Source organism: Pteronotus mesoamericanus, unplaced genomic scaffold, assembly GCF_021234165.1.
Source record: "Pteronotus mesoamericanus isolate MK-2021 breed Mesoamerican mustached bat unplaced genomic scaffold, CSHL_Meso_final contig_78, whole genome shotgun sequence".
Lineage (NCBI taxonomy): Eukaryota > Metazoa > Chordata > Mammalia > Chiroptera > Mormoopidae > Pteronotus > Pteronotus mesoamericanus.
The window spans coordinates 31,186,112-31,474,469 of NW_026555258.1; the positions used below are offsets into that span (position 1 = coordinate 31,186,112).

Consider the following 288,358-nt stretch of genomic DNA (forward strand, 5'->3'; position numbering starts at 1 on the left):
CATCATTCATTTCAACATGAAGTGCTACCATTACCTATATTAAATACCCCTGTATACACTGATCTATTTCTAGAGTCCTTATTTTCTCATTGATCTATTTCTATTCCTGTACTAACACTACCTTGTTTTATTATAATTACAATAACTTTATGTTTTGATATCTAGTAGGACAAATCTCCTTATCCTTCTTTATTTTTTTAAAGATTTTATTTATTTATGTTTAGAGAGAGGAGAAAAGAGGGAGAAAGAGAAGGAGAGAAACATCAAAGTGTGGTTACCTCTCACATACCTCCTATGGGGGACCTGGCTCACAACCCAGGCATGTGTCCTGACCGGGAATCAAACCAGCAACGCCCTGCCTCGCAGCCCGGCACTCAATCCACTGAGCCACACCAACCAGGGCCCTCCTTGTCCTTCTTTAAATTTTTTTTTCTTATGGTATTCTTAAATTTTCTCTTTCTAATGAATATTGAAATCAACCTGTCATGTTTTAAAAATTCCTGTGGGACTTTTAGATTGAATACATTCACTTTGTAGGTTAAATTGGAGAGAATGGATGTATTTTCAACATCAAAAATTTTCACCATTCATTCTATAAATATATTAAACATCTGCTTAGTGCCAGTCATTGTAGCCCATGACATACATTAGTGAACAAAACTGACAAAGAATTCTTGCAGAGCTCACATTTCTCAAGTAAAGGCAGACATTAACCAATAAAATAATAAACAAGTTAATTACGAATTATGTTGAAAGTGATAAATGCTATGAAAAAAGGGTAAAAGAACAGTAAGATAAGGGTGGTTGAGAATATGAGGGTGAGAGAAGACGGTAGGGTGATCAAGGTAGGCCTTATGGAAAAATTGAGATTGAGCAAAAGCTTAAAGGGAAGAAGGGAGTTAGCCAAGGTGCCATCTGTAAAAAGTGTTTCAATCAGAGGAATAATGACAACAAAAATTTTAAGGAACAGCCTGAGTGCTGGAGAGGCAAGGTAAGGAGGAGAGTGGTAGAAGAGGAGGTCAGGGAGAGTGGGGAACAGCGCCTCTAGGGCCTAAAAGGCTATTGTAAGGACCTTGGCTTTTACTGTGTTAAAATGGGAACCACCGTATTCAATCCAGGAGAATGCCTATTATTTTGCCATTTATTTAGGCCATGTTTTTGTTCATCAATAAAGTCTTACAGTTTTATTTATATAGGTTTTGTGTATTTCTTTTCATGTTTATTCTTAGATATTTTAAGATACTAACATGAATAAAGTATTTTTCCATTATATTTTATAATTGGTAATTGCTATGAAGAAAAGTACTGATTTTTGTATAATGATTATATATCTGGAGGCCCCTTAATTTTCATGAAGAGGTTAACAACTTTACCCCAGCTGGCTGGTTATTGGTATCTGATTCTGCCCTGTGCCCTTAAGAGCTCCCTCTTTAGGCACTGTTGCATTAAAAGGCTCTTAAAATGTACCGTAGTTGAGGGTATCTTTCTAGTGTTTGTGTCTAAAACCTGCTCCATTGCATCCATTAGGATGGCTATTATCAAACAAAAACAAAAACAAAAACAAAAACAAAACAGAAAACAAGAGTTGGCAGAGATATGGATAAATTAGAAACCTTGTGCACTGTTGGTAAAATATAAAATGGTACCACTTTGATGAAAAACAGTTCGGTGGTTCCTCTAAAAACTAAAAATAGAATTACCATATAATCCAGGGATTCCATTTCTGTGTACATAGCCGAAAGGATTGAAAGCAGAAACTTGAACAGGTTTTTGTCCACTCATGTTCATGGCAGCGTTACTCACAAAAGCTAGGAAGCAGAAGCAACTCAAATGTCCACTAACAAATGAATGGATAAACAAAATATGGTCTACATATACAATGGGATGTTATTCACAATTTAAAAGGACGGAATTTATGACACATGCTACAACACAGATAAACCTTGAGAACGTCATGTTAAATAAATAAGCCAGTCACTGAAAGATAAATACCATATTATTCCACTTACATGAGGCACCTAGAGTAATCAAATTCATAGAGACAGAAAGAAGAATGGTGGCTGCCAGGGCTGAGGCTGGGGGGAATGGCAAGTCAATGGGTGCAGAGCTGCCATTTTGCAAAATGAAAAGAATTCTGGAGATGGATGGTGGTGATGGTTGTACAACAATGTGAATGCACTTAATGCCACTGAACTGTACACTTGGAAATGGTTAAGATGGTAATGTTATGTGTATTTTACCACAAATAAATTTTTTTAATTTAAAAAAAACAACCTGTTCCATCAATAATTTTGTGTTTCCTGTTGCCCAGTTTGCCCTGATTCTGTGAGTCCCAGTTTGGTCCTCTGCCTAGTGCTTTTAAGCCAGCCTTCCTAACTGACCTTTGTCTCAGTCTGGAACTGCTTGATACCCTCAACATTCACCTTTGCCCAGACTATGGTGCTCCTTTTCCTGGAACTCTCTTGTCTGCCCACTTTTTAAAATATTGAATCCTGCTCCCAAGACCCCCAGAATGGGTCCATTGCTCACTTCTAAAGACAGATCAGAGAAATAAAGCACACAATTCTAAAATATAGACTATCTGTATGTACTCCAAGTATAACTCTGAACTTAATGCTTTCAATATATATCAAAAGCTTGAGTAACAGTATTTATGAACAATTTCTTAAAGGATATATAGTTTTCCTACTTCCTGTGATCAGTTTGTTTGCTTATTTTTGTTTTCTAAACCAAGGCTCACTCATTAAGTGAGCTCCAGAAACCATGTAAATCTCCTGAAAATGTCTATACAGACTTGTGCATTCTGCCCTGACTGTGTGGCTCAGCTGGTTGGAGTGTCATCCCATACCTCGAAAGGTTGAGGGTTTGATCCCTAATTGGGGTGTATTTGGGAGACAGCTGGTAGATTTTTCTCACATTGATGTTTCTCTCTCCCTCCCTCTTCCTGTCTCTCTCTGCCCCCTCCTCTCTTACTAACAATGAACATATTCTTGAGTGAGGATTAAAACAAACAAACAAACAAATCCTTGCACTTTTTTTTTCAGGGAAGATGTCCTAAGCATTTAGAAAATTCTCAATAGGCTCTGTTGTTTAAAAATAAACAAACAAACAAACAAATAAATAAATATCTCTTTATATACTCTAAAACTTGTTTTCCCTTGGACTGAGACAGATAATCAAAGCTGTCTTGATTCCAGATCAGAACAGCTTTTACTAAACAATGCTTTGGCACTATGCCAACAGCTTGCATTGAAGGACATTAAAGGAAACAGCCTCAGCCCTAAAAAATGTGTTTAGAGAATTACCACAGACTTCCAGAAAGACAAAAATAAGCATACATCTGCCTGAATATCTCAGGATCTTAACCAGATAATGTCTATAAAGGCAGACATGTGCTGATTCTGTTAGGAGGTAAGAACAGATTATGATAAGGGCTAAAAGGAATAAAATTCCCTTTGGGTGCATTAGAGTCAAATTGAACACCAGCACTAAAAATTTTTCCTCTATAAACTTAAGTATGGGATTTGGATAACCAACAATGGAGACATTAATGGCATTATTTATGTAAATATATGTAAATCTTACATATACATTGAGTATATATGTTTTAAAAAAGGTTCAAGTTACATAAGGTATGATGTGAAATTTAAAAAAAGAATCTCCTCAATCTCAGGATAATTCTTTTATGTCACCCTCACATTCCTCTATTTAGCTAAAATCCACCCATTCTTCAAAGTTCAGTTTTTAAAATTATAACAAATGTAGTTCAAGTGTAATTGATTTTGTTTCACTAACCAAAAACAACCTCCTCTCCTCAAACACATACACACACAGTCGTTGTAAGTCCCATAGCTTTCTTACTATTTTCCAAATTACTTAAAAGTATGTCCACAAAGAACTAGGACAGGCCTTCCCTTTATTGGGGAGAACCTACCCATAAAACAGTCAATAGTCATTTGGTTGCAATTATGTGGAAAATTTAGTTCTAGACCTTGATAGAAAGTCCAAGCTTCTGTCAAAATAACCACAGCTAAAACTGACTGATAATAGTGAGACAAATTGTGATACTAAGGATGCAAACGTGTATGGTTGGGATTGGAAAAATGAGTTAAATTTCTACAGAAAAGGAAACACATTCAGCAAAACTCTATCAATGTCTTAAACTCACATGGAAAAAGGAGGGAAGGATGTCAATAATGTTCAAATCATGACTCACCTTACTGTAATATCAATAATCCCAATTAAATCAGCCAGTGGAAATCCTTGTTGAACTGTTCCCATTTCCCCTCAACATTTCACAGACGAGAAATACTCTCACCTTTAGCTTTTGCTTAAAACACTTCCACCATTGTTATTATAGCGGGCTATTGATTTCTGTTTTAAAGAGCTTCACAGTTAAATCACTTACCTGCCTGCCTCAAGTCTTCATGTAGAACATTCCACTCACTGCCCTCTAAGAAGAACACTCAAACATCACTCTCAAATGTAAATTAATACCATCAGTGGTAATAACTGCTTTTGACAAAAACTTCAAGTCCTCAAGTTTAACTTTACAACTATTTTTTCTTCACACCTTTACAGCAAAAACAGTGTTAAGCCACATTCAGAATGAAGTCAAGAGTGTGTCTTGCACAAAGAAGCTTCTTGGAAACCCAAAATTGTAAGAAGATTCTTGGTGGTCTTCAGTTTAATCTTTTGATGAATTACCTGAGAGCACAAGGGGTCAATTTCTTGGTTTTGTGGGTGGAGCACGGTACAGTGTAGTACTAAGCAAATACCATTACTGATTGTTGAACTCTGGGTATCTCAGCAGATACAAGCTGAGCACTTACCTGAAATATAAAGTTGTATGTATTTCATTTCAGAGAAACACCACCTAAGAATAAAACAAAAACTCCCTGTCAATCCAGGTCCTGCTCATATAATAATACCTACCATTTATCAAAATCTACTGTGCGCTGGACACTCTACTATATGCTTTACATAGATCATCTTGTTTAATTTTCACTAAAACCTGGGCCTAGAAAGACAGTAACATCATCATCATCATCATCAGCAGCAGCAGCAGCAGCAAATGAAAAACACAAGGCTTAAGATTAAGTGATTTGCTCAGGATCATATAATCAGAAAGTAGTAGAGCTAGAGTGGTAGAGCTGAGTCACAGCTTGTCTGAATGCTCTTGACTACTATGTCCTCTCTTTTACAGAGTTGGCCACAGATGAAGAGATGATTGTGAAGTGGGTTGCCAGGGCAGTAACTGAGAACTGTGGTCAAATACCATGGTTCAGAAGGTGTACAATTTAAAGCCTTAAATGCCCAGATGCTCCTCTTGGGTAGATCTGGCACTGGACTCAGGGAGAAATCCATTAATCAGCTGTTCCAACATTTCAGAATCCCTTTTTTATAATACTTTGATCCACACCCTCTTAGAGCAATCTTTCCCAAAAGTGTGGTCCTCAGACCAATTGTTTCAAAGAGACATGGACAATCTTTGTGGAAAAAATACAGACACCTGACCCCCTCCCTGAATGTACAGAATCAGACTCTCTGGAAGGGGCGACAACAAGAATTTTAGACTACACACCACCTTGAGGCAAAAGAGTAGGGTAATCAGAAGGAACTAAATGGAAAGCTAACCTCCTGGGTCAGATTGGTGTTAAGAAAAATAGAGAACATAAATCTTGTGAGAGGCATAGTGTCATAACATGTTTTTGGACCTGTAAAAGATTTTGAAAATTATTCCAGTGGTTTTCTAGCAGTACTCCATGAAGCATGAGTTCTAAATTGGACATGAGAAAAAGGGATTGGCAGGTGGAGCTTAATGTCTTAAAATAGCAACTGCAGAATCTCTGCTGGTATGTATATGCTGTAACCTGGACTTTTGTGTAATATTTTATCTCTAACTAAGAGGTTTTGCTGATTTAAAAAATGCAGAACCTTGGCTGCACACCAGGAATTAAAAAAAAAAAAATCTCAAGGCCCAGAATTTTTCCCAGACTAATTAAATCAAGTTTGTGGGAGTGGGTTCCAGCCATTAGTATTTTTTCCAGCACCAGGTGATTCCAATGTGTAGCCAAGATTGGGAATCACTGTACCAACCTGATCTCTGCTTCCTCATTTGAGATAAAAGGAGACTAAGACCCAAAGAATTTAAAGGAAATCAGGACTGAAACCAGGATCTCTTAACTTCTAGTTCACTATGTTGAGTTATCTCTCAATTCATTATAAACCAATTATTTCTCTAAAGTAGAGAGCATCTGAATCAAAATTGTTATGTAATCTCACATTTATGGAGCTCTCTAGACTTTTGAAGAGTACTTAATCTAAATTCTCTCTCTTAATTCTTATAAAGACTCTGGAAAGTAGACAGGGCAAAACATGTTAGATCTGTCTTAGAGAAGAGGAAATCAGAGGACAATTAAATGAACTCACAGTGGCTTAGAGTTACGGCCAGAATTAAACTCTTTATTTAACTTCAGGATTAATTAAATTCGGCAAGTGTTTATTGAGTGCCTACTATGTATTGCTGTTAAGACATGGTCAAAGATGCAAAAATAAGTAAGACATCATCCATGCCCTCAATTAGTATACAACCTTCTTGGAAAGACAGAGACAATTAGAAAACTGCACTACCTGGCTTATCCCTCGGACTAGTAGAGCTGAAAACCTTCCTCATCTGGCCATGATGACCAAGATCAGTTCTCTCCAAATTCAGTTTGTGGCTTCTAATTTCTTCATGATTATGGCTAGTGAACCCAGGGGATTTGTATATAGTTACTGCATCTCTAGGCCATGTAGTTGAAAAATCCTTGGTGGTGGTAGAGAAGGGAGGACGCAGTTTCAGTGAGGTTCACTTCATACTCTCCAAAGCCAAGGATATGACTCAGTAGAAGACTGGGAGATTCCAAAACAAAGAACTGAATGGGTAATAAAGAGTATTTACAGAACTAATTTTCTGTAAATCCTTTCCACAGCATTTTAATAAATGGACAGCTTAGAATTTATGTTGTTGAAGTTGACTATTGCACACCAAAGGGAAAAATAACATGTAGAAAATATATATATTTATAATTCAGAATGGTGGAGAAGGTCACAGATGAACAACAATGTTCCAAGACAACTTTTTCATAAGGTATTAATTCATCATACATTGCAAAATGTTGCTATCCAGACTGTATTATATATATTTAAAAAAAAATAGAACCAGGAACCCATGTTTTATTTATAGACTGAAAAAATTAGCCAGGAATAGTCTAGCACAGCTGTTCTCAAACTTTAGCACACATCAGAATTACCTGAAAGCTGGGTCCCACCCCCAGAGTTTCTCATTCAGCAGATCTGTGATAGGGCCCAATAATTTACATTTCTTACAAATTCAGTTGTTGTTGATGCTGTTGGTTCAGGTCCCATACTTTGAGAATTGCAGGATTATCCACAAGATACACACACATTTGTTAATAACTTAGTTACCTCTCTATTACTAACTTTGTAATGATACCCGTCCCACCAACCTAAGGGCGAAAACTAAGATTAAATAAGAAAAAAAGTTATGACTAGTAACCTAAGGAGACAATTTATTTAAGAACACAAGTGAATGAATTTGTGAAGTATCTGGGTGCTCGGCAGAGGCAACCAAGTGAGGAACTCCATTGTCCTTTAAAAGTCTTTACCTATCTTGAAGCAGGCATGAATTTTGTTTCTTGCACTCTGATAATACCCTTCGAACCTCCTTCTACCATAAATGTTATCCAGGGTTCCATCCTCATTCTTTTTTTCTCACTATTCACTTTTTCTGAGTTTTGTTAACCACCCCCATGGCTTCAATTACTATATATATCAGTGGTTATTAACTTTGTTCAGGTTAAGAAATTCTTCTGAGAATTTTTATTAATGCTGTAAACTTGTTCTTCCTAAAAATAAATATACACAAGTGCACAAATACATTTTACATCCAATTCAAGACAACTAGAGATTCTCACTCAAGCTCACAGGCCGCGGATTAAGAGCTCCTTATATCTGCATGCTAATGATTCAAAAATCCATATCTTGAGCCTCAATATTTATCCTGGGCTTCAGTATCACATATCCAAATGCCTACTTAACATTTATATTTGGATGTCACACAAATGCCTCAAAGTCTACACGTCGTGAAGAGTGACTGCTTAATGGGAATCTGGTTTCCTTTTGGGGTGATGAAAATGTTCTGTAACTAGGTAGTGATTCAACATTGTGAATATACTTAATGTCACTGAATCGTAAATTTTAAAAATAGTAAAATGGTAAAGATCACACAATGGATTTTACCACACAAAAAATTACATTTATGAAACTAAAATCATCATCTGTTTCCCACCTCTCACATACCCAAAATCTGTGCCTTCATTTATATATCCTGTCTTTAGCATCAGTACTAGTCCTACCATTTACATAGTCTCCTGAGCCAGAAGCTTGAGGGTTATCTTTGACAATGCTATTTCACTCCCTACTTGTAATGAATCATGAAATTCTGTACCTTCTCCCTCGTTAACAGAGATTTAACTTGGAAATCGTTTACTTCTCTTTGTCCCCAAAGTTTCTCCCTAACTTCAGGCCACCATCTTGATCCTTCTCACCTCTAGTTTTGTACCTCCTAGTCCTCCACCCCAACCCAACTTCAAATGACTTCATTATTATCTAGCCAGAGTGATCTCTCTAAAATACTATCTTTTTGTGACTCTTTTTTTTGCGTAAAAACCTGCCACTGCCTTTGGGATAAAGTCTAAATTCCGTTTCATAGCCTGGCTTATGCTTACTTTTCTAGTTTTACTGCTCACAATCCACCTGCTCAAAGCCAACTGCTCAATAAATATAAATTACCTGTAATTCCCAGCACACCACAAATTTTTAAAATTTCAAGTGCACATACTACTCCAAATGCCTACAACTCCATTTCCCTCTGTTTAGATCTGGTTAAGTTCTACTGGGTAACTTTAAGCTTACACTGTCTTCCCCAGGATGTCTTTTAAGATGCCCCAAAGATGGACCAGGTATCCTTATTATGACCTCCCATAGTATATTCTATGTTTGCTCCTATCTTAACATTTATACCTTAAATTGAAATTGTCTCCTTCATAAGACCATATTGTCTTCAAGGGTAGGGACTGTATACCCTTGCATCAATGCATCTCTGGTGCTTAAATCAGTGTCTAGCATGTGGAATGTTCTAAATAAGTACTTTTGAATGAACAAACAAGTGATGCCCAAGTGAGTGATAGGAACCCTGATGTCAGAAGTCACACAATACTGGAGAACTTTCCAATGATTTCCTACCTTACTCCTGTTAAAAGCTAAAGTCATTACAAGGGGCTACAGAGACCTATATGTTCTAACTTCATCTCCTACTATTCTAATCTTTATTCACTCAGTTCCAGCCACACTTTGAGACCTTGACTTGAAAAGGTATTTCAGCTAAGGAGTCATTTAGGCATGTACAGAAAGGAAGAAAGGAACTAAAATATATTGAGTCTCTAGTATATATCAGGCTCTGTGCTAGACATCTTCATATCTCATATCAGAATCCTTCCAATAATTCTGGGACAAAGTCAAAAGTCCATAGTGGTGACTTTTCCTTCCCTTGATACCGTATTTGCTGGTTAATCTCTTTGCTGGTATCTCCTCATGCTCAATTCCCTCTGTGCTGTTCTGGGAAGCTGAACTCTATGAACTACATCACCCAGACTACCTTGTCCCTGGGCTTCTATTTGGGCTTTACCAATGGAAGGTACTAACTGGAGACTGGAGGACAGGAGAGAAGAAAGGTTAGGGCATTTATTTTTCTACTTCATCTGCCTTCCCAAGTTCTCACAGAGGCTCCTTAGAACTTATGGCCAAGGCTCTTGTCAGGCAGTCTAGTTGCTCTTTCAGGACGTAGTTTTAGCTAGGCTCTGGTAACAACTCTCTCCCCTTTCCCTTCAGGCTGAGGAGTGCTACTGATTTGCCACATTGTGTTTCACCATTTCATTCTAGTTCTTTTACACTGCCCATACCTATGTAAATAACCCATTGGTTAAACTCTCTTCAGTTAAACACTTTTGGATGCATTGTTTTTCTGCAGATTCTGACTGCTACTCTAGGACAATAATGGCATTTTCTTTTCCTTTGCACTTCAAGTCGTTCAATTTCCAAAATCTAAAATAGAGTCTCCTTCCTTTCCTCTAATCCAGTGTCCCATCCCTCCAGGTTTACCTCGTCTTCCAGGAAGTCTCTCTAAATACTCTGTTACCTACAGAGAAGCAATGTGGTAACCCCTATTGTGCTCAAGCTAGTGTAACATCACCACTATGTTGTCCTTGAAGTCCTAGGACTGTTCAGTTTTGTTAGTCTGACCATCCCAGCAGTGCAACAACTCCTTAGGGGTAGGGAACTTTACCAATTAGAATCTCTAAACAAACATACTTCAGCTGCAATGAACCTTGGAGTTTACCTTAAATAACCTCCTTATTTTACAGATGGGGAGGTTCAGTCTTGCAGAGGGAAAAAGTCTCTCACAGATATATAGCGGCAGACTTAGGTCTGTAATCTAGATTCTTCTTACTACTTCACTGTCATATTATACTACACTGGGTACTTAGTAGGCATTTAATATGCTGATAACTCACTCTTAAATTTACATAGGGGTTTTTGTTTTGCTTAGTTCAGTGCTAGGCTGCATGCCTAGATGAGCACCTGGCACACAGAATGTGCTAGCAAATATTTGTTGATTTTGAAGTCAGACACAGCAAGACAAATTCCTTAGAAATTAATCAGGAATCAATGTCATTAATAATTATAATGATAATAATCCCTATACACTCAGAGAAGATGTATAGTGTTCAAATGCTTTCACATTTAAATGAGCCCATTTGATTCCTCTGAGGTAAGTATGACAGGAATTATTCATCTATTTAACAGATGCAAGAAACAGCCTGTGAGAAACTAAAGGTCAAGGTCCCCTGACTGGTATGTAGCAGTATTCATTATAACATACCATCTCCACTATTTCATGCTGCTTCTTCAGCTTTGCCATTCTGCTTCTAGGTATGGCAGTTTCATTCAGGAAGCTAGTCCAAATATACACAGTGAATATGTGGGTCATACACTTAAGTTGAAAAAACTGATTTTTGCTTCTTTAAAAATCCACTATGAAAGGTCCTTCTATTCTATGTCTCAAGAAGTACAGCCAGCAGAATACCCCCACTCTTGATACTATGAGACCTGTTATTTCCCCGAGAGGAGGGTTACCATCTGTGTATTCTGGCATGAAAGAAACATACTTCTGAGATATCACTTTCAGTATAGATCAGATCCAGGTCCTTTCATCACCAGGTGTTCAAAGAGAAACAATACTTTGTCCTTGGCCTCACCCCACCAGAAAACGTTAAAACAATGGATTTCTTCAATATCAAATGCACCGGGGAACAACCTACAGGTATTTTGATTGAATTATCTTATTAAAAAAACAACCAAAACCTTTAGCACAAGTTTCACCGTGGGTTTTAGCTACTAGGATGATCTCTGGTTCTAATAAGCGTATTGCAGAAACCAACAGATAACCTTAACATAAATCCAACCTCTTTGTATTTCAGTTTCCATTACGAGATCAAAGTATTGGTGCAGAAATTATCCGAAGACCTACATCAGGGATCGCAAACTCAAATGCTTACAAGGTACCAGACAAATAAGATAAAGGCTAACACATAAAAGAAAATAAAAAGTAACAGTCTATAGTGAACTGTTGTAAACTAATTTACCAGTTGCTTCTCAACTACAACCACCTGTCACTTAGTGAGAATGTGAGCTAAAAGTTAACAGATCGTCTATTTTTTAAAAAACTAGAAATCTGCATTTTTTAAATGTGAAATCTGGTTTTAAAAAGTTAGCTACTAAGTCAGATTTGCAAGCCTGTTAACCATGAGTGGTAAGCCGGTTTTAAGGAGTAGGTCTCCTGCACCATTTGAGAGGAATGAGGGTAAATGTGCCACTTGCAAGTCAAATAATGGTGTAAGATTTACGCCCTTTTCTCAGAGAATCTGGATACAGCTGGAAAAGTAGACAAAACTCCCTGAGTTAACAGGAATGTGGCTTAGCTGGCGGCCTGCTCTTTGAGGTAACTGGGTAAGTGGGTGCCCTTTGAGAGGTATTTGTGGGATAGAGCCCCTTTGCCAGGTATCTGGGTAGATAAATCTTCTCTGGAGTGTCTGGAAAAACCTGTATATTCGAGCATAGGGAGGAGGAAGTAACCTGGGGGAGAAGAGGGGCAACACTTTACAAGAAAGTATTAGGATGAAGAGCAACTGGAAAGTACACAGGGTATGGATGTCAGGTAGTGCGGTGAGTCTTTCTTCAATGCCAGGAGGGAGAAGGCAATAACCTATCCTCGGGCGCCACCTTCGGGAACCTCTTGCTCACCATCGCTGCGCAGCCGTCGATTCCAGCGACGTCCATCTTAACGCACCTTTCTGCGCAGGCGCTGTGAGGCCCCAGGGTCCAGCCCAGAGGAGAGCCCCGCCTCCGACCCGACCACGCCCCTTCCCCGCCCTGCCCCGCCCTCTCCAACCACGTCCCCTTTCTCACTGGCTTTCCGAGCGAGTCCTGCAACAGGGTTTGAAATACCTAGGTGCTGGCGATGAGGTAGGGAGATGAAATACCCGGGCCCTGCCTTTGCGGTACTTTTAGGCTGATGGGGGCAGGCAGACAAGTAAATTGTAACACTGTACAGAGTGCTGTGGGGAGAGTGTCCAGGGTTGGTTTGTTCCTAAAGGCAGCCAACATGTCAGAGCCTAGAAGGCAGTGGAAAGGGCTAAGGACATTCCAGCAAGGGGGAAGGAGTGCACCATGTGTGTGTGCATGGGGGGAGGGGTAGTTGGGGGTGGGGAGAAGTGCTTTAGAATAGCTGTGGGATGGTGAGGGGTGCCTGCACTTCTCTGACGGGTTTTGGGAGTTTCAGCCTAAAGACTATAGCTTTAATAGGAAAGGCCAAAATGTGTGAAGAGAGCAGGGGCAGAATGGAGGCAGACGACTATCAGTAATCCAGACAAAATCTACAAGTCACTACTCCACTTGTGGTATTGGGAACTGAGATTTAATAGGTAAGTGAGGCAGAAATGATAGGCAGCTGGTTTGGGAAAGAAAGAAGTTTAAACATGACCGGGCAACTGAATTGTAAGGATTTATTTAGCAAGCAAGTGGAATGAGAAACTGGGAAGCTCCCAATGTGTTCCCTTGTCTGTGTCCTTACTCAGTCCCCAGCCCAAAGTGTGCCTGCTGGTTGACAGTAGGTGAGTACTTTCTTGCTTCAGCATCTCTGATTTCCATGCCTGGAGGCCTCATTTTTACCTTGTTTCCTCCCCTTTGGGAGTACACCTTCTACTCCAGTTCTTCTTCCTTGAATTTTCCTGTATGAAAGGCCACTGTGCTCTCTTAGGCCTACACCTCTGTCCTGTACACAGCAGCCTCGGCCCTGCAGATGTGTCTGGAGACACATCTTTTCCCAGTAGGCCCCTGCCTCACCTTTACAGCCCAGGCTGTGTCTGCCCTAGAAGAAAAGCTTCATGATTCTAGAAAAGGAAAGACATAGCATGGACTAGTTTTCACTGACACATGCCATCTGCTACTTTTCTGAACCTTTTGCAGGAAGCTGATGCCCCGGGTCCCATGACTCTGTTAACTGGGCTGTTTGGTCTCAGGTCAAGGTCAGGATGCTCACACATAGGTTGCTTTACTGCTTGGTGCTTATCCAGAGCTGCTTTAGGCTCTGCCATTTACGGGTAGGGGGTAGGGGGAGTCGGGGGTAGCATTAGGGATGGGTGGAAAAAGCAGCAAAGGCCACTAGTCCAATATCTACCATTATATAAAAGTCATTTCTAAAGCTTTCTACACTTTAGCAGAATTACAAGACCCCAAAGGCTGCTATAAGGTAATTTATTACAGACTAGCCAATAATCTCCTGTAACAATGGCACATACAATAATTAACAACAACAACAACAACAACAAAATTTAGTTTCTTGTTTCATGTAATGGCCAGTACAGCTGTGGACAATGCAGAATCTCAAAAACTCCAGGAAAGAAGTCCAGGAGGCAGCTACCGAGGACATTACGGGACCATATCACATGTCTGAGCAAAGACCTGAAGTCCATATGATCCATTGAAAGATTTTGTCTCTGACCTCCCAGGAGAGTTGAGGCCCCCCTCCATCCAGCCTGTATAGAGGAATCATAGTCCAAGCTTCTTCTGGAGGGCTGAACGTCTATGAGGGGAATAGCAGCTGACCTCATGAAAGAGAGTGAGGTCAAAGGCTAGATTCTTTCTACCAGGGGGAAGACAGCTAGAAGGTGGTGTCCATAGTTGAGGAGGACTCCTTCTGAACTAATTTACAAAATTTTTGGCTTTGTTCAGGGCCTACCCAAGAAAATATAGCCTGAGTCTCTCCTGGACCCTTCAACGAGCCCTCAAATGCATACACATAAGGACAGCCGCTCATGTCCTGAAGCATCACTCCCCTTCCTACAGGAGTGAGGTGGGGGGCTCCTGGGAAGATGGCCTCTGGTGCTCGGGTTCTAAACAATATTCTGCTCAAGGCTCTGAAGCACCATATATATGAACCTGCTTCTGCTCATGACAGATATAAAATGGGTAAGGGATTAGTATAGCTCATTTCTAGAAGGTATCTTATTCAGTTTCAAAGCCTTGATCTCTTCTAAGCCACACAAAAACAGTGGATGCTGCTCAAGGAACAGTCTGGATTTTATTCTGTGGGCTCTTGCCCCAGTTATACTTCAACCCAGACTACAGGGCTCAGTGATACCTACAGGCTCAACTGACTACTTAGCTAGCCAGGTGTAAGCTCCCAGCCCTCTAAACTTATTCTTCTAATGATTGGTACACATGGGTCCGACTGGAAAAGGAGTAATTTGGAGAGGGGTAGACATGGTGTGTGGGGTGGAGGGATGTCTACCAGGAATGGCTGACACTCAGAAATGCCTGTCTTTCTCTTAATGGAAAATTTCCCTATGCAGTGACCACCACTGCCTAGCTCCTAGCACCACAGACCTGCTGGTCAGGGATTCATGACTCTTTCTGTGAAAAGCCAAACTCTCACCACCCCAAAATTTTCCTTAAATTTCTTTAACTGAAGGATTCAGCCTCTTAATTATGAGGACCTAAGCTGGCTACATAGTAACTTCCACTGGCTCTGATTTGTGGAACTGGAGCCATTTGGTTGGCCCAGGAGTTTAGGTGCTCATCTCCCCTCCTCCACGGAACGAGACTCTGATTTGAGCTTCACAAACTCTCGAGCCACTTCATCATTGCTCCTCTGAGACAGAATCCGGAGAATGGTCATGCCGGTCTCATCCATGTGGATCTTCCGGCCCAAGGGGCACCAGCAGGCACAGCTGCCCTTGGCTGCCACATCCCTCAGAGGCATCACAGCGAGCCCTAGAACACGATCCTCCCGGGCAAAGCAGTAATCCTTCACACATATTTGCAACTCATAGGCTTCTGGCCCCTCTTCATTTCCCAGGAGGCTGTGAGCACAGGGTAGGTGGAAGGCGAGAAATAATGGAGTCTTCAACTGAAATCAACCCCCATTGCCATCCAGCCCATCCCTCCTCTCCCCTCTCAAGTCTTACCCATCAGTTCACCCCCATCCCAGAGTCCCGCAGGTTCTCCACCCCATAACTTACAAGTGAAATGTCTCATTGTACTTGGGGGCCCAGTTGTTGCTTTTGGACTTGGTTGTAAACTTCCTCTTCTTATCACTTTGGTGTGGGCCAACCATGGTCACTTCCACAAAGGGTCGGAACATACCCGCTGTCTGCCACTTGAGGTCATTGGCAGCCACCACTGCCCAAACAAAGGAAATTTGTGATGGATCCCACCTGTTCTCAATTCTTGAGCCCTAGGTGGCATTCCCCGTGGAAGAAGGTTAAGCTGGGGGGCTGGGTTAAGCAGCCCCTGCTTTTAACTGATGAGGACACTGGGCAAGAAAAGGTCTGCGATCTGTAGGTCCATGCCACTCACCTTTCACTGTTACCTTGTGCTCCCCAGTTCCAGGATGTGTAAACAAATCCACCTGAATAGAGACTTCTCCAACAGGATCATCTACACCAGAGCCTGAGAGACAGACAGATGATCCCTCACTGGAGAGGACGTTAGGCCCAATGATTCCAGATAAAACTGAGGAGTTAGGAGGCCACCACCTTATACTCTAAAGCAAGAAGCAGTCACCCACAATAGCCATAGGGAAGTAAATGTGAGAGAAGCAAATGAAAGGGGATAAAGAATGAGGCTGTGTATTAAAATATAAGTTAGGCAAAACTTTCAAAAGTGCATCAGGAATCTCTCGGGTTCCTCAAACCTCTCCTATCTCCTAGGCTGAGGAGTTTTTCATTGAACGATGTTGGGGAAGGCCAATGCTGCCACCCTATGTCTTTGTCTGGGAACTTTGCCCTCTCCAGGGTCTTAATGGAACAATGTGGGCCCCATTTAGCCAAAAGCAGCAACCTCCTACCTCTGCCTGGGTTCCTGGAGGCCCCTGCTTGGGAGTGTGCCCTGCTCAGAAAGACTCTGGCCTGCTCAAATTTGGGCCTCTCCACAAACAGCTCCCCAATCCCAATGTCTGACCAAGCTGCAGATGCCCCTTGGCGGAGGCCTTACACTATTTTGAAAAAAACACCAGTACCCTGAATCACAGATAAAACTTCTTTGTTCTAAAGTGGAGGGGAGGAAGGATTCTGAGGACAGAACTATTGTTAACCAGTTTCAGACTGTATGAATACAATGCCCATCTCTGAGACTTGGGACAGAGCCTCTGAACTTCAACACCTAGTTTCTCCACTCTCAACATATGCAGCTCATTCCAGGTCACAGGGGACAGTGTTAGCCCACGTTAGATTCATATTACATGGTGTATAACGTACCCTTTTCCGGCCGAATGTCCTCGTTAGCAGTAAGCCTAATACCTTTCCCATCATGCACTGAGTGAAGACAGGAAAGTCAAGAGGTAGTAGCAGCAGTAGGACAGAGAAAGAAGAATCAGTTAGTAGTCTAAGGAGTTAACAGCCATTCAGAGCAGCTTCTACACATTCTGAGGGAGCACAGAGATGGGGTAGGGTGGAAAGAGAAATAAAAAAGCTGGGGTCAGTGCCTGAATACTCCAAATTAGACATGGGTCGAAGATCAATCAAATCACAGACAAAAACAGTAGAATGTACAGAGAGTGAAGATATCTGAGACCAGTGGAGCATGAAAGAGAAAGGTTTTAGGCTCTAATTTCCTAGACTCTTAAATAATAAAGCAATGGGTAGAAAAACACACATATAAACTCAGGTCTTCCCTGCAGTCCCCACTCCTGCTCTTACCTCATATCTGTCCATTCCAGCCTCTCTCCATGTTTATATTTAGCTTAAAGCTCAATGTTTCTAAAAAGTCTGTCTGGATTAACTCAGATCCTCCCTGATGTTATAGGCTTTTATATGTACTCAGCCCTGTAAAAGTTTTCTCTGTCCCCTTGAGCAAGGCTCATAACTTTTTTTCTTTTTTATCCTCACCCAAGCATATGTTTTTCCCTGATTTCAGAGACGGAGGAAGGGGGAGAGAGAGAAAGAGAGAAGCATCAATCGGTTGTCACCCATACATGCCCTGTCCAGGGCTTGAACCCACAACCAAGGTACATGCCCTGACTGGGAATTGAACTTGCAGACTTTTGGTGTGTTGGATAATATTCCAGCCAACTGAGCCACCCAGCCAGGGCATGGCTTAACCTCTCTTGCTCTCTTTTCTTCCTACCCTGGACTTGAAATAAGAACAGATATGGGAAATAGAGCAGTACTACAGGTCTTATGCATCTTTTCACCTTCCATCAAGTCTAGCCTAACTGCTTAGATCCCTCTTGCCTTCCAGGTCAGCCCTATACTCCAGGTGCACAGTTTAGTAAGGCCTAAGCCTTCCCACTCTCTCCTCCACCAGCTTCACTCCCCCAGAAAGCATGCTCAGATTTCCCTGGGACAAGCAATAACAGATGCACCTGAAGGTCCTTCCTGGGAGGGCCCTGATCCAGGGCCAGGGTCAGAATTTAACCATGTCTGTGCAGATGTGTTTTGTTATGGCTAGGCCTGCTTGGAGGCAGGGAGAGGTTCTGAGGACAGGAAGTCACTGGGAGAAAACCAGCTGCCTGGGTCTCCTGTGTATTAGCATCACCCATGAGGCTGGAACTCAGCTATGCATGTGATTTGCACCCTTCCTTCAACTGCTCCCATGTTTTGCCTCTCTTCACTCCCATGTTTTGCCTCTCTTCTTCTCATCCACGCTGGAGAATCTGGTAAGTCATTTGCTTTGTATCCCCAAGACAGCTTCCAACTAAGGTTCCCAAAGCTGTGAGTCGTCACGAGTGTCTCAACCACTCATTCTCCAAGTTTCCTTATAGATTTTTTTCCCTACCAGACGGTGTGTACTACTTGCACACTACATGCACTTGCCAGTGTCTGGGGGAAAAATATCTTGGGTACGTTCCCCAGGTCCTGTGATTCACTTGCCTGGTATGGGCTTTGGAGAGGGGTAAGTATTGGGTCCCTCAAGAAATCCTGGGTCTGAGTGTGAAGGGATCTCTGAAGCAGTACCTGGATCCTTCTTAAGGGCTAGAGGGCACTGACTCCCTAAGGGCAGAGATGTATCACAGAAGGGAGGTGGTGACCCAAAGCCCTTAGGCCTTACCCTGGGCAGTCTGTGAGCGCACAAAGGTTTTGATGAGTGTATCTGTGGTCTGTGTGTACAGAGACAGGGCATAGCGTAGGGACTGCAGATCTGGGCTCTTCTCCAGGAAGGTTTTCTTCAGCCCATTGCCTCCTGCATGAAAATATTGCTGAAAGACAAAAGAGTACTTGCTACTGCCTCATCCCTTTACAGAGAGGCAGCTCCCCAACACTGTCCTCGGAGAAATGGTATCTGAGCAGAGGCTCAATGAAGATGCCATAGAGGATGGTGAGGACAATAAGTCATCAATAAACAACAAGATCATGAATATCACACAGAGTCAGAATCACAGTCTATCAGGTGAACAGTATTATTTGGGTATCAGGCAGGAGGGGTAGGAGATGGCCATGTTACTGGACTGTGGTGTTTGAAGAATGGCTCTAGCTGGACAGGGAAAGATATGGGATAGAGGCATTTTGGGCAGAGTATAGCCAGAAGTGCTCTTTTACTCCTTTGAGCTCTTAAAGAACGTTATACCTATGACATACTTCTTCCCTGTGCACTGAATCACAGTTCTTATGTACCTGCCTTATTACCACCTTACCAGATTATAACCACCTTGAGACAAGGAACCATATCTAATTTTCTCTGTATCCTTCACAGTGCATGGTATCTGGTACGTGTTGCCTCACTGAATGAATAAACAGGTAGTGGGGAAAAAAATCCTGTGAATACCCAAATGACTTTATATCTAAGTGAAAGAGGGAAATGTCAGCCAGATCTGGGGAATTAGGATCTGGGAGATTAATTCCCAGCAGAAAATATTCAGGAATGGCAATGAAGAGCTATGTGAACTGAATGGGTGCAATTCAGAATCCAGGAATAAGTATTCTCCCTGAGTCACCTGAGACTACTCAGGAGGTGCCTTTTTGGTTGCTCCCCAAAAGGAATATAGACATAGCAGAGAAAGAAACAGACATAAAAATCATTCTCTTCTGATGTGGGGTCGCAAGAGCCCGAGGGACACCTAGTCCGGCAGAGTGAATGCCAAGGCTAAGAGGGTGTGGTAGTAAGACTGTCTGGAGCCAGGGGAGGTCTCTACCTTGATGGTGTCCAGAGCGAGGTCAAGGATGGCACACTGCTTTGGAGTAAGACTCCGTGTTTCTTCTCGCACCATGTGGTCCTGGAATCACAGAGAAAGCAAGAGCATCATGACAGCTCAGGGTTGTCATGAAAACCTTACCCCTACGTGCCAACCCATAGCTACATGTTCCTTTCCTTTCCCTCCTCTTTGGTCTCCAATGCTCAAATTTCCTTCCTTCCAGGCAACCCCCTCCCCACTGGCCTCAGAAGGACCCCACCCATCTAGAGTACCTTGAGTTTGGAAAGATGGCTCAGCTCCTTGGCAGCAGTGAAGATCAGCTGGGTGCCCTGGGCAGAGAGAGAGCCAGTCAAAAGCAGAGGACTTCAAACTCGATCAGAAAGTATGTAGTGAGGTAAGGGGCACAGCAGGAGGAAGTTGAAGGGAAGTGACCTTACCGTCTGGTCAGAGAGTGGGGGAAGAACAATCATCCTTTCCATTGTGTTCATTACCACCCGCCAGAGCTCCTTCAGTACACGCTTCAGGACCGTCTTCTCACACACAGTGGCAAAGAGGGTGAGGCTGCAGGCCCAGGCAACAGGTAAGGCTGGGTGGGTGAGTGAGAATCTCCCTCCCCAAGAAGCTCTTCTGTATGATTGCCTTTGCCCTGCTTGTCCCAGAGGACAGTCCCGAGTACCATACTCACTTGCTATCCAGGAAGTCCATGAGAGGTCGGAGCATGCTATCTGCATCCTGAGCCACTGAGGCCCTGGCATTGGGGGATGCATTCCCTGGGCCCCGCACCTGGCCCAGGATGTCGGCCATTTGTCTAACGCAATCATCAATCCGCACCTGGAAACTATACATGTGCCCAGAATACAACCCTCTCCTTCCCAAACACACACTGTTCCTGGAGCAGCACCAGCTATTTGATCCTACTCCAGAATGCTCATGGTGCAGCTTCAGCTATACTATGAGGGAGGGACATCGGGAGGAGATGGAAGATCCACACACATGCAGCTGGATAGATGGGTGTGGGGCAGGGGCTTTGGGATTGGCCAAGGACCACATCTGGCTCTGAGGGCTGTTTTGGGGCCACTAACCTGTTTCCAAACACCATGCTGAGCTCATCCAGAACTGTATTCAGTTTCACCTGAAGCTCCTTCAGACTGTCTGAAGCTTCAGCGTCCAACTGTATCCACAGGAGATGGGCTTTGCTAAGCTGGTTCTCTTACTCTTTTCTCCCCTTCTGTGCCCCACTCCTCCCTCGTAGGGCCTTTACCCCAATGCCCACTCAAATCTCTCAGCCCAAGCCAGCCTGGACCCAAAGCTAAATTCCTGGCCTATACCCAGTCAGGGGAGGGTAGAGTTCCATGGTCAGGAAGCTCAGGAATAAAGGAAAAGTACAGCAACCCCAAACCCTAAGACCTACCTCCTTGCCTCCCATGGCCTCAAACATTTTCTCCAGCTGGACCCTCAGTTGCTGCATGTTGTTCATCAGGATGCAGGGCTTTGGGGACAGATGGAGCTGCTGAGTCTTGGCTACTTTCAGCATGGGACCCATCAGCACAGGGTTCCTCCCTTTCTCATACTACTCCAAAAGCCACAGGGGATTTATGACAGCTATTACATGTGTCTTTCCCTAAGCACTGATATCTGGAACCAATTCAGACACTTCTCCATGAATGAAGACTAGAATGTTTCCATATTTAAGCTGGGAGGTGGCCCCCAGGTGTTCATGGTATTGTCCTTTATAACGCTTTGAATACCTCAACTTTTCTTTATTAAGAAAAAGACTAACAATAGTCTAGCTTAGTAGGGGATGAAGTAATACATGGAGGCTCAGAGGAGCTCCTAGTCAAGTTCTTATTATACTGTGGCACAATCTCAAGCAAAGCTCTGGTGGGAATCAGAAGTCAGGAGCATCATCTCCACCCTCAGCTCTAAGGATAGATTCCAAAGTAAGGGTTCAAGTGTCTTCCAATCTCTTCTCCAAGAGTCCCTGGGCCTGACCCTCACCATTTTCTCCTTTGTGCAGTAAGCTGGGAAATTCTTTGATAAGATGTCTGCATACTCCATCAGCACCTTCCCGATGGTCTGAGAAAAGAGGAGAAAAGGAAAAGACAGGGAACCCTTAGCTCTCCCCATAAGGATCTTGCTTGAGAAGGCACACCGGTCATCCAAGAACAATACAACACAGGCGTAAAGGGGAATCTCACAGGAAGGACAAAGCTCCCTCTCAGCCCCAAAACAGCAATGAGACAAAGTCACTTGTCCACCCCAGACACAAAGAAGGGCTGAGCTCAGACTTGTGACAAGGCTGTGAGTATGGTGGTAGTAAGGGGACAGGGTAGGGAGGGTCATGGTCACCTTGGCAAATCTCCTCATGTACTGGGCAAGGATGTTGGGGTCTGGGCATTCCAGCTTTCGGATGATCTCAAAGCTCTGGTTGAGCTGTGTAAAGACGTCCACCACAGAGCAGGAAAAGAGTGCATGCTCCGATGTCTGCTGGAACTAAAGAATACGGGGTCAGCATCTTCAGCCACTACTTCTTTCCAAGTTCCTAGAGTTCATTCAAAAGGGCTCTGCCCAGCAGGAGTGGCTCAGTGGCCCTCAATAGCCCTTCTCATGGCCCCCACAGGTAGGGAGAGACAATCTGTCTAAAGCCCAGGAACATCTGCTGACAGCCAATTGCTGGTCTCAGTCCTGTGCAGCCAAGCCCCTGACTTACCCCATCCTTCTTATCTCGTTCCAGAGCCCCACGCAGGAATTCCAGGGATACATCCTCATTCTCATCCAGCCATTGTAGTACGAATTGCTCAAACCACCTGCAGCCAGGTAAGTGAATTAAGGGCTGAGCCTAGTTGTTGGCATATGCCATGTGCCTGACAGCTCCCCTGGACAGGGGTCTTCTGGAAGGTAGGACACAGTTTGACACTTTTCTCTTTTTACAGCAGTGCCCAGAACAGGTGGTCTCAAGACTGGCTTGCTGAACCAAATTGAGAATACTGACCCCACCCTCCCCATAAGCCAAAGGGACCCTCTTCCCTTCCCTCCGTAGTGCCCACTTGATGACTCACGCTGGGTACTCAGGCACCTGCCCCTGGAAGGCAGGCAGATCCCACACATATTCATTGTGGAGCCACTTCACCTTGAAGTGTAGGTTCATGTAGTCAGCACTCTTACACAGCCGGTTTTTCTCATGCTCTAGCGGTAGGGAAGGAGGCTGGGTCAGGTCCTAGCAGTAGAGGCCCTGGTTCTTGAGTTTTCCCAAGGCAGCAGGTCCAGTCTTATTAAAAGGGTGACTCCCAAACACCGCCTCACAGCCATTCCCCTGTTACCAGTGAGTGCTCTGCTCTCTTAAAGCCTGGCTTACATCTTCCTTTAAAGACTAAGCCAGCCTCCCAGATAAGGCCTATAGTCTTACTGCTCTGGCTTTTGGAAGTGCCAAGCGAGGTAATGGCCTCTGGTAAAGATGAGAAAAGGATACGGGTGCTAATGCTGACTGGTGGGGAAACTGCCCAGGACTGGAGAGGGATGATGGTTTTCCAGGGCTTTTCTAATCCTCGTAGCTTAAATACAGGCTTAAAAATGCAAAGATGAGCAGTTGGATATGACATGAATGGGTAAATGACAGCTTCCAGAGACAGGGAAAACCAAAGTGGACCCACGCTGACAGAAATTGCAGTTGAGCTGCCATGGTGCAACAGAATCTTGATGTAAACTGAAGGGCCCCAGAGCAGAGCTGAGACACTGAAAAATGAACTCTCAAAGAAGTGTGCAAATAAGAAAAGTCACTCTGGAAACCATGGAAAGACAGCCAGATGAAAGGACCATGATGTTACAGAAAATAGGATGCTCAGTACGGACTTGAATGATCTATAATCTCCAGCCGAGTCTCTGTGGCCTTCTGGAAAATCTATGACAAAGAGCACCCACAGCTTTCCTAGAGTCTGGAGCACTGATCATGAACACAGGTTCTCATCATCTACCCTCTTTAAAGATGGACCATTAATTTGAATAATTAAAGCCAACTGTATGTGCTTACATGTAATACAATGTAAAAGCAAGCAAATGGGGGAGAGTACTGAGTAACAGAGAAGGGAAAGCTATTGTCCCTGGGAACTCTATTGTTCAACTGTGAGTTGCCATGGGTGATGCGCTTCAAGGTCAAGGTGGAACATACAGTGTGGGGCAGCTGGCCCTTCTGAATTATGCAGCAGACACTCAAGGAGGAAATGGAAGGCTGGGATGCAGGCTCAAAGGGCTCTGGGTCCCAGGAATTTCATCTCCTGGCACCATCTCAATCTGAAGTTGCATTTGCAGTTTCTTCTATGAAGCAGTGAGCAAGGGAAGAGGAAAAGGTATAAAACTAGAGGTAAAGGGGCAACAAACCAAAAATTCTTACCACCCAGAAAGGGGACTTTTCATATACGAATGACAGTGGATGCTTGTGGCAGAGCAGAGATACCAATGAACGATTAAAGGAGTGAAAAAATCAGGGACATCAGAGAAACCCTCTCAGGGCTTGCCCCTTCTCTTCCACCCCTCTACCCTGCAGTCCTTAACTAGTCTAAAAGCCTAGAAACAAACAAACAAAAGATACCATCAGGAGGGTCTTCCTTCTCTCCTGTTCAGCAACCAATTGGAAGTAGAGGAAGTGCTGCTCCATAATTCTAGAGCTCCCTAGCTGCTTTCTTTTAGTGACCTTCAATTACTGTATTTACATATAATTCTCACTTTCTCTGTCAATCCATTATCTGTACTCTGGTCCCAAACCCCAATTTCTACATTAACTTCTGTGGTGAATAAAACACTGGACACACTTTAAACTATTCTAACAAGCCATGACCAGCACGGCTCAGTAGGTTGGGCATTGTCCTGCAAACTGAGAGGTTGCCAGTTTGATTTCTGGTCAGGGCACAAGTCTGGGTTGTGGGCTAGGACCCCAGTTGATTGTGTATAAGAGGCAATCAATCGATGTTTCTCTTCATCTCTTTCTCCCCCACTTCCCCTCGCTCTAAAAATAAATAAATAAAATCTTTCAAAGAAATTTTTTAAAAAAACTATTCTAACAAGTGCATGGAGTCATAGAAGCACCTTCTGGCAAAGTTGCTTGAGGTTATTGTTGAGGGGTGGTGTTGGGGGGGTGGGGTATAGTTAATATGTCAAAAAGAGCAATCATGCCTGATTTCCAAATTCCTCCTCTATTTGTCTTTCATCCTTGGGGAGTCCCTTCAGCCATGATTTCAACTGTCCAGAATGCTGATTATCTTCCCCAAATCTCTCTTTGTTTTTGGTAATGTCTACATATGACTTTGATGGAACATCTCACTTTGCCCAGGTTTAACTCTAGTCCCCATCTTGCACCATCTTAACAGCTCCAGCTGAAGCTGAACAGCATATACACACTAATCTTACCCTCTTGTTCAATGCTGAGAATCATCCTCAAGTCTTCCTTCTTCTTCTTTATTCACATAAAGTTAAATCACCGATCCCTGTTGATTTTACCTCCAGAACTTTTCTGGAATCTATCCATTTCTTTCTACCCACACTGTAACCTAAATCTCACTATCATCCTCTCTAACCTGGATCACTACTGCCCTCCCTCCCCACCGGCTAAGTCCTATAATCTTTCAGGTTTCAGTTTGTGCATCACCACTTCCAGGAAGCCTTTCCAGGTCTGGGTTACATAGTTCTCTTACTAGCATCCTAGGCTTATTCCTTTTGTGACACTTACAACTTTGAATTGTAATTGCCAATTTTTGTCTGTTGTCTAGACTAGTTTGTGAACTTGCCAAGGGCTGGGGCTATGCCTCATTCATCTCTTTGGGCCTCTAGTAATTAGCACCGTGTCTGACACAAAGAAAATACTCAACGAACACTTAGTGAATAGGGTGGGGATTTACTGCAAAGGAGCATAAAGAAACTTTGTTTTATATTTTAATTTGGATAGTAGTTACACAGGTGTGTTTATTTGTCAAAACTCATCAAACTGTACTCTTCCAGTGTTTTTACTATATTGTATATAAATTATACCTCAATAAAGTTCACTTAAAATATACTGGGTGACAGTCACAGTCAACACATTATTTTATCATCCAGGTCTCCAAACTTTCCCTCTTCTCTTGCCCTCCACGTTCTAAGAATCACTATGTCCTGGACAACTTCCTTCCAATGTCTATCAAAGCCCATTCTTCCCTCTCCATTTCCCTGCTCTAATCCCAGCCCTGTCCCCTCAAACTAAATTATTTCAACATTATCTGCACTCTCTGCTTCTGGTCTTTCCCCATTCCAACTGCCCTCATTTTCCACTACAGAAAAAATCTTGTAAAAACGCTACTTTGTGTACATTACCTATTAAGGACAATTTCTTATTGTCCTTAAGATCTAAGATTAAGTGCTGGGCAAAAATGCCAGTCAGTATGCTAGGTATGTTACATACATCTCAGTTACTTTATCAGCTCAATGAAATAGGTGCTATGATCATTCCCATTGAATGGATGAGAAAATGGGAGCTCACAAAAATTAAGTAGCTCAGTCTAAGATCACAGTGTTGAGTAGGTGGTAAAACTAGGTCAACATTAGTTCTTTCTCTTAAAGCAGTTTTCAACCCTTTTGTTTGTTGTAAACATTAGAAGAACAGAATTTTCCTTTCAAAAGAAATCTCAGCCAGCATCCCATATAAAAATAGAGGAAAGCTGAGCTGACTTAGCTGGTATCAAGTAAAAGGCCTGAAGCCCAGTGTTCCAGTTTCCCCTTCTCACTTAGCTCCTGAGACAGCTGTTTGAAACCTCTGTCCCTCTTTTACACTCTCTCTGGTGGGATTCACTTTTCAAAGTATTTTATCTGCTCCCCCCTGCACCCAAATCCACTGTCAAGAACTGGAATCATCAGGCTCTCCAAGTGCTACCTGGAGGAGAGGGACAAGTGACGTCCTCACTGGCCTGACAGGTTAAGGCATGGGCTACAGCCCCAGGCTTGACCCAGTGTGGGCAGGAGGCTGCCAGTATGGGGTGGAATTAACAGAATGTGTGTACAGCCTGTGCCGTCTCAGACTTACCACAGATTTTCATGTTTCTTTCAATCTCAAAACAAAATGATTCTACAGAGAACAGATTGGTGGTTTTCAGAGGAAGGGGGTGGGTGAAATGGGTGAATGGAGTCAGAACTACAAACTTGCAGTTATAAAATAATTTTGTCCTGAGGGTGTAATGTACAGCATAGTAACTATAGTGAATAATACTGTATTGCATATTTGAAAGTTTTTTTTAATAATTTATTTTTTCAAATACATTTATCTCTGCCTCCCCCCCACCACTTTCCCTTGCCCTCTCCCTCCCTCCGTCCCTCTCTCAACTCTTCCCCTTTGGTTTTGTCCATGAGTCCTTGCTATATGTTCCTTGACTTTCCCCTTCCCTATTTGAAAGTTTTTGAGAAAGTAAATCTTAACAGTTCTCATCACAAATAAAAAAAAATTTATAACTATGTATGGTGATATTCATCACACTACAACTAGGCTTACTGTGGTGATCATTTCGCCATACATAGAAACATCAAATCATTATGTTATACACTGGAAATTTATATCATGTATGCTAATTATACCTAAATAAAAAAAACAAACAAACAACTAACTGATCCTAAGCCTCAAAAAGTTTAAGTCTGAGGATTACTCTTTTCCCTGCTACTACACCCAAGTAACAGATCCAGACTCTGCTTCGTCCTTTTCCCAGGCTGCTGTTCTCCTTCTAGATCCACTTTCATAGACAGAGGAGATAAACATATAAACAGGCAGGAAAGGCAGCTAAATAAGGGAGCACAGAAGGGTGCAAGTGAGGAGGCCTGACACAAGTAGAGAATGATATTTTTGTAGACCAAAGTGGAAAAAGAACAAAAGAATAAGCTGAATGAACAAGATAAATAATAATTTATCTGTGACCTTGCTCTACAGGGGAACTGACAGAAGTATCTTTCTGGCTCTGTCACACCAATCCAGAGCAGCTTTCCCAGGCCAGGCAGTCCCCACTGTGAGAAAATAATCTTATCTATGTATTTAAATGTCTATGATTCTTTAACACTGTAAAGGTAAGTTTCACAAGACTCCAAGGAGTGGGCCACTTGTGAACACCCAGATGGAAGGAGTTGATTTCTGGGCTGTGAAAGTCCTGAACAGGCATTTGCTCTAAAGTTGGAGGGAGGATCCTACATCCACACAGCCATTTCCATTATTCTTTTGGCTGAACCTTTGCCCACCCTAGACCTCCTGAGACCTGTCATCCACTATGCCTGGAATCCCTCTAATTTCTCATTGTACCATTCGCCTTGAACCTGCAGTTGTCTGGGAGAGGAAAGAGACGGCAAACCAGGTGCTTGGACACGGGGCCTGTGGCCCAAAGCCTTGGGCATACCCTTACCTTCCAGTGCATATTTCATGTCTTGGGCAAAAAGTTGCCACATCACTTCTGCGCTGACTTTTCCCACATTCAACTCCTGAGGAAACCTGGATGATAGAAGAAGCCACAGTCAGGAAATAAGGCAAGAACCATTTGATTTGATTGATTCCAAGGCTAACATGCCTAGTTCTTGGCGAGGAGACTAGGAAATGGGTAGGCTCAGTCTGAAGAAAGGGGGCTCAGGGGCCGGTGGTAGGACAAGTAGGGGCAGATAATCTCCTCAGGCAAAGTGGGCCCAGGGAAGGGTGCCCAAAAGTCAGGGACGTGCAGCCAAGAGGAGAAGGGTTGAGGTCAGAAGGCAGGCCCAGGCTAAATAAACTGAAGGGGAAAATGTAAAGAGGTGGGCTATAGGGTTGCCCACTTAATTCACAGCAGATAGACACATACACACACGGTTTCTGGATCCCCTGGGACTCCTATTCCCAGAGGCCTCTCACTCCAGGGAGGCTGGTGCAGTCTGGGCAGGGCCCCCCATTATGTTTCCACACCTGTCTCCAGAAACAGCTACCTAGACAGATACAAGAGACAGAGGGACAGATGGACGGACAGGAGGAAGAGATGGCACTGCGAACATACAGAGACAGGAAAGAAAGAGACTGTTAGACAGATGGACAAACCAACCACCAACCAGACAGGGCCAAGTGGGGTGATACTCACTGGTTCAGAACAAGTGTGTAGGAATTCTTATCTTCCTCAATGATTGACACAATGAGCGTGATGAGTTTGGGCCAGAAATCCAGGTTTCGAATGCTAGGCCCTTGTTCCTCTACAGGTAGTTCCTGTTTCTTGTTCCAGAGGAGAAAGTTAAGAGACAGTTATAGTCAGAGTGGAATGTGAAGAGTCTCTCTAATATTCCTCTTTCTTTTCCCCTCCCCAAGCTCCTTCCTCTAGAATCAGGTACCCTTCCTAGAAACTGTCTTCCACAAGACCACCCCTGTTATGTCAGAGGCGACTGACTATTGGGAGGACCTTGGAGACAAAGAGTTCATCCTTGAGAAGTTCTCTCCCCAGCTCCAGAGCACTGATCTGATAAGCTTGGTCAGCCTTTGAGACATGAAGATGCCTGACCCCACTTCCTCAGAAGCTATGCATATTGCGAGACTCATTGACTGAAGTAAGCAGCCCCTCCAGCCTCACTAAGTAGGTCAAGTTCCACGTGACCTACACTAGCAGCTCTCCTCTGACAGCCCCCACCCGCCACACATGTACACATCAGCTCTGAGGAACTACTCCAAGTTCTGCAGGAGCTACCAAACAGACCTAACACACAGGCTGAACTAACCTTCAACGGTTTAGGACTTCCCTTAAACCCTGGAAGGACTTCCCTTAACCCCATTAGGGGAAAGAACTGCATCTAGGAAACCATTTGCCTAGCTGGACAAGAAAAGACCTTTGGGAGACAAGAATACCCAATGGGGAAAGGAGAGTCTCTTTAATAAATGGTGTTGGGAAAATTGGATGCTCACATGCATAAGAATGAAATTGGGTCCCTATCTTACACCACTCACAAAAATTAACTCAGCTGGATCAAGGACTTCAATGTAAGACCTGAAACTGTAAAACTCCTAGAAAAAGACTCGGACATCAGTGTTGGCAATGATTTTTTTTTTTATATTGACACCAAAAGCACAAACAACAAAAACAAAAATCAACAAGTGGAATTTAGTTTAATCAACATTAAACTAAAATGTTTCTGTACAGCAAAAGGAACAATTAACAAAATGACAAGGCAACCAATGGAGTGGGAGAAAATACCTGCAAACCATATGCCTGATAAAGGGTAATATTCAAACTATATAAGAAATTCATACAATTCAATAGCAAAAAACAAACAAAAAAAGTGATCAAAAAAAAAAAATGGGCAGAGGACTTGAACAGACATTTATCCAAAGAAGACACACAACTGCTCAACAAGTACATAAAGAAGTATTTAATATCACTAATCATCAGGGAAATTAAAGTCCAAACCACAATGAGATGTTACCTCATACCAGCTAGAATCGAAATCATCAAAAAGATAAGAGATAAGTGCTGGATGTGATGACAATGAAACCCTGATGTTCTGTTGGTGGGAATGTAAATTGGTACAGCCACTATGAAAAACAGCGTGGAGGTGCCTCAGAAAACTAAAAACAGAACTACCATATGATTCAGCAATCCCATTTGTAGGTATATATTCAAAGGAAATAAAATCACTATTTTAAAGACATATCTGTACTCCCCATGTTTATTGTAGCATTATTCATAAGAGCCAAGACATAGAAATAACCTAAGTGTCTATCAATGGATGAATGGATAAAGAAAATGTGAAAATATGGTATATAAACACAATTATTATTCAGACGTAAAAAAGGAAATACTGTCCTTCATAAAAACATCTATGGACCTTGAGGGCATTATGCAAAGTTAAATCAGTCAGGCAGAGAAAGACAAATCTGTTGGTGGGTAAATTGGTGAGAATGCATAATCTCACACACATGGGGAATCTAAAAACATCGAACTCATGGAAAAAGCAAGTGGAATGGTGGTTGCCAGGAGCTAAGGAGTGAGGGAAAAGGGGACATATTGGTCAAAGAGTACAAACTTTCAGTTATAAGATGTTAAGTCCTGGGAATCTAAGGTACAGAATGGTGACTATAGTTAACACTGTATTGTATACTTGAAAGATACTATGAGAGTACAGGTTTAATATTCTCACCATAACAACAACAAAAAATGGTAATTATATGAAGGTTATGTTAATGAACCTTACTGTGGTAAAACTTCACAATATATGTGTGTATCAGATCATCACATTGTTCACCTTAAACTTACACATTGTCGTATATCACTTATATTTCAATAAAGCTGAGGGTGAAAAAAGGACTAGGTTGGGAAAAAGTAAAGGAATACAATGGTGCATTCAGGAAAGGAGAAGCAACTCTACATTCAGACCCCAGACAGGGCAAGGAGGAATCACCACAGGGAGGATGGAATGAATATTTTACCTCCCACTGGGACAAAAGCAAAATTGGAACCACCCAGAAAGACAGGGATAGAGTTTTTATGTGGGGTGCCATATGCCATCATAAAGTCTCCACAGTCCATAACTAGCCTGCATTACCAGGAAGTAACTAGAAACCAGGACAGAATCCACTGAATGTGGAATATGCCTCCTTAATATCACTGAAATACAGCTCTTCCTTTAACATTTTCTGCTACTACCGGGCTTAGGCTCTTATCATTCAAGGATCTCCTAACTGGTCTTTAACCTTCAAAGGTCCCTCTTCCACACCACTGTCAGTGATCTTTCTGCAAGGAAAACCTTATTATCACTTCTCTGCCCTTCACTGGCCTTTAATAAAGTTTCAACTCCATAGCTTCACACAAAGGTCCTTCAAACTGTGACCTCTCTCTACACTTCATACTTTACAACTACTCTTTTGTTGTGGCCATTACCACATCACTACGATCACTTATTTAGCACTTATTATGTGCCAGGCACTCTGCTAAGAACTTTACATGCATTTTCTAATTTAATCCTCATAACAACTCCATGGGCAGAAATTATCACCACCTTCATTTTATAGATGAGGAGATCGAAGGACAATAAGGTTGTACAACTTGCCCAAGGTCATGTAGCTATAAAAATAGCAGAACCAAGACTTGATCCTATACAGCTGAACTCCAAAGCCTGACACTTTAACTACACTAATTAAATTGCTTCTGCTTCTCCACACTGACATACTCATTCATAATTCTGTACATCCAAACATGCTATTTCCTCTGTATGGTATTGCCCTCCTCCCTGGTCTCTTTCTTTAACTAATTCCTACTCATTCTTCAAAATTCTGGTTGAACTTTACCTTTCCTCAAAAGTTTTCCCTGATACCCCTGGTCTGGTTAGATGCCTCTTTTCTGGGCTCCCAGAGCACTTTGTGAACCTCTGGTATACATGTAATAGACAAGTACAATTACAATAAAGGATAGTAACAATGGAATAATAAAAAACAATGAGCTCTCCAAAGGCAGAGATGTATCTTTTTTTTTTATTGACACTATTACAGATGTCCCCAATTCCCCACATGTGATTAAGACCACATGTCTTAATCAACTTCACATTCCTAGTGCTCAGTTTGTTCAAAGAGTTGACAGACAAATGAACCAATGACTGAAGGTCAGTAGAGGGAAATAAAAAAAATACCAAGGATTTACTTTATTGTAAATAATGAATAGTGAGAAAATGAAAGTGAAAGTAAAAATATAGTAAACAAAATTCAAAGGCTAAAGAAAGTCCCTGAATAGCGTATAACCCCCCTTTCAAAGCCCAGGTTCATCACATGGTAGGGAATAGAGACCAAATATTCAGAAAGACTCCTGTAAAGATAAAAGATCAAAGTTGAAAACAGTGTCTTCCTCCAATCACAGGCAATCCATAGGTAGATAACAGAGAAGCCCAGAGTGTGCCAAGCCATACAAGAAGACCCAGGAAAACCTCCCCTGGACAACAGAAACTTTTACAAACCTTAAAAGGAGGAAGTCTTAAAGATAGGACTGGCACAAAAAGTACAGTTGGGAATGTGAGGAGGCAGTGTGAACAAGGTTTCAGTCTTTACTAAGGTGCTCCTGAAGCATTACAAATTGAGTATATTCACCAAAGGGCAAATGCCTAAGATTTAGGTTGTCCTCTCATCGTTGGTTGTCCAAATCCTACTGCCTTTCAAGGTCTATCTTAAATGCTGCTTGTTTTGTATAGCTTTTCCCAATATCGGATCAAGAGTGAATTCTCCCTCCTTGGAATTCCTTCAGTTTTAGCCCTCTTTCACTGCCCTTGTGACAGACTGCTTTCATTGGAGTTATACATATGCTCATGAGACTGTAAATTAACTGAAGAAGCACTATGCTTCCCTCAGACCTGGCTGAGAACAAACATTCAATACATACTTGTTGGACAAAAGGGAATCTATTCTGCAAAGGTGTGTTCTGCAAGACACTGCTAAGAGAGGCACTGTGAGTAATTAGACACAGAAAGAGGTCCTGGCTTTGAAATTACACTATTGGAAAGATTGAGAAACATGTACAAAGTTACCACATACTGTTAGAATGCCAGCATAAAACAGTGAAGTATTTCAGCCTTACAGAAGAACAGGGTTGGCTGTGATATTCAGCTGATCAGTATATCTCAGAAGACCATGCAGTACAAAGAGAAGTGGCCGAGGGGAAAAATTAAACTTCCATTAGCCAGTAGCTCAGAGAGACAGCTACAGATCTCAAAGGAAGGCAAACTGGAATGTAGAGGGATCTATGAGTCAGAATAAAATTAATCTTGGGGGAGAAAAAAAGACTCTGGAATGGACTGTGAATCTACCTACTCACCCACTGAAACTGCCCAAATTTTGGTCACTTTCTTTAGCTCCAAACTAAAACGTACTGTTGCCACTTCTGTTCAACTCAGTTACGTCACATCTGGTCCAATGGTCCATCCACAAATGTCTCACATGGTCTAGATGGTCCAAATCCTACAAAACTCACTCACCCTCAAGAACATTAAGGACTTTGTCCTGAGCTCCCTTCCACCACGACCATAGCAAACGAAAGCTGAGGCTTCAAAAGCCACTGACAGCTGGTCCCATGTGATTCCCAACCTCTTACCAGCTGATACTGACGACTGTACAAGTCATGGCAGTTGTTGAAGATATACTCATATGTGGAGTTCAAACAGGCCTTCACACAATCCTTGACCACCTGGCTGGCTCTTGGAGGACTCTGCAGTTCTTGCACCTGCAGATTAATAAAAGAATCATGGGTCCAGAGTCCTACTCACCAGGGAGGGATCTCCTCCTAGAACTACCTCCAAACTACTCCGGATTCCTTTCATCCCTCTGTGGGTTCCTGGGCTTTGCCCTGGATTGAAATTGCCAAGACAGCTGATGTGGTAAATTGCCAAACCATCCTTTTTGATCCATGGTCTTCTCTGGAGTAATCCAGGGAACAGGTGTATTAAAATGTGGGCTTAGAGGTGATGATTCCTACAGTCTCAAACTCTGCCAAGTGATCCTTATTCTCCATGTGCCTATGGCCGGGCCCCCAGACCAGTTCATCTCTTACCTTCATTCTGAAGAAAGTAATGCTGGTCAGCAAATCCACTGTGGACTTTAAGTCCTGAAGCCGCTCAGGGCTCCCAGCAGGGAAATTATTCTGTGGTAAATCAAGTAAATGTAAGAAAGGAACAGAGAAATATGAAAGCCTTCCCTTCTAGAAACAATGAAATCAAACTGCTACCCACTGGAATTTTCCCTTGTTGAGATGGAAAAAAGCTGTAATACTACAAGTCTCCCTCTCTTTCTCACTGACACAGACAGGCCCTTGTAAAAGCAGAGGTTAATACTCCCCAGGCCAGAAAGCAATGCTTCCTACCCTCCAATGCAACTTCCCATGCCATGTGTGTGCATTTGCACAGAGGAGCACATAGACACCCACACACATTTACACACACACGCTTTTCTTGGGTAGAGATTCTTATAACCCAGAAGTGAGTTCTTCAAAAGTTACAATCTTACTGTATATCCTGGAATATAAGTGTAGCCACACTACAGACCAGACTGAGACCCAAGACCTGTACTTTCTGTACAGTGGGCCTCAGCTAGAGCTCTGCTCTTGGGTCAGCAGATGGCACAGCTCTGAGCAGAACTGCTTTTAAGAGTTCCTTAGGACCTTCCTGCCATGCCTCACTTCATTCCCTTTGGTGCAAGTTTTAGGAAGAAGCTGCCAAGGACAGCTGAAGGGAGATGTTGAGCCACTCCCCATTTTAAGAGTCGCCTTTTAAAACCTTCAAATAGCTACTTATATGCCAAATATAAGATATACAGTCAACTCTCCATTATTCATGCAAATGGAGGGCACTGGAAGTGCAGATAGTTAAAACCTCATTTCTCTTTTACTTTAGGTTATTTTTATACTTACTTTTTAATGTGGGTATATTGCCTGTTTTGGAAATTCACAGTAATTTAAAGCAAGTAATGAAGCAATTCTAAGAAGATCTAACTTAAGAAGAATTGAAAAACTGCCCATTTCCCTATCCTGCCCCATCCCAAGTACCCACCCTCCTACTATATCTATTTCCTCCCTCCATCCTAGGAATGGACACAACCTCTGCTATAAATTACTTGCCCAAGCCAGGCTTCCCTCTTTCCCCCTTAGCTGGATTCTCACACCTCCCCTGGAAAATGAGGAGAATATGGAAAAATATAAGAAGGAAATGTAATTATCTAAATTTTAAAGGGGCATTTCTCAAAGAGATTATCCTTAGAAGATTCTCCAGTAAGAATGTCATCAGGAAATTTGCTAGAGTAATGTGAGTGGGGTTGGAAAGCTAACTGTCTATAAAAAGCAGCCATACCTACTGCTATTTACATGGTCCTTGGAGTCTGCAGAACTGCAGGTGCCAGTGGCACTGGCCATGCACATGGGTGTGATGATACAGACCAATTTTCCTTGTCTTCGATCTTTATAGCCACGATTGGTCTTCAGTCTCTCTAGACTGAGCTGATATTTATCTCTGATCCCACCCCACAGCCATGTCTTCACTCACCCTGTATGTAGAGAGGTCAATCCTCAGTGAGTTGTGCAGCTGGTCCAGTAGTTTCACAAACCTCTCTTTCTGAGAGTGGGAAATAAATAATACGGAAGAGAGAAATAATCTGTTTCTGAGCCCCCAAGACTATAGCAGAAACAGAATCATCTCTGGGTGAGGAAGAGACATTGGGTTGGGAACACATCCTAGCCCACCCCTGTTCTGTCTCTTAGCAGCTCTGTCTCAAAATGAGGAATCCTTTCACACTGGCAAGGGGAAAGGGAGTGGGAGGGAAAGCAGCTCTTTCTATACAAGAGTAAACAAGAGAGGACCAGTGAATGTATCTCCATCCCTTTGAAACTAACTCATCTTAGTCAAGTAAAGGGAAATCCAAACATTCTCCAACTTGTTCCTGAGCCTGTGGTCTCCTGACTTATCTTGGGGCAGCTGAGACCAGTTTAACAGCCACAGCCCAGCAGCAATCATGGGAGGGAGGATGACTGATGCATTTGGAAGGTGATCAAGCAGTCTCAAGCGGGCTTCTCTTTAAACCATATCCACATCATTTCCCTTGGTTTATACGTTTTAAGTGTTAAAAAAGTGTAAAGTTAGTATATACTTTTTAAATGTTAAAAATGTTAAATATTAAATAAAGTTTTTTAAAAAGAAACTAATTTAGTAGTTACTTTTAAAAGAAAAGGTATAATCACATGCTTATAGGAGTGGGGCACAGCACTCCTAAAATTCACATATTGATTATATTGTATATATTTAGATATTAAGTCAATATGTAATGGGATGTGACAGATGAAACAGATATTTGATTGACTTAATCAATGATATTCATCTATGGATAGCCTGTATTAACAAGAAAAAGTTGTTAGTAACATAAACGGGGCTCAGAGACCTAGTGGATTTGGGGTTATCAGTAATTTTGTGCCTAAAGAGATAATCTTTGTGGTGGATCAAAGATATTTTATCCCGTTTATACTGAAGTCATGTCACGTGACATTCTGAGTAAAGATTCAACTTCTCAAATACCTTAACATAGGAAAGGGTACACCCTGAATAGGGAAAACAATCCAGACACTAGAAAAGGGATAGGCTAAATATACATTGGCGTCCTTGTTTAGACAGCAGTATCATAGGAACTTAAGTGGTAAAATCTGTCAGAGAGAGACTGAGTAATATTTAGAAAGGTCCATTTGTGGACCTGCAGGACTAAGAAACATGGTGACTCAGCCATGTTCTTGGCCTAGAAAGGTTCTACTTGAGCCCAGGTGGAGCCCCCAAACCACGATGATGCTATTTTTCTCTATTTATCCATGTCTGAGGAGAGTCTGTTAGTAAGTCTACATTTCCATAATGAAATAAGAATAGTCTATTAGTGTAGTCTACATACTGATAAAGAAATAAGTTTACCTATTTAGGTGGCATCTATCTGAATTTTAGGCTTATCAACCAGCTCTACAGTACTGACCATGAAAAATCAAGCTTTATTAATTGATAACAAATGGGTAGATATGTTTTATATGACACTCACCCCAAAGTTGGAGGCTGCAAAGCGATCGGATGCAGAGACATTGGTGGAGGCGGTTGTGTGGGCATAGTAGGCATTGATGTTGGCCAGCAAGGTACTCATCACTGCTGGCACACCAGGACACATGTACTTGGATGACAAACATGCAAAGTGCCTGAAAAATAGCACCCTCAGCCTCAAAGATTCTTCAGGACTTGCAGCAGAAGCCAAGTTATTAAAAGATCTCACAGATGTGTATGAAGCCTCTAATCACCTTGATATACAAGGATCTTCATAGTTTATTTATTCAAATATACATTGAATGAATGCCTACTATGTGCCAGGTCCTGTACTAAGTGCTAGACTCCAAAGATGTAATAGGCTGGCAGAGAAAGCAAGTGTTAGAAAGTTCAGTCGATAATCCAAGGTGTGCTATGCAAAAACACTGTGGAAAAATATAGGAAGATTACCAAAAGCTGAATGGTTGGGGACTGGAAGGGATTAGAAAAAAGCCTTCCCAAAGAAGATATGTTTGAAACAAGTCTTTAAGGATTAGAAAGAATTAATCAAATGGAGAAATGTATAGCAAAGGGAAATTGTATTGCAAAGACAAATATATTAATGACAGTGATTTATTTGGGAAACATCAGTATGGCTACTGTTCAGGTGTTCTATAGAGGAATATGAGGAAATGAGAAAAGGAGGTAGAGAATATGGTATTTTGCTGTGTGTGCACTTTTTTGCCTAAATTTTTGAGGGAAAAATAAAGGCATGCATTATACATGGGTATAATGATTACATGCCATGGGTATAATAATCCCAAGTATAAAACACACAAAAACATGGGTGCACATTATACATGGCAAAATGTGGTAGATAATAAAAGAGTTTATCCTAAATGCTATAGTAAATTTTTAAACAAAGGCATAGTGTGATCAGATAAGTCTTTGAGAAAGATTACTTTGATCATAAATTGGAAAAGAAGACTTGGACAAAGATAAGACTAAGAAAGATCAGTTGAAGAATTACTGCAATAATTTAGAAGAGAAGCAATAAAGCACTAAATAGAACAGAGAAATGGTTCAGAGCACAGACTCTAGAGTCAGACTCTGGGTTTGAATCTCATCTCCATCATTTATTTACTCAATGACCTTGGATAAATTACTTAAAGGTCTCTATGCATCAGTTTTCTTATCTGTAAAATGGGAGAAATAGTGATACCCATTTCATAGGGTTGAGTATTAAATGAGTTAACACTCATATGTGCTACACAGAAGTTATTATCATCATTATTGTTGAGCTATAGCAATCGTGATAGATTAAAAACATTTTTAGGAGATAGAATCTAGAGGTTTTAGTGGTTGGATGTTGGGAGTTAAAGGTATAGTAGTAAGTAAGAAAGGAAAGTTTCAGCTGACTCCTAAATATTTTGGATAACTGCATAGGAAATCATTCCATTTACTAAAATAGGAAATATGGGAAGGTAAGCTTATTTGGTAGAGATAATGTTGATTTGGAATTTAGCCATGCTGAGTTTACAATGCCTGTGGAAATACCCAGGAAGCAGCTGAAAATGAATCTAAAATTCAGGACAAGGCCTGATCTGGGGAAAGCGGTCTGGGAGTTCAGAAGTAGTGGTTGAGGTCACAGGTTGGGATAAGAGCATCTAGGGGGAGTGAACAGAGTAAGAATGTCAGAGAGATCATTCTTAAACTGATGTCTCACCATATATCTTCTCCCCATCTATAATGAACTTCTTGCAATTTCTTGAATATTCCATACTCTGTTGTATCTTAGCTACCCAGCAAATATCCTACCAAAAATGTCCTCCCTCCTTTTCTGTATTTAAAGATTCAGTTCAAGCATCAACTCTTTAATGGCTTCCCTCACAGGCCTCCCCTAAAATTTAGATACTCTCATAATACCCTGTGATTACTTCTACCACAGCACTTACGGCATTATATTGTAATTGTTTGTTTATTGGTCTCTCTCTCCTGCTAGATGTCCCTAAGCACAGAGGCCCTGTCTTACTCATCTTTTTGTTCTCAGCACCTAGCACGATGTGACACACAGAAGGAACTTAATAAAAGTTTGCAGAATAAATGAGCACAGCCAGGGCAATAACTACCCTCTGCTTACCTAGGGCTGCTTCCTATGCAGACTCACCAATAGACAAACTACCTATTTTCATAGTAGACAGGAATTTCTATTATAAGACTTTTGGTCAGCTCCAGACTCCGCTGCTTTCCCTGCAGTTATGTGCCCTCTCTGTCATCCAGGCCAATCTATCCAAGTTTGTCTGTTACACACATATACATGAGTACACATGCTCTACCTCCTCAGGCCTGGGATGCTTAGGCAGGTTTGTCCAAACCGTCCCGTGCCCTCCTCCCTTCCTATCTCTGAACCCTGGAGTAGACAGACAAATATCTTTTTCCTGAGTCATTGATAAGCACACTCCCTTTATACATATACCTTCTTTGCCATGGGGCATACAACCACCTCACTTAGCTCAGAGAGGGAAGCAATGAATCACTGCATATAACTCCACTAAGGACCTGTCTACCCGGTCAGTGTGCCTTCATTAGCCTCCCCAAGGGTTAGTAGCCACTTCCCAAAGCCCCAGGGAAGACTCACGTCATGGCCTGATATATGGATTCAATGCCATAGCGCATGGCGAATTCATCCACAATTTCTTGTGCAGTCTCATCAAAGTACACCTTCCACGCATCGTCTCCTCGAGCCTCAGGAATCCGGACTCCTCCATTGCCCTGAATGTCTGTGAGGTAATGGAAAAGGTTCTGCCGAAGACAGAGCAAAGGAAAGAATTAAATATATATTAAAAACAAAATCTGTTGGTAAAGTCCAGAGTTTCACAGAAATTCTGTACTTCAAGTCATTGCTCAGTTCCTCCTATGGCCACAGTACGCTGTTCTCAGATTAATGAAAGAAAACTAAGGCAGGGTCTGTTACTTGGGCTCTCCAGTAACACAAAAATCCAAGGACAAAATAAAAAACAGGTCCCAGGTCTTCAACCACCTAGCAATCCTGTTCATTATCAAAGGCCCCTCCCAGCACTGCTTTCTGGCCCCCCATCTACCAAGGGCTGACTCACCTCATGGAGACATGTATACTGCACATGATACGGGGCTACCTTCTCCTCCCCCTTGATTTCCACACTGATCTGTAGTCGGATAGCCCCTGAGACAGCTGATTTGTCTGTTCTCTTCTCTAGGAAGGAAAGAAGACTGCAGATTGACACCAAAGCAACTACAGACAGTGTGGACAGTCCCCATCCTGGCTTAACCCATGAGAAAGGAGGCACTAACCCAAGGGTTCACCTAAGAGGGTAAACTTATACCAGTGAACACATAGTCACAAACACCCCAAATATTCTCCTATTCCATTAGCAGAATAGGGAGCTAATGGCATTAGGGATGAGCAGGAAGATTAAAGGGCCTTCTGAAATCTGGAAAATGTCCAGCCAGGGTGAGTTCCAGCCACCCCCATCCCGCTGCACCCCATTTCTACCCATGGTTGGTTCTCTACAGACAAGGCAGGTTCTGTATAGAAATACGCTTTAGTGAGTGAGTGGTAGCTTGGGTAGACAATATTTTTCCCGAGTTCCTTCTTTATGGTCTCCCTTCCCATCAACTTTCTTTGGTCCTGTTTCCTCACCCAAGTTGTACCAGACGTCCATCTCGCCACTCAGTGTCCGAACCTCAATGATGGTTTGGCCAAGGAAATCATCAGACTCTCGCTTTAGCCGCTGCTTTACTCTCGACTTGATGTCATCATCCTCATCCCACACACGTACCTTAATGCGGTCAGAAGAGTTGTGGCACTCACTGTGAGAGAATTAGGCATGTTCTGTTAGGGACAGACCCAGCAGCCCCCAATCTAATTCCCTCCCAAAGCTCCATCAGCTGCACCGGAGGCCCTGCAGAGGAGGAAAAGGAGTTAGAGGATTGTGGTACTAAAGTTCCAAGGGAGTTAAGCTATCCCAGCAAATTGCTCTTCATTCCTCAGCCACGTGGCTCTATATACCATTATCCAGTTTTTGTGGCCTTGGAACAAAAAAAAAAAGAAAGAAAGAAAGAGGAGGGGGGAAGAGTAATTACCTGTATCAATAGCACCAAGAGGAAAACAGCTGGACAAATGCTACAGAGCCCTAGGAAGCAACTGTTAGTTCCCTCTTCAGAGTCAGTAAAGGATATTGACATTCATGGTATGTCCATCTTGCATATCTGCTTAGCTTTTTATCTAGCTCCTCCATCTATTTCAGAATGTGCTTGATGAACTTCTATTATTCTTTGATACCCACTTGAATAGCCATTTCCTTTATGGTGTTAGCTTTAGAGAAGGAAGTCTGCCCAGGTTACCTCCCTATACCTCTCCTTCCCCAACAGGTGCTTTGTAAGTCCTACTGCCTCAGCCAAAAGTTGTACTTGGCAGAATTTGCTGCTCCTTTCTCTGTGTTCTCATAAAATCTTTGCACATTCATAAAAATATAATGGTATAACTACCAGTGTACTGAAAAATAATAGACAAATCAACAATGAGCTTCTTGAAGCCAGAGACTGACTACCTTACTAATTTTTGGACACAAAATATCATGTACAGTATCTGGTACAGAATAGGGGCTTAATGAATAGTTTACTAAATGGATGAAAGTGGGAAAAATTGGCTACAAAGTCAAGTCATTTAGAATAAACCATAAGAAGGATTCAAGTAAGAACCATTCAGATTCTCAAAGAACCAAGTGCTCCCCCCCAGTAACTGCTGTCTCTGGACTGGAGAGTGATTTTACCAGGCCTCAATCCCTTTTCACATGAGTTCTCCAAGGAGCCAATAGAAGGACTCTACATGGCCAGCTTTTTTAGCTTACTGGGGCTCAAAGTCCTGGTCCTTATTTCTTTCGTGGGCCTTAGGAGTGTGACAAAGCATCTGGATTCTCCAGATATTTCTGGATTCTCCAGATATTAGTCCAAGTCCTAGGCTAGAGCTTTCAACAACCATTCCTTAAAGTGAGATAATTGAAAAAGAATTGGGGGGTGGGGGTGGAGCTCAGGCAGAAAGAAAAGAAGAATCCTTTTAGGTGAAATGAAAACTCCAGATCACAGATTTCTTCCTTCAAGCCAGAATTACCCAGTTGTAGGACAAGAACATTCCTTCCCCACTCGCCAGAAGAACCTAACCCTTCCTAGCAGGATTGCAGTGCCAAGAGGTACATAATACTGTGGTCAGTCCCTGGTTTTGTGACTGAGCAGCAGTAAAATCTAATACTAGAAAAAGCAGTATGAAGCGTCCAGAGGCCCCTTTAATAGCCCTAGTTAAGACAGAGCTTGGGTAAAGTAACCTTGATACAACAGTATGTGAGAAGAAACCCCAAACAAATAAAATGGCTACTGCCCAATGAAAGCAAGTGAGAAATGGGTTTTTCCCACTGCCTCTGTCCCATCCCTTACAGGGGCCAAGCCTAGAATAATAGGATTTAATACTGCTCCCCAAATACACGTAGTTCCAGATAAGACAAAGACCTCTGTGACTTACAAATGGAACTTCTCCTCCCAAACAGGATTCAGGTTCCCAAAAATGGTCTTGGTACGCTTTTTGGTTTTGCCCACTTGCACAGTCACATAGGGGTCACTGGATCCTGTCTTGTCCTTGGCTTGTAGGCCCTGGGCACACACCACTGCAACCCAAATACATATAGGAGACTTCAGACAATACTCCATAAGTCAGAAATCCTCCATAACATGACTCGTATGTTCTCCATCTTAGAGAAGCCTCTCTCTGCTTCTTGCACAGGAACCCTAATCTTCTCACTCTCCCAAAACTATCCTTAATCCTAAGCCACCAGCCTTTCCTTCGAAGACTAGCCCAATACTCCCAGCTTTCCATCAAAGCCCTAACTGACCACTTACCCCTAAACTGTTCCTTACCTCCCCTGACATATGCGTGCTTCAGCCACCCCCTCCCCTAGCTAGTAAACCACAGGTTAAACTATTCCCTGATCTCTTACCAGTCCCCTTTTCCCCACCCCCAGCTCTTGTATTATGTGATTGTTCACTAAATCTATAATATTGGATTGTTACCAAATACTTCTATTATCACTCATATTATTTGCAGGTGCCCGTCTTACCTTTCCCAGCCCCCCAGCACCATGGTGTAGGAGCGGAGTGATGAATAATGAGGTGCTCCCACTTTCCCTCAGTTCTTTCTTCTTTCTCCCCAGCCCCTTGCTCCCTCACACTCAGATGGCTTCTTCCTCAGGCTCCTCCCCATTAGGGCTTCCTGTCTCCTTACACTTTGGCCTGCTCACCAGTAATGGTAATCTTGGCCGACCATTTGGAGGTGCCATCCAGCACACTCTGTTTCACTGTTTTCATCTGCTGCACATGGGCAACTTTGCTCACAGCAAAGACATCCCGGATAACTTCAAAGATCTCTGGCTTATTCCGCTCTCGGATCTTCATGCGGTCCTTCATGGCCATGATAATGTTCTGGGTCCGGTCCTCAGCTCCATGTTTAGAGCTCTTTTCTGCAGCCCCTGGAGGATGGCCAGAGACAGAAAGTAAGGTAACCAACAGGCCATCAACAAGACTAAGGGCCAGGTTGAGGAATGGAGCCTGGGAGCAGTCACCAGGAGTGGGAGAACTTTAGGAAGACTAGGATATTTCTGGGAAAAGTTAATCACTTGTGAGGCCTCCTAGAGCTTAAAATGTATTTCAAAGGGTAGTAAAAGCTTGATAAATGTTATGGGGGGTTGTTATTTTATTCTATTTAGTTATATGTTGAATTTTTCATCAAAAAAAGAAATAAAAAAATGTAGCTCAGTCTGCGGTTGGCTTTGTCTTTCTACCACTCAGATGGTAGTTGAGAGAGAGACCTTTCAAGTCTAAGGCTGAAATATCACCAATGGATATCTCGATTATCATGGAGGGGTGGTGGATGGGCATGACAAAGCCACCCATCTCATCCAACTTCCAAACCATGATACAGACCGCAGAACTGCTCACAGCACAGAGTCAGGTTCTGCCCAATGGCTCCAGTGCCTTTAATCACAGAAATCAGTGTGATACGGTGAGAAATGTATGGCCAGATAGAGTTAGGTAACAGACAGGGAAGTTCAAATCCTGACTCCACTACTCCTAGCTGGGTAAACTGGTCTCTTTTAAGAGAAGAAAACAGCACTTATCTCTCAGAGAGGTATGAAGCACCATATCAACATGTATAAATCATCTAGCCCAATGCCTTGCACCTAGCAGACCCTCAGTAAATAGTCACTATTATTATTACTACCATCATTATTATCTGAGCAGGCATAGCAAGCCAGCTCATCTCAAAGGTTAGCAGGCTTTGCCTACTGCCCTAAAAATTATGACAGAAAAGACTGCTCCAGTGTATTTCACCAACCAGGCTTCTCAGAAAGAGACCAGGTTTCAGTTATTTCTCTCTCGTCTCCAAAGGCTTAGGCCTTTGCTACAAAACCTAGAACAAAAAATAAAGGCCAACATCTGCATCCTAACCCTGGGAGGATGACAAGCAGGTTTTCTGTGCAGGGAGACCCATAAAAGGGCATTTTATTCCACTCTGCTTCATAGAAGACTTAGGCAGAAGATTTTGCTGATAAATGAAAATTGACCTGGGCTGCATCCATTTAGCACATCCCATGCAATGCTGCTTCCTTCAGGGGGAACTTCTGAAAGGCCCTTGAGGAGAAGATCGACATCCTACTACACAGCAACATTTCAGAAGGTTTCAGGCAAGCATCCAGCCTGGCTGCTAGCCATTCAAGCAAGGACATGATGGCACCTGTGCTGTCACTCCCTCATGATGAGTTTGGGCAAAGTCATCACCACATGCATTTTAATACCCTATCTCTTTTCAGAACCCTATCTCTTCCACTGACTTGTTATACTTGTCTCTTAATGCCTACTGTAGCCATGCTTCTGGCACCAATGTAGGGCTCTTCAAAGAAGGACATTTTAAGTGAACAATTCCTCGAGGCTTCTCCTTAGGCCTCTTTTATGTCGTATATTTTACCTTGAGATAATGAAATGTTGTGAGTCTAAAGGTGACCTTCCTTTCTCCTACCACAATACTTAAAGCTTTCATTGCTATGGCTTGGCTCTGAGTAACACCTGGAAGACGCAGAGGAGTGAGAAAATACTTTCCAATATCCCCACTCCTGGGCCCAGCAGGAGCAGAGCAAGGAGACAAGAACTTGGAGTGCTACCACCTCCAGAAAACAGTAAGACAGAAACTTGTTTTTCCTGCTCCTCTCCCCACTCTCTTCTCCCACTCCATGATGGCAGCACAAATCATATATTTAGCCAGGGCCTTGGGAATCTGGCACATTCTCCTCCAGGACCTCTGCCTGACCCATTTGAAATTTCTGTTCTGGGCACTGTTGTGTAAAAGCTGAATCTATAAACAAGGAATAAATACTGTCTTCCCTGGATCCTAGGGAAGTCCTCTCTGAGGCCTGGAACCTCACAGAACTCTTTCCTCATTAGTTTTGGTCCCCAATTAAACATGCTTTAGCAATTTGGACTTTGCAGCCACTGTGTGCACTACTCAAATGAGCCTCTGAAATCATCTGAATCCTTAAGGGCCACAACAAGCGCAAAGAATTTTTCCTAAAGGTGCTTAAGAGGGTGCTATAAAACTTGTTATAAGGGAAAGAGGTGGGGGGGAGGCAGAGACAAATGTATTTAAAAAGTAAATTAAAAAAAAATTAAAAAAAAAACAAAAAACTTGTTATATGGAAAGCCAATGCCCCTTGACTCAGGACCCTATGTTCTCTAAAAGGAAAAAGCTTCAGGATCAAGTAGACTAGAGGAATGCTATCTAGCTATCCTAGCTCTTGGTTGACAAACTACTTTGGAGAGGGCCTGCTGCCCGTGCTGCCTACCCTCATCCCACAGGGGTACTCACGCTGCAGGCAGTCGGCATTGAGCAGGTCCTGGCACTTCTCATGACACTTGACTCCACATTCACTGCAGCGCATGCCCTGCCGGGCAATGCCCCAGAGCAGGCCTTCGCACTCATAGCAGTAGGTCGGGGTAGTGGCAGTCCAGACCTCAAAGTTGTGCGGTGTGGTGCACGAGATGGGGTAGATTAAGGCCTGCAGGGTTTTCTTATACACATGGGATTTCTGAAAGACACATTCCCCACCACCCACCAGCAACTTCAAGTCTCTGCTGGGAGATACCAGAACTGAGACCTTGTAGAGCGATCAAGACCCTGGTTTCTCCTCTGGTAGTGGAGGAAATGCTCTAGACTAGCCCAGCCTGGCAGAAAGAAGCCTCCAAATGTTGTGTGTGCCTGGTCATGCAAGACAGGTCTGACCTGAAAACTGGGTCTGAGCCTTGTCCCACCATTCCAGCTTTCTTGGAAAACAGACGGTACTAAATCCACTATAATACCCCAGATTCAGTGGTAATATACTCCCACATGAGACTTGGGCTTACCCCTGGCCAGGACCCTTGCCTCTCCCAGTGTGGAAGACTGAGACTTGATACTACCTATCTGTTCAAGTAATGATGCATGCCCAACACTCTGGATTTCCCAATTATGTATGGCTACAGAGATGATCAACAGTGGATGACCAGGTCTTTAGGCCAGTGGACTCATGAAAGCCCACTGGTCACTTACCAGTTCTTCATCCTTGAGAGAGGTGCGTGTAGCCATTGCAGAAGTAATCCCTGCCTTTCGGGACTGGACCAATGACTGTAAGAGAAGACCTGCTGTCAGCCCTGGTCTTCTGTCAGTCCCAGTCAACCAAGGACTGGCAAAGTCCTGGGAAGGAAGTTTCAGTATCCAAAGCAAACTGACTGTAACTTACTGCCTTCTATTTTTACTGTCATTCACAGGGACTTCCCACAGGTAATAGATAACAGCATCCCCAGTTAAGAAGCAAAACCCGATGTCCTCAGAGGACTGTTCTAACAATATTAGAACAGCACTTCTCTCAGGGTACCTATCATCCAAAGAGTTTCTCTTTTCTTCACATTTTTTAAGTATCTTAACCCTTGTTTATAGAAAGGCAAAGAAAAAATGAAAAGTTTAGAATTATAGTAGGAAGTAGTTCATTAAGAATAGAATAAACACACGGCTCTGTCAGAGTTACATTCAAGAATCATCCCTGAGAATGTTTCCATGCTATCATCTATTCCCTGGTACCACCCCATGCCCACACAATCCCAGGTGGCTGTAAGGTCAGCAGCTCCAATAAGCAGGGGATTAGGCAAGTGAAAGGGGCAATATACCCTCAGTCAAATCAAGCAGGGTAAGGAGTTAAGTATGAGAACTAGGGCTGTCTGCTAGTGAGGCTCTTGTTAAAAAATAGAGGGGCCCCATATAGTGGGCAGACAGAATTAGAATATCAGTCTATGCAGAAGGAACAGTGAGGAGGGGCCAGGTGGTTTGAGTTATGGACTCTTAAGGAGATTAGAAAGGGTCTCTGGAGACACTCACCATTGCCTGCGCAGAGGAGAGCAGAAAAAGAACAACACGATGTTAAAGCTCCCCCAAGGGCATAAAAAACCTTCAGTGGCAACTAAGAGGTTCTTCCCTATAGCCCAATATAGGGAACATGTCCTGAACCCCTCTGCCTCTATCCACTAAAAACTGTCTTCAGCTCAGACAGCTGGCCAGGGCCCAAAGCCTTGAGCCCCTACTCTGAGAAGAGATATGCTAGAGAGTGAAATATAGGCAAGGCAGAAAGATGGAGGAGGGGAAATAAGAAATGATTAAGACACTGCTATCCAAGCAGTTAAACAAAGAGGGGGTGGTAGACAAGAGAGAATAAGGATGAGAAAAAGGGAGAAAAGAAATGAGGAAGAGAACAAAAGGGAGACAGAGGATATGGAAGAAAGTAATAAAGAAAAAATGACATCATAATTTATCTTCATCTAACCAGCTTGATGAAGAGTTGGTAGAAGAGGTGCATTAGGAAGAAGGATAAAGAGAAAGGAGAGGACACACAAATAGCAGGAAAGAAAGGAAGGGAAAAATGATTAAGAGAAATGGCAGAGGATATTTCCATTCAGCCAACTAAGGAGGAACAGGTGGGGGAAAAACAGCAGAGAATGGAGAAGAAATGGGAAAAGAGGTGGATAGAAAAAACAGACTGAATAGGGAGAGGAAGAGAAAATAGGAGCAGAAATAGTAACAAGAAAAAGGGTTCAAGTCTCACTGAACATCCAGCTCTGGGAGACCCTGGGCTCCACTCTATCGCCACTATCTACTCTGCTATGGAAAATTCCTTGAGCTGATCCTGCCTCAGGAAGTATAACCTAAAATGGGAATTTCTGATCATCCTGGAGGTCCTGAGATCATCTTTAACTCCTAAGCCCACTTCAATTCAATTCTACAAATTTTTATCATCATCTCTCAGTGCCAGACACTGAGTTAAGAACTAGAGGCACAGAGGTAGTCTAGAAAGCCTGTATCTTGGGAGGAGACTGTCACTTGACCTCCCAAAAGAGGTTGTACCTGCCATGCTCATCACATATTAAGCTCAATGATCTAGGTCTGAGCTAGAGGCAGTTTTCATTCTAAGTCATCAAAAAAGTCTGTAGAGATATGTAGAAGAGCTAGGTACCCAGAAGACAACCACAGAGTTCGGCTTTGAGTGTCCAAGCCATAAATGTTCCAGGTGGGAGCTTGAGCTTATGAAGAACCTTGGGCTCTGAACAGGGAGTGAGGTAAAACAATCTCACTAAAGCCATCATCAAATCTCAGTAATTCTTAAAATGATTGATCTTCAGACCAATACTTGTCACTAAATGGGCCACTAACAGTTCTGACAGCTTGCCAAGGCCCAATGGGGAATACCCCAAGGATACAGCCTAAGCCTGCACAAGAGTCTCACTCACCAGATCGCTGACAAGTGGCAGTGGCTTCTTTTTGCGTAGATCTGGCATGCTGTCGATGCCATAGAGTCCTCCAGCTGGCCTGAGGAGGGAAGGAAATGCGTCAGAACCCCAAGTCCTATCCATTCTCCTGGCTCACCTTCTCCCCTTAGGAAGACATGCCTTTGAGAGGGGGAAGGAAGACAGGTAATCCTGGAAATAAAGCCATGGGATGATGAGTAATAGAATCTGCTCTCAGAGTGCCCCTATCTGTCTCCCCTGGTGGTTTTAGCCAAAGATCTAGTCTATTAGAGCTCTTTTATTCCACAGGGACAGTTAAGGCACCTCTGTTTATCTGCAGGACCTTATGCTCCATAAGGCAATGTGAAAAAATTGATGGTTAAGAGGGCTCTTCTCCACACTCAGGTTAGAGACACTGCTTCCCTAAGAAAGATAAGTCTTTCTTGGCCTGTGCTATAACAGAGCCCCTAGGAATACCTCTATAGAAGAACTGCTGCATAGGTGAGCAAGACTACAAAATAATGATGAATACAAGGAGATCTTCTCCACCCTGAGAAAAGGGCCACTATCTATCCAAGCCTCCTGACAGGAAAGGGCTTTGGGTCTCCATGAAAAGAGGAGCCCACGTAATAAAGTGGAGGCAGGGGAGGCAGGATGGGAGACTTCAAAAAGACCATTTAAAGGAGGGGAAGAAGGACCATTTAGGAAGGAGACAGCAAAAGGACCCTGAGTTTCTGGCCTAGCCCTATGGACACCTCAATAGGGACCAAGAAAAAACTATAGTTGGAGCAACTGGAGAATTTTAAAATTTTTATACCTTTTCTATGCTCATTAATTTTACTGTTCTTTGCCTGTACTTCCATAATAAAATACCATAAAAATACAGAGAATGTCCCAAAAAGAAGACCATTCTTACATGAGACAACCCAGATTTTATCCCCAACTCTTTTACTAACTCTCTACATGTCCTCTGCTAAGATTCCCTCTTCTTTTTGGGTCTTTGTGTCACTTCTACAAAATGAGGGGGACAAACAAAAACTTTTTCTGACCTTTTGGAAGCTGCCATCCTGAGCCTCAATGAAAAAAACTCATGTACTTGGTTTTAATGAGAGCAAAGAAGTGGGGAAGGTGGGGTGGCTGGGGTATACTCCACAGCTGGTCTGAAAAGAAATATATCTCAGAAGTATAAGTAGGTATTGCCAGCAATATAGGCAAAGAATGGAGCCACAAATTGGGGCAAGGCCAGGAGGTGGAACAGGCAACTTGCTATGTTGATTTCTAATAACATAACTTCCTGAGCACAGGCAGTGAAGTTTTGTTTTCAATGAGACTACCAGACTTAGGAAGTTCTAAACTTGTGGCAGCTTCCAAGGACTAAGCTGAAGGAAGGAAAGAAAACAGGGAGGCATTTAGAAAATCACTGAATGGCTCCATTTAAAAATAGCTCAGATATGTTCCATTGGCATGTGTGTATTTTACAATTATTGAGGAAAAAAGCTAAAGCCCTGAAGGGCTATTGAAGAAGCAACTGGTGCCTCAAGTTTGTGATTAATTCTAAAAACTATAATATGCACCACTTAAACCAAGAAGTTTTTTGCAACATAGATGAGTTTTTGACAAAAGAAGAAAGGAGTTCATTCACATGATTAACTCTTGATTTAAAAGACAAATCACAAGGAAAAGGAGCTTGTAAAAATGTAGTAGATAACTTTATGATCTGATCTTTTTTCTTCTCTGGTCATAGGGAGAGGAGGCAGCCACTGAGAATTCTAATGTCAGAAGGCCATTGTGGGAAAAGGAGAGAAGAAAGATCTAGACTAATAATTGGCAGTATATGTAGGAAGAGTGGGGATACAGTATATGGTACACTATATGGTACAGAGTGGGGGCAGTGTATGTGGGAAGAGTCAGTCAGTTACAAGCATCAGCTGAGCAGCTTAAAATGACTCTCTGCTGCAGTCACATGGGTCTCAAACTCCCAGACAAGAATTACAAACAGAACACACAGAGCTTATAAGGCATGCTACTTATGTCTTGACTAGGGTGAAAGGAATAAGGAGGTGACTCAAAACAGCTGAAGCAGGACAGAGTCCAGGGAGAAATCTAATCAGCTACACACTATTGACAATGAAATGGAAAGAAAACCTTCGAATGCAGATATTTTTCTAGCTTCCTCATTCTTCTACCTAAAGGGTATTACCACTATGATACAATGGATCAGAAATTCCAGAGGCAAGAATGGGGGAGTCCCAAAGCTCCCTCCCCTTGGCAAAGTTCTGTCTTCTGCTTCTAAGTAATCAATTTGCAGAGTTCTCGCCTCTGCCCCAGACAACCAGCCAGTATCCACGGCGGAACATTTTCCTTCCCCTGGATCAAGCTTATGAAGCCATCTCTCCTATTTTCCAGGAGAAAAGCTAAAAGCAGCATGAGAATCTGTACAAAATCCACAAAACCCTTGCAGGGAATCACTTACCCTTCTGGGAGCCACTGGGGCAAAGAGGAGTTGCCATCATCTGGAATCTTTAAAAAGAGAAAAAAGTTAGATCCTAGGAAAGAAGGGAGACTGCCATCTTTCTTTGGTCAGACTGTGAGCAATAAAATAGGAAGCTCAAAGAAGTGTAGGTCACATACACCATGTGGTGACATAGCTAGCCTGATGTCTAAGCCAATGCCCTGATTAGTCAAAGGCAACAAGAGGGCTGCTAAAATGAACAGTACTTCATCTCCCCTCTCCCCAGTGAATAAGAAGGATATAAGGCCCAGTTCACTGAGATCTCAGGGCTAAAGTCCATTGGGACTGTAAGAGCTGCTGGAACTTATATCCCCCTCACAGAACCCATTAGTATATTAAATATAACAAAAGCCAGGAAAAGGGTCCACTTAGGTTTTGAGGTCTCACTCAGTAAAGCAAAAAGACAACTTCACATAAAGCCTGGTCTTCTTCCAGTTATAGCCTTAAATTCCTTTAGCTGCCCCAGAGTCAGATCTGGTCTTTCTAAATTCCTATCTCATCTTGTGATTTGGCTTGGCTTAGGTTCCTTGAAGCCTGAACTCATTGACAGTGAGTACGCTCTCCATTTGAGAAGTTCTATATAATCACAGAATCCAGGGCAGATTAGACACCTGGATTACACTCTGGTGAATTTTATAAGTTGTCTAATGAGAAGTTGATCACTGAGGCACCAAACAATTCAAGGAAGGAACACGTTGAAACAATTTTTAAAGGTTTCTGCACAAAAACAAACAAACAAACAAACAAACAAAAAACCCAAAACCAAATTTTTCAGGCAGTATACAGAGAGTTCCAAAGCTGCCAGGGCTTTCCAGAGAACCAATGGTAAATGGTATTTAGGTTCAAGGGACTTAGTGCTAGCAGGTCTGGGGCTTCCTGCCCTAACTTGTTCCCCAAAACTTCTGTGCCACCTGAGACCTGGGCTCCCACTAACTATGCCAGAGCAAATGAGTAACAGTACAAGGGAGGCAGAAGTAAGTTGCTTTGGATGGAGGTGAAGTTCTGGGAGAGCTAAAGATAGAAGTTGTAGACAAATAAGGCAAGACATAGTAGAAAAGGGAGAGGAGGACAGGTTAATGGATGATGTAAAAGTGGGCTGTAGGCTCACTTGAACTTTGGAATTAGGACCCTCCTCAGGTTGTCTGTGATCTAATCAAGCCTATCTGCCTCCTGTCCTGGTTCTGCAGTTGGCATACTGGTAAAGAAAGCGTCAGACCCAAAAGGCAGCCAGAAGTGGTTGAAGCAAGTCTCCTAAGGTTGCTTATGAGTGGCAGCCATCCCTAGATCCCCAGATCCTTCCAACCAGAACTTCTTTTCCCTTTGGAAGCAGTTACTATATCGAGCAGATTTTTATTTCCTACCTAGAATTAAATGTTTGCCAGAAACCGCTGGCTTAAGGAAACAAAATCACAAAAAGTCTTTGGGAGCCAGACTTTACTGGCTTAGATCATACACATTTCCTGTGCTCATAGAATCCAATGGGTCTGCAGAAGCCCGCAGACACAGCATACAGCATGCACACACAGTGCACTGAAGGAGGGTCAGGGGAATGAAAGGAAGTCTAGACAAAGTACCCACGGGAGGTACATTCAAAGACACAACTTGTGCCTGAGGGAAACACAAGGTGAGCAGGGATCCTGCACAGAGGGCTATAGAACACGTGTGCACACCCATTTGGGAGAGGATTCAGTGTTCACTAAGGCCTGAATCACAAGCAAAGCAAACCCTCCCGGTCTTTAAGAACCAGTGCTTGCAGGCACAGAGCATTAGTATAGTATGCATTCACATGACATGAGAGAACCACATCACAGATCTATAGAAGCTTATGCTCACAAAGAGGCCAGGAAATCTGCTCCGAAGCGCATTCACACTTAGGGCCCCAGGCAAGAGGCACAAGATACTTGCAGCAACTCCTGCTCTCAAATACAAAGTGTGGATGCATGCTGGGCTCAGAGACAGTTTACAGCATATGCCAGGCTACAGCAACAAGTAGAAAGTGGACACATATTGTGCAAAATAGGAGAGTTAAGAGGGCAATCAGTGCCTGGGGGAGTCAATGTGAGTACAAGTATAAGCACACACATGCTACATTGAATGTGCACCATGCTGGCACACACATTCTCACGCTGTGTTGTAGGGATGTCTGCAGGAGCACCCACAAGCATGGAGCATGCACACAGACTGCTTTCAGGAAAAACAGACTATCTGCACCAGCCAAAGCTCAGAGGCACACACACACACCATGCCCAGGAGGGCGGGGTACGAAATAGACAACAAAAAGGCCGAAAAGGCCAGAGGCACAACCTGAAGGGCTCCTCGCTTTCCTTCTGCAAGGAGAGAAAGAGCAGAAAAAAAGGGCAGAGAGTTAGTAGATTCAGTCCTATGGCAGGGAACCCAAAGAAAATGCCAGCTAAACCTCAAAGAACATGGAGGAAAGGGAGAAGTGCTCTGAACAACTGGGCAGTTCACAGAGCCCAGCTCCCGGAATCCTATATTTGCTGGCCCCTGCTTTTTAGTTTAGAACATCCCAGGTTTGGCTACTCAATCTGAAGGATAAAGTCTGTTGGGGGAGGGTGGGTTCCAATCACCGTTTTCCCCTTTCCAAAGGAGTCTGAGTGCAGGGTCAGGGCCACCAGGGCCACAAGACCAGCTTTGTTACCAAGGGCCACTCCAACAGGCTATCTGAGAAGGCTGAGCAAAGAATGAGTTTGTTCCTTCCTCAGGAGGTATATAAGCTCACTCTGGATCTTGGTAAGTCCTCACACCCCAAAGGTCTGGTGGCTGAGCCCTCTCCATTTTAATGCAGGGTTGGTCATGCATTTGCCTAGCAAGCCCTGACCTGTTTTCCCAGAGCCTAAGTTAACTTAGGCCATGTTAAGGCCTGGACCTAAGGCCAGGACCAGGATGCTCAACGGTTATAGTTCTGGGGTCATCAACCGACCACTGCCCTAACAGAAGTCACCATGATCTGGATGATAAAACCGTGACTGCAATCCCAGGCCTGATTATCTATCAAATCCAGAACAATACTCCAAAGGAAACAGACACTTCCCAAAGGGTCCAAGTAAGTCACAGCTGAGGAAGTATGAAGTTCAGAGATTGCTCCTTTGCTATTTGTCAGAGACTACACTGACTTCCAGGCCACACAGAGGCCCAACAGCCCTTCTTCTCTACAGAAAGCCCAACCACCTGGTCCCATCAGCTCCCTTCGCTTTTTTCCCCATCTCTTTTAAAGACTCACTGACATTACATAACAAGTAGAAGGTAGAATCATAGGAACTAATTCACAAGTTCCCAATTTTTCAAGCCACTTCTGATGACTTAATGGGTCACCTCATTTGAAAGAAGACTCAACTCAGGAACAGAAATCCTCCAAAACAGTGCAGCTACAGGAAGGCGGGTAAGATGAAAAAGACATTTCCTGGATGGGTGGGGGTGGGGGAGGTGGGTTTTGTCTTTTCTACATTTATTTCCTACCTCCCTGAAAGTGCCCTGCTCCCTTTGAAAAGACAATTAGTCAAGCAACACTTTAATTGACTCTGTTACTCAAATTAGAAAGGTTCCTTTCCTCCTCCACTATCTTAAATACATTTTACACATCATGTTAGTTACTTTGATTGTGTCCTTCTGTTTTTCCCCAAAGTTCCCCATTATGCCCAAAGAATAAAATCTAATCTGTTGACAAGGCCATCAAGGCACTCCCTGATCTGGCCTCTCATATCTACTGGGTGGACCCTAACTTCATTCTTGAGACGTAACTCAAATGTCAATGCCTCTATAAAAATTTCTTTATCTGCCTTTCCATCATATGCCTGTGGTACCCACACTTCTTTAATGATATGTTGCCAGTACTGTTTCATTGTAATTGTAATTGTCTGTATAAATGTTCATTGTAATTATCTGTATAAACATCTCCCTTTATACACTGTAAATTTCTTGAGTAAGAATTATTTATATATACATAAGTAGTAAAAGAAACCTAAACTTTCAGGACTTAGAAAGCAACACCTTTTCTAAGAAAATGTCTCTTGCTATCACCAAAGAAAAGATAGTCCATTTTCTAGACACCAAGGAATTATTCTACTAGCTCTTCAGTTTGTCCTATCCACTGGACAAACATTTAAAAAAAAAATTTTTTTTCTTGTTAAGAACTGAAGTTTTGTGCTTACTAACTTCCTAAAATGCCTTAGGATTTTTCTACTCAGACTTAGTTTTCAGTTTAAGTGATATATGTCTAAGGAACACTTGCTTTGTGGGAAAACCCCTGACCCCTAAGAATGGTTTCACTCTTCCAGAGAGTCCATTTTATGAGGAAGTGACATACTTCTTCGTTGTTAAAAGTCTTAACTCCCTTATAGTTGGGAGTCAAAACATTTGAGGCACTGAATGTATTTAGGCTGGCATTTCCTAATCTGTGAAAAGCGGATAAGAACAGCTACCTCCAGGGTGGATTGCAGGGATTCATTTTTTCAACAAATACTTATTAAGAACAGACTGCACTTTAGACACTGTTCTTTGTTCCAGAGATGCAGCAGTGAATGAAACAAACTCCCTGATCTTGAGAAGCTTCTATTTTAGTAGGAGAAGACAATTAATAGTGATGAAGTTGATGGTGAATAGTGAGTAATGAGGATGATGATAGTAATTAACACTAAGTGAACACCTTATGTATCTAGAATTTTATTTGCATAAGCTCATTTATTTCTCATAACAACTCTACTGACTAAATACTATTATTATCTCAACTTTTTTGTTGATTAAACTGAAGATCAGAGAGGTTAGGAAACTTGCCTAAAGTCAGAGAAAGTGGCAAAGCCAAATTCAAAACAGGCATTCTGGTTCCAGAATCTGGAACTATATATACTATATATATATAGGATGTGATAGGGACTCTGCTAAAAAATTCATGTTAGGGGAAAAGATAATGTTCCCTGTGGTCATGTTACATTTGCTATTAAAATCTCATAAGACTTTATAGGAAGGCCTCATTGATAAAGAGACATCTAAGCAGAGGCCTGAAGGAAATAAGTATAGAAGCTATTCAGAATTCCAGGAGAAAAATATTCCAGTCAGAGAACATACAGTCAATGCAAAGCCTGAGGTGAAAGCATAATTGGTATGAAGGAACAGCAAGTCTGCGACAGAGTGCCAGTTCAAACAGGGCTCTATAGGCCATTATAAACACTTTGTCTTCCATTCTGACACAGAAAATTACTGACACATTGTGAGCAGTAAGTGATATAATCTGAGTCATGTTTTATAAAGATTACTCTGATTGCTGTGGGGAGAACAGACTGTAGAAGGATAACGGTATGAGTCAGGAGACCAGTTAGACTAATGTAATCATCCAGGCGAAAGAAAATGGTGGCTTAGACAAGGATGACAGTGGTGGAGACAGACATAGAGGTAAAATTCAGGTTTTTGGTTTTGTTTTTTTTAAGGTAAAACAGGCAGAATTTACTAATTGACTGGATGTAGGTTGTAAGAGAAGTCATGATTTGAAAAGAAAACTTACAGTTGCTATTATAAATAAGACCTCTGGATTCGGGCCCAAGCAGCTGCAAGAATGGGGTTGCCATTTATTAGTAAGGAAAACTATAAGAAAAGCAGGTTTGGCAGGGACTTGAGGAGCAGGATCAGGGGTTTGGTTTTGGATATGTCAAATCTGCAATGCCTGTTTACATCCAAAAGGGAATGTTAAGTAGATGTGGAACCTGGTGTTCATGAAGATTCTGGGCCAGAGGTATAAATCTGGGAAAGTTTATGAAACTCATGAGATTGGAAGAGATTACCTAGGAAACAAGTATGAATTAAAAAAAAAAAAGTAGTGAGGACCAAATCCTGTGATACTGCAAGGTTGGGAAGATGAGGAGGGACCAACAAAGATGACTGAGAAGGAATGGTCAATAATGTTGGGGGAGAACCAAGACTGAGAGGTCGAGTGAAGGAAGTATTTCCAAAACAAGGAATTGAGGCATACAGATAGTCTGAAGATCAATGGAATAGAATTGGGAATCCAGAAATAAACTCTTATATCTATGGTCAGTTGATTTTTGATAGGGATACCAAAACCATTCAGTGGGGAAAAAACAGTCTCTTCCAGCAAATGAGGCTGAGATAACTAGATATTCACAGGCAAAAAAAAAAAATGAAGTTGTACCCTTGTCTCACACCATCTACAAAAATTAACTCAAAATGGACCATACACCAAAATGTAAGAGCTAACACAACAAAACATTTAGGAAAAAAACAAAAGAGTAAATCTCTATGGCCTTGGATTAGATAATGGTTTCTTAGCTATGAAACCAAAGGAACAATCAACACAAGACAAAAATAAACTGAATCTCATCAAAACTTCATTTAAAAGTTTTGTACTTTAGTTCATTATGATGGCTGTTAAAACAAAAACAGGACATAACAAATGCTGGCAAGGATGTGGAGAAATTGGAAACTTTCTGCACTGTTTTTGGGAGTGTAAAATGGTACGGCCACTGTGGAAAAAAATATGGCAATGTCTCAAAAAATGATAATTACTATATGATCCAGCAATTCACTTCTGGGTATACAAGGTCTGTCTGGGAAAAGTACAGCCATTGTTAATATAGTGAGAACAGTTTGAGCAACATCAACATAACCTGTCAGATGAGGAGAGTGTACTGGAATGCACACGCGTGAACGATTTCACTGTACTAGTCAGTGGGGGCTGTAGACACTGTTGAGTGATCGCATGTACTGTGTGGCCATCACATTCAAAATGACTGAGCAACTAGAGCAACAAATCTGCATCAAATTTTGCGTTAAGCTTGAACATTCCTCTGTGGAAACTGTTCAGATGGTTCAAAAGGCTTTTGGGGACAATTCAATGAGTTCACTGCAAACAAAAGTGTGATGCAAACACTTCAAAAATGGTTGAGGGTCTGTTGAAAATTATCCACATTCTGGAAGGCCTGCAACAAGCAGAACACCTGAGAATGTTGAACATGTACAGGTAGCAATCAAAAAGATTGGCAACTGACAGTGAGAGAACTAGAAACTGATCTGGGGATTCAAAAAACTACTGTATCCAAGATTTTGATGCAGGATCTTGGCATGAAATGTGTAGTGACAAAATTTGTTCAGCGGCTTCTGCTACCAGTACAGAAGAAACATCGTGCTGCAGTTGTGTGAGGTCCCAAGGTGCCTACTTTGATGAGGACTGAGGTGTCATTGTCCTATGTACAACGTGTCTTCTCTTTAAGATTTTATTTATTTTTAGAGAGAGGGATAGAAATATCAATGTGTGGTTGCCTCTCACGTGCTCCCTACTGGGGATCTGGCTCACAATCCATGCATGTGCCCCTGACAGGGAATTGAATTGGTGACCCTTTGGTTCACAAGCCAGCGCTCAATCTACTGAGCCACACCAGCCAGGGCTGTACAACGTTTCTTGTATCTTTTTCAATAAATGTCTCTATTTTTCATAGTACATGGCTGGAGACTTTATGGACAGGCCTCATATCCCCAAATTAAATGAAAGCAAGTCTTCAAACAAATATTTGTACACTCATATTCACAGCAGCATTATTCACAATAGCCAAAAGGTGGAAGTAACCCAAGCCCATCAATAAATGAATGAATAAACGAAATGTGGTATACGAGCATATACAGTGAAATACCATTCAGGAAGGAAATTCTGATACACGCTACAATCTGGATGAACCTTGAAGACATTATGTCAAGTGAAATTAGCCAGTCACAAGAGAACCAATGTTTGATTCCATTTAATATGAAGTTATCTAGAGCAGTCAAACTTATGGAGATAGAAAGTAGAATGGTGGTTATCAGCAGCTGGGGGTGGGGAGGAAGAGAATGCAGAGTTAAGTTTAATGGGTACAGAGTTTCAGGTGGGGAAGATAAAAAAGTTCTGGAGATTGGATGGTAGTAATGGTTGCACAAAAAATATGAATAAAAGTGGTTCAGATGATAAATTTTATGTTATACACATGTTACTACAATAATTTTTTAAGACGTTATTTACTTATTTTTTTAGAGAAAGGCGAAGGGAGGGAGAAAGCGAGGGAGAGAAAAAATGATATTAATTGGTTACATCTCGCATATGCCCCAACTAGGAATTGGGCCCACAGACCTGACCAGGAATCAAACCGGCAACCTTTTGCTTTGCAGAACGATGCTCAACCGAGTCACACCAGTCAGGGCCACAGTAATTTTTATTTTTTTAAATAAAACATTTAACATGGTATGGCTCAGTGGATTGGGTGTCTTTCCACAAGCTGAAAGATTGCCGGTTTGACCGCAGGTCAGGCCACATGCCTGGGTTGTGGGCCAGGTTCCCAGCTGGGGGTAAGCAAGAGGCACCCAATCAATGTTTCTTGAGGTTTCTCTCCCTCTCTCTCTCTTCCTCTCTTCCCCTTTCCCTAAAAATAAATAAATAAAATCTGTAAAACAATAAATGAAATATTTATGCTTCAAGAATACCATAAAAAAAAAACGACCCACAGATTTGGGGGAAATATTTACAAATCACGTATCTGATAAGGGACTTATATCTAGAATATACAAAGAACTCTAACAACTCAAAAACAAAAAGACAAACAACTCAATTTAAAAGCAGGTAAAGGATCTGAATAGACATTTCTCAAAGAAAATATTAAAATGGGCCATAAGCACATGACAAGATGTTCAACATCATTAGACACTAGGGAAATGCATATATAAACCACAATAAGATACTACTCACACCCACTAGGATGGCTATAATAAAATACACAGACATTAACAAGTGTTGGCAAGGATGTGGAGAAATTAGAACTTTCATATTTCTGATGGGAATGTAAAACGGAAATGGAAAACAGTTTGGCTGTTCTTCAAAAATGTTAAACAGATTTACCATATGAACCAGAAATTCCACTTCTAGGTATATATACCCAAGAGAACTGAAAACATGCTCACACAAAAACTTGTACACAAATATTCATAGCAACATTATTTTTAACAGCCAAAATGTGGTTTAAAAAAACCCCAAATGTCCATCAAATGATGAGTGGGTAAAAAAAATGTGGTATACTCACACTATGGAACATTATTTGGCCACAAAAAGAAATAAAATACTGATATATGTCACAGCATGAGTAAATCTTGAAAACATCATGCTAAGTGGAAGAAACCAATCACAAAAGGTCACATATGGCCTTTGTATGAATCCATGTATATACAATGTCCATAATAGGCAAAGCCATAGAAACAGATCAGTGGTTGCCAGAGGCTGAAGGCAAAGGGGATTGAAGAGTGACTACTAATAGGTAAAGAGTTTCTTTTTAGAGTGATGGAAATGTTCTGGAATTCATGATTGCATAACTCTGTGAATATATTAAAAAACCACTCAACTGTACCCTTTTAAAGGAATTTCAAGGGTGAATTTTATGATATACAAAGTGTAACTTAATAAAGCTCCTACATAAAAAAGGAAGTAATCAATACGTTAAGTTGCTGACTTACTAATTAGAAGGGGAACCGGACAAGGAATTTAGCAATATGGGAGTGGTTATCTGATGGCCTTGAGAAAAGCTATTTTGATAGAGTGGTAGCAATGAAAGGACTTTTATGTAATGTACCTAAGAGTACTTAAAATAGTACCTGGTACATACTCCCCCTAAAAGAAAAAAAAAGGATGAAAAATAGGAACTCAAATTAATGATAAGCTGCTACTCATAAGCTTAGGGCTTAGAAGGTCTCAGGCAGAGCAGTGAAGAAACTGGATGTTTTAATGTGGCAGCAGCCACTGTTACACTGAATTAGTTTGCCAGGACAGGGTGACTGCGCTTGTGGACTCTGTAACAGGAGTCAAGAGGCTAGCCTGTGTGCTCACCTTGTTCTGTCCCTCCTCTCTGGCATGGTACGGGAGTCAGACCCGAACCCAGCCACTGGAGAGATGCTGCCACTCCCTCTGCAGCCCACAGACCAGACTGGATCTTGGCTTGCTTGCTGACTGATGCTTCAGAACATCTGCTCATTATCACTGCTTTTGCCGCTACCTGCTTATCATAGGTGCCCCAAGTTCCTGCCTTCCCCAGCAGGATGTCAACCTAGAAGGGGAACTTTGCAAGCTGAAGAGTCACACCCGAGTATCTTGGGTGCTCATGGCAAATATCAACTACTGCCAATGTTCAAGGAGTTAGTAAGAAAGTACTGCTCTGATATTTGTTGTTTCTACTGTTGCTGTAATGCAATAATTTCTAAATGTGCAAGAAGAAGGATAAAGGGCTATAATGGTAAGAAGAGAGAGAAATCCCTTGCAACTAAGAAATTATAGAAAGCTTCCTGGAGAAGGTGATGTTTTGGTTGTATGCTGAAGAACTGAGTTAAATTTACTGGACTGATATGGTGAACACTGTACCTTAGGCTAGAAGGAAGTGTGTGTACGTGAATAGGCAGAGAACAGAAAGTATCAGGTGAATTTGGGAGACAGCAAAGTTTCTTTTTGGGTGGAGGATAGTGGGACAATGGGAGATAAGCCTGGAAATGTAAACTAGAGACCAGCTGTAGTTATCTCAAATGCCAAGTGAAGGAATTTAGAGTTTTTGATGAGCTATATGGAGCAGCTCTAGAGATATTTGAAAGGAATGTGACATGATTTAAATTTTTTTTTTATTTTAAAGATTTTATTTATTTATTTTTAGGGGCGGGGGAGAAAGAGAGGGAGAGAAATATCAGTGTGTGGTTGCCTCTTGTGTGCCTACTGGGGACCTGGCCCACAACCTAGGTATGTGTCCTGACTTGGAATAGAACCAGCAACCCTTTGATTCGCAGGTCAGCACTGAACTCACTGAGCCACACCAGCCAGGGCTCATTTTTAATTTAATTTTATGATTGATATTACATTCACTGGACTAAAATTCTAGAAAAAATTAAAGTATATACAGTAAAAAAAAAAATCTCATCCCATTAGTTTTTCACCTGATATCTTTTTCCCATGGGCAGTTATGTATGATTTTTTTATGTATCTTTTTTAAACATACTATACATATACAAACAGACACTATGGATTTGCATGTGTATTCTTTCCCTCTCTTTTTTATACAAGTGTAAGCATCTTAGGCATACTGTTCTGCACCTTGTTTTATTTATACATCAATTTATCTTATTTTTCTATATCAGTAAAAAGCTACTTCATTCTTTTTATAGCTACATGGTACTGTATCCCATTGTTTAGATATCCCAATAAGATATTTAACCAGTCTTTCTTAACAGACAGGTTGATTCTAATCTTTGCTATTAAAAACAATGCTTCAGCCCTGGCTGGTGTATCTCAGTGGATTGAGTACCAGCCTGCGAACCAAAGGGTTGCCAGTTTGATTCCCAGTCAGGACACATGTCTTAGGTTGTGGGCCAAGTCTCCAATGGGAGGTACATGAGAGGCAACCACACACTGATGTTTCTTTCCCTCTTTTTCTTCTTCTCTTCCCTTCTCTCTAAAAATAAAAATTAAAAAAAAAAAAACAATGCTTCAGAAATAGCCTTGAACATATGTCCCTTCAGCATGTGAAAATATACCTGCAGGGTATATTCCTGGAAGTGGTGTTGGAGCTCAAAGGGTATATATAATTCTGATCAATTTTGCCAATTGCCTTCCTTGGGTTATACCAATTTACACTCCCATCCCACGAGCAATGTGTAAGTGCCTATTCCCTCACACTTTTGCCAACACAGTATGTTTCATAATTTTAATTTTGACTTAGAAGGATTAATCAGGTTATATGCATAAGAGGACAACCCCACTTAGGTTTAAAACTGGATGAATACAGCATATGCTCTTTGTATAAATTTAATTTTTATTGGGAAAAGTAATTTTAAAGCTACATATCTCCATACTGACTAGGAAAAAGTTCTCATATTCCTTTTAGTCAAAACCATTCCAGACTCCAGTTCTTAGGTGAGCAGCCTTTAGCTGGAGATGGAAGAATGGGAATATGACCCAGGGAGTCAGTCAGGCTCTTGGGCAGGGTCAGCACTATAAGTAATTCCTAGACAGCTCCAAGTCAGAAATAAGGTTCTGTGTTGTCAAGTCCAGAACCAGGAAGAAGATAGGTAGGGATAATGAGAACTCCCAGAGTGGCCTATGAGTTGGAGAAGCCCCCTCACCTACTGGGGAAATGGCAATCTCATCTCAGCAAGAAACCCATGGGGAGTAATTTTTAAATGCAACAATAGGGTTGCATTAGCCCCTCTAGTGCCTGTGAGCAATATGCCCCATCCCCTATTTCTGCCTCTTACCCCACATCTACTGTACACGAGAATATCCTAAAAGTTCTAACTACTGAACTACTTCGGCCCACATGTCCCTACCACTTTTGAAAAGGTATATTTTAAAGCTCTCCATCCCCTCCCCCAATAGAAAGGAAGCTCCTTAGGGGTAGAAACTCCTTTCCTGTTGTTTTAGAATTCTCTTTCACTCTGATTCCCACAGGATTAGTTTAAAATCTATACTCAAGTAATTAGACTGATTCAAGCTTTGAACCTTCCCTTTCACCTTGTGAAACTCACCACCAAGCTGTTATGCTAGCCACATGGAGGCAATACCCAGCTGTGGCCCAATTAAAGAGAGACTTGGAATACCTGGGTGCATGTCTTCTACCGAGAGACGATTTGCCTTCTGTACCAGTTCATGCAAAAGTTTTTTCTGCCTCAGTCTTTTCTCTCTCAGAACATTTTTAAAATTGTTGATGCACTTGTTGAGGGAGATGGTCTCTGCACACACTTGCTCTAAACTTAGTCTGCCCTCCGTGGGAGATTCAGGCCTGGGACAAGTTTCACTTTCCAGACCTGGAGCTAGAATCAAACCCGGCAATGAATATGCAATAGGTGAGTTATGAGAAGCCAGAGAGAAGTTGCTGGGATCTTGAGAGGCTGGGTCTCCCTGTGCAGAGATGCCCACTCTGCCAGAGACCACACTGAGCAAGCTCTCACTCCCCTGACTCCCAGGGCTTTCCGCAGAGAAATCCTGGGCACCCCCTGAACTCACTGTCCCAAGAAGTCTATCACTGTTCTCTGACTGGGAACAACTCTCATTGCTTTCTGGGTCCTCAGGACTGATTGATGCACCATTCTCCAGCTTCTGAAACACCCCCTGTAGAGCTGAACGAAAGTGGTGAATTGCTCGGCCCAGTTTACTCGTGTAAAACTTAATTTCTATATCTTCATCCTCCTGTGAGCCACCCACATAAGAGGACTTTTCAAAGACATCTTTAAGGACCTGAGCAGCACGTTCCTCCTCTTCATTCAAGTCAATATGAACCATGTTACTAAAAGTTTCAGGCCCTATGATAATATCCTCCACCATGCTGTCACAGCTCAGAGCTGCAAACCTGGACTTGTCTGTCAAAAGGTCCTCTAGCTGCTTTGAGCTCAGAATATCAAGCCCGGCTTCACAGGCCAAGAGATTTTCTTCTGTCTTCAGCAAACCAGACAGTGATAGGCAGCTGCTGGCCTCACTTTTATCACTGTAGTTGTTTTCTCTTTTGGCTACTTCACATGCTTCTAGTCCTTCACTACACTGTTTGAAAACCTGGGACTTCCCAGAATCCTCCTCTTTTGGGATTAACACCAGGGAAGATTCCTCAAACTGATGGAGGGCAGACAGAGAAGCATCTCTCCCTGTCAGTTCACAGCTGCCACTGATGACTTGGGATGTTTCTGATGTTCCATTTACTTCCTCCCCTGGCTTAGACAAATCACATGGCTTTGCTAAATTGTTCTTGGGTGGGAAGCAAAGGCCTTGCTGCTCAGGAGTCAAGGGTTCTCTATGTTGACTCTGGGCCCTTATGTGATATGCTCCTGTTATGGGTTCTCTGTCCCTTGTTTCAATCTGAAGAACTGGTTTGTCTGGAATTAAAGAACTTGAATTATGATCCTGAAGTTGTTGTTGTGAAAATGATAGTGACTTCTTTTGGGAATTCTTATAATGCTGTGACCAGGTTGGTTCTTCTCTGATGGCCATCTGGACCCCTACACTCTGCAAGAGTATGGATTTCTGCAAGATGAAGTCTCTGTGCTCTAGATGGGCAAGCTTCACAACAGTGGGCCTGGGGGCTTGGGCTCCCCCTGCCCTGTAAGCCTCTTTGATGTACCTGTTGCACTGCATGCCATTAACACAGAGGTGCTTGGCCAGGAAGCTGTGCACCAGCTCCATGGTATTTTCCCCATCTTGTTCAGGAAGTCCATACAGATACAGAATGGCTTCCTCACTAAGTGTGTCCACATGGGATTCCTGGGCCTTTCCTCCTACACACACCTTGGCCAGGGAGCTGCTGCCCACCTGCAAGCCTTCTATTTCACTCAGAACTGAGTCTACACAGCTAGAGACTTCATCCACTGAACCCCGGACTTGGCTCAAATGCTGCTGCAGCTCAGCAATCTCAGTTTGGAGACGACTGATGCCTTGCAGCTCTCTGATGATATAGTCTACTACATCCCCCCAAGGCTCTCGCTGTTCAAGGCTCCAATCTTGGCCCCTGGACAAACGGGGCTTGGTTTGATTCCTCTCTGAGGGCTCTTGACAGCTGGTGGTAATGCTGGCAGATGAGAGGTCCTGGGAGCCAGACCCTGAGGCACAGGCCGTGGAGCCCAGAGGAAGGGGGCTGCCAGCCTCTTGTCCAAAGTTGCAATGCTGGGCCAGGTCCCCATCTCTATCTCCATCAATGGCCGAGGCTGTTGACCCGCAGCAAGGGGTCAGGGAGCTGTCCTCTGGTAAGGATCCAGCAGGGCCTGAGGACTTGCTCTTGATGCCACACATAGTCTCTGCCTTAGCCTTATCTGGGGAAAGCCTGGAGGAGGATCCCAAGGTGACCATGATTTCTTCCTCTGACTCTTGCAACAATCGCTTCATTTTCTCCCTTGGGGTCTAAGGGATCCTCTGCTTCTTCCTCTTATTTCTGGCCAGGACGCTTAATAGAGATTGTCTTGGAAGGCAATACCCTGTCCTGCTCTTTTCAGTCTACTTCTAGCAATTATTGCTGGCTGATGCCTTGGGCTTAGCCCACAGTGTTGCCTGGAATGGTCCCATGTGTGGTCTCCAAACCTGGCACATGCCCTTGGGATCCTGGCTTGACTCTTATCGTGTAGCTAGTGAAAAAGGAAAATAGTGCACTCAGGTCAGAAAGCAGCAGGATAACTTTAATCTGAATCAAACTGTCAAGCAGGAAAAAGAATGTTACCTTCTAAGACTGTGGAAGTCAACCCTGACCTGTCTCCCAGGTCTGGCCTTAAATGTTGCAGGCAATCAGTTCTCTCTCCTTGGCTTCCCATCAGAGTACTGATGCAAAAGCAAATCAAGTCCTTTGTGTTCTGAGAAAGTATCCAAAGGTATCAGGATTGAGACAAACTTCTGGGAAGTGGGTGGGGGCAAAGTCAATGAGTAACTGAACCTTTACAAAATTCAACACTAGGGTCTGGCTCAGGAATGAACAAAAAATGCTTAAACACCAAAGTCAAGTCACATACACAGTAAACAACAAAGACAAGACATGGAATGTTATTATTTCTCTTTTTTCCTGGTTGCTTGCTCCGGTGGAGGCTCAGCTGGTCAAAGGTTCACTCCTGCCTATAGCACAGAGTGATAGTAACCCTTCATTGAAGAAACGGCCATGGCAAGTATTTAAAACTTGGTGGGGGGGAGGGGTGGAATTTTTTTATACAATGAATTCTAGAATAAGGTGGAAAATGTGGGCCTACTCACTGTCCAGGCATTTAGTATGTTTGGATTAGAGGGCCACATGCCCAAAGGCATACTTGATGGTCATACAGATAAAGATGAAATGAGGACATTTAATAGTCCTCAAGGGCTTGGTGCAACCTGATCAATACACAGGTTAGGCTTTCCTGGTCCACAAACCATCTGCTCCTCCAGAGTATCAGGTAAAGTGATTTTTCTAGCACTGTCTACTCCTAGAGTAACTGTTGGTTACTCTAGCACTCTGATTGACCTGTAAGGGACAGGTGGGGAGTTGATTCTGTCACAAAGGGCTCTAGGGTGCTTTGCTAGGGGACTCTAGGGTATTCCAAAAAGGTAAAGACAGACCTGCCACTAATCTTGCCCCTACACCCTAAGCTACTGACGCCTGTACTACAGAGGCAGAAATGACTATTACCTTATGTGGGGTGGGTGTGCATACCCTTTTTACTGGAAATGTGCAGAATGTTGGAAAGGATCAGAGTGGAGGTACAAAGGGGAAGGCAGAGAGCCCAGGAATGCAGAGGACTGCCAACATTCTGCCTCTGCTGGGTTGTCCTGGGAAGGGTAAAACTGGGGATGGTCTCCCCATTTTCTAGATTTAATCAAAATTCCTAAATCTTTTAAACCCCTGTCTCCTTTTCTTTTTCCAGTACTCAGGTTAACCCCCAAAGGGGAAGACTGCATGTGAAGAACAAACTGAGAACTCCCATGGCAATTCATTCTTCAGGGAAGACCACCATATACAGTCCATGGGCCTACAAATTAAAAGCACTGTGCCTCACCAGACTAGAAAGACCCAGAAGGATGACTAACAAGATTTGGGATAAAGATGAAGCTGGCCTTTTTTACTGCAAATAACTAGGCCAAGAACCAAGAGACAGAAATTAGATTAACTCCCATTTCATTTCTTTCATTCTCTCTAGCTCATCTAAAAAATCTACTTCATCTAGGAATTCCTCATCTAAGAACTCTACCCATCCTCTGAGGCATTAGAGAGACCTAATTATTGCTTTTTAAGCATAATTCTTTACCCCGGTATCTCAAGGAGCCAAGATCAGCCAGATCCCTAGATTCAACTCAGTCGTGTGTGTGTGTGTGTGTGTGTGTGTGTGTGTGTGTGTGAGAGAGAGAGAGAGAGAGAGAGAGAGAGAGAGAGCGTGCGCACGCGCGCTATATTCGTAACAAGAACTTCTGGGTCTTGAGTGTAGTGCCCAGCTGTCTAAGCAGCAAAGCCCCCAATTCTAGGACTGACTCATAAAATTATTCCTTCTCTCCTCCAACAAGTACAAAATTTGTATTTCCAAAGCCATCCCTTTCTTTTCTCCCGAACTGTGCAAGGCATTAGCACCTAGTAATAGCTTTGAACAATGCCCTTGGCCCTAGAAGGACTGGACCTGGCAATTAGCCTTTCAAGTTTGTCTCAAGGTGAAAGATTGCTTACTGAACTAAGATGAAAGCTTTGTGTATGACCACATGAAGCCATGAACAAGTGCTTCTATACTGAGAATCAGTAGACTTAAGTTTGGGTCTTTCTTCACCAGTGACCTTTGATTAAACACTTGACCTCTCTGTGCTTTAGTTTCCTCATCTATAAAGTGAAGAAGTAGAAATGTTATAAAGCTAAAATGTGAAACTGGTAATTGGTAAACTATAAAGCACTGCAGTGTTATTATTACTAACATGGCAAGTTCCTGAGACAAAGAAGCAGGGAAACTAATATCTAAGTCAAGCATGCAACTGCTTAAATGGTATGATTTGAGTGAACGAACCATGACGTCTATCCCAGCCCAGACCCCTATCTTTCCCAGTCTCTGCTAATGGTCTACAACACTGTCTGAAATTCTACCGTTACAGTGATATTCTTTGTTAGTCCTGCTTTCTTCTAGAAGCTTTTTTTTTTTAAAGGTAAGAAAAGGGAGGAGCCAAACATTCAGTCCCCAGTATTTCATTCAGGAAGACAAGAGGCTTGCCATCCTCCTAAGGCAGCCTGAATGCATGAGTAAGGGGCAAAGAGCTATAGGAGGCAAGCTTTTCCTTTCTAATGCTGGTGGGCCCAGAACTCATTTCCAGGTCTTCCAAGGTCAACCTTACTTTGGTCCAGAGGAGGCCTTTTACCAGGAACAAAAATGGCTCTCTTGCAGTTGCTTCAGCGCAGGCTGGGTTAACTTCGGGGCTATCCCCTTCTGCCCCTTGAACCAATACTCTAGACAGTCTTGGCCTAACTTCCTAGACATCTTGCCAGGTGTCCCCTCCAAGAGTATAATGCCTACAACACTTGCTGGCCAGCCACACGGGGGCAAATGGCACAGCCATGTGTTTAGAAAGCCCTTTCCCATGACCTCCTGAAGAACTGAAGGCAAAGCTACTTGGTTTCCTGTGTTACTGACAAATAGGAAATTTCCAACTGGAGCTGCCATAGCAACTTCTCCAAACCCCAAACAAAGAACCTTGCTTCCATATTAAACAAACAAACAAACAAACAAACAAACAAAACCCTCCAAATGTTCTTGTGAATTGGTAGTCATGGTGCCTGGATGAACTCTAAACTTAAAAATCACCTCCTGGGGATATGGGTTCCCTAAAGGCACAAAATCCACTCAGTCATCCAAATATTTAGTTCTCAAGCAGGGGCTAGAGCTCAATGTGATGCTGAGAGGACCAATCGGTCACTCTGCTCAGAAACCAATAGGATACCAGAAGCCAAGATGGGTTGAAGGGGCAACTCTCAGGGCCAGGAGGCCCAATTCAAGGCCTTCTCCAGCCTCTCTTTGCTACTACTGTCCACAGGAATGACATAACAAGAGGACATTCCTGTTATATACCGGCCAGTTTGAGAAAGACAAAGTATGAGAAGGACAGTTTGATCTCTAAATCAAATCAATAAATGTGCCAGCCACTAAACTATATGCCAGGGATATAAGTCATAGTTTCTGTTCTTTAATATATTAAGGTTTGGGGAGGGAGGGAGGCATATATGCAATCACAACATAAAATAATACATTTTATAGAAGTTGTAATAAAAATCAAGCATTTAATTATAGGGATGGGAAATGTGAAGGCAGAGAGAGGTCCAGCAAAACCTGGACAGGGAAGGACACAGAGAAACACTATATGAGCTTATAGAGTAAGGAAGCCTTGGGGTCCACCCAGCTCAAACCTGGCCCTCTAGTTGCGTCTAGTACCTACCCAGTCCTGCCACTCTGCTCTATCCTGTTGGCCTATCCACTCTAGTCAAATCTCACTCATATAAACTCTCAAAGATCACTATACCTTTCTGTAATCTTTTCCTAAGGAATGTCTAAGGTTAGGAAAAATAAAGCACACCTTTCAAGAAATATTTGTGTTTGAAAAGGGAACACACCAAAATAAATGAATTAATCAAAAGGGGTAAAGCTTCACTGATAGAAAGCTAAGAACTATGGCAAGCAGTAAAAGCCTTAAAGCACACCGCATTAGCACCAGCCTACCCAAAGTCAGGAGGAAAAAACACTTCAGTTTTCTGAAATGGCTGATTCTTTTATTGTTCTCTGACTTAGCAAATAAATGTGATTTAAAACGTGAGTATTCCTTGTAAAATTGCGTCTGACCCAAATCTCGGCTTGGAGAAAACAACTGGGGGACCTCTGGGAACATGCCAGGACTCTATTAGTATATCAAACAGCCTCTCACTCTGTGTGAAAACAAGCTCAAAAGGCAGAGAGCCAAGAGCTCTGAATCCCCTTCCTCCCCAGGGGTCAGATCATTCCTGGCTCATTTACCAACTATGTTATATGGCTAATATGGTAGGAGAAATGGATATATGGGGCCACAACAGGTAGGGGTCCACAGGAATGGATATTAATCCTTGTGAAAGAATCAAGGCTTACAGGGAATCTTGACAGAGAAAATGATCAGGATCACAAGGCATGACAAATGAGATTAGCCATGTGGACTAAAAGAATGCCCTAGATCAAATGCGGACCAAGGTCAAAGGACTGTAGCTCGTAGGACTTGCCACCCTTCTTCACCAGCTATGGGAGGAACTCCATTTATAGGCCAAAAGCTGGACCCTGAAAAGGAAAGAAAACCTCAAGCATTGTATCCAAGAGGGAAGAGAGAACCTCGGGTAATGTTCAGTAGGTTACTCTGAGTCCTCTTTCTAACTAGGCCCCTGACCTTGGGCTCTGTTTAGTCCAGTTTTAAGCAAGAATCCTACTGGATTCTTTAGTGAAAATTCCCCAGCTTTGATATCTGACTGAATTCTTTATCCCCAACCCTAGCCAGCCTCAAGCAAAAATCCTGTCAAATTGGTTTAGCCAGACTCCCCTCCCCCACCTTACCCCTGATATTTCCTCTTAGTAATTTTTATTCACTTACCCTTACCCCTGCTCTTGGCTATAAATTCCCACTTTTTGCTGTATTCGAAGTTGGGCTCAATCTTCCCCTTACCACCCCCAATACAATACCTCAATGTAGTTGTCGCCCGGAATAAAGTCTGACTTACCATCTTTAACATGTGTCAGAATATTTTCTTAAGCACGTATCATGCTCTCTTTTTTACTTATTACTTCATGGCTCTTGTGAGCAGACTAAAGAAGGCACATGAGCAGGAATCTAGCCCTTGAACACCCCCACACTCCCCTCAAAATGCAACATTCTCTATCACCTTACTCTGCTATAGTTTCTTCATAGAACGTATTACCACCTGATAGATCAAATATTTGTTTGCTTGTTTATTATGTGTCTCTCCCCCACCTCTCTATCCTAGAATGGCAGCAGGGACTTTGTTTTGTTCATTGCTATATCCCCAGCACCTAGAACAGTGCCTGGCACATATGGTGCTCAAAACAAACAAACAAACAAACAAACAAACAAAAAATCCTGCCATTGAAAAACAGGAACCAAAACACAAAATCAGAAAATGTTAGAAGAGTCCTTTAGGGAATATGCAGGCCTGGAATCTCATAATACATTATGAACTAGCCTATGCAGTAGTAGTTTTGTTCAGCTATCATAGTGTTTTTCTTAATTTTAAGTTTGAAAGTCTTTAGTCTGAGTAGCTATTCTAGCTTCTCAAAAGCCCTATTACTTAACTTTCTAACTTTGACCTAAAATGATACCGTTGTTGTTGTTGTTGTTCATCTGTTTTACTTTGGCAGACCCCTAAATGGGAGGTTCTTACTTGAGGACTCCATCACACTGAAAGATATGCCTTATTTGTTTGTAAATCCCCAGTGCCTAGTACAGACCATTATTATGCCAAGCATGCAGCCTGGTACACAGTGAGAACTCAGTGCAATGAAAAAAAAATAAATGAATGATAGTAGGGCTGAATCAGAATCCAAGTCTCCTAATTTCTGGTCCACTTTTGTTTCCATAACAACATTTAAGTTTGAAATTTCCTTCTAGATTGATGGCTTATAATCTTTTCTTTCATTGAAAAAACTAAGTTGGAAACTTCTCGCCAAATACATTTACAGTTTTCTGGGGGCTCACTCATGACAAATAAAGGGGGTAGTGGCAGCACTGGCCTCTGCAAGAAGCTTATAATTAGCTGGTATCTCTCCAGCATCTGAAACTGGCAGGAACCATAGTTCTTGTCAGCCCTAGCGTTGCTATTATGGGGCTTCCATTTGCCCTTCTACCTGGAAGACCTGCCCTGATCTTTGTGCTGATGATGGGTCTAGAGCAGCACTGTCCAATAGAAATACAACGTGAGGCACATATGCAATTTTAAAATTTCTAACAACCATATAAAAAGATAAAAAGAAACAGGTAAAATTCATTTTAATAAATTTTATGTAACTCATTATCCAAAATATTATCCTTTCAACATGTAATCAATATAAAAATTATTCATCATATATTTGCATTCCTGTTTTTCATACTGAGCCTTTGAAATCTGGTATGTACCTTACATTCACAACACATCTCAATTTAGCCACCCCACAAGTACTCAACATCCACCTGTGGGTAGTGGCTACCATACTGGACAGCGCAGGTCTAAAAGGTTGGGGTAAAGGACACTCTGGAGAGACTTCAAAACCTTGCAGGAGATGCTCACTGCAAAGAGCAGGCTGCCATCTCAGGGGCAGCAGAATGCTCTGTTCTTTCATTCATCCTTTTACCTGCTCACATTGATCCTAGCTGGAAGAAGCTTATTTCCATTTTGTGACAGGTTCAATCCTTTTCAAGGCTACAAAGAATGAAGTATTAAGACCCTGACCTGTAGAGGATGAGGTCTTTTCTTCTCTTAAACTGACCCTTTCTAGATACTTTGTAGCGCTACGTAGCTTCTTTCCAATACTCTGGACAAAACCACAGAATAAACCTAGTTATTTCAACAGAAGCTACTCCTTATCTCACAGAGAAGAGCATAATCTCAATGTAGCTGAGTCAAAGGTATGCTATCCTACCCAACTCACACTAGAGGGACGGGTAACAACAGTGAATTTCTATTTGTTTTGAATTTTACAGTTATGTGATTCTTATTTTATCATCACAACAACCCTGTGACGTAGGAGAGAAAAATTATTTTTCTAATTTCATAAATGAGAAAAATAGAGCTGAGAGAGACTAAAGGTAACTTTGACTTCGATTTAAAAGGGGGTCTTCAATCTATAAAGTTAGTGCTCTTTTTACCACATATTCTTGAAACAAATGGACAGATTATCTATTATGCATGTGTCCACACACTCAAGACTGAGAAAACTCAAGATGACTTGTCTATTTATATGGCACATATGCACATATGAGAGGGAAGAATACGTTGGACAGGAGGACATTATACACACATACAGAAAATGGAAAGGTTTCTGAATATACACAGGCATATACAAGAATAGGAAAGTAACCTGTATATATGCATACATGTATGAAATAAAAGGACAGCTATTTATATATGTATGCACATGGCTTGTGTATATTTACATAAGATGGATGAGTTGTCTATATATATGTACACACAGAGAGGAATGGACATGTTATCTATACACATGAACATATCAAGGGGCAGAAATAGATTATCTGTATACAAGTATGCACACATCCAGAGGGGCAGATGGATTATTTATATACATAAAGGAGGGTACCAAGGAAGAATGGATGGCCAGATATTCAGCATATAAACATGTGCACGTGAAGATCCTATCCTCAGTGCTGAGTATGCTTTTTCACTCATTATAATGACCCGCACCAGCAAGTTGCTCAAGCAGTTATATAATTAATGTAGCTGTTCCATATTCCTCCCACAAATGCTTTGCTTTTGTCCCTGCTTGTCATTCAGAGTCAGTCATACACTCAATACCACTTACCTTGCTGCTGCAACCAAAATAAGAGTTAAGGAAATTAAAAAAACACATTAAAACACAAATATTAAAGTTTTAGAATGCAAGTGTTGTCTTTAAGAGGAAATCCATTCAGAAGCACTCCTCGATTTGACTGAGAAGCCACAGGATGAACTTTCTAAGCCACAGCACGGCTGCTTGCCCAACTGACGAAAAGAGCCAAGGAGCTATTATTCTCAGTTGCATTTAGCTGGCTGGCTCCACGGTGCAAAGTTGATGATAGGAACAATGCCCAGCAGAGAAATCCTCTCAGCGAAAGGCTGGGCAGGAATCTTGCTGACTACAAATCTAGGAATCCAATCTGGTCCACATCTCTCTGCTGAGGGGGATTCTGACGACCAGCCTACTGAAAGCAATAGCAGCCAAACTTCAACTGGATGTGGAATTCTAAGTCAATGGATTCCGAGCAGTGAGACTGAGACAGAAAGCAGGGCAGCTCCTGCTCCTGCTGCTGCTCCTCCTCCTCCTCTCCAGCTGCTTCCTGCCTGCAACCTCCCATAGGGCACCAGCCCTCCTCACACGTTCCTGGAGCACACACCCCCTTCCCCAGCACACTCACGCACACACAAGCCTCGCCAGCAAGCTCACTCACACACCCTTGGTGAGTGTCTCTCCCTCTCGCTAAATATAGATCTTACTCTCTCCCCTCCCCCGTTTCTTCCCTGCATTTTTCTCCCCCCTCCTTTCTTCTCCCTTGCCTATCCACCTCTCTCATGTCTGGGCTATAAAGACACAGAAGGATGCCTCTACTTTGAGGATCTCCAAGTGTCAGAGGAAAGACAGAACACCACAAAAAAAACTGCCAAAATACAATACAAAGGGAGCCTCCCATTCTACTGAGACAAGCTCTAGGTTTATTATTTGTTTGTTTGGTTTTTGGTATTTTTGTTTGTTTGTTTTTATATGTATATAATCTGTTGTCTGTGTTTGGTGAAGCTGGAGAATAGGTAGAGTGTCCAAGTGCAGTTAACATCGAATAGCACCAAGTTCTCAGCATAGATACCTTGTCCAGTTCTTCCTGAATAGCCACAGCAAGAGAAGCAACTAGAAAACAATAATGCCTTTAGGCCATGCCAAGGCAATGATTAGAGAGAAGTAGGGGACACTAGTGGGCTGAGAAGGATCCTTTACTGCAGAAGTCAGGACTACAGATTGTTTTAGTATCCAGAATTATGAATCAAGAAGCCTAAAGTGATATCACAATGATCAAAAGCTGTCTAAGGTTCAAAGCCCTGGTATCATGATCCCAAATTTCCCAATCCTTTTTTGTCAGTGGCATCCTTGTCTCCCTACAGAGTTGCTAGTTAGGTGGCTCTCACGTGGCCCAAATTCCTAATAATTCAACAATTCTAGGTAGCACTCATAAGGAAATTGAATGTCCTTATCTTCAAAGAGCACTCAAGTTGTTCATTGCAACATGATGCCAAACATAAGCCACAGTCCCTTGAAGCCCTGGAGCATAAAATGCTACATACATGAAATACATGGCACCCCTTTCTAACCTGTAACCATAGAAGAGGAGAAACACAGTTTAAGCCCAGAGAACCCAGGAATTCTCAATATAGAGCTCCCATCAGCCAGTAACAAACCAGTAAAGTCATTCCTGTACTACCTCTCTAATTAGAAAAGACCCTGCCCCCCCGCCCCGCCCCTTAGGCCAACAGCAGGTGGGAAAGTTTGATTCACCCAGCCTGGCCAAACCAGGCCTTTAATCTTGCTACTTCTGCTGCCTTGCAACCTTCCTCGAGACAATCCACAATAGAATACAGCCCTATTAGCCAGGAATCAGGTAGTCAATCTATGGGGGCCACCTTAGAATCTGTCACTGCAGAACAGGCAGCCTTGTATGGTAGATAAAATAAGCTTTTAAATTAAGAATGATCTCCTTGGATTACCCAAAATCCTGAGGAGAAAGTGGTGATTCCAGAGCCAACATTTGCCACCCTACTGCCTTCTTCCAATAACTTCACTTCCCCCTCAACCAAGGAAGAAAATTTAGATTCCAGGAGATGTTAAACAACCCGTTTCTTAACCATTCACCTCATTATGCAGCCAACACTGACAGCAGAGCAAATACCTCCTAGCCCAGTTGGGAGCTGGCTGGATGACAGAAGAGATAAGGCTTGACAGTGTAACTACAGCCACATCTAAATACAGAAAGCCGGGGGGGCGGGGGGGAGGGAGCTTTGAAAACTGTCAAATTTCAGTGGAAGTCACAGCCAATTTATTTTGGAGATTCCCATATTTCAGCCAGGAGAAAGAGGTGAAGGGTTTAAAACAACATTAAATATAGGGTAGACTTATTAAGTCAGAATTCCCTCCCAACCCTGGCCCAGAGCAGAGACTATCATTACTAGATTTGCATCTGGGCTTCCTAGACTAAGGAGAAGCTCAAAAGTCAAGACTGGCGAAGATCCTCTGAGGTAGGACACTGCCTAAAAAACCTACTTCTTCCTGCCTCTCCCACCAGTGGCTCTAGGCCATGGCTGAGGCCTCTAGAGGCTAATGAGACCCTGTCTTGTCCATCTGCCTATCCGACCACATTCAGCTCATCTTGTAAGCAGGTTGGCATTTCCAGACAAACAAAGGCTCAGGCAGATGTGTTTAGGACACGAGGGACAGTAAATCTACTATCTCTAGTTATAGTCGTGACTTGGACCATAAATTACCTTTGTATCTTTCCACCTTCCCATGTTTCAGCAAAAGCAAGAGAGAGAATAAGTGAGAAAATAGTAAAAAGCTGTCTGTGTAAGCTCTGGTAAACAAGCAGGGCTCCTTCTGCTACCATTCCGCAGGGCCCACAGAGTACCAGACATATTACCAAAGGACAATCAGACCTCCTCAATGAACTAGCTTTTTGGGATAGACATAAAATTTCTGTGTCCTGAGCTGTGTGGGCAACACTGCAGCCCCTTGTCACAGTGGATCTGGCTCTTGGGAATCCTGGGCAGGCTAAAAGGATAGAGTTGCTTTTCAGAGGTAAGAAATAGCACAAGCTCCCACCTCACTTGGGAAGCTTCCTCAAAGCAGGGCTGTTCAAAAACTAGCTGGGCAGAACTAGAAAAACAGATTGGGTTCAGAAGGAAAGGCATTTATCCAGAAGCTGTGAAATGCTCTGAACAGACATTCTCAAGGTCTGGTTCCCAATTTAAATTTTTGCAAGGATCTTTGCCTAGAGACAGATGAGTCAAGATGGAAATTCAACATGAGACACTGACACTCACGCAGAGTTGTGGGAAGGTTCAGAGCTGCAGGAGTTCTAAAGGGGGACCGAATGGGTGGGTTAGTCAGAAGACCACCTGGCACATGGAATTCATCCTCAGCAAAATACCTGAGTGATGTCATAGGGGCACTGGAGGAGGGGCTCACCAACAACAATTCTCCCCTCTCACACAAACCAGTCTAAATCTCCTTGGGGCCAGATACAACCGGTCCAGAACAATGAAGGTGCCTTTGTCAAACCTGGCCTTCATATTTAGGTGTCACAGCTAGAGGGTGGTCCAGTCAAGACCAGGAGGGGCCTACCTTATCTCCCAATGCTGATAATCACATATGCAAGGCAGAAAGCGTAGGTGAAGCCAAAGTCCACTTATGCAAGAGTAAGATTGTGACGTTTTTCCTTCTCTACCACTAAGTGAAGCCAGAAGCGACATAAAGAGGCTGACATGTGGTCACGCAGCTGAGGCCTGTTTCATGAGTAAATGATTTGTTTTGGTGGCTGAGAGAAAACTTTTACCCCCGTAGAATTATGCCCTCCATAAACTATTCAAAAATTATATGCAGCAGAGAATGATGGGCAATGGAAGATGATTCTCCTTCTTCCCTCAGGAACACACCACCCTCGGGGAGTGATGAGCCTGGTAGAGATGTGCTGACTTTACTGATGTGCTAAGACATAGCTGCTACACAGCCTAAATCAAAACTGACAAGCTGCAAGGCAGGCCTAAGGAGCCACAAATTGCTGACTAATTTCAGTTCTACAATCAGGTCAAGCATCATCCCTGATTAGCAAAAACTTGAACATAAAGAGTTGATAAATTCAGGACTGCCCAACTAAATACTTAAGTATCCAACCTGTACCTCCAAAGGCTATAGCCCACTTCCATCCCAAGGTCAAATGATTAAAAACTCATAATCAAAGTAGACCACATGGTTCTGACCTCTCACTAAACTTGGTAAAAGTCATAGCTCCCAGATTTAGGACTAAGACTGACCCTGAACTAGCATCTGCGTATAAATGTCCCAGTTCAGTCCACAAAATGCTCTGGCCCTGCATCAGTCTCTATATCCCAAGGAAGTCAAGAGGCCATATGCTGAGAATCCTCTAATGGGAATCCAAAATTTCATATTTCATGGGGAGAGTGAACCTCTTGTACTAAAAGGCGGCTATGTTCTAACTTGCTTAATACTGATCAAATATCCCCTTCATCATGTTTTTTATAGCTTGTTCTGAAATAGATCTTAGGGTATACCCAAATTTTGAGAATTCTCCTGGTGTAGGGCCTATTTTCTATAAGTTTTTCAAAGTATGCCCCTAGCATATAGGATTCTCCATATATTTAAAAATATCTAGTGTCAGACACTGAGTTATATGAAGCTAGCTAATGTTCAAAGCGGGGAAATAAGACCTAAGGGAGATCCCTCCTTAGTTGGGGATCTCTGACAGAGTGGTGGTGAGAAAGGGAAGCACTCAACTAATGAGTCAGGAGAGAGAGGTAGATTTAACTTGGAGATCAAGGAAAGCCTGTTGTTGGGGTTGGGGTTGGTCCAAGAGCCTTAGGCTGCCAACTCACCCATACAAATCACACACAGAGATGACCTCTCTGCTCATACCTACGATCCTTAGAACTCTCTATTCTAATTCTTCATCCAGTGACAGAATCCCCTGCAAAACCCTTTGTCTATCACATGTCACCAAGTCTAATCTATTTTACCTTACTACCTATAAAATCTGTCCCCTTCTATACAACCCTTAATCTAGGCTTCATTACTTCTCACTTGAGTTAATGCAAAATATTCATCTCCCCTAGTCTCCCTTCTTCCAGAACCATCTCCCCCTCACACTTTCCTATCCCAATCCATTCTTTACAATTTGCTAGAGGGGTATTTCTAAAATGTAGATAGATCTTTGTCACTCCTTTTCTTACAATCCTTTTGTGACTTCTTTCAGTAAAAAGTCCAAGTTCCTTAGCATATCATCAAAGTTCTTTCCTGACTTGTCCATGTCTAGAGGGATCCAGCTTCCCATTCCCTAAGTGTGGTCAAACCAAGCCCCTTATACACACTGAATGTGCCCTTCCTCCCTTCTAATTCCATTGCCTCTGCCTATAGTGCTATCAGAGAGCAAAAACCAGAATGGTGAGGAGGCTAAAAACCTTAACAAGAGTTTGTCAGAAAATAAGGATTGGAACCAAAACAGTAAAAACGACTTTGGTATCTATTATGGGCTGAACTGTGTTTCCACAAAAGTCATATGCTGAAGTCTAACCCTCAGTACCTCAGAATGCGACCTTGTTTGAAGACAGGGTCTTTACAGAGGTAGTCAAGTGAGAGTGAGGCCCTAATCTGATATGACTGCTGTCCTTATAAAAAGGGGAAATCTGGACATAGAGTTATGCATAAAGATATGAAGAGACACAGGAGGAAGATGACCATCTACAAACCATGGAGAGATGACCAGAACAAATCCTTCTGTCACAGCCCTCAGAAGAAACCAACCGTGGTGACACACGTTGATTTTGGTCTTCTAGCCTCCAGAACTGTGATGATAAATTTCTCTTGTTTAAGCCACCCAGTCTGTGTTCTTTTATTATGGCAGCCCTAGCAAACTAATATGGTAGCTTTGAGGATTACTAATACAATTCTACCAAAAAAGTTTTAATAAATAATAACTAAATACTTATTAAGTACCTATGTATTATACCAGGCATGATGAAAAGATAAGATCCTTGCCCTGAGATAGTTCATAACTTAATGGGGGAAATGTTATGGCATTTGGTATAGGCCTGTGAGAGAGAGAAGGGTTAAACATCATGCATGGGAAACTGGTAGTACCATTTATTGAGAAAGGGCATAAAGGAGATAAGGTATAGAAGAAAGAAAAGACAATGGGTATAGTTTGAGCATAACATATTTGGTGTCCATGAAAATTCTGATGACAATATCCACAAGCAGCTGGATATAAGAGTCTGGAGCTCATAAAAGAGGACTGAGATAGAGATGGCAATTTGGAATTCATTAGTGTGTGGGTAAAGACATGAGTGAAATTACCTAGAGAAGGGAATGAAGTGAAAAAGGGAGCCCTGGGAATCACCAAGTTTTAAGGGGCAAGCAGAGGGAGTGAAATGCTATAAAAGAAACGAAGATAGAGCTGTCAGAAATAAGAAAAGGACTTGGAGAGAAAGATACAACAAAAACCAAGAAGGAAAAGTGTTTTAGGGAGAAACCAGTCAACAGGTTTTATCTCACCTGTCACAAGAACTTCTCCAGGACACTGGTTTTCATCTAGAATGCCCTTCCTCATCTTTGGTTATTTATTTCTGAATGTCCTCAGGTGTGAACCAAATGAACACATTTCCCAGCATGCCTAAAGATAATAATCCGCAAAGGAAAGCAGAAGCTTAAGGAATTTGGGTAGATTATTTGCTACAACCTACCTCTTTCCTTTGGCCAAAAAGGTCTTACTTTACACACTATGACTGTACTTCAGGAGGTGCCTGTTTGGGAATGGTGGTAAATCTCAGCTGCATTGTTTACAGAAAGACTATAACTTGCCACTTAGAAGGGGCCATGGATTTCCTTACTGACATATGCTGGTAAACATAACATAGAAACCAAGTTATCCCTTGATTTCCATCTTTCTAAGCTCATATTATTTTATTTCTTGGGCATTTCCTGATAACTGCTGATTTAATAATCCCTGGGAACTCCTCTGACAAGACTTCTCTAACCACCCTAATTCAAATGGTGTGCTCCCTTCTTTAAAGTCCTATGGCAACTATTTTCTATTGTAAGTGTTAATCATTCCTTTTGTAACCAATTACTTATGGTCTTGTAATACTACTTCATACTTTTAAGTAATTGTTCCACAATACTTTGCTAAGTGTCTACTAAGTATTAGAAGCTATGCTAGACAGTGCAATGAGCTCCTGACAGCAAGTGCAACCTAGCAAAGGAGTTAAATCACACACACACGCGCACACGCGCACACACACACACACACACACGTGTGCGCAAGAAAGCAAAAATAACAATTAAACAGATGGCCAGAAATAGGATCTCAAAGCATATTAGGCAGGGAAGATACTCCAGGTGAATATCCACTCTTAATTCCTAAGACCAGACTCAAATTCCTGCATGGCCTCTCACCTTGATAAGATGGGCTGGACCAAAAAGATGTATTTAACAAAAGACCAATTCAAAAAACAGGTCAGGCAGTTTGCAACTTGATCCCTTGTTCCACATCCTTGAATGGACATGTGAATTTCTCCCACTGCAGGAGGAGGTACTAAAAAGAATATCAAAGGCCCAAAGCAGTTTTCTCAACCTGCCTTTTCATGCCCTGGTTATTCCAATTGACAGAGCTTCTGCCTCTAGCATTATAGCCCAATTAGAGCAACTATCTATTCTTTGGGCCTGGAGTGAGAGGGCAGCCTTCAGCAACTCCAAATGGTTAGAGTGAGTGACTAATATGTATCATAGGAGATACAGATAAAACTTATGAGAATTTGAGAAATGAAAATATTTTTAGCATTCAAGGTGTTAGTTTGGATGGGAGTCAGGGAAGACTCTGTGAAAGGGGTGATATCTGAGCTTGATCCTGAAGGATAAAGAGTATTTAGATATGTGGAAACTGAAGAGAAGAAAAGGTATTCAAGGCAGAGGATACAAGATGAGTAAAGATATGAAAAGAAGAAAAAGGAAGGTATGTTGTTGGAAAGAAAAGGAACATTTTTTTGAATGCTAATAACATGCAAGGTCCTGCTGTACATAGGTTATCTTATTTAACCTATATCCAATCACTTAGACAAATGATATATTATTCAGAGATAAGAAAACTAAGTTCCTAAGAGACTGGGTAACTTGTCCAAGCCTAAGGTAACAGCCAGTAAGTGGTAGACCTATATTTCAAACTCAGGTTCTGGCTGATTCCAAGGCCCAACTTCTTCCAACTGTACAATGTGGCCTCAGGGTTAACAAGGTGAGAGAAGTAGGTTGGTCCAAGCCATGGATGGTCATAGATACCAGGCTAAAAAGTTGAGACTATAACTTAACTACTAATGGAAAAAAAAAATTTTTTTTAAATAAACTTTATTCATTCAGTTCATTCACTCACTCATTTATCTGTTATGTGAGCTTGCTGGGGTGCCAGGTATTGGGGATTTAAAGTTAAACAGACACAGCCCCTATTCTGTATTTCCATCTATTTTCATTTAGCATTTATTTAAAGTTTTTATTGAATTATAACATACATACAGAAAAGTGCATGAATCAAAAGCACACCAATGCAAACAGAATCCATATCCAGAACAGAACCTTATCAGAATTCCAGAAGCTTCCTTGTGCTCATATCTAGTCACTACCAGCTCCTCCCCCAAATGTAACCACTATCCTAAAGTCTAACACCAGAGATTACTTTTGCCTGTTTCTGACCTTTATATAAAGAAATCATACAGTATATATTCTTGTAAGAAATACATAATCTCTTTTAGGCTGGCCTGTAAACTCTCAGGACTGGTTTGATCACCAAAATACAAAGAACTCATATGACTCAACACCAGGAAGACAAACAATCTGATTAAAAAATGGGCAAAGGACATACAGAGGGCCCATAGACATATAAAAGAATGCTCAACATTACTAGCTGTCAGAGAGATGCAAATCAAAACCACAATGAAGTACCACTTTACGTCAATCAGAATGGCCATCATTAACAAATCAACGAACAACTAGAGTTGGTGAGGATATGTAGAAAAGGGAGCCCTAGTGTACTGTTGTTGGGAATGCAGACTGGTGCAACCACTGTGGAAAACAGTGTGACATTTCCTCAAAAACTAAAAATGGAACTGCCTTTTGATCCAGTGATCCCACTGCTGGGATTATAACCTAAGAATCCTGAAATACCAATTCAAAAGAACCTATGCATCCCAATGGTTATAGAAGCATTATTTACAATAGCCAAGTGCTAGAAACAGCCTAAGTACCCATCAGTAAATAAGTGGATCAAAATACTGTGGTACATTTACACAATGGAATACTACACAGCAGAAAGCAAGAAAGAACTCCTACCCTCTGTGACAGCAGGATGGAACTGGAGAATATTATGCTAAGTGAAATAAGTCAGGTGGCAAAAGACAAACACCATATGATCTCACCTGTAAGTGGAATGTAATGAACAAAACAAATGAGCAAAATAGAACCAGAGACATGGAAATAAGGAACTAATTGACAGTGACGAAAGGCAATGGGGGAGGGAGAAAATGGGGGAAAGAAGTGTAAGGGTCCAATCAAGGAACATGTATAAAGGACCCACGGACATGACAATAGGGTGGGGAGGGGAAATTGGGACAACTGTAATTGTACAACAATAAAATTAAATTACAAAAAAAGAAATACATAATCTTGAGGGCAAATGCTCACACAATTCCAGAACAATATATAAACATCAAAATTTTACTGCATATGAAGTGCTATAGAAAAATGAATATCTAACTCTACCTGGGAAGTCTGGGGAAGGCTTTAAAAGACACGACATATAAGGTGAGCCCTGAGCATAAGTGGTAGCCATGACTAGTGCTCTGCTTCAGAAAGATAAATCTGGCAGTTGTGTATACAATGGATTCCAAGAAAAATAAATAAAAGCAAGAAAACCATTGGAAGGCTAACACTATAAGCAGTAAAGAGAGCCTGAACACAAAGGGGAACAGAGAAGAAGAGACATAAAAGAAATCACACAGACAAAAAGAGCAATCTCTGGCAAATGATCCAATGTGGGAGGCAAGAAAGGAGCAAGAATGACATTGTGATTTTGAGTGGGTGACTAGCAGAATTATGGTGATTTTAATACAAATACAGAACAAAGGAAGAGGAATAGGCCCAGGAGGGAAGTTTCAAACACTGGAAAATTGTGATGAAAATCATTAGTACATAAGTAGGCATGAAGGATAGAACTTAAGGGGAAGAGAAAAGGTTGAAGTATAGATCTGGGAATCATCTGCTTCTTAGAAAGGCTAGCTGGAAGGCTACTGACTGCCTGTCACAAGCCTGGATCAAGCACAGTACTGGCCTTATGGAGGTTGCTCAATTAATGATTGTGGATTAGAGGCTGAGGAGATGCAGATTTGAGATTAAAAGAGATGCTGGAGGGGAAGGTTGTAGAAAGAAGACACAGAGACACAAAGGAAAGGAGATAGTAAAGGTAAGAAAGGAAGGAAGAGAATTGGGAGAATCTGGAATAATGGAAGCCAAGGAAATGGGAAGTTACAAGTAGGGAGTTTCAAAAAAACACTGTGCAATGCTGCAGAGAAAAATGAGAATAAAGACAGAGGAAAATGTCAGGTGGGGGGAAGTATTTAAATATTTGTTACCTATTTCTGTCTCCCCTGTGACCTATAAACTCTGTTTTTTAATTGCTGTTCAATTACAGTTGTCCCTATTTTTCCCCCATTACTCTCCCCTGCCCTACCCACCTCCCTCCTCCCACATTCAATCTTCCCCCTACCCCACTGTCTTGTCCATGGGTCCTAAATGTCTTATAAATAGACCCAACAGCAACCAGTGGTACCCACTTATTAATTGGCTTCCTTTAAAATGTAATAATTATGTTAGTCACTTCCTTTTAGATAACTTTGGCAAAAGGATTTTCTCTCTCAGAGGAAGAGCTCCTTCCCAGCCAGTATTGAATGTTCCCATTAGCTGGATGGTCAAACAAGCAACAGGAGTCAGAGAAAGTAGTAGAAAGCAAGAAGAGCTGCTTTGCTTATTAATTCGGAAGCAAATACTTTTGTACAGAGGCATCAATCAGACTTGTTCCTAACAGTTTATTAAGTACCTCTCCCTTTACTGATATTTGTCCAGAATATACTCCCAGCTGGAGCTAAGGCCTGCTGCCAGGATCTGATACCCTCCTCTGATTCTAGGCAGGTCAATGGTATGATATCAAGCATTCCTCAGGAGTTTTGATGCACTCCTCAGAAACCAGAGGCAAACTCCACCCCTTCCAACAAGCTGCCCTAAATCCCAGTCCCCGATGTGACATTTTATAATTCAAAAGGTTCAGAACTAGATTTAAGGTTTACAGAAGATATACCACTGATAAACATCCAGATCCAAGCCATAAACATGCCCAGAATATTTCAGAGGGGAGAAAAAAGCCTGAGAAATATTAAGCATCTCTCCTGACAAGTACACAAAAGCAGCTCTTAAAAAATGTTTCCACAGTGCCCAGGGCAGCATCTGACTCCCCACCCCGGACTCCTCAGGGTAAGGTACTCCACTGATTTCTTCCTCCCAGGCCCCAGAGAAACAACAGTGTACCTGAGAGCCTTGTCTGAGTGACCCGTATAGCAAGTTATCCCAGAAACCCAGTGCCACCAGAGTCCAGATCCCTATAAAAGCCTGAAATCCTGTGGCACTGGCTCCTTGCCACTTTAACCATCAGAATCAGTTTCACTGGGTTCCCACTCAAAAGCAATAAAAAATGACTAGTTTCCCTACTTTACATCCTTTTCATTCATATCTGAGAACAGATATTTATGGAGTACCTATTATGTGTACAACAAGACAGCTACCTTATCCTTCCCTCCCTTTTGAAGATAAGTGACACTCCTACTCTTAATTCTTCTACATTACAAGAAGGGATGTGTTTGCTTTCTCTTACCTTTCAAGAGTCCAATCACATTTAGTGGGTTCAGGACTGGTTTGGGGAGCATGGGAATAATATACAGGACACCCCCCAAAAAAAGTTTTGAGAGATGATGTCTTTTGGTTAGAACATGTTTAATTTGAGATACTGATGGGACAAATGAGTGTACAAGAAGTAGTTATAAATATGGGTCTAGCGTTCAGGAGAGAGATCTGGGCTAGATATATAGATAGGAGAGCAAGCCACATGTAAGTGGTAGTAGACATTATAAATAAGATTTCATAGAAAGAATTCAGAGTTATATGAAAAGAGAATTAAGGGAAGAACCCCAGAAAGAGCAACATTTTAGAAGTGAGCAAAGAGAGAAATCAGAAAAGGAAGACAGAAGAGAGATCAGGAGAGTGTTTGGGATGGTTTCTTAACATGTCAAAACAGAAGAAGTGCTCAGGAATGCCAAATATTGCAAAAAAGTCTAATAAGATAAAGACTTACTGCCCTGGCTGGTGGGGCTCAGCTGGTTGGAGCACTGTCTCATAACTGAAAGGTTGTGGGTTTTATTCCTGGTCGGGCACACAGCTAGGTTGCCGGATTCAATCCCCAGTCCAGGCATGCATGGGAAGCAACCAAACGATGCTGCTCTCTCACATTGATGCTTCTCTCTCTCCCTTCCTTTCTCCCTTTCTCTCTGTCTCTAAAAGCAGTGAAATTTAATTAAATTTTTAAAAAGACTTAGAGGCAACCATGAGGTAGCTTATCAGTTCACTGATGACCTTCACAAAAGCAGTTTTAATGAAATGAAAATGAAATCATGAGACAGAATTTCCTCAAGTGTATTCCTTGGAAAGTGAATCCTACAGATGCTTCTGCAATACAGTTTTATGGTCAAATAAGTTTGTGATAATGCTGTGCATATTATACTTCCCTCTTTAAGAATCACGACAAGTCTAAGTATATTCAAATTTCTGACAAGTCTTACGATAAAGCAATCTGTCGGTATTATACTCTATTGGAACTCAATGTTCCCCAAATTTCTTTGACCATGGAACTCTTTATCACGTGATAAAGAAAACCTATTTACAGCTATAGAAATTGGAGTTTTGTGGAACACACGTTGGAAAACAGATTATGGTGATACAAAAGTGTTGTGGTGGTAGAAAACAGTGTTAAGAACATAGGACCTGGAGTTAAATAGATTTAGATTTGAATCTGTTTCTAACTCTTACAAGCTAGGTGACCATGGACAAGTTTTCTACCTTTCTAAAGCTCAGTTTCTTAATCTTTAAGATGAGTCCAATAACATAGCCCAATTCATTGAATTATTGTGAGGACTTCATTTGGGTAATGCATATAAAGCACTTATAGGAATATTAGTATTCAATAAATGTGGTTACTCTGATGATGGTGACAGTAGTTGATATTAAAAAGAAAACTGTGATGTAGGTACTAAAGTTTTCAATGAATGAATGACAGTTATGAAAAAGTTGGGATCTAACTGAAACAAGTAAGGTAGGTATGAGAACAGGTTATAAGAGGACCTAGTAATGGCTTAGAAGTGGCAGAAGGAACCAAAGAAGAACAAACCTCACTCCTGACCCAGTAACACATGGGCATAGAAAAACAGTATAGTCTCCCTGCAGAAGGCCTTTAGGGAATGGCTAGGTTTCAGTCAGTATAGAATGCATTGGTTCTGGTCTCAGGTGTCAGATAGGGACTCTATCATGTACCAAAGGGCATAAGAGGCCTGTTGGGAGCAGCTAGGGCACTCATCTGAGAGAGGATCTCTGGTTGATGAAGTAATAATAGGTCCTATTTTAGGGTAGGGCTTACGGTGAAGGTTGTAGATGAATGCTAAAAGCTGTGGTTAAGAGAAGTCTGGAAGTATTCAGGCTTACTATAGGATTTGCATTGCAACACTGTGGTAGTAGCAAAATATTAGAAACAACTTAAAGATCCATCTAGAGGGCAGAGTATATAAATATAATACTTCCACAGAAAGAAATACTAGGCAGTTATTTTAAAAGAATGTAGTAGCTCTATTTGTACTCATAAGGAAAAATCTCCAAAATACAGCAGTAAATGAAAAATGTAAAAGGCAATGTGCATAGTGCACACATGCTTGTAAATGTACATTTTATCTCTGGATCAACTCACAGGTAACAGTGAAATGGGGGTGATGGGGACTAGAGGCCTAGAAGTCTGAAGTAGGAGGGAAACTTGTATTATACATATCCTTTTTGTATAATTTTATATTTTTACATTAATTACTTATTCAAAACATTCTTTAAGTGTTGTTTTTTTTTTTTCTTTCAGTGTTAGGGAGGCTGAAAGATTATGAGAAAAAGTAAGGATAACTGGTGCTCTCCAAGAGGGTAAAGAGTTGAGGCAGTGGAAGTTAAGATAGGCAGCCATGAGTCAGAACAAAAACCTGGAGTTAAAATTTCAGAAAGAGTACTTTCCTGGTGCAAGTAAATTTAAGAGATGGGGTACTCAAGGGCCCTCCCCTTTAGCCTCATCATTTTTTTCTGTAAGGGGAATCCCTTTTTTAGGGAATCAGTTATACCACGAGAAGGAAATCTCTTTGCTTGGGAGAGTTACAAGTAAACAGATCTTTGCAAGAGAGAGACAATTCATTTTCTGTTTTAATGATCTTCCCTGCAAAAATGCTGATCTGTCGCTCGGGCTGACCAGGTGCAATCTTGGATCTCTTGAGATTGCTCCATTTATGCACGGGCCTTCTAATATCTTTGCTCTGTTCTGTCACTGCTCACTAAGCCTCTCCCATCTCAGCTTTCTTTAGCAACCTAAGAGCTTCTGTCAAGGCTTCCTCACGGCCTACCTCCATGCCTTCTACTTCACTGTCCCTTCCACCTGGAACACCCACCCACCTGCTGCCACCGCAGTCTCTGTTTCTAGAGCTAGAAGTCTCACCTCCTCCCCCAGATTCTTCTGCAGCTAAGCCAAATAAGGTACAAAATCATCCATTCCACCCACACTACCAACATTACTGCTTCATCAGCATTAGCAATATCACGAAACACTTATTAAGTACATACGGCCAGGTACTCAACCAGCCCAGATACAGAGATGACCAACCAGCCCAGATACAGAGATGACCTCTATGATCCCTTCCCTCAAGTTGCTAACACTCTTACAGGAATTGCATAGGGGCAGCTAGTGTTCCTATGGTAGCCCCTCAAAGTCTACTGTATCAACTAAAGATGCATAAATGTCTATAAATTTACAGGAAAAACTCAAATTACAAATAATCAAAGAAATACAAATTAAAACAATGAGATATCATTCTTCTGTCAAATTGGCAAAAATTTTCTAAAATGATAATACTTAATGTTGGTGTGGCATATTCAAATACATAATCAAAGTACAAATTGGAAAATTTTTCTGAAAATGCATGTAAAAATTTATCAGAAGCCTTTAAAAGGTATATACTCTTTAACTCAGTAATTTATCTGACTGTACTTTGAGAAAGCTAGGTTAAATAATCAGAAATGAAAACAAACTTCACATAATGATGTTCATAATGGCATTATTTATTTTAGTAAAGAAACAAGAGAAATTGTATGAAACATCTACATAATGGAATAGTAGTAATCAATTAATAATCACTACATCACATTTTTAAAGACTTTAATAACCCAGATTAAATCTCACAAAAACAATCTAAATGAGAAAAATTTTAAATACACAAATAATATGGTCCAGATTCTGTAACTTCACATTAATGTATATGAAAATTATATTAAAAAGCATAGTTAACTTAATTGTTAATATTTTGCTTTTATAGGGTGCTAGACTTTGGGAAAAATAAAAATAGGAATAATTAAGAGAAGATAAAGAAGTACAGGGAGATGTCTGTGGAAATGATGATGGGCTTTTCTGGCTACTTAAGCATCCATAAAGGGTTGGCTAAACAATCTGCCAAATTCTACCTTGGGCTCTAGAACACCAGCGATAAAAAGCACAGCCCCAACATCCAAGGATCTTACAAATCCACACAGAAGTGAGGTGTAAAAACAAGTAACTCCATTACATCATGGTAAATGCCAATCTAGAAAAAGTATAAACAGAGCCTAGAAGCTTTATGCAAAATGATATCTGAGTGGGTTTTAAAAGAGGTGAATTTAAAATTAGCTAGGTGGAGAAAGAGAAAGACTATTTCATGTATGGGAAACAGCAAGTGTAAAGTCTCTGAGATTCCAAGTAATAAATGATTTTATATGCTGGAAGTCTTGACAAAACAGAATAGTAAAAAGAGGTAAGACTAAAAAGGCATATTGGGTTTATCAGGACTTTGCAAAATCTTTTTGTGAAGGATCTATTTTTTTATGCCCAGTATGTCATGGACTGGTATTTTTGTTCTTACACCCTGTTCAATGAAATGAGACCAGTGGTCATGTGCTTGATGTCAAGGTAATCCCAAATGTCTGTAACTGTTCACTTTCAATTTCAGGAATTATTGTATTTCAACAAAGATTAGAAACAAACTTCCAGGACTGAGCTGGTCTATGAACCATACTAAGCTGAATCATAAAACTTTTACCATGAAGGCAATAATTTTTTTCTAGTTTCCTCTCATTATTTAATTAAATTTATTGGAGTGACATTGGTTACTAAAATTATATAGGTTTCAGGTGTACAATTCTATAAAACATCATCTGTACGTTGTATGTTCACCACCCGAAGTCAAGTCTCCTTCCATGACCACGTATGCCCCCCATACTGCCACAGCTCCCTTCCCCCTGGTAATTACCATGCTGTTGTCTGTGTCTCTGAAAGATTTTTTGCTTAATCTCTTCACATTTTTCACCCAACCCCCAACCACCTCTCCTCTGAAAGCTGTCAATCTGTTCTCTATGAGTCTGTTTGTTTTGTTTGTTAGTTTATTTTGTTCATTAGATTCCTCATATTAGTGAAATCATATACTTGTCTTTCCCTGAGAGGCTTATTTCACTTAGCATAATGCTCTACAGGTCCATCCATGCTGTTGAAAAAGGTAAGGTTTCTTTCTTTTTTACACCTGACTAGTATTCCATTGAGCAAATGTACCATAGCTGTTTTATCTACTCATCCACAGATGGACACTTGGGCTGCTTCCAAATCTTGCTTATTGAAAATAATGCTGCGGTGAACATAGGGGTACATATAGTCTTTTGAATTAGTGTTTCGGATTTCTTCAGATATACTCCCAGAAGTGGAAATGCTGGGTTATAAGGCAGCCCCTTTTTTAATTTTTTGAGGTAATTCCATACTGCTTTTCACAGTGGCTGCACCAATCTGCATTCCCACCAATAGTGCCTAAGGGTTCCCTTTTCTCCACATCTTTACCTATACTTGCTGTTTGTTGATTTATTGATGACGGCCATTCTGAAAGGTGTGAGGTGATATCTCATTGTGGTTTTAATTTGCATTTCTCTGATGATTAGTGGCGTTGAGCATCTTTTCATAGCTCTATTGGCCATTCATGTATCCTCTTTGGAGAACAGTCTATATAGGTCCTTCACTCATTTTTAAATTGGGTTGTTTGGTTTTTATGGTGTTGAGTTTTATAACTTCTTTATAAATTTTAGATACTAACCCCTTATCAGATGAATCATTAGCAAATATGTTCTCCCACCCAGTGGGTTGTCTTTTCATTTTGTTCATGGTTTCTTTTGCTGTCCACTTTCTAGTATGATGTAGTCCCATTTGTTTATTTATTTTCTTGTTTCCATTTACCAAGGAGGTATATCAGAAAAAATATTGCTACATGATTTGACTGCCTATGTTTTCTTCTAAAATTTTCATGATTTCAAGTCTAACTTTTGTCTTTAATCCATTTTGAATTTATTCATGTGTATGGTGTAAGAAGATGATCTAGTTTCATTTGTTTGCACATATCTGTCCAATTTTCCCAACACCACTTATTGAATAGAATATCTTTATTTCATTGCATGTTTTTGTCTCTGTTGTCAAATATTAATTGTTGTAAAGGTGTGGGTATGTTTTTGGGCTCTCTATTCTGTTCCATTGACCTATACGTCTGTTTTTATGCCAGTACCATGATATTTTATTTACTATGGCTTTGTAACAGTTTCATATCAGGTAGCAAGAGTACTCCAAATTGTTCTTCTTTCTCAGGATTGCTGTGTGTATTCAAGGTCCTTTGTGGTTCCATATAAATTTGTGAAATATTTGTTCTACTTCTGTGAAATACACCATTGGTACCTTGATAGGAATTGCATTGACTCTATAGATTGTTTTAGGTAGTATGGACATTTTAATGATGTTAATTCTTCTTATCAATGAACACAGTATGTGCCTCCACTTATCTGTACCTTCTTCAATTTCTTTCTTTAGTGTCTTATAATTTTTCAAGTACAGATCTTTTACATCCTTGGTTAAATTCATTTTTAGGTTTTTTGGGTTTTTTTTTTTAAGCAATTGTTAATGGGATTGTTTTCTTAATATCCCTTTCTGATAGTTCATTATTGGTGTATATAAAGGCAACTGAATTCTGGATATTTATTTTGCATCCTGCTACTTCACTGAATTCATTTATTAGTTCTAGTAGGAATTTTTAGGGTTCTCTATACACAGTATCATGTCATCTGCAAATGAGTTTTACTTCTTCCTCTCTAGTTTGGATGCTTTTGATTTCTTCTTGTCTGATTACTGTGCCTACAACTTCCAGTACTATGTTGAATAAGAAAGGTGAAAGTGGACTTCCCTGGCTTGTTCCTAACCTTGAAAGAAACACTTGTAGTTTTTGCCTATTGAGTATGATGTTGGCTGTGGGTTTGTCATATATGGGCTTTACTATGTTGACATATGTTCTCTCTATTCCCACTTTGCTGACTTTTTATCACAAATCGGTGCTAGATTTTATCAAATGACTTTTCTGTATCTATTAATATGATTGTGTTGTTTTTATCATTCATTTTATGTGGTGTATCATGTTTACTGATTTACAGATATTGTACCAATCTTGCATCCCCAGAATAACTCCCACTCGATCATGGTGTATGATCTTTTTATTGTATTGCTGGATCCAGCTTGTTAATATTCTGTTGAGAACTTTAGTATCTAAATTCATCAGGGATACTGGCCTACAATTTTCCTGCTTGTAGTGCCTTTATCTGGTTTTGGAATTAGAATAATGTAGGCCTCCTAATATGAGCTTGGGAGTCTTGCCTCCTCTTCAATTTTTTTGGAAATAGTTTGAGAAGAACAGGTGTTAGCTCATCTTTCAATGTTTGGTAAAATTAATCTGTGAAGCCATCCAGTCCAGGACTTTGATTTGTTGGGAGTTTTTTTAAATTACTGCTTCAATTTCACTAGTTGTAATCTGTCTATCCAGATTCCTAATTCTTCCTAATTCAGTTTTGAAAGATTGTATGTTTCTAAGAATTTATCCATTTCTTCTAAATTGTCCAGTCTGTTGGCATTTAGTGGTTCATTTTATTTTTTACAATTCTTGCTATTTCTTTGGTGTTAACTGTTCCTTCTCCTCTTTAATTTTTGATTTTATTTATTTGGGTCCTCTTTCTTTTCTTCTTGATGAGTCTAGTTAAAGGTTTGTTAACCTTGTTTATCTTTTCAAAGATAAGGTTTTCTTGGTTTCACTGATCTTTGTATTTTTTAAGGCTTTATTTCATTTATTTCTGCTCTGTTATTTATTATTTCCTTCGTTCTACTTACTTTGGCCTTTGTTGTTCTTTATCAAGTTTCTTTAAGTGCAAATGTAGATTATTTATTTGAGATTTATTTTGTTTCCTGAGATAGGCTGTAATGCCATGAATTTGCCTGTTAAGACAGTTTGTGCTGTGTCCCATAGATTTTTGGGTTGTTGTGTTCTCATTTTCATTTGTTTCAAAATATCTTTTGATTTTTTCCTTTATCTCACTGTTAACCAATTCATTGTTTAGCAACATGTTTCTTAGCCACCATGTCTTTGCATGTTTTTCCATTTTATTCTTGTGATTTATTTCTAGTTTCATACCATTATGGTCAGAGAAGGTGCTTGATATAATTTTAATCTTCTTAAACTTGTTAAGACTGGCCTGACCAGATGGCTCAGTTGGTTGGAGTGTCATCCTGTGCACCAAGGGTTGTGGGTTTAATTCCTGGTCAGAGCACATAAATAGGTTGCAGGTTCAATCCCTGGTCATGGTGCATAGAGGAGGCAACCAATCAATGTTCCCCTCTCAAATCGATGTTTTTCTCTCTTGTGCTCTCTCTCTAAAATCAATAAACATCCAGAGTTGACATTAAAAATATATTTTTAAAAAATTTCTTTAGATTTGTTTTGTGTCCTAAAATGTGGTGCACCCTAGAAAATGTTCTAGTGGACTAGAAAAGAATGTATATTCTGATCCTTTGGGGTGAAATGCTCTGAAGCTATCTATTAAATCAATCTGATCAAGTATGGCATTTAAAGCCATCATTTCCTTGTTAATTTTCTGTCTGGAAGCCCTATCCTTTGATTTCAATGGGCATTAAAATCCCCAACTATAACTGTATTACTGTCAAACTCTCCCTTTAAGTCCATCAAGATTTCCTTCATATATTTAGGTCTCCTACGTTGGGTGCATAAATGTTTACAAGAGTTACATCCTCTTGTTGGATTGCTACCTTTATCATTATGTAGTGTCCTTCTCTGTCTCTTACTGTAGCATTTGTTTTTAAAGCCTATTTTATCAAATATAAGCATTGCTATCCCAGCTTTTTATTCCTTTCCATTTTCATGAAATATCTTTATCCGTACCTTTACTTTTAGTCTGTATGTATATTTTGTTCTAGGTGGGTGTCTTATAGACAGCATATATATGGGTCTTTTTTTCTTATCCATTCAGCTACCCTATGTTTTTCGACTGAAGCATTTAAGCCATTTACATTTAAAGTGATTATTGATAGATATGAATTTATTCCCATTTTTTCTTTTAACTATGGTCCTTCATCTTTCCTTCATCTTTCTCTTCTTCCTCCTCCCCTTCATCCTCTCCCTCCTCCCCCTTCCCTTCTTCTTCATCTTTTTTTTCCTTCTTCTAGCAGGCCCTTTACATGTCTTGTAATGCTGGTTTGGTTGTAAGAAGCTCCTTTAGTTTTTTTTGTCTGGGAGGTCTTTATATCTCTTTTAATTTTAACTGATTGCCTTACTGGTTAAAGTAATCTTGGTTGTATATCCTTGCTTTTCCTCACTTTGAATATTTCATGCCAAACCCTTCAGGCCTGACACGTTTCTGTTGAGCAATTACCTGACAGTCTTATGGGAGCTCCCTTGCAGGTAACTGTCTTTCTCCTGTGGCCTTTAAATTCTCTTTTTATCTTTAACCTTTTCCATTTCAGGCTTCTTTGGGTCCGTCTTGTTTGGGATTCTCTGTACTTCTTGGACTTCTGTGTCTTTTTTCTTCACCAGTTAGGGAAGTTTTCAGTCATTATTCCTTCAGATAGGTTCTTGATCCCTTGCTCTCTCTCTTCTCCTCCTTGTACCCTTATGAGGCAGATGTTGTTATGTTCCATCTTGTCCCAAAGGTTCCTTTATCTATCTGCTTTTTAAAAAATTCTTTTTTCTTTTTGTTGCTCTAATTTGGGTTTTTTTAATATTATCTTCCAAATCACTGATTTGATCCTGTTTCGTCCAACCTGCTGTTTATTCCTTTCAATGAATTCTTCATTTCAGATATTGTACTCTTCATTTCTGACTGGTACTTTTTTTTATAGTTTGTATGTCCTTTTTAATATTGTTGAAAATCCTAATAGCTATTTCTTTGAACTCCATGTCTGATAAATCGCTTGCCTCCATTTCACTTAGTTCTTTTCTGGAGATTTCTCCTGGTTTTTCATTTGGGGACTATTTCTTTGTCTCCTCATTTTGCTGCCTCTTTATGTCTGTGTATTAGACAGCTCTGGTATGACTTCCAGTCTTCTTAGGTTGGCCTCATGTAGTAGGTGTCCTGTGGTGTGCAGTGGTGCAGTCTCCTTGATCACCTGAGCTGGGTGCTTCAGAAATGTCCCTTCTGGTGGTTATATGGGTCCTCTTGTTGTAACTGAGTCTTGATTGCTATTGTCCCATTTGTGCCTCTGATCAGCCCTCACGCTGGCTGTGAGGCTCAACCCAACCATGCGTGCAAGCTGCTGTGCAGGTGCTTGACCACAAAAAGCATAATTTGCCTCAGCAGCATTTTGTGCCTGCCAAGATCACCCTTCAGATATACTGCTTGTGGACCTTATTGGGTCCTGTTCTGATGCTGTCTGAAGCTGGCCACTGGATGTGTTGGTTCTGGGTCTCTTGGAAAGGACTCTGGTGCAGACCAATGTCAGATGCTACCTGTGACTGGTCAATCTGTTTGGAGTTCCAAGAAACCCACAGTTTTTCATCTCTGCTGGGCCTGGGCGTGTGCAGGAAGAAGCACACTCTGCACCAAAGCCCTCTTTTACCAGTCTTAGGGCCAGGGGCATGTCAGTAAAAGGCCAAAAGCATCCTGAGAACCACCTTTGCCTGCCTTTACCTGCTGGCTCCTTGTTAGGCTCAGTCACTGAAAGTGCCTCTGGTGGTACTTTATCTGCATGAGGCAGGTTCACAGTGAGTCACCAGTTAGGGGTGAGTGGTTGTCCTGTGACAGGGAAGATGATTAGGCTTTGGAGAAGGTGGGAGGTGTGGCCCTCACTTCAGAGCCACAGCATTCAGTCTGTCCCAAATTTTTCCCTGGCCTCAGAAGTACAGGACCACCAGGGGTAGGGTGGGTGAGTCCTCTGGAAGCTGGAGGGTAGGTCCGTAGGAAGTCCAAAGAGTGGTCTAGCAGATCTCCCAAGGGAGAAATGCCAGTTAGGTTCACAGGACAGTGGGGTGGGATGGGGAGAGGGGGAATGGCTCCAGCCACAAATCCACTCAACTAAGTTCCTGACAGCCCCTAATCTGCCCACAGGTCTACACCCTGGCCAAGGCAGCTGACTCGTCAGCAGGGTGTAAACTCCAATGGGTGGAATGAAAGGGAGTCCCGAGGGTGGGACTATTGCTTTCCCCCAGGCCAATACCACAAGGAGGGGCTAAGCCCAAGAAAAATGGTGTCTATAGAATGGGAGAATGACCCTTCAGCTCTCTCCCCAGGGCCACAAACCCCAGACTCTTTTCAGCAACTCTACCGTACCCCACCCTCACTCCACTGGAGCCCAATGTCTGTGGCTGCCAACAAAATTTTGTGTTGGCCCTTTAAGAAAGTGTTTACATCTCTAGAAGACTCTCCTCTCTCTCTGGTGGACAGAAACCCTGGTGGACAGAAGCCAGGTGGTCTGGGTTGGGGAGCCCAGCTTCGGGTTTAGACCCCGTGCTTTGCGGGAGAAAACCCCACAGCTGAGATATCCCTCTGCTGCCCTCTGGTTTCTGCTTTTAAATAATCATTTTAATAGATAATTTATAATACTAAAAGAAAGGTACTGTTATCCTCACCATTTTCTGGATTAGGAAAACATGGCTCATTAAATAGGTTAAAAAACTTTCTCACAATGATGTGCTGAGAAAAAATACTGAACACTCATATCTCAGGTAAGAGTTAATTTCCCTAAAACAACAAAAAGCTCCTGGGAATCAAAAGCTCCACTGAAAAAATGGGCAAAAAAATATGAACAGATTATTCGCAGAAAGGTAAACACCAATAGCCTTTACTTATATGAAAACATGCTTAACTGTACTGATAATAAAATATGTAAATTTAAACTCTACCTAGCCACCATTGTCTTGCAGACTAGTGAAAATCCAAGTCTGACAAGTCATTCTATTGGTTCAGTTTGGGAAGAAAAAAGCACCTTTGCGACATTACTAGTAAGAGTATAAATTGATGCAATGTCTGTTGAAGGCAGACACCCTTTCAGACAGTCAAAGCTGTTCACAAATCCTTCCCTATATCTTTCATGGTATAAGTACTACTCACCTGAAGTTAAATATAGCTATATGATTTGCTTTAGCCAGGGAAGTGTGAGCAAAAGTGACATATTACATCTTCTGGACAGGAGTCTTAAGAACCAGAGTGCAATTTGCTATGTTTTCTCTTTTGTTTGTTATCTTTTCTTTCCCTTTACCACCAAGACTGGAAATGTTCTACGTGCAGGCCATGCCATGGGATCAAATGAAGAATGTAAAGTTGTTTCCTATCTACCAATTATTCAAAGATTTTGTTGGAATTTGGCTAAAATTTCAACTTCTCTGATGTTTTACAAAATAGAAACATTTTTATATTTTCAACAAATAAGTTCATGCCTCATTGAAATTTTCATTAGAAAGATTTTTAGTATGTTAATAGCCTCTTTCTAAGATTTTAGAATACACAGTTATGAGTTTTTGTAGGTAACAATGTTTCCGATAACAAAAGAACAAACACACACATTCATACACAAAAGGAAGCATTTCAAACATATATATTGAAAATGCTTTCTCCAAATCAGCTACTTTTTCAATCACTTTAAAAAACATTATCTTCTTGCTGAAGGGTCGAATTAACAGTGCTTGTACAAAGCCAGGACAATTTGAGCATCAAAATAAATTATAGTTGGGGGTTATAATTCATGTACTAAATTAGGAATCCATGAGTCCACACTGATATAAATTGATGGAAGAAAAGGGAAATAAATCTCTTTGTTATACTAGAAATTAATGAATGTAGAAAGGATAACAGAAATAGAAAGTTACCATTTGGCAACCACCATTAGTGGTGGTAAATTCACACAGAAGTCATCAATGAATACTTAGCTGATGAGGAACAAGATATGGGCATAGTTTCAGAGTATTGTACCACAAAACACTTCTTAATTACACAAGGAAAACTGGTGCCTTGACAGTGGAGAAACCTGGCCAATACAAACTTAACTGAGTGATTAATGTTAATAACACAAGGGCTAGGACAGGTTGACATCATGTACTTTCTGATGCAATTCATAAAAAGAGCTCAATATCACTTTTGATTAATTCCTGCCAAAAACCATGGCCTGAGTGGGGACATGAGGAGACTCTGGATAGATCCAAAATGAAGAATATGCTACAAAATGAAAAGCCTATACCATCTGTTGAAGATGAAAAAGACTGAGAAGCTGTTCTAGATTAAAGTAGACTAAAGAGACATAACTACAAATGCAACATGTCAGCCTCTATTGGATCCTGGACCAGAGAAGAGATAAGACATTTTTGGGATGGTTGGCAAAATTTGCATGGGGTCCTGATGACAGTGTTGTCATTGCAAAGTTTCTGATTTGGATGGTTACATTGTGGTTATATAAGAGAGTGGCCTTGCTTTTTGGGAAATACAAATAGGAGTATTTAGGAGTGATAGAATATCATATTTGTAACTGTCTCTCAAATGGTTTAGAAAAAGATTAATCACAATGGATTGCGAACAATGAGGCAAATGTGGTAAAATGTCAAAAACTGTGGCATCTTGGTGAGAAGGATGTAGGAGATCTTTACATGACTCTTTCAGCAACTCTCCCCTAAGTTTGAAAAAATTTTAAAGGGTGTTAACACATGTGAGCATGCTTGAATTTTAATACCTGCCATATGATACTGACAGCCTCTTGTCATCATTTAAATACATCTTTTCTGCCTGAAGACTATTATTGACACATAGATATAAACATTTCAAACTTATATCACTAAAAATAAGAAATATTTTCTTTATTTTTGCTTTTTTACGTTGTTTCAGATCTTACTGTGTTGATACTTTGGGCCTTAAATTAGGGAAGCCCTTAGAAATTTCTGAATACAGTGTACAATTTCTAGCTCTGTGTGGGTCAGCTAATGCTATTTGAACTGGCTGGCGAAGGGAAATAACTGACCCTAAGAGGTCTTGAAATAGCCCCCTGCCTAAATTCAAAATAAAATGGTCTCAAGGTAATTATGGTACTAAAAATAGCCTTCAACTCCATCTGCAGACTCTTAGCACATGAGGTCTATCTGATTTCCATTAATCAGCATAGAAGGAAGCTGATGGCCACCCTCTTGTCTCTTAAGGCTCTCGCTTACTTGTCACACATTCCCAGATGCACACTAAGAAAATGACTAATTGCTAACTGCTTCTTCAGTACCATATATTTCCCAATTTCAAATGAAAAATTGTCCCAACTAGTATAATAACAATAGATTTCTTACCTCCTGCAGCTGGAGTCGAACTTTGGTAACTGCTCGGATCCAATGTGCTCTGGCTTGGGTAAATGGTGAAGACACATTCTCCTCAGGAAAACTAGCAAAGAAAATAATTTTCCTTTAAAATAGTGCAGTTCAAAATGGTGATGGAATGAGACTGCATTTGGGGTGGTGAACACACAATATATAGATGATGTATTATACACCTGAAACCTATATAATTTTATTAACCAGTATCACCCAATAAATTCAATAAAAAAGAAAAAATAGCCCAGGCCACAAGCTAACAGTGCTCAAAGCAACACTGTCAAATACCTAAAATAAAATAATTTATATTCATGCCCATACTTGTTTAGTGATTCAGGCCACTAAAACAGCATAGTCCTGAATATCCAATGTGAAAAAAAGTCCTCTTTCAAATGACAACTCCTTTGAGCTTTTCATCTGTTCGCCCTCCTCCTTCCCAATGAGGCAGCTCACTGGGACAGCCAGGGATCAGAATGCTAGTAGCAATGGCAAAGGCCCCGAGTAAGTGTCTAGAATTAAAAATACGCAGACAGGTGTGGAATAACTCTCTCATCCACCTCTCAGGACCACCAGTCTCCCTTGGGGGTTCTACATAGAATCCTTACAACAGAATTTTGTTAGTGAAAACCTTTCTGCTCCACTAAGTATTTTGGAAGGTTTACCAATTCTTAGACTACACCATAAGTGCTAAGAAAAAAAGCACAGCCCTTTTTCTGCCCTGATCTTATTCCTTGTGCTGACTCAGGAACACCCTCAGTGAAATGAACAATAAATTTAACAAAGTAGCTTTGAGACAGAAGTACTGCCCTGTGTCATCATTCAGGTACTTAACTGTGGAATAGTGATTGATTCTCGGTGATAATGCTTCTCCTGTCTCACATTGTGGTATACTGTGAAGGCAGCAAACAAGTACCTACTATCTAGACATATAAAAATAGATATGCTGGGCTATAATGCCACCTAAATGGGTCAATTGTCCTAAAACAATTGTAGGCCCTTTTGGCCAAGTAGAACTGAACTTCGGTTGCACAGCTAGGATCTGAGAGGACACAGCCAGTAAAGAGGGACAAATACTCATGCTGCTCACTTCTGCTGCTCTACCAAGAACTCTACCCAGACAACAGTATGTACCAAGTGTAAAGTCTACAAGGAGCCATCATTCAGTGGATTGTCAACCCAGTAAAAAAGCTGATCCAGTGCTCAGTTTTCTGGATGTTTCATCTATTATATGAACCACCAGAAATGACTGAAGATCAGGAAGAAGTAAGGAGAAAATATGTTTATACCTTCAGTAGTAGAGTTGATGCACCAACCATTCTCTAACGTTGACCTCGTAATCAGCATACACTGCTCTGATCTTTCAGTGAGAGGCTTTATTATTAGACCTTGATATTTGAGAATCTAAGTCACACCTTCCCCATATCATTCCATCCATGTGGTTTTCAACCAGGGCAGGGACAATCTGGCAATATCTGGAGACATTTTTGGTTGTCACTCTGAGGGTTGCTACTGGCATCTAGTGTGTACAGACCAGGGATGCTACTAAACATCCTACAATGTATACAATGCCTCCCCAAAACAAAGAGTTATCTTGCCCAAAATGTCAATAATGCCAAGACTGAAAAACCCTGCTCTACCCCAACTTATCAGCCACATTACTGACCAATTTAGCTTAATAATAACACTCAAAATCTGTACTAAGCTTCATTATAAGATTGTTAAAAGACACATTTAAAATTTTCCTTATGGGTACCAATTGCCAGATACACTTCCAGGCCCTGGGGAGGCATAAGGGGCTTAGATCTGGCTTCCATACCAATTCTATCTCAACTTTGCTCTAGTTTTCTCAGCCAGGGAAAAACAAGACAATACAAAAAGCAATATTCACAAAAGAACTTTAAACATTAATATGCTGGGAAGACATTTCATTCTAAGCAGCTCCTTTGAATAAAATCATCTGCAGGGCTCAGGAGAGTTCCAGACTCAGAGGCTGCCATATGTGGGGTCAATTAGTAAGCCAAGAACTGCATACTCAGGAAAGCCTAGCACACTGTAGTTATCTATAAGGAACCCAAGAATTCTTCAGAGATCCTCAAAATATCTTGGGCCCTGGCTGGTTTGACTTAGTGGATTGAGCGCCAGCCTGCGAACCAAGAGATCACTGGTTTGATTTCCTTTAAGGGCACACGCCTGGGTTGCAGGCCAGGTTCCCAGCTGGGGGCGTGTAAGAAACAACTGATCATTGCTCCTCTCACACATAGATGTTTCTCTTCCTCTCTTTCTCCCTCCTTTCCTGGCTCTCTGAAAATAAATAAAATCTTTAAAATATATCTTGGAGAGTGTCTAAGGTCAGATAGGGATGGCATCTAACATCATAAGAGGCAGATCCAGAAAGTAAAAACCGTAGTCTTGAACCATAGAAGTTCACACCACAAAATCAAGAAATCAAGACAGATCAACTTAAGAATCAGAAACAACAGAGAAGAGTCTCACAAATAATGGGAAGACAAAGAAATAAGCCCCACTCAAAGGGAAAGGAGGAATCTCCACAAAGACAACTAAATGAAATAGAGGCAAGTAAACTATCAGATACTGAATTCCAAACAACAGTTCTAAGGAAGCGCAATGAGCTCAGGGAGCTCAGAGAGAATTACCAAAAACTACAGGGAAACTACGAGGAACTTACTGCAAACTATATCAACATGGAAAAGGACATAGAAACTATCAATAAGAGGCAGGAGGAAATGAAGAATACAATTTATGAATTGAAGAACACAGTAGAAGGAATCCAAAGCAGGCTAGATGAGGCTGAGGACCAAATCAGCGAGCTGGAGGAAAAGGTAGAAAAAAGGTCCTAGAAAGAGCAAGAAAATGAAAAAAGACTCAAAAAGAATGAAGAGGCATTTAGGGAAATGTAGGACAACCTGAAATGTAATAACATCCGTGTAACAGGGATACCAGAAGGAGAAGAGGAGGAGGAAGGGATAGAGAACTTGTTTGAAAAAGTCATGATGGAAAACTTCCCTAATTGGAGGAGAGAAAAAGTCATCCAAGTCCAGGAAGCACAGAGGGTCCCATTCAAAAGGAACCCCATGAGGCCCACTCCAAGACACACCATCATTAACATGGCAAATATCAAAGACAGAGAATCCTAAAGGCAGCAAGGCAGAAAGAGGTAGTAACATATAAGGGAGCCCCGATACAGCTAGCAGTAGACTTCTCAACAGAAACACTGCAAGCCAGAAGGGAGTGGCAAGAAATATTCCAAGTCATGAAAAACAAAGGCCTGCAACCAAGGCTGCTCTACCCAGCAAGGCTCTCGAATAAAATGGAAGGTGAAATAAGGAGTTTCCCAGACAAAAGAAGGCTAGAAGAATATACCTCCACCAAACCAGCACTGTAAAATATGCTAAAGGGACCTTTTTAAGATGAAGAAAAAGTTTCTATGAATACCCAGTTCCTTTCAGAGCTGCCAATATTTGATATTACCAATATTTTTAATACTCATTAATCTGATTGTGACATTGATATTATATTAATTGTTCCTTTACTATTTGTTAAAACTATACCTGTTTTTGTATACTTCTTGCTTATTTCTATTATTTTTAAAAAAGCTTTAAATGACTTTTTGGTATTCTTTATCCATTTATTGATTAAAGGTCTGTAGAACTTTTTTCCCTAAAAAACAAACAAAAAACCTAGTAACCATGTTTTAGATGTGTTGCAAATATTTTCCTATTCTATACCTTGTCCTTTAACTTTTTTATATGTATATTACTATGTAGTCTTAAATGTTTAATATAGTCATATTGTCAATATTTACTTTATAGCTTATGGGGTTGAATATTTTAGTTCGGGTCATGAACAATATTAGTTCTATTTTCTTCTAAAACTCCTTAGATCCTACATATTGATTTTTAACTTACCCAAATATTTCTTGTAAAATGTATGAAATAGGACTCTATATTTATTTTATTTCAAGTAATAGTGGTCCATGCACCTTATTTGTTGAATAAGCCTTATTTTCCCCATTGATTTTAAATATCAACTTAATTAAATATTATATTGTTAGACAGATATATACGTTTGTCTCTAGAATGCTCATTATATTTCATTGATCTACTTGATTATTTCTGTGCTGGTGTTATGTTGGTTTAATTGCTGAGACTTTATAATGGTTTTAATTTTTTTAATATTTTATAATTAACTTTGACATTTAAAAAAATAAAATCAATATGCATTTAAGAAAGAAAAAAAGAATGAAATAAAGAAAGATAGAGATGAAACTCCTACCTTTTGTGACAACATAGATGGAACTGGAGAATATTAGGCTAAGTGAAATAAGTCAGTTGATGAAAGACAAATACCATACGATCTCACCTATAAGTGAGATCCATTCAACAAAATAAACTAACGAACAAAATAAACCACAGGCATGGAAACATGGAGCAGACTGAAAGTGACCAGAGGGGATGGGGGAAGCGGACAATGGTGGAAAGAAGAAGGGTCTAGACAAAGAACATGTATGAATGACCCATGGGCATGAACAACAGAGTGGGAATTGACTGTGGGAGCGGGGGGAGGGGGTGGGATGGGTGAAGGGGGTAAAGGGGTAAAAATTGAGATAATGGTAATAGAATAAACATGATTTATAAATTTAAGAAAATGAAAATAAAAATGTAAAAATAAATAAATAAGTAAGTAAAAATATATCTTTGGGCTTAACACCAAAAATCAAAGGTAGCAATGTAGAACTAAGCCTCAGTACCCTGATCACCGCCAAACCCAACTGTAGGGAAAAAAATGAAAAGCACTTATACTCAGCAATATAACAGGCAAAGTATGAGGAAACAATGTGAGCCTCTCAAGGCAGCCATCACCTACCTCTCCTGGGGGCCTAGGGCAAGGTCTTTGTGTAGCACCAGATCTGGGGTAGGATTGGCTGTGACATCTTCTTTCTTCTTCTTGGATTCACATGCTCTCCCCTTCTCTTCTTCACCTGTCATTTCTAAGGCTTTGATTTGTTCTCCGAAACCCACTTGGCCATCTTTAGAGAAGCTACCAGAACTGTGGCAGGAATGAATTGAGTCCCTCTCCCGACGATCATCATCTTGTTCATGACACTGATCTAGTTCGCTCAGCTGAGAGCTTCCTTGGCTCACATTACAGGAGGAGCCATACCTACTACTGCTGGTAGGGCTGTGAGAAGGAAAAGAAGACAGATGAGTAAATAAATGGAAAGTAAGGACCAGAGCAAATGTAATGGGTTAATCCAGGAAATAATGAATCACAAACAGAAGTTCCTGAGAAAAGAGGACTAAACTTAACAATGTAGAAGAACTACTCTCTACTCAGCAGAGTCACAATAAGGGAAAAAACATGCCCTGCTTCCTCAAACAGCACTTAACTTCAACCCTGTAATTGAATTTGAAGAACACTTTATCTTAATGTGATATGTGTAAGTAAATTATGAATTATTCTTTACTCAGATTTCTAAAGAAACTTGTCCAGTGACTGTGATTAAAGTTTCCTAGTTTCCACATAATAAAATGGATGAACTCCACTCCTTTTTGGCTATTTGTTAAATTGAGGTCCACCTTTCTTCCCCTTCAAGTGTAAATGTGAATGCCTATGCCTTAGGATGAGCAAAGGACAGATGACCTGTTCCTTCAATTATCTCTCAGCCATCTGCATAATAAAGTAATGGAAGCCACTGCCAAGTGCAGGTAATGGAGGTAAGATCAAGAAACTCCTCATGGGATCTCATCAACCATTCATCTCATGAATGTTACAATGATATCCCTGGCAGCACAGGGAATGTCCCAAAGATAAACTTGCCCATCTGTAACTGAGTTGCTCTGAGGACATAGCTCAATCTTGAATAAAGTGGACAATGTTCAACTCCAGGATCTGGGTCAGGGCCATAATAATGAATTTCTCTACCTGAAGAGAGGCTAGCCCAACTCTCTCAATCAACTGAATTCCCATGCCCAGAAAGGAAATCTGTTCCCTTGCTATGAGAGATAGCAATTGTAGCTTAGAAAGTGGCGACAAATTACGGCCAGAAAGAAGAGCACTACCCAGAAATTACTCCCTTCAGCCATATACTGAACCTAAGGGATTCTGACCTATTGAAGATAGAGGGAATTGGTGCTGAGCTACAGGATCTATCCCAGCACACTTGGATAGTTCTATCCCAAGTCAGCGGTCCTAATTTTACTTCTGGTATCCTGCTGGAAAGCCTCCATGCAAAAGGACAAGCAATTTCCTTGCTAGGGGGTTAAGCCTTTAACTAAAAGGGCTTATGTTTATTCTTGGCCAAATGAAGATAAATGGTTGTTTTGCAATGATACTTTCCCTATGGTTCCTTCCTACTACCTGGTATTCTCAGGCTGACTTCTGATCCTTCATCCCATGGGAACAGGACAGATACCAGGTTACTGTTCTGAGTAGTTCCCAACACCCACCCTTCCACCCCACACAGATACCTCTAAAGCCCATGACTAGCTCCTTTGGGCAGTTTTGGGCCAGAGATCAAGGCATCATTCTTAAACTGCACTGTATGGTGCTTCTTCTTAGCAGAAAAAATAGGACCCTTTGCAGACAGAGCCTGAAAAATGGTCCAGACTGAAAAACTACAGCAAACATTAGCCTTGAGCTCCTGTGAGACTTTACTCAAAGCAGTTATCAAGTACCAGTCTCAAGGACAGTAAAAGGCAGAGACTAGAGGAAGTTATTCAAATTCATGTGGAATAGGATATAGAATGTAGATTACCCCAAGCCATCCTTTGCACTTTGTATTTTACTTAATATCCTCATTGCCACTGGACAAAACATCTTAGAAGACTTGGAAAAACAAAGCAAAGTAGTCTATCCCCAGCTACTACAGAGATTAAGTGCCAAAGGCCCAGGAAGCATCCTAGTTCATCACGTGACTCTAATTAGTATATGCTACTCAACCACTTGCTGCCTCTTCCTACCTTCCCTTCTCCATTCCATATTATATAAGGCAGAGAAAATCAGAGTAAGTAAATCTCAGGGCCTAGACTTTCCTTTAAGCAGGAAGCTCCTTCTTCCAATAAACAAATTAAATTTGGCACTAGAGAGAAGGGAGGGGATGAAAAGACCCACACACTATTTCTTGTTACTTAACCTCTAATTAACACGAAGCTCAGGTGCTAGGAAAGACACAGGAAGGATAAAAAGCAGGCTATGACTAATCTACCACTAAATCACTGCATCATAAATGGTCAATTCCTTAAAATTATTTATGATGCTTTAATTGAGAACAGGCCTTTTGTTGGTCTTTAGTTCTTTGATGCCATGCAGAGTGACTGGCAGCTGTATATTCAAAACACTGTCAGTGCTAGCAGGCATTGCCTCCTCTTCTTGTGTTTCTGGATGGTGAAGTAGTTCAGAGACAGTGTGGTGCTCTTCCTCATGACTCCCTGAAGGGCTGGTGAGGCCAGAGATGTTGCCTTTAGTACCTCGGTCTTCTCCAGATGATGGGATTTCCTGTTGGTTTTCCACCTCTCCAGACCCTGAAAGCCCATGAGTACATATTCTTGGTTTGGCCTCCAGCTGCTCAGAGGTCTCAAGGAGCTGAAGAGAGACCTTAGCTGGCTCAGCACTGGCCCCAGACATTTGAGAAGGCTCTAAAGCTTTGCCAGCCTCATTGGAGTTAAGGTCCTGATCATTGCTGATAACCCAAACTGAAGAGGATTCTGTAGGTCTTTGTTCAGGGCGCCCTTTGTTTTCTTTTGGCCAGGGGAATAAAAGATCAAGCTTCTTTCCAAACCTTAATTTGGGAACACTTGCCACTACACTCCCTTTTTCCTCATTACCTCTCTCAAACAGAGTTGAAAACCTTTTAAAACCGGACATTAAACCAGTCTCTCCTGCCCTATTATCAGAGGAGGAAGATGAGGGAAAAAAAGAGCTCAGTGGTTTCCCAGAGTCAGTAGCAGAGGATGGGAAATGAAGCTTTGGCCAACTGGTCATGTTTGGGGTCTCAAAACGTGGTCTTAGCTGCTCTGTTTCCTGGGGGGTTCCAGTTTGATCTTTCTGGGCATCAAGTATTCCATAACTTCTTTTGGCACAAAGCACAGGTTCCTCTAGCAAAGGGCGAGAAAGGGATCGTTGGGTTTCCGGTGCGGCACTCTGGCCAACTGAACTTGTCTCATTGAACAGTGTAGTAGTATTGGTTTCTAGTGAACTGGTTGCCTGTAGTTCCAAGATGTCTTGTTGTGTGGAGGCAGACTGCATAGCTGGCTTTGGCTCAAGAGGAAGAGGTGGCTGAATTGGAGACAGAAGCTCTTTGGTGATCCAGGGAGGATATAGATGCAACTGTGTTGGCAATGAGATATGCTCTGCTTCGAACGATGTCTCTGTGTCTGTGCCCTGCAATATCACCATGTCTCCTTCATCACTCAGAGATAATATTCCTTGCCCAGTATCATCCCCTGAAACAGAAGATGCAGCCCCAATTGTTCCAGAACCCTGGAATTCTGGAATATTGTTGGGAATACTGTTCTCCATTTCAGCCATTAGTTTTAGATCATCTGTCAAGGTCTTGTCAGGAATATCACTGTTTGCCATTTCAGTTGTTAGGTTAGGATCCTCTATCAAGGTCTCTGAGTCTGACTTTGTATTAGCCACATTCACTGTACAGTCACTGAGAGTAGATTCTGAATTTATTGATTCAGAAGCAGAATCTCCCCACAAATTTTCCGGAGATACTGATCCTACAGCAACTCTGGAACTAACATTTTGAAGCTGTGCAGGAGCTGGGATAGATGATTCTTTTTTGTATGTCTCTGGCTTGGGACTTTTGAAAATTCCAAGTAACTCATCTTTGAGTGTCTGAGATGATGTACCAGAAGAGAGAGAAAAAAAGGAATTTTTCTTAGGAGATTTAGCAGAAGAAAAAAATCCAGAGAAAGTTCTAGGAGGTTCAATTAAGCTCCCAGAGAAAGATTTCACTTTGGTCACAAACCCTGAAAACATTTCTACTGAAGAATACAACAGTGATTTGTCTTCTTCTTTATCTGTTTCTTGGTTCTGGAGGTTCTCTGCACACCCTAGCTCCACAGAGCTTGAAGAAGTTGGTTCCAGGATCTGTGTTAAAAACTCAACAGAGGCCTTTTCTAATGGCAAGTTCACTGGGTCACTAGAAATCTTTTCATTTTGGTGATGGTTAGTACAAGTGTGTAAATTGTTGAGCTTTTCAATCAAATGGCTATCATGTGAAAAAGACTTGGCCAGCAAGCCTCTGGGGAAGGCTTCACCTTCTTCATGAGAAGCTACCACAAGCATCTCTTGACCAATGAGCAATGATTCAGTCTGTACCCGAAATCCTGGTGTGTGAGGAACATTGTCTTTTTGCAACTGATTCATCTGAAAATCTGATAGAGCTATCCCAGATCCATCACTGGACCCTAGTTTTCCCTGATAGTCCTCCCCTATGTTGAGCTCATCTTCAAGAAAGGTAACCTCAATAGTGTTGTTAGTGGAAACACAAGGAGTCATTTGATGTTCATGAACTACTTCTTGGACTATGCTATCTCTATTACTACTGGAACCTTCAGTAATTGTGCCACCCATGTCTACAAAAACACTTGGCTTCTTATAGGGCTGGGAAGTCACTGGAGTAACAGTTGAAAGGCTATGCTTTTCCCCAGGAGTCTGCTGTTCATCCAAAAAGGACAAGCTGAAGAAACTAAAAGAGCTATTATGAGAGGCATCCCTCTTGATGCCTGAATTAGTAGTGGACAAAAAGGAAGGAAGTGTGAATGGCCATTCTGCTTGAGATTTGGTTCTTGATAGAGTAGCAGAGGCTCTGTTCTCAGATTTTTCAGATCCAGTCAGGAAAGAAAATATACTCTTTCTGGTTGGCAACTCTGGTTGGGATGGAGATGTTGTAGCAGTTGAAAAATTCAAGTCTTTGTCAGAAAAATGACCTTGTTCATTTGAATTTTTTCTGCTCAGAATATCAAAAGATATTTTACTACCTCTTGAAACTTCTGTCACTGCAGACACACCACTAGTCTCTACTGAATCTCCTGAAGACTCTCTGAGACAATTTGTTGAGAAAGATGGATTTGGTAACTGCTGGATTAGGTGGTCTTTGGAGGGTGCCTCTTTTTCAGTCAAATTATTACCCTGGATCTCCTTAGTTGATTGTTCCTTAAGCCCACTGTCATCAATAGTAGTCTGTTTATTCAGACTTCTAACACGAACCTTCCCTTTAGAGAAAGCTGATGAAACAGGAAAGTTCCCAACATCCTGGCTAGTTAGATTTGTGGGATTAGGACTTGACTTTACCCCATCCTTACTAGTCATTGAGGAAACAGACATCTTTTCAGTTGTCTGTGTAGGAGATACATTGGTTTTAAAGAAACCCCCAAGGGTATCAAAAAAATTTGAAACACCAGAAGATTCATTGTTTTTCTGAGATGTTTTTTTATTTTTATCACCACTGTTTTCTAAATTTGGTGATCCTTCTTTATTCACCTGGGTTTTAAAAAGGTTCAAAAATCCAGATGTCTGTTTTTCATTTGCTGTTGCACTTACTGGAGAGTCTTCTCCCTGACCAAAGAGTTTCGATGCACTTTTAAATAATGTTCTCCCAGACTCTTTGGAAGGCTGGTCCTGGGGAAGCTCACAATCCTTGTGTTCATCCCTACTAAATTGTGATACAAGAGGAACTGACACAGAGTCAGCTGTGATTATTTCATCATCTTCTTTACCTAATTTAGCCTGAGTTGTTTGGCTTACCTGGAAAACAGATTTCAGCAAACTTTGGTTTTTGACATGAATGCTTTTATTTAAAGGGAATTCTTGCTTCATATTTTCAGTAAATTCCAATTGCTGAACATTGGATACTATTTGTCTCTCTGAGTCCTCCTTAAGAAGATTTTCCTCATCATTTTTGGATTTACTCTCTGATCCCTTACTCAAGATTAATGACTGAAGATCATCATTTGTGAGCACTGCTAAGTTTGACTGCTGATCCTTGTTATGCATGGCCAAAGACTCTAAGGACTCATTCTTTTCAAAATTCAAAGCACTTCCAACTGAAGCACCCAAAGTAGAAAATAATGAAGTCGCTTTGTTTAATGATGACGTTTCTTCTGTTCGCTGTGGGCTGTCAGTCATGCTCTCAAGATGAACCAAAGTAGCACTTTCTTGAAAAGACTGAAGCCAATGAAAACTGGAAAGATGAAATAATGAATCCTTAGCTAGAGCCTGGTTCTTATCTCTCTCTATAATTTGATTTTTATTTAAGACATGATTACCAATACTTTGAGGTTGATTTCTGAGGCCCAATGTACATTCAAAGTCTTCAGAACCACACATACTTTCTTCAAAAAATTCAAAATCTCCTTCAAACTTTTGAGAATTGTAGACTGAAAAATCTAATGGTTGATCCCTTTGGCCATAACTTGACTCTTCAAGTACTTGTGAAAAAGCTCCTAAATTTAGATACGTTGGTCCCTCACTTCTTGGCAAAACTATAGATAAATCAAGAGGGTCCTCAATTGGTTCCTCTTCAACATACCACAATAACTTATCTTCCTTGTCTAGTACTCTAAAACTACAGGGAGAAACAATGCTGTCATCCAATATAATACTTGATAGATCATTAGTCTGTAAATCACAATTCAAATACTCTTGATCATAATAATCAGGTATAAATAAATATGCATATTGCCCAGTAGAATCAGTGAGGAGAGAATATATATATTGACCATCATTGAAAACATAATATCCATAGTCTCCATCCTCTGATGGCCACCACACTCCACTTTTAAGACATGACAACCATTCCCGGTATTCATAACCAACACTTGAAAAAACAAAGTTTTCATCCATTCTTAATGATTCTTGATCAACTATGGGGTATGCAGTCTTTTCATGACCTGAAGAACAACTTAAGTCAATGGGCAATTCTTCCAGTGAATTCTTAGTCTCATTAATTGGAAGATGACAAGAATTTCCATATAATGAGTTAGCTGCCCACATATCCCCTCTTAATAAGTAATCTTCATTAAATGTAAACTGATTGAATGATTCATATGGTAAGTCACACCAAATGACATTGTTTGTCCTTGTTCTCCACTCCAAGATGTTTACATTTTGATCTTTTTGGCAAAAATTTACTGCTGAGTTTTCTGAGTCAGGCCACAAAAAAACATCAGCTGATGGAAATGTATTTTGATTCAACATATAATAAGCTGGCTGAAGTATTCTGGAATTTTTAGAGAAATCTTTTATATCACAGTCCCATTCATAACAGAAAGGATTGTTCATCTCTTCAAAAGCCTGATAGTGATTTGATTTATTAAAAATGTTAGTATTCAGTATAGGTGAATTTAACTTATTTGAATTTTCATAGAGGTTTGCCTCAATAATATAGTGTGGTGTTGGCTTCTTAGGCAAAGATTTCCCTCTGAGGTCCTGCTTCGTGCCTAGTGCACAGTGAGGTACACTGTTCTCAGGAGAGGGGCAATGCTTTTCACTGTGCTGGTTTTCCCATGTAGAAGAGTAATGATGATTATCAACCCAAGCATTGGCTAATAGTGTATTTTCTTTAGGTAAAGATAAGAAGCTTTTTATGAAGCCAGAAGTTTCTTGTTTTTCAACATGGTACCTCTGGGTCTCAGAAGTCACACATGAAATAATGGCAACCTCATCCAAGGATAAATGCTTATTTCCATTCAAATTCTTTATATCACCTAAAGACATGGACTTTGCTTCATCTGGTTTCCAATCAGTCATATTGCTATTCGATATCAAGTTAAATATTCCTGAGAGTAGGTCTGGAGTATTATTCCTGTAATGAGAGTCATTATTTTTCAAATTTAATTCATGTGAACTAGACAAGTTTTTAAGAGAAGAGAATCCATTAAACAGGCCAGAAAGGAGGCCTCCTTGGGTTCTTTTCTTGGAAGCTTTATCAACAAGTTTGTCTTCACCAATTTCATTAACCAAGGTGGATTCTGAAATGGTAGAAATCAATGCTAATGAAGAGTCTGATACTGTTAAAGATGTCACTTGTATAAGAGCCTTACTTTCTCCTAAAGAGTCAGAAGGTCTATGTTCTTTCGGCACAACTGCAGGGATGGCTAAACTGTCTCCTTCACAGTTTTCTTCTGCTGTGTGGTCACTTGAATTTAATTTCTCTATACTCCCAAATTTCCCAAGATCATTATTAATATTTGGAACTGAATCAGACATTATTTTACTAAGTGTGGCATCTTCAGAACAATTTTTTTGGTAATGTTTTTTAAATGTCTTTTTATCATCAAATTTTTCTAGATTATTATGAATATTTGGAACTGAACTAGATTTTATTGAACTAAGTTTGGTATTTTCTTGGCAGTTTCTTTGAATCTCTTCATTGATGGTTACTTCAGAGCCACAAAAACTCTGGTCATTAACAGTGATATGGCTGTCAGCAAAAGGAAATTTAAACAAAGGAAAAATGCTTCCTTTCTCTTTTAAATCCTGCTGCTTTTCAGAATGACTAAGAACTCTGAGAAATGGAATATGTAGTCTTCCACTAAAGGAAAAGGAAGGTCCATCCTTTTTAGGAATCCTTTCCCATCTATCTTCCTCCAACAGGTGAATTTTCCTAGATTCTGACGTCTCCTTTGAATAGTTTTCGGGGGAAGTGAGCAAAAACTGGCTAAAGGATTTTCTGAGTGGCTCAAGGAAATCATCACCACCACTAACTCTTTCCCCATCTAATGGCTTTGAAGAAGCCTCTTTGTTTACAGTTCTACTGCCAGCTATACAACAATGTCCTGGAGTATCTTTGGCACATATTTTTGGTTCATCTGGTAACAGAGACAGATCTATACAGGGTTTTTGCTCCAACAGACTCTCAGTATCATTTTTCTTGCTTGCAGAACTAGCTAAGTTTGAAGGTTCATTGGCTGTTTGAGAAGAAAACAAATTCTCATTTATGGGCATTTGGGACAAGCCTATAGTGTCTCCATTACTCCTATCTAAAGCAACAACGCTACTATCATTGCCAAGGGTGTCTTCCCTTTGACTTGACTCTGAAACACACCCAACAATGCTTTCCTTTCTTTTTGGTTTGTTCTTGTCATCATCTTTTTTTGTTTCATCCTTTTCCAAAAAGGTCTTTAATGGAGTTAGCATGCTGAAAACAGACTTAATAAATGAACTCTGACTCTGTGGAGCAGAGTCCCTTCCAAGAGTTTCTGTTGTGTCCTGAAAGCTTAAACTTCCAGTTTTACTGTTTGTGTGCTCCTTTTCAAAGGTTTTGTTGTGCCTATCAAAATCCTTATTGTCAATATTTTGAGAAGATAATGGAGACTGCATGGAAAGATCCTTCTCTGATACTGACTTGGCTCTGGGTCTAGATTCCAAATTAATTGTCTCTATTTGATTAAGAGTTTCTGTTTTCTCTGGAACTAAAGAAACCAACTTTTCCATAGAGATTGTTAGATGCTTTGTGCCTGAGCCCACCTTTCCTGTGAGTGAACTGAACAAAGAACCAACAGCACATTTCACTCCACTCAACTCAGGGAAACCAATAGCCTTGTCCTTGTCTTTCTTGACAATGGTCATAAGTGGTATTTGATCCCCAGGCTTTTTCTGTTCTGCATCATCAACAGTACTATTATGTATAGGTATTTTTTTAATTTTTGAAAGGGAACCAAATTTATTAATCTCTTCTTCCTTCTCTGCTAAATATTCTGAGACTGTTTCTACAAAATCCTGAAGTTCATCTATTGTATCAATATAGCTGTCCTTGGGTTCCTCAATAGAAGGAGTCATCTCTTCCATGGGGAATCCAGACAGATCTCCAAGTGTGTTTGCATAGAAATTCACACCTTGTAATGGGAATGCTGAATTTGCTACATAATATTCATCAGGAAAGCTTCCAATATGATGGACACTAGGTGGATGGCATGTTGGTGACAGTAAACCTTCCTGCTTACCAGAAGTGGGAGAATCCAGAAGTTCATCAGAAGTACTGCTAGTGGAATCTTCAAGAATATCCAATGGAATGAAATCAGCGACATGCTGGTTTAAGCCAGATAACTTTTCACAATCCTTAAAACATCCAGGAAGATCATAATATTGACTTTCCATCTTAGTGGTCCACATGCCACTATTAATCATAAATTCATTTTTATAGGAATGGAAAACTGGGTAATTTTGTTTCTTCTTCTCAGTGTGGCAAAAGTTACAATTTTCACTGTAAGGATATGTATTTTTGAAGTTAGTTTCTAATCTATCATTATATTGTTTTCTTTCTCTGTATTCTAAATGATTGTGCAAGGGTTTCTTTTTCCTTCTTCTATCAATTGTATCATATTTCTGAGGATATCTGTAGCAAACATTAAAACCAGGAGAGAATTCTGTATCTTGGCTCTGATAGGGTATCTTTTTCCAATTCTTGTACTTTCGTTGTACTTGTTGGCTATAATATTTATCAGTTTTTGAAAGAGTTCTCATTTCTTTTACTTCTGCTTCTTCTTTGTTTATGTTACTGTTTTTTAGAAGCTCTTGTGATTTTTTTACCTCTATCTGCTCATATATACCTTCTTGCTCTTCATGGTCAACATCAGAGAAAGCAGAAATAACCCTAATTCTGTCAGTTTTAGCCTGTAAGCCTTGTCTGATATAAAGGGAAAAATATGAAGGCAAAGAAAAAAGGAAAACAGGGAAAAGAAACAAGTAAGATTTAGTGCACATTCAATGAGAAAACTACAATTAGTAAAATTGTCAATTTGATAAAAGCCATTCAGACTGAAAAAAATAAAAGGAAATCCACATGATCTTAAATCAATATTACAGCAATGTAGTTAAAGAGTATTTTCCACATCAAAGAAAGAACAGCGATAACAATAACTTTAAACTACTTCACTTGCTACTATAAGCTTTTAGGTCCTTTATTTTCTAAGAAAAAAACAAACAAAATGAACATGTCTTATCAATAAATAGTAGCAATTTTCAACCTTTTTACACTTCATGGCACACATAAATTAATTACTAAAATTCTACAGCACATCAAAAAATATTTTTTTTGCTGATCTGACAAAAAATTAGGTATAACTTTGATTCATTTGCACAAGATGGCTATTATTGTGTTGGCTGTTGTCATTTTTTTATTTGACTAGTCTAAGGAAAAAGAGGTCCATGCACCTGACTAAATAGTCAGATATTGCATGTTTTAAAAAATTCTTGTAGCACACCAGTTGAAAATCACTGATATACAGAATGTACCTATGATGCCAAAATTTAGAACTGTTCAGTATTCCATGAAAATTTATCAAAGGATTTCAAGAAATCTAAATTTGTTGATGAATTTGGGTCTGAAGAGAAGACAGGTTGTTAACCTGCTGAAAGTTCTAGCTGATGATTACCCCCTGAAGGACTAAGGAAACAATGTTCACATATCCAGACCGCCTGACATCCATGATCCAGTCCACTCCAGTGATCCAGAGGATGACTATCTTGGACCAATTCAAAGGTTAAAACTGCAGGACTGATTTTTCTCAAGGATGTATTTTTTTATTATAAGAACTCTTAGCTTTTCTTTCATCTTCAAAACATTCTGGGTATTGCCTAGAGGCAATGAAATGTTTCTCATCTGTGAACCTTAAGACATTTGAATAAATCTTTATCATTTATTTCTAAAAAAAAAAAAAAGAAGAAATAAAGAAAGAAAAAAGAAAGTTCTAGCTGAGGCAGTAAGCCAAGAATATGATCAGACATATTTCTTTTAGAAAGGAAAAATATATACATAATAAAAATAATCTTTGATTATCGTAAGTCACACCTTGTTACAGTACCCAAAAGAGCAAATTAATTAAAGTGTTATAATTTGTTGTTTGTAAAATCTAAGGCTATATGCATTGAGGATTACAGTGAAATAAATATCTTTCTCTACACTGACTACAACAGCAGAAGTGAATTCTTTCAGTGAGGTCAGAGACTGCCTGTTTCCCATGTAGTGAGGTGGGGGTGTAGAGAAGGCCCAAAGACTGGGAGCTGTCAGCTCAGTGTTTTCTTTTATAGATCTAACATCCAATTATATTTATTTAGGAAACAGAAACAGAATCAAAGTGGTAACTTAGTCATTAAAAATCTTGCAGAGTAAGACAGATAGTCTTTGACATCTTTTTAACACTAGAAACACTTTTGCTATAGATTATATAACAAAGTCCAATTTTACTGTCAAACCTCAAATTCTGTATTTTTACATAACTTAAATACATTTCCCATTATTCTGGACTCATTAGGCAAAAGCCCATTGATAGAGTGAGAAAATCAACTTTACATATTTTTTTTACCATGAAGTTTCATTAATCTTCAGTATCCTCAAAAACTCAAACTAAACTAATTCCAGTCTGGAAGAAGTCTTTGTAGTTACAACTTAAAATCAATAGATAGCCATGGCTATAGTGAATGAAGCTGTTTATTTTTACACTTCTAATTTACTGAAAGGTACTGCAAACACATTTGTTCCCTCAGGTTTTTAAATGTTCTTCTTAAAAAACTTAAGAACTTAGACTATTTCCAGGAACTTAGTATTTATAGTAATGAAAAAGCTTAAAAATCAATGCTAGTGATACAATTTCTTCAAAACTTTTTAAAGGAGAAATAACTTCAAACATTTTAAGTTAAAAATGTCTAAAATAAAAGTTTACTTAAAAATCATATTAACTTTTCCTTTACTAGGGATGATAAAGTATTTACTTTTTAACCTTATTTCATATAATGATATAATAAAATAAAATCTATATGAGATCAATTAAAGAAAAATTTTAGGAAACAAATTTGCCACTTAAAGTACACCACTAATGCCCCCATAAGTGAAATTTATGGCAGTAGCCCAGGAAATAAATGAAATGATAATAGGGTAATGATTAAGTAAACTGCAGTTGTGCAACAGAGTATGTGGTCCCTTAGGTCGATGTGCCATTACTACTGGCCTGAACTTAATGCTTGCAAATACAGAGGGGAAAGAGGGCCAAAATTTTTTTTCTGTTTGTTTCTTACAGTAGGACAATATACATAACTAAAATCAAATAAATAACTATGCAAATATTTAATTGATTAACCAGCAAGGAGTAAGGACCAACTTTGGTAGGGTTCCTGGCATGCTTCTTTTTAGAATCAGATTATAAAGAGTGAGAATTCTACCTGATGGCTGATCTCTGAAAAAAATTCATTGAAAAGACACTTAGTAATGATAGTAAACTGAGATAAAATGTCTAGCAGGTAGACCATCATCAGAGGCTGACCATAAGTATTCACCAAGTTGGTAAGGTAGGTAAAAAAAAAATGAGATCATCCTATGCTATGGTGAATTTCAGCAACCAAAAGTATGAGCTAAATTGGAAATGGTTGTTTAAAAACTGAACTCCAACCAATGAAATAACTGATTTGGGCAAGGATCATCAGTGGATGCTAAAGTCAATGAGTTAAAGGTTGTTTGGGAAGCAGAATATTTACACAGTCTCAGGTATCACCCAAAATTCCTTAATTACAAAGTGGAAAGGGTAAATTACATTGGAAAAATCTACTATATATAGATTTCTTAACCAAGAGACCACACTAAACATAAACAATGAGACAAAGTAATCTTATATGAAGGAAACATCATCTAATTTACCAAAAATGTTTAATCTGATTCTAAACATGAAGAAATAAATGAACAAAACAAAATTAAGAGGCATTCTCAAAACAACTGGCCTGAACTCTTCAAAAAATAGTGTCTTAAAAGACCAAAAAAGAAAAGGACATTTTGTTAGATTACAGAAGACTACAGAAACAGAAATATCAAATGTAATGCACCATAATCATCGACTAAATCCTGGATCAAAAAGGAATACACACACACACACACACACACACACACACGCACACAGATTACGGGGACAGTTGAAGAAATTAAAATATGGTCTATATTATTAAATAATATCATTGTATTATTAATTCTTGAGTAGGATCATAGTATTGAGGCTATGTAAGAGAAAGTCCTTTTCTTAGGAGTTATATCCTGGTGAAGTAATTAACATGATATCTGCAACTTACTTTCAAATGGCTCAGGAAAATAAGGTATGTGTTTATTAACATATAATAGAAAAAATGAGATAAAGTAAATGTGAGAAAATGTTAACATAACTAGTGAATCTAGGCAACATGAATATGGGTGGTTCACTGTATTAGTTCTCTAAATTATAAGTTCGATTTTTTTTAAAGTTGGGGAATAGGGGGAGCATATATTTATGTATTTGTGTTTATATTTATAAATATATGAGAACAGTCTATGGAAGGATACATAAGAAATAAACAAGGGTGGCAAGAGAGGTAGGAGAAAGGAAGGGGACGGGGTAAAGGAGGACAAAAGGTGTGGGTGGGAGAATCTTTGCTGTATGCTGTATTGCACCTTAACATTTTTTTAACCATGTAAATGTTTTATATATTTAAGAAATAAAATAATTTTTTTTAAATTCCAGCAAAAGTATGAACCTGCTATGGAGAGATCCATATTAGTTTTCTTTTGAAGTTCCCAAGGAAATATTTAGGTAGGAAGGGTTATCCAAACATTTAACGTCTGTCATTTTCTTTTTTTAATCTTGGTGAAGGGTGAATCAAAATCTCTGGGCTGGGCAGAGACATGAGTAAGCTTTTTTCAGCCATCCACCCCCAGTGGGCACATTCTCACTAATTGAAAATCATTAATCAGAAAGGAAAATATTACTGATAGAAATATATAATGTAAATGTGTGGAAGAGAAAAACAAAAAGGACTGAGGATCTACATAAAAAGGCTGTAGCTTGGCCCATCCTACTGCTATATTTCCACTACCACTTCAGATTAAAGTACCCAAATCCGTGATGTCAGCTGTATCCTGGGATCTGCATACTAGGAAAAGAAAGTGCTTTGTTCCCAATACCCACCTGAGAGCCCGCCGTTCTGGGTAATCAAGGTCATAATCATAACTTTGCATAGAGTCATTGCAAGAGTCACGGCAACTGCCCTGAAGTAGCAGCTGCTGTGGCAATCGCACAGGCACAGGAAACTGGTGCACAGAAGCATTGAGCTGGGAAGTGGAATGATAAGGTGCTGGGATGCTGTTGCTGGTCTCGCTGCGGTAATCACTGTCTCGGTCATCCACAGCACTATCAGGGTCTTCAAAGGCTGTGGAACAAGCAGAGTCAATTAAAGCACACCAGTTTTTTTTGGTTCTTCAGAACTTTCCTGCTCCTAACTTGGGTAACCACAAGCCTTGAGAATAAGAACAAGCTGAGCTGCACATGATTCCAGTGACCTCAAAGCCAAGTGCAGGACTGTCTCAATGCTCACAAGTCCTTCTCCTTATCAAAAGAGATAGAACACTTGGTTTAATTTTAGTGCTGATTCTTGAAGGAGTTCCAAGTTGCATTTTCACAATGCAGAATTATTTGGAATTCTACTTCTCTAGCTGTCATAACTGTAACTAAAACATGCTTTTAAATGTCAAAAGTAGATTCTGGCCTCTATTATCATTGAAGGGGGGCAAAAGGAAAAAAATAGCTTTTCCATATCTTAAAAAAAAGAAAATTTTGTTTAAAATTGGCTTGGTCTTTTCAGACTTTAAAATACATGGCTGAACCAAACAAACAGGTCCAACATCAGAAGCTAGTCCAGGAAACCAAGAAAGTCAAAGCCAAGACTTAAAAGTCAGCCAAAAGCTCCAGATGCAGCTGAGAAGAATAGCAGTCTTACTGTCTTGCTGCAGCATTGGGTTTTTCTAATAATTCCTGTCAAGCACTGTAACCGTGGGTTCAGAATTCCTATCAAAAGCACGGGCTAAAGGAGAAAGGGAAAACATATCCACTGCCAATGCAATCTTGCTGACAATGCAGCCAAGTTTATCTAACAGAAGTGACTACAACTTCATAGAATTATTTTTGTTTTTCTGGCCAGTATTAAATGATGAACTAAATGAACACAGTTATACAACCTGCTCCAAGCAAAAGTAAAAATGTGCAACACTGTTGTGCTTTACATTCGTTTGGCCAAAATGTCTGTTGAGTTTTTTCCGTAAAATAAAAGACACACTTTTCACTTTCACCAATAATGTATTGATTTGGGTATTTTGAGTATGTTGGCTATCTCCCACTATTGGCTTCTAGTTGGGAGAGGCCAGGGATGCTGCTAAACATTTTCCAGTGCATAAGACAGCTGCACAGCAAAGAATTATTTGGCCAAAATGTCAATAGTACAAAGAAACTTCACAAACTACTTCTAACACATTTAATCAGTCACAGCACCTTCTCCATACAGTATGCAAATCTTTTTCTTTTGTATTTTAAATGCATTTTTAACTTCCTTGAAATAATAAAGCATAATATGCCTAAAATGTTATGTATCTTCTTACACCTTCAATATTAAAATGGCTGCACAAAAATTCACCAATTTTGATACTTTTTTTTTAAAAAGCACACTGATATGACAGTTGTCACAAAAGAAGCTAACAAAATTGTTTTTGAATGAAGTTAAAGACAACTAAGCAATACTAGAGCCATCATAAGGAAAAAATTAAACAAAATTTTTGGTCAACCCAATAGATTATTTTACAGGGAAGCCATTTTTGAACCCTTCCCCAATATGTGTCTAATTAACAAATTCCCATATTTCCTTTCTTGCCAAGTTCCCATTTGGCTCACAGTGACGAAAAGGAACATGTACCATCCCAAAATGGACATACATTTAGCAAATGAAGGGCTCCTCAAATTAGCAATTAAAAAAAAAAACCACCTTAGTAATAGTGTGGGAAATGGAAGCCTTTTGAAAACCGTAAGATTAGGCTCCTACAATTTCTTGTGAAGGAGATAAAGACCTGCATCCATTCCGTGGAAAAGCAAAAAAGTTAATGAACTGGGTGAGGGTGGGGGAGGGGATCCAGACAGTAATGATAAAACGTGGGGACATAAAGGAGGTAACAAGAAAATAACCTTTTGGCTTTATACAACCTAGTAGATAATTCCACTAAAAGAGACAGGGAGCACAAACATATGGGTTTTACAAGCAAGGAAGAAAATTTGAACATTGGATTCTAGATAACACTTGTGGATACAGCAGAAGGTAGGGGTAAGCTTTTCCCATTTGAGTTTAAGGCAACATGTGAACATAAAAGAAGAGGATAGTGATCAGAACCCCAGGGGAAAAATCAGTGGCTAACCTTCAAAATGGGCAGGAATAAGATTAGTCAAAAATAGTGGATATCAAGCATTCTTCTTACAAAGCGTTCTGATCACACATTAGGAAAAAGACTTTGGAGGCATTGATTTTAATCCTTGATGCACTTGTTGTTCCAAAGACTACAGGATCAAGGGATGACCAGTATGCCTTTCAGATTTAATTCTCCCTGAACCCACAGAAGCAGTAAGTGTGGACAAAGTCAGTACTAGATTATTCATGCATACAGATAAGGTGGGAGATGCAGCAAAGGAGACAAAGCAAAAAGACTACTTAAAATCTGGCAGCAAAGGTATTAGTCCAAAATCTATAAAACCGAGACTGAGACTCCAAAGAGGGAGCAGTGATAGACAATCCTATTGATTATGAGGCCATAGCTCATAGCTCAGCCAGAGGTAGGAATGTAGGACTCCATGATCCAGAGCCAGAAACTGAGTGGATGGGCCCTTCGTTTATCATTGCATCGGACATATTACTTCTAAATAATGCTTTGCTTTTTAATTTTGCTAGGCTAAGGGGAGGAATATTCTAAAACTTTCCTAAAGTCTGACAGTATTTCTAAACTAAAGAAATAAAGTACAAATATTAAGAAACAAAGTGTCTATGGAAAGAAAAGTTTGGGAGCAGAAGAAAAGAGAATATGAAAAGCAGGAAGGAACAGGAAAAAGGAAATATACGGAAGTGAAATGAGATGAGAGAGAAAGAGAAAAAAAGAATATGAAAGGAAATGATAAAAAATAAACCTGTAAAAGTAAACTGGGGATAGAATTTAATCCGGGGAAAATCTGGGCCACAGGCACAGGTACTCAATTTTCATTTTCATTTTCAGTGCCTACTCTCTATTGAATGATACTGAACAAGGAGACCCTCCCACGTGTGGTACTCCTGTATTGAGTCCCTAACTTTAAATCCAGAGTACAGACAGAATTTTACCAGTCAGAGAAAAAAGGAAAAAGAATTCAAACTCTTTCTTAGGGCTTAGTTATTTTTTCTTTTTCTTTTTTTCTTTTTTCTTTTAATTTCCTTTGATTTTTTTAACTTTATTTTTATTGTTTACATTATTACAAATGTCCTCATTCCTCCCCACTTTGCCCACCCTTGCAGTCCCCTCCCTCTGGCCATCACCACACTGTAGTCTGTGTCTACAGGTTATACATATATGTCCTTTGGCTAATCTCTTCACCTTCTTTCATCCAGTTCTCCCCATACTCCTCTTTCCTTTGACAGCTGGTTAAAATCTTGTTATCTGAGACCTCTTAGGCTGTCTTTGAGCAGTTCCCTAGTGAAAATATTCAGGATTCAAATCACAGAAAATACACACTCCATGAGAAATTTCAGTGACAGGACAAAACTTGGCCTCTCTTCGCTCCTACTGGACACCTAATCAATGAGACTCAACCAAACTCCTTTGCCAGCAGGGTAACACAGTCAGTAATGTCAGCCTAGGGCTACCTATCTTGCTGGAAAGAACTGGCTACCCACTCTCCAAACTCTTGACCAAAGTTTGCCTCCAGCCTACCTCGCCTGCTTTAAGGAAAGTCAAACCATGTCCTCAGCCTCCTGTTCACCTCACAAAACCAATGACCTTTACCAGAATAAACCTTCTCCTTTTAGTTACTGCACTCCTTAGCCAAGAAACCAAAGGAAAGGGTTTCCCTGCACTGGGGGCTGATGGTACTACTTGTCTCTGGGGAAGAAAAATCAGGGGATCTTACCAGGATTATAACTGGGACTTTGGATTGAAATGTATTAATATCATATACATAGTCTTCAAGAAACCAGCCTGAAAGGATATAACATTTCACTGCAGATAACTGTCTCCTGAGATTTAAAGAAGGGAGGGGCAAGGAATGAAATTACATGTGCTTATATGCATGAATATCCAGCTTCATAGTTCAGAGAGAGTATGTTAAAGGGTAAGATCAAGAAAATTATAAGGAATTTAAATTCTTACGTACTCTGGTGCTCTCCCCAGCCCAAATAGGTCCAGTGACCTAAGAACACCACAAGTGGTAGCAAAGAAGAGAGACAGAGACAATTTTAGGAAGAATTCAAAGACAATTTCCCATTCCACCAGTTATTATATACTATATCTTATTTGATCCTATCCTACTTGTATTCCATTCATTTTACATAACATGCAGAGAGCATCTGCCATCTACCAAGCATAATACAAATCTACATACAAAGTACCCTTGGGCTGTGCTAGTCATCATATTGAGAATAACAGAATACTACTCCTTCCATACTCCTTTAAATCTCCTTGCCTAAGAACATCATTTGGAAGCTGATATACCTTTCTTTACTCAAGATGAGAAAAATTCAGCCTGCCTCCGTGAAACCCTTCCTTGTCTCTCTGTTTATTAAACCTGAGCCTACCACAGTATGCCCATGAGAAAATCAGCACTGATACAGTGGGAGATGTGATTCCCTTCTCTGGAAGCAATGATGGCCAATTTTGCTGCTCTCTGCTGAAAGTTATAAGGCCAATGAATGGTATTACTTTCTCATTTTCTAATATATGATAAAACGCTGTAGCTGTTGGGTGTGCAGAGATGGCCATTTTTTTCTCAATTACCTATAAGTTTTTAATAAAATCTGTTAAAACACAGAAAGTTTGAATGATGGAAGAAAACATTTTCTACTCATTTTTCAAAATAAAAAATTCAATAAAATAATTAAACTTAAATCCTATCCTATACTCAAACTGAATTTGGGGCAACAAAAATGGCAAAGAAATCACTAAAAACTAGGACTTTATCCTAAGAAACAATGAAAAGTTTGTCTTCAACTGAGTATTGAAGTCAAAGCTAAGTTCTTCTGGCCATGCCATGTACTAGATATATAATCTTGAAAAAGGTAGAGAGATGTTTCCTATGTCTAATATGAGAATAATAATAGCATGAATCTCACTGTTTACTATAAGGATTATAAAAGAAAATTAGGTTTGTCATGTTGTCAGACTTTTGCTTGCCTTATAGGTTCCCAAAAAATAGGAGGTAGGAGGATTAGCACACTCTGATAGCCCTAATGTCCCCTGAGAGGTGGCCAATGTCTGTGTTAGAAAGCCTTCAGAATTCTGAGGATGTGGTTCCCTACAAAGCTTTCCTGAAGACTTGAAATTCTGAAAGCATCAAATGATGCCAACACAGGCTGGCTTCATTACCTGAGCTAACTTTCAATGCTGGGGATATGGAACTACTAGTCACAGGCTGTTTAATTTAACTATACACTGAGAAGTCAGTTTTCTTCCTATGTATTTATCTTCTCCCTACAACCTATGTCTTTTTCTCAGAAAGGATACATCAGTTTGCTGTGCCATTTTTTAATTTTAATAATTTATTTAAGTTTCTAACCATGGACGGAGAGGAGGTTTAGCAGAAAATTCTCGCAGGCCATGGCACAGTTGCTATAGCAACTAAGGATAATTACTTCATTTCTTTTTAAAAGAAAACTGAAAAATAACCACATAGAACTTCAGATTATGTCTTTCAACCTAGATTGCTCCAGGCAAGTGACAATGCTGTTTCTCAGTGAAACTCTGGGAACAAAGAAACCTCTCCTCATGACACTGCCTCATTTCTGAATGTCCCACAGCTCTGCATAGCAGTTTCTTATACACAGTAAGTGTTCAATAAACGTTTATAGCATGAATAAATCAGACAAACAATCTGATCCCAATCTATGGGGTTCATCCCTAAAACACAAAAATAACAATAGTTATGCTCTCTGATCAATCAGTTCCCTATTCTTCCCTCAGTCATTTAACACTGTAAGAGAAATAATACCAGGTTAATGAAGAAAGTTTCCTTCTCCATACCAAAAATGCACTAAAACATTTCATTAGCCAGTAAAACAATTAATGAAGACAGTTAGGTTTTGCTAGGCACAAGTACCAAGAAAGTGGGTGGGGGGGAATGTTGCAGAGAAATGAAATTATACACGCAAAGGCATGTTCAGGGAATTGAAAATAATTCTAGCATATCTGAATGAGAGGCTTCAGGGTTATAAAAGAACCAGATCAAAGCGGGTCTAAGTAATGTTTAGCAATTTAGTAATCTTAGGTATTTGGAATTATCTGGAGGGTAATACAGAGCTACCACAGCTTTTAAGAAGGAGAGAGACAGGATCAGATTTGTCATTTCAGAAGGATTGTGGTACAGTGTGATCAAGAGTTGGTAGGGTAGGGGGCCTAGAGACTGGTGTCAGGGAAGCTGGTAAGGAGGCTTTTGCACTGACTGATGATGGCTTGAACTAAGGAAGGAGCAGAGGGAGCGAAGTGGATACATTCATGAGGTACTTTTAAGGTAAAATCAATAGGGTTTAATAAGTAATTGAATGTGGGAAGTGAAAAGAAAGACTATATAATATGGCCAAATTTCTTAACTTGAGCTAAAGGGTAGATATAATATCATTCATTAAGAAGAGAAATAGAAAGGAGGGGCAGGTTGGAGGAGAGGATGAATTCATTATGAGATATACTGACTTTGAGGTATTTATGAGACATCTCAAAAGAATATGTCTGGTAGCAGCTGACTATATGGGTGTGAAGCTGAGAAAAAAGATGTGGAGCATAAGATTTGGAAGTTTTCAGAATACAATCTCCCACAAGGAGAGGGATTTGTTCCTTGCTGTATTCTCAGTGCCTAAAGACTACCTAGCACAAAGTAGGTCAACAAATATATTTTTAAATGTGTAAAAATTAAAATGTATATAAATAAAAATAATGAGGCAGAGAATGCAGGATAAAGGGGGAAAGGCCATAAAAAGGGAAGCAGGGTAGAAGTTAAGGTACAGACACATTTATAAAGCAGACAGAAATAGAAATAAAAAAATGACAATATAGAGTATTGGTGAGGCTGAGGAGCAACTGGAACTCTCAGACATTGCTGGTAAGAACACAAAGTTTAGGTCACTTAGGAAAAAAATGTGGGCATTTCTTATAAAGTTATACACACACCATACAACCTAGCAATCCCCCTTTTATACATTTACACAAGAGAAATAAAAACATGTTCACCCAAAACCCTATAATGAATGTTTAAGATGCTTAATTCATGTTCACAAAAAACTGAAAACAAGAGAATACCAAAACGCCAATACAAAAGAACCTATGCACCCCCATGTTCATAGCAGCCCAACTTACAATAGCCAAGTGTTGGAAGCAACCTAAATGCCCATCAGTAGATGAGTGGATCAAAAAATTATGGTACATATACACAATGGAATACTACGCAGCAGAAAGAAAAAAAGAACTACTAAACTTCGCAACAGCATGGATGGAACTGGAGAGCATTATGCTAAGCAAAATAAGCCAGGGAGCAAAAGACAAATACCATATGATCTCACCTATAAGTGGAACCTAACCAACAATACAAAGATGCAAGGAAAATAAGACCAGCAACACTGAAAGGAAAAGAAATCAACAGAGACAAGACGGAAGGAGGGAGAGGGGGTGGGGAAAAGGAAGGGAAGGGGAAAGTCAAGGAACATATAGCAAGGACTCATGGACAAAACCAAAGGGGAAGAGCTGAGGGAGGGAAGAAAGGAGGGGGCAAGGGAAAGTGGTGGGGGGTAGGCAGAGACAAATATATTTGAAAAAATAAATAAAAAAAAACCCAAAAAAACTGAAAACATGAGATTTACAGCTCAAGGAGACAGCCACAGACAGTAGATCACTGGAAATCTCAAACATACTGCCTAAGGTGAGACAGGGTCAACATCTGACATCATCAGAGGCAGATCCAGAAAGTAAAAACCATGGTCTCAAACCATAGAAGTTCACACCACAAAGTCAGGAAATGAAGACAAATCAATTCAAGAAGCCGAAGCAAAAGAGAAGAGTCTCACAAATAATGGGAAAACAAAGAAATAAGCCCCACTCAAAGGGAAAGGAGGAATCTCCACAAAGACAACTTAATGAAATAGAGGCAAGTAAACTATCAGATACTGAATTCCAAACAACAGTTCTAAGGAAGTGCAATGAGCTCAGGGAGCTCAGAGAGAATTACCAAAAACTACAGGGAAACTACGAGGAACTTACTGCAAACTGTATCAACATGGAAAAGGACATAGAAACTACCAATAAGAGACAAGAGGAAATGAAGAATACAATTTATGAATTGAAGAACACAGTAGAAGGAATCCAAAGCAGGCTAGATGAGGCTGAGGACCAAATCAGCGAGCTGGAGGAAAAGGTAGAAAAAAGGTCCTAGAAAGAGCAAGAAAATGAAAAAAGACTCAAAAAGAATGAAGAGGCATTTAGGGAAATGTAGGACAACCTGAAATGTAATAACATCCGTGTAACAGGGATACCAGGAGAAGAGGAGGAGGAAGGGATAGAGAACTTGTTTGAAAAAGTCATGATGGAAAACTTCCCTAATTGGAGGAGAGAAAAAGTCATCCAAGTCCAGGAAGCACAGAGGGTCCCATTCAAAAGGAACCCCATGAGGCCCACTCCAAGACACACCATCATTAAAATGGTAACCAAAGGGGAAGAGCTGAGGGAGGGAAAGTGGTGGGGGGGAGGCAGAGACAAATGTATTTAAAAATAAAGAAAGAAAGAAAAAAATAAAATAAAATAAAATGGCAAATATCAAAGACAAACAGAGAATCCTAAAGGCAGCAAGGCAGAAAGAGGTAGTAACATATAAGGGAGCCCCGATACAGCTAGCAGTAGACTTCTCAACAGAAACACTGCAAGCCAGAAGGGAGTGGCAAGAAATATTCCAAGTCATGAAAAACAAAGGCCTGCAACCAAGGCTGCTCTACCCAGCAAGGTTCTTGAATAAAATGGAAGGTGAAATAAGGAGTTTCCCAGGCAAAAGAAGGCTAGAAGAATATATTCCACCAAACCAGCACTGCAAAATATGCTAAAGGGACCTTTTTAAGATGAAGAAAAAGTTTCTATGAATACCCAGTTCCTTTCAGAGCTGCCAATATTTGATATTACCAATATTTTTAATACTCATTAATCTGATTGTGAAAATGATGTTATTTTAATTGTTCCTTTACTATTTGTTGAAACTAAACCTGTTTTAGTATATTTCTTGCCTATTTCTATTATATTTTTTTAAAAGCTTTAAATGACTTTTTGGTATTTTTTATCCATTTATTGATTAGAGGTTTGTAGAACTTTTTTTCCTAAAAAAAAAAATTAACCATGTTTTAGATGTGTTGCAAATACTTTCGTTTTCTATTCCTTGTCCTTTAACTTTTTTTATATGTGTATTACTATATAGTCTTAAATGTTTAATATAATGATATTATCAATATTAAAAAAACTGAAAACATAAGTATTCTTCAACTAATGAATAGATAAAACAAACTGTTTGTAGATCCATACAGTAAATACTACTCAGGTATAAAAGGGAATGAACTACTAACACACACACAGGCGAATCTCAAATGCATTATGGTGAGTGAAACAAGCTAGACTCAAAAACCTACATAATATATGATTTCACTCATATGACTTTCTGGAAAAGGCAATACTATAGGGACAGAAAATAGATTAGTGGTTGTCATGGGCCAGGAGCGGGAGAGGCTGACTACAAAGTGACATAGGGAACTTTTAGGGTTGATAGAACTGCTCTATATCTTGACTGTGGTTGTGGTTATATGATTGAATGTGTTTGTTAAAACTCACAGGACTGGCTCTGACTGGCATGGCTCAGTGGTTTGGGTGTCGTCCCACAAACTGAAAAGTCATTTGTTCGATTCCTGGTCAGGGCACATGCCTGGGCTGCAGGCCAGGTCCCCAGATGGGTGTGTGTGAGAGGCAACCAATTGATGTTTCTCTCACACATCAATGTTTCTTTCCCTCTCTTTCTCCCTCCCTTCCCCTCTTTCTAAAAATAAAATCTTTTTAAAAACTCATAGGACTGTACACTAAGAGGGAGGATTTTACTATATGTAAATTATACCTTAATAAATACGACTTAATAAGAAAAAGAAGAATCCATAAAGGCACCTCTGAAGAAGCCAGAAAGGAAGAAAGGATGGCAGTGTGGCCTCTGAAGTCAGGGAAAAACAAGGTTTCAAAGAAGGAGTTGTCAACAACTGTTAAAGTGTTACAGAGTAGTCAAAACAACACTGAAAAAATCCTGCTGGATTTAGAAACAAAGAGGCTACTAATAACTTTAATGACAGAAATGTTAATGAGTTAAAGCTGGAGTACACACTGTTTAGAAGCAAATGGAAGCATATGCAATGGAATAATAAGATATGAAAGGATTCCACAACTCATACAGGAGGATGTTGAATGTGGGCAAGGTGGTTTGTACTGCCTATCACAGGATGCCAAAGAGGAAGTAACCAGGGAAAAGACAATAGCTAAATGAGTTACAGAAAAAACTGAGTACACTAAGAGTTTATTAGAAAACCAGCAACGTCCTCAAATTGGGCATTCACACATATCAAATAAGTGTCACACTATTTTAATAAGCAAGCTAATATTTCCCACCTCCCTGAAGCCTCAAACCTCAAACCCTCAAACCCAACTCACACATTTAACAAATCATTAACCAATTACCTTCTAACTCAGTAGCACCTGACACTAAGAGTCAGGCAGTGTAGAAAACTAGAGTTTCCATTGCAATGACATTGTATTTCCAATATTACGCACTTTTATCAGATATGTTAGCATACCAGGTATAACTCAAGTCCAAAACCACTGAACTCCAGACACTTCGAAACCGGAAAACACAGGACAATTCCCAAAATTCCTCTTTACTCTACCTCCCTTGTCCAATCTGTCAACAGCTTAGTAGTTAATTCCACTGAAGTCTCCCTCTTATTGTTCCTTCTTTACAGGTTTCACTGTCCTTATCAACAAATTTATTATCTCATGCCTGAATTATTACAGATTTTTGGCTGGACTTAAAACCTTCTAATCTCTGTCCCATTCAAACTACTCAGCAGATTGGCAACAGGACTAATTTTCCTAAGTCCACCTTGTAATCACATCATTACCCTTTCAATAATTTACAACAGCTAATTCTTTTTTTCCACTTGCTTTTCTTTTTTTTTAATTGTTTTTCAGTCACAGTTGTCCCACCTTTTCTCCACTGTTCACCCCTATCCTGTCCCCACCCCACTGCCCAACAGTCAAAAGAGTGTATTTATCCTTCTGGTTTTCAAAATCCTAATATGACACCAGTTAAATAACAAACCTCATTGTGAACCAGTCCCCCAAAACAAAACCTTTTTATTGACAAACAAGTATTGTCACAGTTCCTATGTTTGCCATATTCAGGAAATGGAGAGAGGAATGGGCCCTATTTCCCTTACCTATCCCCCAACTTCTGAAGCTGGAATGTCCTATACTTCTATCTTGTTGGTGCATTGAAAATGGTTTGAGCTTTGGAACCTGATAAACCTAGGTTCAAAGCCATCACTTACTAGCTGTGTAATGTCTACTTACTAGACATTAAGTTGGTTAACTTTACTTCTGTTCATCATCTATAAGAAGTAAAGAGTAACACCACTTACCTCTCTGATTTGAATATTGAAAATCATGTATGTTGCATTTAACTATCATGTGCCAGACAAATAGTAATTACTCAGTAATGTTCCCTATCCTCCCTTATGTAGTTGGTATCCATTCTTAAGTTCCACTTAATTCTCCTTAACAATATTCAACAACTTTAGTACAGTATCTCTGTTAATCAAAATAAATGTCATCTGCCTATTTCTTAAAAAGTTAAACATACCCAGATGATCCAATCATTCCACTCCTAGATATTCAACCAAGAGAAATAAAAACATAAAATCATGCAAATGTTCATATTATTCATAATAAACAGAAACAACCCAAATGACTATCAACAGGTGAATAAGTAAACAAAATGTGACACAGCCATATATTAGAATACACCTCAGTAATGAAAAGAAACAAATTACAGATGAACTCAACAAAATAGATTATTCTGAAGATCATTAAGCTGAGTAATGAAAGCTAAACACAAAAGAGGACATACTGTATGGTTCTATTTATATAAAATTCTAGGAAACCAAATTTAATCTATAGTGATAGAAAGTCTATCGGTGGCTGCCTGAAGGATGGACTGCAAAGGGCATCCAGAAACATTTAGAGATAATACCAATGCTCTGTGTCTTGATTATGGTGGTAGTTTCCCTGATGCATCCATTTGTCAAAGCTAATCAAACTGTACACTTTAAAAAGGTGAGTCTTTTGTATGTATATTATATCTCAATATAGTTGATTTATAAAAAATAAAAACAAAAAAGTTGCCTTAGAAGTTATTTTATTGCTTGCCTTCATTCAATCCATCCCAACCATAGCCTATGTTGTAAGTTCCTTGAGGGTAAGATCCAAATCTTTACTTCCTTATTTCTCCCAATGCTCAGCACAGAAATTCTATACTGAATGAGGCTAATGGATGAATTGAACAGGTTCTTCTTTATCTTAGCAGTGTCTTTAAGTGTATTAAGAAATATTTGACACTCTTGTTTAAAATACAGGTTCTTAGACCCTACTCCCAGATATTCTCATTCAAAATACCTGGGGTAGCTTAGGAATCTGCATTTACTGTTGTTGTTGTTGTTGTTGGAATCTGCCTTTTCAATAAGCAACTCTTGGACTCTCACGCCAATGAATCCTGAATTACATTTAGAAAAACACAGCTACAGAATTGCCTATATGAAAAAAAGCCAGTCCTTCAGACAGAAGCTTAGTGTCTCCTGTGCTGATAGCAGATGAAGGTAGCCAGATATACTATCCTACTGAACTCAAAGCAGTTCAATGTGATCATATGGACAAGTGAAAAAATTCTAGCAGGTCCAAGACCCAATTAAAAATGAATCTTCTCTTCTAAAAGACAACACTTCTATACTTATCCCTATTGATTAGATTACAGCAACATACCTACAGGCTACTTCTGCCTATTTCTTCTTGTTTTACTGGAAAACATAAGAAATCAGTAATAGTCACATTAAAAAATAAGATCTATAATTATCAAACAAAACACCCCCCAGGCAACTGTTACATCACCAATTAACAGTCCTGTGCTGGTCAATTTCTCCATGACAATAAAATGACAGGATATTTGAGCCCCAGACTTCAAGTGAACAGCTACCTGTCTAGGCAATGACAGGCCTCACCTATCAATTACTAAATTGTAATAATTACCGGGTAGTTCACAAAGGACAACTAAGTCAAACATTAGGAATTACTCCCTTCCCCCTTTCAAGACAGTAGATAAGTACCTACTAAGTACCCTTCCAATAGTAAAGAACCTATAATTAAGGAAAGCACTTCAAATCTAATATAGGGGAGTAACAAAAAGAAAAGCAGATATTGACCAACCTTCCCTGTGAGAATATAGATATAAAAACCCAAAATAAAACATGTACAAGCAAATCAAACCTAACATTATAAGAATAATTTACCATCCTGACTGATATGGTTCAGTGAGTTGGGCATCATCCCATGAATCACCAGTTCAATTCCCAGTCAGAGCACAGGCCTGAGTCTCGGGCCAGGTCCCCAGTTGTGGTTGTGTGAGAGGCAACTAATCGATGTTCCTCCCCCTATCTTTCTCCCTCCCTTTCCCTATCTCTAAAAATAAATAAAATCTTTTTTTAAAAGAAGAATAATTTTACTATAATCAAGTAGGGGATATTATAGAAAGGCAAAGGTGATTTATTAATAGAAATTGATTAATGCATTCATCACATTAATAAGTCAAAGGAAAATACCCATAAACAATTGGTTGAGTACTATTAAGACTTTTGAAATGGTCAACATCCACTCCTTATTTTTAATATAAAAGCTATACTTAAGTTTAAGATGCAGAAAAGTGCACAAATTGTAAGTGTACAGCTCAGTGAATATAGTAAACCCACACATGTAACCAGCATACAAATTCAAGCAACAGAGAATTACCAGCACCCCAAGAGACCTCTTGCTATCCCTTTTCAGGCACTCAGCTACCCTTTGAAATAGCTGTTTCCTCTGCCCATCAACACTTTGAACCACAAAAAGCCACATTGTTAATTCCCTTACCTCCTTAAAGTCTTTACTCAGAAGTCGTCTTCACACTGTGGCTTATTCACTAGCCCCTTTATTTAAATTTATAACTCAATTTTAATTCTAGCATTTCCAATTGCTTTTCACCATCTATTCTTTTACTGGTCCACTCTCTAACATCCTACATACTTTCCTTATTAATCATGTTTATTGTAGATATCCTCCCACTTAGGATCTTTGTTTTGCTTCTTGATATATCCCAAGCACCTAGAACAGAACCTGGAATGTGTCAAAAAGTTTGTAGAAGAAATTAAGGACTGGAGGGAAGAAGTGGGGAGGGAAAGAGGGGCACTATGTTTGGATGTGAGAAAACAAATATCAGTAGTCAGAATATATAAATAGGTACAGCCTTTCTAGAGTATAATTTGACAATATCTAACAAAATTTAAAATGTGTATACTCCTTACCCCAATAATTCCACTTAATAGAAATGCATTAATTCAACTAATACTTATTGAGCATGGGTACTGGGGTTATGTAGATAAGCCTTTTCCTACTCAAGAAATTTATGGCCTACAAAAGAAAATAAATTTTAATCAAATAATTACACATACTACATGTTATGAAGGAACATATATAAAAGAGGTTTTACATAAAGGTATATAAAAGAATATATAATGGGGGAAAGGAGATCCATTTGCACATTTATAAAAATATATTTTTCAAAGTTTCTCACTATAGCACTGTTTAGTAGCTAAAATTTGGGAACAACCCAAATATCCATCAATATAAATGTTTTAAATTATAGTATGTTCTGCTCCAGCTGGTGTGGCTCAGGGGATTGAGCACTGGCCTGCAAACCAAAAAGTCACTGGTCCAATTCCGAATCAAGGCTCATGCCTGGGTTGCAGGCCAGGTCCCCAATTGGGGGGCATGTGAGAGGCAACCAATCGATGTATCTCTCATACATTGATGTTTCTCTCACTCTCCTTCTCCCTTCCTTCCCCTCTCTCTAAAAGTAAAATTTTAAAAATAAAATATTAAAAAATTATAATACATTCCAACTATGGAATATATCAAATTTGAATCTGATCAATCTTATAGGTCCAACCACCAATTTACAGGAAATACAGAGGACAGAAAAGTGTGTTAAACTAAACTATATTATGGAAATGTATTGAGCAAAATTCAGAATATGGGAAATTCTATAAAACAAACAAAATCAAGTAGTCAAATGGCTTGATTACTTCAATAAAAAACTACAAGGAAAAAATTGAGAGCTAGAGGAGGAACCCATAGATTAAAGAAAAATTATAAGATATATCAAAAAGAGAAAACAGGTGGAAAAAAACTAATGTTTAGTGATGCACACTAAAAGCATGGAAAAGCAAGGAAGAAAAAGCAACTTCATTATCATAAAAGTCATGATAGTAATTACTTCTAGGGAGGAGAAGATTGTGTTCGGGAAGAGGCAAGTGGAGGGCTTTCTGGGGTGCCTATCTCATTAATTCATTAAACTAAACATTTGTTTTATGAGGTTGTCTATATATGTGTTATATCCTATAATAGATTTTTTCAATGCATCAAACAAACTGCTCACATCACTACAACCATCATTATCTGATTATTCACTCACCCGTATCCAGTCTTCAAAGGCTCCACACCGTCTTCAAGATAAATCATAAATAGCTTACGATGTGTCTCTCTGGCCTTGTCTCTAACCCTTCCCTACTCTTACTTCATTTTCTCAATCTAGAATTTTCAACGTGCTTATGTCACACTTTTTCATCTTAGTGTCCTAGTACTATAAACTCTTCTTCTCCTTCTTTACTTAACTGACTCCTACTCATGCTTCAAAACTCAATTTATGGCACAGGTTTGTGGGTAGGAAGAAATGAATAGGTAGAGAACACAAGGGAATTTTAGAGCAGCAAAACTATCCTGTATGATACTATTAGGGTGAATAGGTGTCATTATAGATGTCAAAACTGATAGAATGTACAACACAAGAATGAACTATAATGTAAACCTATTAGACTCTAATCCTTTAGACTTTGGTTGATTTGATTTTTTTTTTTCAATTCAGATATTATTTTCTCTGGGATGCCTTTTCTAACCATTCCAAAGTTGGATTAAGTTTTCTTCTTCTGTACTCCTCTACTATTTATTCACTTATCAAATAGTACTAGTTACATGTTTCTTCCTTTCTGGACTTCAGCTCACTAAGGTCAAGCAAGTACTTTCATCTTTATACTCCCAGTGCCTAGCACAGTTCTTGGTATGAGGAAGAGGTATTCAATAATTGTTTGGGTAATTAAGAATTCTATTAATTCTATCTACAAATCTATCAATTATGTTTTACCAACCAATTTATTTCTTACCACTTTGTACCAATCAATCGTATCATAAGAAGCCATGCTTTTATGGGAATAATACACTTCCATACATACATATATGTCAGTGTGTGTGTGTGTGTCTGTATGCATATCACTGTGCCCAGGATACGCACTCAAGTGTTTTAATTAAATGAAATTCTGCGATGTTAACCTGACATTTTTAACATGCATAATTGTATGGCATAGTAGTTGAAACAGAAATGATAGTAAGTTGATGGTGAGTCAGAACACTACAATTAAACATTTTTATTTTTATCAGCCAAACCATATTGTTACAATTTCTCACTTTTGTTAGTTTGCCAGCACCTAGAATCAGCATCAATATCAACTGCTTCCATTAATACCATGTTACAACATAAAACTCATCACCCACTCTTACTGACAGATGTCCTAGATGTGTTGACTGACCTACTACTAAAATAAGACTCCCTGTATAGTCAGATTTTTCCTGTATCTAAGAGTCCTAGTGCTGGAGTAGCGGAAACAAATGTTGTGGACTTACTAATCTTTTACTACCACTACCCAGAAAGGAGAATGTTCCAACCAGTATGAGATTCCTTAGCTAGGATTGGAGGAGCAGAGTGGGTTATCTTTTGAATCCTCTCTCCGTACTTTCTTTTATTCTACTATGAAGATCTTTCTTTTCTATAAATACATTCCAATTAACATCTTCAAAAGTCATTTCTGAACTCATGTCTTCTGGAAAGCCTTCCTGAACAAACTACATTCTTAACCATTTGCTGCTTCTCCTAACACCTCAACAATTTCTTCTCTGTTTCCAAGGTATTACATTACTATTGAAAATGAACTGAACGGAATTGCCCACAATTAAAACATAAGCAGAAAAACAAGATGATAAACCAGAGAAAAATGTTTGAATAGGATACCAAACAAAGAGAAGCACCCCGTTACCAAGAGCCAAAATAGGAAGTCAGGAAATAAGAGGATCAGGATGGTAGAGAAGGGGAAGACAAGCTAAGCAGGTAAACAGAGGAGACTCTGAGTGAATCATGGCACAGGAACTCTCATCACCTATAGCTGTTTTCACTGTGCTCTCTGTGATACGATTTCTAGGAAAACTGGCTATACCAAAATCCAAGGGAGGAGAAAACACTCTCACACTTTGCTAGTGGGATGGAAATAGTGCAGCTTCTATAGAGGACAATTTTGTTCTATCTTCCAAAATGTTAAATGCATTGTTAAATGCACAAAGCTTTGACCCAGTAATCCCACTACTAGCTATTCATCTAATATCTATACATGTATAAAATTATATATGTGTAAGTGATGTCAACCTCAGCACTGTAAGAGCAAATATTGAAAGCAACTTAAACATCCATTGATATCAATTCCAATCTAAGTATATACCCCAAAGAATCCAAAACAGGTATTCAAACAAATGCTTGTACACAACTGTTCATAGTAACATTACTCACAATAGCCAAAAATTGGAAAAATCCCAAATGTCCATCAGCTATAAATGAGAAAACAAAATGTGGTATATCCATAGAATGGAATAGTCAGCCATATAAAGAAATAATACATTCTACAACTTGGATGAACCTCAAAAACATTATGTTAATTGAAGAAGCCAGTCACAAAAGTTCATGTAATATGATTCCATTTAAGTATATTTTACTGATTATGCTATTACAGTTGTTCCATTTTTTCTCCCCTTTATTCCCCTCTGCCCTGCACCTCCCATCCCACCAGCATTCCCCTGACCCACACCTTAGCTCATGTTCATGGGTCATACATATACGTTCTTTGGCTTCTCTATTTCCTATACTATTCTTAACCTCCCCCATCTATTTTATACCTACCATTTATGCTTCTTATTCCCCGTACCATTTCCCCATTCTCTTTTCACCCCCTTCCCTGTTGATAACCCTCCATGTGATCTCCATTTCTGTGGTTCTGTTCCTGTTCTAGTTGTTTCCTTAACTTGTTTTTGTTTTGTTTTTTATTTAGGTTCAATTGTTGATAGTTGTGAGTTTGTTGTCATTTACTGTTTGTAGTTTTGATGATCTTCTTTTTCTTAGATAAGTCCCTTTAACATTTCATATAATATAGGCTTGGTGGTGATGAACTCCTTTAACTTGACCTTATCTGGGAAGCACTTTATCTGGCCTTCCATTCTAAACAATAGCTTTGCTGGATAGAGTAATCTTGGATTTAGGTCCTTGCCTTTCATGACTTGGAATACTTCTTTCCTGCACCTTCTTGCCTGCAAGATTTCTTTTGAGAAATCAGCTGATAGTCTCATGGGCACTCCTTTGTAAGGAACTTTCTCCTTTTCTCTTGCCGCTTCTAAGATTCTCTTATCTTTAATCTTTTGTAACTTAATCATGATCTGATGTGTCTTGGTGCATTCCTCTTTGGGTCCAACTTCTCTGAGACTCTCTGAGCTTCCTGGATCTCCTGGAAGTCTATTTCCTTTGCCAGATTGGGGAAGTTCTCCATTATTTTTTTCAAATAAGTTTTCAATATCTTGCTTTTCCTCTTCTCCTTCTGGCTCCCCTATAATGTGGATGTTGGAATGTTTAAAGTTGTCACAGAGGTTCCTAAGCCTCTCTTAATTTCTTTTTTTTTTTTTTTTTTGAATTCTTGTTTCTTCATTCTGCTCTGGTTGAATGGTTATACCTTTCTTCTGTTCCAAATCATTGATTTGAGTCCCTGTTTCCTTCCCTTCACTGTTGGTTCCCTGTATATTTTTCTTTATTTCATTTTGCATAGCCTTCACTTTTTCCTCTGATTTGCAATCATACTCCACCATTTCTGTGAGCATCCTGATTACCAGTGTTTTGAACTCTACATCTGATAGGTTGGCTATCTCTTCGTTGCTTAGTTCTTTTCTTGGAGTTTTGATCTGTTCTTTCATTTGGGCCTTATTTACTTGTGTCAGAGCACCTGTTACATTGTAAGGGGCGGAGTTATTTACCAGGGTGGGGCAACCCAGGTTGCTGCATTATGACTCTGTATGTGGGGGAGGGACCAGAAAAGAAGCAATGCCAGTTGCTCCTCTCTTGGCCAGCTTTCAGTCACTTCCTCTGCTACCCACAAGCAAATTGGGCCTTTCTAGTGCTGATTCTCAGATGGGTGGGTTTGTGTACATTCTAGGACCCTATGGACCTCTCCAACAAACATTCTTGTGTGGCTGGGATTTTCTCCCACTGCCGCAACCCCTGCAGATTTTCATAGCCAGAGGTTTTGAGGTTCTCTTTTCCCCATGCTGTAACCCTGGGTTTCATGTTCTGTCTCACTCCCACCAAAATTTTAAGTGGCAAAAAACTTTCAATCCTATAACATTAAAAAGGAGAGTGACAGGTGACAAGAAGGAGACTAGGTGTCTGAAGTAATAAGTAAGAAAAGTTTCCCAAAGGAGTGAACCTGCCCTGCATATCTTCACTCTTTGAAGAAAACTGTACAGCACAGGGACTCATTTCCTTCAAGAGATTAGCAAGGACAGCTTTAACGTCATTCTACTCCTTCCAAGCCAATATGCTTGGCATATAATCTGGCACCTTTTTAATCCTCTCTCCGTACTTTTCAGCAATTCTACTATGAACAATCTTACCTTTCAAGAAAAACATTTCAATTAGTTCCTTAAAAGTCATCTCTAAATTCATCTCTCTGGAACTTTCTCTTGAACAAACTTAATGCCATTCTTTTTTTTTTTTTTAAGATTTTATTTATTTATTCTTAGAGAGGGGAAAGGAGGGAGAAGGAGACAGAGAAAAACATCAATGCGCAAGAGATACATTGAAAGGTTACCTCACACATGCCCCTAACTGGGGACCTGGCCTGCTGCCCAGGCATGTGCCCTGACTGGCAATCTAACCAATTACCTTTTGGTTCACAGGCCAGCACTCAATCCACTGAGCCTCACCTTAATGCCATGGCCTTAATGCCATTCTTAACCATTGGCTAATTCCTCTGTGACCTCAGCACCTTCCTCTCTATTTCCAGGGTATTACTATGCACCTGCTCAGGACCACTGTATAAAAAAAACATATTCAAGTTGCTGCATTTGTGTATCTGTCCTCTTCTGACCTGAGCCAGGTCTCCTGATTCTTTTTCCATCCTCTGATTAATTCTTCTTTGGACCCCCATAAACATACTTTCCTGGTCTATGCATCTACTCATTAAGAACAAGAATGCTCCAAAAAAATATAGAAGCTTTTGGGAGGAGGAAAGAAAAAGATGTAATGGATAAGCTTATACTCAAGAGTTTTGGATTTCTTTAATGATTGTTTGGAGTCTCAAAGCTTCACAAGAGAAATTAAGAAAACTATGACAATTCTCTTTTTTGTCTGGCATCTGCTAAAAAAGTCTTCATTTTCACTAATGATAAACACGAGCACTACAGTGCTCATAAATTACCCTATAAGATGGCTGACAAAGCTTTAGTTATTGCCAACCTCACATCTCAGTTAACTGAATATGAGCCAAGCAGTTTTAATTACAGAAGCACCCTAGCAATCTATCGGGTTGGCCAACCTGTTTATTTTTTCTGTAAAATAAAAAAATACATTTTCACCAGAAATTGTATCGATTTGGATATTTTGAGTATGTGAGCTATCTCCCACTATTGACTTCTAGTGGGTAGAGGCCAGGGGTGCTGCTAAACATCTTCCAATACATGAGACGGCCCCTCAGCAAAAAATTATTTGCCAAAATGTCAATAGTACCAAGAAACTTCGCAAGCCACTTTTGACATTAAATCAGTCACAGCACCTTCTCCATATACTGCCCAAGTCTTTTTTTGTGTTTCAGTTATATTTTGACCCTTCTTGAAATAATACAGCATAATATGCCTGAAATGTTGTGTATCTTCTTCCACCTTCAATATTAAAGTGTCTGCACAAAAATTAACCAATTTTGGTAAGTCTTTTTAAAAATTCAAGCTGATATGAGAGCTGTCACAATATAATCTAACAAGATTGTTCTGAATAAAGTTAAAGACAATTAAGTGCTACTAGAGCCATCACAAAGAAAAGATATAATGAACTTTTTGGTCAACGCAATACCAGCTTTGGAGAAAGGAGATTTTCAACCCAAAGAAAAAGGATGCCATCTTCCAGCAAATATTGAAAATTATGCTCTTTCAATAATAGTTTTCCTTTTTGTTTTATTTTTCAGAAAGACCAAATTGTCTTTTCCTAAAACCCAAGTGGGATGAAGTCTCTTGGGGCAAACAACTAGGCTTCATTCCCTGGCATCTAACACATCAAAGAATTGGACTAATAGTTGTACAGATTCTAGAAGAAACGGAACACTACATCTGCAATTTAACAGTCTTGTGGAGAAAAAAAAAGTCCTGTCACTCAGGGAGCAATGGAGAGTCTATGAAAAAATTTAGAGTACATTACTAAATTCTACTAGAAGGTAATGGGAGATGGGCTCATGGGTGTTAGTTGTTATTACTTATATGTTACATGTATTTTTTCACACATCCTAATACTGCATAATTAAAATTTTAACTTATTTTTTAAAAAGAAAAATTAAGATGTTGGAAAAGTAAATGCCAAACTGTGAAAAGTAATTATCTCAGAGTAGACTGGAAAGGGATTACAGAGAACTTTCACTTTCTCTACCATATATTTCTGAATCATTTGAAGATTTTTATAGTGAACATGTTATGTATTTTTTTTAAGTAAAAGGGGACCTGATTTAGTATGTTGGGGGAGGGGGGAAACAATTCTTCACAACACCATGCAAAGTAACGACTAAGAAGAATTCAAAATTAGTGAGGAAACTAACACATTCTGTTGACATAAACTACAGAAAGTTCTTAACCAGTCACAAGTGTGTGCAAGTCATACTAGGAGTGTGAATGAGGACAGAGGAAATATTTCTATTGTATTCATGGAAAGGATTTCAGGACAAGAAATCTTTGCCATGGAAAGCAACCCAGAAAGTAAACCATGTATTCCCTAAGGCTTCAATAAATTCTTAAAACAGTAAAAACCTGAAAGAAACACTGATCAAGAATTCAAATCTCAAATATTTAACTGTGAAAATTGTTACTGTGTGTGGTATTCTAAGACCAAGTCTAGGATGGAGAGAATAATCAAAAGACTTCTCTCGATATTTTAGAGGAAGATGGCAGAGAAGTGAATGGAAGTCACGCTGACCTCCTCCCAAGAATAAACTAGAATTGCGACTAAATAGTGGAGAAATCACCTGGAAAACAATGGGACAATAGAGGGAGAGAAGCCCTGGAGCTGCGGACAGGCAGTGGATTCAACTCTCACACATCCCAAAGGGTGAGAAGTGCGGTGGAGGCTTGAGAGGGTGGGTTGGGCGCCCACGGGCGCCAGCACCAGAGGGACATTGAAACGGCCAGTTGGATCCCCCTGAGAAGAACAGGTTCTGAACCATAAACAGGGACCCCTAGACTACAGGAGCTAAAACCAGGAAAACACACAGACAAAACACAACCCTGAAAAGCTTAGGGGTGCTCTCTGCCAGAGACAGGTGGCTTGGGATGCAAAGACATTTAAAGGGCCAACGCAAAAATTTGCAATGGCAGCCGCCCTCCTTGATCTCTGGGTAGAGGCGGAAGCAGAGTGAGCTGGTGGCTGGGAAAAGATTGGTGAGGAAAACTTTGTGAAGAAAACTGAGACGGTGGCCAGCGGAGCCCCGGTGATAACTCACTTCCCACTCTGCAGCTACCATCTTGCTCAGGCATAAGGGAATCAATTAACCTGCCTTTTGTGCACTCCGCACACAGCTTGTGCACATGTGAGCCAGGGGGCTAAGTGCAGACAAGCTGGAAGAAACAGAGGATCCCTGGCCGAAGGGGTCACACAGCTGCATAGAGAGCCTTGAGGACAGACTAGAGATGGAGGCGTTGGGGAAAGAAGGGGAAGAGGAACCAGGGAGTCCCGACTCCCTCCCCATTCGGTAGTCTCCATTTTGAGCTGACAGGAAGCGCCCCCAAAGAGGCAGAAGCAGGGAGCAGATGAGCCAGATGGCCCGCAACTACAATGTGGTCCGCAGAAATAGTGGATCCCTGGCCAAAGGGGTCACAGACTGCCCAGAGACCCCCTGAGGAGAGACTGGAGACAGAGGTGTTGGGGAAAGAACGGGAAGAGGAACCGGGGAGTCCCAACTCCTTCTCCTTTCCATACTCTCCATTGTGCAGGAACAGGCCACACCCCCAAAGAGCCAAAAGCTGAAAAGCACACAATAGACAGCCCAAAATCACCCAGTGCAGGCACGCACACTCGCGCCGAGTGGCTGGTAAGGGTTGGCGAGGCATGTGTGTGGACCCACGCAGGCTGGCGAGGGCTCCCGCAGGTTGGTGCCGAAAAGGCCTGCGAGGGAGTGTGCAGGTTGGTGAGGGCAGGCGTAAACCGTCCTGCGTGGGCCCGCGAGTGCAGAGCGGTCCACAGAAATAGTGGATCCCCAGCCGAAGGGGTCACAGAGCTGCCCAGAGTCCCTGGAGGAGAGAACAGAGACAGGATTAACCAGAGAGTCCTGGAGCTGACTTCCTCCCATTTCTGTTGTCTCCATTTGGTGAGGGCAGGAGACGCCGCCAAAGAGCGAAAAGCAGGGAAAGCACACAACAGAAGACCCTAAACTGACCAGTCCGGGGCGCCAGACAAGTGCCCGAGGTTGGGCAAATAAGCGCCCAGGGGAGCTGGAGATGCTGTCGGGCCGGAGATCCTGTTCGGCAGGGGAGTGCGCTCAAGGAGCCGGCGTGAGAATGCAAAGCGATCCACAGAAATAGTGGATCGCTGACTGAAGGGGTCACAGAGCTGCCCCAAGCAGCAGTCAGACACAGGCAGTAGACTCCTGAAAAGCTCAAACAAACGATGCAGGGTCATATAGGGTCAACAACTGACATCATCAGAGGCAGTACCAGAGAGAAAACTCAAGAAAAAAACTAAATAAATAAATAAATAAAAAGACCTGTCTACCACAGAAGTTTAATTCACAAAGTTAGGAAATCTAGACGGCCCAATTGAAGCAGAAGCAAAAATAAATAAATAAATAAATAAATAAATAAATAAATAAATAAATTACTTAACAGACTCTCACAAAAATGGGAAGAAAAAGAAGTTCCCCCCAAATGAGTGGAAAAGGGGACTCCTCGCAGAGAGAGCTAAATGAAATAGAGGCAAGGGAACTATCAGATATTAAATTCAAAACAATGGTTCTAAGGAAGCTCAATGAGCTCAGCCAGCTCAAAGATAGCTATCAGAAACTGCAGAGAAACTATCAGGATCTTACAACAAACTATATCAACCTGGAAAAGGACATAGAAACTATCAAGAAGACACAAGAGGATATGAAGAATACCATTTCTGAATTGAAGAACACAGTAGAAGGAATCCAAAGAAGGCTGGATGAAGCCGAGGATCGAATCAGTGAGATGGAGGATAAGGTAGAAAAAAGCTCCCAGAAAGAACAAGAAATGGAAAAAAGACTCAAAAAGAACGAAGAGGCATTTAGGGAAATGCAGGACAACCTGAAACGCAATAATATCCACATAATAGGGATACCAGATGGAGAAGAGGAGCAAGGGATAGAGAACCTCCTCGAAAAGTAATGATGGAAAATTTCCCCAATTTGAGGAGAGAAACCTCTCATGGATCCAGGAAGCACAGAGGACCCCACTCAAGAGGGACCCAAGGAGGTCCACTCCAAGACACATCATCATTAAAATGGCAACTATCAAACAAAGAGAGAATCCTCAAGGCAGCAAGGGAGAAGGAGAAAGTAACATACACGGGGGCCCCAATACGCCTAGGAGCTGACTTCTCAACAGAAACACTACAAGCCGGAAGGGAATGGCAACAAATATTCCAAGTCTTGAAAAGCAGGGGCCTACAGCCAAGGCTGCTCTACCCAGCAAGGCTCTCAATTAAAATAGAAGGGGAAATACGGAGTTTCCCAGACAAGAGAAGGCTAAAAGAATACATCTCTACCCAACCAGCACTCCAAGATATGCTAAGGGGACTGGTTTAAGCAGATGAAGGAAAAGAATGAGAGAGAGAGGAGCACAGGTACAAAGAGAAAATATGAGTTAAGTTTCTATCAATAATCTCTCTCAACGTGAATGGACTAAATGCCCCCATCAAAAGACACAGGGTAGCTGAATGGATAAGAAAACATGACCCACACATATGCTGCCTACAAGAGACCCACCACGGAGCAAAACACCTACACAGATTGAAAGTAAAGGGATGGAAAAAAATATTCCAAGCAAATGGGCATGAGAAAAAGGCCGGGGTTGCCGTACTTGTATCAGACAAAGTAGATTTCAAAACAAAGGCCATAAAAAGAGATCCAGAGGGGCACTTTATAATACTTAAAGGAAGAATCTATCAAGAAGACATCAACGTTGTAAGCTTATATGCTCCCAATATAGGAGCCCCCAAGTTCATAAGGAAATTGTTGGATGACTTCAAAAAAGATACAGACAGCAACACACTGATAGTAGGGGATTTCAACACTCCACTGTCAAAAATGGACAGATCTTCCAAACAAAACATTAATAAACATATTGTGGCGCTGAATGACACACTGAATCAAAGAGACCTAACTGACATATATAGAACCTTACATCCCAAAGAAGAAAAATACACATTCTTTTCAAAGGCGCATGGCAGTTTTTCAAAGATAGACCACATGATAGGACACAAAGCAAACCTCAGCAAATTCAGGAAAATTGAAATAATACCAAACTTTTTCTCGGACCACAAGGGCTTGAAACTGGAAATCAACCTCAAAGAGAAACTTCAAAAACTTGCAAACTCATGGAGACTGAACAGTAGACTATTAAACAATGAATGGGTCAATAATGAGATAAGAGAAGAAATCAAAAAATTTCTGGAAACAAATGAAAATGAACATACAACAGTCCAAAACCTATGGGACACAGCAAAGGCGGTCCTGAGAGGGAAGTTCGCAGCAATACAGGTCTATCTAAAAAAGACAAACATTTCAAATAAAAGATCTAACGCTACAACTTCAAGAACTGGAGAGACAACAACAAATAAATCCCAGAGCAAGTAGAAGGAAGGAAATAGTCAAGATTAGAGCAGAACTGAATGACATAGAGATGAAAAGAACAATTCAAAGGATCAACCAAGCCAGAAGCTGGTTCTTTGAAAAGATAAATAAAATTGACAAGCCTTTAAGCAGACTCATCGAGAAGAAAAGGAAGAGGACCCAAATCAATAATTCAGAAATGAAAGAGAAATAACAACTGATACCACAGAAATACAAAGTTTCGTCAGAAACTACTATGAACAATTATATGCCAAGAAATTTGAAAACCTTGATGAAATGGACACATTTCTAGGAAAGTATAATCTTCCAACACTGAAGGAGGAAGAACAGAAAGCTTGAACAGACCGATAACAGCTGGGGAAATTGAAGCAGTAATCAAGAAACCCCCGGCACACAAACGCCCAGGGCCGGACGGTTTCACAGGCGAATTTTGCAAAACATTTAAGGAAGAGCTAACCCCTGTCCTTCTCAGACTATTCCAAAAAATCCAAGAGGAGGGAAGACTCCCAGACTCCTTTTATGAGGCCAGCATCACCCTAATCCCAAAACCAGATAAAGACCCTACAAAGAAAGAAAACTGCAGGCAATTTCGCTGATGAACATAGATGCTAAAATCCTCCACAAAATATTGGCAAACCGCATCCAGCAATACATTAAAAAGATTATCCACCACGATCAAGTGGGATTCATCCCAGGGATGTAGGGACGGTTGAATATACGCAAGTCAATAAACGTAATACATCACATAAACAAAAGAAAAGACAAAAACCACATGATCATCTCTATAGATGCAGAAAAAGCATTCGATAAGGTACAGCCCCCATTTATGATCAAAACACTCAGCAAAATGGGAATAAATAGGGCTTTCCTCAATGTAATAAAGGCCATATATGAAAAACCTACAGCCAACATCATACTCAACGGGCAAAAACTGAAAGCTTTCCCACTAAGATTGGGAACACGACAAGGATGTCCGCGTTCACCGCTTCTTTTCAACATCGTATTGGAAAACCTAGTCACAGCAGTCAGACAAGAAAAAGAAATAAAAGGCATCCAAGTAGGAAAGAAGGAAGTAAAGCTATCATTGTTTGCAGATGACATGATAGTGTACATAGAGAACCCTGTAGACTCTACCAAAAAACTCAACCTAATAAGTGAATTTGGCAAAACAGCAGGATACAAAGTCAACATTCAGAAATCAAAGGCATTTTTGTACACTAGCAATGCAATAGAAGAAGAAGAAATCAGAAAAAAAAAAACACCATTCGATACAGCAACAAGGAAAATAAAGTACCTAGGAATAAATTTAACCAAGGAGGAAAAAGACCTGTATGCAGAAAACTATACAACATTGAAGAGAGAAATTAAGGAAGACAGAACTAAATGGAAGCATATACCGTGCTTATGGATTGGAAGAATTAATATCATCAAAATGTCCATACTACCCAAAGATATTTATAGATTCAACGCAATCCCTATTAAGATACCAATGACGTATTTCACAGAAATAGAACAGACATTTCAAAAATTCATATGGAAGCGTACACGACCCCGATCGCCGCAGCAATTTTGAGAAAGAAAAGCAAAGTAGGAGGGATCATAATACCAGACATCAAATTATACTACAAAGCCACTATACTCAAAACAATCTGGTAGTGGCACAGGAACAGATCCATAGACCAGTGGAACAGAATAGAAAGCCTAGAAATAAGCCCAGGTCAGTATGGGCAACTAATAGTTGACAAAGGGGCAGAAGCATAAAATGGAGAAATAATAGCCTCTTCAACAAATGGTGTTGAGAGAGCTGGATGGGTACATGCAAAAAATTGAAATTGGATCATCAGCTGCCACCATACACAAAAATAAACTCAAGGTGAATAAAAGGCTTAAATATAAGTCGCAACACCATCAAAGTCCTAGAGGAGAACATTGGCAGGAAACTCTCAGATATCCCACGCAGCAATTTTTTCACCGATATGTCTCCTAAAGCAAGGGACATAAAGGAAAGAATAAACAAGTGGGACCTCATCAAAATAAGAAGCTTCTGCATGGCGAAAGAAAACATCAGCAAAATGAAAAGGGAGCCAACCGTATGGGAAAATATATTTGCTAATGATACATCAGATAGAGGTTTGATCTCCATGATATATAAAGAACTCACTCGACTCCACTCCAAGAAGACAAACGATCCAATCAAAAAATAGGCAAAAGACCTGGGTAGATGCTTTTCCAAGGAAGAGATACAGAGGGCCCAGAGATATTTGAAAGGATGCTCAGCATCACTAGCCATCAGAGAAATGCAGATCAAAACCACCATGGGGTACCACCTCACACCGGTCAGAATGGCCATCAGAAACAGATCCACAAACAACAGGTGCTGGCGAGGCTGTGGAGAAAAGGGAACCCTAGTCCACTGTTGGTGGGAATGCAGACTGGTGCAGCCACTGTGGAAAGCAGTGTGGAATTTCCTCAAAAAGCTGAAAATGGAACTGCCTTTTCATCCAGTGATTCCCCTGCTGGGACTATACCCTAAGAATCCCAAAACGTCAATTCAAAAGAACCTCTGCACCCCAAAGTTCATAGCAGCCTAATTTACAGTAGCCAAGTGTTGGAAGCAACCTAAATGCCCATCAGTAGATGAGTGGATCAAAAAATCATGGTACATATACACAATGGAATTCTACGCAGCAGAAAGAAAAAAAGAACTACTAAACTTCGCGACAGCATGGATGGAACTAGAGAGCATTATGCTGAGCGAAATAAGCCAGGTGGTGAAAGACAAATACCATATGATCTCACCTATAAGTGGAACCTAACCAACAATACGAAGATGCAAGGAAAATAAGATCAGCAACACTGAAAGGAAAGGAAACCAACAGAGACAAGAGGGAAGGAGGGGGGAGGGGTGGGTGAGAAAGGAAGAGAAAGGGCAAGTCAAGGGACATATAGCAAGGACTCATGGACAAAACTAAAGGTTGGGGGGGGCGAGGGAAAGTGGTGGGGGGAAGGCAGAGACAAATGTATCTGAAAAAATAAATTAATTAAAAATAATAATAATAAATTCTCTCATGTGTACATGTACAAGGTCTGTCCACAAAGTATCCAGCCATGTGCTATGAAAATTAGACATTTATTGAAGATACAAGAAACATTGTACATAGGACAATGATGCCTCAGTCCCTTCTAAGAAGGCACCTTGGGACCTCACACAGGCCTACCAACTGCAGCATGATGTTCCTTCTGCTCTGGTAGCAGAAGCCACAAAATGAATTTTGCCACAACACATAACATGCCAAGATCCTGCATCAAAATCTCAGGCACAGTAGTTTTTCGAATCCTCACATCAGCTTCTAATTCTCACACTGTGAGTCAATGATCTTAGTTGATTGTACCACATACACGTTCAACATTCTCAAGTGTTCTGCTCGTTGCAGGCCTTCCAGAATGTGGATCACTTTCAAGAGATTCTCAATCATCTTTGAAGCGTTTGTTTGTACCACACTTTTATTTGCTCTGCACTCACTGCATCAACCCCAAAAGCCTTCTGAATCATCTGAATAGTTCCTGTGGAGGAATGTTCAAGCTTAAGGCACAATTTGATGCAGATTCATTACTCTACTTACTCAGTCATTTTGAATTCAACTGCCACACAGTACATGTGCTCACCCAATGGCATCTACTGTCCTCACTGACTAGTACAGTGAATTGTTCACATATGAGCATTCCAGTCCACTCTGCCTGGCTGCCAGGTTATATCAATGTCAGGCAAACTATTCTCATTACTTTAACAATAGCTGGACTTTTTCCAGACAGACCTTGTTGCATGTTTGGACAGTGTAAAACCTCTCAAATGATTAATAAAAGACTGTTAATGATGGTTGCATTTGGGAAGATGACCCAAGTAACTGGGTACAGGAATGGCAGGGATACCTTTTTACTATATTCCCTTTAATAGCTTAGTACCATTATTATATTACCATAATCCCCAATACTATATCTATTTAATGAATTCATTTTAAAATGAAATTAAGGTCAATAGTCAAATAAGAGAAGTGGGAAAAAAAGACCCTGTGCTGACCTTCACAATGCCGTGCAAAGTGACCACCAATAAATGGTAACTAACAAAAAAAACCAGTACATCCTGCAACTTTTAACCACAGGCCACTTGAAAGGAGACAGCAAAATTTTAACCTAGAAGGCATTGAACAGAACACTCAAAATCCATGATAGATACTGAAGGCCACATTATGACAAAAAATGACTGGGAAAGTTATAGAGCAGGAACATTTCTTTTATCAGGTAGCACAGCAATGGATGAAGCTAAAAGCCAGCTGGTATAGGGACTAAATAGCCCATGCATCAGGCCCTGAGTTTAAGTCAAAAACATAAGCATTATATTATGGCTTTGGGGAGTGCATAAATCTGTAATTCAATCCACAGTGGCAGTGCTGCAGAGGAGCCTGGGAATAGGAGTTCAATAATATCTCAGGTCTACCAGGACTGTTTTGGTCACCTGTCTCCCAATTTCAGTGCAGAGCACGGTTTAAGAGAAGCAGCAGAAGTCCTAGTAGACCATGTTAATGTCTTTGAAGGGGCCTGCCATGCAATAGCAACATGATACTGCAAACGGATATAGAGGATAGGCTGTTTTGTCCCTTCAAAAGGGACAGATCTCTTCAAGGCTCCATTGAAAACATGTATTCACCTACTATATGCTCTTAAAAGGATACCAGTACTAGTTGAGACTGTGAGGCCCCAGAGTTCTCTAAGAGTTGGATTTTCTAATAGACAGGGGCTATCAGCATGGTAGCTACTATCTGCTAGAAAATAAGTAGTACAGACAGCAAACTGCTAGAGAATAGGCCACAGGATCTGGTGCCAGCCAAGCTTCCTTTATATCAGGAGCTATGAATGGTCTGACAATGAGAAAGTGCCAGGTTCTCTCAAGCTGGTGTATCCTGTTATAAAATGCTGGAGTGACAGTCCCATAGTCTATTCTAAATGATCATGCCTTGACACAGTGAGTACCTGCCACTGGGGTCCTCTTCTTTGGGCAGGGGGTAGGTCTAGAATGGAAGAAAAGCATTCTGGACCAAAACAGGTGGACAAAATTTCCTGTTCTTCTGAAGTCCACTATCATTTCACTAGGAAAACAAGTCCTGGTCCCCATCAGGAGGCAACCAGAATATTCCACAAGCTTAAAGCTGGTCTTGTCTGTGGTCAGCACAGAAGTAGGACTAAGACTGGCACTGGCAGTACCTTACCAAAGTTTTGTGTTTGGTTGCTTTTTAAAAAATCTTTATTGTATTTTTTAATTACCTTTTAGTCCCCTTTTACCCCCTGCCCTGCAGCAATCACCACACTCTTGTCCATGTCCATGGGTCCTTTTTCTCTTTGGCTCAATCTCTTCATACCCTAACCTCCCCCCACCACTACCTGTCATCCTACTCTCCATGTATGAGTCATCTCCATTTTCCTTATTAGTTCAGTTTGTTCATTAGAGTCCACATATGAGTGAAATCATATGGTATTTGTCTTTCTCTGACTGGCTTATTTCACTTACCACAATATTCTCCAGGTCCATTCATACTGTCACAAAGCGTAAAATCTTCATCTTTTTTATGGGTGAGTAGTATTCCATTGTGTAAATGCCCCATAGTTGTTTTATCCACTCATCTATTGATGGACACTTGAGCTGCTTCCATATCTTGGTGATTGTAAACAACACTGCAGTGAACATAGGGGTGCTTATGTTCTTTCAAATTAGTGTTTTGGGTTCCTTTGGATATATTTCCAGAAGTGGGGTCACTGGGTCAAAAAGCAGATCCATTTTTAATTTTTTGAGTTTTCTCCAAACTGTTTTCCACAGTAGCTGTACCAGTCTGCATTCTTACCAACAGTGCAAAAGAGTTCCCCTTTCTCCACATTCTCTCCAGCACTTGTTTTTTGATTTATTGATGATAGATATTCTGACAGGTGTGAGATGGTGTCTCATTGTGATTTTAATTAGCATTTCTCTGATTATTAGTGATGCTGGGCATTTTTTCACATGTCTATTGGCCATCTGTTTGTCCTCCTTCGAGAAGTGTCTATTCCGGTCCTTTTCCCATTTTTTAATTGGATTGGTTTTTTTTGATGTTGAGTTTTGTAAGTACTTTGTAAATTTTGGATATTAACCCCTTATCAGATGTATCTGTAAATATATTCTCCCATTCTCTGGGTTGTCTTTTTATTTGGTTGATGATTTCCTTTGCTGTGCCTGCGTTTGGTTGATTTTAATGGAAAAATTAGACCCTCATCTATAAAGCAGACAGGAATCTAATCTAATTTCTCTGCCTTCCCCAAAAGGTAGAATATTAGAAATAAGTGAAGTCACATCATGGTGGTGGACAGTTTTTATGGAGAACAAGAATAACATTAGGCCATGAGAGTAGTATTTGAATATAGTGCAGACTAGGAATATAGCATGTCAGGCCTGATGGCTTAACAGTAGTAGAAACACTTAACAACTACAGCTTTCTGTCTAAGAATCAACAATATCAACATGATGAATCACCAAGAAATATAACAAGAGTTGAAAAGAAAGGTAATTTTTTTTATTGTTGTTCAATACAGTTGTCCCAATTTTTCCCACATTTTTCTCCCCTGCCCCACCCACCCCACCACACTGTCGGTCAAGCCCCACCCTGTTGTCCATGTCCATGTGTCCATTATACATGTCCCTTTATTAGACCCTTCTCTTTCTTTCCTGTCTTCCCTCTGCCCCCTCCTCTCTGGTCACTGTCAGTTTGTTCCTTATTTCCATGTCTCTGGTTCTAGTTTGCTCATTTGTTTGTTTTGTTCATAAGTTCCCCTTATAGGTGAGATTATATGGTATTTGTCTTTCACTGCCTGGCTTATTTCACTTAGCATAATGCTCTCCATTTCCATCCATGCTGTCGCAAAGGGTAGGAGTTCTATCCCTCTGCTCAAAGTGTTACATTGTGCAAATGTACCACAGTATTTTGATCCACTCATTTATTGATGGGCACTTAGGCTGTTTCCAGCACTTGGCTATTATAAATAACACTGCTATGAACATTAGGGTGCATAGGTTCTTTTGAACTGGTGTTTCAGAATTCTTAGGGTATAATCTCAGCAGCGGGATCACTGGATCAAAAAGCCATTCCATGTTTAGTATTTTGAGGAAATGCCATACTGTTTTCCCCAGTGGCTGTACCAGTCTGCATTCCTACCAATAAGTGCACTAGGGTTCCTTTTACCACACATCCTTTCCAGAACTTGTCATTTGTTGATTTGTTAATGATGGCCATTCTGACCAGTGCGAAGTGGCATCTCATTGTGGTTTTAATTTACACCTCTCTGATGGCAAATGATATTGAGCATTCTTTCATATGTCTCTGGGCCCTGTGTATGTCTTCCTCGGAGAATTGTCTGTTCAGGTCCTTTGCCCATTTTTTAATTGGATTGTTTGTCTCCCTGGTGTTGAGTCATGTGAGTTCTTTATATACTTTGGAGATCAAACCCTTGGCCAAGGTATCATTGGCAAATATGTTTTCCCATAAGATTGCTTCCCTTTCCATTTTGCTGATGTTTTCTATAGCCGTGCAGAAGCTTTTTAATTTGATGTAGTCGCATTTGTTTATTCTTTCCTTTATATCCCTTGCCCTAGGAGATAAATTGCCGAAGATATTGCTGCATGGGATATCTGACATTTTACTGCCTATGTTTTTCTCTAGGACTAAGGTAAGTCATTTTATATAACATGTCTCTTCTAAGCATGGTGGTAAACAAACTCTTTTGAAGTTAGTGGTGGTCAAATAAGATGTCACAAGTAGCGAAGCAGTATATTATTTACAGCGCTTCTGAATATTTGGTTCCCTGTTATTCAAGGATGTGAGTCACACCCAACTGTTCTAAACTGATTCATTCTTTTTAAAAAATTTTAAACAATATGTTGCATTATGTCCTATTTTACTAATTTAAAATACTGATTCATACTCAGAAAATTTTGGTTTATGATCTGGTATGTCACTATTTATAGGCAATATTGTAACAAAACCAGTGAAACAAACCCTTCACAGACCAGATATATCTCTTTGAAGCATCAATGGTGGGCTGTATCTCAAAGAAAAGTTCAAGCCATCTTTGAGGTCATGTTACAATCAGAAGTTACACAGATCCGAAAACTTTTTTATTTCATACATGAATATAAGTGACCTTAGAGATATCACCAATAAAAGGGACAGAAATTTTAAGAGCTACTTAAAACTCTCAAACAAGGAATATGAGTGCTGTTGAACTAAAACTGTGTCAGCCTGAACAACCAACTATCACTCAATTAAGTCTCAAATTCAAACTAAAATAGTAAATCTACAATGACTTGTCTCTACATTGTCAGGTCTGGGATCATTTTTAAGTAAATTTTTTTTAAGTTATCGTACAAAAATACATTTAGAAAGTACAAAAAATATAAAGATAAAAATAAAACAAAAGTTACCTACAAACCTACCACCAAGGGCCACTGTTACACTGTTATTTCCTTGGTTTTTTTCCTATGTCTGTGTGTATATAATTTTTTATTTTTTTATTTATCCTTGCCTGATGACATGCTTATTGATTTTAGAGAGAGGGGAAGGGAGAGAGGGGGGGAACAGGAACATCGAATGGCTGCCTCCCATATGTACCCCAATGAGGAACCAAACTCTCAACCTAGGCATGTGCCCTGACCAGGAATTGAACTCACGACCTTTATGTTTACAGAACAGCACTCCAACCAACTGAGCCACAATGGCCAGGGCTATAATTATTTTTTAGATCATTGGTATTATACTACTCAATCAGCATAGGATCCCAGTTTTTAAAACATATTCACATAAATATTTCCTTTATTTTAAAAATTATTTAAGCCCTGGATGGTGTGTCTCAGTGGATTCAGCACTGGTCTGTGAACCAAAAGGTCACCAGTTCAAGCCCTAGTAAGGGCACATGCCTGGGTTGCAGGACTGACCCCAATTGGGGTTGTACAAGAGGCAACAGATTGATGTTCTCTCACACTTGATGTTTCTCTCCCTCTCTTACTCTCTCCCTTCCCCTCTCTCTAAAAATAACTAAATAAAATCTTTTTTTTTTAAGACACCTGCAAAAAGTTTCTGGAAACAAATGAAAATGAACACACAACAGTTCAAAACCTATGGGACACAGCAAAGGCAGTCCTGAGAGGGAAGTTCATAGCAACACAGGTCTACCTAAAAAAGATAGAAACATTTCAAATAAAAGACCTAACCCTAAAACTTCAAGAACTGGGGAAACAAAAACAAACAAATCCCAAAAAAGAAGAAGGAAGGAAATAATCAAGATTAGAGCAGAACTGAATGACATAGAGACTAAAAGAACAATTCAAAGGATCAACCAATGCAGGAGCTGGTTCTTTGAAAAGAGAAACAAAATTGACAAGCCTTTAAGCAGACTCACCAAGAAAAAAATGGAGAGGATCCAAATAAATAATACCAGAAATGAAAGAGGAGAAATAACAACTGATACCCCAGAAATACAAAGGATTATAAGAAATTACTATGAACAATTATATGTCAAGAAATTTGAAAACCTCAATGAGATGGACATATTTCTAGAAAAACATAACCTTCCAACACTGGGGAAAAAAAAAAGAAAAAAATCTTTATTTTTATAAATTATTTAAGAGCATATTATTCCATCATATAAATGCCACAATTACCCATTATTCCATTATTTTTGCAATTTTTCTCCATTATAATTAAATCTTATACATAAATCTTCCTTTGTATCTCAAATTATCTTCCTTAAATACTTCCAAGAAGTGAAATTACTGAGTTAGAAAGGCTGTTCTAATTTACACACCCTAGCAGAATATGTGAGTATTTATCTCATCAAATCCTTGCCAGATGCTGAATCACTTTTGATTCACTTCTCAATTGCAGCCAGTGATACCATCATTGATAATACAGTGGGTGGGCAAAGTAGACATAAAAACTGAAAATAGCAAAAAGTTGTAGAACTTAGTAGTCATATTACTGTTTGGTGTGGCAAGAGTGTGCTGCTGCATTCTCTGACAATACACAGGTAGAAATATCCCTACTGAAGAATTAACTTTTAATACCTTAGAAAGTTTAGATGCATTTAGAAAGTGACAGACCATTTTATCTCCCTGTTTCAACTTCTGGTTATGTTTAGACCTGTGGCTAAGATAAATTTTCACACTACACCATTCATTGAAAGTGAGATTTGTATCAAATACAGACCAAATTGCACAGCCTCAGAATAGCTCTATAAATTCAGGAGCAAAAATTACTCAAATGTGAAAAAGTAAACATGATGTGCTGAGGTTCAAGTATACAAAGAGCATGCATCTCTTGGTATCTACCACCAACCCTCAGTTAAGGACACATCTGAGGAACATGTCCTAAAAGAAAGTATATTCATTCTCTTTCAAGTGACTGTATAAATTAAATCTGTTAAAAAGTCCTGCAAGGGAACTAATGGGCTGTTATGCTGGTAATTAGAATTGTTGCAAACAAAAATACAAAAGAAATTCAATGAAGAAAAAATAGCCTTTAAATAAATGATGCTGGGACAATTGAAAATTCACATGCAAAAAAGATGATTTTAGACCCTTAACTCATACCACATTCAAATGCAAATAATGAACCTTGATTGAATCCTAATTTGGTACAAAAAATACAAAAAATATTTTTGGGGAAATTGGAGAATTTATATATAGAATGGATTTAGTGTCAGTGATTTTGTAATCCTATGTGAGTTACAACCTAAGGTAAAAAAAATAACTTTCAAGAACCTTAAACTTTAATGAGTAGGCTTCTTGTTTGTAATAGCATTAGTATATTAGTATATTAATATTAGTATATTAATATGCTTTCACACATTAATAAAGCAAATGAGTAAATTATTTGGTGTTCTTGAGAACAAGCATTCTCACTGAGAGAAGAAAGACACAAATAAGAAATGGGGGGACGTCACAAAAAATCCTGTGGTGAGGGTAATAATTGGTGATATCAGTATGAACATGTGAGTTGTATGTGTTTGTGTGTTTTCCTAAAAAATCCTGTGGTGAGGGTAATAATTGGTGATATCAGTATGAACATGTGAGTTGTATGTGTTTGTGTGTTTTCCTAGTTCTATCCATTTAAAAAGCAAGGAAACAAATGCACTCCAGTAGCAATGAGCATAGTAAGCTCCAAGATCGTCTAAATACTATCTCCCACCAAAAGAAACCAGGGCTCATTGGAGAAATGATTTATTCAAGGACTGAGGCAGGGAAAGAACAAGCTGAGCCTGAAACATCTTATACCAGGAAAGGAAGTGGTCAAATAATAACATGGCCTTTTCAAAAGGACACAGTATCTGGTTTAATGGGATTTCCACAGGCCAAATTTGGGACAATTTGAGCATCGAAGAGAATAACAGAACTGGATTTTAAAACACTGAGTTAAAAAAGAATTCATAAGTTCACAGTGATAGTCATTAAAAAAAAGGAGAAGAGGGAAATCTCTTTGTTACAGAAGATTGACAGCTACTCAATGTAAAAGTAATGAGAGAATTATAAAAATCATCATTTCACAAACTCCAAAGCAATAAAAAAATTAAGGCAACGATCATAATAGATTCTAATATTACAAATGAATAGTTGTGAGAAAATAGAATATGTATATATAGTCTCAAAGTGGTACCCCCCCAAATTACTTATTACAAATGGGAAAAATACCTTAACAGTGGAGAAATCTGGAAAACACCATCTGAACTAAAATTAACATCAGTATCGCAAATAAAGGAATCACAAATAATTTTGCAAAATTGGTTGTTTTTGCAAAAAACAATCGGACAAATCGGGATTTTAGAAAATTTTCTAAGACAATTTAACTGGATCCTTACCAATGTCTTGTAGAATGTCTATGTCAATGTGGAAGGGACTCTAGAACCTTTTGGAAGAGCAGTTGTTGGTGAAGAGACGTTACCCTTTCTTGTCCCTGTCTCCTGGGGAAGGTAAAGATGAATGCTTCTCCTCTCTGAATTGAAGTGAGGAGAAGCTCTAAGCTTCACAAAGTTTGAAGATACTTACAAGAATGGGAGTCAGAGAGGTCAGATGTCTACCTGGGCAGGAGAAAATACTGATCTGAGCCCTGTACCCTATATGCAGGTACAATCTACAGAGATTCTTTAGACCAACTCTTCCATTTTATACATCAAGAAACTGAAGTAGCACCAGCCAGTGTAGCTTAGTTGGGCGTTGTCCCATAAAACGAAAGGTCGCAGAGGTTTGATTCCCAGTCAGGACACGTGCCTGGGTTGCGGGCCCAGGCCGGTCCTGGTTGGGGCACATGCAAGAGATAACTGATCGGTGTTTTTCTCAAACATCAATGTTTCCCTCACACATTGATGTTTCTCTCCCTGTCTTTCCCCTTCTCTTCTCCTCCCTCTAAAAATAAATAAATATAATCTATTTTTAAAAAATCAACTGAAGTACACAAGTGGAAAGACTTCCAAAGTCATTCAGAGAAATGATAGAAAAACTAGGTCTAGAACAAGTACTACATTACCCCATTTTTCCTTTTAATAACTTTAAACTATTAAAAGTAAGTACTTTGTTAAATATTTTAAAATGTAAGAAATGCAGAACAGGTTAAAAAGTCATAATCCCACATACAAGAAACAAATTTGGTTAATATTTTGGTGCTTCTTTTTCCAGATATTTTCCCCCAATTACATAGATACATTTACCTAAGTCTGCTCAGAGCTGCCGTAACAAAGCTGCTATTGACTGGGTGGCTTAAACGATAGAAATTTATTTTCTCATTTTCTGGAGACTGAAAAGTCAAAGATCAAGGTTCTGGCAGGGTTCAGTTTCTGGTGAGAGCTCTCTTCCTCGCTTGCAAATGGCACCTTCTTGCTCTATCCTCACATGGCAGAGAGCTCTGTTGACTCTTCCTGTTAGTAAAGCTCAAATTCCTATCAAATTAGGGCCCCACCCTATGACCTCAATTTAACCTTTAACATTTCCTTCCTCATCTCTAAATACAATTGGGGGAATAGGGTTTCCACATGAGTTTTAGAGGGACACAATTTAGCCCATGGCATTCTTCCTGTGCCCCCGTCCCAAATTCATGTCCTTATCACATGCAAAATACATTCATTCCATCCCACCAGCACCAAAACTCTTAACTCATTCCAGCATCAACTCAAGTCTAAAGTCCAAAGTCTCATTTAAATATCAACTAAGTCAGATGCAAATGAGACTACAGGTATGATTCATCCAGAGGCAGAATTCCTCCCTAGTGTTGTGAAATCAGACAAGTTATGTGCTTCCAAAATATGCTGGTAGGACAGGCATAAGAGAGATATTCCCATTCCATAAGCAAGAAATAGGAGAGAAGGAAGAGGTGGCAGATCACAGGCAAGACAAAACCTAGCAAAGCATATTCCATTAGATATTAAGGCTGGAGAAGAATTCTCTTTGGTTCAATGTTCCACCTTGCAGGCCTACTAGGGGAACAGTGCACCCCACAGCTCTGCAGGGTGGCCTTGGTCCCATGGCTCTCTGGGGTGAACAGCCTTGCCCCCTGCCAGCTTTGATATTCTCTGAACCACCTTCTGGGTCATTCTTCCCTTTCCTAAAAAATAGTACACATTTACAGCCAAATAACTCTATGGTCTGGACCAGTAGATTCCAAGAACTCCAACAGCCTTCCTTCATTCCATCCCTCTTTCTCTTCCCCCCTTAGTTAAAATGGGCAATGTGTCTGGTATAATCCTATCTCTATTCCTGGCTTCTGCTGAGATGGCTAATTAAGTCTATGAGTCACATCCATGATCTCTCTCTCTCTTTTTTTTTTTTGTTCTCACCATAGGCCTTTTTTTTTTCATTGCTTTTAGAGAGAAACATTGATGAGAGAGAAGCATCAATTGGTTGCCTCCCATATGTGCCTGGAATGGGGCTGCTGATGGGATCAGGATCATACATATCTGGACGAGGAGTCACATACACCGCCACCCAAACTGGGACAGAACCTACAAACTAGATGCGTGCCCTGACCAAGAATCAAAACTGCAGCTGAAATGACACTCCAACCGAGCACACAGGCCTAGTCCATGATTTTTTAGTGTTCCCTTCAGACCACCCTTTCTCATTGTTTACAATATGGATAGGCTAAGAATTTTCCAAGTCTCTAAATTCTAGTTCCATTTTGCTTAACAATTCCTTCTTCAATTCAACTCTCTCCTTTCACATTTTACCATAAGCAGTAAGGAAGGCCCAAGCTGCACCTTCAATATTTAACTTAGAAATCTCCTCTGCTAAATATCCAGTTTGAACTCTTGAAAATTCACCTTTCACAAAACACTGGAACAATTTAGCCAAGTTCATTACCACTTTATAACAATGATATCCTTTCCTCCATTTCCATATGAGACATCTGAGATGGTTAATGGATTTAATGGAAGTCCATGGATTTCTAATAGTTTTGAGGCTGGGAAATTCAAGATCAAGGTACCAGCTGATCCCATTTCTGGTGAAGGTTCTCTTCCTGGTTTGCAGATGCCCACCTTCTTGATGTCCTCATACCAAGAGCTTTGTTGTCTCTTCCTCTTCTTGTAAAGGCACCCATCCTATCAGACTGGGGCCTCATTCTTATTATCTCATTTAACCTCCATGACCTCTCTACAAGCCCTCCACCTGCTATTATATATAAGTTTGGGAGGCATGCAATTCAGTCCATAGGAATGTATTATGGCCAAAAAGTCCATTTAGTTTCTTTCCATAAAATAAAAGACTCATTTTTCATTTTCACCAATAACTTTATTGATTTGGATATTTTGAGTATGTCAGTTATCTCCCACTATTGGTTTCCAGTGGGTAGAGGCCAGGGGTGCTGCTAAACATCTTCCAATGCATGAGACAGCCCCACAGCAAAGAATTATTTGGCCAAAATGTCAGTAGTACCAAGAAACTTTGCGAACAACTTTTGACATGTTCGATCAGTCGCAGTACCTTCTCCATATACTGCAAAAATGGTGTTTTTTTTGCATTTCAGTTGTGTTTTTATATTTCTTGAAATAATAAAGAATATGCCAAAAATGCTGCATATCTTCTTCCATCTTCAATATTAAAATGGCTGCACAAAAATTCACCAATTTTGATGGTTTTTTTAAATGCATACTGATATGCCAGCTGTCATAATACAATCCAACTAAATTGTTTCTAATGAAGTTAAAGACAACTAAGCACTACTAAAACCATCAGAAAGAAAAAACTAAAACTTTTTGGCCAACCCAAAATATACATATACACATACATACAGATACAGAGAGTAAGAGTTTATATATTTAACTTAAGAGTCTCTTGAAAGATTCCCTCATTTATTATTCAAGCCATAATTTTAAATAAATGGACAATATTCACTCATTGCTATTATCATTTACTGTTGCTAAACTATTAAGTCTTTTCAAATTTTTCTATTTAAATAATTTTGCAATGAGCATCTTTGTACCAAAAGCTTTGTCTACTCCTTGATTACTTAGGATAAATTTCCAGGAATTCAACTTTTAAAATCAAAGCCTATGAATATTTTAAAGACTCTTGGTACATTCTACTCAACTGCTAAAACCTGTATTAACGTATACTCCCATATGCATTAGATATTATAATTAGATGTATTTTTATAATGGGAGAAAATACCAGTGTCATAAATGCCCAAAACAGCAAGGGATTCTTTTCTTTTTTTATTAAAGAGTCAGGACAGCCCTGACTGGTTTGACTCAATAGATTCAGCATCATCCCACAAACTGAAAGGTCACTGGTTAGCTTCCCAGTCAGGGCACATGTCTGGACTAAAGGCCAGGTCCCTCACTGGGGGCATGCAAGAGGCAACAGATAGATGTTTCTGTCACACATCCACACCGATGTTTCTCTCCCTCTCATTCTCCCTCCCTTCCCCTCTCTCCAAAAATGAACAGTCTTTTAAAAAACTAAAGAGTCAGGACAACCAAATAAAATATGTGATTCTTAATTAGGTCATGCAGTGTATGTGTGGGGTGGGGAGGTTAGCTATAAAAATATTTGGGAAACAACTGGGGAATTCTAAATATGGACTGTAAAGTAGATAATATTATTGTATTAATGCTAAATTCCTTGATTCTGATAATGGTACCTTGGTTATGTAGACTGTCCTAGCTCTTAGAGGATACATGCTGATATGTCATGAAATCTGAAACTTTATTCGAATGATTCAGAAAATACGTGTGTGTGTTTTTCTGTATGTATATATAGAGACAAAAGTAAAGATATGAGAGACAAGTGGGAAGAAGGGAGGGCAAATGAAGCAAAATATTAATTAAAAAACATTAATCACTGATTCTAGAAAAGGGTAAATGCATGCTCATTGTACTTCTAACTTTTCTGTAAGTTTAAAATTTTTCAAAATAAAAATATGTGAGGAAGTTGAAAGATGGAACAGGCCATTCGTGAAAAAATTAAAAATAAGGCAGTAAACAGATGAAAAGTGTATGAGAATTCATAAACTTATTTATGGCCTCTTATTTCCTCCTGCCCTCTTGGCATTTGCTCTTTAATTACTTTAACTGCATTTCATCAAATGGGCCCAGGAAGGAATGGGAAGAGAAATTTTCAATCATTCCATTTCACTTCTCATTAGTAGACCTAGGAAAAGGTTTAGAAGATTAAAAAAGTCAAAATTAGCTCATTGCAATGATTTTAGAAAGGACCTAGACTTTTAATTCATAACCTTCTCTTCAATTCAGATTCTTCTGGTCTCAACAACCCTAAATGTTCGATATTCTAGGTCCTAAATTGACAAAAAGGGAAAAGTAATAAAACATGAAAAAAAATAGCATGTTTTCTTTAAATAAGAACAAATGTTTGTCCTGGCTGATGTGGCTCAGTGGACTGAGTACCAGCCTGTGAACCGAAAGGTCGCCAGTTCCATTTCCAGTCAAGGCACATGCCTGGGTTGCAGGCTAGGTCCCCAGCTAGGGGGCTGCAAGAAGCAATTGATCAATGTATCTCTTGTACATCGATGTTTCTCTTCCTCTCTCCCTCCCTTCCCCACTTTCTAAAAATGAGTATATTTTTTAAAAAAGTGTCTTCCTCAAGCATTGTTTAAAAAATAATAATAATAAATAAATAAATAAATTTAAAATTAGAAAGAAAAAATGTTGACCTCTGCCATTGGTCTTACTTTTATCCGGAGAATAGCTTATAGCATGGAAGTAAACCAACGAATTTACAATCCATCAATAGAAGTTTTCATTCTCACAAACAATATGATGGAAGTAGTATAACATAGTAATTCGAGGCAGAGGCTATCAATTCAGGTCGTCTGTGTTTGAATATTTACTGTATTTTGCCATGTATAATTCACACCCATGTTTTTGGTCCAAACTTTCAGGGAAAAAAATCTTTAATTTTAATTTTTTGATTCAATTTTTTATTTATATTTAGAAACAAAACCAATTATCATATTCCAGGGTATTATTTTGCATACAGATATCATTATTGCTTTCTACAGTTACAATGTTAACATGTAAGCATAAATAAAAGAATTTAAAACATTTATATAGTTATGGAATTAGTACTACCCATGTATAGTACACATCCTTATTTTTCCCTCAAAAATTTGGGCAAAAAAGTATGCATTATACACAGCAAAATACAGTACTTCATCACTTACAATCTATGTGATTTGTGGCAAATTATTCAATCTCTATATGACTCAGTTTCCTCATCTGAAAAATGGAGAGAGATGAGAGTAAAACTTATGTCTTAGTGTTGTTGTGAAGATTAAGTACGTTAGTACACTTTAGCTCTTAGACCAGCATCTGGCATACTGTAAGACCTCCAAATATGTAGGATATTATGATTCTTATTATTACTAGTATTACTATGACTACAACTACCATTACCACCACTTTTAACCTGCAGTTGATGAGTTTGACATATGATTCAGAAAAACTACAGTACACAAAAGAAGCACAACACACACATACTCCCCACAGCTTGAAAAAGTGAAAGAGAACAGACTCCAAACCAGTCCTTCAATGTATCCTCAAACTGTTTTGAGAGAAACTGAGGAGAGGGCAGTAATATAACAACAATGCATGGCTCATTTCAAAAAGGAATCTGTGTGGTCTAGATAAATTAATTTCAGGAGAAATGACAAGTTCTCTCACTCAGTTAATCATTTATCAAACTTTTTGTGGCATACTGCAGTATGTACTAAGTATTGAGCCAGATGTTAGGAATACAAAGAAGAATGTCTATGCCATTAAAAACTTTGTGTTCTTGTCAAGGAAATACACACAGATTATAGTACATGATAGGTTATATGATGGATGGATGTGTGCAGAGCGTACTATGGAAGCAGAGGATAGATATCTAGCTAGACTTTTGAAAAGGAAAAAGCAGCAAAAAGATTTCCCAGAGGTAGTGACTTTCAAACCTAGCCTTAAAGAATAATAACAGTTAAATGGGCATAGAATGAGTAAAATCATTCCTCCAGGGGTGACGGCTGGCCAATGGAGAAAAAAGATGAGTACCAATGCCCTGCCTCCAGCCATGCAAAACCAAAAGACCTCTTACTAAAACTAATGGGCACAGCCGTTGGAGGTATGGACCTGAATAGTTGTGCTTCCGGAATATCTTCTGTTTGCACACATCACAACTCTACCCTTCCCAATTCAAATAAGGCACATTTAGAGAACTCACAGAACGCTGTGATTGAGACAGATTCAGAGACAAGTTTCTCACTTACAACACTGGGCGGCAGCACTGGGCAATGGCTTCCTCTGGCTTTCTTGGATAGAATACTAGAAGCAGAAAGAAGAAAAAAAAACATGTAAGAGGCCCAAGTAAAAAGGGGGAAAAAAATCACAGTTACCTGTAAAAAGGTTTAGCATTTGAGGAGTCAAATTTTTTATTGAAAAGAAACAGATGATCCTGCTGATTGCCCTGTGTGATCCTGACATAATGGCCAGAATATCAGATATGGCACTGGTCCAATGCAACAGGCTAAAGCAGGATAGCAGGGACTGTTCTGACCAAGGGTACCTGCCAAGCAGCTGCAAAAGGCTTAGTCTTAGAGAACCGTCAGAGGACTTAGAAAAATCAGTCCTCTAAGTTTTCCTATAAAGTATAGATTTCAGCATTTGAGTGATGGAATTGAAAACTTCTCTGAGACTAAATATTCTGATGTTTAAAAAAAAAGTAAAAGTGCTTCTTCCTCCAAGAAATCATGTGGGAAATAAGTGAAACTACTTATTTAAGCAAGTAATTGCACATCTGAAGTCTACTAGAGTCCCCTTCACACTTATACTATAGCCTTCCCTCCTTAACCCACCACCATACCACCAAAAAACAAATACAGGATACTAAAGCCATAAAAAATGGAGCATAATTAAGTTTGAGTCTTGAGGATGGGCAGGATTTAGAAAAGCAAAACAAAAAAGAAAAACACATAAACCAACTAACACAGGCACACAGAGTTTGGAAGACCAAATAGTTTGGTTCAGATCCCATTGGAAGGCTGGGAAAACATAATGTGGTCCAGCAACTTGCAAATAATCTGGAGTTTTCATCCTGACTCTACCACTTATTAATAAGCTGTGAAATCCTGGGCAAGACAGAGCTTCTCTACCACTGCCAATTAATGAGTCACTCCTTCAACAGATATTTCTTGAGTACCTATTATGTGCAAGGGAGAGTAAAGTTTGTAAACCTCAGCAAGGAATTTGGATTTTATTCCAGCGTGTTGGGAAGCCGTTTAGACATTTAAACATAGGAGAGATGTGACTTAATTACACTTTAAAAAGCACTCTGGCTGATGTGTAAGATAAACTGTAGGGAACAAGAAGGGAAATAGACTAATTATTGCAGTTATCAAGACAAAAGTTGATGGTGGTTTATATAGCAGTGCTAGTAGTGAAGCACACTTCAAGTGGTTGAATTTAAAATACAAAACATTTTTTGTTTTGTATGTAAAGTACTGCATAGGCAATCAACTCTGATACAAATATCAGAGGCAGATACTACTATTACAGCCTCCATTAGGGAAGGATCAGTAGTCAAGTGGAATATAAACAAGACGATAGAATAAGTAAAAGTGCTAAACATAAAAATGTTCAAAACTTCCTGAAGGTTAAGCAACCCACTCCAAAGTTAACAAAGGGACCCAATTATAAATAATAACCACTATAAATAATGATGAATTTTATAGACAGACACAATTATCAGTGAGGAAATCATAAAACTTTAAGCATTAAACTAGAAGAATTCAGACTTAAAAGATGGAGAGCAGATGTCCTCAGAAACACAGTGAATCTCCTCAAAGTCCAAAGCAGAAAGCTGAAGACCAACTACAGCCTAATTAATAATACTAAGAGAGCTAAGGAAAAATATATAGTACCTATGTACAAAAAAATAGTATAAGAAAAAAATTATAGGCCAAGCTCATTTATAAAGATAGATGCAAAAATCCTAAATAGATTACCATCCAAATTGAAATTATCATCATCATAAATAAGTGTAATAATATTTATACGTGAAAATGCATTATATATGTGCATATTTATGTATGTTAGTCATATAACAACCGGGTGGAAGTTCAATATCTGAAAATCTATTCAGGTAATTCACCAAAGTAGATTAAAAAGAGAAACGCTATGTGATTTAATGCTTACAGAAAAGACCTTGATAAAATCCCTTATTTTTTCACAATAATAAGTCTTAGAAAGGCAGAAAGAGCCCTGGCTGGTGGCTCAGTGGATTGAGTGCCAACCTGCGAACCAAAAGGTCACCAGTTTGATTCCCGGTCAGGGCACATGCCTGGATTGCGGGTCAGGCCTCAGTTGGGGGCATGCAAGAGGCAACCTATTGATGTATCTGTCTCACACTGATGTTTCTCTCCCTCTCTTTCTCCCTCCTTTCCCCTCTCTAAAAATAAATAAAACTTAAAAAAGAAAAGCAGAAAGAACTAGAAATTCCTTAATCTGATAAAGGGTATCTATGGAAATGTACAGAAAACATCATACTTTAAGACTCATGGAGCATTCCCCTTATATTCAGGAAAAAGACAAAGTTCCCCACTTTCACTCCAACTATTAAACATTGCTGAAGCTCTGACTAGTGTGGCTCAGTTGGTTGGGCATCATCCCACAAAGCAAAAGATTGTAAGCTCAATTCCCAGTCATTGCACATGCCTGGGTTGCAGGTTTGGTCCCCGATCTGGGCGCACATAATAGGAAAGCAATCAATGATTCTCTCTCAAATCGATGTTTCTCTCCCTCTCTTTCTCCCTTCCTTCTCCTCTGTCTAAAAATAAAGTCTTTAAAAAAAAATTACATTGGATGGCCCTGGCCAGGTGGCTCAGTTGGTTGGAGCACAATCCCATTTACCAAAAGGTTGCAGGTTCAATTCCCAGTCAGGGCACATACCTCGGTTGCAGTTTGAGCCCCGGTTGTGGTGCATATGGGAGGTGGCCGGTCAATATTTCTCTCTCACATAAATGTTTTTTTCTCTCTCTCTCCCCATCTCCTCACTCCCTCTCTTTCTAAAAATCAATGAACATATCCTACAGTGAGGATTAGAAAAAAAAAATTACACTGTATAGTATTATTACACAATAAATTTTTTAAAATAAGGACTCATCAAAACCAAAGGAAGTGTGAGAAAATTTCACAGCCAAGAGGAGCCTAAGTAGACATGACAACTAAATATAACAGAGAGTCCTAGATGGGATCCTGAAACAGAAAAAACTAAGGCAATCTGGAAAAAAATGGATTTTAAGTTTTATCTTTTATTGAATAAAATAATAAAACAGAATAAATGTATTAAATGAAAATAATACATTAACTTTTAATTAATAATAATATACCAATATTGGTTCATTAATTGTAACAAAGGTACTGTACTATTTTAAGATGTTAGTAATAGGGGAAACTCTAGGAAGGGTGTGGGAAGAGGTGACATAGAAACTCCTTCTATCTGCTCAATGTTCCTATGAATCTGCAACTACTCTAAAAAATAAATAAATAAATAAAGCCTGTATCCCTGGCTGGTGTGGCTCAGTGGATTGGGCTCTGGCCTGAGAACCAATGAGTCACTGGTTCTATTCCCAGTCAGGGCACATGCCAGGGTTGCAGGCCAGGTCCCCAGTAGGGGGCATGCAAGAGGCAACCACACACTGATGTTTCTCTCCCTCTCTTTCTGCTTCCCTTCTCCTTGCTCAACAAATAAATAAATAAAATAAAAATACATAAAGCCTATTAATAAAAATATATATTTAAAAATCTATTAAAAAATAAAACATAAGAATTGGAAAAAATAAAAACTAATCTAAAATGTAAAAGCTAAAAAATCTAAGGCAATCTTTAAATTACTTAGTATAATAAGAGTTGCTGAATAAGGTCAATACAAAAAAAAGAGCAGCAAAGTACTGCCTTATAACAGCGATGATTATTGGAAATATTAGAAAATGTAATTTTTAAATATACCATTCACAATAATTATGAATAAATCTAACAAACAAAGTGTAAAACCTGAATGGAGAATATTGGCTTTCCTCCCCATAGCACTTCTTACCTTCTCTTAACATATTTATTTTGTTTCTTACTTCTCTGTCTCCTCCTATCTGATCTATGAGGACAGTGATTAATGTCTACAATGTCTACAACAGTGCCTGGTACATAGAGCTCAATAAGTTATTTGGCAAATAAATGAGTGAATGAATGAATGTCACCAATAAATAGAGGCAAAGTAAAATGATAATTGCCTAAATTATTTAAATAAGCAAAAATTTTCAGTCTGGTAATATCAAGTATCATTAAGGATCTAGAGAAGCAGGAAAAGGAGGATTATAAATTGGTGCAATTATTTCAGAGAGTAATTTAGCAATATCTGGTGATGTTGAATGGAGTATATCCCACAACCAAGCAATTCTATTTCCAGAGAATCTCTCAGACATAAGCATAGAGAAACAGGCTCAGGAATGTTTACTGCAGTATGCATTTGTAATAGTAAAAACCTAATTGTCGATCAGTAGCAAAGGTAATAAATGGTGGTAGATTCCAATTCTGCAAAGTGGTAGATCCAGCCTTACTTAACTCAGTGCTTCTGGACCTCAGAGGACATTTAAATGGGAACTGTTACACACTGTAGAATAAAAAGATAAGACTCTACATTATGCTTTTAAAATGATTTTGCAGCAAGTATGGCCAAATCTTTCTTTAAATTTATTTTAAGTATAGTTGTTACACAAACTCACATTGGTTGTATTAGTTTCACGTGTACAATATAGTGACTCAACATTTTTATAAACTTACAATGTGATCACCCCTCTAATAATCTACTGTCACCACGCAAATTTATCATAATAATGTTAGCTATATTCCCTGTCCCCTTTTCACCCACCTCTTTCTGCCCCGTCCTTTCTGGTAACCATCCCTTTGGTCTCTGTTTCTATGAGTCTGTTTCTATTTTGTTCATTAGATTCCACATATGAGTCAAATAGTATGGTTCTTGTCTTTCTCTGACTGGATTATTTCACATAGCATAATGCTCTCCAGGTCCCCATGCTGTCACAAAGGGTAAGATTTTCTTCTTTTTATGGTTGAGTGATATTCCACTGTGTGAATGAACCACAGCTTTTTTTATCCACTCATCCACTGATGGACACTTGGGCTGCTTCCAAATCTTGGATATTGTAAAAACTGCTGCAATGACATAAGAGTTTGAATTTGTTTTTCTGATTCTTCAGATATATTCCCAGAAGTGGAATGACTGGGTTATAAGGCAGTTCTATTTTTATTTTTTTGAGGGAGCTCCATACTGCTTTCCACAGTGGCTACAACAGTCTGCATTCCCACCAACAGTGCATGAGGTCCCTTTTCTCCACATATATCAATTAAATCCATCTGATCTAGGCCACTGTTTCCTTGGCATTTAAGGCCACTGTTTCCTTGTTGATTTTCTGTCTTAAGACCTATCCATTGATGTCAACAGAGTGTTAAAATCCTCTACTATGACTGTATTACTGTTAGTCTTTTCCCTTTTATTATAAGGGCAGTGAACATTTATTAATGACTCTAATAACCAAACTGGAGGTGGCATCTTCCCTCTCCTGGACTAAATTGTGCCAACCCCCGTCCGAGCACTGCCATCGCTGATGAGAGAGGCTTCCACGTAGCTTTCCCCTGAAGCCATACCCACAACTAACACCTTAGGAGAGAGAGGATGGTGGTGTTTTGCATCTCAGTTTGAGGGTGAAGGATAGAAATGAAAAAAACAGGAAAAGCAAACACATTGCACGGTTTTGTTTGACAGGAGATTGAGGTGAAGGGGGTTGCTGGGCAGAGCTGACACCTTCGTTTCCCTCATTCACGTGAACAGACCCACTCTGATGCTGGGGGTCAAAGGTCACCAGCCAGACAAGATTAGCCTGAGGGTGCTGATTTGGAGACTTCGTGTTCATTTCGCTCTTGGCCCCTTCTCAGTCACCTTCCCAATGTCCTTCCCCTGAAGCTTGAGGCGATGGCTCTCTCAATTTCAATGAGAACCACGTTATTTGTTTTTGTTTTGTTTGTGTATGTATTTCTTAAAAGATTTTATTTATTTATTTTAGACAGAGGGGAAGGGAGAAAGAGAGGGAGAGAAACATCAATGTGTGGTTGCCTTTCCTGCGCCCCCTACTAGGGGCCTGACCTGGCCTGCAACCCAGGCATGTACCCTGACTGGGAATCAAAGCAATGACCCTTTGGTTCGCAGGCCGGCGCTCAAACCACTGAGCACACCAGCCAGGGCTGTGTGTGTATTTTTAATAGTTCATTTTTTATTGTATTTTTATTAGCAGTTATTTTTATTTTTTGTACTTTATTTTTTAATGGTTCACTTTTTATTTTTGTCCAATACCATTTATTTTTTGTACTTTATTTTATTTTAATTATTTTATTTTTTATGCTATTACCGTTGTCCCAATTTTTCCCCCTTTGCTTCCCTCTACCCAGCACCCCCCACTTCCTCAGGCAATCCCTGTACCATTGTTCATGCCCATGGGTCAGGCATACAAGTTCTTAAGCTACTCCATTTTCTGTACTATACCTTACATCCCCATGGCTATTCTGTAACTACCTATTTGTAATTCTTATGCCCTCACCTCTTCATCCATTCCCCTACAGCACCCTCCAATCTGGCAACTATTAAAATGCTCTTCTTATCCATGATTCTGTCTGTCCTTTTGTTTGTTTGTTTTTTAGATTCAGTTGTTGATAGGTATGTATTCATTGCCATTTTGTTGTTCATAGTTTTGATCTCCTTCTTTTTCTTAAATAATCCCCTTTAAAATTTCATATAATAATGGTTTGGTGATGATGAACTCCTTCAGTTTCTTCTTGTCTGGGAAGCTCTTTATCTGCCCTTCAAGTCTAAATGATAGCTTTGCTCTGTAGAGCAGTCTTGTCTGTAGGTCCCTGCTTTTAAGGAATTTGGATATTTCTTGACAACCCCTTCTAATCTGCAAAGTTTCTTTAGAGAAGTCTGTTGACAGTCATATGGGAACACCCCTGTAGGTAACTAACAGCTTTACTCTTGCTGCTTTTAAGATTCTCTCTTTATCTTTAACCTTTGGCATTTTAACTATGATGTATCTTGGAGTGGGCTTCTTTGCATCCATCTTGTTTGGGACTCTACGCTTCCTGGACTTGCATGTCTATGTCCTTCACCAAATGAGGGAAGTTTTCTTTCATTATTTTTTACAAATACATTTCCAATTTCTTGCTCTTTCTCTTCTCCTTCTGGCATCCCTATGATGAGAATGTTGGACTTCCTTACACTGTCCTAGTTTTTTTAGATTCTTTTTTCTTCTTGTTTTTCAGACTGGTTGTTTTTTTCTTCTTTATGTTCCAAATCATTGATTTAATTCTAGGTTTCATGACCTCTACTGTTGTTTCCCTGTAAATTGTTCTTTATTTCAATTAGTGTATCCTTCATTTATGACTGGATCTTTTTTATGCTGTTGAGGTCCTCACTAAGTTCCTTGAGCAGCCTCATAACCAGTGTTTTAAACTCTGCATCTGATAGATTGCTTATCTCCATTGTTTTTTAAGTACTTTTACAGGCATTTTGATCTGTTCTTTCATTTGGGCCATGTTTCTTTGTCTCCTCATTTTTGCACTTGGTGTTTATTTCTATGTATTAGGTAGGGCTGCTATGACTCTCTGTCTTGGTATCATGGCCTAATATAGTAGGTGTCCTTTAGGGTTCCGAGGCACAGCCTCCCCTATCACCCAACCTGGATACTCAAGGTGTACCCTTCATATGATCTGAGTACACACTCTTGTACTTGAGCCATAGTTTCTGCTGGAAGATCAATGGGAGGGATTTTCCCAGGCCTGTCAGCTGCAAGGACTGGCTGTGACCACTGACCACCAACCTCCACCCTCTGTGGTGGATCAGCTGTGCTGGGACATCGTGGGGTAGATACTCCGACATGGTCTACGTCCTTCCACTGGGTGCAGAGGTCCTGAGATTTCCTGGGTAGTGCAGGCTAGGGTCAGCCCTGACTTGTGTTTTATCCGGGGCCACCTTGCTTGAGCTATAAAGCAATCTAAAATGGCTCCTACTTGTGTTGGGCTTAGAGATTCCCAAGCAAAATCAAGCCATGAATCTAGGCTGGCTGTTTGCTAGTGCTGTGCCTGGGGCCACTTAGAAAGAGGTATGGGGGCTCGGGGCTCACTGAGGCCAGCTGTTGCTTGTTCATGAAGATTTATGAAGCTGTGAAGCATGAGCCAAGACCAGCCATTCATATAGAAAAGCCATTGTTTACCACTATAAGTTGGGTGAGACAGAGCCTCAGGGGATCTCCAGGGCACAGCCAGTAGTGTTAGCCAGGTTGATGGATTCTCAGATATGGTACTTGCCTGCAGGCTCTGTGGCTCTGTGGGGAGAGGGTTCAGAAACAAGACAATGGTGCCTGCCCACATTTCTGTCTGGGAGAAAGCTGTCCCTCAGTTCTTGCTTTGATCCCAGACACTTCCATTCCCTCCTGTATGCCACTGGTGCCTTTCAAGCTGCTACCAGGTTATTTCCAGGTTGTCCTGGATTTCCCTAAATGCCTCTTCATTCTCTTTGAGTCTTTTTTCCATTTTCTTGCTCTTTCTGGGAGCCTTTTTCTTCCTTGTCCTCCAGCTCACTGATTCGATCCTTGGCTTCATCTAGCCTGCTTTTGATTCCTTCTACTGTGTTCTTCAATTCAGAAATTTTGTTCTTCATTTCCTCTAGTCTCTTATTGATAATTTCTATGTCCTTTTTCATACTGATATAGTTTGCAGTAAGTTCCTCATAGTTTCCCTGTAGTTTTCGGTAATTCTCTCTGAGCTCGCTGAGCTCATTGAACTTCCTTAGAACCATTGTTTGGAACTCAGTATCTGATAGTTTACTTGCCTCTATTTCATTTAGTTGTCTTTGTGGGCATTCCTCCTTTCCCTTAACTGGGGGGTGTTTCTTTGTCTTCCCCTTATTCGTGAGACACTTCTCTTTTGCTTCTGCTTCTTAAATTGATCTGTCTTGATTTCCTGACTTTGTGGTGTAAAATTCTATGGTAGGAGATTGCTATTTTTTTTTTTCCTGGATCTTCCTCTGATGATGTCAGATGTTGACTCTGTCTGATCTTTGGCAGTCTGTTCCAAACTTTCAGGAATCTACTGTCTGTGTCTATCTCCTTCAGCTGTTAATCTAGTCACTCTGCACTCAGCAGGTTGCCTTAGACAGCTCAGGGCGGGGCAGAGTCCCTCCTGGGGGCAGGGACATGGGTCCTCTCACACTGCTACTGCTCAGGGGAGTGGTCTGCCTGAGCGAGAGGGCTGCTGCCATATGGGGGAGGAGTCAGCACCAGGATTCCACCAGCTACTCTCAGTTCTCTCCCCAAATCCTCCATCTGAAGTCTCTCCTTAAGTGTGTCTAGACCACTCTGTGCCCCTTTTAGCCAGGGATCTACTATCTGGGGCTGCCACTCTGTACTCAACAATCAGGCTTTAGCACTACTGGGCCAGGGGCAAGTCTTTCCTGGGGGCAGGGCTATGGTGTCCTCTTATAATGTTGCTGCTCAGGGGAGTGGCCTGCCTGAGCAAGATGGCAGCTGCCGTATGGGGGAGGAGTCAGCACCAGGATCCCGCCAGCTACTCTCTCAGTTCTCTCTCCAAAGCCTCCTTCCCCAGGCTCTCCTCAGGCATGTCTAGACCACTCTGCCCCGACCTTTGCCGGAGGCCAGGGTAGTGGCAGTTAGGTTGTGCTAAAGCTGATTCCTCTGTCTGTCCAAGGTTATAAGGCTCCACTCTCACTACTGTTCAGTTGTTTGTTCCAGGTGATTTCTCCACAATTTAGTTGTAATTCCAGATTGGTCCTGGGAAGAAGTGAGAGTAACTTCCACTCACTCCTCCACCAACTTGATTCTCTGGGTCTCTTTCTTTTACAGGCAGCTCTTCCTCAGTCTCTTTTGTTTCTCAAGATTCTATCTTTAATGTTTCCCAGTTTTATGCTTGTTCTTTAATACTTTTTGTACATACTCTACCTTAGTGAGCTCTTCTATTCCTATGACTTCAATTGCTACCATTATCTTCATATATCCAAACTCTGTGCCTATAGCTTCCCACACTATTCAACCCTGAGTTTCAGATTCTTTCATGAAGTGGCTTACCAGACATTTCCATCAAAATACCCCCTGGCACTCCAACTGTACCTTATAATAAGACCAATTGTATAACAGCTCCCACCATGTTCAAAAGTAAAACAACTTATCTTTTCCCTCCACCACCAATATCAAAAACATTCCCCATTCCTGATGTCGCAGACTGAGTTGTGTTCTCCTCTGTGTATCAGGCTCCTTTCTGGAGATAAGTTAGGAGAGCGGACAGTGAAATGCAATAGTCTAAACATCCCTTAAAAGAACACACAAATTAAGTTATATATCTGAAAATCTGGGAACAGGCAGAATAAATGCCTTTTGTTCATCTGCGTAACAAGAGGACAGTTTCTCCAGTATAAGCTCCTTCCCCACCAACCTAGAGCTAGTCTAGTGCCAAGTCAGCCACTTCTGGGAAACAATGAAAAAAATAGGAAGTGTAGGAGAAAAAGGCTTCTAATGAAATGTCCAGTCTTCCAGATGTCTTTTTTCTTTAATACAGTTTCAATTCTTTCATTCTTCAACATGCTCTTGGGCCCCTCTGTTGAAAAACTATAGTGTCCTATAAAGAGATTTTTCTCTATCTCTCCATATTGCAAATAAGGCATTTCCTACCTCATTGTCAGCTCCCAAAGCATTGATTTGCTCCAATTTGTAGGTCCAATATCTGGCTTCCTCCTCTGGTATATCTACCATGAAAAAGAAGAACACACATTACCAGATAAATGGTTTAATCACTGGATAATAACAGTGTTCAATCAAATGATCAAAATTAGAAGGGTGACAGCAATGGACTAATTTTACCGGTGGCTTCATTCTTGATATAAACATAATCTTTAATCTTTACAAAAACCTAAATAGTGTTCCATTATTCCAATGGATCAGAATTACTTAATTTTGTTTAAGGTATCAATACTATCGAAAATGATCTCCAGATTCAATGTGTCACTATCAAAATCCCAATGATTTTTTTAATAGAAATAGAAACCCCATCCTAAAATTAACATGGAATCTCAACAGATCCCAAACAGCCAAAATAATACTGAAAAATAAGAACAAAGCTGGAGGACTCACAGTTCCTAATTTCAAAACGTACTACAAAGCTGCAGTAACCATAACAGCATGGTACTTATATGAAGACAGATATATAGATCAACAGTCTAGAGAGCGAAGAAATAAACCCTCAGCATCAGAGGACTCAGTAGCCTCGCCCCAAGATGTGATTCCACTCCGTCCTATGTTGTCTAAGCTGCCTGCTGAGTGCAGAGTGGCAGCCACAGATAGTAGATCCCTGGCTAAAGGGGTCACAGAGAGGTCTGGAGATACTTGAGGAGAGACTGGGGAAGGAGGCTTTGGGGAGAGAACGGACAGAGGAGTCGGCAGGATCCCAGTACTGACTCCTCCCCCATACAGCAGAAGCCATACCCTGACACCAGGAGGGTGTCTGCCCCGCCCTGAGCTGTCTAAGGCAACCTGCTGAGTGCAGAGTGACTAGATTAACAGCTGAAGGAGATAGACACAGACAGTAGATTCCTGAAAGTTTGGAATAGACTGCCTAAGATCAGACAGAGTCAACATCTGACATCATCAGAGGCAGATCCAGGAAAAAAAAAAAAAAAAAGCAATCTCCTACCATAGAATTTTACACCACAAAGTCAGGAAATCAAGACAGATCAATTTAAGAAGCAGAAGCAAAAGAGAAGTGTCTCACGAATAAGGGGAAGACAAAGAAACACCCCCCAGTTAAGGGAAAGGAGGAATGCCCACAAAGACAACTAAATGAAATAGAGGTAAGTAAACTATCAGATACTGAGTTCCAAACAATGGTTCTGAGGAAGCTCAATGAGCCAGGGCAAGAGGAATAACATTTTATATAACATATTATAACTGTAATTAGTGAATAAAACATTAATATGTAATATATATAGTACCATTTTATAAGAAAAATAGTATATGCACATTTGAAAATACAAAAAGTAACATCAACATGTGAAAAACATCTCCAGTTTGTAAGGTTTTAAGAAACTCTTGTCCTTTTTGCATACCTGTATTTTCTGACCTTTCAACATAATAAAAAAACTACAAGTTGCTATTTTTAACATGCTATATAATTGAATAGAATATTTATAGGTTTCCAATTTATCCAAAAAAATTCCTTTGCCAATAATAGGACACTTATATTAAGTTGTTTTTTTGTTTTTGTTTTTTTTTTAGTGTTTAGACATTTATATAATTTACAAGGTGGTCCCCCTGATAATTTTAGTATCCACCTAGCACCATACATAATTACATGATTATTATTGACTATATTTCCTATGCTGTAATTTACATCCCCATGACTATTTTGTAAGTACCAATTTGTACTTAATTCCTTCACCTTTTTCATCCAGCCCCCCGAATCCTCAGTTTGTTCTCTGTATCTATGAGTCTGTTTCTGTTTTGTTTATTTTGTTCTTTAGATCCCATGCATAAGTGAAATCATACAGTATTTGCCTTTCTCTGTCTGATGTATTTCATTTAACATCATACCCTCTAGATCCAACCATATTGTTGCAAATGGTGAGATTGCATTCTTTTTTTTTTTAATTAATTTATTTACTTTTTAAATACATTTGTCTCTGCCTTCCCCCCACCTCTTTCCCTTGCCCCCTCCCACTTTCCCTCCCTCAGCTCTTCCCCTTTGGTTTTGTCCATGAGTCCTTGCTATATGTTCCTTGACTTTCCCCTTCCCTTCCCTTCCCCTGCCCCCCCCCCCTTCCCTCTTGTCTCTGTTGATTTCTTTTCCTTTCAGTGTTGCTGGTCATATTTTCCTTTCATCTTTGCATTGTTGGTTAGAACCATATCCCAAATGTAGTTATCACAGAGGCAAAAGCTTAGCACACCCATGTTAACTAGTATCAAAGACAGATTTCAATTATCTGAGATTTTACCTTTACAGTTATTCAAAAAAACATTTTTAGGCACCTATTATGTGTCCAGCAAACACTAGAGATACAAAAATAAACTACACAAGTACCTTCATGAAACTCAAAATCTATATAGAAATGTATATGGCTACCTAAGGCAATAAAATGATACAGTGTTGAGAGGAATGTTTATTTACAATGTAATAAGGGACAGACTGACAGACTTCTAGCATAAGCTCCACATAGCCATACATAGCAAAACTCTGTGGGGGGTGGTGTGTATAAATATATAAAATACATTTAAAGTATCTGGAAATACTCCTAAAGGCATACAGCAAATGAAGAAACTTTTACTCAAGAAAATCTACGAAAACTTTAAAACAGCCAATTTCTGTGGTAGTTGAACCAAGACCCATTCTTATCCTTTCCCTTCCTAGTTAACCAAGACAGAAACTCCATTTCAGATTAGTATAGCCAAGACGACAGCATTAAGAATACAAGTGACTAAGCAGCTATTAGCAAGAACTTCAAATACTTTTCCCTTCACCTACAACTCAGCTACAGACACACAAGAACATTTTCCTTTCTGTTTTTCTGAAGTAATAGTTGTTTTGAGCTTAGTTATATCTGAGCCTATTAGAAAATCATGCCACTTATGCTTAAATCACTAAAAGGTTCAACATAGAAGTAGACTGAAATCATACAACAGCAACAATAACAAAAGTATATATGAATATTAGTTTGAACAGCCAAAATTAAAATTAAACTAAATTAAATTAAAACAAGATTATCATATAAACCAATTAGATAAAAATATTAAAATTGTGAAATACAAATTGTTGGCAAAGATGTGTAGAAAAGAGACACCTCATAGTTGGTAAGAATATAAAATGGTACAATCTTTCTGACAAGTAACTTGGCAGTACTATGAAAATTAATGGTGCATATACCACTTGACCCATTCCTTAAATTCTACTTTAAGGACTTTATCCTAGACTCACAAATGGGCACAAATGCACAAAGCTTTTCATTACAATGGTTATGTAATATAAAAAAAACTGGACAAAACCTACATGTTAATTTATAAAGTATTGCTTAGACAATTTGTCATACAGGCAACTGTTCAGATCAGCAAGATAGGCCTTAAAGTAAAACATGGATGATGTCCAAGACAATGTGCTTTCATAGTTTATACAACACTATATACAGTCATGCAAAGCTTAAGAACAAGGTACATTTGGAGAAATGCATCAGTAGGCAATTTCGTCATAGTGTGAACATCATAGAATATACTTACACAAACCTAGATGATATAGCCTACTACACACCTAGGTTATATAGTATACCATCATCATATACAGGGTCCATCACTGACTGAAATGTCATTACATGGCCCATGACTGCATCACTATATATAGTATATAGAGCATCATCCAAATTTTGTCAAAATAAAATTTTTACAAAAGAAATTTCCTATGTCTAAGCTCAGACACAATAAAGTTAATAGTGGTTTACCTCTTTAACCACTGCAAAGGAGATGGGAGGAAGCAGGAAGAGAAACAACTTTTATCCATGTACATTTCCATACTATTAGAACTTTTACCAGGACCTGTATCTTTGTGATTTTTTTTTAATTACCTTTTAGCCCTGGCTGATGTGGCTCAGTGGACTGAGTGCGGCCAGTGAACCTAAAGGTTGCCGGTTCAATTCCCAGCCAGGGCACATGCCTGCGTTGCAGGCCAGATCCCCAGTAGGGGGCCCACGAGAGGCATTAATGTTTCTCTCCTCTTTCTCCCTCCCTTCCCCTGTCTGTAAAAATAAATAAATAAAAATCTTTTTTTTTTAATTACTATTCTATTTGTTAGCGCTACTTCGTTTTCTAAATTGACAGATCGTAGGTATATATTCAAGACAATAAATGTTAAAATATTATCAAAGGATAAATTATTGATGCTCTCTAACAAGTAGGTATTTCATAAGTCATTACAGTAAACAGTCACAGAAAACAAAATAACAAAGAGAATGCTTTTAGTGTGGATTCTTTAATTAGCACCATTCCAGTGGCAACTCTGCACCATCCCTGGGCTAGGCATTATAGAGAATAGAAAGGAAAAAGAGAATGTCCTCAAAGGAGATGGATGATAAGACAAAAGACACAGTAATGAAACAAGTAGCCAACAGTTTCAAACAATATGGTAAAAAGTATTAAATGATTTTTTAAATCTAATCAAATAAACTTACCAAAAGGCAACTCAAATCTTGCATCTAGCAAAATTTTATGAGGAGTTGGGTTTTTAGTTCCACAGATCTCATTGTCTTTCATTAGTGTCTCTGCCTCCAACGTGGACCACTCCCCAGGCCCTTCCTGGAAAACAGAGATCTAAGATTAAACTTTACTTTCTCATGTCTTCCCTCTTGGTTTAAGAGCCAGGTGTTTTTCTCTGAATTTCCTTGCTGGAGAACTTCTGAGGGTCACTCACATCCTGATGCGACAAACACAATACTGTCACCACCTGCCTTTCCTGCATGTGGCCTGTTATCCTTCTTTGGGGAGAGAGCAGCTCTTTGTAAGCCCACTGAGGACAGAATTCCTGAAGTACCAAACTGAAAAGCCAAGCACCTCCCTGGACCAATATTTAATCTGGGCAATTCTTTTTCTTTTTAATATTGTATTTTTTTTGGTGGGGGGGAGGGAGAAAGAGAGTGAGAGAAACATCTATATGTGAGAGATACATCAATTGGTTGCTTCTTTATCTGTGCAATTCTTAATGACTGTGTCACTTCACGTGTCACTATTTCTAGTCATTAAAGAGCTATTAACATTGCTAGTTAAGTAAACTTGAACTGAGGCCACAATGAAAATGAACTGCCCACTTGCCTAGGGGAGTAAAGACTTTGCCAGAACTAAAAGAAAACTAGAAAGGAGAGGCACATTTTCACCATCCCCATTCACAGAGAAAACTCATAGTCCACCGAAAAGTCAAACAGGAATACTAGAGATTCTGTCCAGGATCAAAGTGAGTGTCTATGGATAAATGATGCTGAGTTATGGTCTAATCTGAGAAAGTAGAATGGGAGTTCAGTCTTGAAAATAATGTACAGAGACAATGTGAATATCAATTGCCAAACCTTGTAGTTCCTTGAACTCTATTAGGGTTACTTGTGGAAGGAAGATGGAAACTGGTTCCCTAGGGATTGGTGATCTAAAGAAAAAAAGCAGAGAACAGGACCTGGCCAAGTGGCTGAGGAAGTTTACTTGGGCTCCTCCTAGGAAAATATCTTGGGGGAAAAGGTAAAAACCACAGGTACCCTAGATCAATCGAACACACACACACACACACACACACTCACAACCCTCCCGCCCCCTGCCGAGTACTCAGAATAGCTGTCTACCTGATGAGTCTAAAGAAGTGTTCTAGGTCCTCTGAGCTCAATCAGGGCAAAGGGAAGACCAGACCTAAATAAAACCAGGTTATACCTAAACCTCTGGGTAATGTAGGAATGAGCTGGTTGTGTGGCCTCTAATTAGCAAGCAGGCAGAGCAATCTGAGATGTATGGATGAATATTAGTTGAATGAAGCTAGATTGAGGAGAAGAACTACAACCACACCTACAAGGGGGCAATGTAAGGACTAACCTCATCTGACTGTCGAATAGTCTTCAGTGCAATCCACACGGTCCCCACCATGGTGTCCCAGATCAGTCCTTTGTTCCACACCTCCACACTCAGGCCCAGGTCCAGGCGACTAATCTCACTAAAGGAAAGAAGAAAATCCTTTAAAGAAATCCAGGTAATATGAAGCAAACAGCAACATGTTCTGTTTTGCTAAACCTTGAATGCTTTATCACCAAAATTCTGTCATTAGGGAAAATCAAAATGCCCCAGAATGCTGAAACCATTGTTTAGTTTCCTAAAAACCTATGTAAGGTATCCATAGAAAAATGCCCTTGTCAGACTATTCCCTCTACGGTGGACACTTAATCATGACTACATTAAGTGCAGTTTCACTTAAAAAAGTGAAGCCAAGCAATGAGAGTATTACTATGAGGGCTGCCTGCCTACAGTCTTCACCATTAAGCAATAGTCTTATATTTTTTTTGTTAATACTAATACCGCCCAAAACTTATACTTATGCACTGTATACAGGAGACTTTTAGAAAAAAAAGCAAGGCTTCTTCACAAGGTTTATGGAATGGAGTCTAAGCAAAAGTAAACAGACCCCTAAGAACATCTAAGTTTGATGGGAACATGTGGTCAGAGATAAGTAAGGGACACTAGAGTACACCGGTTCATATCATGCAGCCCCTGGAGAACCCATTATTTATTATCTATTAAAGTAGGCACTGTCACTTAAAAAATAATGATTATCACAGGATAATGATAAACACAATGATTTTCCTGCAATAATAACTAGGAAAGATTTAAAAAGAAACCATTCTGGCAAGAGCCAGATAACCACTAAGCAAAAGCAATGTCACACATGGTGGCATATCAGCTTTGAAGGGCTAACTCAAACTTAATTATAGTCTTAAGGTGAAACAGGCAAACACTTATGTTAATGCTAAAAAGTTTCACCAGAGAGCACTGGGATCCCGCCAGCTACTCTCTCAGTTCTCTCCCCAGGGCCTCCTTCCCCAGTCTCTCCTCAGGTGTCTCTAGCCCACTCTTCCCCGCCTTTGCTGGAGACGAGGATATACATTTTTCTACAGTGGTATCGTGAGCGACGTTCACGTGACTGAGCATCCTGCCAGAGTGGGCATTCTGCTGGACCACACCAACCAGAGGCTTCTGTCCATAAATGCAGGCAGTGAGCAGTTGCTGTTCATCATCAGGCACAGGTTTAGCGAGGGTGTTCACCCTGCCTTTGCCCTGGAGAAACCTGGAAAATGTACTTTGCACCTAGAGAGAAAGCCCCCGGACTCTGCAAGGCACAAGTGATCATGGGCTTTCAGAGTTCGAAAGAGCAATGATTTGAATTTGGGGGGTCTGTTCCTTCCCTTGGATGCTATACATCATTCAAAATGGCTCCCACACATTTGCACTAATAATAGGTACATGCACAGTGATCAGCATATGAGCAAAACCACGAAGAAACCTTGTCTTTCTAGGGCAGCGTGTGAGTAAGAAGGATGGAAAAAACAAGCTCTGCCCTGTGATTTCTACATGTTTGAGTTTTCCCTAAATTAAAAGGATGTGTACCTGACTTGGGAACCAAAATAGAGTAACGGACTTCCACCTGTTTTATTGGTAAAAGAAATCCTCAGAAGGACAGGTCTGAGTGAAGAGGGAAGATTGTGCTTGTAATAACTCACCCCTGAGAAGGAACACAGACTTTTCCCACAAGAAAAATGTCACCTCACTTCACCATAAGATGATAAATCCTAATCACTAGAAAAGTGTTTTAACCCTTCTAAGTTGACAATGAACTCTTTTGTAATAATATATGCTGTAGAACACAGGTCTCTTTTCTCTGAAATTTTAAATGTAGAAAAGTGCTGGATATTAGAAATTTCCATTTTGTTAAATAAATGGTTAGAGTCTATAAAACAAACCAACAAAAAAGTTTCACCAGAAAGTTCTTATTGAAACACAAGTCTATTTGAGAGGAAATGCGAGAAAGATGAGAAAAGGCCAATTCCCACAGAAAAAAACCCAGAAAGATATTCTCAGGAAAACAACAGCTATTCATCACAAGTAAAAGTTTCAAGTTAAGACTTCAGAGAAAAGCTTGGCTTCCCTGTTGTACTATTAAGATAAATTGTCTCAGATTCACAACTTTGGGATGTAGTATTATAGCCATAAAATTCATATCAAGTGTGTTAAAAATGAGTGAAGCAAAGAAAATTTGCCCCTTTCACATAAATACAATAAAATATAGAATGTAATAATGGGCTTGTTTGTTCATTTATTTAATGTTTCCTGAGTGCACACATATGGCTTAGTACTGTGGCGAAGTCACACAATATAAGACCTAGTTCCTGTTTCTAAAAACTTCCAAGCTATCTGGAAAGCTATGCAAAACCACAAAGCAGATAACAAACCCAGTCACTAGGTTACAATGTTCACAGCAGGAAAACTAAGCATTCTGTCACAGTTTAACATAACCTGATTAGTTGATTAGCCTTGGAAAATACACATAACCATCAATACCTTTTGAATCTATTAAAAAAAAATTGGGGGATGTGTGTGCAATAATCCCAGTGCAACTCCTAACTAGTATATCAAGCCCTTGGATAATGTAAATAGCCAGAGACCTTTAAGAGCTTGACCTGGACAGATGAAAAAGAAAATCTATCTTCAGGGAACTCTGGGGAGTAAGTCTGAAACAATGAGGATACCTTCTACAAGCCTCTTTTCTCATTTATGTTTGCTTAGCAGGCCCAATTATGAGAAGCCTAAGAACTCTTTTTATGCCTCATTCCCAGAGGTCTGGGGATGTTTCTTCTATTACTTAACTCAATCAACAGTATATGTGCACATGTGTGTGTATACAAGATTGTAGGGAAGGAAAATTCTCAATATTAAGTGAACATCCTTTCCTTGCCCTTAAGATATGATCTAGTCCTGAAAATAAAATACAGAAATATTGAAGATAAAAAACGAGAAATACTGAAATAAATATTAGATACTGCCATATAATACATCAGGGAAAAGAAAAAAAGAGAAAGGGAGACAAGAGACCCGCAATGGAGTTGCCAGCTGACAAAAGGACAGGGTAGGAGGATAAAGAATAGGAGCAGAAAAATAGAGAAAGTAGCTAATAAAACTCACATGTAAAAGAAGAGGGCAAAATTCACACAGAATCTCAAAGTGAGAGACAGGAAAGGAAATTCACACACATCACAGGAGGGTTGGAAGGGAAAGTGTTACGGGATATTGGAAAATAAACATACAAGAATAAAGCTAGCAATGGTGATGAAAGGCTGCAGAAGATCGCTATGTTTCACATGCTGGGGTGTCCAACCTGCAGCCCACATGCCACATGCAGCCCAGGATGGTTATGAATGCGACCCAACACAAAATCCTGAATTTACTTAAAACATTGAGATTTTTTGTGATGTGTCACAATGTACTTACTGTGTGGCCCGAGAAAACTCTTCTTCTTCCAGTGTGGCCCAGTGATGCCAAAAGGTTAGACACCCCTGCCAGTGATTATTACAGTCAACAGGAAGTTGGAAGAAGGTATGATTGCTAGGTTTACATACCATAGCCAGAACTGTGTTATGGCTAACATAATGGTACGGGAAGAGAGATGAATAAACTGTTTATAACTGATGTCACACACTACACGTGGAAAAAAAAACAGGGACTCAAGATGGCGACAGAGTAGATGGATGTTACTTTCACCTCCTCCCAGGACCAAACTGGAATTACAACTAAAATATAGAGCATTCAACCTGAATAATCAACTGAAGACTAGCTTAAGAGAAGTCTTATAACCAAGGGTTTGCAAAAGATGCCACATTGAAATTGGTTGAAAGGGTGAGACATGAAAACGGTGATTTTTTTCAGATATATCTTCCTCAAGCAAAGGAAGCAAAAGAAAAAAGAAATAAACAGTGCTACATGAAACTAATAAGTTTTTGCACAGCAAAATGAAAAGACAACCCACAGAATGGGAGGACATATTTGCCAATGAAACATCAGGTAAGAGGTTCATATCCAAAATTTATAAAGAACTTATAAAACTCAAAACCAAACAATCCAATTAAAAACTGGGCAAATGACCTGAATAGACACTTCTCCAAAGAGGACATACAGATGGCCAACAGACATACGAAAAGGTGCTCAACATCACTAATCATCAGAGAAACACAAATTAAAACCATAATAAAATATCACCTCACACCTGTCAGAATGGCCATCATCAATAAATCAACAAACAAGTATAGGTGAGGATATGGAGGAAAAGGGGATTCTTCGCACTCTTGGCAGGAATGCAGATTGGTACAGCCATGGTGAAAAGCAGTATGGAGGTACCTCAGAAAATTAAAAATGGAACTGCCTTAGACCCAGCAATTCCACTTCTGGAAATATATTAGAAGAAAACCAAAACATTGATACAAAAGAATACATGCACCCCTATGTTCACTGTAGCATTACTTACAATAAATAGCCAAGATCTGGAAGCAGCCCAAGTGCCCATCAGTAGATAAATAAATAAAAAAGCTGTGGTGGTTGGTGTGACTCAGTGGAGCAAGTGCCCACCTGAGAACCAAAAGGTTGCTGATTTGATTCCCTGTCAGGGCACATGCCTGGGTTGTAGGCCAGGTTACCAGTTGGGGGCACACAAAAGAGAGGCAAGCCAGTTGATATATCTCTCACACATCAATGTTTCTCTCCCTCACTTTCCCCCTCCCTTCTCCTCTAAAAAAATAATTAATGAAATATCTTAAACATTTCGTTAAAAAAAAAAAAAAAAGTGGTGGTACACTTGCCCGACAGAAAACTACTTGGCCATAAAAAAGAAGGAAATCTTATCTTTTGGGACAGCATGGATAGATCTGGAGAGCATTATGCTAAGTCAAATAAGCCAGTCAGAGAAAGACAAATACCATATGATTTCACTTATATGTGGAATCTACTAAACAAAATAAACTAACAAAGTAGAAACATTCACAAATACAGAGAAAAGAATGCCAGTTCTGAGAGGAGCTTAGAGGGCTAGGTGAAAAAGGGGAAGGGATTAAGTGGGGGGAAAAAAACCCTCATAAACACAGACAACAGTAGGTTATCACCACAGGGAAATGGGGGTGGAGGGAAGTTGAAGAAGGTAAAAGGGAGGATAAGCAGTGACAGAAGGAGACTTGACTTCAGACGGTGAACAACAATACAACATACAGATGATGTATTATAGATTTGTAAACCTGAAACCTATACAGTTTTATTAACCAATGTCACTCAGTAAATTCAATTTTAAAAAAAGAAAAAAGAAACAAGTGATATCACTCTCATGTTACTGTAACTAAAAATGGGAATACTGAGAGAGAGGCAACCAGTGAGAAAGTTGACGCCATTGGCCTCTTTCTTCTTGAAGCCCCAGTTTACCCTCAGCTTCCAGGATACTACCATCTCCTGTCTCTTTGTGCCTCTATGTTCATTCCTTCTTAGTTCCATTTGTCCCCTATTTAAATGCTGGTGCTCTCTAGGCTCTACTCCCAGCCCTATTCTCACCCTACATGCTGTCTGGCTTTCTCATCTATGCTTATGAGTTTAACTGACCAAAATATTTATCCAACCCAGAATTCTTCCCTGAGAGCCAAGTTCAGGTTTCTAACTATCTTCTCTACCTTATATCCAACATATCTTGTAAGAATCTCAAATATAAGCTTATGCATAACTGATTTGATAGTATCACCTATCCTAATGAGTGGCACACCACTCAGTCAATCATCCAAGACAAATCTTGGCTCTACCTGCTTAATATCTTCTAGCCATCCTTTTCTCCCGATCCCTTCTACTATTGCCTTAGCCCAGGCCATCACAATCTTATCCTTTAACTATTATAATAAAGTTTCCTAAATGGTACTATAAAAAGCAACATTATTAAAAGCCTGGAGAATTGGAATGTGTCTACATAAAAATAATAGTCATCCCTATGTTTCTCTGAGATGCACTATAAACCTGCAAAGCAATTTCACTTTGATTTCAAACTTCACAGAAATTTTAATATATTTTCGTGTTTGATCTTCTCATGCTCACCTTGCAAAAAAAACAGGTATAACCTTGTAAGAAAGGTAGAACTTCACAGATATAAAAACTGGCATTCAGAGAAGCTAAGTGATCTACCCACCCTTCAAAATGATATTCTATATTTTCTCTCCCCTTTTCTAGATCAGGGGAAAGATTCCTGAAACTTAAGAAGGAAAAAAAGAAAGAATCAAGTTTTAAAAAGCCAGTACTTACAATCATAATATACTAAATGCTGTGTCATGTGTGAGAAATTCTCCTAATGTTTACGCATTTTATTAATAAGGGAAATGTAGGACATTTTACTACAAACAGCAAAAGGATTATAAGCACAGAAATTTTCAGCCTCCAGAGCAGGTAACTTGGGTACAGACAGACATACAGTCTCTCACATACATAACCACATTCCTTCAAGGAGCCCTCTGAGAACCAAAAAAAGATTATGTTTAATATCATGCTAACTATGTTGTATCATATCTTAATTCTGACTACTAGGGAAAACTGACTAGGTAGTATTTTCACATACATAAATTATTTGGGAGTTTACTCACATTTATAATTTGTCTCTAAGAATAGATTATGAATCCACAAAAGAACAAAATTGCAGATAATACTTCACCTGCCACATACCTCACTTGTTCCTGTAACTGTAGTTTTTAAAAAAGGACATTTAACATACATTAAAATGTTTTATAATATTTAACATATTTTATAAATCTTACACATACACAAAATCTTAGGTCTGTACTGTTTAATTCAATGTATTTACCTTGGAATGATTATCAAACATTATGAGTATGCTGTTGCTATAAAGTACTTACAACATAAAATCTTGTTCCCAGGAAGGATGATCGCCACGAACTGCTACAGTTGTACTCTTCACATTCTGCACTTTCAGGGTCACATACGTGTTAAATTTGTCTTTGAAAAAAATGCAAAACGAAGATGTAATACTTAGTGCTCAGACTGTTACACAATCTTACAAAGCCCTTGGAATTAAATAATATCCAAATTAAAAATTTATACATAGAGTAAAACAATGAAAATATATATTCTACAAAGCAGCATCATTCTAAGCATAACAGAGTTGCAAAAAATACAAAACACATACTTCCTTCAAAAGAGTTATCTGTAACAATGTTTTGAAAATTTAAGAAATGTATTCTAAATAAAGGTTCATAAAACACAATATGAGATACATGGATATCTCCTACTCTATTTTTTTTCTTCTTTTTTTTATTTATTTTTTCAAATACATTTGTCTCTGCCTACCTCCAACCACTTTCCCTTGCCCCCTCCCTCCTTCCCTCCCTCAGCTCTTCCCCTTTGGTTTTCTCCATGAGTCCTTGCTATATGTTCCTTGACTTTCACCTTCCCTTCCCTTTCCCTGCCCCCTCTCCCTCCTTCCGTCTTGTCTCTGTTGATTTCTTTTCCTTTCAGTGTTGCTGATCTTATTTCCCTTGCATCTTTGTATTGTTGGTTAGGTTCCACTTATAGGTGAGATCATATGGTATTTGTCTTTCGCTCCCTGGCTTATTTTGCTTAGCATAATGCTCTCCATTTCCATCCATGCTGTTGCGAAGTTTAGTAGTTCTTTTTTTCTTTCTCCTGCGTAGTATTCCATTGTGTATATGTACCATGATTTTTTGATCCACTCATCTACTGATGGGCATTTAGGTTGCTTCCAACACTTGGCTATTGTAAATTGGGCTGCTATGAACTTTGGGGTGCAGAGGTTCTTTTGTATTGGCGTTTGGGGATTCTTAGGGTATAGTCCCAGCAGGGGAATCACTGGATCAAAAGGCAGTTCCATTTTCAGCTTTTTGAAGAAATTCCACACTGCTTTCCACAGTGGCTGCACCAGTCTGCATTCCCACCAACAGTGGACTAGGGTTCCCTTTTCTTCACAGCCTCGCCAGCACCTGTTGTTTGTGGATCTGCTTATGATGGCCATTCTGACCGGTGTGAGGTGGTACCTCATGGTGGTTTTGATCTGCATTTCTCTGATGGCTAGTGATGCTGAGCATCCTTTCAAATTATCTCTCGGCCCTCTGTATCTCCTCCTTGGAAAAGCGTCTGCCCAGGTCCTTTGCCCATTTTTTGATTGGATCGTTTGTCTTCTTGGAGTGGAGTCAAGTGAGTTCTTTATATATCTTGGAGATCACACCTCTATCTGATGTATCATTAGCAAATATATTTTCCCATACGGTTGGCTCCCTTTTCATTTTGCTGATGTTTTCTTTCGCCATGCAGAAGCTTATTTTGATGAGGTCCTACTTGTTTATTCTTTCCTTTATGTCCCTTCCTTTAGGAGACATATCGGTGAAAACATTGCTGCGTGGATATCTGAGAGTTTCCTGCCAATGTTCTCCTCTAGGACTTTAATGGTGTTGCAACTTATACTTAAGTCTTTTATCCATCTTGAGTTTATTTTTGTGTATGGTGTCAGCTGATGATCCAATTTCAATTTTTTGCATGTAGCTGTCCAGCTCTGCCAACACCATTTGTTGAAGAGGCTATTATTGCTCCTTTTTATGCTTCTGCCCCTTTTGTCAACTATCAGTTGCCCATACTGACCTGGGCTTATTTCTGGGCTTTCTATTCTGTTCCACTGGTCTATGGATCTGTTCTTGTGCCAGTACCAGATTGTTTTGAGTATAGTGGCTTTGTAGTATAGTTTGATGTCCGGTATTGTGATCCCTCCTACTTTGTGTTTCCTTCTCAAATTTGCTGCAGCTATTCGGGGTCATGTACGACTCCATATAAATTTTTTAAATGTCTGTTCTATTTCTGTGAAATACGACTTTGGTATCTTAATAGGGATTGCGTTGAATCTATAAATTGCTTTGGGTAGTATGGACATTTTGATGATATTAATTCTTCCAATCCATGAGCACAGTATATGCTTCCATTTAGTTCTGTCTTCCTTAATTTCTCTCTTCAATGTTGTATAGTTTTCTGCATACAGGTCTTTTTCCTCCTTGGTTAAATTTATTCCTAGGTACTTTATTTTTCTTGTCGCTGTATCGAATGGTGTTTTTTCCTGATTTCTTCTTCTTCTCTTTCATTGCTGGTGTACAAAAATGCCTTTGATTTCTGAATGTTGACTTTGTATCCTGCTGTTTTGCCAAATTCACTTATTAGGTTGAGGAGTTCTTTGGTAGTCTACAGGGTTCTCTATGTACACTATCATGTCATCTGCAAACAATGATAACTTTACTTCCTCCTTTCCTATTTGGATGCCTTTTATTTCTTTTTCTTGTCTGACCACTGTGGCTAGGACTTCCAATACGATGTTGAAAAGAAGCGGTGAACGCGGACATCCTTGTCATGTTCCCGATCTTAGTGGGAAAGCTTTCAGTTTTTGCCCATTGAGTATGATGTTGGCTGTAGGTTTTTCATATATGGCCTTTATACGTTGAGGAATGCCCCATTTATTCCCATTTTGCTGAGTGTTTTGATCATAAATGGGGGATGTACCTTATCGAATGCTTTTTCTGCATCTATCGAGATGATCATGTGGTTTTTGTCTTTTCTTTTGTTTATGTGATGTATTACGTTTCTTGACTTGCGTATATTGAACCGTCCCTGCATCCCTGGGATGAATCCCACTTGATCGTGGTGGATAATCTTTTTAATGTATTGCTGGATGCGGTTTGCCAATATTTTGCGGAGGATTTTAGCATCTACGTTCATCAGCGAAACTGCCTGCAGTTTTCTTTCTTTGTAGGGTCTTTATCTGGTTTTGGGATTAGGGTGATGCTGGCCTCATAAAAGGAGTCTGGGAGTCTTTCCTCCTCTTGGATTTTTTGGAATAGTCTGAGAAGGACAGGGGTTAGCGCTTCCTTAAATGTTTTGTAAAATTCTCCTGGGAAACCGTCCGGCCCTGGGCGTTTGTGTGCCGGGGGTTTCTTGATTACTGCTTCAATTTCCCCAGCTGTTATCGGTCTGTTCAAGCTTTCTGTTCTTCCTCCTTCAGTGTTGGAAGATTATACTTTCCTAGAAATGTGTCCATTTCATCAAGGTTTTCAAATTTCTTGGCATATAATTGTTCATAGTAGTTTCTGACGAAACTTTGTATTTCTGTGGTATCAGTTGTTATTTCTCTTTCATTTCTGAATTATTGATTTGGGTCCTCTTCCTTTTCTTCTCGATGAGTCTGCTTAAAGGCTTGTCAATTTTATTTATCTTTTCAAAGAACCAGCTTCTGGCTTGGTTGATCCTTTGAATTGTTCTTTTCATCTCTATGTCATTCAGTTCTGCTCTAATCTTGACTATTTCCTTCCTTCTACTTGCTCTGGGATTTATTTGTTGTTGTCTCTCCAGTTCTTGAAGTTGTAGTGTTAGATCTTTTATTTGAAATGTTTGTCTTTTTTAGATAGACCTGTATTGCTGTGAACTTCCCTCTCAGGACCGCCTTTGCTGTGTCCCATAGGTTTTGGACTGTTGTATGTTCATTTTCATTTGTTTCCAGAAATTTTTTGATTTCTTCTCTTATCTCATTATTGACCCATTCATTGTTTAATAGTCTACTGTTCAGTCTCCATGAGTTTGCAAGTTTTTGAAGTTTCTCTTTGAGGTTGATTTCCAGTTTCAAGCCCTTGTGGTCCGAGAAAAAGTTTGGTATTATTTCAATTTTCCTGAATTTGCTGAGGTTTGCTTTGTGTCCTATCATGTGGTCTATCTTTGAAAAACTGCCATGCGCCTTTGAAAAGAATGTGTATTTTTCTTCTTTGGGATGTAAGGTTCTATATATGTCAGTTAGGTCTCTTTGATTCAGTGTGTCATTCAGCGCCACAATATGTTTATTAATGTTTTGTTTGGAAGATCTGTCCATTTTTGACAGTGGAGTGTTGAAATCCCCTACTATCAGTGTGTTGCTGTCTGTATCTTTTTTGAAGTCATCCAACAATTTCCTTATGAACTTGGGGGCTCCTATATTGGGAGCATATAAGCTTACAACGTTGATGTCTTCTTGATAGATTCTTCCTTTAAGTATTATAAAGTGCCCCTCTGGATCTCTTTTTATGGCCTTTGTTTTGAAATCTACTTTGTCTGATACAAGTACGGCAACCCCGGCCTTTTTCTCATGCCCATTTGCTTGGAATATTTTTTTCCATCCCTTTACTTTCAATCTGTGTAGGTGTTTTGCTCCGTGGTGGGTCTCTTGTAGGCAGCATATGTGTGGGTCATGTTTTCTTATCCATTCAGCTACCTTGTGTCTTTTGACGGGGGCATTTAGTCCATTCACGTTGAGAGAGATTATTGATAGAAACTTAACTCATATTTTCTCTTTGTACCTGTGCTCCTCTCTCTCTCATTCTTTTCCTTCATCTGCTTAAACCAGTCCCCTTAGCATATCTTGGAGTGCTGGTTGGGTAGAGATGTATTCTTTTAGCCTTCTCTTGTCTGGGAAACTCCGTATTTCCCCTTCTATTTTAATTGAGAGCCTTGCTGGGTAGAGCAGCCTTGGCTGTAGGCCCCTGCTTTTCATGACTTGGAATATTTGTTGCCATTCCCTTCCGGCTTGTAGTGTTTCTGTTGAGAAGTCAGCTCCTAGGCGTATTGGGGCCCCCGTGTATGTTACTTTCTCCTTCTCCCTTGCTGCCTTGAGGATTCTCTCTTTGTCTTTGATAGTTGCCATTTTAATGATGATGTGTCTTGGAGTGGACCTCCTTGGGTCCCTCTTGAGTGGGGTCCTCTGTGCCTCCTGGATCCATGAGAGGTTTCTCTCCTCAAATTGGGGAAATTTTCCATCATTACTTTTTCGAGGAGGTTCTCTATCCCTTGCTCCTCTTCTCCATCTGGTATCCCTATTATACGGATATTATTGCGTTTCAGGTTGTCCTGCATTTCCCTAAATGCCTCTTCGTTCTTTTTGAGTCTTTTTTCCATTTCTTGTTCTTTCTGGGAGCTTTTTTCTACCTTATCCTCCATCTCACTGATTCGATCCTCGGCTTCATCCAGCCTGCTTTGGATTCCTCCTACTGTGTTCTTCAATTCAGAAATGGTATTCTTCATATCCTCTTGTGTCTTCTTGATAGTTTCTATGTCCTTTTCCAAGTTGATATAGTTTGTTGTAAGATCCTGATAGTTTCTCTGCAGTTTCTGATAGCTATCTTTGAGCTGGCTGAGCTCATTGAGCTTCCTTAGAACCATTGTTTTGAATTTAATATCTGATAGTTCCCTTGCCTCTATTTCATTTAGCTCTCTGTGTGAGGAGTCCCCTTTTCCACTCATTTGGGGGGAACTTCTTTTTCTTCCCATTTTTGTGAGAGTCTGTTAAGTAATTTACTTATTCATTCATTCATTCATTTATTTATTTTTGCTTCTGCTTCAATTGGGCCGTCTAGATTTCCTAACTTTGTGAATTAAACTTCTGTGGTAGACAGGTCTTTTTATTTATTTATTTAGTTAGTTTTTTTCTTGAGTTTTCTCTCTGGGCCTGCCTCTGATGATGTCATTTGTTGACCCTATATGACACTGCATCCTTTGTTTGAGCCTTCCAGGAGTCAACTGCCTGTGTCTGACTCCTGCTTGGGGCAGCTCTGTAACCCCTTCAGTCAGGGACGGACTATTTCTTTGCATCGCTTTGTACTCTCACGCCAGCTCCTTGAGCGCACTCCCCAGTGGCAGGATCCCCCACCCGCCTGGGCTCGCGCATGCTTGCCCCAGACCAGGGGGCTTATTCACGACCTCGTGAACTCCTCTGGCCCCCCTGGCAGGCAGGCATCCCAGCACTGGTCAGTTTAGGGTCTTCTATTGCGTGCTTTCCCCGCTTTTGGCTCTTTGGGTGCATTGCTTGCCCTCGCCCAATGGAGACTACGGAAATGGGAGGAAGTCAGCTCCAGGGCTCTCCGGTTAATCCTGTCTCCGGTCTCTCCTCCAAGGACTCTGGGCAGCTCTGTGACCCCTTCGGCAGGGGATCCACTATTTCTGTGGACCGCTCTGCACTTGCAGGCCCACGCAGGACAGTTTACGCCTGCCCTCGGCAACCTGCACACTCCTTCACAGGCCATATCGGTGCCAATCTGTGGGAGCCCTCGCCAGCCCGCGCGGGTCCACACACAGGATCGCCAACCCTCTCTGGCCACTTGGCGCAAGTGTGCGTCCCTGCACTGGGTGCTTTTCGGCTTTTGGCTCTTTGGGGGTGTGGCCTCTTCCCGCACAATGGAGACTACATAAAGGAGAACGAGTCAGGACTCCTCGGTTCCTCCTCCTGTTCTTTCCCCAACGCCTCAATTTCCAGTCTCTCCTCAGGGGTCTCCAGGCAATTCCGTGACCCCTTCAGCCAAGAACCACCCGCTGTGTGGACTTCGTTTCAATCGCAGGCAGTCTGGTTCATGCGCGCCCCGCTTCTGCCTCTTTGGGGGTTTGCCTTTACAGTCCACAATGGAGACTACAGAACGGGGAGGGAGTCGGGACTCCCCGATTCCTCCTCCCTTTCTTTCCCCAATGCCTCTGTCTCCAGTCTCTCCTCAAGGCTCTCCCAGCCAGTCTGCACTCAGCCCCCCAGCTCACATGCGCACAAGCTGTGTGCAGAGCGCACAAAAGGCAGGATAATTGATTCCCTTATGCCTGAGCGAGATGGTAGCTGCAAAGTGGGAGGTGCGTTATCACCGGGGCTCCACCGGCCTTGCCGTCTCAGTTCTCTTCACAAAGTTTTCCTCACCAGTCTTTTCCCAGGCACCAGCCCACCCTGCTGCCGCCTCTACTCAGAGATCAAGGACAGTAGCTGCCACTGCAATTTTTGTGTTGGCCCTTTAAATGTCCCTTTCCATCCCCAGCCACCTGTCTCTGGCAGAGAGAGCCCCTAAGCTTTTGGGGGCTGCGTTTTGTCTGTATTTTCTTGGTTTTAGCTGCTGTAGTTTAGAGGTCCCTGTTTATGATTCAGACCCCATTCTTCTCGGGGGGAGCTAACTGGCCGTTTCAATGTCCCTCTGGTGCTAGTGCCCGTGGGCACCCAGCCCACCTTCTCAAGCCTCCACCAGACTTCTCACCCATTGGGATGTGTGAGAGTCGAATCCACTGTCTGTCCGCGGCTCCAAGGCTCCTCTTCCACTATCGTTCCATTGTTTTCCAGGTGATTACTCCACTATTTAGTTGCAATTCCAGTTTGGTCTTGGAGGGAGGAGGTCAGTGTGACTCCCATTCACTCCTCCGCCATCTTTTTTCCTCCTATTCTATTTTACTCAATCTATTAAAATGTTAATCATAACCAGCCCTGGCTGGTGTGGTTCAGTGGACTTCATCCCATGCCAACAGGATGGGAAGGGTCCAGGTGGTGACCCTTCACAGGTACCAGGCCCCCAGAAAAGATAGGGAACTTTAAATGTAAAAAATATTGCTTACAATGATTACCTAATGTTAAAGAAGTGAGAAAATGGGCCCTGTCATGCACTTCTGGCAGAAGTTAAAGCTTTCTTTTATCAACCCCTGAGGATTGATAAAATAATATATCAATCCAGTATATAAGTACAGTAGACCTCTGAGCTATGTTTCATATAATATGATTTTGTAGTCCATTTCCCATATTCAAACATAGCTGATTAGACCAGGGGCAGATTCCACTCAAGAGCATCCAATTTATGGGCTGGCCAAAAGGTAAGACCAGTATGATTACTTCTCAAAAGACTTTAAATAGGGAAAACAAAGAAGTAGTGACAGCTGGTGGTTGGTAATAGAGCTTGAAGGAGAGGCATACAAACTCCATTGCAGATACAATTATGGGCTACATGCAAGCATAGCAAGCCAGCTGGAAGAGCAAGAAGAACAAAACAGATTCTAACCCAGAGCCAGTGGAGAGAATAGAAAGCTCAGAACCTGCTTTAGTTCCTATTGCACCCAAGGTCTGGCTTTTCAGATTTTCCTGGGTTCCCAAGCATGTTCACTTTTCCCCAGTAATCCCCAGTACTCTTCCTTTCCCCTAGAAGTAACCAGAGTAACTTGACATTCGCAATTTAGGAAATGTGTTTTAAAATAAGGAGATACCATTTTTTATCTTCAGATGGGTAAAGATTTAAAAAAAAATTCATATTATTTAATGTTGATAATATTAAACCCTTAAATACTCTGGTCTGAGCATAATCTAGCAAAAACTTTCAGAAAGGCAGTATGCATGATAGCAGCTACCAAATTTCTTTAAAATACATATCTCTGGCCCAGCAATTCTACTTCTGAACTCTAGTGTACATTTACACTTGCAAAAGCAGGCAATGAAAAATGCACAACAATACTTACTTCTTAGAATAGCAAGAGATTGAAAACAAACTAAATATTCAATCAAGGATCTATGGTACAAATCTACAACAAAATTCTGTATAACATTTTTTTAAAAAGAACTAGATATATGTATATACACACATAAGAAAAGACTTCCATGACGTGTTAGAAACCAAGCAGGTTGCACAAAGATATGTGTAGCTAATCCACTAGTGTAGACATGTATATACACAGAAAAAAATCTGAAAAGATATATAAAAGCCTCTAAATAGTTATTCTGGAAGTATAATTGAGTTGGTCAGGAAGTAAGGGGACTTTAACTTTTCACTAGATAAATATATAGATATAGATTTCTTTAATGTTTTGCAACAGAATTGTTTTTTTCCAGCTTTACTGTGCTATAATTGGCAATTTAAAATTATGTATTTTAAGGTATACAAATTGATTATTTGGTATATATATACATTGAGAAATAATCATCAGGATTAAACAAATTAACATATAGTTACCACTTCGAGTGAGAGGGTGTATATGTGTGTTGAAAACATTTAGGGTCTACTCTCTTAGAAAATTAAGTTTTAATTATTACACAATACTTGTTAACTATATATACGTTGCTGTATATTATATCTTCAGAAATTATTCATCTTGCATAACTGAAACTTTGTACCCCTTTGACCAATATCTCCTCATATTGAGTTATTAATAAATAATGTAAGGGATTTAGTGAGCTTAATTAATTTAATCAATGAATTCAATAAAATTATTTGTTTAAAAGATTGCTTTTGAATCACAGCAAGTATGAGGGGACATAATAATTAAAGGCTGGTCTTACCTGGTGAACCCTGGAATTTGGCTCTTTTAACTGCAAAAGGAAAAAAAAAGCACCATGAAAATTTTTCACAAAATAATTTATTTAGCCAACATTTCCTGAGCACCTACTACACCAAGAAGGGATAGAAGGAAAAATGGGGGGAAAGGCACAGGGAATAAGAAACATAATTGGTAGGTAGAGAATAGACAGAGGGAGGTTAAGAATAGTATAGTAAATGGAGAAGCCAAAGAACTTACATGCACAACCCAAGGACATGTACTAAGGGGAGGGGAGAACGCTGGAGAGAAGCAGGGTACAGGGCCAAGGAGGGTAAAGGGGAGAAAAAAAGTGGGACAACTGTAATAGCATAATCAATAAAATATACTTTAGATAAATTTTTTTAAAAAGTAAAAATTCCTATGTTGGAGCACTAACGCTCAAGGTGATGGTATTTAGAGGTGGGGCCTTTTGGGTTAATAGGGTTTGATGAGGTCTTGAGAGTAAAGTCCTCATGATGGGATTAATGTCTTTGTAAGAAGAAACCAGAAAGCTAGGTCTCTCTCCTACTCCACCATGTGAAGACACAGTGAGATGGCAGCCATCTGCTAGTCAAGATGAGGGTCTTGAGATGAAGAGGAGGCAGTGGCAGTGGTAGAGTAACAAGTAGTGGCTGGGGTAGGGGGCCTGGAAATTCAAGAAGGGGTCGTAGGTTAGTTTTGACCCTCTAGGCTGCCATCATTTCCAGAAAGAGTTTGACTAGAGGAACCTCTGAAGCAACTTGCTGGCTGGCTCCTCTAGATGATCGGCATATTGAGATTCTAGGGCCAGTGGCAGAAAGGGCATCTGATCATGAGCCAGTGTGACACCAAGTACAAGAACCCGTCATCAATCCTGGGCAACATGAATAGAGACTGTGACCTAGCAGCAAGTCACTCGACAGGCAGGGTGCAGGCCACCGTAAGGAACACCCCCTAGCCTACTGCAAGCCAGGTGGGGATATCCTCATTAATGGGACAAAAAACAAAGAGGCTGCCACTGAGGCCTGCCAGCTGTCAACATCCTCAGGAGGTACTAGGAGGAAGCCCAAGTCCAATGCTGGGAAGTCTTCCTAGCAGAGGCTGGAAGAACTGTTCAGGCTCTACAAGGGTGAGCAGGAGGATGCACTTTTGGAGGGAGGCATGGAGCGTTTTTACAGTGACCTATATGTTGACCCCACAAAATTTTGAGTGCTGCTTTTGCGTTGGAAGTTCCAGGCTGCTACCATGTACAAATTCACCAGGAAGGGGTTTTTTGATGGCTGAAAAGCAGAGCACTAAGCTTTTCCTTAACTAAGTGCAGACCACAGCAACGGGATCTATGCACAGTTCTCTGGTCTCTTAACAGAAGCCAAACAAGAGGAAAATTCAAGGATCTCTTCGAGTTTACATTTCAGTTTGGCCTGGACTCTGAAGAAGGGCAGTGGTCACTTCATTGGGAAATAACCATTACCCTGTGGAATGCAGTCTTTACCCAGAACAATCCTCCAGTGTTGAACCAGTGGCTAAACTTCCTAACAGAGAACACCTCAGGGATCAATGGCATCCCTGGGACACTTGGAACATGTTCCTTAACTTCTCTCAGGTGGCTGGTCCTGACCTCAGCAACTACCGTGAAGATGAGGCCTGGCCAACTCTCTCCGATACCTTTGTGGAGTGGGAGATGGAACAGAGGAAAAAAGAGCGAGCTGGGGTAGGTGCCCTCAGCTCAGGATCCTTACTTAGGCTTGTATCCCCAGGAGCAAGCTTAGTGCTCTGCTCCGGGGCAGCCATTAGGGTCTGCCCGGTGCCCTGGAGTCACCCAAGGAATTGGACCTTTCTGGAAATTACCAAAGATATGGATGTTTTCTGCCTTACACCTTTCCCTGCCTTGTATCTGAAAGTACTCTAAAATGCTATATTATGTTTTAGGCATTTCTTTACTTTTTTGGTTATTTTGGTTATTTCTTTTGGGGAGATCCCCCAAAATATCTGAACCTGACTACATGTTGTGCAGCCTGCCTGCCTTCCTTCCTTTCTTTTCTTTTCTTTCTTTCTTTTCTTTTCTTTTTTTTTAAGCCATTAGATAGAATAAGCCTGCCAACTTTGGGGCACAAATTAGATTTCAGGTGCGGGGGGGGGGTGTTGGGCAGGGTGGGGAATGGGCCAGTTAGGCTGAATTAACAGTGCCAGACCTCAGTTTTGCATGCTGTTTTTCGGGGCAGGTCTGTACTGTATGTAGTGCTGTCTAAATGGTTGAATTTAAGTTGTGATAATTATTTTTAAAGATTTATAGAGTTGACTAGCAGTGGTAACTATTAAACACATTGCACTAATTCCCAGGTAAGTAAAAGCTCTTGGAGAGCCAAGGCCAACAGAGAGTGTCAGTAGTCTGATGACAACCCCCTTTTAAGCTAAATTATCTGAAACCCTTCTTTCCTGCACTTCTTGCTCATTCCTTCTTTGGCCCATCACATTTCATGTTGAGTTTATCCTCCAACGTGCTGTACATGTCGGTGAAGTGAGCAGTTTTTAGAACACATACCAATAACCACTTAAGCACTGGATGCAAAGAAAGCAGTGCTACCTCCATGTTGCTGAATGTAAACCTTGATGGGTTTTTTTTTTTTAATGAATTTTCTGTATTTTCATGTTGTAAGTGGAGATACATTTTTTTTCCATTTATCTCAGAGCCAAAGTTTCTGTTCCTGATGGTTGGCCGAACACCTGACTTGAAGGAAAACTGTGATATGGAGCTCCACTTGAATGCTTTATTTTTTTTTTTAATTTTTTTAGCATCATAGCATCATCTTGTCTGGCAAGTGCAGAATCCTCGGGATGGCCTGAATTCTGCCAAACAAATATAGAAGTGTATTTAATAGTTAAATATGTGTCCTTTCCCTTCTTTCTGTACCCATGTTGTCACTTATCCCCTAGATGTTATTTATTATCTCTGTTAATGTCAGGCTCATTTGGGGTAATGTGATGACTATTCAGTTTTATATGACTCTCTTCTTCTACTCCCCCCAAATGTGTGTGTGTATGTGTATACCTATATATGATATGTATATATTTTACATAGTAAAATAGTTTGCATAGTACTAGGTAAAGTACTATGTTTCTATATTCCTTCCTATTTCTTTGCCTGCTAAAACTGGCCATAAAGGAGGGAAGTGCCTTCAATATATAAAGTATAAGAAGAGTGCCAGGGAACCTCATAGTGGAGTTTGGACCATTTTCACAAAAGAGAAGATGGATTTTCTCAGCTCTTTTCTCACAAGAGGGAGGCCCCGTTGCCCCGACTCCTCTGCACTCCATAAGGCCAGTATTGAACAGCTGCCACACAGGAACTGACTCTGGTCCTACCTCATTTCAGTAGAGGGTCCTCTTGTTATTTTTCCATTTAAAAAAAAAAGTCCTCAAAAAACTCCTGGAAGGGTGGGTGGCAGGAACTTGTACAGTACAGAACAGATTGAAAAGGGAATCTTTTAAATAAAAACTTACAAAAATATTTTTTTAAGAAAGGAAGAGAGCCTTCACCAAGAACTCAACCTTGCTAGAAACTTGATCTTGGACTTTCCAGCCTTCAGAACTATGAGACAACAACTTTCTGTTGTTTAAAGTCACCCAGTTTGTATTACTCTGTTATGGTAGCCATAGCAAACTAATACAATTATAAATAACCTTTGATGACTATCCCTACAGATAATCAGAGATGTATAAAAATTTTTCCTTTCTTAGGATAATGTCCTAGAAGTGGAACTACAGTCAAGCAACACAGTTTTATAGCTCTCAATATGTATCCCACAGGACTGGTCATTTCTCAACAGGCTTTCATATATTCTTTAACTTCTCCCCAGGATCTCCAGAGATGGTTAGGGTAAGACTTATTAGTCCCCTTTTACACAATAGGAAAACAGGCTCAGGAAATTAGTAATATACTAGTAATCAAACCTAGCATTCTTTTCAATAGGCTAGAGCAGCATTGTCCAATATGGGAGCCAGCAACTACATGTGGCTATTTAAATTTAACTTCATCAAAATTAAATAAAATTAAGACTTGATCCCTGGGTCATACTAGCCACATTTCAAAAGCTGAGTAGCTTCAAGTGACTAGTGACCACCATATTAAACAGCACAAATATGGAACATTTTCATTATCATGGAAAGTTTTATCCAACGGTGCTGAACTAGAGCATATGAAAATGTAGAACATAGCCTTACAATGCTTTGTACGACAGACAGATTTTTGAATAATAAAACTGGTTAACCAGGATGCAACAGAGGGCATCTGTAACACAATAAGGGCAGGAAACAAGCTAAAACACATTGAAGCACAACTGTAACAAAAGTCCATCTGCAAAAGCACAGGAAACTTCTCAAGAATAATCACAAATGTTATGACTCATCCTGGAAAAGCAGTGGGCAAATAACATGCATAGTAAGGAGGTAGATTCACACTTAAAAAAAAAAAAATGTCTAGCTCTGACCGGTGTGGCTCAGTGGGTTGGGCATCATCCTGCAAACAGAAGGGCAGAAGAGTCACTGGTTCAATTCCCAGTCGGGCACATGCCTGCATTGCCGGCCAAGTCCCAGGTTTGGGGTATGCAAGAGGCAACTGATTGGTGTTTCTCTCCCTCTCTTTCTTTCTCCCAATTCCCCCTCTCTAAAAATAAATAAATAAAATCTTTTTTAAAAAAGAAAAAGAAAAATATCTAAGTTGAAGATTTGTTTCCATGTTATGGAAATAGACACACAATAATTCTACTCTATATATTTTAACATTTTTCTAGACAGAATTGAATTTTCATGTTTGAGGAAAGCCTCAAACATGACCTAAGTAGGTTAGAAAAATTCATTTTTCTCTAGACCCAAAAACAATGTACAATTTTACTTTTATTTTTATTGATTTTTTAAGAGAGGGGAAGAGAGGAGAAGGGAGGGGAAAAAAGAGGGAGAGAAACATTGATGTATGAGAGAAACACCAGTCAGTTGCCTCTTGCACACACTCGGACCTGGGACCAGGTCCACAACCCAGGCCTGTGCCCTGACCAGCAATTGAGTTGTCCACCTTTTGCATTCCAGGATGACGCTCAACCCACTAAGGCATACCAGTCAGACGGGGCCTTATTGATTTTTTTAGAAAGAGAGAAACATCAATGTAAGAGAGAAAAATTGATCAGTTGCCTCCTGTATGCACCCTGACCAGGGTCTGACCCACAACCTAGGTATCTGCCCTGACTGGGAATCAAATGTGCCACCTTTTGGTGTAAGGGAAAATGCTCTAACTGACTGAGCCACCAGCCAGGGCAATGTGTTATTTTTAATAGATACCATTGAGTATTTAACCTGTGCCATGAATTGTGCACTAAACTTTTTAAAGAAATATATATAATTTAAATATTTAATACATAACAGAAAAGAAAAAAATTATGACTACTCATTTACCTAACAGACTGTCCAGATCTCAACACTGTGCCATATTTGCTTGATATTATTTTTATCTAAATGTAATAATATATAACAGCCCTGGCTGGTGCGGTTCAGTGGATTGAGCACTGGCCTGCAAACCAAAGGGTCACAGTCCGATTCCTGGTCAGGGCACATGCCTGGTTGTGGGCCAGGTCCCCACTTAACGGGTGTGCAGCAGGCAGCCAATCGATGTTTCTCTCACAAACCTATATTTCTCTTTCTTTCTCCCTCCTTTTCTTTCTAAAAGTAAATAAAATTTTATAAAAAATAATAGACTACAAATACAACTGCAATCCCTACTTAATCCCATTCCTTCCCTCCCTTCCTTGAAGAATCCATTAACCTAACATCAATATGTATCATTCCAGTGTAAACTTTAATTTTTAGTACATATGCTTATATCCATAATGATATATAATACTACTTCTGCATGTTTCTAAATGTTAAATATTATATGGTATCTATACTATATCTGTGTGCAACTTGCTTCTCTTCCCATTTTGATTTGAGATCTATCATTATTGAGAAATGAAGCTTAACTTATTCATTTAACTTAGTTTAGTTTAGCATTCCACTTGATGAACACACCACAGTTTATTTATCCAAACTTCTACCATGGGACTTTCAGGCTGTTGCCAAATTCTTGCCATTACAAACAATGCTTCAGTGAACATCCTCTGGCAAGCCTCCTTTGACCAAACACAAGCACTGCAATCACTAGGCTGTAGGGGATACATACCTTCAACTTTACTAAGGACTACCTAATTGCATTCCAAGTTGTCATATAAATTTACACTCTCACCTACTGAATATGAGTTCACAAATCAATACTTTTCAAAAAAAGAAAACCTTTCTATATCAACAGATTTTCCATATACAATAACAAATTAACAAACCAGCTTTTATTTTATAGCTCTTGGAATAAAGACCAAATCTATATAAATACAACAAAATCCAACAAGGCCAAAATACCCAATAAGACTTCTCCAAGGCCATCTTTCTTTCAGCGCCTATCTATGAAACAGGAGCTATGCTAGGCACTTAATCCTAACAATTTTACAGAATGTTTTTCAATTTTTTTTAACCCAGCCTAGGGTAAGAAATATATCTTGCATTGCAACAAAGTTCCCATCTGCTTACATATATATTTATGTACAGTATGAATGTATACTATGAAAAAAAGTCTCACAAAACAATATTTCCCCTTATTGGCAATAGCTCTATATCATTTTCTCCTAATGCTGGTCACACGCTAAAGTCATTGCAGGACTAATGAATCATGCCGACAGTTTGAAAAAACACTGCTTGCAGAGTATACAATTTCCACTTTACAGATTAACTAAAGCACAAAGAGGTTAAGTAACTTGCCCAAGGTCTCAGACTTAAACAGTAAAATCTGAAATTCAAACCCAGATTCTGAAGACAAACTTATTGCAGTCCACAGCTTTCTCCTACAGTATTAATACTAATTCCAGAGCTAATGCTTCAATTTATGCCCATATGAACCAAGACAAAGAAAAATAAATAAAATAAATTCTGTTAAAATATGGTGGTGTGGATAGAGTAATAAACAAAACCAAAGTTGCAAACCAGTAATATGTCTATGGCTTCATTCATTCATGAACAGTTCTGAGAAAGGCTTAAATATCATTGCTAAACTTCTACCTGACCTCATAGCTGTTTATTATAATTTAAAGAGAATATTGATAAAGTATACATAAATATGCTACCCTGTCCTTGAAAAAATAAATTTCTACAAAAACCAGCAAAATTCACTACCCATAAGCTCCTTCTCAAACCAAAGACAAACAGGTACTTACGTAAAACTTCAACTAACAAAGCCAATGACTAATTCTAAAGTAAACACAGTCCAGGTTATAATTGAACATGTACAAGTGCTCAAATATATTTTTAAATGTTTTCTAAATAAATAAACCTTAGTTGGAATAGATTTTCATTAATACACAATCAGATTTCTATGGTTACCATTTATCAGAACTCATTCAAGCTTGGTTATACATGGACAACACAAGGTCAGTCTAACCTTCTATTCACCTAATTCCTTTATTAGGTGACTAACTCTTACAGGCTATAAAGGAGTATAAAAAAATTAGAACATTATTTAATTCACTCATCTTAATGTTTTATCTTTTAATGCCTAAAGCCAGTATAGTTAAATTTTTTTTATTATACTTAAAGCATATTTCTTGGTCTTTATTAAAATCCATTAAATACCCCACAGCAAAGCCCACAGGTTATTAATTGCTGACACATACACACATTAAATCAAAGCAAGTGTTTATTGAGCATTACTTACTGTGTAAAAGATTCAGTGGTCCTGTTTAAGGTACCTCAAACTAGCTGCAAGCTAGAATTCAAGTCACTCAAGTGAAGGAGGGGCATGCACACAAGGGATTTTTAATAGCTTACCTCCCCCTTCTCCAGTTGCAATAAAGAGTGTATGCTTGTGTGTGTCTGCAAGTGTGATTTTTAATAGCCTATCTCTCTTTTCCAGTTGCTAGAGAGTATAGGTCTCAAAAGAGATAGAAACTCAAGTTTTCTGGACATTATAGAAATAGCATTTAAAGATTTATTCTATTTATTTTTAGAGATGAGAAAGTGAGGGAGAAAAAGAGGGAGAGAAATATTGATGTATGAGAGAAACATCAGTCTGCTGACTCCTAGAGACATCCCAACTGGGGATGGAACCCACAACCCAGGCATATGTCCTGACCAGGAATCGAATCAGCGACCTTTTCGCTTTGCAGAACAATGCCCAACCAACTGAACCACACTGATCATAGCTAGAAATAGAATTTACAGATCATAGCAAAAATACTTGTTATCATTCTGAAAGGAGAATAAAGGTTGTAAGTGACTCTAGATTGGAGTTCTGCTAGAGGTGACTGGATCATTCCAACTAAGCAACAGATACACCACAAAGATATGTTTGCAGCCAATCCTTATAATATCAAATACTGGTGTCTTATTTCATTTCAGTGATTTAGTGTGATTTATTTCACCACTGTGATCTCTTAACAGTGAACAGATTAGAATTATTGATGCAGCAATTAATACACTCCCTTCCTTGTGTATTTTGTTTGATTTGTACTTACATTTTCAAATAGTTAATAAACTGCTATAATTTCAAATGTCACTGCATTGCCATATTTTAGCTTACTAGAAGTTTAGCTTGCTAGAGGTTTGTAAAAGATTCTTTCCAGTTTCCAAAAACTAAAAATATTAACACAAAGAGACCTTGTCAAATTCTAATCTATAATATTTGACTATGAAAAATTAATCAGTATACAAAGTATGATGACATTTTATTTTTAAAAAATACACAGCTAATACCAGTGAAATTATAATTTTTCTTTTTCTCTCGATGTATTTTCAAAAATGTCTAAAGTGTGTATATATTACCCTTATAAATGAGAAAAAAAAATAGTCACCAAAAAGCTTCCCCTTACCACCCCAAATGAAAACTGCACTATTTTAATTGTTCCTCTATAATGTTGCTTTTCATATTCTGTTCTTTATCATATTACAGTCTCTAATATCTGTTGTACCTGTTAGAGTGCAAACCAGTTGGAGGATGAACCACATACATCTGTTTATCTTTGTGGACAACATAATAATGCCTTAATATTAAGGCTATATTGTACTTCAGCTGAAAACACTAAGGCATATTAGGCTAATTTCACGAAGAGCACAGGGCCTTAGTCTCTTGAGTAAACTGCTGTTGAAACCACACACACACACACACACACACACACACACACACACACACAAATATATGTACTTAATTCATGTACCAACATTACAGTTCTTTCAACTAGATATATTCAAGACTACTAAATGTTAATATCTTCAAGTATCATTTGCCTAAGGCCAGGAGACCTGCACTTTGCCAGATCTAGCCAAGTAGAAAAGTCTACAATTTTATCTTGAGTCAACTTGGTATAGAAAGTCCCAATGTAATGATACCTTTCTCAGTTTACATGAAAGGTGGCTATATTCCAGTGGAAGCCCAATTAATTCCCAGGCATGTTTTATACCTTATGTGAGGTTTTATTCATTGTTTCCAGCTCCTAAACTTTTCAGAACATTGTACCTACCACTCCGCATTGTCTGTTTTTTAAAACTGCAGAGAACTTCCATGTCTACTGACCCTCACTCCAATCCAGTGAGACTGGCACAGATATTATCTTTCCCACTTGACAGAATATGATTCTGAATGAAGTTAATAGCCTTGTAGATAAAATTTTAGTCATTACCTTGGGAGACTCAAAACAATTTTCTGGAATCCAAAATCCTGGATTCTCCATTATTCCACATGTCCTCCCAAGAAAAAAAAAGAATTTAAGTTGTGAACACTATTAAACTACAGCCATAATGAACTCTCCAGTCTAAAAAACACCTGCTATAATATTGCCCCTGAATACATACTAAGCAAACAGAAACCACAGCTATAGTGATACTGATTCACAACCAACAGTGCAAAAAGTAATTTTCCCCTAAGCATCATTTATAAAATAAGACTTCTTTCATGTTCCAAAACACTATCTGATATTATTAATTTTGTAGTTTACATTTTAAAAGCCAGGAAAATCTAAATTCAGCTTTACTGTAAACATACTAACTTCTGTGGACCTAGTGAACTCATCTGTAAAATGAGAATATAATAAAGATAAACTAACAAGGTTATTTTGAAAATTATTAATCCTTCCCTGCTTATTAACAGAGATCTTGGTAAAGAGTAAAGGCTTACTGATGTTAGCTTCTGTATTTCACTGATTTCTATGGTGGGGCATTTTCTCATATTTTAGAACCCTGCAGTCAAAATGTGTCTTAAAAACAATAACAGGGCCCAGGCTGCGTAGCTCAGGTGGTGACAGCATCATCCCAGTATGCCAAGGTTGTGGGTATGATCTCTGGTCAGGGCACATACAAGAAGAAACCAATGAATGCATAAATAAGTGGAACAACAAATCAACCCCCACCCTCTCTCCTTCTACCCCCTACCCCTGCTCTCTTCTTTCCCTTTTTCCCTCTCTTTAAAATCAATAAGTAAAAAAAATTTTAATTAAAAGATAGGTATCCAGCCTCAGGACCACAGCATTCAGGATGAATTTATTCAGACTGTGAGTGACCACTGGGTATATATACTTGCCCCTATGGGATTTGACGTTGGATGTTATCTAGACAGAAAGAATGATGAAAGCTAATTACCTTCCGGAACAAGAGTTTGTTATATAAAAGGGAACTGAAACCCAATGAAGAAGTCACCTGGAAGTAAAGGCTGGGGCTGAATTACAGAATGTTCACATTTTTTTAAATTCTGAGAAAAATTAAAACATTTAATTTTTTAAAATTTTAATTAAAAAATAAAAACAATGATGTGTCAACTCAATAGTATTTTTTTCCTCAGTGGTACTTAAAATAATGAGTCTTAAAATCTCTGACATCTTGTAGTCAATGAAACGCAGCATATTATGATGACAATGTTGAGTAAATGTTTACCCTGCCACCATTCGTCCACCCAACAAAGAATACAAGACCAAATCTATACCTCTAACTCCAATCTTCCAAGTCATGTTTCCTACGGTAACACATAGACAGACTGCTAGCACTTCAAATTTAACAGGTTAGAAACCAAAGTTATCATCATCCCAGAAACTGTTACTCTTTTCTGCTTCCTATCCCAATTAATGACACCATAATGAAAAACACCTGACTCCACCTTGACTTCCTCCCTCCTCTTCCTCTCCTAACTGAGACCCTTCTGTCTCTCAGTTGGAATCAAACACTCCATTTCTAAACCACCTTTTATTTTGTATCTGTTTTAGAAACTACCAAACTGTACCATGCAACATATTTAGTCACACACATGACTACATCTTAAGTATCTACAAAGAGGGAAAATAAAAGGGGACTAAAAGTAAGTTACTATCCAGGAGTAAAAGTTACTATAACGCACAAAGAAATTTCACACACATGATCTCACTTAAGAGTTTAATTCTCAGTTTTTTGAGGTACATTGAACAGATGTTAACAGTTCATTTTTAAATTGTGGCATAAAAGTAAAGAGGCTTGCCAAAAGAAAAAGGGGGTGAGAAGAGTGTCCAAATTGTATGGAGGAAAAGGCTGAAAAAATGCACATCAAAATATTAACATTGAGGGGTCCCTAGTGAGGGGTGCAAAAAAGACAGGCAATTTGCATATCAATAAGAATAACCACATTGATTGAAACACATCAAATATGCATAAACCTATGACATCATTATAATACTGAAAACAATAGGAACTCATTGGTCACTGTTGAGGATGCAAAAGGGACCAAATCACTATTTGAAAATTGGTAAATAAAAGAATCAAACATTTATCCTAACCTTCTTAGAAGAGCTCACTTGGTAGCTAAATAGAAAATATTGGGAAGTTTTTCTTCATTGAAATATTCCAGCTAATAAATGAAGAAGGAATGATTAAATTAGACTATCACAATTTTGCAACCTGATGAATTAACAGACTAGATGTTAAGCATTAATGAGCACTAACATCACAAAAAGAGAGACACCAGACAACTAGACATTCTGGACCTTCTGATTAAGAACTCAACACTACCCATATATATTAGCAGCCTTAGAAGAAGTAAAAGGAAAACGGGTGGTAGAGAGGAAGGGGTGGGTAGGAGAGGGAGGAAGTAGGAGGAGGAACTGATCAAACTTCTGAATCTAACATCAACATTATAGGAAAAGTATACGCAGTCTGTTCGGGAAAAGCCCAGCCATTGCTAATATAACATGAACAGTTTGCACAATATTGATGTAACCTGGCAGCCAAGGAGAGTTGACTGGAATGTGCATATGTGAACAATGACAACCTCACTGAACTAGTCAGCGGGGCAGTAGATGACACTGAGTGAGTGTGTGTACTGTGTGGCTGTTGCATTCAAAATGACTGAACAAGTACAGAGCAATGAATCTGCATCAAATTGTCGCATTAAGCTTGAACATTCCTACATGGAAACTATTCAGATGATTCAGAAGGCTTTTGGGGACGAGGCAATGAGTACAGCACAAATGAAAGTGTGGCACAAACACTTCAAAGATGGTTGAGAATCTGTTGGAAGTGATTCACATTCTGGAAGGCCTGCAACAAGAACACCTGAGAATGTTGAAAGTATATGGGTAGCAATCAACGATGATCAGCAACTGACGGTGCAAGAACTAGAAGCTGATCTGGGGATTCCAAAAATTACTGTGTCCAACATTTTGATGCAGGATCTTGGCATGAAACATGTCATGGCAAAATTCATTTTGCGGCTTCTGCTACCAAAGCAGAAGGAACATTATGCTGCAGTTACTAATGACTTGATTCAAACCGCTACCAATGAACAAGATTTCCTCAGGAAAGTCATAACTCAGGAGTCAGAGATGATTCATCTCTGGTTCTCCATGCCCAAAGAAGGCGTGGCAAAGTTGAAGCAAATTCAAGACCAAGTTAACTGTTTTTCAATTGGGAAGATGTTTCCATCACAAGTGTGCCCCTCGCCCCAGGCCAAACCATTAATAAGGAGTACTACCTCAATGATCTTCACCGGTTGAGAGACACAATACAACGAAAACTGCTGTAGCTACCCAGACCACATGATGATTGGCAGCTTTGTCACAACAATGCACCCGCTTATGTATCACATCTCATGTAGGGTTTTTGGCAAAACATTAAATCACCCAGGTGACTTAGCCCCTCTACAGCCCTGCTCTGCGGCTCCTGGCTTTTCCCAAAACTAAAATCACCTTTGAAAGGGAAGAGATTTCAGACCATTGATGAGATTCAGGAAAATACAATGGGGCAGGTGATAGTAATCCCAACAAAGGATTTTGCAATGTTTTGAACAGTGGAAGAGATGCTGGGAGAACTGTGTGAAGTCCCAAGGTGCCTACTTTGAAGGGAACTAAGGCGTCATTGTCCTATGTACAATGTTTCTAGTATCTTCTTCAATAAAGGCGTCTATTTTTCCATTATATGGCTTGATACTTTCTGGACAGACCTCAAGAACATGTTAAACTATGCCACAGGGATACAATCAGCAAAACCCAGTCTGAAAACAAGAAATGATCCAGTGTCTTCAACAAACAAATTGCAAAGAGTATGGGAGATGGAGGTGAAACTATAATAGATTAAAAGAGAGATAGCCCTAACCAGGTAGCTCAGTTGGTTGGTTAGAGCATCATCCCCATACACAAAGGTTGTGGGTTTCATCCCCAGTCAGGGCACATAGAAGAATCAACCAATGGCCCTGGCCAGTGTGGCTCGTTGGTTGGAGCATCATCCTGTAACCGAGAGATTATGGGTTCAATTCTTGGTCAGGGTACATGCCTAGGTTGTGGGTTCAATCGCCAGTCTGGGCACATACAGTCCCCAGGCACACATGATCCCCTGAGGCATAACACCCCCCTCCCATCCAGGTGCCTACAATTCCCAGTCCCAGCATGTACAGGAGGCAACCAACTGACGTTTCTCTCTCACATCAATGTTTCTTTCTCTCCCTTCCTCTCTCTCTAAAAGCAATGAAAAAAAAAGAAATGTCCTCAGGAGAGGATAAAAAAAAGGAATCAACCAATGAATGCATGAATGGAACGACAAATCGATGCTTCTCTCTCTTCCTTCCTCTCACTCTCTAAAGTCAATAAAATAAAATAAAAACTTTTTAAAGAGACATAAAAGACTTATCGACCAATAGCAATGTGTGGGCCTACTGTAGTCCTGATTCAAACACTCAAACTGTAAAAAATAAAAAAAAAAACTATAAAATTTCTGAACAAACTAGAAATTCAAATGCTGGATATTTAATGGAATTAGAAATTTTCTAAAATGTGATGTTGGTTTTGTGGGTTTTTTAATTTTTATTTATTGATTTTAGAGAGAGGGGGAGGGAGGGAAGGAGACAGCCAGCCATTGATTTCTTCTTCTATTTATTTATGCATTCATTGGTCGATTTTTGTATGTGCCATGACCAGGGATCAAACCTGCAACCTTGGGATATCAGGACAATGCTCCAACCAACTGAGCTACATGGCCAGGGCTATGGTTATTTTTTTAATCCTTATCTTTCAGAGATACATACTGAAATATTCATAGGTGAAGTGACATGTTGTATGGATCTGCTTCAAAATAATATAAAAGGAGGGAGAATGGATGGTGTTATTAAAAAAATAAGAGTTGATAAATATTGAAGCTGGATAACAGGAACCTGTGGGTTCACTATACTGTTCTATTTTCATGTTTTAATTCCTCCATAATAAAAAAAAATTTTTTTAACAAAAATATAAACAGTAGTATTGAGGGATGAGATTTTGAATGATTTTTTGTCCTTTGTATTACTTTAGCACTTTCCTATATTTTCAAGTCACCTTCATTAGTCCTGTATTACCTACTCTAAGCTCTGTGAAGACAGACCATATCTGTCTTGTTCACTTTTATATTGTCAATGTGCCTAATGGTTCCTGACATATATAGAGCTAATAAATATTTGTTGAATGAATTAATAATTTCTCTATTTAGAAAAATTATATTCCTAAATTCAGGAGGGACTAGTCTACTAAATTTGTTCAGCATTATAAACATGAAGACTGATATGGCTCAGTGGGCATTCCGCAAGCCAAAACATCACTGGTTCAATTCCCAGTTCAACATACCTAGGTTGTGGGCCAGGTCCCCAGTTGGGAATGTACAAGAGGCAACCAATCCTCTCTTCCCCTCTTCCCCTCTTTCTAAAAATAAAACATTTTTTAAAAATAAATAAATAATAACCATGAACTGAGTATTTCTTTCAATAAAATCATGGTCACAAATTTTAGTATTAAATATGAGAAATCATTTTGAATGTAATGGATCTGTTCAGGTCATAAAAATAAACAGAGACATTATCAAGACTGCAGGATTAACATGTAAAAATATGTACTAATGCCTAATGTCTTAGTTTTCAGGATTTGTTAACCTGGTCAAATCCTGAGAACTAAGAGCCATTCATTCCCTTTTTTAAAAAAATGAATATTAGAAATAAAGTACTAGGATAAACTGATAAATTCTGAAAAACTGTTTTATATTACTCACTACAGTTGAACATATATATAATGAATGACCCAGAAATCTTAATCCTAGATATAGATACACCCATCAGAAATATATGAGGTGGGACCAAAAGATACAAAAGTACAAGAAAATTTGGAGTGGTATGGTAAATGATAGTCCAAGATGGAAAAAAAACAAAGGTCCAACAAAGTTATTTAAATAAACAGTGGTATATTGATACAAGATACTACACAACATGCTATATGCACCACGTGGACACATCTGACATGCACAATGTTAAGCATAACAAGCCCACTCAAATGAAATATTCTATAATTTCATTTATGAAAAGTTCTAATAATAGCCCCCCTTGTCCCCCCTGGTTTCACTTTCCATGGTTTCAGTTACCAAGCCATCAACTGTGGTCCAAAAATATTAAATGGAAAATTCCAGAAATAAACAATTCATAAGTTTTAAACTGCCCACCATTCTTAGTGGCATGATGAAACCTCTTGCACTGTCCCACTCCATCCTGCTTGGGATGTGAATCATCTCTTTGTCCACTTGTCCATGCTATATACGTTACCTGCCCCTTAGTCATTTAGCAGCTATCTCAGTTATCAGATTGGTTATGAGAGAGACAGAGAGAAACCACATTCCCATAACTTTTATTACAATATATTGTTTAACTGTCCTCTTTTATTTTAAGTTATCACTGCTAATCTCTAACTGTGACTAATTTATAAATTAAAATTTATCATAGGTATGCACATAGGGAAAACAGTACGGCAGGTCCTTGAATAACATCATTTCACTCAACATTGTTTGATTATAATGTTGAGAGCAAAAAAATCTATTCCAACCAGGGCCACTGTGTGGAGTTTGCACAGTCTCCCCACGTCTGCATGGGTTTTCTCCAGGGACTTCGGTTTCCTCCCACATCCCAGAGATGTGCACATCAGGGGTAAGCTGGTGTGTCTAAATTGTCCCAGTCTGAGTGGGTGTGGTTGTGGATGTGAGTGCACCTTGTGATGGAAAGACATCCTATCCAGTGTGGACTCCCACCTTGCACCTTGAGCTGCTGGGAGAGGCTCCAATCATTTATGATCCTGAACTAGAATAAGCAGGTTGGAAAATTATCTTGTTTCTATTAATTTTTCTTAAATGTATGCACAATTCACATGTATTTCAGTATTTAATATTAGAGGTGTTTGGGGGTTTTGTTTAAAAGTTTGGTGATGTATCTGTGACCAGAAATATGTCATAGGACCTTAACTCTTGTTTATGTCAATTAGCTGATGGTAAAATTGGTTTTGCTCTACATCATTTCGCTGCAAGTCGCAGTTTCCGAGACCTTTTTCAACGGTGTTAAATGAGGACTTACATATATATATACGGTTTGGTATTATATGTAGTTTCAAGCATCCACTGGGGGACCTTAGAACATATACCTGCAGATAAGGGGGCACTCCTATAAGTCAATCACACCTAAATTTTTAAAAAGCTCAAAAAAAAGCAGAACTTCATGCTCAATTTTGCTGTGAAACTAAAACTGCTTTAAAAATAATGAAGTTTGTTAATTTAAAAAACACTAAACTATTCTATGGTATTGTGATCAAATTATGTTACATTTGGGAATGTGGGAGGGAGTAACAACTGAGAAGAAGGATAAGGTAGGCTTTTGGGGTTGTACTAGTACTGCTCTATTTCTTGACCTAGGTGGTAGTCACATGAGTGTGTTCACTTTGTGATAATTCAGTGAGCCTTACACTTAAAATACATTACTTTTCTGTACACATGTAGTAAGTCAGTAAAAAATTTTAATATACAGATAGCAAATCTTCTCTGATCTTTAATAAAAGCCAGTCCACTAGAAGTATGTATAAAACATCACCCAAACTTAAAGAATCCTGCTTTAAAATTTAGGGAAAAAATGCAGTATTTTCCCACTCCAGCAGAGCCTTAACTTATTCTGCTTATCCCAAGTCAGACCTAATAGTCCTAATGGATTCTGGGTTTACATAAGAAAGGAGGTGTTTTAAAACCTATCTAGATTCCTTGGGCTCTTATCTACTATATAGATACGTATGATAAACAGGCACAGAGAAGGTACTCAGCAAATATTTACTAATGATACTCAGCCCAAACTTTAAACAAACTCACATAGCAAAGTCTGAAATATAGCAGAGGTAAAATAGGATAAAAACTCAGTCTACTGGCCTAACGAGTGCGACTTCCAGAAATCCCTCTTTCGTAGAATTACAGAATGTACTGCTTATAAGGAAGAGAATAATTTATGACAACAGCTATCTATGGCAAAGGAAATTGGTGCTTCCTCCTTCACTGCTGCCTGGCTCAGACAAGGTACAATCAACTTCCTGATGCCACAGCAAAGCAAAAGGAACCCAGCAGCAACTCTGCCTGTAAGTGCAGGGACTGTAATCTGATGTAAACCCAGCGGCAAGGAGTAAGCTGAGGAAGAAATAATGTTGGGGAAAAAAATGAGAAGTATTTGACTCTAAAATCTAAAATCACTACTATTCCTACTCTCCACAGTGACAGCAAATCAAAATACAAATCACCCCTGAAAAACTCAGAGGTTAGGGACATTGGACCCCATTACCAGTCAAAAATCCACACTTAACTTTAAATCCCCAAAAATTTAACTAATAGACTACCATTGACCAGAAGCCTTACCAATAACAAAGTCAATTAATACATATTTTGCATGTTGTATATATTATATATTATATCCATACAATAAAGTATGCTAGAGAAAAGAAAATGTTATTAAGAAAATCATAAGGTTCATCTCAGAGTTTTTTCAAATTGTCACAAATCTCCAATATTATTCCAACATGTTTATTGAAAAAAATCTGCATATACATGGACCTGCATACTTCAAACCAGTGGTTTTCAAGGGTCAACTCTGTATTTTTGGGGTCTCATGACTAGAACAGACCTACAGTCACTATGTTTCCTAAGTGTCCATCGGTTCACCTTCTAAGAGTTTCTCAGTAGTATCCTTTCAGTTAAATAGATGGCTATATGACAATAAATTATAATAAGCTTTTCTAAGGGCAAGTCACAATATTAATCAACTTGGTATAGTTCTCATCACTAGTGACATTTTCTTTGTTCTCTTTTAAAAACACAAGTAATAAATTTCCAATATGGAAAATAATACAAAGGATATAAAAAAGAAAAGTACATGAAAATACCAGTGCAATTTCTTTTACAGCTCACTTCTACCTCTGTGACTTTCTAAGTAAACTTTATCTTACTTTTTAAAAAAGAAAAGAAGTAAAATTATAGATCAAACTTAAGAGCTGAGGTCTTTGGTCTTTTTGATAGGCATAAAATGTTACCTACTGGTAAAACATCTACCTCTAATAGAGAATGCTGACCTGAGAGCATTTAGAATCAAAGGCGAGATAAAAAGCTTCCCAGACAAGAAAAAACTAAAGGAGTTCATCATCATCAAACCATTATTACATGAAATGTCAAAGGGAATTATTTAAGAAAAAGATCAAAACTGTGAACAACAAAATGGCAATACATACCTAACAACAACTTAAGCTAAAAAACAAACTAGGCAAACAAGAAGAACAGAGGCAGAATCATGGAGAGAGACAGCGTTTTGTATGGATGCCAGATTGGAGGGGGCTGTAGGGGAATGGGTGAAGAGGTGAAGAGATTAAGAATTACAAATAGGTAGTTACAGAATAGCGATGGGGATGTAAAGTACAGTATAGGAAATGGAGTAACCAAAGAACTTACACTCATGACCCATGAACATGAACAATGGTGGCAGGATTGCCTGAAGAGAGGGGGGGTGCTGGGTAGAATGGAGTCAAAGGGGGAAAAATCAGGACAACTGTAATAGCATAATCAGTAAAATATAATTTAAAAAAAAAAAGCCCTGGATGGTATGGCTCAGTGGATTGAGTGCTGGCCTGTGAACCAGAGGGTCACTGGTTCAATTCCCGGTCAGGGCACATGCCTGGGTAGCAGGCCAGGTCCTTGGTGGGGGGCATGTGAGCAGCAACCACACATGGATGTTTCTCTCCCTCCCTTCCCCTCTAAAAATAAATAAATATTTTTTTAAATAAAATTAAAATTAAAAAAATCCTCATAAGTAGTCCATTCCATTTGTTAAGAACAACCCTAATTGTTAAAGTTCTTCCTTACATTAAACTAATATCTAATTTCCTACAATATTCAATCATTGGTCCACTTGTCCCAGTTCTGTCCTCTGGAACAGCGGTTTTTTAAAACTATTTTCATCTACTATTACACTCCTCTCCCTCTTAAATCTTCTCAAAACTAAACCTCTCTATTCTTCAAATGGCTTCTACACCCTCCATTATTCTAATCATTCTTCTCTGAGGAAATTCTCATTTCTAAATGTGTCTCTTAGAATACCCACACTGATCACAAAATTCCAGACCTAACTGGACCAGTGCTATAACCGCCTTTGTGTGGGTCACCATGAGCATAACAGTACAAGACCAGGCACCAGGCAGTTTACAATATATTGCCTATTTAGGGACATTGTTCAGCCCATAAGTAATTTATGGTTTTAAGAGTTTAAAGAGTATAGAAAGGAAAGATGATTGAGGGACTGAGGAAATTTTCAATAAACAATGTAGATTATAAACTGGGAAAGGAAGATTGCATTTTTGATAAGCAGAAAATATAGAAAGAAAACTATTTTGGGAATACAAATAGAGGACAGTGCAGAGACAGGAATGAACCAAGTGAATACTAGAGCAAAGTATCTGTAGAAAGACAGGCAAGAATATAGAACCAAAAAGGAGAGCTGGAGTCAGACTACTTATATTAAGGGCCCTTAACCTGCATAATTGAAGGATTAGATCAAGAAACTTACTTCTTACTTGAGATGGTCAGGATGATTAAAATCAATATCAGTTGCCAATATCTACATCAAATCAAAGACTGCTTGAATTTTGACTAGAAAAAAAAAAGTTCCTAATTCAATTCTACCCCAAGACGAATAGAAATTGAGTCACCCTACAATATCATTACACAGGCTTTTTTCAGAACATGAATAAAATTCCTAATTGCCAAAATATAATGCGAGAAATTCATTTTAGAAAGATTTATTTTGATCCATTTCTGTAGGTTTCCCCAGGTTGAAAAATTTACCATTTAATATGAATGCTTCTATACAAGGTAGCTGCCTGTTTCAGTAACTAATAATCTTCAGGATTTCCCTTCAAAAGACAATGGTCTCAGCTCACGCTTCACAACTTCCTAAATCCTATCAAACAAACAACAGCTGGCTTCAGTGACTCCCAGGCCCAGCACTAGCAGCAGCCAACCTAGATTCACAGCTTGGCTTTGCCTGGGAATCTCCAAGCCCAGCACAGGTAACAGCCATCTCAGATTGCTTTATAACTCAGGCAGGGTGGCACCAGGAAAAACACAGGTGGGGGCTGACCTTGGCCTGCACCACCTGGGGACCCCAAGGCCAGTGTACCCAATGGACAGCTACAGACCATGTTGGAGCACCACCACCCTGCCCCAGCACAGCTGATCATCCACAGAGGGTGGAGGTCTCCAATCCCCCAGGTTCAAAAGAACAAAAATGTGACTCATGAACATTAAAAGGTTAAGATGTTAACTAAACAGCAGAATTTCTAGACATGAATGCTGCCAAATATACAACAAATAAAACAACAGTCCCTTCTCTGAAGTGATTTAAATTCATTTAAAAAGGAATTTGATTTAATAGTGCTTCTGCCTAAAGATTTTTTCATAAGGACCAGCTCTGTAATACGGTGTGGCAGTAGAGATTTAAACTGTCCAAGGGTCTTCAACAGCTACTGGTCTGCCGCTCTGCTTGTGTTGGCAGTTTTGACATTCCTCTGTGGGAAAAGAATTGTTACATGATTAAACACCTCTTTCTTAGCAAAACAGAAAGTGGGCATTAAGTGGCAAACACAAGATGTATTCTGCAGTTGTGTGTGGCTAAGGAGATAATCTCTCTTGAAACAAATTAAGATTTGTCACGTGTCTTGGATTAGGTTAAAAAATAAAATAGAATATTTGAGTTAAAAAAATAAAAACTGTTCAAGAGTCATTGCAAAACCCAACCTCTCCCAAATCCTGCTACTCAACAGCAGGGATCTGAAGGAATAAATAAACTCCCAGCTGCTGACAGACAAGTCTTACTAAAAGCAAAGCAAAATTTTCATTAATGAAAAACCAACCATGAAAGAAAAAAATTTTGTGTCTCATAATCCCCAGAAACAGCCAAATCCATTTTGGGTTAATGCAGACTTAACAAAACAGTGGAAGAGGACAGAGAAAAGCAGTTCTGTTCATCAGCAGCTCAGGGAAAATCCTTATCAGAGAGATCACAAACAATGCTTCTAATCCACAGAGCCAGAAGAAAATGAACTCTAACTCATCAGTAAAAAAGGTGCAGCCAGAAAAAGGCTCTTACAGATCTGTTCTCTCTCACACTCACAATCAAGCCACCTTATTCCGTCTTATCCAACACAGGTATGACACGCTGTAACTTTGAATTTCCCAAGACCAAATTCAACATGTAATCCAAAAAGAATCTTGCTTTTTCTAATCAGAAATCTCTAAAATCACAGTCCTGCATTCATTCAAAACCAGTATTGAGCTTCTACCATGTCAGGCACAGGGAATACAAAAACCTGTAAGAAACAATCTCTACCCTCTTGGAGCTTAGTCCATGCACCTTGCCTCATCTTAACCCCCAAAGCCCTCTTCTTAAAATATCTTCTTAGATGGATCAAGTGTCCTCAGTGAAAAAGCAATGACGGCCCTTCACCTTTAGTTACTGTGATAGAAGCTAAGTAAATCAATCAATCAATCACACTTACGCTCTGCCCTGGAAGGAGAGAAGCCAACACACCTTTGCAAGTCGAATATGAGAATAATCTTAGCCTAAACTACGGGGAAGGAGCATGGGATCAGAGACAAGCAATAGAGGGGAGCAAGCCAAGAAATACACTGGAACAAGGAATGTGACAGTTGTCCCACTATGCGTTCAAAGAGTGATTTAGAAGAAAGACCCTGCTACTAAGCCGACTGTAGTTCTAAGTGTGCCGGGAAGAGGAAGAAAAGAATGAAAGACTACCCACCACTGACAGACCCCAACTATCCTCGGTCTCCTGGCTCGGTCCACTCTCACTAGAGGAGAGCTCCCATCGCTGTTTGTTTAATAGAATCTGGGCCTGCCAGCCAACAACCCTGTCGCATGGCCACCGGAATGGAGAGGTAACTGTCCCTTCACAGGAGCGTGAGGAAAAACAAGAGTGGAAAGAACTCTTTAAATGTTTATAAGTTAACATAATTGTCCCCCCGTGGACACACAGGGAGTGAAGTTTGGAAAGGGTGGTAACCCGACGTCCACTGGAAGGGTGTGGGGGACCTCTCAGAGACCCCCGCCCTACCATGCCCTACCCTACACTACCCTACCTAACTCTACCCCACCCTAACCCCCCGGGCCGTGCACTCACCGCGCACGCAGAGCAGCGGCATGTTCGAGGTGACGGCGAGATCCCGCCGCGCCTCAGCTGGGTCGCTGCACGCTCTTCCCTTTCAGCAGGTGCCGCGGCTGCTCCTTCTATCGGCCCCAAGGGTCTGGCCGCTCCTCATGGTCCCCGTCGCAGGCAGCGTTCTGCCATTCCCTCCGACCCACTCCAAATCTCACCGTCTGAGGGGGTTCCTGATAACTGTGAGTACCAGCCGGCAAGCGGGGGACTGGGCGCGGCACCACGGCGCCATCGCTGGGAGGCAGGAGCAACCGGGACTCCCTCCCTCCACTCCACCCGGGATCCGCGCGAAGGCCAGGACAGAGCCAACGCCGCGGCGCCCAGCCTCCCAGCCAATCAATTCACGCCCAGTCCACAGACCCCTCCCCACCACTAGCACGTAGGAGGCGGAGTCCCCCTCCAGCCGGCTTTCCCTTCAGGCAAGAATGAGGGAAGCTCCGCCTACTAATGAAGCCTAAAGAGAGAGGGGCGGGGCTTCCCCTCACCTGTGTGAAGTGGGAATTGAAGCCCTCTTCTCCTCCCGCGTGGGCGGGCTTCCACCCAAGAACAGATTCTTTTCATTCAACAATTTCCATTGAACTTCATTAAAGGGTCTATCCCTTAGCTGATGCTTAGCTGTAATAATTTTAAAAGATCCGTACCACACAGCAGGGAAGTTTTTAATTAGCAACGACGGCCAAAAAAAAAGAAATGTCTGGAGACCTCAGTTGTTATCTAGACCTTTCTTCTCGCTCGCCATTGTGTCTTCAATGTCTGAATAGTGCCAACTATACTGATCAGTACAAAAATACCTACTGATTGAAGGATGAAGGGAACATAGGCTTTTTAAGCTGGGGACTTCTGACAAGAAGAAATATGCACATGTGATGGAAGGGGAAAAGCCCAGAGTAGAAAAGAGAAAGACGTATGGTATGATGTACAGGTCCAATTCCTTGTCACCCCAAAATTCTGATGTAACTGGTTTGGAGTAGAGTTAAAGCATTCTTTTTTTTTTTTTTTTTTTTTTTTTAAGATCCCCAGATAATTCTAATGTGATGCCAGGTTTTTGACTAGGTGCGTTTTAATGCCTCATTAGCCCAGCTAAGATTTCAGGCTGTACAAGCTCTGGACCTCATAGGATTGGCAGGAAGGGTCTATCAATCTAACAAGTCCTTGCCTTCCAAAAGCAAGCCTAGGATGATATGATTCCTCTCACTGAAATAGGTGCTATGAGAAAGTGACACTAGAAGCCTTAAGAGAGAAAGGAAAAGCATTGATATTTCCAATGTTTATCCAAATGTGGAGCAATACATTGAGGAAGACTTTAAGCAGGGTGTTCAGACAGTCTAGTCAACAGAGGTGCCTGACCCTAAGGACAATGGCCAGCCATAGGTAAACACAGCTCACCTCCTCACACAACCACATCAAAATTACAACTGCATTACAGAACAACCATCACTCAGAACTGACAAAAATGGAGTTGAATGGAAGTCTGACAACTACAGATTTAAAGAAATCACACCCATCCAGACTGGTAGGAGGGCGAAGATGTAGAATGGGCTGGTCCCACAGTCATATATGATGGATAAAAACTCAGCAAGGATATCTTTGCAGCGAGGAATCCCAGCCCCACACCAGGCCTCCCAGCCCAGGGTTCCAATGCCAGGAAGGTAAGTCCTCATAACTTCTGCCTGCAAAAAACCATTGGGGATTGAGTTGGTGGAAGAAACTGCAGGAGCCCCAAGCAGTTCCTCTTAAAGAACCCACACACAGACTTCCTCAGACTCACTCCCTCTGAGCTCCAGCACTGGGATAGCAGCTTGAAAAGCACCAGTGGCATACAGCAAGGAACTGAAGCATCTGGCATCAAGGCAAAAGCTGAGAGACAGCTTTCTCCCAGACAGAAAGGTGTGCAGAGGCCATTTTCCCTTTTCTGAACACTCCCCCCACAGAGCCACAGAGCCTGCAGGCAGGTGCCTTATCTGAGACTCCATCAATCAGACTAATCCTGTTTGCTCCACCCTGGAGATTCCCTGAGACAACATCCCACCCAACTTACTACTGGCTGGTCTTGGCTCATGCTTCACAATTTCCTAAATCTTTTCAAATATGCAACAGCCAGCTTCAGTCACCCACCCCCAACCACCTCCCTGTACTTATTGCTAAGTGGCACCAGAAACAGCACTAGCATCAGACAGCCTAGATTCACAGCTCAGCTTTGCCAGGAAATCTCCAAGCCCAGCACAAGTAACAGGTATCTCAGATTGCTTTATAGCTCAGGCAGAGTGGTCACAAGCAAAGCACAGGTGGAGCCTGATCTTGGCTTGCACCACACAGGAAACCCCAGGGCCTGCTTACCCAGTGGACAGCTACAGACCACGCTGGAACACCAACACCCTGCCCCTGCACAGCTCTTATTACTTAGGTTATAGACACAAGGGAAGGCAATGTGGCTGGGAGGTGACGATTGGCTGAACAAAGTAAGAGTCAATGTCTAAAGATATGATGCAGGCTCTGAGGCATCCCAGTTTACTAGTTGAAAGTTAAAAGGGGAGGTTCAGTTGTCTGTCAGAGGGTAAGTTCAGGTTGAACAACATTTAGCAATCACTGCCTCTACAGAGAACAGAATGGACCAGACTAATGGCTGGGATTTTTGCTCAGTAATTCAGAGGGCCCTAGGCAGACCACAAACTGACAAAGGGTGTAGAGTCTTTCATTTGCACAGATTGGGTCTGTCACAAGTTTACCAAATCAAGAATTCCAGATAAAGTGTTTCAGCCTTCACCTGCAGATCATGAAAAATATGGTGGGGATCCATCCACAGCACCCTCATAAACTGCATATTGTTACCAGAATAAAAAGTACAAAAATATATCTATATTAAGGAAAAGATATAATAAAGATATTTGTATTAGGAAAAGCTCATACTCACAAGTTTACAAGAACATCCTTTCAGTGAATGCAAAAACTTAAAGTGGTTAAACATTTGATAAGAATCAAGCACCTGAGGTTGCCACAAGGACTTCCAGCAAAGGGGCACATGGCTCAAATGCACCTCAAGAGCACTGGGAGATTAGTGATGCAGTGGCATCTAAGCCCCATGGACCAGGAAACAATAAAGCACTAATGCCAGAGAAGTTCCTGATAATAAAAAAAAAGTACAAATCATTTTTATTTAAAGACAGTGAAAAAGTATTCTCATTAAAATATATTTTAAATGCTAAAAAGAAGACAATAAGGTCCTCTGCCCTCTAGGTATTTAACCAGAACCAGTTACATTTAACAGCATGGTAAATGTATATTCCAAAGCAACTCAAACAGGGGTATAAAATCCAATACTTGAAAGTTCTTCAGCATTTAAATGGAATTCATACTTAGATTTAGCTGACAAGTAGCTATAAAGTTAGGACTCTCTGAGATCCAGAAAATGAGGAGGGAAAGAGTGGTCAAAAAAAGTAGTTAATGAAAGGAATCCAAGAATCTCAAAAAGATAAGTCCAAAATACCCAGGTTGGTACTGTTGTCTTTTCAGGAGCCTTCAGGCAGGAGTAGGAAACTGGGGTAAAAAAAAACCTGTTGCTGGAGGACCCTCCACCAAATTTATAACTATCTTTAAGCCATGCTCTAAGGCCATTAAAAGTTTACCCTTCTTGCAAGTTCTTTATCTTTTGGGCAATATCTCCAAATCCCTCCACAGAGTAATTTGAGTAACTCAATTCAACAAATGTTTATTAACTATTTTTAGATCAGGTATGAGAGGATATGAAAGTAAACAAAGCACAATTCATATCCTTAAGTAGTTTATAAGGTGATAGGAAAGATCTGTAAGAGATAACAAGGAGGAACTAAACTAGAACAATAAATATGGAACCCAGGGAGGAGAGAGACAAAACTTTTAACACTTCCCACAATGTTAAGGAGCTATGAGGGATAGAACTTGGCATACAATGCCTCTGAATATGGTAGAGGATATTCTTTGTAGCAAAATATTGGATGACATGGAAAGAGGAAGAGAATTTTGAAGTCAGTTTGGCTAAGAGGATGATGCTACAATTAACTAACAGATAAGAAATCTAGTAAGCATAGGTTTGGGGAGAAAATTTTGTTTCCTTTTGGACACATAAATTTTAAGATTGTTTGGGATATCCTTGCAGATATATATTCATTATGATGGGGTACTCAAATGTTGGAAAAATTTTAGTTTCATGTAATAGCTGATAAGCTTAGTAATCAATTTATGTAAAATGCTATTGTTTCACGAACTAAAGATACGACCTCCCTTGACTCCAGGACACCATAAGCAGTCCCACCCTTGTGCCTCAAGAGGGCTGCAAGCAATCAAGCTGGTATCTGAGCCATTGTACTCCAGGGCGAGATGTCCACCACCCAGGTCACAAATAAAGACCTCTTCCCAAGACACAGATGAAAGAATGCTGCAACTTTTTATCTGATTAACTTTTTCCCTGAATTCCAATCCCCTTACCTACACTTTTCTTCTTCTTATAAAAATGGCCAGTTTAAAATGGAATTTAGGGCTTCTGGCCAAGATGGGAGTGTAGGTAGATATGCTTTGTTTCCTTACACAACCAAAAGAAGGACAACCAACTTAAAAACAAAAAACAACCAGAACTGCCAGAAAATCAAACTGTAAGGAAGTCTGAAAACCAAGGAATTAAAGAATAAATATAAATACAGAGTGGTAGGAAGAGCAGAGACAGGCAGCCAGGGCAGGAAGGACACATGGCAAGGCAGCAGCCAGCAGACCAGGCAGTCCCAATAAACTGGGAGGAACAACTAGGGAGTGAGACATACCACACAACCCAAGGTTCCAGTGAGAAAATAAAGCCTCAAAACCTCTGGCTGTAAAATCTGTGGGGGTTGCTGCAGTGGAAGAAACTCCCAGTCTCACAGAAGACCCATTAGAGGGGCCCATGGGATCCTAGAATGTACACAAACCCACCCAAGAATCAGCAACAGAGGGACCCAATTCGCTTGTGGGTTGCAGGGGAAGTGACTGAAGGTGGGGCTAGAACAGATCAAAACTCCAGAAGAACTAAGCAACAAGGAGATGGCCAACCTATCAGATGCAGAGTTCAAAACACTGATACTCACAGAAATGATTGAGTATGGCCACAAAGTAAAGGAAGAAGTGAAGGCTATACAAAGTGAAAGAAAAATATACAGGAAACCAACAGTGAAGTGAAGGAAACCAGGATTCGAATCAACGATTTGGAAAAGAAGGAAGAAATAAACATTCAACCAGAACAGAATGAAGAAACAAGAATTCAAAAGAAGAAGAAGAAGAAGAAGAAGAAGAGGCTTAGGAACATCTGGGACAACTTTAAACATTCCAACATCCAAATCATAGGGGTGCCAGAAGGAGAAAAGGAAGGGTAAGAAATTGAAGATTTTTTTGAAAAAAAAAAAAATGAAGGAATACTTCCCCAATCTGACAAAGGAAATAGACATACAAGTCCAGGAAGCTCAGAGAGTCCCAAACAAGTTGGATCAAAGGAGGAACATGCCAAGACATATCATAATTGAATTACCCAAGATTAAAGATAAGGAGAAGGCCCTGGCTGATGTGACTCAGTGGACTGAGTGCTGGCCTTCAAACCAAAAGGTCAGCAGTTCAAATCCCAGTTTGGGGCACATGCCTGTATTGTGGGCCAGGTCTTCAGTAGGGGGCGCATGAGAGGCAACCATACACTGATGTTTCTTTCCCTCTCTTTCTGCCTCTCTTCCCCTCTCCAAAAATAAATAAATAAAATATTTTAAAAAAAATAAGGAGACAATCTTAAAAGGAGCAAGAGAAAAGGAGAAGGTTACCAACAAAGGAGTTCCCATAAGAATATCAGCTGATTTCTCAAAAGAAAACTCATGGGCAAGAAGGGCTTGGAAAGAAGTAGTCAAAGTGATGAAAGTCAAGGACCTACACCCAAGATTACTCTACCCAGCAAAGCCATAATTTAGAATGGAAGGGAAGATAAAGTGCTTCCCAGAGACGGTCAAGTTAAAGGAGTTCATCATCACCAAGCCCTTATTACATGAAGTGTAAAAGGGACTTATCTAAAAAAGGAAGAAGATAAAAAACAATGAACAATAAAATGACAGCAAACTCACAACTATCAACAACTAAACCTTAAAAAAAGAAAAAGCAAGCAAACAACTAGAACAGGAACATAATCACAGAAATGGAGATCACATGGATGGTTATCAGTGGCGAGGGGGCCAGGGGACATAGGGGAAAAGGTACAGGAAATAAGAAGCATAATCAATAGCTACAAAATAGACAGGGGGAGGTTAAGAATAGTATAGGAAATGAGAAGCCAAAGAATGTATATGTACAACACATGGACATGAACTAAGGGTGGGGGAGGGGTGCAAATGCTGGAGGGAGGGTGGGTGCAAGGCAGAGAGTAATAAAGGGGAGAAAAAATGGAACAACTGTAATAGCAAAATCAATAAAATATAGTTAAAAACAAAATGGAATTTAATACAGTCTTTTAGGGTACAAACCTGCCATCTTCCCAGATCACCAACAATCTGAATAAAGAGCCCACGAAGACTCAATCCCTGTCACTGCTTATTGGGTCTGGTAAGTGATAGGCAGCACAAGAGCCATCTTTTCCAGTTTCAATTAGACAGTAAATGATATAAAATTGGACCCTGAGGGAGCAATCCAGGCTAGAGATACAGATTTCAATCCATAAAGATACAACTATTTTAATGTCCATTTTGTTGACAAAGAGAATGAGGCAAATCCCAAATTCATACCTAGCTGTATCTTTCACTAGAGCTCAAGCAGTTAGCCATAATGCTATATTGCCTCTCGAGTACTAGAGAAATTCAGCAGAAGTTGTGGAAGGAATCCAGATAGGCACCACAAGGAAAGAAGCATGTGGAAGAGATGGATCTCAAAGTATAGACAGGACTGGACATGTAAAGATGGAAGAAATGGTATTCCATACACAGAAAATAAGAACACAAACAAATCGAGATATGAAAATATTGAACGTGTACAGGTATTTAAGAGTAAGCTGTAAAGACTTTGATCATTGGTTGCCAGGAGACTATGTAATGAGAAAGGTACAAAGTTCAGCTAATATAGAACAGCTGCTTATAAAGAGTAGGAAGAATTGACAGAAAAGGAATGGTCAGAGAAGGAAAACAGGAAAATAAGTAAAGTACTTTTACACTCTTCCATCATAAATCTTATCTTATTGAAGACTAATTGCACATCTATCTTTTCTTTAGACTCAGAGGTCTTCAACAGCAAAGGACATGTTTCCCTATCCTTATCCCTAACACATAGTACAACACCTAGCAAAGGTGCCCCAAAAAGATTTGTTGACTAATTGAACGATGAATGATGTAATGAATGAGATTGTTTTAAGAATTGGTTGTTGTCAAAGATAAACAAAGCTGGACACTAGTCAAAGCAGTAAGGACAGATTTCAATCAGAAATATACTATTGTGATAGGGAAAACAGTCTAGTGTGAACTGAACTCAACTTTTAATTATACAGAAGTGTTTAAAGGGAGAATGAAGGAATAGGGAGGCGGTTGAGGGCAAGAACTCAAAAGAGTCAGAGATGTAAAAAAATTACAAAGAGCTGGGAGGGAGGGCGGTCGGTCCATGCAAAACCTATCTGTGTTTGCTAACTAGTGCTTATCAAAGTAAGGCCCTACCCTCCTACAGAGACTGGGAGACAGAATCTTTAAGTGTTGGGTGAAACAAACAGTAAAATTTTTTTTTATCAACCTTCAGTTTTCTCAGGCAGGTGCTTTAAGAGAAAGTAGAGTCATCCTAGGGATCCAACCTTGAGCTGTTAGAAACTACATTAGTTGTTTGTTCAAGTCTTTGCAGGACAAGGTAGAAGACAAGTTGAGAGTAGGGATCAGAGGACTGTGGCTAGATTTTGGCCAACAAAAGAATCTTTGTCATTACTAAATACAGGATGGAGCAAAAGTAAGTTTACAGTTGTGAGTGCATGAAACACAGTTTATTCTTGTATTATTATTTATTAATTATTGTATTATTATCCATACAAACGACTTTAAACCTACTTTTTTGCCCAACCCTACATTGCTTAATGCTGCAGAGATTTCCTCTTAGCAGCTTTATTGAGGTATAATTTATATATGACAAAATTAACCTGTTTTAAGTGTACAATTCAATAATTTTTTTGTAAGTTTTCAGAGTTGTGCAACCGTGGCAATCTAATACTGGAACATTTATATTGCCCTCAAAAAAGGTCTATTTTTCAAGAAACAGGTGTGATGGGCACATGTACGAAGCCAAGGTGGGGAAGGATTGAGGGATTGAGGGTGGGAGGTTGGGGTGGGCGGGGCAGGGGAAAGTGGTGGCGGGTAAATGGAGACAAATGTATTTGAAAAAAATTAAAAATAAATAAATAAATTTGAAAAACAAATAAACAAAAAGGTCTCTTTTACCCATTTGCATTCACTCTGTGTTCCCATCCCAAGACCCAGACAATCACAACTCTACTCTTTGTCTCTATAGATTTGCTTTTCTGTACCTTTCATATAAATGGAACTATACAATGACACAGAGACACTATGTCTCCTGTGCCTGGCTTCATTCACTTAGCATAATGTTTTTGAGATACATTCATGTTGCAACATCTGTCAATACATCATGCCTATTTATTGAAGAACAGTATTCTATTATATGTATTGTATTTTGTTTTTCTATTCATCAGTTGATGAAAATTTTAGTTGTTTCCAGTTTCAATCTATGAAGAATAATGCTGCCATCTGTGTGTGGACATATGAAACCCTCAAACTGTTTTCCAAAGTAGCTACACCATATGGTATTCCCATCAGCAATATATAAGGATTCCAGTTTCTCCACGTCTCTACCAACACTTGGTATTTTCTATGTTTTTGATTGTAGCCATTCTATATATGTACATATAAGCGGTATCTCATAAGTTTAATTTGCATTTGCCTAATGGCAAGTGACGTTGAGCACCTTTTCTTAGCCATTCATATTGTCTTCTTTCATAAAATGCTTTCTATTCAAGTATTTTGCCCATTTTTGGTTAGATTATTTATCTTTTTGTTATGCTGCAGAAATTTTAAGGACTGAGTAAAGGCCATTGAATCTGGCAATTTGAGATCACTGCTATGGTAGACAACTGTCATTTGGGGAGCTTCCCAACATCTTTTAAACATGTTATGATTCACACTTTTCTAGAATCTAGAAATTCATTTTCCCAGTTTCCCTCTGCCTCCCTTCCACCACTCTCAGGCTTCAAAACAGAAGCCCACATGAGGAGCAGGTGCCCTGTGAAGTACATTTTTTTGGAGAAGGCAGTGTTTGGGTCTCCAACTTTCACAGTCAGTAGTGATGGATGGTCTGGTGTAAGTAATTGATCTTTGTGGCATTTGTTGTGAAGTCTATGCTCAGGGCAATGACAATGGAGTCTTTGCTGGTACAGGCCTGTGGTATAATTTGTCTGCTGCTGCTTCTTGATTTCTTAGCCTCCAAGCCTCCAGAGATTACATGAACTTCTCAATATCCCAATTTTTTTTCTGCTTAAACTAGCTAAAGTGGATTCTGCTATTTGCAAGTAGGAATCTTGACTGATAGAACAAGTCACATTTGAAGGGTTCCAAAGGCAGAGCCTCAATCCATGCTGAAAAGGGATAAGGAGTAAAAGAAATAAAGGTAACAAGTTGTAGATACTCCTTTAATATATCTGATATTTAGGAAAAGGTTTATTAACATATAACAAATACCAAAAAAAATTGCAAACTAAAACAGCCAAGAAAAAATTTTGAACTTATAAATTTAGCAAAATTAGAGAAAAGTTTTAATTTTTTTATTTTTTAAATTAGTTTACATTCAGTATTATTCTGTATTAGTTTCAGATGTATAGCAAAGTTGTTAGAAAATCATGCATTTGCCCTGGCTGGTGTGGCTCTGTTGGTTGGAGTGTCATCCCATAGCTGAAAGGTTGAAGATTCAATTCTGGTCAGGGCACATACCTAGGTTGTGGGTTCTAGCCCCGATCTAGGTGCATACAGGAGGAAACCAATCAATGCTTCTCTCTCGAATTGATAACTGCTTTCTCTCCCTTCCTTTCTCTCTCTCTAAGAGCAATGAAAAAAAGTCCTCAGGTGAAGATAAATAAATAAATAATCATGAACTTTACAGAGAGATTCCCACCCCCCAACCTACTCCACCCCCTGACTGCTTCAAGTACCCACCTCGCCCCATACATAGTTATTACGATAGAGAAAAGTTATAAATCCCAAAGCAACAAAGGTAAAGTAGAAATGTTACTTCCATGTTTAAAATCCATGTCTTTCCCCGGCATACTGCAAACTCAGTAAAATTGTCCAATTCATAAAATTCAATTTGTGGAGATATAGTCCATGAAAATAATTCAAATAAAGGGCAAAACACTATTTGCACAAAGATATATTTATACAAGGATTATCTAAATAATGAAATCTGAAACTCAAAATGCCCAGCAATTTAATGAATTCTAATAATTCATTATTAGAATTCAATTTATTCACTCCTATCAAGTATTTACTGAATACTTATTTATGAGCAACACTGTGATCTTATATAAATGGATAGGTAACAGAAGAGGAGACCATACAAAAGATATAGGGGTGCACATATTCGAGAAAAATTTATTGAGCATCTTCTGAGTACTACACATAGTGCTATAGATACAAATGGGAACAAGACATTCTTTCAAAGTATGCATAGCCTGAGGACAAAAGGACTGCGGAAAGTGGTAAAAATCATCATTAAGAGGAAAAAGGGATTTTTTTGTGTGTGCATATACTTAGAAGTTTTAGAATTGTTTTTCTTTAGAATTGTTTAAATATATAAGTTGAGTCTGGCTGGTGTGGTTCAGTGGATTGAGTACCAGCCTACAAACCAAAAGTTTGCCAGTTTGATTCCTAATCAAGGCACATACCTGGGTTGCGGGTCAGGTCCCCAGCTGAGGGAGTGAGAGAGGCAACTGATCTCGATGTTTCTCTCTCTCATCGATGTTTCTTTACTTCTCTTTCTCCCTCCCTTCCCCTCTCTGTAAAAATAAATAAATAAAATCTAAAAAAAATAATAATAATTAACTTGATTTTAAAATTTACATTAGCAAATACAGACTCACTTTTACCTTAATGATCATGGTATCTCCCCTGCCAGATAAATATTACCTTAAAAAATAAGCCCTGGCTAGTGTGGCTCAGTGAATTGAGTGCTGACCTGTGAACCCAAGGGTCACTGGTTCAATTCCCAGTCAGGGCACATGCCTTGGTTGCAGGCCAGGTCTCCGGTTGGGGGCATATGAGAGGCAACCAGTTGATGTTTCTCTCACACATTGATGTTTCTCTCCCTCTTTTTCTCCCTCCCTTCCTATCTCTCTAAAAATAAATAAAATATTTTTTAAAATAGAGATATATAACTCTCTTCACGAGCATAAGTCTAGTAAGAATGAAATAATTTACATAACTGGAATCCACAGATAATCTCTAAAACTGACTTTTGCCAAGTTTTAAAACATCCTTATCTATTCCACTCAGTATGTCACAAAGAAAAAGGAAGAGAATGAAATAGCAGAATAAGCACTGAATCAGGCTTCCTGGTCCTATTACATGCTAACTACAGTGTACCAGATGTCAGAGCTGGGCTGGACTTCAGAGATCATCTGGTGCAACATCAGGCAGGAAAATAGAATATAAAGAGTAAAAGTTACTAGAATAGGATCCAGAGCAAAGTAAGCAGGAGTTTCAATTAACCACCATTACATAATGTCCCTCACAAGGCCACTGTGAGTAAAAGAAATGACAGCAGCTGGGAAGGCGTGAATGGTCAACCCATGTGCAAAAAAGATGTATTATCCTTAGAGCCTGAGAGAAAGCCTCATGATAGATGCAGGAGGCAGACATGAGACTTGGCCTGGGTGCCTGCCCTCTACTTACAGCTCACTTCTTATCTTGGTCTAGCCACTCTGGCTTCTTCAATTCCATCAAAAGCAACAAATCAGTTCTTGACTTAATATTTCTACACTTAATATTCCCAATGCTACACCAAGTGTTATTCAGGCTTAACTCACAAGTACCTCCTCAGTAATGCCTTCCCTGGCCTCTCAATCTAACTGCACCCTCATCACTCGATCACATTATCTTATTTGCATCACAGCACTCCCTTAACTATCTATTTTTCATTTTTATTAATTGCTAGTTTGCCCATACAGAACATAACCTTCATTAAGGAAGAGATGTGTGTTACTCTCCATTGGAAAAAACTATCCAAAACTTGGAAACAAGCAAAAGAAATTACTGGGCATAATTTCAGCTTTAGCGCTGGACACTGTCTAGAGCAGGGATGAGCAATGTTTTCTGTAAAGGGCAGTACAGTAAATATTTAGGCAATGTAGACCAAAACACCAAAATTGAGTCTATTAGGTAAGTTTTCTTTTTTCTTAAATTTTTACAATTTCTACAATTTTTAAACTGATAACATTCAAAATAAAATAGTAATAATTGAATACAATTTTTTGTAATATGGGTCTACTAATGAGAAGGATGAAATTCTTTTTGGGAGTACATTTTGCTTAGTTGAGGTTCAAAATATCATCAAAATCATTTGCAAATGTTCTGTTAATGCTCATCTGTAATAACATTTCTATGTATCTTATATCTTTTCATACCAATAGGTACTGCCAAATACTGATATCAGTCCATGATATGTGATTCAATTGAGCATATTCATTGCTTGGAAAACATTTATAAAATTCTATTAGATTCTACTCTTAATGCTTCCTCAAAAATCATAGTAAAACTTTACCACTGCTAAGCCACCAAATTGCTGTGTGGTAAGGCAAATCAAGATATTCAGCTTATACTTTTGGCAAAAACAAACAAAACATGGAACTGATTGTGGTTAGGTTTATGACAGTGAATAAAGTCAACTGCTGGCACTAGTAGTTTAATAACACATGATAAATTGAAATATTTTCTGCAATAAATAAATGTATGCTTTAAACACATTACATTTTCACAAGCCTTGTAAATTTGTAGAACTAAGCCCTTTTTTCAGCTCCACATTTTTTTTTTTTATTGATTTTAGAGAGAAAGAGAGGAAGGGAGATAGAGATAGAGATAGAGAAACATCAATTTGTTGTTCCACTTACTTAGGCATTCACTAGTTGTTTCTTGTATGTGCCCTGACTGGAAATCAAACCCAAAATCTTGGCATATCAGAACAATGTTCTAACCAACTGATCCCAGCAGATTCCACTTCAAGTTGCACTGAATTAGCATTTTCTCAACTTCCTTGAAAACATTTTTACCTGTAATTGTTTCATGCAGAATATTCATAGAAGCTAATTCTTCAGTCACTTTAAATTCAGCATTGATTTGAAAAATCAACTGGACAGTTGGTAACATGGTCTCATCAAGAGCAAAGAAAAACCACTTAAAATTATATGTCTTGTTTTTTTAATTGGTTATCACATCACTCTTGTTAAGAAAATAAAAACAATAAAATAAAATCAATCCTACTGGCAAAAAGGTCCTTCCTTGCCAATATAGAAATACAAGAAAATGTAACTTTTTTATTCAGTAAGCACTAACAGATTACAAGCATGTAAAGGTAACCTAAAAGTTAGAACATGTAGCCGTCCAGCTCTCCCATCACCATTTGTTGAAGAGGCTAATATTGCTCCATTTTATGCTTCTGCTCCCTTTGTCAAATATTAGATGCCCATAGAGACCTGGGCTTATTTCTGGGGTTTCTATTTGTTCCACTGGTCTATGGATCTGTTCTTGTGCTAGTACCAGATTGTTTTGAGTATAGTGGCTTTGTAGTATAGTTTGATGTCCGGTATTGTGATCCCTCCTACTTTGTGTTTCTTTCTCAAAATTGCTGCAGCTATTCGGGGTCGTGTATGGTTCCATATAAATTTTGGAAATGTCTGTTCTATTTCTGTGAAATATGTCTTTGGTATCTTAATAGGGATTGCGTTGAATCTATAAATTGCTTTGGGTAGTATGCACATTTTGATGATATTAATTCTTCCAATCCATGAGCACAGTATATGTTTCCATTTATTTGCGTCTTCCTTAATTTCTTTCTTCAATGTTGTATAGTTTTCTGCGTACAGGTCTTTTACGTCTTTGGTTAAATTTATTCCTAGGTACTTTATTTTTCTTCTTGCTATAGCGAATGATTTTTTTTTTCTGATTTCTTATTCTTCTATTTCATTGCTGGTGTACAAAAATGCCTTTGATTTCTGAATGTTGACTTTGTATCCTGCTGTTTTGCCAAATTCACTTATTAGGTTGAGGAGTTTTTTGGTAGAGTCTACAGGGTTTTCTATGTACACTATCATGTCATCTGCAAACAATGATAGCTTTACTTCCTCCTTTCCTATTCGGATGCCTTTATTTCTTTTTCTTGTCTGACTGCTGTGGCTAGGACTTCCAATACGATGTTGAAAAGAAGCGGTGAACGCGGACATCCTTGTCGTGTTCCCAATCTTAGTGGGAAAGCTTTCAGTTTTTGCCCGTTGAGTATGATGTTTGCTGTAGGTTTTTCATATATGGCCTTTATTACATTGAGGAATGCCCCATTTATTCCCATTTTGCTGAGTGTTTTGATCATAAACGGGGGCTGTATCTTATCGAATGCTTTTTCTGCACCTATCAAGATGATCATGTGGTTTTTGTCTTTTCTTTTACTTATATGCAAAAAATTGAAATTGGATCATCAGCTGACACCATACACAAAAATAAACTCAAGATGGATAAAAGACTTAAATATAAGTCGCAACACCATAAAAATCCTAGAGGAGAACATTGGCAGGAAACTCTCAGATATCCCACGCAGCAATTTTTTCACTGATATGTCTCCTAAAGGAAGGGACATAAAGGAAAGAACAAACAAGAGGGACCTCATCAAAATAAGAAGCTTCTGCACGGCAAAAGAAAACATCAGCAAAATGAAAAGGGAGCCAACCGTATGGGAAAATATATTCTCTAATGATACATCAGATAGAGGTTTGATCTCCATGATATATAAAGAACTCACTTGACTCCACTCCAAGAAGACAAACGATCCAATCAAAAAATGGGCAAAGGACCTGGGCAGACGCTTTTCCAAGGAGGAGATACAGAGGGCCCAGAGATATTTGAAAGGATGCTCAGCATCACTAGCCATCAGAGAAATGCAGATCAAAACCACCATGAGGTACCACCTCACACCGGTCAGAATGGCCATCATAAACAGATCCACAAACAACAGGTGCTGGCGAGGCTGTGGAGAAAAGGGAACCCTAGTCCACTGTTGGTGGGAATGCAGACTGGTGCAGCCACTGTGGAAAGCAGTGTGGAATTTCTTCAAAAAGCTGAAAATGGAACTGCCTTTTGATCCAGTGATTCCCCTGCTGGGACTATACCCTAAGAATTCCAAAACGCCAATACAAAAGAACCTCTGCACCCCAAAGTTCATAGCAGCCCAATTTACAATAGCCAAGTGTTGGAAGCAACCTAAATGCCCATCAGTAGATGAGTGGATCAGAAAATCATGGTACGTATACACAATGGAATACTATGCAGCAGAAAGAAAAAAAGAACTACTAAACTTTGCGACAGCATGGATGGAACTAGAGAGCATTATGCTAAGCGAAATAAGCCAGGGAGCGAAAGACAAATACCATATGATCTCACCTATAAGTGGAACCTAACCAACAATACAAAGATGCAAGGAAAATAAGACCAGCAACACTGAAAGGAAAAGAAATCAACAGAGACAAGGGGGAAGTGGGGGGGCAGGGAAAAGGAAGGGAAGGGGAAAGTCAAGGAACATATAGCAAGGACTCATGGACAAAACCAAAGGGGAAGAGCTGAGGGAGGGAAGGAGGGAGGGGGCAAGGGAAAGTGGTGGGGGGTTGGCAGAGACAAATGTGTTTGAAAAAGTAAATTAAAAAAAAAAAGAAAGTGCATAGGGGAAAAAATAGAACAAAATCTCGCATACTTTATACAGTTAAGCAGAAGACAGAATAGTATTTCCTCAAAAAACAAGGGTCTACAGCTGTTGTTAATTTCCTGTACATCTTCAAAAAGACCCTTGTTTACATATCTAGAGGCCATGCCTCTCTCTATCCAACCCTCCAAGCTAGGTTTTTGTCCATTTCTGAGAAATTTTAATCCAGAGATGTAAGGGAGGGCAAGGTGCTTTAATGTAGTTTGTTAAACAAACTGTGCTTGTCTGGAGAGTCCAGTCTGCATCTGAACTGTGGTGTGTTCATTCCTAGGAAGACTATCATTATTGAAGAGTCAGCAGACTTTTTTCATAAAGAGCCCAAATGGTAGATATTAAAGTTTATGGACCTGTTGGCCATAAATAACACATTAACAAATGAGCCTCACTGTGTTCCAATAAAACTTTATTTATGGACATTTTGCCCACAACCTTGGAAATGTCTCCATACTGTGAAAACTAGAGACTGGGCCTAATCCTGAAAGAGATTTATCTTTAGTCTAAAGGTTAGAGTCAGGACTCAGATTTACTGGCTCCAAGAAAACACTCTAAGAAAAGAAGAGAAGATAGATGGTCTTTTCCATTAATAAATGGGGAAGATCAGTTTTCATTTACCCTTAAACTCCCAGTATCCTCAATTCTCCAAGCAAGTGTTCTCACCAAAAGACAAATAGTCTTATGCAAATTTGTTTTCCTTGGACATATTTATTCAGCTGCTAGAATCAAACATTCCTTTGCAGCTGGGTGTACCAATGAACACTAAGGGATTCGTTCTTAACAATTTTTTTAAATTTACAACATTATATTAGTTTCTTGTATACAACATAGTGATTAGACATTTACATAACTTACTAAATGATTGCCCCAATAAGTCTAGCACCATTGACACCATACATAGTTATTAAATATTATTGACTTTACATTCCTGTGGCTGATTTTATAACTGGCAATTTTTATATCTTAATCTCTTCCATTTTTTACCCAGCTTTCCAACCTCCATCCAATCTCACAACCATCAAAATGTTCCCTGTATCTATGAGTTTGTTTCTGTTTTATTCGTTTCTTCTCTCTTTTAGATTCCACATAAAAAAAAGAAATCATATGAGAGGACTTCCAGTCAAGATGGAGGGGTAGATAAACATGCTTCACCTCTTCACTCACCTATAGAAAAAAATACAAATAGACCTCAAAACAAAAACCACCCACAACTGTCAGAAAATCGAGCTGTATGGAAGTTCAAAAACCGAGGATTTAAAGACACCACATTCATCCATCTGGGAAGGAGGGATGGAGAAGCAGAGATGGGCAGAGAGGTGCAAGATGTGGTGTGAAACGGAGAGATGGCAACATGGGTGGTCCCATGTTTATTATGGAAGACAAAAGTCAGGAGGGATATCTCAGAGGCTAGGGATCCCAGCCCCGGGCCAGACCAAACAGCTCCGGGTTCCAGTGCCAGGAAGATAAATCTTGATAACTTGTGGCTGTAAAGACCAGTGGGAATTGGGGCACTGGAAGAAATTTTGGATTTTCAGGACACTCCTCTTAAAGAGATGACAAGGACTTCGGACTTATGCAGACCCACCCCCTCTGGGATTCAGCACCAGTGCAAGAGCTGGAAGGGCACAAGTGGCATACAGGGAGAGAGTGAAGTGACTGGAAGTGGGATGAGTGCCAGTAGACAGCTTCCTCCCAGGCAAAACTTCAGAAGCCAGGCAGCGCCACTGTCCCCTCTCCAAGCCCTCCCTTCACACAGAGCCACAAAGCAGTGAAGCAAGTGGACTCACCCTGGCAATTACCTAAGGCTCTACCCCACACAATTTACAGGTGCCTTTTCTACAATTGGCCAACCTACTAAGACAGGGAGTCAAAGCAGCTCTACCTAATACACAGAAAGAAACACAAGGAGGCTGTCAAACTGAGGAGACAAAAAAAGAAAAAAGAAAAATATGGTCCAAATGAAAGAAGAGAAAAAACTACCAGGAAAATAACTTAACAAAATGGACATAACCGACCTATCAGATGCAGAGTTCAAAACACTGGTGATTAGGATGCTCAAAGAACTCATTGAGTATAGAAACAACATAAAAAAGACTCAGGCAGAAATGAAGATTACATTAAGTGAAATGAAGAAAAATCTACAGGGAACCAACAGTGGAGGGGATGAAACTGAGTATCAAACAAACAATTTGGAACATAAGAAAGAAAAAAAGTATTGTATCAGAACAGCAAGAAGAAAAAAGGATGCAAAAAAAGGGAGAGACTAAGAATAAGAAGCCACAGGCATTTTTGTATACCAACAATGAAATATCAGGATCAGAAACCAGGAAAGAAATCCCATTTGCTATAGCACCAAGAAAAATACAGTACCTAGGAATAAATTTAACCAAGGAGGTAAAAGACCTGTAAGCAGAAAACTATACAACACTGAAGAAAGAAATTAAGGAAGACACAAATATGTGGAAGCATATACCATGTTCATGGATTGGAAGAATTAACATCATCAAAATGGAATTTATAGATTCAATGCAATCCCTTTTAAAATACCAATGACATATTTCACAGACATAGAACAGGCATTTCAAAAATTTATGTGGAACCATACACGACCCCGAATAGCCACAGCAATTTTGAGAAAGAAAAACAAAGCAGGAGAGATTACAATACCTGACATCAAACTATATTACAAGGCCACTGTAATCAAGACAGTCTGGTACTGGCATAAGAACAGATACTTAGATCAATGGAACAGAATAGAGAGCCCAGAAATAAACCCATGTCTCTATGGTTAATATTTGACAAAGGGGGCAGAAGCATAAAATGGAGTAAAAATAGCCTCTTTGATAAATGACTTTGGGAGAGCTGGACAGCTACATGCAAAAAAATTGAAATTTGATCACCAATTGACACCATACACAAAAATAAACTCAAGATGTATAAAAGACTTAAATATAAGTCACAACACCATAAAAGTCCTAGAGGGGAACATAGGCAGGAAACTCTCAGATATCCCATGCAGCAATATTTTCACCTATATGTCCCCAAAGCAAGGAACATCAAGGAAAGGATAAACAAGTGGGACCTCATCAAAATAAGAAGCTTCTGCATGACTAAAGAAAACATCAGCAAAATGAAAAGGGAACCAACCGTATGGGAAAATATATTTGCCAATGATACCTCAGATAGGGGTTTGATCTCCAAAATATATTAAAAAAAACTCACACAACTCCACTCCAAGAAGACAAACAATCCAATTAAAAAATGGGCAAAGGACCTGGACAGACACTTCTCCAAGGAAGAGATACAGAGGGCCCAGAGACATATGAAAGGATGCTCACCATCACTAGCGATCAGAGAAATGCAAATTAAAACCACTATGAGATACCACTTCACTCCGGTCAAAATGGTCATCATAAACAGATCAACAAACAACAGGTGCTGGCGAGGCTGTGGAGAAAAGGAACCCAGTACATTGCTGATGGGAATGCAGGCTGGTGCAGCCACTGCGGAAAATAGTTTGGAATTTCCTCAAAAAGCTAAAAATGGAACTACCTTTTGACCCAGTGATTCCACTGCTGGGATTATACCCTAAGAGTCCCAAAACACCAATTCAAAAGAACCTATGCACCCCAAAGTTCATAGCAGCCCAATTTACAATAGCCAAGTGTTGAAAGCAACCTAAGTGCCCATCAGTAAATGAATGGATCAAAAAACTATAGTACATTTATACAATGGAATACTATGCAGAAGAAAGAAAGAAAGAGCTACTACCCTTCATGACAGCATATATGGAACTAGAGAGCATTATGCTAAGTGAAATGAGCCAGGGGGCAAAAGACAAATACCATATGATCTCACCTGTAAGTGGAACCTAACCAACAAAACAAACAAACAAGGAAAACAACCAGCAACATTGAAAGAAAAAGAAACCAACAAAATCAAGAAGGAAGGAGGGGTGGAGGAAAGGGAAGAGAAGGGTCAAGTCAAGGAACATGTATAAAGGACCCACGGACAAAGCCAAAGTGGGAGAGGATTGAGGGAGGGAGGTTGGGGAGGAGGGCAGGGGAAAGTGGTCGTGGTAAGATGGAGACAAATGTATTTGAATAAAAATATATAAAAATTAAAATAAAATAAATAAAAATAAAAATATTCACTAAGCCTTGGCCAGTGTGGCTCAGTTGGTTGGAGCATCATCCCATAACTGAAAGTTGCAGGTTTGATTCTTAGGGCACATGCCTGGGTTGCAAGTTCAGTCACCGGGTCCAGGCATGAGCAATCCTTGGTCTGGATATATATAGCACACAACCAATTGATGCTTCCCTCTCACATTGATGTTTCTCTCTCTACCTTCCTCTCTCTCTAAAAGCAAGGAAAAAATTTCCTCAGGCAAGGATTTAAAAAAATTTAAAATATAAAAATCCTTTAAATTCCTCTGCTCTAATTTGTCATTCAAGTCTGCTGTCTTCTTGTTGATTTTCTGTATAGATGATCTGTGAGGAATTTTTCAATTGCCCAATACATTCTAGGTCCTAAATTGGTGTTTCCTGGGGTTTGAAGGTAAATGAACTCCAAAAGAATATGCTCATAGCCTGGTTCTTGCAGACAAGTGGCTTTAATTCCAAACCAGGGGAGTGACCAGCAGGGCAGACGTCAGGTTTACATATCCCTTTTAAAATCTCTCTTGTGGCAAAATTGAGGTCTCCTTAGTGACATATATTTATAATTGTCATAACTCATTTGAGATACTATTCTTTAACAGAAAGGTAAAAAGCAAGTCAGCATTATCTCAGAACAAAAGACTTTAAATAACTGATCTGTAAATATAAAATATTCTCTTTCATTATTGCAATACACAGCCTATCTTCTGGGAAATGAGGCACACATATTAATGTAAATAGTTTTAAAATAGTAGTACTCCAGTCATCTGCTAATTTATTTCCCTTATTAAAAAAACAACACAAGCCCTGGCTGGCTAGCTCACTTGGTGAGAGTATTGTCCTGATACACCAAGGATGCAGGTTCAATCCCCTGGTCAGGGCACATACCAGAATGAACATATGAATGCATAAATAAGTCAAACAAAAAAAATGATGTTTATTTACCTTCCTATCTCTCTCTCTCTAAAATCAATAAGGGGGAAAAAAGGACATATCTTTTTGGGTTCAGAGAGCACATGACCCATAAAGAAGTTGTTTCTGTAGGGGTTTTACTTTCTATGAGCCTGCATCCTTTATTTTGAGGGTTTTTATCTGGCTTCTGCAGGCAGAAATCCTGGGGGGTGGGTCACAGGGGAAGATCTCAGCAGAATATTCATCAGCTTTCCAGGTGAGTTTTTTAATATGTTGATATAAAAAAATGAGCACATAGAGAGGCAGGGGTCATTTTCTGGTCAGTTTCACCTTCAAAGAATGTCACTGAAGAGGGACTGAACTGAGGCGGGTCTGCTCCAGAAGGGTCTGGAATGTGTAACTACTTGCTCCTAAGTATCCTTGTTTAGGGAAGATAAGAACTTGGGTTTATTGTCTGGCTGTAAATTGCTCCAGCAGTTTGTTCAACTATTCATCTTACTTCCCCATTCCACTTGCCAAGGAATTTTCCTAGCTACTTACTAATCTGCCCCAAAACCACTGAAATGCCTTAAAATATATATATATCCTAGGCTCAGAAATTCTACTTGGCAAAATAAAATCTCCTTCAATGTTTTGTTTTAAAAGATCAGTGTGCTTAGAGTCATCAAATTATTATTTTTCCTTTGGGCCTAAAATGAAAATATTCCTATAAAGATTTTTTTAAAGATTTTATTTATTTTTATTTTTATTTTTTTATATATTTTTTAAATTTTATTTTAATTTACTTTTTCAAACACATTTGTCTCTGCCAACCCCCCACCACTTTCCCTTGCCCCCTCCCTCCTTCCCTCCCTCAGCTCTTCCCCTTTGGTTTTGTCCATGAGTCCTTGCTATATGTTCCTTGACTTTTCCCTTCCTTTCCTTGTCCCCGCCCCTGCTCCTTCCTTCCCTCTTTGTTGATTTCTTTTCCTTTCAGTGTTGCTGGTCTTATTTTCCTTGCATCTTTGTATTGTTGGTTAGGTTCCACTTATAGGTGAGATTCCTATAAAGCTTTACAACTCCTTTACTAAATAAAGGAATGTTAACATTATTCGAAGCAGCAAAACACTAGAAACAACTAAATGTTTAATCTGTGGATTTAATGCAATCCTAATAAAATCTGAGTAAGTAGGTGTGTGTGTGTGTGTGTGTGTGTGTGTGTGTGTGTGTGTGTGTGTGAGAAAACTGATAAGCTTATCCTAAAATTTATAGGGAAATGGAATATACCAAGACTAGCCAATATAATCTTACAATCTTAAAGTTGGAGGATATGCATGACCAGATATCAAGACTTATTACAAAATTACAGTAATTAAAACAATGAGGTAATGGTGCAAGAATAGACAAATGTGTAGAACAGAAGGTCCAGAAACAGTCCCACATATTATGAACACTTTCTTATGAAAAAGGAAACACTGCAGGCAAGTGGGGAAAGAATTGTTTTGTTAACAAAAATCACACAAAACTTAAAAATGCTGCAAACAAAGGGCTGTGGGCCCAGCCGAATATTAATTATTCAGACAACATACTTTTGTTTAACTCATTATCTATTATCAATTACAGGATAAATATCTGTGAAATAACTTGTTATAAACTTTTGTCTAGTAATGATGATGGGGAACTCAAGGGCTGGAAAATTTTAGTTTTAGGTAATAGCTAATAAGCTTAGTAATCAATGCATGTAAAAAGCCATTGTTTCAGGAACTGAAGGTGTGACTCACCTTGAGTCCAGGAGACCATAAGCAGTTCCATCTTTGTGCCTCAGGAGGACTGCAAACAATCAAGATGGTATCTGAGCCATTGTATTCCAGGGCGAGATGATGACCACCACCTCGGACACAGATGAAGACCACCGCCCAAGACACAGAAAGGAATCACCAGTCAGCAAATGAAAGAATGATGCAGCTTTTTTTTCTGATTATTTTTTTCCCTGAATTCCAGTCCCCTTATCTACACTTTTCTTCTCCTTGTAAAAGGGTCAGTTTGCAATGGAATGTTAAGACAGTCTGTTAGGGTACATAACCTGCCATCTTGGCCACCTGAATAAAGCACACATAAAGACTCAATTGGGAGAGACACCTTGGGAACGAGTAATTCCAGCCCCAGACTAGACTGCGCAGTACAGGGTTCCAGCTCTAGGAAGAGAAATCCTCATAACTGCTGGCTGAAAAAACCAGTGGGGGTGACAGAAGAAACTGACAGTTACTCAGGAGGGTCCTTTTAAAAATCCTGGTCTTAAAACATTCACAAACCCACTCACTCTGGGACTCAACACCTGGGCAACAGCTGGAAGGGCACCAGTCATATACAGGGAGTGGGTGAAGTAACTGGAAATGGGACGAGTACCCCAACAAGCCTCTAGAAGCCAGGCAGTGGCATTGCCCCCTCTCTGACACTGCCCCCCTACACACACACACAGTGCCACAAAGTAGTGAAGCAGGTTGCCCTGCCCTGGTCAATACCTAAGCCTTTGCCCCACACAACTTAACAGGTGCACTAAGACAGGGCATCAAAGCAGCTCTAGCTAATACACAGAAACAAACACAGGAAGACTGCCAAATTGAGGAGACAAAGGAATATGGCCCAAATGAAGGAACAGATCAAAACACCAGAAAAAGATCTAAATGAAATAGCGATAGCCAACCTATCAGGTGCAGAGTTAAAAAAAAACCCCACAAAAACACTAGTGATCAGGATGCTCAGAGAAATCACTGAGTATGGCAAAACCATAAGAGAAGAAATGAAGGCTACACTAAGTGAAATAAAGAAAAATCCACAGGGAACCAACAGTGTAGGGAAGGAATGAGGGATTCAAATCAACAACTTGGAACACAAGGAAGAAATAAACATTCACCCCGAACCAAAATAAGAAAGAAGAATTTTAAGAAAACCATAAAAAAAAAAGAGAGAGAATATAAGAAGACTGTGGGGCATCTCCAAAAGTACCAACATCTGCATCATAGGGATACCAAGAGAGGAGGAAGAGTAAGAAACTGAAAACTTACTTGAAAATTAATGAAAGAATACTTCCCTAATTTGGGAAGGATATAGACAAACAAGTGCAGGAAGCACAAAGAGTTCCAAACAAGTTGGATCTAAAGAGGACCACACCAAGAGACATAATAATTAAGATGCCAAAGGTTAAAAATAAAGAGAAAATCTTAAAAGCAGCAAGAGAAAGGCAGAGAGTTATGTACAAAGGAGTTCCCATAAGACTAGCAGCTGATTTCTCAAAAGAAACTTTGCAGGCAAGAAGTATTCAAAGTGATAAAAAGCAAGGACCTACAACCTACATTACTCTACCCACCAAAGTTATCATTTAGAATAGAAGGGCAGATAGAGTGCTTCCCGGACAAAGTAAAGTTCATAATCACCAAGCCTTTATTACATGAAATGTTAAAGGGACTTATTTAAGTAAAAGAAGAAGATTAAAACTATGATCTTAAATGACAACAAACTCACAACTGTCAACAAGTGAATCTAAAACACAAAAATAAACAGCAAACAATTGGAACAGGAACAGAATCATAGATATGGAGATCATTTGGAGGGTTTCAGCTGGGAGGCATAAGGGGAAGAATGGGGGAAAGTGTACAGGGACTAAGAAGCATAATTGGTAGGTACAAAATAGAGGTTAAGAATAGCATAGGTAATGGAGAGGCCAAAGAACTTACGTGCATGACCCATGGACACGAACTAAGGGTGGGGATTGGTGGAGGGAAGGGGACACTGGGCAGATGGGGGCAAAGGAGGAAAAATTGGGACAATTCTAATACCATAATCAGTAATATACACTTTAAGTATATACATACATACATACATACATACATACATACATACATACATAAGTAAAGTGGAATGTACTCCTGCCTGGTGTGGTTCAGTGGATTCAGTGCTGACATGTGGACCGAAAGCTTGCTGGTTCAAATCCCAGTCAGGGCATGAGCCTGGGTATCAGGTCAGATCCCCAGTTGTAGGCATGCAAGAGGCAACCAATTGATGTGACATTTCCCTTGCACATTGACTGTTTCTCTCCCTCCTTTCCCCTCTCTCCAAAATTAAATAAGTAAAATCTTATTTTCTTACATTTTAATTTTATTTTCTTAAATTTATAAATCATGTTTATTCTATTACAGTTTTCTCAATTTTTACCCCTCTACCCACCTCCACCCATCCCACCCTCCGCTCCCAGTCAATTCCCACTCTATTGTCCAAGTCCATGGGTCATTCATTCATGTTCTTTGTTTAGTCCCTTCCTCTACTTTCCACCATTGTCCTCTTTCCTGATCCCCTCTGGTCACTCTCAGTCTGTTCCATGTTTCCATGCCTGTGGTTTATTTTGTTTGTTAGTTTATTTGAATAGATTCCACTTATAGGTGAGATTATATGGTATTTGTCTTTCATCAACTGGCTTATTTCACTTAACTTAATATTCTCCACTTCCATCCATGTTGTTGCAAACGGTAGGAGTTCCAGCTCTCTCCCTCTCTCTTTATTTCTTTCTTTCTTAAATGCAAGTTGATTTTATTTATTTTTTTAAATGTCAAAGTTAATTATAAAATATTAAAAAAATTAAAACCATTGTAAAGTCTCAGCAATTAAACCAACATGACACCAGCACAGAAATAATCAAATAGATCAATGAAATATAATGAGCATTCTAGAGACAAACATATATATCTAACAATATAATATATGATTAAGTTGATATTTCAAATCAATGGGGAAAATAAGGCTTATTCAACAAATGAGGTGCATGGACCACTATTACTTGAAATAAAACAAATATAGAGCCCTATTTCACACATTATACAAGAAATATTCAGGTGAGTTAAAAATCAATATGTAAAATCTAAGGAGTTTTAGAAGAAAATAGAACTAATATGTTTCATGACCTGAAGTAAAATATTCAACATCAGAAGCTATAAAGTAAATATTGATAATATGACTATATTAAATAATGAAGACTATATAGTAATATACATATAAAAAAAGTTAAAGGACAAGGTATAGAATAGGAAAGTATTTGCAACACATCTAAAACATGATTAATAGTTGTTTTTTGTTTTGTTTTGTTTTTTTTCCTTGTTTGCTTTTAGGAAAAAAAGTTCCACAAAACTTTAATCAATAAATGGATAAAGAATACCAAAAAGTCATTTAAAGTGTTTTTTAAAATAATAGAAATAGGCAATAAATATACTAAAACAGGTTTAGTTTCAACAAATAGTAAAGGAAAAATTAAAATAACACATCATTGTCACAATCAGATTAATAAGTATTAAAAATATTGGTAATATCAAGTATTGGCGACTGTGAAAGGACCTGGGTATTCATAGAAACTTTTTCTTCATCTCAAAAAGGTCCCTTTAGCATATTTTGCAGTGCTGGTTTGGTGGAGGTATATTCTTTTAGCCTTCTTTTGTCTGGGAAACTCTTTATTTCACCTTCCATTTTAAACAGAGCCTTGCTGGGTAGAACAGTCTTGGTTGCAGGCCTTTGCTTTTCATGACTTGGAATATTTCTTGCCACTCCCTTATAGCTTTCAGTGTTTCTATTGAAAAGTCAGCTGCTAGCTGTATAGGGGCTTCCTTATATGTTACTACCTCTTTCTGCCTTGCTTGCTTTAGGATTCTCTGTTTGTCTTTGATATTTGCCATTTTAATGATGATGTGTCTTGGAGTGGGCCTCATTGGGTTCCTCTTGAATGGGACCCTCTGTGCTTCCTGGATTTGTAGGACTTTTTCTCTCTTCCAATTAGGGAAGTTTTTCCATCATGACTTTTTCAGACAGGTTCTCTATCCCTTCCTCATCCTATTCTCCTTCTGGTATCCCTATTATATGGATATTATTACATTTCAGGTTGTCCTACATTTCCCTAAATTCCTCTTCATTCCCTTTGAGTCTTTTTTCCATTTTCTTGCTCTTTCTGGGAGCTTTTTTCTACCTGGTCCTCCAGCTCGCTGATTTGGTCCTCGGCTTCATCTAGCCTGCTTTGGATTCTTTCTACTGTGTTCTTCAATTCAGAAATTGTATTCTTCACTTCCTCTTGTCTCTTATTGATAGTTTCTATGTCCTTTTCCATGCTGATATAGTTTGCAGTAAGTTCCTCATAGTTTCCCTGTAGTTTTTGGTCATTTTCTCTGAGCTCACTGAGCTTCCTTAGAACCATTGTTTGGAACTCAATATCTGATAGTTTACTTGCCTCTATTTCATTTAGTTGTCTTTGTGGGGATTCCTCCTTTCATTTAGAGTGGGGCGTATTTCTTTGTCTTCCCATTATTCGTGAGATTCTTCTCTTTTGCTTCTGATTCCTAAGTTGATCTGTCTTCATTTCCTGACTTTGTGGTGTGAAATTCTATGGTTGGAGACCGCTGTTTTTACTTTCTGGATCTGCCTCTGATGATGTCAGATGTTGATCCTGTCTGACCTTAGACAGTCTGTTTGAGACTTCCAGTGATCTACTGTCTGTGTCTGTCTCCTTCAGCTGTTAATCGAGTCACTCTGCACTCAGCAGGTTGCCTTAGACAGCTCAGGGCAGGACGGAGTCCCTCCTGGGTCAGGGTTATTGGGTCCTCTCATGCTGTAGCTGTATGGGGGAGGAGTCTGCACTGGGATCCTGCCAGCTACTCTCTCAGTTCTCTCCCCAAAGCCTCCATCCCCAGTTTCTCAAGTGTCTCCAGACCTCTCTGTGCCCCCTTTAGCCAGGGATCTACTCTGTGGCTGCCACTCTGCGCTCAGCAAGCATGTTAGACAGCACAGGGTGGGATGGAATCCCGCCTGGGGGTGGGGCTGTTGGGTCCTTTGACACTGGTGCAGTTCAGGGGGAGTGTTCTCTGCCTGAGCAAGATGGCTGCTGCCATCGGGGGCATGAATCAGCACCATGATCCCACCAGTTACTCTCTCAGTTCTCTCCCCAAAGCCTCCTTCCCCAGTCTCTCCTCAGGTGTAACTAGCCCACTCTGCCCCCACCTTTGCCGGAGACCAGGAGAAGTGGCTGCAAATAAAATTTTATACATTGGCCCTTTAAACAGTTCTTTGCATCTCCAGCCGACTGTCTCTGGCAGAGAGCAACCCTGCTGCTTTTCGCAGCTGGCTGTTTTCTGTGTACTTTTTGGGCTCTGGCGTTGTGGGCTAGAGATCCCTGCTTTTGGTTTAGACCCCGCTCTTCTCAGGGGGATCCCAGTGGCCGATTCAATATCCTTCTGTTGCTGCTGTCTATGGGCACCCCGCCCGCCTTCTCGAGTCTGTATTGCACTCCTTACCAGTTAGACTGCACTAAAGCCGATCCTTGTGTCCCCGAGGTTACAAGCTGTTGTTCCATTGTTTGTTCCAGGTGTTTTCTCCACAGTTTAGTTCTAATTCCAGGTTGGTCCTGGGAGGAGGTCAGTGTGACTTCTACTTACTCCTCCGCCATCTTGATCTCTCAAATAAGTAAAATCTTTAAAAAATAAAATAAAATGGAGTACAGAGGCTAGAAGATAGAGTACTCGCACACTAGTACTGGATGTCAATAATACTCCACAACAGGAAGAGGGTATACCTAACATTTCCAAGAGGTATACAAGCCCAGCCAACAGAAACTATTACAGTTCAGCCATGAGAGCACATCACCACCCTGAATTTTGGCCTTTCTCCATTGGACTTTCTTTTAAAGAACCCCTCCCAACTTCCTCCTTTTCCTCTATAAAGTAATGTTCCTTTCCTTTGTTTGCTGGGCTTGCCTATAGTTTTTGCTATAGCATGGTTGACCCAAATTACAATTCTCTGGTATTCCTGAATAAACCTAATTTTTGCTGATAAAGACAACTGTTCTATTTTTAAGTCAACATTACAAAAAGTGTGGTGATTTCTGGGGGAGGGGGTTATAAGGGGACTAAATGGTAATGGAAAAAATACAATAAAGATTAAAGTTTAAAAATTATAAAAAGATAAATTGGACTATATTAAAATTAAGAACTTCTGTTCACTGAAAGATACCATTAAGAGAATAAAAGTGCAAGCTACAGAGCGGGAAAAGGTATTTGCTTTAGATTTCTCTAACAAAAGAATCATGTCCAGAATATACAAAGAACTACAAATAGCAAAAAGACAATCATATGGAAAGATGGGCCAATGACTTGACCAGGCAGGTCATAAAAGAAGGTAACCAATAGACATGAAAAGGTACCTAGACTTTACTAGCTATCATGAAAATGCAAATATAAAGCCGCAATGAGGTACCACTACATATACAGAAGAATAGCTGAAATTAAAAAGATTGACAACATCAAGAGTTGACAAGGAAGTAGAGAAACTAGATCTCTTACATACTTGTATTGCTGTGGGAACATAAACTGTTACAGTGTCTTTGGAAAATATATGGGGAATACCTACTAAAGCTGAACATATGCATGCCCTATGACTCAGCAATTCTACTGCTAGGTATTTAGAAATAGAAATAGAAATACAGGTACATCAACAGAAATACAGGTACATCAGTCAATAAATTTATTTTTTAAATGCAAAGGAAAGATAAACACCAATTTAGGATAGTGTTTACTTCTGGGCAGAGAAGGTGATGAAAGAGGGAGAGAAGGGAATGAGATTAAGGAGTATACAAAAGTTTCAACTTTATCTGAAATATTAATTTCTTTAAAAGAACATTTGAAGTAAATGCAGTAAAATATTAAGATTTGATAAAGCTGTAGGAGAATAATGTGTGTGTTTGTCATAGTATTCTTTATAACTTCCTACATGCCTAAAAATTTCATAAAGAAATTCTTTTAATTGTGTAGAAGAAAAAAGATTCAGAAAATGTTTAGGGGCCATTAATTTTTTTAAAAATATTGTAATACAAATATACAGTATAATGCCAATATTCCGTATGTAAACATACCACATATACATACACATAGGTTGATATCATGGGATGAAACTGGCACCTTATCTTCATGGTAGTCCTTTCTAAAATGAACAACCCCACTCTAATCATGAGAAAAATATCAACTGAAGGACATTGTACAAAATACCTGACCAGTGCTGCAAAACTGTCAAAGTCATCAAAAACAAGGAAATCTGAAAATTTGTCACAGCCAAGAGGAGCTTATGAAGACATGACAACTAAATGCAATGTGCTATCTTGGATGGGATCCTGGAATAGAAAAAGGACATAAAGTAAAAACTAAGGAAATCTGAAGAAAGTATGGGCTTTAGTTAATGTATCAATATTGGTTCATTAATTGTAACAAATGAACAATACTAATTTAAGATGTTAATAATAATGGAAATTGGGTATGGGGTATATGGAAACTGTACCACAGTAACAAAGTTTCTGTTAATAAAAAATATTCTAAAATTAAGTTTATTTCTGCACTCGATCTTAGCCAAAAGGCCGAGAAGTGACAAAAGCTTAATTCTTAAAAAGTTAATTAATTTACCCAAATTCATACAGCTAGTAAATACCCAATAACCGAAGTTCAAGATCAACCCAAATGACCTCAAACCCTGTGCTTTTCCCCCAATACCCTTACAACTTTCCTCTCTTTAGTAGGATTATATCGGTGTTTGTGTGACTATCTAAAACAAGTTAAGGGCAGAGAAAAAAAAAATCTTCCCCCCAGCACACCATTAATATTCAGTAAACCAGCTTAAGTTAACTACTCACAGAAAGTCACAGAGGCCTAAAGAATCCGAGATTTGATCAGATCCGACCTACCTTACAGCCATCTATACCGCACGCTCCTCAGAGAGGCCCATTAGGCTCTGGGTTTAGGGCCACTCAGTTCTGCAAGGGTCCTGTGCTGCCATCTACCGATAGTTAATAAGCGTTGGCCTCCCCTGCTGTATCTGAGGAAACAGTGGAGAGTGGGGAAGTTGGAGAGAAGACTCGAAACGTAATTAAATTACAGAACGTACGTAAGTGTTACAAAAACCACTCAACATTTGTTCAAGGCAAAGGCCCTACTTTCTTCAGAGTTTTCAGGCTCTTTCCCCTATGTCCGTAATATAACTTAGGCTCCTAAAATTCACAGACTTCCTCTCTGACCCACCTCCACAGGTACAGATCTGACCTCCCATTTCCCAAAACTCAGACTCTCCCGTACAGCGCAGGCTTCAGAAACCTGTTAACCTCACAAACCTGAGACCCTCCCGCCCCCGCCCAGATTTTCACACACCCCTGAGGCTCCTTGCACACTATCTGGCAAACACCGCAGACCTCCCCCATTAGGGCAAATGCGCGTGCTAACCCAGACCTCCCCACAAAGAGGTTCACTTTCCGCTTGCAGCTCACACCAACACGGAAGCCTGGGGAGAGACCAGGTAAGGCTCGGAGCCCTCAGGCTAGCGCTCGGGCTCGGGCTCCGGCCCCCACCCTCGCCGTGAACCGGTGAGCCCAGGCCTAAAGACTGCGGATTGAGGCCCCGCCCCTCCAGACCTGTCATCACAGAAGCCGCACGTGGCCGGGGTGGGCCCTCAGGCGACCTGCAGCAATCACTTTGTCTCCCTTGCCATCCATTGGGGCCGCTGCCGCCAATCAGAGCCAGCGGATCCGGGCTGGATCGGGAGCGCCTGGGTGAGGAGAGCGGGAGGTGGGGCGGGGTGGAGAGGCTCTAAGATGAGAGGGGGCTAGTGTTGAAAGGGGGCCTGGCACCGGTTCTGCCAGGCTGGAATTCTAGAGGGCAGTCCCTAGTGAAAGGCGGAGAGACCAAAACCCAGCAGGGATCAGGGGTGGGGCCAAGGGTAAGCGGAGGATCCTGGGGAGACGCAGAGTAGACGACAGGAGGCGGAGCCCGAGAGGGGCGTGGTCTGGGTTACAGGGGAGGACCCCTAGGAATTTAAGAAACTAAGAAAGGGGACGAACCCGGGGTAGGTGGGAGGTGGGACAAGAGAGAGGGTGGGTCCGGGAGTTGCGGGGGCGGGGCTCGGACCTAAGGGGCGAGGTTTGCAGGCCGAGGCTGCAGCTAGGGCCGCTCGGTAACTGCACCAGTCCACTACCTCCTCAGGTGCAACGGAATTCACGGAACTACAGGTGTGGGGCGGGTTGCGGGTGGATGAAGGGACGAGGACGGGGGTGCGCTTGCGCAGACAAGAGGATGTGGGGGACACGTTAAGGAAGGAGAGGATCTGTAGACTGCTGGGGGGAGGAGGAAGACAGAGTTGAGGGAGGAGTTGGGAGCTCAATATGTAAGCGAGGAGGTGCACTTTTCAAAGGCTCTTGTGGGGGAGGGGTGGGAGTGCTTTGTAGGGGTGGAAGGTACTAATTGAAGGGGTGAGGTCCCTGTCTGATGTGGAGTGTTGGAGACGATACTTGAGGGGGAGGGGATCCGAAGGCACTTTGAAGGAACGTGGTACTGTGTGATGAAGGGGCTGGTGGTCCACAGTGTGGGAGCGACAGAGGGACTGGAAAAAGAAGGTTGGGGCTGTGAGCACTGTATGAGGTGAAGGGGGCCTAGGCCCCAATTGCTGGGGGAGAACCCCTAGTGTTTTGAGAAAGTAATAGTCAGGGGGCATTGTAGAGACTCCAGGAAGATATTTGTATACTGTATTCTAGCAGTGAGGGTGATGAAATTACTAGGATGAAGAAACTGGTCTTGTAGTGCTCCTGGCTCCTAAGTTGCTAACTCCACCTTCTGGCCTGAGCACTGCTAGAGAGGAGCCAGGTCCTTCTTGCCACCAGGGCTGTGTGACTGTCTCCTCAGTCAGCCTTGGATCAGTCTGGCTGAGACTGGGGTTTCTTCTAGCTGGTGTCCCTGGGGACCATTCCCCCATTCGGTTCTGTTAACCCCCCCATTCTAGTTCCTCTTCCTCCCAGAAGATTGCCTTGGTCCCTGTCCTCCCCCTCCCCCACTTTTGCCCTGCCCTTTTGCTCTGGGTGTGCTCATTTCCCACTTCCTTCCTCGCCCTGGGGCCTGGCCTGGTCCTTGCCCGTCAGGGAGCTGTGCCCTGCCCCAGACTTTGTACTCAATGTCCAGAGACCCTAGCAACCAGTAGCAAGGCCCAGACCCCACCTACCACTACTATGAAGGTCTCTCCTAACAACCCCCCCAAGTGACTGGTAGTCATTTTTTTTACCACTTGCCAGAAACTGATTTTCCCTACTGTTTTCCTTTTCCTGGGTGAGGAGCCCTAGGGCCCTCAGAAATTCTGGACTTCCATGGGAGGAAGAACATAGTGAGGAGTACTGAAGGTGTTTGATCTATGTTTTGAAAGATGGGCCACGATTATAGGCTGAAGCAGGGAAGGGATGTGAGGTTCCAGCTTCAACTGGGTGAGGAAGAGGGTATGGCTTCCCACACTCCTGGCTTGGAAGCTGACCATCAGCACTGAGACAGGAGCCTAGTCCTTTTGGGGGCTCCTCTGGTTCCCTGAGGGAACTCGATATAGTGCCAGAGTTCTTTTTGCCTCTGAGCTGACTAGGGGAGGGTGTGAAAGGCCTGTCTTCCACACAGTGGCTGAATGAGTGTGACAGTGTTGCTGAAAGGGGCCCCAAGCCAGCCTTTGCTAGCTGAGAGACTGTCTGGGGAGGGAGGGGGTTTTGAGGCCAGACAAAGCCGTTGGGTAGGGTGGGGTAGAGGAGGGCAGGCTGATGCCTTTTGAGGAGGAGCTGATTGCTATGGCAACACAGCTTCCCAGACTGTCAAAGAGGCGGGCCTAGGACAGACTCTCTCCAGCTTCCTCAGGATTGAGACACTTGTGTGAGTGGGTGGGGCAAGAAGAGAAAGGGCATTGCTTTACTGTGCTTAGGCTGTAGTATATAGCTTTTCTGGTTCAGTACAAGCAGCAGGGCATTCAGATACTTGGACTCACTTTCTGAAAATGGATATGAGTAAACAATAGCTGTTAGAATTATAGCAGTATATTTCTAGAGGTCCTTGGTGGTCGTCATTTATGCAAAATCCTCATTTTACAGATTTGGAAGTTTACCACCAAAGAAACTGGTTTTCTCCAGGTTTCACAGTAAAAGAGCAGGAGTTAGGAGTCAGATCTCCTCACTGCCCTTCGCTTAGCCCAGGGCTAGTTGCTTCCTTCAGCCAATGTATATTGAGCACCTATTATGTGCCAGGCACTTACATTGATTCTGGGAATACCAGCATTAACAAAACAAAATTGTTGCTCTCAGTGGAGCTTCCATTCTAATAGGGGGAAAACGAAAATTGGTGGGGGGGGGTGGCAACTGTTGGTCATGGCTATGAAAAAAATAAACAGGGTAAGAGTTAGGGCAGCTAGGTAAGGTCTCTTGATTATACCATGCTGCCTTTCTAGGGCACACTGAGGCTTAGAACATCTTTGATCTTTCTCTCTGAACTACTGCCCCCTGACCTTTTCAGGTCACCAAGGTTTGGGCCTATTGCAGTAGCACTATGAAACACCAAAGGATTCTCCAAAGAGTCACCAAAGGATTATTCTTTTTCTACAGAGTTGTGTGTCTATTAGAGAGCTCCTACTAAGGCAACTAGATACATTGGTGCACTGCAGTTTTGTCCAGGGTGTTGAAAATTTCTTTATTCCTGTTTCTTACTATTAGGGAACCAGCAGGGAAGTCAGTCCACAGCAACTGGGTTCTTTTTCAGGGTTTTTCCTTGGTCTGAGGTGAGAAGGTAGAGGAACTAGCTTGCTTGTCCTTCCTAAGCCTGGGGCACCAGGAGGAAGTAGAGGGAGGGGAACCTCTATATACTGACCAGTGACAACCGCAGGGTCCTTGGGGCCCACAGCACAGGCAATGTAGAAACAAGGACCTTGGGCCTTCTGTGGCCTCTGAGCTATAGAAGAACAGATGTCCCCTCCACCCCGCTCCCCGTAGGCACAACCAGGGAGCTGCTCTGGCTGACGTTAATTCCCGAGGGCCTCAGTTTGAGTTTTCTCTCTTCTGGTTCTGCATTTGCCTCCTGCTTCTATGGAATACTGGAAGCAAAATCCTCATAAGTTCCAAATTGTTTGACTTGCTGATAAATGCAGACAGAAAGGTAGACAGTGCTATCTATTTTCTTAGATTTCCCCAAGAGCAGTCCCCCTGAAAAGTTTTCTTCTAATGCCTAATCCTTACAGAGATTTCCATCCTGGTCATTTAAAGAATAGGAGGACAAGAATTAGGAATCCTGATTTTGCTGCCACTTAATTTTTGGCTGAGTATGGGCTGGGCCTGGGGCCCAGTGACTCAGGTGGAGGGTGGGGAGTTTCGAGGGAGCTATGAGTCATAGGGGTGAGCTCCATCATAAGAGTTGGGCATATTTCCCTCACTCTGAACAGAAGCCTGCCTATCCCACTTCCCATTAGTGTTCTGCCCCCTTGAACAGGGGCCTAGAATAGAAAGAGTACTGGCAGAAGGGATGAAGCAGCCTAATCTCAGCATGAGAGTTCAGAGACACAAAGAATGATGTTTAGATCTCTGAATTAAAATGTATCCCTGTCTCATGAGATCTTGGGGCCCCTCTAACGAGGCAAACATCAATATAGGGTAAGAGAAGAAAGAATACCATTTCTCGATGGAAGGAGATAGTATCCCACTCCAGGAGTTTTTCATCTCTTCTGGCAAGGAGGAAACTTTCTAGGCTCCAACAGTTCTCTGTTGTCTGGATCTCTGGTTTGCAAAGCAGGGAGAAATGAATGGGTATGGGGATATTTGGGGTCTGGTATGGAAAGAGCCAGGTGGTATTTGGAGGTTGTCCAACTGTCCATGAAATCTCTAGGTCATCTTATTAACCTGCCTCCGAAGAGGAAGGGCGAGAGGGGAGGGAGAAGTGGGAAGCCTACGCCAGTGAAAGGGTTAAATTGCTGGGCAGAGACACGCTTTTGGGCTTGGGCAAACAGGGGGTTAAGGTGGTGGGCGGGGCCACCCTGGGGTAGGCCTGCCCCCTTCTGGGCCAATGGGTTTGCACCTTTTGGAGGGGGCGTGCCTTACGCTTGAGGTCGTGGGAGGCTGGCCTCCGGTGGGCCAATGAGCAAGATCAGTGCCATGGAAGGCGTGGTCTGAGGGGGGCGTGGCGGCCGAGGCCTCTGAGGCGGGGGTGTTGGGTCGCTGGGCGGGGCGGGCAGCCCCATCAGCTGGTAGGAAATGGCCTGTGAGTCAGAGGGGCAGCAGAGTCGGCAGCACGGAGCCGGGGCGGCCACGGGGAGGGACAGTCGCGGGGAGGGGCGCAGCAGCGGCTGGGGGGCTGCGGGCGCCAGGGCCCGCTAGTGTTGCACACGAAGCTGAACAGAAAAGAGCCTAGCAGAGCAGAGCTCAGCCTGAGCCACCCTTTGTCTGGGTTGGGGGCCCGTGTCGGGGAGGACTGGGGATTCGAGGGGAGGGACGGGACGGAGGGGCCTGGAGCAGCGACCGCCGTGGCGGAACCAATTTGGGAGCGGGGTGAGTGTGTTCTAGGGGGAAAGAGCAAATCTACGAAGCTCCAGTAGGAAATGGGGCCTGTCCCAGGCTGTGGGGAGGAGAGGGGTGAGAAAGGACCTGGTAGGCTAAGCAGGGGGTGGGGGTGGAGTATCGTCCAGAACAAGGAGTCCAGGAACCAGGGTGAGTCTGCCTGGTTCAGTTTGGAGGAGGTACTGAGATCTGCTTCCTTTCCACTGAGGGTGGAGGGCTCTAGTCCAGTAGCCAAGAGGATGGTGAGAGAGCAGAGGTTGACCTTCCTACCCACAGCGGTGATTTATGGAAACAAGCCCCTTAGTTTGTGTGTTCGTGTGTAGGAACAAAATCTAGAGCAGCTGGCAGCAGTTCTCTCTGAACAGGATGAAGATGGTAAGCACATGGAGAGGAATTCTCCTTCCTGCCACCCTCCTTGATCAGAGTAGAAATGGATGTCTTTAATACTGAAGGGAAGGAGAGTAAGCCTGGGAGCTTGTGCCTATACCAACACCCACCTACCCCACCTCCCAGGCCTAGCAGGTGTCTAAGGGTACAGACCCCATGGTATTCTGGGATTTGTTGTTTTTGCTGGCCTTGCTCCCTTGGCATGTTGGGAACTGTAGTCTTTGCCAGCCAAAGCCTGGCACAACTGTTTGATGCCAGCTGCTGTCCACCCCCAGCACAGAGAGGAGATTTGGCCTGCACTTCCCCCACAGTCCTGCCCTATGAGTCAGCTTGAAGCCATGGTCTGGAGCCAGACTGGCTGGGTGGTAAGGAGGTGAGTCTTAGAGCTTAGGGCTTCTCATTGACAGGGCAGGAACTGAGAAGGCTCTGGGATAATGAGCAGGTGCCAGACATGCTGGGGTCAAGTAGGGCATCATGTCATCACCTGGCTTCCCCAGGGCAAGAGCTCAAGAAGCCAATTGGGATGATGTGGAGGTGGAAGTACTAAGGAAAATCCCTGAATCTGTGTGGCTTGGGTAGAGGAAAGGAAGAGTAGAGAGAATACAGATTGTACCCTCTGACAACACTGCCATTGGCATTCTGCCCTTTCCTGCCACCTCCCCCACCACAGGGAACTAGAATTTTCTTAGGGATCCCAGTTCTAATGAGAACTTGGTGAACTAGGATAGTGTGGGGCGCAATCATGGGAACTTAATGTAGGAGAACTTTTCAATCCCTGGGTGCAAATACCACCCCCTACAACTCTCATCTCTGTTGCTGATTCTTATTCTCTCTATACAATTAACCTCTCTGCTTCTCTCATTGTGGAAGTTTTTCTCTGCATTATCAGGACTGCTGCCCAGATCTCTGGGGCTTACATTCTACTTTTTTTGAGCTGTGCTATGTGCTTACCCCTCTGCTTAGGGGTGGACAGAGCAGTGAGGCTCAGACCTGTCCTCAAGAACTCTATGATCAGTCTAAGAGATGTCTTACCCACAGAATGAGCAGAACTGTCATTGGGTTACAGAAAGAAGTGACACTGCCATAGATGTGAGGTCTCAGAGGAGAGAAGAGATATCTGTGTTCTGGGTGGCCAGAGTAAGCTTTCTGGAGGGAATGACATTTGGCCTAGCCAACAAGGAAGGGTAGGTCTTGGGTTGACAAACAAGAGGCATTTCTTTCTTTCTGTTTTATTTTTATCCTCACCCGAGGATATGCTCATTGATTTTAGAGAGAGGGGAAGAGAGGGAGAGAAACATAGATCAGCTGTCCCCTGCATACACCCCAACTGGGGATGGAACCTGCAACCCAGGCAAGTGCCCCAAACTGGGAATCAAAACCTGTGACCCTTCAGTTTATGGGAGGATGATTCAGACAACTGAGCCACACCAGCCAGGGCCAGAAAGCATTTCCTGAAGTACAAAGGGCATTGTGGATGTTAGGCAGCAAAGGCTATTGCCCAAAAGAGCAGTATTTCCTTCCATGAAGGAAAATGTTCTTCAATTTGACATTCCTCTCACCCAGTATGTGCTCCTGAGAATGGCCCAGTTGGCAAAGACCATCTTGTGTTCCGGCAGAAAAGTAGTGGCTTGGGTTTTTTGAGTATTGGATATGTGCTGGAGTGTTAGGGAGGAGTAGAAGGGTACCTCTGATTGCTTCCAGCTGTCTGACTGCTGCCACTGCCTTATCTCTAGTTTGCAGGGCCTGGGGGAGGAGGAGTACCTTCTGGCAGCACCACGCCCCGCCCCCCCGCCGCCGCCACACATACACACTTGTTTATGGTTAGATTTGTTGTCTCTTGTTAAAGGGAGAGACTACTGGGGGGCAATTGGCAGTTTTAAGTCTGAAGGGCCCCACTTTGACATGACCTGAGGTTTGTACTTCCAGGGTGTGCTGATGGGGGGTGAGTTTCTATAAGACCTCTGCCCTCTGGGCTCTGGGGTGGCACTTGTCTCTGGAGATAGACATATGGGAATGAGTTTTGCAACTTGGTGGTCTTGACTAGGAGGGCTGAATTCTTGCCCTGACCTCCTCTTAGCTGGCATGGTCTCTTGGATCTTGAGGTATCTCATCCCCCCTCCCATTCAGGGCATGAGTCCCCAAGGTGTTGGCTTATTACACTGAGCCACGACCTACCTCTCTGTGACTCCTTAGTAGCCCAGCTCTGCCGCCTGGGGCCTGGATCCCAAGACTACCCCTTCTGCTTCTGAAGAGCTTCTCACAAGCAGGGAGGATGTGCTGGGATGTATCCTGTTAGCCCACAACTGGATAGCAGTCTTACCATTGAATGCAGGAATCCTGGCTTACATCTGTTCTTGTCTCCTCAGGGTCCTGCTGAGCCCAGGAGCTGCACGGAATGGTGGCAGTCACCTTGCCAGTGCAGCGGGCATGGACCAGACTGCAAGCTAGACAAGCAAGGCATCAGTCAGGAAGAGAGAACACTCAGCTGGGCTTAGGGCCTCTTCATCGGGGTAAGTGCCAGGGAGAGGGAGGGGAAGCAGGTCCAGTAAGGAACCTGCGCTAAACATGTGACCCTCTCAGAAACTCTGGAGTGGGCCTCTACGTTCCATTAATCCATTTGGGGATTTGGACACCTTTACCCCCATGAACCTTTCAAGGTTACCTCTTCAGGCCAGGGAAGGACTTGAAACGGCTGGGAGGGTGAAAATTCACTGATTCCTCTGACCACCTTTTCTCCTCTTCTCTTCTCTCATACAGATGTCCCCAGGCCCCCCAACCCAGGCCCAGCATAAAGGCTGTGAGGGGGGGCCCCCCTGACCCAAGGGGGGACTTCATGCGCCACGTGCAGGCGGAGCCAACTCCATCCTCAGAGCCAGAGGCTGGCCCTTCACAGCCTGCAGTCAGGCAGGGGGCCCTCCAGGGTGGCCTGCTCATGGGCTACAGCCCAGCAGGAGGGGTGACATCCCCCGGGGTCTACCAGGTATCCATCTTTTCCTCTCCAGCTGGTGCCTCCGAGCCTCACAGAGCCCTGAAACGGCCCTCCCCACTTACTGAGGGTCCCCGGGAGCTGAAGAGAGGCCCTGGGCTGGGGGCCAGAGAGGGAAAACCCCCTGAAGAACCATCCACTGTGGGGCTAGTGGGCCCAGAGGGGCTGGGGCTGGGGCTTGGTGTGGCCAGTCAGCATTTCTGCCATCATGGCCTGTGTGTTGTAGAACAGGGAGGTAGCTCCACCTCACCTTGGACTTCAGGGGCCCAGATCACCCCCTGCCTCCCATCAAATGCTTCCTGCAATACTTTGCACACCAGAGACTGGGCTTCCCCAGATCTAGGGGGACAGGGGTCCGTGGGGGAGTCCACAGGGCGAGCCCCTCCAGGCCAGCTGCACACACTTGACACTGATTTGCACAGTCTTGCACAAATAGGGGGTAAGAGCCCAGTGGCTGGGGTGGGCAATGGGGGCAGCCCCTGGCCTAGGGAGTCCCCTGGCACTGCCAATGGGCATAGTCCCGAGCACACACCCCCTGGCCCTGGACCTCCAGGCCCCTGCCCCACCAAGCGAAGGCTGCTTCCTGCTGGAGAAGCCCTGGATGTCAGCTCTGAGGATGAGGGGCCAGCCCCTCAGAGGCGCCGGGGAACCCTGGGTCACCCTCCTGCTGCCAACAGTTCTGATGCCAAAGCCACATCCTTCTGGAGCCACCTGCTGCCTGGGCACAAGGAGCCTGTGCTGGTAAGCCAGGAGAGGAGGTAGTCTACATTTATATACCTTACAAAGTCACCACCACAGTAAGTCTAGTAACCATCTGTCACTGTGTGTAGTTATTATGATATTATTGACTCTATTCCCCATGCTGTACATTATATCCCTGTGACTTACTTTATAACAGGAAGTTTGTGCTTCTTAATCCCTTACCCCTTTTCTGCCCAACCTCCCACCTCCTCCCTTTTGAGACAAGATAAAGGTTGGGGGCATGTTCCTACGAGAACTTGTGATGAGCCTCTGCTTCCCCAAACATACCTGGTCTCCACCCAATATTTTTCCACAATCTGTCTTCTCTATAGGACCCAACAGACTGCAGTCCTATGGGGCGGAGGCTGAAAGGTGCCCGTCGCCTGAAGCTGTAAGTGACCAGCTTCTCCCTCTGACATGTCCCTGGAAAATGGGGACAGAAGTCTGTAATCCTCTTTCTCTCCCCAGGGTAGGGGACCCCCAGGGCAGGATCCCTGGGTAATGATAAAGGGTGGGGCCTGAGGACAGGAGCAGGCATCCCAGAATACCTCAAGCCAACCCACTGTGTATCCCCTGCTCTACCAGGAGCTCCCTTCGAAGCCTCCGGAAGGGCCCAGACCTGCTGAGCCCCCCCAGTGCCTCCCCTGTTCCTACCCCCGCCATCAGCCGTACCCTGTTGGGCAACTTTGAGGTAGTTACCCTTGAATTCCATGATTGGGAGGATCTTGGGGAAGTGGGATGGTGGAGTGTGGCTTGGATGTATAAAAAGAGCTGGCATGTCTTTCATAGTGTGTTTCCTCCGCTCCCCCCAGGAATCATTACTTCGAGGACGCTTTGCACCATCTGGCCACATTGAGGGCTTCACCGCAGAGATTGGAGCTAGTGGATCCTACTGCCCTCAGCATGTCACGCTGCCTGTCACTGTCACCTTCTTTGATGTTTCTGAGCAAAATGCCCCGGCCCCCTTTCTGGTATGATTTGATTTCAACCCAAAATCAGCTGTTGAAGAGGATGAGGGCTTAGGAGCAGGAGGTATTCTTTAGGTGTGCCTCACCTAGAAGAGAGTCAGGGTGGTGGAGAGAACGCTAGTAGGGGACAGGGTCCAGGTCCCAGAGTGAAACTGTGGAGATGGATGAGTATTCAGGGCTCTCCCAAGGCCCACCTTGGCTGATGGCTCCATGGCCTTCCCAGGGCGTCGTGGACCTGAACCCCCTGGGGCGGAAGGGTTACAGCGTGCCCAAGGTGGGCACCATCCAAGTGGTGAGTTTTCCCTGAGGGAGAGTGGGAATGGGGAGAGGAAAACAGCCCCCAGGCCCTACCAACCTTGCCTGTCCTGCCCCCAGACCTTATTTAACCCCAACCAGACTGTGGTGAAGATGTTCCTTGTGACCTTTGACTTCTCGGACATGCCTGCTGCCCACATGACCTTCTTGCGCCATCGCCTCTTTTTGGTGCCTGTGGGTGAGGAGGGAAATGCTAGCCCCACCCACCGCCTCCTCTGCTACTTGCTGCACCTCAGGTGAGGACAGGGCCCAGGGTCAGCTTGGAAGGCCCAGGTATCCTTTCCCCAACCCAGGTGTCCCTTCCCTGAATAGGATTTCTCCTAGTTTCTCTACTGTCTGGATTCTTATTTTGATCACCCTATTCTCCCCCAGGTTCCGGAGCTCCCGCTCAGGCCGCTTAAGCCTGCATGGAGACATCCGCCTGCTTTTTTCCCGCCGGAGCCTGGAACTAGACACAGGGCTCCCCTACGAACTGCAGGCTGTGACTGAGGCCCCTCACAATCCACGTTATTCACCTTTGCCCTGATGGCCAGAGCCCTGAACCCATGCAGGCCAAGGACCAGCCCATCCTGCTCTATCTTGGACAAACACGTGGAAAGGTGGCGAGAGACCCTTCAAGCTTGAATTAAAGCCCTCGCCGTGCTTATGCCCAAATTGATTATTTGGGTATTCAAAGCTTCTGATCTTTACCGCAATCTGCCCTACTCTGGGTTCTCCACGTGCCTGCTCCCTCCTTTGGGATTCCCAGGCCAGCTTAGGTAGTGGGGAGGAACTGTAGCTACCCTGAGGTTGTCCCATTTTCCCAGGCAAGTCACGCCAGCGTTGCCTCCCTGTCCTGGGCAGGGGCCATTTATTATTTTATTTATTTTTAATTTATAATTTATTCAGATTGGATTGCCTTGGTAACTTCCCAAACCTGACAATTGGCATTGCTCCTCCTCCTTTTCCACTCGGATATTGCTCCAACTTCAGGAGTTCAAGAGGCTAATATAGGGGCTAAGGAAGAACTGCTCTCCCTCAGCTGAGGACAGAGAGGTTATCCCAGAAGGACTGAGTCACTAGCCAAACACTCAACTTCTCCTGTCCTTCCCATTTTTTTTCAATTCCCCTACCCTCTGACCCCTCTCTGAAAGCCAACTTATATATGTGTGTATGTGTATGTACACAAGCTTGTGTGTGTGGTATGTGTGTGAGAAAGAGCGTGCATGCATGTGCACACACATGGGGGTCAGCCACCCCTCATCTAGGGCTCCAGATTCCAGTTGTCCCTTTCCTGCTTGTGTCTCCTTGCTTTGGGGTCCTGACTGAGGAAGGTGTTCAAGGGGCAGAGTCAGGGCCAAGGACCAGGGTGCTTCCTCTCACCTGGTCAGACTCTGACCCACCTACCTCAGCTGGGGTGAGGGACACCCCTCAAACTCAATCATGTGGTTCCCAACTGCCCCATATCCCACTCCAGACTCTGACCCAGCCTTGGCCCTGACTCCTGAGGCTGGGCTGAGGGGAACAAGCATTTGCTGAAACTTGAAAAAAAAAAAAAAAAACAGGAAAAAATTGTACCTGGTACTTTTTTTTTTTTTTTTTAGAAAAAAAATGAGAAGAAAGAAAATAAATTCTTGTTCAGAAACTTGAGTTAAGTCCTACTTTTTCTGTTGGGGAGAGCATGGAAATGGGGATGGAGGGCCTACAGGAGCTGGGACTCTGCCTTTCTTTCCGAAAAGGGGCCCGAAGCCATCAACTCTTAGACAAAGTCCACTTGAGTCTCAGAGTTTGGTTTTGTTCTTTTCAGATAATGGGGTTGGGTGGTGGGGAAGGTTCAGCCCTAAAAGGTGAACTCTCTTTGGACATGAATTCTTATACTGGTTGTGTTAATGATTTTAGCCTCTCTGAGCTTCACCTGAAATGGTAAAATGAGGGTGGCTATGCAAGTCTCTTAAAAATTGTGCCAGAGCATCGGGGATATATGTAGGGTGACAGGCTCCAGACAAGGCTGAACTTTGGGGCTTTGCACTGCACTTTATGCAGGAGTATCAGACCTGATAAATTCTGACTAGGAAGAAGTAGAAAAAGATATGGTGCCTTGGGAAAGGAGGGAAGGGGGAAATCTCAGTCCAATCACGGGGCACTGTTAGGCCTAGTCACCATGGCAACGAGAACGGGGTCAGCCCTCAGTGGGAGGGCTGGGTATAACACAGCAGGACTGCCAGAGAATGTCACTATGGCAACCGTGGATAGAAGTCAGTTCCAATACCCTGGGCGCTATGGTGACAGATGGGCGCGGTTAAAAGCTCAGAAAGGTAAACTAGTCTGTTGTACTGGAGTAAGAACTCGGTGGGAGGTGTTTCTGGGCCAAAAACACACGGAAAATAGCCTCCATTTTGGTCACCAGGTCAGGGATCTCGAGCTAGATCAGCGAGGACCGGAAAAAGCTACACCCTTGGGCCCTCTCTTGAAGGTTTACGTTTCCCAGGGAACAATCTGAGGCACGTTTCTGACAAGTAACGCTGATTGGCTGAGTGTGACACGCGTGGAAGGAGAAACGAGATGGGCCGGAAGTACATCCGGGGGAGCGCAAATAGTGGAGGAAAAAAGGCTCAGGTCCCGGCTTCTAGAACGACCGCTCTGCTCCGCGTCTCGTTGGTTCCGGAGGTCATTGCGGCCGTGGGAAATGCTGGCGCGCGCGGCGCGGGGCACTGGGGCCCTTTTGCTGAGGGTAGGAGAAAAACAGTCTTCTCCAAGGGTCAGGCCAGAGATCACCTGGGTCCTCCGCTGGGAAGGAGAGGGATTCTAAGCTTGGGAAGAGAACTGGGGTCAGAGGTCATGGTCCCCACGTGAGCCTCTCTCCGAGGTCCCTTTAGAGTCGCAGTTTAGGAAGATGCCTCTGGCACAGGCGCCAAGAGGGAAGGGGTGCACCTCCAGCTGGCATCTCTGCTAACCCGCATCTTCCCTTCAGGGCTCCGTGCAGGCTTCTGGCCGCGCTCCGCGCCGCGCCTCCTCAGGATTGCCCCGAAACACCGTGGTACTGTTTGTGCCTCAGCAGGAGGCCTGGGTGGTGGAGCGAATGGGCCGATTTCACCGGATCCTGGAGCCTGTGAGAACCTATTCTGCCCACCCAGGGCCAACCTGATTCCCAATTCCATTACGACATGGGGTGGGGGGAATGGGGGTACCTCTTTGGGGCCTACCCTTACCTTTAGCTTGAAACTCCCTAAACCAGACCCGGCAAGGCCCAGGCTGCTGACTGTCATACCTATGTTCCCACTTTTTTCAATAGCCCACATTCCCCATTCTTGGGACCTTCCCCTACCTACTCTTCAGCTCCATCAGTCTGTACGGAGAAAGATATTCTGGCTCCCATTCCCTTGGTTCTTCCATCCATTTAGAGGCCCAGCCTCACATTCCTGATCTCTTGGGCTTCCCTACTATTGACACCTGCAGCCTTCTTTTTTTCTGGGCATGCTCCCTATTTTGATGACCTATGTGGTTAGATGCCAGCCTTACAACTTTACAGCCCCCATCCTTCTGAAGACCCATGACTCTTCTTCCCAGGGCTTGAACATTCTCATCCCTGTGTTAGACCGGATCCGTTATGTGCAGAGTCTCAAGGAAATTGTCATCAACGTGCCTGAGCAGTCAGCTGTGACTCTTGGTGAGGGGTGTAAGGTTACTTGGGTGCTCTGAGGCCATTAGGATGTGGTTGCTGGAGATCCAGAGCTTAGGAGAAAGAGCTGACTGGGACCAGGAAGCCTGACCTCCCTTCCTTTCTCTTCTGCTTCCGCATTGCAGACAATGTAACTCTGCAAATCGATGGAGTCCTTTACCTGCGTATCATGGATCCTTACAAGGTATCTGTTTTCTGCTTTATTCTGTTCCTGAGTTGCTCTCCTCACTGAAATCCTGCACCCAAACTTTTTACACTATCCATACTCCTTTCAGGCAAGCTATGGTGTGGAGGACCCTGAGTATGCTGTCACCCAGCTAGCTCAGACGACCATGAGATCAGAGCTTGGCAAACTGTCTCTGGACAAAGTCTTCCGGGTAAGGGGATCTGAACCAGAGTTAAGGGTTGAAAACACAGGCTTGACACTCTTTAGTCCTTTCTGGGCGTCCAGATCAGTCATAGGCCCTTCTCAGCTTAGACCCCTGATGAATGTGGATTGAGGTTTATGCCTCTTCTATACCTCTCTTCCTCCAGGAGCGGGAGTCCCTGAATGCTAGCATTGTGGATGCCATCAACCAGGCGGCTGACTGCTGGGGCATCCGCTGCCTCCGTTATGAGATCAAGGATATCCATGTACCGCCCCGGGTGAAAGAGTCCATGCAGATGCAGGTGGGGACCAGGGAGGACTTTTGATGCTCTAATTGCGTGGGAACCTAGACTCCCTTCCCTATTGTAATGGGTCCAGTTGTAGGTCTGTATTAGAGTTTTATTCTGATTTGTTGTTGATTGGGTGTGCGGGGGCTTCCAGGTGGAGGCAGAGCGGCGGAAACGGGCCACAGTTTTAGAGTCTGAGGGGACCCGAGAGTCAGCCATCAACGTGGCAGAAGGGAAGAAGCAGGCACAGATCCTGGCCTCTGAGGCAGAAAAGGCTGAACAAATAAATCAGGCAGCAGGTTAGCAGAACCTAAGGGAGGAGCAGGGCATTTGAGGGTTGGTGCTGAGATAGGAGCTTGGGGTCAAATCCTGTCTCTTCCAGGTGAAGCCAGTGCAGTTCTGGCAAAAGCCAAGGCTAAAGCTGAAGCTATTCGCATCCTGGCTGCAGCTCTGACACAACATGTGAGAGGCCCCTGAGTGGGAGTTGGGGACAAGAATTGACTGTGGAAGCGGTTCTCTTATCTACCCTTGGGAGAAACTCCTGCCCTTGTGGGTTCGATTGAGCCCGCATGATCTCTTATATTGTGATCTGCATATCTTTCCAGGAACCTGACTTGTTCTCTCCACTCCCCCATCCCCTCCCACCCCACCCCACCCCACCCCACCCCCTCCTCTAAGTCTGTGATCTCTGATTTTATCCCTCCTGTGGCCACAGAATGGAAATGCAGCAGCCTCACTGACCGTGGCTGAGCAGTATGTCAGTGCGTTCTCCAAGCTGGCCAAGGACTCCAACACTATCCTGCTGCCCTCCAACCCTGGCGATGTCACCAGTATGGTGGCTCAGGTTAGAGTGCCCTGAGGATTTGGCACAAAGCACCAATGCTAGAGACTGAGACACCCCCGCCACACACATACCATCACCATTGATATACCATAGAGGATTTTAGAATGCTCTGAGACCTAGGTGTTCCTTCATTCCATGTAGAGAATAAAATTCTAAGGATGAAACACCCCCATTCACCTCTGGAGATTAGGAAGCCCTTGAGACCTTTTCTTCTTCTTCTTCTTTTTTTTTTTTTTTTTTACAGATACCTGTATAGGATTGAGAGTGGCCCTGCCCTGGTAGTTTGTAAAATTCCTAGAACTTGGCTCCAAAGCTTATAAGACTGACGTTTGAGAGAGGGAGAAAGGAAAAACAAACAAGCTGGCTTTCTTTTTAGCCATTGGTGTGTTGTGCTACCCTTCTACCATATGTCCTCATGGTTTTCTCTGTTCCTCTTCTCAGGCCATGGGTGTGTATGGGGCCCTCACCAAAACCCCAGTGCAAGGGGCCCAAGACTCAGTCTCCAGTGGAAACAGCAGAGATGTCCAAGGCACAGATGCAAGTCTTAACGAGGAACTTGATCGAGTCAAGCTGAGTTAATGGAGCTGGGCTTGGCCAAAGAGGCTGGGGACAGAGAAGCAGCTCTTCCAAACTCTGGCTCTAGCCTCCTTGCTGAGATTTTGGTTATTATTTTTTTATTTGAACTTTAATCATGTAATAAACTTGCTAGTAGCAAACCAGAAACTGTCCTCTCTGATTGGAAAGTGAAATTGAGAAAAATCATCGTTTTCCTTGGATGTTCACTCCCACCCTCTAGTCCTATCAGGTCTTAGGAGCCAATCCTCTGTGAGCAAGAATGAACCTGGTGTAATGTGAAATCATCCTTTTGTTTTCAGGAGAAGCTGTAGGATAGGGTGGAAAGATTAAACCACATGTCCACTGAACTGCCAGCTGGGGAGTGGAGTCCCTTCCTACTAAGTGTTGGGCTGTGAATTCGAGCAGGTGTTAAGCGGAATTTTTCAAGGCAAAGGGGAATGCCTTTTCAGGGTGGTACTGCTGAATGCTTAAAGGGTCTTCAGGGAGACTGACATTCATTTATTTAAAAACATTTAATTATGTCTATGATGTGCCAAGCTCAGTGCTAGACATGAGTTAGAAAAACAACTGAAGATTCAGCAGCGCTTTGTTTCATAGAATACCAGGTCAGGCAAGGGGACAAGCAAGGAAACAGAGACACAAAGTGGTAAGTATTATGATGGAGAAAAAATCTGGCTGAGGGATACCGAAAGAAGAAGCACGTCAACTTGTGGGCAGCAAAATTGCCAACTCTGTCATTGAACTCAGGCTGGAAAAATTAATGCACTCACTAAACTAGGGTTTGGGGCTCAAATATCCAAAGGCCCACAGCTCCAGAGAAACTGAAACATTCAGTTACTTGCTATGGTTGAATGGTGGCGTGTTAGGGAGATAGGACTATATGGCAAGGACCAAATCACAGAGTCCTGAAGAATTTGGACTTTGTCCTCGACGTAGGGGGTAGGAGGAGTCCAGGAAAGGTTTCCCCCCTTCCCTTGAAGAATTTTAAGATTAAGGTGACCACATTAGTGTGTTAAGTACAGCTCTTCGGCTGCAATGTGGACAGGCAGTTGACGTGGGAGGCTGGAAGGACAACAGGAAGGCTGCTTCTGTGATCCCTGAGAGGGTGATGAGGCCTGAACTGTGGTAAGGGGCTATTGGGTTGGAGGTGAAGGGATAATTAGACATTTCTGAATTAGACTTTATCCATTTGATAACTATGGAACCCCAGCTGTATGCCATATGACACCAAGGATACAGTAATAAAGAAATTCCCTGCTCTCAATGAGCTTACATTCTATCTAGAAGGGACAAACCATTAATAATATGTATTTCAGATGCTGATGAGTTGTGCTAAGGAAATTAAGGGAAGGAAGGAAGATGGGGAATTGGGGTGGGGTCTGTAATATTAAGTAGAGGGTTCCAGGAAGCCTCACTGCTGTTATATTTGAATTTAGATACGGAGATGAGGAAAATCTGGGAGCAAATTAGGAGTAAATTTGGGCATCTGGGAGTAAAACTGATAGAGGAGATTGATTGCAAATGCAAAGGCCTTTGGGAAGAAGGCCTTCTTTAGGAAGAGCATGTCTGTCATAACGAAGAGCAGAGGAGCTGCAGTAGATGGAACAGGGTACGGGAAGCACGGAAGTGGCAGCTAGATGAATCCGAGAAGCTGGGAGCTGGTGTGCAGACCTGTAGGGCTATGTGGGGCCACTATAAAAACTTAGGTTTTACTTTGGTATGAAAAACCAGAGAGAAGTTTTTGTTTTTAATAGTAGCTTTACGGAAATAATAATGCACATACAATACAATTCGCCCACTGAAAATGTAAATTCAGTACTTTTGTAGCACATTCAGAGATGTGCAACCATCACAATTTTAAAACATTTTCATCACCGCTTCCTTGTCCCCATCTGCCACAAAAATGCTGTATCCATTAGCAGTCACTTCCCTCTCCCCAAGCCCTAGGCAACAATTCACTTTCTGTCTCTCTAGATTTATATATTCATATAAATGGAATGATATGATATTTTATTTATCCTTCATCAGTGAAGGCCATATGGGTAGGCTTCACCTTTTGACTAACAGATAATGCAACTGTGAACATTAATGTGCAAGTGTGTGTTTGGATATGTTTTCATTTCTCTTAGGTATATACCTATGAGTGGAATTGCTGGACCATATGATAACCCTATGTTTAACCTTTTGGAGAAGTTCTGGCCTGTTTTTCAAAACTGCTGCACCATTTTACAATCCCAACAGCAGTGTATGAGGGTTCAGATTTCTCCACATCCACGCCAATACTTGTTATTTACCATTTTGATTCTAACTATCCTAGTGGGTTTAAAATGGTATCTCTAGCATTTCCCTGATGGCTAATGCTGAATATCTTTTCATGTGCTTATTGGTCAGTTATATATCTTTTTTGGAGAAATGTGTATTCAGTTCATTTGCCCACTTTTAGATTGGGTTATTTGCCTTTTTATTATTGAGTTGTAAGATTCAGTGAGACTGGAGAGAGGGAAAAATAAAATCTGTCAGTTGGAGTCAGCGAAAGGAAAAGGGGAAAATAATTATTTATCCCTATTTTACTGTTGAGGTGATATCCAATAATGACGGTGAGCGGAGGATCTAAGCTTCAGGTGGGCTGATTCCAGAGACCTAGCTCTTAGTTTTAACCAAGGATGGAGGGTGGTTCCTTGAATTTGTCTGCCAACGTTGCCTCTTGCTCCAATTCTCTTGAATACTGTAATTTTACTGAACTCTCTTACCAGCCCTGTGCTCCTTGCAGAATTTCTTCGGAGGCGCCGGCAGATGGCGATGTGGCCCCCGCGGGCCGCTTTGTTCGGCGCGGGCCCGTCCGTGGTGTCAGGTCGCAGGCGCCGCCGAGGCATTTCCGGGCGCCATTCAAGGTGAGCCAGGGTCTCCGAGAACCGCTTCGTGAAACCCCTTTCCTCGCAGTAAGGGAACTCTCCCCCAGCTCGCAGCCTAGGTGCCCGGTTCTGGGGTCAGGGTGCCCAGGTGGCGGCCGGGTAGTCGCCGGAAGAGGCAGAGCCATTGGGACACCTGCATCCCGGTGAGGCCCAACGGACTCTAGACCCCACACCTCTGCCCTGCTACTCGAGGAGGTCTCGCCGCTGGTGTGGTGATCCTGGCCGTCCGGAAGCGGAATGTGACACCTCCCCTTGGCCCCCTCGGTCCCCGCCAGGAGCCTCCAAGGTTGTCCTGCGGCTGCGAGCCCTGACCACCCCAGGGGTGCTGAGGTTGGCAAGGAGAGGTGGAGAAACGGATTGACAGAGCAGTCTACCACTTGGAATAAGTTTCCCTCGTGGACTGTGTTTTTCATCATTAGGATCTCCTGGAGTACATGTGAGAATTCCTATGCTCCACTCCCAAAGATCTTGATTCAGTAGCTCTGGGGAGGGGCCTGGAAATCAGCATTATTAATAGCCACTCTGGGTTCATGCCCATAGTCTACGGATCTCACCTTCAGAAACACTGCTATAACTGGTGGAGAGAAACATTGCGTTGGGTTGGCAATGGAACTGTTTATCTTCAGGAAGGCTTCCAAGAGGAAGTGATTCTATCTGGGCTTTGCATTGAGGCACCAGAATACCCACTGGTTCTTTGCCCCACAGTGATGAATTCTCTTCCCCTCCGCCACCACCAGGATGCAGAAGATCTCAGTGCTGCTCTTCCTGATCTGGATCAGCTTCCTCTTCTACGCTGGCATTGCCCTCTTCACCAGTGGTTTTCTGCTCACCCGTTTGGAGCTCACCAACTACAGCAGTTGCCAAGAGCCCCCAGGCTCTGGGCCCCTTCCATGGAGGAGCCTAGGGGAGCCTGGGGCCTGCTGGATGGCTTCGAGATTTTCCAGGGTTGTGTTGGTGCTGATAGATGCTCTGCGATTTGACTTCGCCCAGCCACAGCGCTCACACATTCCTGGGAAGCCTTCTGTCTCTCTGCCTTTCCTGGGCAAATTAGGCTCCTTGCAAAGGATCCTCGAGATTCAACCCCACCATGCCAGGCTCTACCAATCTAAGGCTGATCCTCCCACCACCACTATGCAACGCCTTAAGGCCCTCACCACTGGCTCACTGCCTACCTTTATTGATGCTGGCAGTAACTTTGCCAGCTACGCCATAGTGGAAGACAATCTCATTAAGCAGCTTGCCAGCGCAGGTCAGTCTGGGCCTCCTTTGAGGCTAGAAGTATTTTGGCAAGTTTCTCCTTTAGAAGTCAGAGAGCCAGAACTTTGGGTGTCTGGCTGCATGTTTGATTGTACTGTGGGAAAACAGAGGAAGAGAAAAAGACCATGTCCATGCATGCAGGGAGGACAGGTCCAGGCTTTGTTCTTCTGGAGTTTCTAATCTGCATGGGGCCCTGGTTTTACTTTTGGGACACTCTCAGTAAAGGAGCAGGGGAGAAACGGAGAGGAGATGTGGGTCTGGATATTGTCACAAGTGTGGAAGAGAGAGCAGAGGGTTAGGCTCTGTGCATTCATTGACTTGGAAAAAGGAAGATAAACCCAGGAAAAACAGCAGCAGAGATAGCCAGCAACTAAGAAGTAGCAGAGCCTTGTGTAGGAATAAGGAATGAGAGGCCTGGGTGGAGTATGGTTGTCAGTAAAAGTTTCCTGGCAGAAAATTTTAGACTTTGAAGGATCAAGAATTGTTGGGTGAGATTTCTGTGCCTTCGAGTGCATGGTTAGGATTTCTGATGCGTCTTTAAAGGGCTTTCTCTCCTCTTTTCCCTTGCCCTGACTCCTGTTCAGGCTGTGACCCACTCTCATGCCTCTGCAGGAAGGCGTGTGGTCTTCATGGGAGATGATACCTGGAAAGACCTTTTTCCTGGAGCTTTCTCCCAAGCTTTCTTCTTCCCCTCCTTCAATGTCAGAGACCTACACACAGTGGACAACGGCATCCTGGAACACCTCTACCCAACCAGTGAGCATGGGGCAAGAGGCAGGCCTAAGACGGGGCTGGGAGGGCTGCTTCAGTCCACAAATTCTGAGCCTTCAGTGGGTACAGTGGCTTGGGCTTGTGTCCCTAGACATAGGAGCATCAGATCCTGGCTGGGTTTGAGGAGGCGGCCTTGGTCCCCTGTGCTCAGTGTTCTCCCCTTCACAGTGGACAGTGGTGAATGGGACGTACTGATTGCTCACTTCCTGGGTGTGGATCACTGTGGCCACAAGCATGGCCCTCACCACCCTGAAATGGCCAAGAAACTTAGCCAAATGGACCAGGTGATCCAGTGAGTGTGGGATATTGTCTGGGGGATTGGGTTTGTGTCTGAGAATCTAAGGATATATGATCCCAAGAGAAAAAGCCCTTACCTTGGAGCCTCTTCCCTGGCTGGATTCTGTCTTCTCTAGGCCTTTGTCTGAATCTAGGGGCCTTATCCATCTTGAGTAGCTCAGTGTGTGGCTTTGGGCAATAGGGTTATTACTGAAGAGGTATCTCTCTGCCAAAGGACTAGGCCCCACTAATGGAAGTTATGGCTGGGGGTGAATGGGCCCCTGAGAAAAATCTGTATCCGTCTTTATCACTGACACATTCTTGGCCCCCAGGGGAGTTGTGGAACGTCTGGAGAATGACACACTCCTGGTGGTGATTGGAGACCATGGAATGACCAAGAGTGGGGACCATGGAGGGGACAGTGAGCTGGAGATCTCGGCTGCACTTTTTCTGTACAGTCCCACAGCCCTCTTCCCCAGGGCCCCACCAGAGGTGAGGCCTGAGAGGTGTGCTTTGGTTTCCAGGTATTCAACCTGTGTCATGATCATGGCATCCTTGTGGATCCTTCTATTTTAAGCCCCCAAATTCAAGACCACTGAGCATCGCCCACTCCCATTTCCCACCTACACCCCATGTCTTCCATCCCAAGCACTGACTTCAGCTCTGTGGTGAACCTATTGACCCCTGTTCTTGTTCCCTAGGAGCCAGAGGTCATTCCGCAAATCAACCTTGTGCCTACGCTGGCTTTGCTGCTGGGCCTGCCCATTCCATTTGGGAACATTGGGGAGGTGATGACTGAGCTGTTCTCAGAGATTGTAGACTTCCAGCCTCACTCCTCTGCTCTGGCCCAAGCTTCAGCTCTCCATCTCAATGCCCAGCAGGTAGGTAATGGGCTGGGTTTCCAGGTGCCAGAGCTATGACAGACATGGGAGAAGCATGACCCCACTCTGTTGTCCTATGTTCAGCCTTAATCTCACCTTGCATAGCCATGTCCTCCTTTCATTATCCCTCTTTCTCCCTGTCCTGGACAGAGTTTGCTTCCCTGATTTCCAGGTACCCCCTTTGGTAATACCTGTCTTTGCCTCAGTCCCAATATCTGATCTGTTCCCCTTGGCCTCTGACCTTTTCTGCCAGGTGTCCCGATTTCTTCACACCTATTCAGCTGCTGCTCAGGACCTCCAAGTTGAGGAGCTGCATCGGCTGCATAACCTCTTCTCCAAGGCCTCTGCTGACTACCAGCGGCTTCTGCAGAGCCCCCAGGGGGCCGAGGCAGCACTACAGACTGTGATTGCTGAACTGCAACAGTTCCTGCGGGGAGTTCGGGCCATGTGCATTGAGTCTTGGGCTCGTTTCTCTCTGGTCCGCATGGCAGGGGGTGCTGTTCTCTTGGCTGCTGCCTGCCTTCTCTGTCTGATGATATCCCAGTGGGCAACATCCCCAGGCTTCTACCTTTGCCCTCTGCTAGTACCCATGGCCTGGGGTCTGGCTGGGGCCATTGTGTGTGTAGGGCTCCTGGCAACTACCGAGCTGAAGCAGGATCCAGTGGTTCTAGGGGCTGTGGCTGCAATGGGCTCACTCCTACATTTTCTTTGGAAAGCCTGGGCTGGCTGGGGATCCAAGAGGCCCCTGGCAGCCCTGCTTCCCACCCCTGGGCCTGTTCTATTACTCTTGCTCATTCGCTTTGCTGCTTTCTTTTCTGATAGCTTTGTTGTAGCTGAGGCTAGGGCCACCCGCTTCCTTTTGGGCTCACTCATCTTACTCCTGCTTGCCCAGCTTCACTGGGAGGGCAAGCTGCTGCCACCTAAGCTACTCACAATACCCCGCCTTGGCTCTTCGGCCCCAACAGGCTCCCCACAGCACAGTGGAATGCATGCCCTGGGGCTTGGGGTTGGGTTGCTTTTTTGTATAAGGATAGCTGGGCTTTTTCATCGCTGCCCTGAAGAGACACCTGCTTGCCACTCCTCTCCCTGGCTGAGTCCCCTGGCGTCCATGGTGGGGGGTCGAGCCAAGAATTTGTGGTATGGAGCTTGTGTAGGGGCTCTGGTGGCCCTGTTAGCTGCTGTACGCCTGTGGCTTCGCCGTTACGGTAATCTCAAGAGCCCTGAGCCCCCTGTGCTCTTTGTGCGGTGGGGGCTGCCCTTAATGGTACTGGGCACTGCTGCCTACTGGGCATTGGCATCAGGGGCAGATGAAGCACCCCCACGTCTCCGGGCCCTGGTCGCTGGTGCATCAGTTGTACTGCCCAGGGCTGTGGCAGGGCTGGCTGCTTCAGGGCTCTTGCTGTTGCTCTGGAGGCCTGTGACGGTGCTGGCAAAGGCTACAATGGGTACTCCAAGGACCAGGACTGTCCTCACTCCCTTCTCAGGCCCCCCAACTTCTCAGGCTGACCTGGATTATGTGGTTCCTCAAATCTACCGGCATATGCAGGAGGAGTTCCGGGGCCGGCTGGAGAGAACCAAATCTCAGGGTCCCCCGACCATGGCCGCCTGTCGGTTGGGGAATGTCTACTCAGCTGCTATGGTCACGGCCCTCACGCTACTGGCCTTCCCACTTCTGCTATTGCACGTAGAGCGCATCAGCCTTGTGTTCCTGCTTCTGTTTCTGCAGAGCTTCCTTCTCCTGCATCTGCTTGCTGCTGGGATACCCATCATCACCCCTGGTAAATACATATCTCAGCTCTGGTTCGTCCAAGGACAGTAGGGTTGTGAGTTTGGCCCCTTTTCTTTTCAGGCTGATGTTCCTCCTCAGGTTCTTCACCTTGACACAGGGTCTCATGCCCCACACAGTTGGGAGGGTCTTCCTGATGTCCTCTCCCTTATCTGCTGTAGCCAAGCTCACTGGCTCTCAGGGCCAGCAGCATTCATGATGAGGGAGGGAAACGACGAGTACTCCAAAACTTTCTTAAGAAAAAGCTGCATCCTCATGAATGCATTTTCTGGTTTTCCAGTCATGGGAGTGGTGAATTATGAGTATATAATGTCATAGTGAGCTAATGTGTATATGAGAGAGAAAGAGATTTTCCACAGCGAGGTTCAGATTAGAGTAACAGGGCTTCGTGCCTTGGAGGGAATTACAATAACAAAGTGTTGACTATAGGAGGTTGGGGTGATGGGCATGTTTGTGTACAAGAATTAACATCGACGTATAGAAGTAGTATATGATCAGGGGGCAGTAGGCTATGGATTAGGGAATGGAATATGACCATAAAGAGGCTTATTTCTTTCCCCAGGTCCTTTTACTGTGTCATGGCAGGCAGTCTCTGCTTGGGCCCTCATGGCCACACAGACCTTCTACTCCACGGGTCATCAGCCTGTCTTTCCAACCATCCATTGGCACGCAGCCTTCGTGGGATTCCCGGAAGGGCATGGTTCCTCCACCTGGCTGCCTGCTTTACTGGTGGGAGCCAACACCTTTGCCTCCCACCTCCTGTTTTCAGGTAATTCCTCATTCCTTCTTTGCTTCCATTGTTTACTCTGGCTTTGTAGAAGGAAAGTAACTTCCTGGATTCGAGTAGCATGATGCAGTTTTGGATCTCTTGCACCCCTGTCCTATGTTCATTAGAGACTGAGTGGACTAGGGTGGTTGAGGGCCAGGCTGGTGTGGACCCTGGGTTCTCCACTGATTCTAGCTCTGCCTTCCTCTGAGATAGTAGGTTGCCCATTGCTCCTGTTCTGGCCCTTCCTATGTGAGCATCAAGGGTCCCAGAGGAGGCGGCAGTCCCCAGGGAATGAAGCTGAGGCCAGAGTGGGGCCTGAGGAGGAGGAGGAACCATTGATGGAGATGCGACTCTGGAATGCACCTCACGACTTCAATGTAGCACTGCTGCAGCTGAGCCTCAAGTACCTCTTTGTCCTTGGTATTCAGGTGGGTAAAGGGGAGACATCATAGAGTTAGTGACCTTTTCTTATGTGTGCTCATCACATTCTTTTTTTTTGTACTTTGCTGAAACCCGGGGTGAGAGCCTCGACTGAGACACAGATAAGTGAAGTGGTTGCCCAAGATAGTGGCCTCAAATAGCAGTATTGAAACTTGAATGTGAATCTCGTTAATCCTAGGCTTAGATTGTTTCCTGTCTACAAGCTAGGTTTGGACCCTGTTGGTTACATTTGGGATTACTCCATTATTGTTCAGACTGGAAAAGCTGAGGTGATGGCCGGGATTCTTTCCCAAGGTGTGGTCACGGATCTTCCTCCTCTCCTTCAAAGGCAGAGGGTGTGGTGTGACTGTGAAATCTTCCTCCACCCTGGAAGGCAGAGCCTGAGTGTTAGCAGCACAAATGATGGGGCCAGAAAGAGAATTAGGTCTCCTCAGTGTTTGCCCAAGCTCAGGGTTTTTTCCACTGACACACTACTTTCCACCTCCTCTTATTCTTCACAGGGACCTACAGCAGCGCTCTCTTCCTCCTTCTCTTCCTAACTAACTTGACTCCTCCTCTCCTCCCTTAGATTCTGGCCTGTGCCTTGGCAGCCTCCATTCTCCGCAGGCATCTCATGGTCTGGAAGGTGTTTGCCCCCAAGTGAGTGGATTTTGCTTGAGAATTAGAAGTGTTGGGGAGGATGGAACTGGGAACAAAGAATAAACATCCAGGGTGGACAAGGTTTTGCCTCAGCAGGGAAAAGGCTCTAGACGTACTCCTAACGTCCCCTGATATTCTCCACCTTTCTTTGCAGGTTCATTTTTGAGGCCATGGGCTTCATTGTGAGCAGCGTGGGACTTTTCCTGGGCCTAGCTTTAGTGATGCGAGTGGATGGTGCTGTGAGCTCCTGGTTCCGGCAGCTAGTTTTGGCCCAGCATAGGTAGCCTTGGCTCTGGGGGCCACGGGGAGAACTGGAGAACAGTCTAGTCTGGCCTATACAGGTGCTGGATCATCTGCAAGAGAGGCTCAGCCTCACCTCTTAGCACCATGCAGCCAGGAGCTACTGGCATCTGGGACTTTATTATTTTATAATTAAAAATCATGATGGGGCCTGATCCTGAACTCCTGCTTTGGATGCATCTGAGGGACTGGGGGGTAGTCTCCAAAGTGAAATAAAATAATAATGTAAATATGTGTGTTTGAGATGTGGGGAAGTGCCCACTATTCTACAGGGGCTATTCGGGGGGGGAGGGGTCAGTCTCCCTTTCCACCAGCCACCAATGGAATCAGTTCTGCAGAACTGCTTTACCTAAGAGCCTTTGGGAAGTGGTTGGAGTTGTGTGAATTCATTTCTCCCACATCTTCCCAAATCACTCTCACTATCTCATCTGCCATTTTCCTTTGCTATGCAGAATATTTTATTATATTTTTATCTTTGTTAACTGAGATGGCTGAAGAGACAAGCCCGGGCATATTGGAGCACATAAACTTTCACTGTCTTAAAGCCCCAGTAGTGCTGTGAAGTGATTGCCCAAGGGGAACACCCTTTCCCCTTCACTTCTGTGGAGGCCTCCCTAGTTTCCCAAACTGTTGCCTTCTATCAGACCTACTTGCCCAGCCTAAAGCATTCCTTGTCCCACTGATTATTCTTGGCTTGATGCCAAAACTATGAATCTAATGCTCCTCATGTATGTCTCCTGTGTCCTCCATCCACCTCACTACTCCTGTGCCATTTAGAAGTACTGACATGAAATCCCTGCAGAAATGTCCATCAAAGGAGTAAGGAAGAGGCTCTAAGGAGAAGGGTTAAGACTGAGGTTTGAGATTCAAGGGTACTCAGGACAGGAGGAGATGAGACCACTGAAAGAGAGAAGAATGAATGTTAAAGTTGTGGGATAGCACCTACCTTTACTTGGCAGGGTAAGAAGAGAAGCTGAGTAGCAGTGAGTGTGTAGTAAAGGCATTCACTGCTGTGGTAGTTAAAGGAAGAGTTCTAATTATTAATGGCCAACAGTCTAGTGCAATAGAGGTCAAATTGGAAGATGGTGAAAAGTGTGCACTGTTTTCAGGCAATTAGAGGATAGGACATTTGGCCCTGGCAAGGATTGTTTCAATAAAGCGAAGGGAGAAGTTAGGCTTCAGCTAGCCTGTAAGATGAATTAGAAAGAAAAAAGTCCCATGCCCTCAATCTGGTGAACACAACTCCCAAGCATCATTTATTGAGCAGACAGTGCCTTTGTGAAAAGAAATTAAACCTTTTCTCCACCCCTAGACCCATAGGAAAGATTTCAGATCTCAGTTCTTCACCCTGTCCTCAGGTTAGCTCCTTGCTCCTGCCCCGGCTGCTTTTTCTTTGCAGGGAGTCCCCTTCCCTGGAGCCTAAGGATAGTCTTTTAGAGAAAGATATATTAGCATATTGATTTATACTATTAAAAATTCTTTTTTCTGCCCTGGCTCAGTGCATTGAGTGCCAGCCTGCAAACCAAAGGGTCACCAGTTCAATTCCCAATCAGGGCACATGCCTGGGTTGCTGGTTGGCTCCCCAGTAGGGGGGGCACATGAGAGGCAACCACACATTGATGTTTCCCTCTCTCCGTCCCTTCCCCCGTCTCTAAAAAATAAATAAAATCTTTAAAAAAAATAAAAATTCTTATCTCTGCCTTTTACTTGACATCAAAGAGCCCATTCCACACTAACTCATTCTTTTTTTCTTTTCAAGATTTTTATTTTTAGAGAGAGGGGAAGGGAGGGAGAAAGGGAGAGAAACATCAATCAGTTGCCTCTCACACGTGCCCCAGGCATGTGCCCTGACCCCAAATCAAACCAGCCACCTTTTGATTTGCAGGATGACACTCAACCCACTGAGCCACACCCGTCAGAGCTTCATTGTTCCTTTTTAAAAAAAGAACTTTATTGAGATACAATTTACCATAAAATTTACCCACTTAAATTGTACAATTTAATGATTTTTAGTATATTCACAGTTGTGAATCACCCATCACCACAGCCAATCACCACAGTCAATCTTGGAACATTTCATCAACCCACAAAGAAACTACACACTCTTTCCTGTCACCCTCCATCCCTTCCCACCTGCATCGATAGCCTTAGGCAACCACTATTCTGGACACTTAGAAATGGGATCATATAGTGTATGGCCTTCTGTGACGGGCTTTTTTCACTAATGTTTTCAAGGTTCATCCACATAGTAGCATGTATCAGTACTTCACTCTTTTTCTTGTTTAAAATTGAGGTAAAATTCACATAACATTAATCATTTAAAAGAGCACAATTCATTGGCCCTTAGTACACTTACGATGTGCTACCATCACTGCTATATCCAGAACATTTCCATCACTCACCATTAGCAGTTACTTTCAATCCCCTTTGCCCTCAGCTTCTGACAACTACAAATTTGTTTTCTGTCTCTGTGGATTTGCCTAGTCTGGACATTTCATATAAATGGGATCATATAGTATGTGGCCTTTTCTGTCAGGCTTCTTAGCCTAATGTTTTGAAGGTTCAGCCATGTAGCATGGAATCGCACTGATGTTTCAGTGTGCAGGATGGCACCCAACCCACTGAGACACACCAGTCAGGGCAGTACTTTGTTTCTTTTTATGGCCAAATATTCCACTGTATGGCTATATCACATTTTGCTTGTCCATTCACCTATTGATGGGCATTTGAGTTGTTAGCACCTTTTGGTTATTAATAATGCTGCTATGAACATCCATACACAAGTTTTTGTTTGGATATATGTTTTCTTCTCTTTTGGGTATATACCTAGTGGTATATTGTCAAATTGCTAGGTCGCATGGTAATTCTGTTAAACTTGTTGAGGGATTGTTAAAAAAATTAAAAGTTGTTTTAAAAAGTTAAACTGTATGTGTAACTCCTTGAGGAGATATGTCTCTTGTCCAAAGCTGCTGCACCATTTTATATTTCCACCAGCAGTGTATGAGAGTACCAATTTCTGCACATCCATGCCAATTTATTATTCATCTTGTTTCTACCCATCCTAGTGGGTGTGAAGTAGTATCTCACTGCAGTTTTAGTCTATATATCCTTGATGACTAATGCTGTTGGATATCTTTCTTGTGCTTATTGGAGAACTGTCCATTTAGATCCTTTGTCTTTGCTATTATTGAGTTATAAGCATTGTTTATGTATTCTGGATATAAGTCCCTTATCACATATATGATTTGAAAATATTTGAAAAATATAAAAAATAACCTATTAAAAAACATTCTGTGGGTGGTTATCTTTTTTTTATTTTTGACAGTGTCCTTTGAAGCACAAAATTTTTAAGTTTTTTTGTTTATTTGTCTAATGGAGACCGGGAGCATTACTATTTAGTTATATTGCTAATTAACCTTCAAGTATTTGTATAGCACATAAGAACAAAATTTTTAAGTTTTGATGAAGCTCATTTTATCCTATTTTTTCTTTCGCTGCTTGTTCTTTTCATATCCTATGTAAGAAACTGTTATCAAGTGCTACGATTTAATTCTCCCACAAATTCTCTGTACTTTGTTTACGATCAATCTCCAATCCTTCCCCAAGTCACTCATCTTTGTCTTTATAATTTACCTTTTCTGGACATTTCATATTAATGGAATCATGCAATATGTGGTCTTTTGGTTTGACTTCTTTGACTTAGAATAAGGTTTGTGAGGTTCATCCATGTCATTGCATGTATCACTTTTTGCCCCCTTTTTATTGCTGAGTTATATATTTTATTCCATGGCTATGATCAACTGATGGACATTTGGATTATTTCCAATTTTTAGCTATTGTGGATATATTTTTTTAAACATCTGTGAACATTTGCATTCACGTCTTGGTGTAGACATATGTTTTCATTTCTCTTGGGAGGATTCCTTGGAGTGGAATTTGAGTCATATAAGTTTACAGTTTACTTTTAAAGAAACTGCCAAAAAGTTTCCCAAAGTAACTGTACCCTTTTATACCCTTACCATAAGTGTATGAGGGTTCCAGTTTCTCCACATCCTCATCAACATTTGGTAATATCTGTATTTTGGGGGGGGGGTTGGGGGGACCATTTTAAGTGTGCAGGTGCACAGTGGTATCTCATGGGTTTAGTTTGTATTTCCCTAATGGCTGATGATGTTGAGTATCTTTTTGTGTGCTTCTTAGCCAGTCATGTATCTTTTTGGTAGAATATATAGTCATATTTTTCTGCCTGCCTTACAATGGTTCAGGTAAGTCTTTTTATTATTGAGCATTGAGAGTAACACGTTGTGGATACAAGTCCATTATGAAGTAAATGATTTGCAAATAATTTTTACCACTTTGTGGTTGAACTTTTTTGATGGTGTCTTTGTAGCATAAGTTTTGTTGTTGTTGTTTATTAAAGATCTTATTTATTTTTAGAGAGGAGGGAGGAAGAAAGAGAGGGAGGGACACATCAATAGGTTGCCTCTTGCACACCTCCAACTGGGGACCTGCCCGCAATCCAGGCAAGGACCCTGACAGGAATCGGACTGGGGTCCTTTCGGTTTGTAGGCCTGCGCTCTACCCACTGGGCCCCCATCAGCCAGAGCTGTAGCATCAGTTTTTAATTTTAATAAACTTCAACCTATCCATTTTGAGCTGATTTTATGTGTGGCATACGAATATCCAACTCTCCTATCTCCATTTTCTGAAAGGACTGGGCAGGTACCTGTAGGCAGTACAGGCTGCACAAACACAGGGCGGCGCTGCCAGCAGTCAGACTGCCTGCGGTGAGCGCGTTCATGTTCTACGGTGAGCAGGAAAGGATGGCCGGATTACTGACGGCCTCGATCCCCAGTCTGTGCCTTTTGGAGACACTTTTTCCCGGTCGGACTTCTCAAGCGCCTCTCGGTGGTACTGCGACTCCCAGCATGCATCGCACGGGTCCGCCCTCCTCGGAGGGAGGGGAAATCCAGCGGGCCTGAAAGTGTGGCTGCAAGGAAGGGCTCAGCCTCGGGCTCCGGTTTCGGTATCGATTTCTCAAGGCCTGCAAGCGGAGTCGGTGGACCCCAGAGCCGTAGGAACTCTTTTCTCAGTCCCGCCTTCCGCCTCCCGCCCGCCTCAGCCTTCCTCACTGATCTGTCCGGACTCGTGTTTCTTTTTCGAGTTTCCCGCGGGGACTATCCCTTGAAGACGACCAACCGCAGCCGAGAATTTTGTTGGCCCCGCCAACCAGAGGCGAGGGTGAGAGAGCCCGGCCAGGCTGCGGGGAGAGAGTCCCTTTCTCAGGTACGGGAGCAGAGGTGACGCGGTGGGGTGCGGAAGTGCATGGGCTTCTCCCAGCTCGGGTAGGGGCTGCAGCCGCGACAGGCTTAACCTTTTGCAGGCCTCTCCAGGTCTCCGGGCCCAGCCTCGGCCACCATGTCCCACCAGACCCCTCTGGGCTCCTCAGTGCCACAAGCCAATTGCCTGGACCTGTGGAGGGCAGAGAATGACCGACTCGTTCGACAGGCCAAGGTAACACGGTTGCTTGAACCCTTCCTTTGCAGACCCAAAACACCAGAAAGAGAGTTGCTGTGGATTTACCCCAGCGAATGGGGGCGGGGAGGCTGAGCTTGACCTCCCCCTAAAGCCAGAAATGACTGGAGAATGACTTCCCTTGCCACTGCTGCAGGAGGAGAGGAAAGGACTTATTCTCAGTGACACTACATCCCACATTTGGCAGGTGGCTCAGGACTCGGATCTGTCTCTGAGGCGACAGCACTTGGCTCAAGATGCTCTGGAAGGGCTCAGGGGACTCCTCCGTAGTCTGCAGGGTAAGCAGGGTCCTCCCCAGGGTGGTCAGTACCGCCCCCATGCACACACACACCCTCTCCACAGCCAGAGACTAGTTATCCTTCTCCATTTCTGGGATTGAGGCAATTACTTGGGACAAGGGCTCCTGTTTAAGGCACAGACAGGACTAGAGTGGATGGTCTTGGTACAGGAGAATTGCTTCATTATATGCGTGCGTGCACACACACACACAGCAGCATTTGAAGAAATGGTTTCGAGAGTTGGTTTAATCTGGAGCACTTTCTGCCCTTTCCAGATTCAGTCCAAAGAGTGGATTCTTTATTGAGGCCATTTTGTTAAGGTGGGGTGATCTGTGGTTTGGGATCTTATTTAGGGAATTTTTAATGGGGGAGCAGTCTGTGACACCAGCATTTGTTGCTCTAGGGCTCCCTGCAGCTGTTCTTGCTCTCCCCTTGGAATTGACTGTCATCTGCAACTTCACCACTTTGAGGGCAAGCCTGGCCCAGGGTTTCACTGAGGACCAGGCACAGGATATCCAACGGGCACTAGAGAGAGGTGAGGGCCACAGATTCTTTCCCATACCCTTGGCAGCTTCAGTCCTTGCAAGGAGGATGGGAGGAGCAACATAATCTGTCACCTCCATTAAGAGAGATACCCTTCTCCGATCCTCCTTGTGCTCCTCAGACTAGGAGCATCTTTGTGGTCTTTGGGCTCCTGCATAAAAGGAAAGCCAGAGGTGAGATCCTATCTCAACTCTATGTGTGTATACTCTACAGTGCTGGAAACCCAGACGCAGGTGGGGCCCAGGCTGGAACATGGCCTCATGGGGCTGTGGAACTCTGTCCTCCGTGCTTCCTCCCTTCTGCCGAGTCTGCTCCCTGCCCTTCACCACCTGGCTGGCCTGCAGGCTGCCCTCTGGCTGACCACTGATAGTCTTGGGGACCTGACCTTGCTGCTGCAGACCCTGAATGGCAACCAGGTAATTCAGGAAGTGACCTGGATTTAAGGGTCTTTTCCTTCCTCCTTCCCCTGTCAGCTGCAATAGCGTCAGTATGTGCTGGAAAGGGTGCTAGGTTGGTGGTCAGAATATCTGAGTTCTCTCCAGGTATCTTAGGTGACCTTGCTCTTGTTGTTTCCTCATTGGAGGGATTCTCTTGGGAGTGTTTTTAAAATAGCTTAATAATCTTGGGTGAGGTTAGGGTTTTCATGACCTTGCTGAAGTCACTTCTCAGTCTCAGTCTTTTCATCAGTAATTCAAACATGGTCCTTGCCTTTTGTCCTCATGGACTTATTCTGAGTGAGGGAATATACTAGAATATATTATCTTGGCCCAGGGTTTTTTTTTCCCCCTCCCTTATTCTTTCCCCACAGCTATCGGTCTCTTAGAATTCAGGGAACAGGAATCAAGAGGACCTTTGAATTCAAGGTCTAGCCAAGGTAGACTGAGACAGGAGAAGAAAGAGTAACAGGCTTGGATCCTCTGGTCCTTCTCTCCCCAGAATGGGGCCTCTGGGAATCTGCTCCTCCTTCTAAAAACTTGGAGCCCCCCAGCTAAGGAGTCAGATGACCCATTGACCCTGCAGGATGCCCAGGGATTGAAGGATGTCCTTCTGACAGCATCTGCCTTTCGCCAAGGTCAGTTAGCAATCTAACATTCCTTCCCCACTACTCCCCATCTTAAGGGGTCCCTAAGCTCATTACTTTCCTGTCATGTCTTATTTAACTTGTGCCTTATGGGCCTCTCTAAGCTCACACTCTGATTGCTTTCAGGCCTTCAGGAGCTGATCACAGGGAGTCTGCCCAGGGCACTGAGCAGCCTGTATGAAGCAGCCTCAGGTCTGTGCCCACGGCCCGTGTTGGTCCAGGTGTACACAGCACTGGCAACCTGTCTCCGAAAGATGGTAAAAATAATGCTAGGGTGTGTTGGGGAAATCATGGATATTATGGACAGCTTTTTTCTTAGTGAGGGTGGCTGAGGCTTGTGTCCTCTCACCCTTCTAGGGAAATCCACAGAGAGCTCTGCTATACTTGGTTGCAGCCCTGAAAGGGGGATCAGTCTGTGGTCCCCCACTTCTGGAGGCCTCGAGCCTATATCGGCAACTGGGGAACACAGCAGCAGAGCTGGAGAGTCTGGAACTTCTGGTTGAGGTAAGAAGCTATACCAACTGAAGATATGGGATTGCTGAGGTGCTTGTGTGGAGGAGACTAGTCGAGTATAGGTAGAAAGAAGTATGGCTCCCAAAGATTATAGATATACTTCCTTTTTTGTCCTTTTCAGGCCTTGAATGTCACGCCTCGCTCTGAAGTCTCCCCTTTTCTTATTGAGGTAGAGTTACTACTCCCACGACCTGACCCAGCCTCTCCCCTTCACTGTGGAACACTGAGCCAGGTCAAACACCTGCTAGCAAGCCGATGCTTACAGACGGGAAGGTGAGGTTGTGTTTTGCTCACCTGAGCTCCTCTTCCTCCTTCTGATGCCTCTCTGGGGTGTGACTTTGTTTCTGTTCTTGTGAGTCAGAAGGATGAATGAGTTAGTGGCAGGACATAGGTCCGCACTCCTCAACCTACTGCCTTGCCACTGGACCTGAACTGAGGGCTCTCCCCCCAGACACTAACTTGTATCTTTAAAACTCTGAAGTCTCCTTCAAAATCTGTCTGTAAATAGGGTATATTCATACTGAGCCCAGGTTTGAGCTCCCAGACCCACTCCCCAAGGCCCTTGAGCATCCCTTGCTTAGCTAAGAGCCCTTGGAGGACCTTGCAAGGGTCTAATGTAAGGCTCATGGCCTATGACTCCTCAGGGCAGAAGATGCTGTAGAGCATTACTTGGACCTGCTGGCCCTGTTGCTGGATGGCTCGGAGCCAAAGGTGGGCACATCTTCAGTGTTCTCTGCAGTTGGGGTAAGAAAGGGTTGGAGTCTCCTTTGGAGTAGAGCAGGACTGCTGTTTTCTCTTTTTTCCTTTTCTGTTCTGTGTGTCCAGAATGGGGGCCAGACCAGGAAGGCTTCCCAGAGCAAGGGATCCAGGGCAGCC

The 288,358-nt window shown here is 41.0% G+C and overlaps 5 protein-coding genes, 1 non-coding gene and 1 pseudogene across 12 annotated transcripts in view; 6 read left to right on the top strand and 1 right to left on the bottom strand.

The window, feature by feature from the left end:
* Positions 1-14,030: 14,030 nt before the first annotated feature.
* Positions 14,031-222,192, bottom strand: UNC13B (unc-13 homolog B). Of its 3 annotated transcripts, XM_054584693.1 has the most exons (40): positions 221,883-222,192; positions 198,821-198,850; positions 189,585-189,684; positions 182,710-182,827; positions 181,314-181,437; positions 176,782-176,855; positions 166,252-166,306; positions 124,978-125,013; positions 120,736-120,976; positions 105,668-105,982; positions 100,763-100,853; positions 51,678-51,724; positions 49,208-49,286; positions 46,983-47,057; positions 46,263-46,482; positions 43,645-43,872; positions 42,873-43,014; positions 40,998-41,167; positions 40,435-40,550; positions 39,957-40,120; positions 37,344-37,494; positions 35,819-35,887; positions 34,336-34,425; positions 33,880-34,008; positions 28,906-29,033; positions 28,210-28,295; positions 22,873-22,999; positions 22,524-22,620; positions 22,163-22,306; positions 21,812-21,889; positions 21,225-21,302; positions 20,896-20,984; positions 20,499-20,651; positions 20,251-20,374; positions 20,086-20,142; positions 19,814-19,894; positions 18,733-18,880; positions 16,042-16,134; positions 15,705-15,864; positions 14,031-15,545 (listed from the first exon to the last, which is right to left on the bottom strand). In XM_054584693.1, exons 1-40 carry the CDS (start codon positions 221,902-221,904, stop codon positions 15,260-15,262), a joined length of 4,815 nt encoding a protein of 1,604 aa, XP_054440668.1. In that variant the 5' UTR covers positions 221,905-222,192; the 3' UTR covers positions 14,031-15,259. The 3 variants fall into 3 exon arrangements, with proteins under 3 accessions (XP_054440668.1, XP_054440669.1, XP_054440667.1); XM_054584694.1 differs by lacking the exon at positions 124,978-125,013; XM_054584692.1 differs by lacking the exons at positions 100,763-100,853; positions 105,668-105,982; positions 120,736-120,976; ... (6 more) ...; positions 198,821-198,850; positions 221,883-222,192 and adding exons at positions 16,941-16,997; positions 54,021-54,043; positions 64,329-66,597.
* On the top strand, positions 199,649-200,585 carry LOC129079445 (DCN1-like protein 3; annotated as a pseudogene).
* LOC129079730 (small nucleolar RNA SNORA41) lies at positions 220,201-220,332 on the top strand. Its single transcript, XR_008530092.1, has one exon. It is a non-coding gene; the product is annotated as a small nucleolar RNA SNORA41 (small nucleolar RNA).
* Positions 222,193-253,956: 31,764 nt separating the features above from the next.
* Positions 253,957-265,435, top strand: ATOSB (atos homolog B). Of its 2 annotated transcripts, none has more exons than XM_054585000.1 (9): positions 253,957-254,045; positions 261,125-261,268; positions 261,516-262,485; positions 262,818-262,876; positions 263,071-263,176; positions 263,298-263,456; positions 263,677-263,745; positions 263,829-264,004; positions 264,141-265,435. In XM_054585000.1, exons 3-9 carry the CDS (start codon positions 261,592-261,594, stop codon positions 264,292-264,294), a joined length of 1,617 nt encoding a protein of 538 aa, XP_054440975.1. In that variant the 5' UTR covers positions 253,957-254,045; positions 261,125-261,268; positions 261,516-261,591; the 3' UTR covers positions 264,295-265,435. The 2 variants fall into 2 exon arrangements, with proteins under 2 accessions (XP_054440975.1, XP_054440974.1); XM_054584999.1 differs by lacking the exon at positions 253,957-254,045 and adding an exon at positions 258,021-258,075.
* An 889-nt stretch (positions 265,436-266,324) lies between these two features.
* STOML2 (stomatin like 2) lies at positions 266,325-269,647 on the top strand. The gene is made up of 10 exons (XM_054585001.1): positions 266,325-266,478; positions 266,719-266,856; positions 267,315-267,414; positions 267,552-267,610; positions 267,702-267,803; positions 267,961-268,095; positions 268,235-268,379; positions 268,463-268,542; positions 268,796-268,924; positions 269,366-269,647. The coding sequence occupies exons 1-10, from the start codon at positions 266,434-266,436 to the stop codon at positions 269,501-269,503; spliced, it is 1,071 nt and encodes a 356-aa protein (XP_054440976.1). The 5' UTR covers positions 266,325-266,433; the 3' UTR covers positions 269,504-269,647.
* A 2,701-nt stretch (positions 269,648-272,348) lies between these two features.
* Positions 272,349-279,746, top strand: PIGO (phosphatidylinositol glycan anchor biosynthesis class O). Of its 3 annotated transcripts, XM_054584697.1 has the most exons (12): positions 272,363-272,848; positions 273,150-273,661; positions 274,282-274,425; positions 274,609-274,732; positions 275,049-275,208; positions 275,418-275,597; positions 275,851-276,075; positions 277,324-277,375; positions 277,946-278,152; positions 278,366-278,580; positions 279,162-279,232; positions 279,387-279,746. In XM_054584697.1, coding segments are annotated over exons 1-12 (2,022 nt in total). In that variant the 5' UTR covers positions 272,363-272,846; the 3' UTR covers positions 279,517-279,746. The 3 variants fall into 3 exon arrangements, with proteins under 3 accessions (XP_054440671.1, XP_054440672.1, XP_054440670.1); XM_054584696.1 differs by having other exon boundaries at positions 272,349-272,391; positions 275,851-277,375; XM_054584695.1 differs by having other exon boundaries at positions 275,851-277,375.
* A 4,785-nt stretch (positions 279,747-284,531) lies between these two features.
* Positions 284,532-288,358, top strand: part of FANCG (FA complementation group G) — a 5,830-nt gene continuing 2,003 nt past the window's right edge. Inside the window, exons 1-10 of one of the 2 annotated variants that reach the window (XM_054585002.1) lie at positions 284,532-284,818; positions 284,916-285,046; positions 285,255-285,345; positions 285,749-285,880; positions 286,102-286,304; positions 286,825-286,960; positions 287,096-287,226; positions 287,327-287,473; positions 287,604-287,755; positions 288,127-288,193. In XM_054585002.1, coding sequence (XP_054440977.1) covers positions 284,951-285,046; positions 285,255-285,345; positions 285,749-285,880; positions 286,102-286,304; positions 286,825-286,960; positions 287,096-287,226; positions 287,327-287,473; positions 287,604-287,755; positions 288,127-288,193 — 1,155 coding nt within the window. In that variant the 5' untranslated portion in view covers positions 284,532-284,818; positions 284,916-284,950. Of the gene's footprint in view, positions 284,819-284,886; positions 285,047-285,254; positions 285,346-285,748; positions 285,881-286,101; positions 286,305-286,824; positions 286,961-287,095; positions 287,227-287,326; positions 287,474-287,603; positions 287,756-288,126; positions 288,194-288,358 lie in introns of those variants that run through there. The other variant, XM_054585003.1, reaches the window with a different exon arrangement.

Coding starts and splice junctions, on each gene's coding strand:
- UNC13B (XM_054584692.1), bottom strand. CDS start 66,597: ATGAAGCGATTGTTGCAAGAGTCAGAGGAAGAAATCATGGTCACCTTG. Junction 54,044..64,328: donor GGTAGAAGACATGCACCCAG/GTATTCCAAGTC, acceptor CTCTCCTTGCAG/AAGGAAAGCGAGGAGCCCTT. Junction 35,888..37,343: donor TTGCAGCCTCCAACTTTGGG/GTGAGTGTCATA, acceptor TCCCACTCTCAG/AAAGAGAGGTTTGTGAAACT.
- ATOSB (XM_054585000.1), top strand. CDS start 261,592: ATGCGCCACGTGCAGGCGGAGCCAACTCCATCCTCAGAGCCAGAGGCT. Junction 263,177..263,297: donor CCCTGTTGGGCAACTTTGAG/GTAGTTACCCTT, acceptor CGCTCCCCCCAG/GAATCATTACTTCGAGGACG. Junction 263,457..263,676: donor ATGCCCCGGCCCCCTTTCTG/GTATGATTTGAT, acceptor TGGCCTTCCCAG/GGCGTCGTGGACCTGAACCC.
- STOML2 (XM_054585001.1), top strand. CDS start 266,434: ATGCTGGCGCGCGCGGCGCGGGGCACTGGGGCCCTTTTGCTGAGG. Junction 266,857..267,314: donor TTCACCGGATCCTGGAGCCT/GTGAGAACCTAT, acceptor TCTTCTTCCCAG/GGCTTGAACATTCTCATCCC. Junction 267,611..267,701: donor GTATCATGGATCCTTACAAG/GTATCTGTTTTC, acceptor TACTCCTTTCAG/GCAAGCTATGGTGTGGAGGA.
- PIGO (XM_054584695.1), top strand. Junction 273,662..274,281: donor TAAGCAGCTTGCCAGCGCAG/GTCAGTCTGGGC, acceptor ATGCCTCTGCAG/GAAGGCGTGTGGTCTTCATG. Junction 278,153..278,365: donor CTCCCACCTCCTGTTTTCAG/GTAATTCCTCAT, acceptor CCTCTGAGATAG/TAGGTTGCCCATTGCTCCTG.